General features: G+C 41.7%; 6 protein-coding genes and 2 long non-coding RNA genes across 24 annotated transcripts in view; 6 read left to right on the top strand and 2 right to left on the bottom strand.

Moving 5' to 3' along the window:
- Window positions 1-78,445: 78,445 nt before the first annotated feature.
- LOC117673964 (serine/threonine-protein kinase pim-1-like) lies at window positions 78,446-94,164 on the top strand. Of its 4 annotated transcripts, none has more exons than XM_034431709.3 (6): window positions 78,446-78,701; window positions 85,775-85,875; window positions 89,094-89,144; window positions 89,259-89,625; window positions 91,275-91,451; window positions 93,266-94,164. In XM_034431709.3, the coding sequence occupies exons 1-6, from the start codon at window positions 78,617-78,619 to the stop codon at window positions 93,430-93,432; spliced, it is 948 nt and encodes a 315-aa protein (XP_034287600.1). In that variant the 5' UTR covers window positions 78,446-78,616; the 3' UTR covers window positions 93,433-94,164. The 4 variants fall into 4 exon arrangements, with proteins under 4 accessions (XP_034287600.1, XP_087744124.1, XP_034287601.1 ...); XM_034431708.3 differs by lacking the exon at window positions 78,446-78,701 and adding an exon at window positions 85,402-85,622; XM_087887998.1 differs by lacking the exon at window positions 91,275-91,451 and having other exon boundaries at window positions 78,480-78,701.
- LOC148115579 (uncharacterized) lies at window positions 84,018-85,830 on the bottom strand. The gene is made up of 2 exons (XR_015732697.1): window positions 85,743-85,830; window positions 84,018-84,190 (listed from the first exon to the last, which is right to left on the bottom strand). It is a non-coding gene; the product is annotated as an uncharacterized LOC148115579 (long non-coding RNA).
- A 3,804-nt stretch (window positions 94,165-97,968) lies between the features above and the next one.
- Window positions 97,969-107,848, top strand: LOC117673932 (epidermal differentiation-specific protein-like). Its single transcript, XM_034431660.3, has 2 exons — window positions 97,969-98,072; window positions 106,116-107,848. Exon 2 carries the CDS (start codon window positions 106,202-106,204, stop codon window positions 107,231-107,233), a length of 1,032 nt encoding a protein of 343 aa, XP_034287551.2. The 5' UTR covers window positions 97,969-98,072; window positions 106,116-106,201; the 3' UTR covers window positions 107,234-107,848.
- Window positions 107,849-117,351: 9,503 nt separating this feature from the next.
- Window positions 117,352-151,766, top strand: QARS1 (glutaminyl-tRNA synthetase 1). 2 transcript variants are annotated; one of them, XM_034431706.2, is made up of 24 exons: window positions 117,352-117,585; window positions 120,580-120,727; window positions 121,873-121,982; window positions 123,495-123,570; window positions 125,156-125,220; window positions 125,599-125,652; window positions 127,086-127,143; window positions 129,600-129,671; window positions 130,707-130,792; window positions 131,975-132,061; window positions 133,573-133,672; window positions 134,073-134,151; window positions 134,347-134,455; window positions 135,712-135,842; window positions 137,053-137,145; window positions 138,032-138,169; window positions 138,278-138,365; window positions 140,350-140,496; window positions 140,642-140,746; window positions 144,345-144,437; window positions 148,002-148,129; window positions 149,203-149,269; window positions 150,227-150,352; window positions 151,521-151,766. In XM_034431706.2, exons 1-24 carry the CDS (start codon window positions 117,442-117,444, stop codon window positions 151,569-151,571), a joined length of 2,355 nt encoding a protein of 784 aa, XP_034287597.2. In that variant the 5' UTR covers window positions 117,352-117,441; the 3' UTR covers window positions 151,572-151,766. The 2 variants fall into 2 exon arrangements, with proteins under 2 accessions (XP_034287597.2, XP_034287598.2); XM_034431707.3 differs by having other exon boundaries at window positions 117,429-117,681.
- Window positions 151,767-157,990: 6,224 nt separating this feature from the next.
- Window positions 157,991-183,646, top strand: QRICH1 (glutamine rich 1). Of its 8 annotated transcripts, none has more exons than XM_034431705.3 (10): window positions 157,991-158,099; window positions 165,276-165,608; window positions 168,415-169,437; window positions 175,919-176,096; window positions 177,041-177,195; window positions 178,993-179,107; window positions 179,309-179,417; window positions 180,200-180,351; window positions 180,778-180,868; window positions 182,702-183,646. In XM_034431705.3, the coding sequence occupies exons 2-10, from the start codon at window positions 165,297-165,299 to the stop codon at window positions 182,892-182,894; spliced, it is 2,328 nt and encodes a 775-aa protein (XP_034287596.1). In that variant the 5' UTR covers window positions 157,991-158,099; window positions 165,276-165,296; the 3' UTR covers window positions 182,895-183,646. The 8 variants fall into 8 exon arrangements, with proteins under 8 accessions (XP_034287596.1, XP_034287593.1, XP_034287594.1 ...); XM_034431702.3 differs by having other exon boundaries at window positions 158,061-158,184; XM_034431703.3 differs by having other exon boundaries at window positions 158,067-158,751.
- A 6,950-nt stretch (window positions 183,647-190,596) lies between these two features.
- IMPDH2 (inosine monophosphate dehydrogenase 2) lies at window positions 190,597-212,284 on the top strand. Of its 4 annotated transcripts, none has more exons than XM_034431699.3 (15): window positions 190,617-190,845; window positions 195,642-195,690; window positions 195,914-196,015; window positions 196,783-196,857; window positions 197,792-197,998; window positions 199,488-199,575; window positions 200,978-201,177; window positions 201,656-201,746; window positions 203,130-203,225; window positions 203,647-203,718; window positions 208,397-208,540; window positions 209,483-209,627; window positions 210,244-210,387; window positions 210,632-210,715; window positions 212,041-212,284. In XM_034431699.3, the coding sequence occupies exons 1-15, from the start codon at window positions 190,748-190,750 to the stop codon at window positions 212,168-212,170; spliced, it is 1,725 nt and encodes a 574-aa protein (XP_034287590.1). In that variant the 5' UTR covers window positions 190,617-190,747; the 3' UTR covers window positions 212,171-212,284. The 4 variants fall into 4 exon arrangements, with proteins under 4 accessions (XP_034287589.1, XP_034287590.1, XP_034287588.1 ...); XM_034431697.3 differs by having other exon boundaries at window positions 211,994-212,284; XM_034431698.3 differs by lacking the exon at window positions 203,647-203,718 and having other exon boundaries at window positions 190,597-190,845; window positions 211,994-212,284.
- A 620-nt stretch (window positions 212,285-212,904) lies between these two features.
- On the bottom strand, window positions 212,905-222,077 carry NDUFAF3 (NADH:ubiquinone oxidoreductase complex assembly factor 3). 3 transcript variants are annotated; one of them, XR_004593624.3, is made up of 7 exons: window positions 221,889-222,077; window positions 219,175-219,373; window positions 217,808-217,874; window positions 217,591-217,691; window positions 216,510-216,615; window positions 213,847-213,970; window positions 212,905-213,754 (listed from the first exon to the last, which is right to left on the bottom strand). XR_004593624.3 is itself a non-coding variant. In XM_034431701.3 (6 exons), the coding sequence occupies exons 1-5, from the start codon at window positions 221,951-221,953 to the stop codon at window positions 216,520-216,522; spliced, it is 528 nt and encodes a 175-aa protein (XP_034287592.2). In that variant the 5' UTR covers window positions 221,954-222,077; the 3' UTR covers window positions 213,713-213,970; window positions 216,510-216,519. The 3 variants fall into 3 exon arrangements, 2 of the variants coding, with proteins under 2 accessions (XP_034287592.2, XP_034287591.2); XM_034431701.3 differs by having other exon boundaries at window positions 213,713-213,970; XM_034431700.2 differs by lacking the exons at window positions 212,905-213,754; window positions 213,847-213,970 and having other exon boundaries at window positions 216,153-216,615.
- A 10,026-nt stretch (window positions 222,078-232,103) lies between these two features.
- Window positions 232,104-234,679, top strand: part of LOC117673958 (uncharacterized) — an 8,822-nt gene continuing 6,246 nt past the window's right edge. The window contains exon 1 of the long non-coding RNA XR_004593623.3: window positions 232,104-232,309. This is a non-coding gene — a long non-coding RNA (uncharacterized LOC117673958). The remainder of the gene's footprint in view (window positions 232,310-234,679) is intronic.

Here is a 234,679-nt window from a genome sequence, read left to right as displayed (position 1 = left end):
CTGCAGTCAAACTATCACAGATTCGGGATAAACAACATGGGGCAAAAACAATACTCTTCCTGCATCTTGCAAAGTTAACACATTTATTAAAATTGACTTCATTAAAGGAAAATTCTGGGTTTTGTTTTTTACAGCTATATGTTTAATTTCAAACATGGATGACTTTTGCTTTGTCTGCCAGATTTGTACCAAAAAAGAAATGTGGCTTTCTAAACCAAAAGAAATTGGCAGCATCCCTCTGTAAACAATTCAGAGGATATAGAGTTCTACGCAGAATTTGTGAGCTATTCCAGTCAAACCAATTGAACAGGGTACAGTTTTTCAAATCCATAACCTGGATTAAAAGCAGACAAGATAAGCATCCTCAATAACAATCTCAATGAAAATTAAAAACCGTAAATCACAAGATAACCATAAATAAACCTGGATTCTAAGCACTGAAGCCTGCCCTTCCAAAACCTCAGCTTTATTGTTCAGAGGAATTGTTATAAGCTGCCATATTTTGGCTTTGAGCTCCACAAATGGACACAGAATGCTGATTGGCCCATTGAACAACCAATGATACTTATTCAAGATGCCATAGGGAACCATTGCCAATGATTTTTTTTCTGCTAGATATATGCAGTTTGCTAGGGAACCATGATGCCCTTATAACTGAGGTTGCCCACCTTTATACATGTTGTTATGTTGTGCTATGTTAGTTAGCCTCATTTTTCAGGCCTGTTGAGTGCAGCCTTATACACGTAACTCTCGGCTTACAACAGTTAGTTTAGTGATCGTTTGAAGTTACAACATTACTGAAAAGAAGTGACTTAAGACCGTTTTTTATATTTACAACTATTATAGTATCCCCATGGTCATGGGATCAAAATTAAGATGATAGGCAACTACTCATATTTAAGATGGTTGCAGAGTCATGTGTTCACCTCAGTGGTGAAATCCAAATTTTTTTACTAATGGTTCTGTGGGCGTGGCTTGGTGGGCGTGGTGTGGTGTGGCTTGGTGGGCGTGGCAGGGGAAGGATACTGCAAAATCTCCATTCCCACCCCACTCTGGGGCCAGCCAGAGGTAGTATTTGCCAGTTCTCTGAACTCAAAATTTCCACTACCAGTTCTCCAGAACCTGCTGGATTTCACCCCTGGTTCACCTTTTGCAACTTTCTGACAAGCAAAGTCAATGGAAGCCAGGTTCACTTAGCAACTGTGTTACTAATTTAAGGAGTGCAGTGATTCTGAACTTAGTGCAAGAAAGGTCCTATTAAATGGAGCAAAACTCACTCAACAAATGTTCCCACTTAACAATAGAAATTTTGGGCTCAATTGCGGTCGTATATTGAGGGCTACCTGTATTCTCATTTTGTTAATTTATTTATTCAATTTGTATGGCTGTTCATCCAGAGGTGAAATCCAGCAGGTTCTGACAGGTTCCAGAGAACCGGTAGCAGAAATTTTGAGCAGTTCGGAGAACCAGTAGCGGAAATTTTGAGTAGCTCAGAGAACCGGCAAATACCACCTCTGGCTGGCCCCTGAGTGGGATGGGAATGGAGATTTTGCAATATCCTTCCCCCAGGAGTGGGAAGGGAATGGGGATTTTGCAGTATCCTTCCCCTGGAGTGGGCTGGGAATGGAGATTTTGCAGTATCTTTTCCCTGCCATGCCCACCAAGCCACACCATGCCCAAGCCATGTCCACAGAACCAGTAGTAAAAAAAATTGGATTTCACCACTGTGCTCATCTCATCTATGCAACTCAACTCTGGTTGATTCTGAGATGCTTTCTCAAAATGACGTTTCTGGCTTGAGCTCAGATTTCATTGATTGGTCTGTTGTCTGGGCTGGGGCTCTTCTTCCTGTCTCTCAAGGTTATTGTCACAGCCTGTTATATCAACACACAAACATACCTAATCTTTAAAACAAAAATAACAGTGATGGAACAGCACAATCCAGCCTTACATTTTAATTCATTTATTAGCTATCTGTTCCACCTTTATTACTTTATAAATAACTGAAGGCAGTGAACATACGTAATACTCCTTCCTCCTCCTATTTTGTCCACAACAACCCTGTGAGGGGATTGACTCAAAGTCACCCAGTTGCCTTCATGCTTAAGGTGGGAATAGAACTCACAGTCTTCCAATTTCTAGCCTGGTACTTTAACCACTAGACTAGGTGTGGGCAACTAGGGCAACTTTATGACCTGTGGACTTCAACTCCCAGACTTCTTAGCCATAGTTTTCCACTCCCACACTAGACCAAACTAGCTCAACATCAACTCAACACAATTATTGTAAAATCTCCTCACCATTCCTGGACCGCCAAGCATGATGGCAGAGCCATATTCTTCATGACCTTCAGAAAGACCAGATTGGAGCCAATCTATGTTCCAGTGAGATAATATATTCCAAGGGGTAGGAAAATCTCTTTTCCCAGGTCCTGCCAGATGAAACTCACAGATGGGACTTGTGGCATGCTTCTCCTACCAGTCGTAGTACATCTCCTCTTCAATCCAACAATGTCCGTTCACTGCTTCAAGGTACGTGAAAATCTCTTAAAACTTTCCCACCCATTCTCTTGTAAGTGTGGTCAGTGGCCTGTTGTGAATGTGACAATGTTTTTTTTGGAGAATGTTGGGCACATACTTTCCCAATCACTAGTCAATCTTTATCCAGTCTTTTTTTCTCCTGGGATTTACCTTCTCCAATCAGTGGCTTGTTTCTTAAAGTCCTTTCCTATTCATCACCCCCTCCTCCCCGTTTGGACAATCAACTTCTCAATGGGCTTTCAATCAGATATTGGAGAAGCAAGCAGACCACCAATATTTTATTCTGGAAAGAACAGAGGTTATATTTGTGCAACTTTTTATTCCCACAGTTCTAAAATGGTTTCCGTAGTAGGCAGACTTTACCTTCAGGTGCAATAGCCTCGATTGTTTTTCTTCATTGAGAGAATCCTGACAATAATGAAGGACATCAAAATTGGGCACTTCTTATTTCCCAGTTCTGCGTTCATCACTTTCAATCATCCTTGTCCCCCATTGAAATCAGAGACCTTTTCCTGGCAACTAGGCATTTCGGTTCTCTGGTTTTTACAGGACCCAAACACAGTTTGCATAATTTTGCAATGTCTTTTCCTATCTCTTTAGCCCTGACTCTGCTCGGATGTCTCCTGCTATGTCTTAATTATAGCATCTGAATTAAAACTTGTTTGGCAACATTCAATATTTTAAACAACTGAAAATAGCCATATTTTTACATTGGGGAATCATCTTCCCTTATATTTCCCTTTGCATCATTTTGAACTTTGGAGATTCCCCAAAGCCTAGAGGAGGTGAGCTACAAAGTCCTAAATTATATTTTGATTCCTTTCTGTCTAGCTTCTGTTTAACTTCCCAAAGACAAGGACAGGGACCGTCCAAGACAGGGACGGTAAATTCAGTCTTGTCTCCTGCAAACAACAGACGTCCCCAAGTTCACCAGCCAAGACCAGGTTTCCTATCCCTTCTTTCCAGATACATTTCTAACCAGGACTTTGGGTGAAGGAGAGAGCTGATGGATACCTCATGAGATTAACACCAAAACAGCCCATTTACTTTGGCCTGAGGTTTTAAGAGTAACAAAGTTGGAAGGGACCTTGGAGGTCATCTAGTCCAACCCCCTGCTCACGCAGGAGACCTATACTAGGGAATCGAACCGCCAAACTGCTGACCTTTCTGATCGACAAGCTCACTGTCTTAGCCACTGAGCTACCTAGTCAGGCAGGTTTTATTAGAGACGCCACCTTGCTCAGTTTGTTCAAGCTACCAGCTTTCCCAAATCTTGCATTCCGAGTGTCTTTTGGAAGAATTAGCAGGGTTAAAATAGACCAACTTTGGCTCACTATTTTTAAGGGTAGAGACAAATTCACATTTCCTGAGTGATTCCCACCAGATCAGAAGGTAGGTGCCCTTGTTATGCGCACAAGAGTGCACTTGATCGCATTTTAAACAGGGAAGCCTTATGCAAATAGCTTTTACCTGGAAAATGGGAGCATGGCTGCACCTCCCCTCTGGAATAACATTCCCCCAAAGATCTAGCTGTCCCCCCACCTTGACCTTACAGGTAGTCCTTGACTGAAGATCATAATTGGGACCAGAAATTTCATTGCTAAGTGAGCTGTGCCTGAATTTACGATCTTTTTGCTATAGTTGTTAAGCGAATCACTGCACTTGTTAAATGAATCATGCAGTCGTTAAATGAATTCAGCTTCAAGCATTGGTAGGTCACAAATGGTGATCATATGACCTCAGAATGCTCTTTCCAGCTGCTGTCATGAGCCATAGTGGCGCAGTGGTTAGAATGCAGCATTGCAGGCTAATTCTGGCAACTGCCAGCAGTTTGATCCTGACCTGTTCAAAGTTGACTCAGCCTTCCATCCTTCCAAGGTCAGTAAAATAAGGACCCAGATTGTTGGGGGCAATAGGCTGACTGTAAACCGCTTAGAGAGGCCTGTAAAGCACTATGAAGCAGGATATAAGTCTTAATTGCTACTGCTACTTTTTGGTGCTGCTGCTTCTGACATTTTTTTTAAGTGAAATAAATAAATAAATAAACAAACAAACAAACAAACAAACAAACAAACTTTATTGTCATTGTATGTGTATACACAGTATACCCATACAACGAAATTTACTTGACACCCAAAGACCAAGTCCCACACACATAATCCCCAAACATACTCCCACCCATCACAATTCCCCACCCCTAAACCACCCAAACATCCACACAACAGACCAAGTAATGCTGTCCAACAGCTCACTGATGGTGGCCCTTTAGTTCATTGTTGAGTGCAATTATAACTCTGGGATAAAAACTATTCAGAAACATGTGATTCGAGTTTTAATTGTTCTGTATCTTCTGCCAGAAGGCCACAGTCCAAAAAGATTGAAAGTAGGATGGGAAGAGTCTCTGAGAATGTTATGCAACTTTCTCAAACAGCGAGATTCGAAAATGTTGTCCAGGGCTGGTAGCTGGAGTCCGATAATATTCTGGGCAGTTTTAATGATTCTCTGTAGAGATTTTTTTGTCTGCTACAGAGCTGCTCCCATACCATGCAAGAATGCCTTATGTCAGGACACTCTCAATGGTGCTGCGATAGTAGGACAGAAGTAGATGCTGAGATAGATTTATCTTCCTGAGCATTCTCAGGAAGTACAGCCTCTTCTGTGCCTTCTTCACAAGCATGTTAGCATTCATAGTCCGTGAGAGGTCCTCCGAGATATAAGTGCCCAGAAATTTAAAACTACCCACCCTCTCTACCTCCTCACCATTTATGTACAGTGGTAGATGTACATCTCTCTTCCTTCTGAAGTCAATTATAAGTTCTTTAGTTTTTGTGGTGTTAAGTGTGAGATTATTTTCATTACACCACAATGTCAGCCCTTGTACTTCCTTTCTGTAAGCAGATTCATTGTTCTTATTAATGAGCCCCACAACTGTTGTGGTGCCAAGAGAACCTACTTGGAGGTTGGTGCAGAAAAAGTACACAGTAAAATAAATTAATTAAAATGTCTAAGTGTAGGTATTTGTTTTAATCCCAGTGTTGGGACTAATACAGGCAGTTGCTAAGAGTCAACACTAACTCAAAGTCAGAGGGAGGGAGGAAGGGAAGGGAAGGGAAGGGAAGGGAAGGAAGGAAGGAAGGAAGGAAGGAAGGAAGGAAACCATGAGAGCTTTCTTGAGAGCTCTCCAACCATGAGAGAAATTTTAGGCCCTTTTCTCATTTGTTGTTTACAATGTTGCCAGAATGTCTTGGCAAGGCCAATGTTCTCCCTTAATCACATAGTGGTGGCCATAACTCATTCCTAGCTCATATTGATTTTTTTTTTTTGGATAAACAGTCAGTTTCCCCTGCTTAATCTGACACCCAGCCCTGATATATGGGGCCTTCTCCCACAGTACAGCTTTCAGGAAGGTATAGTCTATAATACCCAACCCGCTTTGATAAACAATCAAGAGATTCCCAAGGAAGATGTCTGAACCTCAGGAAGAAGTTACATCTTTGGATACTCCTCCTCAACGCATCAGCATGTTCTCTGCCCACCTCTGTTAATTAACTACATCTTTAATTAACCAGCCAGGATAGCAAGGAGAGTCAAGAGAACAGAGCCCCCTCTATGAGGGCATTGGGGGGGTAAGAAATTTGATATATAAATAAATAAACATTATGTCATAAAACAAATGTTATTTTGTAAAGCAAGGACTTGCTCTGCTTCTGAATAATACTGAAGAGAACCTTCCATTTCACTACACAGGATGCAGGGGTGTTCACAAAGAAAACAAAGAAAAGGCTGGACTTCAATCATGCAGGAACAGCTGTCCTCAACCATTTTGCCCTCCCCACAGATGACCCCAGTGGTGAAATCCAAATTTTTTTACTATCGGTTCTGTGGGCATTGCTTGGTGGGCGTGGTGTGGCTTGGTGGGCTGGCTTGGTGGGAGTGGCAGGGGAAGGATACTGCAAAATCTCCATTCCCACCCCCACTCCAGGGGAAGGATACTGCAAAATCCCCATTCTCTCCCCACTCCTGGGGGAAGGATACTGCAAAATCTCCATTCCCACCCCACTCTGGGGCCAGCCAGAGGTGGTATTTGCTGGTTCTCCGAACTGCTCAAAATTTCCGCTACCGGTTCTTCAGAACCTGTCAGAACCTGCTGGATTTCACCCCTGGATGACTCTAATTAGGATGTTTGATGGAGAATGCATCTTCCTGTTTCATCTTCTCAGGAAAAGAAGGACTAGGGGGTGACATGATAGCAACGTTCCAATATCTCAGGGGCTGCCACAAAGAAGAGGGAGTCAAGATATTCTCCAAAGAACCTGAGGGCAGGATAAGAAGCAGTGGATGGAAACTAATCAAGGATAGAAGCAACCTAAAACTAAGGAGACATTTCCTGTCAGTTAGAACAGTTAATCAATGGAATGACTTCCCTCCAGAAGTTGTGGGTGCTTCATCAGTGGAGGCTTTTAAGAAGAGATTGGACAACCATTTGTCTGAAACGGTATTGGGTCTCCTGCTTGATCTCCAAGGTCCCTTCCAACTCTGTTATTCTGTGGGAAGTAAAATCAACAAGAGAGGACATAGATCTACTGGAGTGGTAGTGGGGAGCTTGTATTAGCATAACTGCTCCTTGTACTATATTTAAATTGCATTTTGAAAAAATCCACAGAGGTATCCTAAAACAAGAAGTTTATCTCCTGAACCTGTTTCTTGCACAAAATAAATCATATCTACACATAACTAGTTGGCAGATAACATACACACATAATTACAATTAGCATGTGCTATTTGTTCAAGTCAGTGAGTTGTGAACCCCTTTAAGACAAATTCTTTGATAACATTTATCAGTGTATTTTTCTCTTCATCTCTTTTGTGAGGGTTGTTTTTTTTTTTAATGCTGTAAACCAGCAGTGAAATGCTACCGGTTCGCACCGGTTCAGGCAAACCGCCATGAGTCTCCGGAGTCTCAGCCACCCTGAGTCTCCAGAGAGGGGCGGCATATAAATTTAATAAATAAATAAATAAATAAAACCAATAGTAAAAAAAAGCTACTGGTTCCTCGAACTGGTATTTCCGACGATCAGCTGTGTTGCGCGATTTAAAATCACTAGAAAGCAGGAAATCCTAATCTAAATCGCGCGGCACAGCTGTTCCCACCCCTTGCTGTTCTACTTACCTTCCCAAGCCTCCTTTTTCCGTACAAAGCACACAATTGGTGCATACTGTGCATGTGTGTGCACGCAGTGTGCATTTGACACACACTGCACATGTACGCACAGCATGTGTTTGGTGTGCACTGCGCATGCGTGGGCAGCGAACCGGTGGCAAACTGGGGAAGATTTCACCACTGCTTGTAAACCCTTGTTTATATAATCGAAATATTATAAGCACAGCTTTTGCCCTTTTGATATATAGGAGCAATTCTAATGCTGCATAAGAGCAATTGCAATTCTGTCGGCCTTACAAGATCATTCAGAGCTCAGACAACATGCAACACAAATACGTATCTATAAGCATTGCATTATGAAATTAGCATTGACTCAGGCATATTATGGATTCCACTTCTTAACTTCTAGAATATCAAAAAGCCAAGGCTAGGCATTTTTCAGGCCATTAATTTAAGGATGAGGTACTTGAGCGAATGTTTCATTCTCCCTTGGCAGGGACAGCTGAAAACGTTCCATGCTGGGCAACGTTTCCAGACTCCTCAGAATATTTCAAGCAATCACTTTTCCCCTCCCTATCCACTCGTATCATGCTTAAGTGAAAGCCAATAGGATTAGGTGCTCACTGTACTCTGAGATTACAAGGCTGAGGGGTACCAGCTGATGTCTCAGTGCAGGTTGGGAAACGGCAAAAGTCACGGCTAGGGCACAAAGCCTCTGCAAAGTTAGAATAGAGTAGAGTAGAGTAGAGTAGAATAAGAATAGAATAGAATAGAATAGAATAGAATAGAATAGAATAGAATAGAATAGAATAGAAACTGAGAGGAGAGGAAAGGAAAGGAAAGGAGAGGGGAGGGGAGAACAGAACAGAACAGAACAGAACAGAACAGAATTCTTTACTGGCCAAGTGTGAATGGACACACAAGGAATTTGTCTTAAGTGTATATGCTCTAAGTGTACATAAGGAGAATAAAATACATCCATCAAGAATAAAAAGATACAACACTTAGTGATAGTCAAGGTTACTATTAAGCTATCAAATCATACTAGGAAACAATAAAAACAATATAAATTGAAAGATACACCAAACTCTTATGTCTTTCAGTGTGATAGAAATTGCTAAAGGTTATAAAAGATATGCCAAGTGTACAAGTTGTGCTTAATTTTATATTAATTAAATTGAAATTAAATCTAGTTGATGTTTGGCCCTACTTACTTCTTGGAGCGCAGCTCCTACCATAATACTGGAAAAAACAAAGGTGTTTTTTCTCAATTCCTTAAAACTGGCTGAGGAATTGTGGGAGTTAAACTTCACATATCTTAAAATTGCTAAGGTTGAGAAACACGGACTAAAAGTTGGGGTCTCTTGATAGTGGGAAAAAAGTAGCAGGAATAGGCACCAGTGAAAAAGAGGTGCAGCTGAAAGCAGTTAGATGCTGGCTGACTGGCTGGAGGGATGACAGACAGATAGATATAGCTATCTATGGATGGATGGATGGATGGATGGAGAGAAAGAGAGAAAGAATGAATGACAGGCAGGCAGGCAGATGATAGATTTGCTGTTGTTTTTGCAGGAAGTAGATAAAAGTGGCCAGAATTAGATGTTTATAAAGGCTCGCGTTATATAGATTAGAAATTTAGAATAGAATATAATTTTTTTTGTATTGGCCAAGTGTGATTGGACACACAAGGAATTTGTCTTGGTGCATATGCTCTCAGTGTACATAAAAGAAAAGATACGTTCATCAAGAATCATAAGGTAAAACACTTAATGATAGTCATAGGGTACAAATAAGCAATCAGGAAACAATATCAATATAAATTGTAAGGATACAAGCAACAAAGTTACAGTCATGCAGTCATAAGTGGAAGGAAATGGGTGGTGGGAACAATGAGAAGATTAATAGTAATGCAGACTTAGTGAATAGTTTGACAATGTTGGGGGAATTATTTGTTTAGTAGAGTGATGGCATTCGGGAAAAAACTGTCCTTGTGTCTAGTTGTTCTGGTGTGCAGTGCTCTATAGTGTCGTTTTGAGGGTAGGAGTTGAAACAGTTTATGTCCAGGATGCGAGGGGTTCTGTAAATATTTTCACAGCCCTCTTTTTGACTCATGCAGTATACAGATCCTCAATGGAAGGCAGGTTGGTAGTAATTGTTTTTTCTGCAGTTCTAATTATCCTCTGAAGTCTGTGTCTGTCTTGTTGGGTTGCAGAGCCAAACCAGACAGTTATAGAGGTGCAGATGACAGACTCAATAATTCCTCTGTAGAACTGGATCAGCAGCTCCTTCGGCAGTTTGAGCTTTCTGAGTTGGCGCAGATTACTATAGATTATTCACAGTCTAGTGTCATCGAGTGTCTAATTGTTAGCCAGCCCTGAGCAGATGCGTTGTGCTACCCTCCAGGAATTTCCCCTCTAGCCCTATGGCTGCATATCTTTGAGATGGCATTTCCCCTGCATGTTCCTCAAAACAAAAGAGAAACGGCATCAGGAAGTCCCTCAGCAGAGGCTGGCCAGTGCTGGCGCCCACAGTTGACCTTCTCTGACCCTTCGGCAGAGGTATCCCAAGCAGAGTGGAAATGAAGCCACACAAAGGGCTCAGATGTGTGTAGCAGCTGTGGAGCTAAAAATAATGGCTTAGAAGGCTGTATGGGTTCATTGGAAAAGACCTATAGGGTTGCAATTAGCTTCCCTCCCCCTCCCCCTTTAGACAGATGTTAGACAACATTACTTGGGCAAGTTGGATAGTTGGATACAAATCTGAAATCATATTTAAAAGATTTAGACAATCTTTGGGGCTCCAGGAAAGTTTACCTTGAGAATGAAGTTGAAGGAACAGAATGAGTATTCTTATGTAAAATAATTATTCTTATTCTTATTCTTATTCTTGTTGTTATATTATGTTATGTTATGTTATGTTATGTTATGTTATGTTATGTTATGTTATGTTATGTTATGTTATGTTATGTTATGTTATATTATATTATATTATATTATATTATATTATATTATATTATATTATATATTTAAATTTGATTTATATGCCGCCCTTCTCTGGAGACTCAGGGCGGCTTACAGTGCGTTAAGCAATAGCCTTCATACTTTTGTATATTTTATACAAAGTCATCTTATTGCCCCCACAAACTGGGTCCTCAATTTACCTGTCTTAGAAAGGATGGAAGGCAGAGTCAACCTTGAGCCTGGCAAGATTCAAACTTACTTTAATTGCAGACAGCTGGTGTTAAATTACAGTGCTTTAGTCTGCAGAGCTATCCAGGCTCCCCTGGATATTATATTATATTATATTATATTATATTATATTATATTATATTATATTATATTATATTATATTATATTATATTATATTATATTATATTATATTATATTATATTATTATTATTATTATTATTATTATAATTTCGCTTTTATATATGCTACATTGATAGTGGGAAGGACGGATTTGTTCGTTTTCTATTCTCTGTTTTCATGAATTTCACATTCTAGTACCTCTTAGAGCAGCGGTTCTCAACCTGTGGGTCGCGACCCTTTTGGGGGTCGAACAAGCCTTTCACAGGGGTTGCCTAAGACCATCGGAGAAAACATACTTTCGATGGTCTTAGGAACCGAGACACAGCTGCTCTATCCATCTCCAGGCGGGTCCGATCGCGCGGCTCAGCTGGGATTGTCAGAGGCTTCCAAAAGCATTTTTTTCTGCAACCTCTTCGGCCGAAGAGGTTGTAGGAAAAAAAAGTGCCTTTAAAAGCCTCTGATGATCCCAGCTGAGTTGCCTGATCGTCAGAGGCTTCTAAAAGCATTTTTTTCTGCAACTGCTTAAGGTTGTAGAAAAAATGCTTTTAAAAGTAAAAAAAAAAAAAAAAGTTGGCCACGCCCACCCAGTCACATTACCCTCCACACACACCAAGCCACGCCCACAGAACCGGTAATGATTTTATGGTTGGGGGTCACCAAAACATGAGGAACTGTATTAAAGGGTCGCGGCATTAGGAAGGTTGAGAACCACTGTCTTAGAGCAAGACAGAAATTCTCTATTTTTACCCATTGCATATCCTATGTGGTATTTTCATTTATGTTGGCTACTAGGAGGCACTGCATGATGGGTTTCATCTTTATTGATCCCCTTCAGACGCAGAGAGTCACGTAAAACCCCCTATATGGCAGCCTAACTCACTGTAACACCTGTATCTCTCTGTTCCAGGAGCTCACAGGAAGATGGGACTGTATGTACAATTCTGAACAGCTTGTGGATATCGTTTTATGCGGCCGCTTGAGTTATAGGTCCTGGATGTCTCTTAAAAGCTAATTAATTGTGTACAGTCATCTAAAGCATGAAGGTCCATGAGTCCAATTCCTAGTAGAGGGTTTGAAGCCCATCTGAAGAGTCTAAATAAAGAGAAAACGGATCATGTGGTGCGTCCTGCCATCAAAGGTACTGAAATACCACACAGTATGCTATATATTCTGTATAAAAATAGAGAAACCCCTTCTGTGCTCCCGAGAGTACAGAACTTACGTAAAATCTCAAATTTGAGCACATGACATAATGTAGCATCTGTGCAGGTAGTCGTTGCCTTACAACCATGATGGGGACCAGAATTTCCATTGCTAAGCAAGGTGGCTGATAAGCGAGTCGTGCTTGATTTTACGACCTTTCTTGCCACAGTTGTTAAATGAATCACTACATTTGTTAAGTGAATCTGGCTTCCCCATTGACTTTGCTTGCCAGAAAGAAGCTGAGAAGGTCTTATTCGCAGATGGTGATTGAATGACCCCAGGATCCTACAACCGTCATAAATTCATGCCAGTTGCCAAGCGACTGAATTTTGATCACTTGATGGTGGGGATGCTGCAACGGTTGTAAATTTGAGGAAAGGTCAAATTTTCCTGAGCTCTGTTTCCAGCCACAACAGCCTCCTGCGGCCCTCTGCCAGTGAAAACAGAGCTTGGGAGGGCCGCACGCAGGCCTCCTGATCTCTGTTTCCGGCCACAACAGCCTCCTGCAGCCCTCTGCCAGTGAAAATGGAGCTTGGGAGGGCCGCACGCAGGCCTCCTGATCTCTGTTTCCGGCCACAACAGCCTCCTGAGCCCTCTGCCAGTGAAAACAGAGCTTGGGAGGGCCGCACACAGGCCTCCTGATCTCTGTTTCCGGCCACAACAGCCTCCTGAGCCCTCTGCCAGTGAAAACAGAGCTTGGGAGGGCCGCACGCAGGCCTCCTGATCTCTGTTTCCAGGCCCAACAGCGTCCTGCAGCCCTCTGCCAGTGAAAATGGAGCTTGGGAGGGCCGCACGCAGGCCTCCTGATCTCTGTTTCCGGCCACAACAGCCTCCTGAGCCCTCTGCCAGTGAAAATGGAGCTTGGGAGGGCCGCACGCAGGCCTCCTGATCTCTGTTTCCAGCCACAACAGCCTCCTGCAGCCCTCTGCCAGTGAAAATGGAGCTCGGGAGGGCCGCACGCAGGCCTCCTGATCTCTGTTTCCGGCCACAACAGCCTCCTGGAGCCCCCTGCCAGTGAAAACGGAGCTCGGGAGGGCCGCACGCAGGCCTCCTGATATCTGTTTCCAGCCACAACAGCCTCCTGCAGCCCTCTGCCAGTGAAAACGGAGCTCGGGAGGGCCGCAGGCAGCCCTCCCGAGCTCCGTTTTCACTGGCAGAGAGCTGCAGGAGGCTGTCGTGGCCGGAAACAGAGCCTTGATGAGTGACATTGAGCTGGCCATGCTCCCCCCCCAGGTCAAACACAACCCTGATGCTGCCTTCAATGAAATCAAGTTTGATACCCCTGCTTTATATGATGAAGAAGAGGGCCTGCTTTCCTTCTTCCCAAGACTGTATCTGTCTACTGTGGAGTTCGATACTTGCCTGCACTGTAGAAAGCAGAGCCAGAAATAATTCTGTGATATCAACACGCATGGCTGAATGTGACCTTTGTAAGGGAACGCCAGTGATGTCTAAGAGGGGCTTAAATTTCTGTAGATTTAACAGCTTGTCTTGATAGGAAATTTCCGGACGTGGAAAGTTACGAATTAAAGAAGCTGAGCATCCTTCAGAAACAATGAGGAGGAATTATTGAACGTTTCTCCTGTTTGTGAAAGCAACCAGACCTTTTTCAGGTTTCTGCAGGGGGCATAAAATATTGCGGTGACTTCTTTATGGAGCCAGCTCATTAAAATTAATGTGACTCTTAATGGCCTGACATTTGAAGTATTTCTCCCAAGTCATTTTGAAGCGTTCACAGCTGTATTCTGAATATGTGAATTGTTCTATTCATATTCTTGCCATTGTTGTGTCTAATGTTGCTGCTCCTGTGTTTATCTACGGCTACAATACAAGTTGGCATCGGGCGATGAATCTGCCTCCAGCGAAATGTTATCTTCTGGAAATCTCTCTTAAGGTGGTTATAAGCACGGAAGAAACCAATTTCTCCTTCAAGCGGATCATCTTACAACCATCTTACACTTATGACTGGGAACACCGTCCTATACTCATATGACCACGATTTAGGCTGCTGTTTTGCTCTGTGCCTCCTTGTTCATTTACACAGTAGCTGCCAGGAGACCTGACATCCCTCTCCTGAGCTATATTACTCCTTGTGGGATGGGTATGAAGCCCTTCCAGGACATCATATTTCACTGCTATATCAACTTTGTGGTTCACTGAATTCAAAAATTTACTGGATTAAGATGTTCAGTATTAGGAGAGAGGGAGAGAGAGAGTGTGAATGAGACAGAGAAAGAATGAATAGCTGCATGCACTAGTATGCACACCAGTGGTAGGTTGCTCCCGGTTCTGTCCGGTTCTATAGAACCGGTAGTAAAACCGGTGGGAGGCTCCGCCCATCTGGCATGACATCATAATTGGTGATCTGCGCATGCCGCTGCGAACCGGTAGTAAAGGTAAGTGGAACCCCTTGGGAGTCCCTTGGGAGTTGGGCGGCATAGAAATATGATTAATTAAATTAAATTAAATTAAACCCACCCCTTATGCACACATATGCATATGTATGTTGTGTGCGTGCGTGCGTGCCTGCGTGCGCACATTTAGGCATTCTAAAATGTTCTTCCCTTTCCCCTTGCTGAGAAATGCGAGGGAGATGGCCCCACTCTTCTGCATTCCGTAAGGTTTGACTATCCTGTCAATCAAGACAGTACAAATAGATTCAGACCGGTTGTGATCCAGATCACACTTTCCCACCCACCCCCTTACACCCACCTGAGGAAGTGGCAGGGACAGCAAACCCGCCCCCCCCAGGTTGCAGTGGGCGGAAGAGACAGCTGCCCCAGCCAATGCAATCTCTGCAATATAGAATCCGTTGTTTCTTTTTTATTATTATTTTGGTGCCTCCTCCAATTTTTAAAACAGATTTGAAGGAGGAGGAAGTCAAGGGCACCCAGTTGGTGGCCATTGAGACATGGAATTCAGCTCAGCATGGTAGCAGGGAAGCTATAAAGAGCCTTTATGGTTGCTTCTGTTTCTGTTACTTTCTGTTTTTCTGTGGGAATATTGGTCTCCAATCTTTCTGGTGACAAAGAGATTAAAATGCTCTCAGCAAGAAGGGAGGGAGGGAGGGAGGGAGGGAGGAAGGAAGGAAGGAAGGATCTGAGCTGTTTCTCTTTCTATAATCGATAAAATCTCCAATATATCTGTAGTTATCTATATCTGTATCTATTATCTATATTTCTATATCTGTATCTATATTTAGATATCTATATCTATCATCTACCATCTATCTATCATCTGTCTTTCCTTCCTCTCTCCCTCAGGAAATATTCCAGCTGTGGATCAAGGAACAGGCAGAGTCCAGAATCTCTAAATTTTGGCTCACCACACATTTAGGGAGAGTGATTAATGGGTTGTGTCTCAACAGTAGATAATGCTAGATTGGAGCGTAAGGGACAGCAGAGATTCTGCCCATCTCTATTTTGTAACTACTTCCCATCCCAGTGCATGTGTGTGTGTGTGAGACAGAGCAAAACATAAGAGACAAACAACATTTACACGCCAGTCAAAAGATAAAATAAAAAAGCTAAAAAGGAAACAAAAGGAGCAAAACACCTCCTTGCCAGCAATCAATACCCAGAGAAGCAGGGATTAACACCAGGCAAACCAGCAATGATTAATGCCCTAATCAAGGAACTACCAAGGAGAAAACATCACCCCACCAACATTGCCAGAGCAAGCCACTGTATATAAACAGGAAGCAAATCCCACGTCCTGCTAACACTGAAGATGTTACCTAGTCTGGTAATGAAAGGTCTGGAAGCAAACAACCCAGCTCAGAGAATATCAAGGACTCCACAGTGGGCATTTGCCACTAGAGGGCAATGCTGCCTGATTGGAAGAGAGGTCAGCGCCAGGCCCAGCTCTCTCATTTGCTGTGAGACTGCAGATTTGGAAATTAACAGGATTAACAAGAGTTGGAAGGGACCTTGTAGGTTATCTAGTCCAACCCCCTGCCCAAGCAGACCCTACACCATTCCTGACAGATGGCAGTCCAGTCTCTTCATGAAAGCTTCCAGTGATGAAACTCCCACAACTTCTGAAGGCAAAGCTGTTCCATTGGTTGAATGCTGAACTGCAGCCTGGATTACCATCCCATGTAGATTTATTTCTAAATCTCTCTATGGATTATTAACTCTGTTATCTCCTCCTCAAATGGTCTAGAGAAGGGCTCCCCAACCCCTAGTCTTTGAACTGGTACCGGTCCACAGCATGCCAGAAAACGTGCATACAAGCGAAGCCCCATCCGCAGGATGCAGGCAGCACACGAAACCATGCTGAAAGAGGAGAAAAACCTCTTTCCATAGAACCGTTTCCTGGTGCCAAAAGGTTGGGAGGCACTGGTTTAGAGTTCAAGATTAAAAAAACAAATTACTTTGGAAATACTTTTATGATCATCAATGAAAACGTTATTAAAGATCATGCAAGTTTTCAGGAATTCTTGAATTAGGTAGCTCCAAAGGCCTGGGATAAACTGATGAAAAGTTTCTAAACATTTGAAAACTTCAGTTATCACGTTTTTAGTGGGTCCTGTTCAAGATACCGAAGCACTGCAAATGTTGCTATTTCCTTTTGTTCATGTACCAGTGTAACAAACTTTGTATAAGATGCACCTTGCATATTTGGAATATGTAGATTTAAAGCGGCAACGTCTCCTGTGCAGAGAGGCACAAAATAATAGCTAAGATCTATTTAGGGAAAATGCAGAGCCACCTCACCATGCAAAGAACATAACTCAGTTCTTGCATCACCATGTCTGATGTAAGCCTTAAGTGATGTCATGACATTGTGACACAGGTCATCATTTTCTCTTACTCATTACTTCCCCCCGTGCCAGGAAATAACATCCATTGCAAATTCAGACTGCTTTAATATTGCCAATTGCTTGCTTGTGTTGGAAGGAAAATCCATCTGGTTCAGTTCCAAGCTGGGAGAAAGACCCTGGAAACAACATGGAGGCCGACTGGAAAGAAAGTTTATTGATGAACAAGAACCACACACAAAGACAGCGTGCAGTTCTGGGTCAGCTGAACAACTAAGCTGAGTGAGAGGAAGGGTTCTTATATGGTTCTGTGTTTTTGAAGTTTGGGATTTGTGCAATATGGGTTTTGTGTTTCTAAAGAGGGTATTAGGCAATTTCCATTGTGGCTGATGGCTCATGTCCTGTGCTGGATTTTGGGTGAGGAGCTGCTTGCTGTAATCCTATTACTCAGCTTTTGTTAGCTATCAAACTTTGCTGTAAGGGGTTTCGAAATATCCTGTCTTGAATGGACTTCTGCCGGAAGTATTTGCTTTGTTTATGAATGGAACCATCTAGATAGTTGGCTTTCTCTTTCAATAAGCTCCTTATCTCCTTAAGTGCTGGCATCTGCTGTGGGCTATTAAGAAAGAATGGGGCGGGGGGGGGTGCTTTCTGCCTCTAAGAACATGTTTCTTCATTTCTCCTTTGAGGAAATGTATTCTGCCTTTTTTAATATTCCCCAAAATATTTCATTCTTCGGGGTGGGGGACGGCTTCCCACACTTGCCTCCTTGTTTGTTTGACTGATGTTATGTATCATAACTTTGGGCAGTTTATAAACAGTAATAAAACAATAAAAAGCATAAAACCATCATAAAAACTCCCCTAAAACAACATACCCCCTCACATCCAGCAAACCACTTTCCTGGGTTCCAGGGAATACACCACCTCAATACTTGTGGGAAAAGCAAGGCTTTTCTGAAGGACAGGAGGCCTATCCGATCTCGGGGAGGTGGAGGGGAAAGCAACCAAGAATGTACACCAGCCAGGTCCCACTAGGTGGCAGCATTTTAAGAGAAGGGACCCAGACTGCCTCCCAGTGGCATTCAGAGGTTCTCACTGCTTTCATCAAAATATTAAAAACAGTGCTGCAGACCCACACTTCAAATTCTGACCCCTTTTTTTGGGGGGGAGGGGGAGGTTGTAATGTTGTGACATATTTTGAAAAGTGTTGAGGTTCTGTTGTGATGTCACAACACGCCTTTCATCAATCCAAACTTCACTATGGATTGCTGTATTTGAAATGGCAGATGGAACCCAGTCACTATCTAAACTGGTCCAAAAGCAATAATAATAATAATAATAATAATAATAATAATAATAATAATAATAATAATAACAACAACAACAACAACAACAATAATAATAATAATAATAATAATAATAATAATATATTTACCAAGAGCAGAGGGTGGTCGAGGACTCCTACAAGTAAAGCAGACTGTGGAAGAAGAAAAACGCAGCTTGAATGATTACATCCAGAAAAGTGAAGAACCAATGATTAAGGAAGTAAATAAAGGAGGCTTTTTAAAGACAACTAAAACAAAAGCAGAATATAAGAAAGAAGTAATTGAGCAGCGAGCTGAAAATTGGAAAAGCAAAGCTCTGCATGGCCAATACTTGAAAAGTATTGAAGGCAAAGCTGACCAGAAACTAACTTGGAACTGGTTAAGATCAGGAGTACTGAAAAAAGAAACAGAAAGCTTTATTTTGGCAGCTCAAGAACAAGCCCTAGCCACAAACTGCATGAAGGCAAAAATTCAACATGTTACCACCAACAGCAAATGCCGCCTCTGCAATGAGAAAGATGAGACAGTCGACCACCTGATCAGTGGGTGCAGCAAAATTTCACAAATTGACTACCTACAACGCCATGACCGTGTTGCTAAGATCATTCACTGGAAATTGTGCCAGAAGTTTGGATTTGAGTACAGCAAAAACCACTGGGAACATCAGGTTGAGAAAGTTTTAGAGAATGAGAAACTCAAGATCTTGTGGGACTTTAGGATTCAGACTGACAGGCACTTGGTCCACAACACACCTGACATAACAATAGTTGAAAAGAAAAAAGTATGGTTCATTGACATTGCAATACCTGGTGATGCACGGATTGAAGATAAGCAGCAAGAAAAAATCACAAAGTACTGGGACTTGCAAATTGAAGTTGAGCAACTGTGGAAAAAGAAATCGTGTGTTGTCCCGATTGTAATTGGAGCCCTTGGAGCAATACCCAAAGGGCTACCCTGCTATTTAGAAATTCTAAATTTACCAGACTTGAACATTTTGACTTTGCAAAAAACCACCTTACTCGGAACAGCTTACATCCTCCGACGATACCCTAACAGTTCCTAGGTCCTTGGTTAGGACTCAAGCTGCTGAGCTATTAACCAGGCTCAAAGACTGTGAATCTCACTAAAGATTAACCAATAATAATAATAATTGTCATCGGGGCACTTGATACCATATCCAAGAATTTTATAAGATACATCAACAAATTGCAGCTTCCTGCAATAACATCAGCGGAACTGCAAAAAACTGTGCTACTTAGAACATCGTACATCTTAAGAAGGTACTTGGTTGATACCTAGGACACTGGCAGCAACCCATATCAACCATTAGCACCAGTCAATATTTGTGATGCATTTTTGAATGTTCAGTTGACTTGAGTTTCATGTTTAATGAATAAAGTAAATAATAATAATAATAATAATAATAATAATAATAATAATAATAATAATAAAAAATGTGTATACTGCCCCACTCTCAATGATTCTGGGCAACTCCCAACAATCAAAGAAAGAAATTACAACAAAATCAATAAAACTTGATTTCAAGTGAAATGGCAGGTGGAAGACACACTGTGGAACCAAGTCACTGTCCAAATCCAATCAAAAAGCAACCAGCTCTCCTACCAAACTTAAGTTTTCCTCTCGGTTTAAAAAGTCAAAACTTAACTTTGTTTCTTTGCTTCTTTTCTAGAAAAAGATCTATCCTAACCATTTAGAATGCCAATCTGTGAGAATTCTTCCCTTTCCCTTGTTTACAATTTACCTGTCCCTCACACCGGTTCCCAGCCAAAGATGACACATATGACTGGGAAAAAAAGGGGCAGGTTGACACCAGACAACAAAATGTCCAAACAGAGATTGTGATGCCAGGGCAAGCTGATCCATCACATTGGAACAACTGAAGAAGAAAAACAACTAATTCATTTTCCTATGTGTTGAAAATGCCCCAACATTTGTGTTTGCATTTTGCCATCCATTGAAAAAGATGATGCCACTCACCCCTTGATCGAGAACAGAGATCGGCAAACCTCTGGTGCCTGAAGGCCACATGGAAGGAGTCAAAATAACAATATATTCAGCCACATCATGCCTAGGGGTATTTACAATACTTTGGAATGTTTTCAAATATTAGATTTGTGCTGTGTAGTTGTTATTGTTTTTTGTAGTTTTCGAGTTTTTCCTGTCTCAAAATGTTGAGAAACTGTACCACCCAATTATTAACATTTATGATAGAAATGATTCTGGAGGCTATATAAAAACATTTGTTGTTATTTTTCCACCTAGATTTAAGATGAGGTCATGCTGGAAGGAAGAAGTTTCATCTGCTGTTTTGGATAGTTATTTATTTTTTTTAAAAGAAGAGACCTGGGGCAGATTTTTACATCCCTTGTGAAATAGCCGTGAGACTCTTTTCTTTCCAGCAAATTTGTATTTTTAACAGGGCTTTTCTCTCAGCATAGAAAAACACAAATTGGGAAAAAAATCCAACTTTTAAAACTATACTTATTATACTGCAGGCAGGCTGGCAGCAACTTCTACTGTATGTGTCCAGATATATTTTGAGGCTCGGTTGGTTCTGCTGTATTGTTTTGACTGTGTTTTCTGCTCTCGCTCTAGTCTTTCTATCTCTTCACTCACTTGCTCTTCTAACCTGGCTGTGAGGTAGAGGAAAAGATGAAAGAACATGTTTTTTGGCTCCGTCTGCTCCTTCCACTTGCCAAACAGTGGCCTCTTTGATCTTGTTGACAGTGTAAACGGGACCAGAGTCCCGGACAAACAGTCCGTGATTTGACGTGTGAGTGCCTGACCTGGGAGGACTTGCACTCCAGCCACAAAGCTTGTGTACCCCACTTGACTTACTATCCACACAAACAAGCCCCGTCCTGATGACTTTGTGAATGTCATGAAGGCATCCTGACCAGTGTGTAATAAGACTGCTGGAGTAAACCATTGGCCTGATCCACCAGAGTTCTTCTAACGTTCTTATTAAAATCCACAGAAGAAAGAATACAGAATAACAGAGTTGGAAGGGAGCTTGGATGTCTTCTAGTCCAACTCCCTACTCAAGCAGGAGACCCTATACCTGTGAAGGCGAGCCTATGGCACGCGTGCCACAGGCGGCACGCAGTGTCCTCTCTGTGGGCACGCAAGCCATCGCCCCAGTTCAGCTCCGCCACCCATGCGTGCACACCTCCCGCCAGCCAGCTAGTTGTCGGGTCTCTGCATGCGTGGGGGTGGGGCACATGCGGGGGGCAAGGCGCATGTGTGGGGCACATGCATGCATGGGGCATGCGCGCATGCACAGGGGTTATTGCATTTTGGGGGTTCAGGCACGCTTGCACTTTGGGCACTTGGTCTGGAAAAGGTTAGCCATCACTGCCCTATACTATTAGGGACAAATAGCTGTCTATTCTCTTCCTAAAAACCTTCAGCACTGGAGCACCCACAATTTCTGAAGGCAAACTGTTAAACTAGTTAATTGTTCTCACTGTTGGAAAATTTCTCCTTAGTTCTAGGTTGCTTCTCTCCTTGATTCGTTTCCATCCATTGTTTCTTGTTTTGCCTTCAGGTGCTTTGGAAAATAGATTGACACCCCCCCTCTTCTCTTTGACAGCCATTGAAATATTGGAAGACCACTATCATATCACTCCTAGTCCTTCTCTTCATTAAAATAGCCTTTCTGAGTTCGTATTCAGTCCCCTAATCATCTTTGTTTGTTCTTCTTTTCGCTCTTTCTAGAATTTCCAAATGTATCAGTCTGGACTCGTGCCACTAATTTTACGACATTAATTTTATTTTAGGGGTTTGATCTTGTTGATAATCTGATCATTGATCTTCACAAAACAATTGATCTAACTTGGATTTCAGCTGAGGGATAGAGCAGGGTAGGTATCTGTTAGGCCTTTGCACATAATACCCTTCTCCAGTGGTGGGTTGCCCCCGGTTCAGACCGGTTCGCAAGAACCGGTAGTAAAACTGGCGTGAGGCTCCACCCACTGACCCAGAGGTCATCATAGGCAATCGCACGCGGGCACAATGCGAACTGGTAGTAAAGGTAAGTGCCCTTCTCACTATCTTGGTGCCAACTGCTTTTCAGACCCATCTGGGCAAAAATTCCCCAACTGGAAGGGTGGATCTTTTAGACCTGAGTTCTGCAGCTGCTCTAGTTGTTACCTTAAAGGAGCATTAAGATCTCTTGAGAAAATGGTAGAGGACCATTTTAATACAACTGGTGGATAATACAACCAGTCAGGATGCTTTAGAGCAGCATGTCCTAACCTTGGCAACTTTTGAGATGTTCCAACTTTCAACTCCCAGAATTCTCTGACAGACCAGGGAATTCTGGAAGTTGAAATCTAAATATTGTAAAAGTGGCCAAAGTTAAGAAACTCTGCTTTAGAGAGATCCTGGTCTACCAGTTTCTCCACTGATTTTGATTCTACTGCTGCCTCTCTTGGCATTATCAGTTCAGCTGCACAAACCAAAAAAAAAAACGTGAGAAGTGCAGAAGAATCAAGGACTGCCAGCTGTCTGCCAGAGCTTCATTCCCACAATTACCCCTATCCCCACCCCAAATGCCATACATAGTGTGAACAACAAGACTTAGGTCAGAAGGTGGAAAATGCTATTTCCACTTCAGATCAGAAAAATTTCAGTCCGCCTCAGTTGTGGGCTGGTGATGAGAAGATATATATATATATATATGTATGTATGTATGTATGTATGTATGTATGTATGTATGTATGTATGTATGTATATCATGAAGATGCATCCTGAAAGAATGGTTAGTGAGGCATCTCCAGGCTAAAATTATGTAGGTTTGCCCTCAGAAAGAATAGAACAGAACAGAACAGAACAGAACAGAACAGAACAGAACAGAACAGAACAGAACAGAATAGAAATCTGTATTGGCCAAGTGTGATTGGACACACAAGGAATTTGTCTTTTGTGCATATTCTCTCGGTAACAGTAATAGAGTTGGAAGGTAACTTGGAGGTCATCTAGCCCAACCACCTGTTCACGCAGGACACCTGTACTAGGGATTCGAACCGCCAAATTGCCAACCTCTCAGTGTACATTAGGAGAATAAAATACATTCATCAAGAATAAAAAGATACAGCACTTAGTGATAGTCAAGGTTACTAATAAGCTATCAAATCGTATTAGGAAACAAATAAAAACAATATAAATTGAAAGATACAAGCAACATGGTTTTAGTACTAAGTGGGAAGAGATAGATACTAGTAAGGAAGAGAAGAATAATAGTAATACAGTCTTAGTAAATTATTTGACAGTGTTGTGGGAATTGTTAAGCAGAGTGAGGGCATTCGGGAAAAACTGTCCTTGTGTCTAGTTTATCAGGTTCGCCTGATTTGCCAGTTGCAGCCCTTTCTGGATCGGGACGCCTTGCGCACGGTCACTCATGCCCTTGTTACTTCCCGGTTGGACTATTGTAATGCTCTCTACATGGGGCTCCCCTTGAAGAGCACTCGGAGGCTCCAACTGGTCCAGAATATGGCCGCGCGGGTGGTTATGGGCGCAACTCGTGCCCATGTGACACCCCTCCTGCGCGAGCTGCACTGGCTCCCAGTGGTCTTCCGGGTGCAATTCAAGGTGTTGGTTACCACCTTTAAAGCGCTCCATGGCATAGGACCCGGGTATCTCCGAGACCGTCTTCTGCCACCAATAGCCTCCCACCGACCAGTTTGCTCCCACAGAGACGGTCTCCTCCGGGTGCCATCGGCCAAGTTATGTCGGCTGGCGACACCCAGGGGGAGGGCCTTCTCTGTGGGAGCCCCAGCCCTGTGGAATGAACTGCCCCCGGAAATACGTAAGATCTCCGACCTCCGGGTGTTTCGCTGCGCACTGAAGACCCTGTTGTTCCGCAGGCCGGACTATCAACATAATAGTTTTAAATTGGGGTATTTAAATTTTTTGGGGTTTTAAATCTGAGCTAATTTATTTAATTATTTTAAATTTTAAATTGCTGTTTTGTCTGTGTTTTTAAATAGGCTGTACACCGCCCTGAGTCCTTCGGGAGAGGGGCGGTATAGAAATAAAATTATTATTATTATTATTATTATTATTATTATTATTATTATTATTATTATTATTATTATTTGTTGTTGTTCTGGTGTGCAGTATCCTATAGCGTCGTTTTGAGGGTAGAAGTAGAAACAAATTATGTCCAGGATGTGAGGGGTCTGTAGATATTTTCACAGCCCTCTTTTTGACTATACAGATCCTCAATAGAAGGCAGGTTGGTAGCAATTGTATAGCCACTTTTAAACACAAGGAAAGGAGTTTTGCAGTGCTAGCTGCAACAGAGCACTGGTCCTTAAGCCATATTGGTCAAGTATTTTCTACACGGCCTGGCTGATGCTTTCTGTGACACCTCAGTCCCCCTGCTCAGGATTAAACTTGGACTTTCTGCACCCCACTATAAACCTTTTGCAAACTGGTTGCAACTGGGAATAAAATGCCAGATTAAGGAACCCTTTGGCTTGATCTAAATGGCAAGATCATTCTGAATCATAGCAGCTCTGATCAAGCTCTGGATTGCTGCAGGGGGAACCTGCTCCGAAGCAGGTGCCTCTGGGCCAGCTGTCACGCTGGATGAGTAAGGAACCAGGCACACTCCAGGCGGAGCAGCTGCCAAAGCACAGGAACTTTTCCTCCCATGCTGGGCCTAAGTTGCAGCTGTCAGAGCCTATCTTTAGGAAGCTGGGTGTCCCCTTACAACCTCACACATGTGTGCCTCTCCTATTGCTAGTGACCTGCCTGCGGGCAAATTCTGCTCCCTCCTCCATATCCAGACCATGGGTGGAAACAACGTTAGCAAGGAAGTCCTGACCCCTAAGTGCCCACTATGTACTCAAACCTCATCCCGGGTACTGACAACAGTGCACAAAACTGCTTCTGGCATGCTTTTAATCTAGTAGTTCATAAACCTTAATTATGCACATCATCATCAGAATACGACAACGTCCACAAAACTCTATACTTTATTTTATTATTTTATTTATTTTATTAGTCATATTTCGATGCCGCCCACTCTCCGAGGACTCTGGGCGGTTTACACCAAGGACAGTATACTAAATAGCACATTGCCCCCTAACAATCTGGGTCCTCATTTTACCCACCTCGGAAGGATGGAAGGCTGAGTCAACCTTGAGCCGGTGAGATTTGATCCGCTGATCTGCTGAACTAGCAGTCAGCTGAAGTAGCTGCATTGGCAGGGCCGGATTTTCCTATAGGCTAACTAGGCTTCAGCCTAGGGCCTCAAGATCAAGAGGGGCCTACATTCAAATTGTTAGCAAAATTAAAATTACACTTTCACTATAGGTGAAAGGGCCTCATCAGTGGAATAGCCTAGGGCCTCTTTTCATCTAAATCCGGCCCTGGCTGCAGTACTGCCCTCTAACCACTGCGCCACCTCGGCTTTGATAAAAACCCTGCAACTGTTTCACTGCAACCCCCTTTCCTTCCACCTCTCCACAAATACATAAACGTGAGAGGACTGTCATGTATGCACTAGGATTGTGACAAGCTTCAAAGGTTATTTCAACAGAGATTCGTGCAAAATCCCTTTGAAGCGGTTCTACAAAGCGGTTGTTCCAAGAAACCAAATCCACCTGGGCTGCCTCTAGTCTAGACCCGTGATGGTGAACCTATGGCACGCGTGCCACAGGTGGCACACAGAGCCCTCCCTGTGGGCATGCACACCATCGCCAGCTGCTCTCCTTGTTTCCGGCCAGCTAGACTTTGCGGGTGCTGGACCACTGGAAAAAGGCCTGGAAAACAGCCTAGAAAATGGCCTGAAAACGGCTCGAAAATAGCCCAGAAAAAAGCCCGAAAAATGACCTGAAAATGGCCCAGAAACGGTGTCAGGCTTCGCTTTACTTTCTTTACTTGCTTGCTCGGCTGCCATTGTAACGGGGGGAGGGGGAGCTATTGGAATGTCTGGGAGGGGGGAAATGAGCTGGTGGAGAGGAGCAGAGAAAGTTTTCTTCAGCGATTTCTTTGAAGCTGATAACAACTCAAGGTTGACCGTCGTGGCAGAGCAGGAGGATGGCACCATCGGACGTTGCACCCCACATGACCCATGGGGGAAATGTGGATTGGATAATTTTCGCTGGACGGTTGAGGGAAGGGTTTGGGGATGCTTTCTATATGTATTTTTCGCGCCTTTTGCCTCAGACCTTGCTTTCCTTTGGTTGCATTCAGTTCATACTCAGTAAAAGTACCTTTCTCTATGAAAATGGAGTTGGGGTTTTTCTTTCTTGGGTATCGAAAGGAGGCATACCTGACATTCGGCCTGGAAAACGGCCTGAAAACAGCCCAAAAACAGCCTAAAAAGGGTCCAAAAAACAGGTATGCGCACGCTGGCCAGCTGGTCTTTGGGTTTCTGGTACTCCAGCGCATGCACTTGCACGCACATGCACGTGAGTTCCAGTTTGGGCACTCGGTCCCGAAAAGGTTCGCCATCACTGGCCTAAGGCAAGGAATAATTCAGGCAGCATCCAAGTCTGCATTGACCCAATGTAGGGCACCACTTCCATGCGTTCTCTGTTCCTTATCAACAAAATCCAGCCTCTATCCCAGCTGCAACCTTGGTAACCTCTCCTTGGTATTTTAGCGGCATTGGGTGTCTTCTACTTCTTGTTATTTAATCCAATGAGAGGAGGGGGGCAATGCTAAATTGTGCTTAGTGCACTGCACTAAGTGCACAGTGCTAAGTTGCCACAGTGTGAATGACCTGGATAGGGGGACCCAGTGGGAAGGGAGGGGGCAACGTCCCCTGCTGCTTACTTCCCCCTTCCCACCCCCACCCCGGCCCTATTTTTAGCAGCAGGACCTTATGATCCTTGTCCATTCCACCTTGTTCTCTCCATTTCAGATCGAATCCAGGAGCCGTCCAGTTCTGCATTCTTTGGATGCAAAAAAAAAAAAAATAAGGCTGAAATGCTGAGACTATCCCAGCAGAACGTCCAGCGGGGAGGGCTTTTCTAGGTCAGAGATGGCCCAAAAAAAAAAGGGACCTGGGTCTTCCTCCAGAAAGGGAGTTAACCCTTTTCCTCTGCAAAGCAGTCAAGCTAGGTGGCTCAGTGACTAAGACACTGAGCTTGTCGATCAGAAAGGTCGGCAGTTCGGCAGTTCAAATCCCTAGTACAGGTTTCTTGCGTGAGCAGGGAGTTGGACTAGATGACCTCAAAGGTCCCTTCCAACTGTGTTACTGTTACTGGACCACTGAAGACAAGAGAGGGAACATGCTGCTTACAAACAGATGGCAAACTCCGTCTAAGGCAGGGGTGTCAAACTCAATTTCATTGAGAGCCGCATCAGGGTTGTGTTTGACCTCAGGGGGCCGGAGTGAGCGTGGCTGGGGTGAATGTGGCCAATTCAACGTCACTCGTGTCAGGGGCACCTGTGGTGGCCCAAGGACTCTGCCAGCAAAAACAAGCTGGTGAGCTCCGTTTTCAGCTGTGACAGCTTCCTGCGACCCTCTGCCAGTGAAAACGGAGCTCGCCGAGCTCCGTTTTCGCTGGCAGAGGGTCGCAGGAAGCTGTCACAGCTGAAAACGGAACTCGCCAGCCTGTTTCTGCTGGCAGAAGCACCGGGGGCCTGTCCTTCGTTGTTTCCAGGGCGGCCCCATGGGACAGATCTCAGCACCCCGTGGTCGGGATCTGGCCCCCAGGCCTTGAGTTTGATACCCCTGGTCTAAGGAGACGGCTTCCATTTCTCCTAGTCCCCTGGGCTATGTTTATTTAGTCCTTCCAGAAATAGACTCTTGCACAATAAGGACTAAAAAAAATTTTTAAATCCCTTTTCACGTCACAAATGGTCTGTGTCTTCCTCAGTCTTGGGCCCTCTACCAGAGGCCTGGAAGGTTCTGCGCAGTATCTTTGTTCTTCCTAGCACTGCACTCTTCTGAACGGAGAGCTGTGAGGTTGTCCCTGGGATCTGTTGGCGCCATTTTCCCAGCTCAGGAGTCACAGCCTTGAATGCTTGAATGCTCCTGCTACCGTACCACTGGGGTCACTTTGACCTTTACTTTCCATATTCTCTCTAGTTCCTTCTTCAGGCCCTGGTACTTCTCCAGCTTCTCATATTCCTTCTTCCTGGGGTTGCTATCACTTGCCCCACTACACCTATCACCACTGCTGTCTTCTGCTCCTTGTCTAATACCATCCTTGTTTGATTGATTGGCCACTAGCAATAGCAATAGCACTTAGAGTTATATACTGCTTCACAGTGCTTTACAGCCCTCTCCATAAACGGTTTACAGAGTCAGCATGTTGCCCCCAACAATTTGGCTCCCCATTTTACCCACCTCGGAAGGATGGAAGGCTGAGTCAACCTTGAGCCGGTGAGACTTGAACTGCCAAATTGCAGGCAGCCTGCAGTCAGCAGAAGTAGCCTGCAGTACTACACTACCTGCCTGTCCATCTGGATCTGGAAGTCCCACAGGATCTTAACCCTCTTATTTTCCAGGACCTTCTGTGGAATCTCCCATCTGGACATGGGAGGATCTATACTCTAGGGGTCTGCAACCTTAAAACACTCAAAGAGCCATTTGGACCCATTTCCCACAGAAAAGAAAACACCGGGAACCACAAAACCTGGGTGGGTGTGGCCAACTCGATGTCACACACTCCCACCCAGTCACATGACACACACCCAGTCACGCCTACCCAGGTTTGTGGCTCCCAGTGTTTTCTGTGGGAAACAGGCATCTCTCTTTGTGTGTGGGTGTGGGCGTCTTTCTCTCTCTCCCCCACTTCTCCTTCTCTCTCCTCTCTCTCAAGCCAGGTGAGGAGTGACTGGAAGATGAGGGTGAGGGGTGGGATGGGGCCAGCCAGTGGTGGGTTCAGCTGATAGGGAGCCACAGCAGGGGGACGAAAGAGCTGCATGCAGCTCCGGAGCCGCGAGTTGCTGACACCTGCTTTAACTCATACACTGTGTAGATGTTCCTGCACATAATGCCAGCTTCTTGGTTGTGCTATCCACTGTATGCTGTTCCTGCCTGCATCTTACACTTAGCCTCCATTTATAGTGCATATATTCTGAGTTTTGCAGGGGTGTGCGGATTCAGTTTGCTAATATTGAAGGTGATTGTTTCTCAATTACAGTAAAAACAATCCAGCATTCAAGTAAATTTCAAGAGATGGTCTAGTATAGGTTGCCTGTATAGGACCATTATTCAGTTCCTACAAAGCAAAAGACATTATTTGCTCCTTGGTTGTATATACACCCTCCTAGTATAATTTTCAAAGAATTACTGTTCCTTTCTGTCTAACCAAAAAAACAAAAACAAAGGAACAATACTTCTGTTAAGCTGGTGCCTCCCCACTTTTCAAGATAACGTTTCCTGAATAATCAAATCATACTTTTTATGATGCTAGTCAAATTTGACTCTCCCTTTCCACTCTCCAAAAGTGTATTACGAAAAACGCTCACAACAGAGCACAGCAGCCAAATATTAAGACTTTTCTATCCTGCAACATTCCTGTTCCGATGTCATTCCACGAGAATGAAAAATGAGGATTCAAACGGCTAATATGCAGCTGCAAATATAGAATAAATATAAATATCAAATGCAAATATAAAATCATTGGCTTTTTGATCAACATTGCCACACGTGATCATCACAAGCAATCTTTTATCTCAGATTCTTGGAAGATTGTCCATCCGTTAGTATCTAGGTCACAAATCTGGGTCAACTTGCAGTTCCATCTATGAATGGAGAAGTATGAACATTTGCAGTCACGATGGTTTGCATTCACAACCAGTTTGTGAACATAAAAGAAGAGCGAAAGAGGGGGAAGTCTGGCTGCCACAATCCACTTTCTCCACAAACAAGGAAGAAATTGGGAGGATGGAAGACGATTAGAAAATAACATGGGTCAAAGTTCACATCCTGTGTGCCGATGTCAACAGCTACATCCTATTGATTTTATTGGCTTTCAGTCACATTGTTTACATGTTTGTTAGGTCAGAAAAAATCTTTTCAGATAGCCCTTTGACCTTACCCCAGATCGGGCTTTGTTGCTAAACATTTTTTTCGTTTCATTGGTTTGTGATTAAAAGAAAGGGAGTGCTGCAGGGCTGGGTTCTAAATTTTTTTACTACCGGTTCTGTGGCCGTGGCTTATTTTGTGGGCGTGGCTTGATGGTCATGTGACAATTCTTTAGGATTTAGCAGAGGTACTGGTCTACTAGGCTTTTAACTACTTGCAGAGCTGTTCCGGTCTACCCATTTGTTTTTGGAGGCTCCGGTCTACCACCACACTGCCTTTTAACACTGATCAGCTGTAGGGTGGCCCTTTGAAGCCCCAGGGCAAGAGTTTAAACAGTTTTTTTCCTTCTAGCCAATCAGCTGGGACTCGGGAGGCAGCAAATAGATTGAGGGCAGGGCTAAATAAAAGGTAAGAATAACACGGGGGGTGGGGGTGGGAGGGCCCAGCTCCCGAACAAAGAGAACCAGTTCAGTGATGTCATATCGTCACCGCTACCGGCTCGGCCAAACCGGGATGAACTCACCACTGGACTGCTGGATCTCACAAATTCAAATGTTCCAGCGTCTGGGAGGGGAGACGTTGTATCAGTATGTAAAAGACCATATATGCGTCTGCAACACGGATGCAATTGTTGCAAAATATAAGCACAAAATATATTGTGTTTTTCCAGTTGGAAATTCAAAATGGTATACCGGTGGTCCTCGACTTACAACCACAATTGAGCCCAACATTTCTGTTGCTAAGTGAGACATTTGTTAAGTGAGTTTTGCCCCGTTTTATGACCATTCTTGCCCATGTCTTGTTAAGTGAATCACTGAAGTTGTTAGCAATCCGGTTGTTAAGTGAATCTGGCTTCCCCATTGACTTTGCGTGTCGGAAGATCGGAAAAAGTGATCACATGATCCCAGGACACAGCAACTATCGTAAATATGAACCAGTTGCCAACCATCTGAATTTTGATCACATGACCAGGGGGATGCTGCAAAGGTTGTGACTGTGAAAAATGGTCATAAGTCACTTTATACAGTGCCATTGTAACTGTAAGGGAACTGTTGTAAGTCGATAACTACCTGTATATGAAAATTAAATGCTACTGCATTCTTGAATCCTTTGCTTCCTCGAGACATACTGAGGTTATCATTCAGACTTCCTACCCATTGTGGGTCCTTTTTATGGATCTCCTTAAACCTTGGAATATGCTCCCTGCTGAGGACTAACATCATGAGTAGTCAGTGCTTAAGCTTTTTTCCTGTTTAAAATGCTTCGGCTATTTCTTCACCTTATTATATTTAACTTGCTTGTTGGTTATAAAGCCACGAGGATGGCAGTCAGAAATGTTAAGGCTAACAACCCTTAGAAGTGAACGAGTTTAAGGAAATGTATATGATTGTATCTTTAGAATAGATTTTTTTTTTTAATTTTAGGATCTTGCTCGTTACACGCTATTGGCTGGAAGCATCTATTTTATAAGGCCTAATCCTTATCTCAATCAGAGGTGGGTTTCAGCAGGTTCTGACCAGTTCTGGAGAACCGGTAGCGGAAATTTTGAGTAGTTCGGAGAACCGGTAGTAAAAATTCTGACTGGCCCCGCCCCCATCTATTCTCTTCCTCCCAAGTCCCAGCTGATCGGGAGGAAATGGGGATTTTGCAGTAACCTTCCCCTGGATTGGGGTGGGAATGGAGATTTTACAGTATCCTTCCCCTGCCATGCCCACCAAGCCACACCCACAGAACCAATAGTAAAAAATTTTGAAACCTACCACTGCTCTCAATACACCTATAGGTGGGGAAAATTCTGAATTGATCACCAAAAAGATACCAAGTACTCTTTTATTTCTAGAGCCTAGAACCAAGGAGAAATTTCCTGACGGTGAAAACAATTCATCAGTGGAGCGACTTACCTCCAGAAATTGTGGGCGGTCCGTCACTGGGTGTTTTTAAGAAGAGATTGGACAACCATTTGTCTGAAATGGTATAGAGTTCAACTAGAAGACCTCCAAAGTCCCTTCCAACTCTGTTATTCTGCTGCTCACAATCTGGCATGGAGGCAGAAAAGTTTTTTAGTTTTTAGAAAATGATTTTTAAGTGCAGTTTGGATTCAGATTTTGCATTGTTTCAAATAGATGTTTGCAAATTATTTCAGTTTTACTATTATTTGGGATTATCCCACACAAGCTCCTCGGGTAGGCTTTTGCTGATAACGGTGACTGAGTATTTATTTTATGTATTTAGTAGTAAATAAACAGAAGGCCGCATAACCTCAAGGATTGCGCCTGTAATCAGTTAGAAGCACATCATTATTTCTGGGTCAAGTGCCGAAATAGATGGCTGCTGCTTGTTGGATCCATTTCACTGTGAGAGAATACAACTAAATGCACTTAACTGCAGAAGGGTGGCAAACTGGCAGCAGCTGAGTGGGCTAATGAACTGATGAAGAAAACGTTTCTACGTGATTAAAAATCGTTGCACTGTTCGGTTTTACATTTTTCAAAACAATCCAAATGCACAATTTTAGACAAAGAGGTTGCTTCCAGTGGTGGGTTCCTCCCAGTTCCGCCCGGTTCCGCCGAGCCAATAGCGGTGATGATATGACGTCACCGAACCGGTTCTCTTTGTTTGGGAGCTGGGCCCTCCCGCCGCTCCCGCCCCCCCCGTGTTATTCTTACCTTTTATTTAGCCCCACCCCCAATCTATTGTCCCAGCTGATTGACTAGAAGGAAAACAACTGTTTAAACTCTTGCCCCAGGGCTTCAAAAGGCCGCCCTACAGCTGATCAGTGTTAAAAGGCAGTGTGCTGGTAGACTGGTGCCTCCAAAAACAAATGGGTAGATCGGTGCCTGCAAAAATAAATGGGTAGACCAGTGCCTCCAAAAACAAATGAGTAGACTGGTACAGCTCTGCAAGCAGTTAAAAGCCTGGTAGACCAGTACCTCTGCTAAATCCTAAAGAATTGTCACATGACCATCAAGCCATGCCCACAAAATAAGTCACGCCCACAGAACCAGTAGTAAAAAAATTTAGAACCCACCCCTGTTCCAAACCTCTTTAGCCGACAAAACGGAAAATGTGGATGTGTCAGAAGTCAATTTAATAGTTCAGCTGGTACAGAGCTGGCTGTTTGCATTGGCGTTTCAACCATTTTTGTTGCCAAAACTTAAGCCATGCTTTCTCTTAAATGCCACTGATACCATCTTCCAGCATTGCCCAGCACATCTCCAAGGCAATATAAACATTATATCCTACTTACAGTATCTCTATATCAAGCACAGATGCACTTGAAGATGCTGTAAGTCACTTGAGATGAAATGGCCTCTCTGCGTAGATGTCTGATACAAACTGCTATATTATAGGTATCACAGCATTACATTGCAAATTAAGCGAAGTATGTCATTTGAATCAGCTGAAAAATGGATACCTTTACATAAGTGTGCCTAGGGGAGCTTCTATTTTCCATCTGTAAAATTCAAATAGCAGCTACAGAGATACGTCCGGATGGCATGGAATTATATGAAGACTTGCCCAGTTCTTGGAACATAGAACTTCCTGCATCCAATTGCTGTTTCCTGTCGTATTATGGAAAAATGTTGAAATGTTGAAAACTGTTCATTTATTGACTGTTCAAAGTTACAACTGCACTGAAAAAAGAGACTTATGACGTTTTTCACACTTACAGTATCCCCATAGTCACGTGATCAAAATTCAGAAGCTTGGCAACCGACTCATATTTATGACGGTTGCCAGTGTGTCCTCGAGTCACGTGATCACCTTTTGCAATCTTCTGACAAGTAAGGTTAATGGGGAAGCCAAATTCACTTAACCACCATGTTACTAACTTAAGAACTGCAGCGATTCTGTTAACAACGGGAACAAGAAAAGACGTAAAATGGGGCAAAACTCACTTAATAACTGTCTCGCTTAGCAATAAAAAAATTTAGGCTCAATTGTGGTCGTACGTAGGGGAATGAATGAATGAATGAATGAATGAATGAATGAATGAATGAATGAATGAGGCTCCCAACCCTTCATCACATGCCATTTTAACCCCTCGGCTGCCAGCCTGTGACCAATCTCAATGCTATTTAAAAGCTTCCAAATCTATCCAGATTTCAAAATGGTCTGGGAGCTTCATGATAATGTAAGTGTTCAACTGTTCCAACTGTGAATGCAAACGTATTTGCAAATGAGACACCCTGGACCAGCAACAGTCGTGAACCTATGGCAGACAGTAAGCCTGTTTTGGTGCTAGTTGTTAAGGAAAATGTCTGTAAATTGCCCCAATCAAATATTTTACCACCCAAATGGCAATTGATTTGAACCATCTGCCTGGGGAAATTCTGGGAGCTGAAGTCCACTCCTCTTAAAGTTGCCAAGTTTTTTTAAAAAAACACTAATTTAGACTCTAAACTAGCCAAAAATCATGCTTGAATTTGTAGAATAGAATAGAATAGAATAGAATAGAATAGAATAGAATAGAATAGAATAGAATAGAATAGAATAGAATAGAATAGAATAGGCCAAGTGTGATTGGACAAACAAGGAATTTGTCTTTGGTGCATATGCTCTCAGTATACATAAAAGAAAAGATACGTTCGTCAAGAATCATAAGGTACAACACTTAATGATAGTTATAGGGAACAAATAAGCAATCAAATCATATTAGGAAACAATCAATATAAATGGTAAGGATACAAGCAACAAAGTTACAGTCTATACAGTCATAAGTGGAAGGAGATGGGTGATAGGAACGATGAGAAGACTAATAGTAATGCAGACTTAGTAAATCGTTTCACAGTGTTGAGGGAATTATTTGTTTAGCAGAGTGATGGCATTCGGGAAAAAACTGTTCTTACAGTATGTCTAATTGTTCTGGTGTGCAGTGCCCTATGGCATCGTTTTGAGGGTAGGAGTTGAAACAGTTTATGTCCAGGATGTGAGGGGTCTGTAAATATTTTCACAGCCCTCTTTTTGACTCGTGCAGTATACAGGTCCTCAATGGAAGGCAGGTTGGTAGCAACGCATTGTAAGGTTGGTAGCTTAACGCATTGTAAGCCGCCCTGAGTCTCCGGAGAAGGGCGGCATATAAATCAATTTTTTTAAAAAAAAAATGTTTTTTCTGCAGTTCTAATTATCCTCTGAAGTCTGTGTCTGTCTTGTTGGGTTGCAGAACCAAACCAGTTCTGTCTTTAGTGAAACAACAATTACCAGTAACATGTTCACCCTTCCATTGAAGCAATGTTTGTGTTTTGAAAGGCAGGTGTTGACCCAGAAATGTGTGATGCAGTTACCATCACTGAACATGGGCAGAGTGAAATTCCTTCACCACCAAATATTCATTTTCTTAGAGAGCCGGCTGGTTTTCCATGGAGGTCCTAGCCAGTCGTAGAAGAAAGATGATGTTCAATCTCCATGCTTTGCAGAAAGCTTGTTTTCTATTTTACCTTTTGTTTTTTTAAGTGAAAACACTTTTTAAGACATAAAATCAGATGAGGCAGAGAGCCTGGCGGTCATTAAAGGAAGCCTCTTCAGGTTGAGGAGAATGACCAGTTGGAGTCAGGTGGGGACTTTAGCTTCAGTCCAAAAACTCTTTACGTGCTGTACCCAAACGGGGAGGGGGGGAAGGGGCTAGCTTGGAAAACTGCATCTCTAATTTAGAAGAGAAGGAATCTGCCTATGGCATCTTTTGCAGCCCACGTCTGCCAGCCCATGCTTGGCCCTAGACGCAGAAAGTCCTACACACCACACAATGCAAGGCATGGCTTCATTTTAAGCTCTGCCCGTGCGATGGATGTGAAGCTCTTCGGCCAGAGCGAGGCCCCACTCTCTCCCACAAATGCCATTGTTTGTCTCCGAGCTAGATAAGGGCAGGGCAGGGCAGGGCAGCCTTGCAGATCTGTGGGTTGTTGTGCTGGGCGAGTGACTCACTCGGGGCGTTAAGCAAGCCCCGTGCCAGGCTGGAGCCCCCCTTTCTATAAATAGGTGACCTTTCTGGCTCTCCAGACTCCGCTGGGCCGGAATCCAAGACGGCGCGTGCTGGTGGCAAAGCATTTGTTCTCGTCTTGCTCGGCATTTGAATTTGCAGGATTTGGCTTGCCAAGACCTGTCGGCAACCCCGGTTTCAATCCTGGAGGTTGGCTTTTGCAAATGGCAAATAAAGGTTACCGGCTTCTACAGCAATTGTGCAATGAGTTAACTATGAAACAAACCCACTCCGGGGCCCACTGCTGCTGTTCAGATGGGTTGTGAAGGATCCCTTGATGGGATGTGAGGTTGTAGACTTCTGAAATGGGGGAAATCCAGAAGTCCAAGGCAGGAGACAGAGGGACACAGGCCTAAACGGTGTCACGTCGAGGCTTAAGGGCTTTCTTGGTTACTGCTGAAATGATAAAAGCAATACAAATGGTCCTCGTTTAGTGACCGTCTTGGACAATGACTGTTCGCAGTTATGATGGGGATGAAAAAGCAACTTGGTAGAAAAGAGCCTTGGTAGTACAAGGGTTTAAGGCACCCTGTTATTAAGCTGCTTAAGACCAGCTGCCTACAATTACTGCAGGGTTCGAATCTCGCCAAGGCTCAAGGTTGACTCAGCCTTCCATCCTTTCTAAGGTAGGTGAAATGAGGACCCAGTTTGTGGGGGCAATAAGCTGACTTTGTATAAAATATACAAAAGGATGAAGGCTATTGCTGAGCACATTGTAAGCCGCCCTGAGTCTTCGGAGAAGGGCGGCATATAAATCAAATTAAAAAAAAAAAAAAAACTTTGTGACCAATCCGCACATTTATGACCCTCACAGGTCTATAAAAGAAAGCAAAGCTGAAGTAAGATTATAAACACAATTTTTTTTTTAATTTGATTTATATGCCGCCTTTCTCCGGAGACTCAGGGCGGCTTACAATGCGTTAAGCAATAGCCTTCATACTTTTGTATATTTTATACAAAGTCAGCTTATTGCCCCCACAAACTGGGTCCTCAATTTACCTACCTTAGAAAGGATGGAAGGCTGAGTCGACCTTGAGCCTGGCAAGATTCGAACTTACTTTAATTGCAGACAGCTGGTGTTAAATTACAGTGCTTAGTCTGCAGAGCTATCCAGGCTCCTTTGTGGTTTCACTTAGTGACTGCTTCACTTAATGACCAAGTTACCGGTTCCAACTGTGGTCACTGAATGAGGATGACCTGTATCCTGATTCCTCATAACTCGCACCACTGTCTTATACCCAGATTTGGAGAACGCTACACATTGCAGCTTCCAAAAGTGCCACTGACACGAGTGATATCGAGTTGGCCACGCCTCCCCTGCCACCCCCGGAGGTCAAACACAACCCTGATGTGGCCCTCAATGAAATAAAGTTTGACACCCCTGTTCTAATCTGTTCCAAAGCTGCTTACCGGTAATTAGCTAAGCACAAACATCCTTACCATCTTATTTCAGAAGATTACTCCAATCCCTGAAAAAGTAATCCAGATTACTCCAAGTCCTGGGAAAGAGGACTCCCACCCCCCAACCTATTCCCACCCTCCCCCCTATCCCCAGCACAAGTTTTGTTCCTTAACCACAAAAGAGGCCGGAATATGTCCGGACAAATTCTTTTCAATCCGGGGAGCAGAAAAGCAGCAGCTATCAGCAGAACAGTGTCTGCTCAAGCGTCCATGTAAACATCGGCAGACTCATCTTTTCCATCAAGTGGCTGACTACCTGCGCACAAGTGCACGGAGGCTATTTTTAGATTGCTCTTTCCAGCAGCACAGCCCGAGACCAAAGCACACCTCACTTTAATGACAACCTCTGCTGAATCTGGGCTCCGTGTAGTTTTGATCGCAGCCATCAAGGCTTGGCCCGTTGCAAGTCAGCTCTTGAAATCCAGCGCACCAGATCTTGCATTCTCTACCACGTCCCAATGGCAGAGCTGTAGATGGGCAGTGTTTCTTAACCTTGGCAATTTTTAAGATGTGTGGACCAGTGGTGGGTTCCAACTGGTGTTACCACCGTTTCTCTTCATGCACGTGCTTTGCGTGCGATCGCTACGCATGTGCTCGCTTCGCTCGCATGCGCGCAAGCACATTAGGTTTCTGCCCAGCTGAGGTGTGACAATCCACTCTGCCGCGCTTATCAGCTGGGCTAAAAAATGCGAAATAAAGGTAGGAATAAAGCGGGGGTGGGCGGGAGGGCCCAACTCCCACTCAAAGAGAACCGGTTCGGTGACATCACATCGTCACCACTACCGGCTCAGCCGAACCGGGCCGAACCAGGAGCAACCCATCACTGGTGTGGACTTCAACTCCCAGAATTCCCCAGCCAACCTGCTGGCTGGGGAATTCTGGGAGTTGAAGTCCACACATCTTAAAAATTACCAAGGTTCAGAAGCGCTGCACTGCAGTAGAGAAACAGTGTGGGATCTGTCAGCCTCCCCTTTTGTGAGTCTCTTTGGCAACAGATAAGTAAATCATTTATCTACTTAATTGTTACAAATTCACCAAAATGGCAAAGCAATAAAGGGTGCTCCCAATTGGCCTCTACAGCAACTGCCCTATTGACAAATTTAATTTATGATTTATTAAAAGCAGATGTCCCTAATTTGTTGCTCTCCATATGGCTTGGGATGACAACTGAATTTTTTATAAGGAAATTCTTGTAAAAATAGTGTGAATTGAACCTGGCTGCTTTTGCATTATAAACGCCTATGTTTTAGCACTGAACCAGAGTATTCATATTTCAAATTCATTAGTACTTCCAATCCTCCTTATATTTACTCATAAGCAAGCTCCAAAGTATTCAGCAAGACTTATTCCCGTATTAACTGCACAGTACAGATAGTCCTTGACTTACAACAGTTCATTTAGTGACCATTCAAAGTTACAACGGCAACCGTTGTAGCATCCTCATGATCATATGATCAAAATTCAGATGCTTGGCAACTGGTTCATACTTATGACCATTTTTGTGTCCCAAGGTCATGTGGATCCCCTTTTGCGACCTTTTGACAAGCAAAGTCAATGGGGAAGCCAATTCGCTTAACAATTATGCTATTTACCTTATCAACGGCAATGATTCACTTAACGACTGTGGCAAGAAAGGTCGCAAAATGGAGCAAAGCTCACTTAACAAATGTTCTCACTCAACAACAGTTTCAATTTCTTCTTTTAAATTCTTGGGAGTGCTCATTAGTCAAGATCTTATCTGGAAAAACAACACATCCCTGGTGGTTAGTAAGGCTCAACAAAGATTTCATTTTAGGGGTGAAATGCTACCGGTTCGGGCTGGTTTGCCGAACCGGTAATAAAAAATGCTACTGGTTCACCGAACCGGTAGTAAAGATTTTTTTAAAAAAAGTTCTGAAGATCAGCTGAGCGACGCGCGATCGTCGGAACGTTTTTTTTTTTACTTTTTAAAGCATTTTTAACTACCCGTTCCAGAGAACTGGTAGTAAAAAAATGCTTAAAAAGCAAAAAAAAAAAAAAAAAGTTCCGATGATCGCACGTTACTCAGCTGATCTTCGGAACTTTTTTTTTACCTTTTTAAAAGCATTTTTTACTACCGGTTCTCTGGAACCTGTAGTAAAAAATGCTTTTAAAAAAGTTTTAAAAAGGTTCCGACAATCACAGCTGTGGCGCGCCAGCTTGGGAACCTTTTTTTTTTTTTACTTTTTTAAAGCATTTTTTTACTACCAGTTCTTTGGAATATTCTGTGGAAAAATGTTTTTAAAAAGTAAAAAAAAAAAGGTTTCTAAGCTCGTGCGCCACAGCTGATCACCCCCCCCGCTGTTCTACTTACCTTCCCAAGCCTCCTTTCGGTGCGCATTGTGCCTGCGTGTGCACAGTGCGTGTTTAGCGCGTAGCACGCATGAGCAGCCAGAAAACCGGTGGCAAATCAGTTCAGATTTCATCACTGCTTCATTTCCTTAGAGTGCTGCGGAAAAATCAGGTGGAACAACGGCTGATGACTTCTTTCTATCGGTCCACGATAGAAAGTGTCCTCACATACTGTATAACAGGATGGTACGCTGGTTTAACAGGTGCAGACAGGAAGGCCCTACAGAGAGTGATCAATTCGGCACATGAAACCATCGTTTGCCCTCTAACATCACTGGATGAAATGGCCAGGTCCCGCTGTTTCAGCAGAGTAAGGAAGATACTTAGGGATGATTCACACCCTGGCTAGTATCTCTTTTCGCTTTTACCATCGGGCAGAAGACATTGAAGCATAGCCAGCCGGACAAACAGTTCTACCCATGGGCTGTCAGACTCTTAAACACAATCACAATCACTGCACGCATATACGGAAACGTATGACTACTTTCCCCCCCCCCCCATTACTTGTGTAAGAATTATTTTCTATACTATTCATGTTGTCTTGTATTTTCTGTTATGGATTGCAGCAGTAGAGGCTAAACCAATTTCGTTGTATACATGACGTACAATGACAATAAAGGCTATTATCTATTATCTATCTATTATTATTATCATTATTATCATTTTTTATCAAAACCCCCAAGCCCCCAATATACAATAAAGTAAATAAGAGCAAATAAAAGGCAAATAAAAAGTATCAAACGTTACATCACTCTGGTGTTTGTTTCCCTCAGCTCTTTAACATCTACAGTACATCAGTGTTTTTCAAACTTGGCTGTTTGGATTGGAGAACTTTTAAGATGCTGGGAGTTGAGGTCCATACGTCTTAAAATTGCCACATTTTAAAAGAGTGGTCTATATGAGGCCACTGAGAGAGGTCATTGTTCAATTCAGGGTGAGATGGAGAGCCAGTTTGGTGTAGTGCTTACAGTGCTGGCCTAGAAACTAGGAGACTGCGAGTTCTAATCCTGCCTTAGGCATGAAGCCAGTTGGGTCCTTTTGGGCCAGCCCCCCCCCCCCTCTCCCTCCCCAACCCACCTCACAGGTTTGTTGTTGCTGTTGTTGTTGTGAGGAAAATAGGCAGAAGGAGAATTATGTATGTTCACTATCCTGAGTTAGTTATAAAAGTAGGATAAAAATCCAATAAATAAGTACTCAAAAGCAGTGCTCGATATTTTAGAATATTCTCCACTCCAGGCCAAGATGAGAGGTAATGAAATCTGGAGCCTGTGAAAGATTAGATGAGAAAAATGAGCAGCTCTTGAATCTCAAAAAGATGGGGCTACTGTTTGCTCATAAACCATCTTGCTCTTTCTCCCTCCCTCCCTTTATTTCCAGGGAGGCTATGGCGCTTCTGTCCAAAAGAACTCGGAGGGACTTCAATTTCCCTCTTTCAGAAAGGTTAAAAAAGAAAAAGGAAAAACCTAGTATAATAAAATAAGCATTAGCAACTGAAACTGCAAACAGTTTCAACATCCAAGGAACACTCAAACATCAAAAGGCCAATTTTAAATGAATGATGGGTGTGTCCCTTCCAGTTGTAACTCTAAGGGAGTGTAACCACTCCCACTGAAGAGCAGGGTCAGATCTTGAGGTTCTCTTCCCTAGGCCGAGGTTGCAGTCCATGTGCCTTAAAGTTGCCAAGGTTGAGAAATCCTGTCCTAGACTCACAGCCTCTGCTGGATTGGCGGGGAGGGATCATGGCTAGAACAATTTAGCCGGAGTAGGTAGCCCTGATGAGTGATCCATGTCCTTATAGGATTGACTACTACAATGCACTGCACACAAGGCTGCCTTGAGGACTAGAAACCAGAGACCATCATTAGTGCAAAATATAGCAGTTGGTTAACTGGCAGATGATAACCCCCATAATCGCATCACGCTAGTTTTGCTGTTGCTGTTCGGCCTCTAGTAGGCTTCTGAATACAGTTTAAAGTGCTTGTTTTAACCTCTAAAGCCTTTTATGGTTTTGAGCTCAGGTATTCCCTATGATTGCGTTCAGTTCTTTTTTTTAAAAAAAAATGACTAAACTAATAATTTTTAATTCCGTCATTATTATTTTTTGACCAGGAAGAAGAGAAAAATATGAATGCCAGAAGGTTTTATTGCAAGACAATAAGCAGGCCATGAGATCTGTTGGAAATAGAGCATATTAAGCTTTTTAAAAAACTTCCCAAAGCTTAGTCAGAATATAAAATGAGCTCTGCTCAACCACACCAAAGATTGATTATGATAAATCCTCAAGCAAGACATTGGGATGACAGCATCCTCCTGTCTGTGGTCCTTCATATTGAAAGAAATGCATAACCATCATGACTGCAGGTAGTCCTTGATGTCACTGCGTTTTTTTATTTCCCAGCTGAGCTTCATTATTTTTGGACTAATAGACTTACTGTAGTTTGCCAAGTTCCTTATCAGTATTTTACTACGCATGTCCGCATTCTTTCACTTGCTTCACACACTCTTTCCTTTGTTCTCTTGCCAGAAAGGTCCAGCTGAGAAATAGCCGGCAAAAGCTATTTCAAAATGTAACAATTACTTTTCTTAGTTAGTGAGGTGTTTTATTTTCTTTATAACAAATAAATGAGTTTTATTAGAGAACTTTTCTTCGCGTTTCTTTTCAGAATATTGCAACAAGGAGGAGCCACGATCCATCCTCTAATTAAACCAGGGTGATTAGTCCCAGAGCCAAAAATGGGATTAATCAATGCCCTGACACTTGACATATGACCATAATGGAGGCTGCGCATTACAGTCACATGTTGTGATGGTCATAAATGTTATGACCTTTTTGCAGCAGTCGTTAAGTGAACACATTGTTCACTGTGGCAGTTGTCAAAAAACAGAAGTAAATTTCAGCAAACTATCATAAAAACATGGTTATGTAAATGCAGGACGTTGCAAGTGGTCATAAAAATAGCTGCATTGTTGTGCATCTGAAGTGCAGTCACGTGACTGTGGAATCACGTGACTGCACTTCGGAGAACATCAGAACTAGGTTGTAATATGTTTTTCTAGGTAGGTTCAGTGGTAGGTTGCCCCCGGTTCACACCGGTTCTATTGAACCGGTAATAAAACCGGCGGGAGGCTCTGCCCACCTATGTCATCAAAATGCTTTTGCGCATGCACACTTGTGCAGAAGAGCATGTGTGAACGAACAAAGCAAGCTCGCACGCGCGGCCCCGCTGCGAACCAGTAGTAAAGGTAAGTAGAACCCACCCCTGGGTAGGTTGTAACTAGACTAGACACTAACCCTAGAAATCATTTTTAAGCCAACTTTTATTAATTCATTTGTAATATTTAAACCTTGTACAATGAGTTATCAAGGAGACACATCACATACACAAAAAATTAGCAGCTATTTTAATATAGTCATACCTCGGTACTTGACTGCTTTGAAACTCGTCGAATTTAGTATTCGACACATTTTGGTGTAAAATTTTGTCCCAGTAATCGTCATTTGTTTGGTACTTGATGCACAAGTTAGAATTTGTCAGTGGCGGCTGCATCGTAACTCGCTATCCTTTCTAGCCAAAACAAAGGATGATGTTAGTCAAGTGGTTTGTTTGGTACTTGTCACACCTCCCAGAACCAATTCCTGATGAGTACCGAAGTACCATTGTACTATAAGGTGGAATTACATCTGTGTTAAAATATTGTTTTAAAAAAAACAGCAACACCAAACAATTGACAACTTGATGTTCCTCGCTTTTTTTCGCCTTCAATTCCAACGACCCTTTATCATCAGCCCTTCAAAGGCAGACAAATGGAGCACAGCAACTTGCTACCTTACTCTAAAGCAGTGTTTCCCAAACTTGACCCTTTGAAGATGTATGGACTTCAACTCCCAGAATTCCTCAACCAGGCATACTGGTTGGGGAATTCTGGGAATTGAAGTCCATGCATCTTAAAATAGCCAAGTTTGGGAAACACTCTCTAAAGCAAATATTAAAGTGTCATGATGGCACAGTGGCTAGAATGTGGTACTGCAGGCTAATTCTCCTGACTGCCAGCGGTCTACAATTTGGCAGTTCAAATCTCACCAGGCTCAAGGTTGAGTCAGCCTTCCATCCTTCCCAGGTGGACAAAACGAGGACCCAGATTGTTGGGGGCAATATGCTGACTCTGTAAACAGCTTAGAGAGGGCTGTAAAGCATTGTGAAGCGGTATATAAGTCTAAGTGCTATTGCTATTGCTATGCTCAGGAAGATAAATCAGCATCTACTTCTGTCCTACTATCGCAGCACCATTGAGAGTGTCCTGACATACAGCATTCTTGCATGGTATGGAAGCAGCTCTGCAGTGGACAAAAAAACTCTACAGAGAATCATCAAAATTGTCCAGAATATCATCAGACTGCAGCTACCAGCCCCAGACAACATCTTCGAATCTCGGTGTTTGAGAAAGTTGCATAACATTTTCAGAGACTCTTCCCATTTTCTGCTTACAATCTTTTTGGACTGTTGCCTTCTGGCAGAAGATACAGAACAATTAAAACTCGGATCACACGTTTTCTGAATAGTTTTTATCCCAGAGCTATAATTGCACTCAACAATGAACTAAAGGGCCACCATCAGTGAGCTGTTGGACAGCATTACTTGGTCTGTTGTGTGGATGTTTGGGTGGGGGGGTGTTTGGGGATTGTTATGTGTGTTGGACCTGGTCTTTGGGTGTTAAGTGAATTTCGTTGTATGGATATACTGTGTATACACATACAATGACAATAAAGTTATTTATTTATAAAAGCTAACCGAAGAAAATGTGTTTGAACAACCTTCTCAACCTAAGAACATAGGAGATGATGAAGTCAAATCTCGCATCCAAAGAAAGGCCCTTTCATTCTAATCCCAACCTTGGTCATGCTGTGTCTTTTTCTCTTTTTCTTTGAAATGAAAAACAACTAAATCAGGAGGAGATAAAGTTCTAGTTTTGGGGCCCCTTTAGAATGGCCAGTGTTGTTGCATAGGCAGGCTTGGGAAAGCCTGTTAATTCATACACTGCTTTTGAGAAAGTTCATATCATGGATTTTCTGTAATTTACCATAGTTATTACAGGATAATAAACACCTTCTTCCCCTGAAGTCTGGAGGAACAAAGTGTTTGAACTAGGTCTGTAGAAGGAAATGTTTCCGTGTAACTCAAGTGGCCTTTGGACCGGAGCATCTTATGACAGTTTTTCATAAACCTGGGCCGGATTCCAGGGTAAGAAACTAGAAGCAAAGGTTGAAAAAGGAAAAATCCTAAGATCTTGTAATCATCCACATGGGTGGCAATATGACACCTCTTGGATAGATTAAATACAGACACCATCTTCCTTCCACTGAGGGAAATCTTTGCTCTTCCAGAGAACTGTGTGTGTATATGTTTTTTCAGAGCTGTATATTTCTCTGCTGCAATTTACCTCACGGGCATTTTAGAGAAATGCTATCCTCGTTATTTGCCATATTGGTGCTGCTGTACCATGATATGAGCTACAAGGAATCCACCCTTCCTCATGCCTGTGGATTGGGCCATGCCAACACGAAGCAGAGGAGCGATGACATGGTAGTCCTTGACTTACAACCATTTGTTTAGGGACTGTTCAAAGTTACAACGGCACTGAAGAAAGAGACGTATGACTCTTTCTTACATTTACGACTGTTGCCGCATCCCCACAGTCATGTGATCAAAATTTGGACATTTGGCAACTGGCATTATTTATGACAGTTGCAGTGTCCCAGGGTCATGTGGTCAACTTTTTCGATTTTCAGACAAGCAAAGTCAATGGGGAAGCCAGATTCACTTAACAACAGTTACTAATTTGTCTGCTAATGTAACTGCAGTGATCCACTTAATAATTATGGCAATAAAGGTTGTAAAATGGGGAGAAACTCACTTAACAACTGTCTTGCTTTGCAATGGAAAATTTTGGTTCAGTTGTGGTCGTAAGCCAAGGACTATCTACAAAGTCTTTTTTTAAAAGGCTCCAAAGTAATTTAAAAAGGGACGCAGTGGCTCAGTGACTAAGATGCTGAGCTTGTAGATTGAAAGGTTGGCAGTTCAGCGGTTCGAATCCCTAGTGCCGCATAACTGGGTGAGCTCCCGTTACTTGTCCCAGCTTCTGCCAACCTAGCAGTTCAAAAGCACGTAAAAAATGCAAGTAGGAAAATAGGGACCACCTTTGGTGGGAAGGTAACAGCGTTCTGTGCACCTTTGGCATTTAATCATGCCAGCCACATGACCATGGAGACATCTTCAGACAGTGCTGGCTCTTCAGCTTTGAAACGGAGATGAGCACCAACCCCTAGAATTGGGAACGACTAGCACATATGTGCGAGGGGAACCTTTACTTTTACCTAAAGTAATTTAAAGATATTGGACACAAATTTCCATACTCCCAAAGACATCAATGGAGGAAGGGAATCAAAAAAGATGGCAGCTGTGGTTAATGGCCCAATCTTTTATGTCATGTAGAGCAGGGGTCTCCAACCTTGGCCATTTTAAGACTTGTGGACTTCAACTCCCAGAATTCCCCAGCCAACATGCTGGGGAATTCTGGGAGTTGAAATCCACAAATCTTAAAGTGGCCAAGGTTGGAGACCCCTGATGTGGGGCAATGGTTCTTCATCATCGACCCCCTTTAAATACCTATTATGGCCACAGACCATGGCCATGGACCACCCAGATTTAATTCAAGATTTAAATCATAATATTTCTTCATGTGGATCCTCTGTGACGACATCACAGCCCCCAAAGGTTCGTGGACCAAAGGTTGAGAACCACTGATAAAGGGCAACAAGCCCCCTTGGTTGCCCCATTCTCCTTCAGATTCTCATTAGTTATCTCCTCCATTTCCATAAGACTCAATAGTGTATCATTAAAGCTAGGTTTCTGCACACTGCAAGGATTCATTTTTAGCAGCCAGTTTCTTTTTTATGTGGATGGCACATCTGTTGTTCCCAAAGACAACTTAAAATGTGAGTCAACAGCAGGTTGACTGCTGAACATTAAACCAAGCAGGAAGAAAACTGCTCAAGGTCAAACAATGCTTAATCTTTTATGGCAAATGGGGTAGCAGAAGAAAAAAGACCACGCAGAATTTCTCCAAGGCAGTGTTTCTTGATCTTAGCAGCTTGAAGATGTGTGGACTTCATGCTGGCTAGGGAATTCTAGAAAGTGAAATTCACACTTCTTAAAGTTGCCAAAGTTGAGAAATGTTGTTCTAAGGAACTGTTGTAATATGGAACTAACTTTTTTAAAAGTATCCAACAGTTTTGCATTAAAATTATTTTCGCACCATATTCTTGAGTACGTTGAGGTAAATGTAAAGGGAGAAAGATCTGAAATGAAATGAAATTTCGGAGCTTGATTGACTGATGGTGGGATGAAATATTACGGTCAGGAATAACAATGGGGGGATTTAAAATTTACTCATTGATTCCACTGATATTGTAGTTGATACTACTACAAGAAATACAAGATATGAAAAACAGAAAAAATAAAACCCAAGAAATGAAGCAAATTGTAAAATCGCTATGGGGTAATTTACAAAATAGAATAGAGTAGAATAGAATTTTTTATTGGCCAAGTGTGATTGGACACACAAGGAATTTGTGCATATGCTCTCAGTGTACATAAAAGAAAAGATACATTCATCAAGAATCATAAGGTACAACACTTAATGATAGTCATAGGGTACAAATAAGCAATCAGGACACAATATCAATATAAATCGTAAGCATACAAGCAACAAAGTTACAGTCATGCAGTCATAAATGGAAGGAGATGGGTGGTGGGAACGATGAGAAGATTAATAGGTTTATATATATATATATTGTCAGATGTAAATGCCTTATTCCCTAATGTGTAAATAATGTATATATGGGATATCAGGGGTTAACTTATTCTTTGACTCTTAATGTATTCATAATTCACCACTCCCACTCTTGGCTCCACCCTTTGTATATATAAGGAGCCACCTTCACCATTTTCTTTGCTTCTATCTGTGAATATTCAGTGAATATAGAATGCCTATTATAATTAAAGAGAAATATATTTAAACCTCTAACTCTTATTATTATTATTGAGTCTGATCCTGAAAATATTGCAACAAGCTGGTAGCAGAGGATGGTTAATTGACTCAATAAATACCTAAAAATGTCTAAGAAAGATAGGCCCAACACCAGGGCCTACAGCAAAGAAATAGAAACTGAACAAGAAATAATCAACAAATCCACAAACGCGATTTCGAGAGAATCCGAAGAATACACCACTGAAGAAGAAGAATTAATAAATGAAAATGATGGCCAGGAGGAAATCGAAATAGAAAATAACGAACTCAGGTCAGAGATATTGAAATTATTAAAAAGCCAGAAGAATGATGAAAGCCTCATCGCGAACCTCCAAGAAATGCTGAAGAACAGCGGAGCAGTGAGAGAGAAAAACATCGCTAAAGAGAAACCCAAAGACCAAAAAACTGTGAGTAATATGACTACAGAGAAAGTCGTTATGAAAAAGAAAAAATGTGATCCCGCGCGAAATTTTGAATGGCAGCCATCTTGGTTTCAACAAGCCTCCAAAGTGAGCGAAGCAGAGCCAATCAAAATGCTCAGTTCAAAATTTCTGGCGCGAAAAACGTTATCAGACAACGAAAGTGAAAAGGAGGATTCAAACTCTTCGGAAGAGCCAGAATCAGAAAGTGAAGACGACTTAACGAAATCCCAAGTAAAGTCAGCAATGAAGACGCTTTTTGCTGCATTTGGGCCAAAATTAAAAATTTCCAAAGCGCCAATGAAGAAGCAAGCGAACAAGCCGATACTTCAAGACCTGCACGCTCCCATCCTGACTTCGAGAGCGACGACGCCCGAGCCCAGAGAGCCATGTCGATTCCGCCCTACACCGCAGACCGAAGCAAGTGCCAACGCACCCAAAAGAAAGAGAAGAACAGTCGCCGCCATCAGAACTCTTAAGACCGAGCCAGAGACCGACTAGTCTGAAGAGGAGCGGAGCGAGCGAGCTACAATGGAGAGAACCTTCCACGACGACGCCAAAGAAGAAATGAACAACGCGCATGTGCGAAACTACGTAGACGGTCCGGAAAGACTTGAACTAGCCAGAGAACCGCGCAGACTCGTTGCGAGCATCCCCATGCCGTTTTGCAATTTCCTACACTTGCGAGACCACGGACTACCTCAGGTTGTAAGTAATGGACAAAATAATGTGGGAAACTTACCCAGTGACTTCCCAAAACTTAGGGTTGATGGCATTAATTTGCAAGAATGGTATCAACAGCTCCAGGTTGTCTTTATGAAAGAAAATTTACTATTTTTTATCACTAGTCCCCCAAGAAGACCTTGGACTTTAAAAATAGATTGTTTACACCATAAGGCATTTTTCTTAATAATATCTAGCGTGTCTCCTGCAATGTATCATAGCATCAAACCAAATCTAACTGTTTCAGAAATAATTCAATGCATGTTTAATTTGTTTCACAGCGATAGTGTAGCTACCACCACAAGAATGTCTAAGGACTTCTTTTCTTCCAGAGTAAAACCAGGGGTTTCCATAAGTGAGCATTTAATATCTTTAAACAAAATAAGAGCTGAGCTGCATTTGAGGGGGGAAGTGATTTCAGATCAAACAATGAAAAGTGTTATTATCAATTCACTTGATTCATCATGGGATAGTTTTATGTCACACTTAGACACCATCAATCTAGGATATTTATCAATAGAAAGTCTGTCTAACAAATTGATAGCAGAAGACAATTCAAGAAAAAATCGTTATAGCAATCACACAGAACACAAATCTTTTAGGAAGGTAGCTTTCCAAGAAAAATATAATGAAACTTTTAAATGCCACGATTGTGGGTCCAGGGAACACAATAGAAGAGATTGTCCCAAAATTTCAAAGGAAAGACATAGGTCAGAATATAGGAATAAATACAATTATAGACAGTCTTCCACAGATAGACATAAATATAGAAGCCCACCAAATTACAGAGAAAGTAGAGGGGGCAGAGAAAATTCAAAAGAGAGAAAATCTGGTTCACTGAATGGACTAAATAAACAAGACAGCACTAAAACGCAACAAAATGAGAACAATAATTGGCTTATTGATTCTGGGGCAACTAATCACACCACTAATAACAAAAATATATTGTCTTCATTTACAGAAGATAAGTTTGTAATAAAGGTAGCTAATCAAGAAAAAGTTCAAGTATTAGGCAGAGGGAATGTGACCTTGCCTGGTCTAGGAAAAATAGAGGGGGTATTGTTGATACCAGAAATACCTCATAACATACTAAGTGCCATAAAACTAAGCAGAGATTCTGACATCAATATAGTTTTCTCAAAGGGAAAAGCAACTTTAGAGAAGAATAAAACAAATGTAGGCACTGTGATGATTAAAGGAGGCCTACCCTATCTGATAACAAAAGAAAGATGGTTACATAACATTGATTCAAATATGGAAGATTGTATTGAGGCAGATGATGAAAATATTAGTAACAGTGACAATGATGAATGTAAAATATCTCATGATCACACAGATACACACAATGAGAAGAAACCAAAAATAGGTAAACCAATTCATGACGAGTGTGCTCACATCTTACATAGGAAGTTAGGACATGCAAGTTTTCCTGTAGTACAAAAAATGACTGAACACGCAGAAGGTGTCAAAATAAAAAATTGTGAAAATTATTTGGAATGCTCAGTATGTAAATCTACTAAACTAAAAACTAGTCCCAGGCCAAAAAAATCCACCAGATCAACTAACAAAATTTTTGACTTAGTACACATGGACTTAGTTGGCCCATTAACTCCATCAATCACTTATAGAAAACGTTACTTCCTAACAATAGTAGACGATTACAGTCGCTATGGTTTTGTTTACACATTAAAACACAAGGATGAAACCTTTCAAAAATTTAAGGAATTTTACAAACGCATAGAAACACAACATAATATCAGAATAAAACAAATTATGACAGATAGGGGATGTGAATTCATGTCTAAAGAATTCTCCCAATGGTTAAAGGATAGAGGAATGCTACATTACACGTCTAGTCCATTTTCTGCGTTCCAGAACGGGATTGTAGAGAGAAAGAATTCCACATTACAAACCATGATTAGGTGCACATTAGAGGATGCTGGTTTAGGCAAACAATTTTGGTCAGAAGCCTTACATTATTCAAATTACACTCAAAATAGAACCTGGTCCAGTATTGTGAATAAGACACCATATGAGGTGATGTATAATAGGAAACCAAAATTAGCACACATGCACATATTTGGGGTCACTGCAGACGTACACATACCTAAACAGTTGAGAAGAAAGGGAGAAAACGTATCCAGAAGACTAAGATTTATGGGATATGAAACTGGCACCAAAGGGTACAGATTCATTGATAATAATAACAAATTTATAGTTTCCAGAACAGCTGTGTTCCATGAACAGGCCAACTGGTCTAAATTACATCTTAATGAAATATTTCCAAATAAATGCAAAGATACAAAATCTCGTGAGGAAGGGACAATAGAAAATCAAAATATCAACAAAAATAAAAACAAAACCAAAACATGGACAAATAGTCAACACAAAATAAAGACAGACACATTAACAAAAAAGGAAGCAAGATATTTGCATGACTACCATAGCAAACCTGAAAGAGCTATTAGGAACAACAGAAATCAAATACCAAATAAATACAGAGATTACATAATGCATATGGATGGTGAACAAATAACACCTAATACATATGAGGAAGTATTAAAACTCCCCCGTGAAGAAAAGGAAAAATGGGAACTAGCTATGAAAAAAGAGATGGAAAGTTTGCAAGGATTAAATGTATTCACACCTGCGATTGCACCTAAAGATAAAACAATTATTGGTACCAGGTGGATTTATAAAATTAAAAACCTAGAAGGAGGCAATACCCTATACAAAGCTAGATTGGTTGCACAAGGTTATGCACAAAAATATCCGGAGGACTATACTGACACGTACTCTCCCACAGTAAGAACAGAGAGTGTTAAAACAGCTCTAGTAGTAGCATCCGCACTCAATCTTGATGTATTTCAATATGACATACAGACTGCGTATCTACACGCAAAACTAGATAAGGAAATATATGTAAGAGCACCTCACAGTCAATACACTAATAAAAATGAAATTTGGCTATTGAACAAGAGTTTATACGGATTAAAGCAATCTGGCAAAAGATGGTACGATTGCTTGGTAAAAGTACTTAAGACCATGGATTTCAACGCTACCACTGCTGATAACTGTTTCTTTGTCAAAAAGAGTGATGATTACATTGAATTTGTATTGATTTATGTAGATGATATTTTATATATAGGAAAACACAAAGAGAGAAGAGAAATCTTTGTAAACAAGCTAAATGAACATTTCTCGTTGAAATCTCTAGGTAAAGTAAACAAATACCTTGGTGTACAAATTAACAAAACTAGAAGGGGATTCAAACTTACTCAGAAAGATAAGATTATTGAACTTCTAAGCAAATGCAATTTAAACAATGCCAAACCCTGTGACACTCCTATGCAAACTGATTTCCTTAGAAATACTGATGAATCTTCCCCTGAATTCAAGGATAATACATTTTATAGATCAGTCATAGGTTCACTTCTTTATATATCTAATTGGACTAGGCCAGATATTGCATTACCACTCAATTTATTATCAAGGCACGTTAGCAAACCAACAATGTATCACTGGGATGCTGTCAAAAGAATTTTAAGATATCTGAAAAGTACATTAGACTTTTGCCTAGTATTAGAACCTAGTGATAATAAAGAACCAAAACTTACATGTTACGCAGATGCGGATTGGGCTGGAGATATATCATGCAGAAAAAGTACTTCTGGTTATATTTTTCTATTAAATGACTGTCCAGTTTACTGGTACACTGGTAAACAAGAACTGGTAGCCACTTCAACCACAGAAGCGGAATATGTTTGTTTATCCAAAGCTGCAAATAACCTTGTATGGTTTAATGATTTAATTTCAGATGTTTGGAAAAAACCTGCTTTGCCTTTTGTTATGCATGAAGACAATAAAGCAGCCATTGAAATATCTAGATCCGATGCCATTGGACAAAGATCCAGGCATATAGATATAAAATTTAAGCATGTGAGACAATTGTCTCAAGATGGATTTATCAAAGCAGTGCATTGTGATACCTCTGAACAATTAGCAGACATATTGACGAAGCCTTTACCTTCTAAACAGCACAAATACTTAACTTCCAAATTGTATGTCTTATATTGTCCTGAATCTGAATGTAATTGGTGTTGTATAGCGAACCGGCATTTAGAGGGGGATTTGTCAGATGTAAATGCCTTATTCCCTAATGTGTAAATAATGTATATATGGGATATCAGGGGTTAACTTATTCTTTGACTCTTAATGTATTCATAATTCACCACTCCCACTCTTGGCTCCACCCTTTGTATATATAAGGAGCCACCTTCACCATTTTCTTTGCTTCTATCTGTGAATATTCAGTGAATATAGAATGCCTATTATAATTAAAGAGAAATATATTTAAACCTCTAACTCTTATTATTATTATTGAGTCTGATCCTGAAAATATTGCAACATATATATATATATATATATATACTGTAAAACCTTCCAGAAGAATTCTGATTTGTTTCTAGACAGTTTGGTTTGTCAAGCCAGCTTGGCGTAGTAGAGAAGACATCAAGCTAGAGACTGGGAGAGGGGAGTTCTAGTCCTGCTTTGAGCATGAAGTCTGCTGAGTGACCTTGGGCCAGTCACTTTCAAGGACTTGTTCAGGCAGTCTCCTAGACTCAGACACAATTGAACGGAAGGAAAAAAATAGATTTCTAGAAGGTTAAGGGAAAGGAGTTTGATTAGATTATCTTTGTGGGTATGTCCAATTCTGTGGTTTCTTTGATTCTAAATTTAACACTTCCTCCTGAACATTGCCCTCCCCTCCCACGCCTCTGATTTCATGGCAGAGGAGAATGACAAGCAATTTTTCCTATTATATTCACATTGGATGAAAATGACATATCAGGAAATTTAGAAACTTATTTTTATGTGCCCCAATAATAAAATGCCTCTAATATGCTGCAGCATGGGAAAATCTGCATTCATTCTTGCTCTAAGTATCGCTTAGGAAAGAAAGAAGGTAAAAAGGTAAAGATTCCCCTCGCACATATATGCTAGTTGTTCCTGACTCTAGGGGGCGGTGCTCATCTCCGTTTCAAAGCCGAAAAGTCAGCATTGTCCGAAGATGTCTCCGTGGTCATGTGGCCGGCATGACTAAACGCCAAAAGCACTCAGAACGCTGTTACCTTCCCACCAAAGGTGGTCCCTATTTTTCTACTTGCATTTTTTTACGTGCTTTCAAACTGCTAGGTTGGCAGAAGCTGGGACAAATAACGGGAGCTCACCCCGTTACGCGGCACTAGGGATTCAAACCGCTGAACTGCCGACTTTTCAATCGACAAACTCAGTGTCTTAGCCACTAAGCCACCGCGTCCCCCCTTTTTTTTTTCCTAAGAAAGAAGACTGGATATTATTTTTGTGGCAAATAATTATGAAAATTATTCTTTAAGACCCTTGAGTTTCAGGAGACTCAAGAATGCCTGCAAGGGAATCAAGAAAGTCAAGAGTGCGGCCATACCCTTTGTGATCAAAGTCCTGCCCCTCCTTTCTTTTCTTTTTTTTTTACATACAAGCAAAGGCTGGACTTCGATTGCAGTTGTGGCCATCTTGAATTCTTTTGACTCTGTGGCCCTAACAGAGATTCCTTAAGTCCGCGAGCAGCTGTACCTTGGCCTCAGGAAGCCCTGTTCTCACTCTCCTCATCAGGTCTGGTGACATGAAATTATCACATCCTGACTTGAAAGGCTGGGAGGGTGCTATTTCTGGCTTTGCTACTGTTATGTAGGCAGACCTTGGAGGTCACCTTAAAAAAAAAAAAACCGGTCAGAGGAAGTTCGGCATGTGACTTTTTGGCACGCCGAGTATTTTGTGATAAAGGCCAGCGTGGATTAAGGGCACAAAGAGTTGAGGTTTAGATGGGTTTCTTTTTATATCTACCAATATGAAACCTTCCGAATCCTTTTAAAAGTTGAGGGAGGGGTGCAAGGGAGAATTAATAAGTGGCTAATTCTCAGAATTAGAATTCAGAATTAGAATTCAGAATTTAGAATTCAGAATTTAGAATTCAGAATTAACGAAGGGACGCGGTGGCTCAGTGGCTAAGACGCTGAGCTTGTCAATCGAAAGGTCAGTAGTTCAGCAGTTCGAATCCCTAGTGCCGCATAACAGGGTGAGCTCCCGTTACTTGTCCCAGCTTCTTAGGCATCAGCAGCAACATACAAAAATTCATGGAATCTTCAATGAACCTCTGGAAAACAAAACTTATGGGCTAATGAAGAAGAACTGGGTGAAGTTGAAATTAAATGAGGCATTTTCCAGGGCGATTCCCTTTCACCCCTACATTTTGAACTCTCAATGCTACCACTGACAATCATTTTGAAGAAGATGAAATGTGGAAACGAACTTGAAAGAAAGGACTGAAAATCTCGCACTTGATGTACATGGATGATTTGAAGCTGTTTGGTAAAACAAAAGCTGAACTGAATTTATTAATTGAAAACACAAAAGAATTCAGCCAAGACATTGGTATGCAGTTTGGAATTGACAAATGTGCAACAATAGCAACCAAAGCAGGCAAGATCATAGAAGAGGATGGAATAGAACTAGAGAATGAAGAAATGATAAAGGCAGTAAAATCAGAAGAAGGCTACAAGTACTTGGGGGTTTTAGAAGCCTCTGACTTAATGCATAATAAAGCCAAGGAATTAACTTCAGCCAAGTACATTCGGTGAATTCGTAAGATATTAATGTCCAAATTGAGTGGAGGAAACATCATAAAAGCCATAAATACCTGGGCTATACCTGTGATTAGATACTCTGCAGGAATAATTGACTGGACCCAGATGGAGTTAGACAATTTGGACAGAAAAACAAGGAAGCTTATGACAATGAATCATGCCTTGCACCCTAAAAGTGATGTTGACCGATTATATTTACCAAGAGCAGAGGGTGGTCGAGGACTCCTACAAGTAAAGCAGACTGTGGAAGAAGAAAAACGCAGCTTGAATGATTACATCCAGAAAAGTGAAGAACCAATGATTAAGGAAGTAAATAAAGGAGGCCTTTTAAAGACAACTAAAACAAAAGCAGAATATAAGAAAGAAGTAATTGAGCAGCAAGCTGAAAATTGGAAACACAAAGCTCTGCATGGCCAATACTTGAAAACTACTGAAGGCAAAGCTGACCAGAAACTAACTTGGAACTGGTTAAGATCAGGAGTACTGAAAAAAGAAACAGAAAGCTTTATTTTGGCAGCTCAAGAACAAGCCCTAGCCACAAATTGCATGAAGACAAAAATTCAACATGTTACCACCAACAGCAAATGCCGCCTCTGCAATGAGAAAGATGAGACAGTCGACCACCTGATCAGTGGGTGCAGCAAAATTTCACAAACTGACTACCTACAATGCCATGACCGTATTGCTAAGATCATTCACTAGAAATTGTGCCAGAAGTTTGGATTTGAGTACAGCAAAAACCACTGGGAACATCAGGTTGAGAAAGTTTTAGAGAATGAGAAACTCAAGATCTTGTGGGACTTTAGGATTCAGACTGACAGGCACTTGGTCCACAACACACCTGACATAACAATAGTTGAAAAGAAAAAAGTATGGTTCATTGACATTGCAATACCTGGTGATGCACGGATTGAAGATAAGCAGCAAGAAAAAATCACAAAGCACCGGGATTTGCAAATTGAAGTTGAGCGACTGTGGAAAAAGAAATCGTGTGTTGTCCCGATTGTAATTGGAGGCCTTGGAGCAATACCCAAAGGGCTACCCCGCTATTTAGAAATTCTAAATTTGCTGGACTTGAACATTTTGACTCTACAAAAAACCACCTTACTCGGAACAGCTTACATCCTCCGACGATACCTTAACAGTTCCTAGGTCCTTGGTTAGGATCGAGCTGCTGAGCTATTAACCAGCCTCAAAGGCTGTGAATCTCACTAAAGTTTAACTAATAATATTTATTTATTTATTTATTAAATTTATATACCGCCCTATTCCTAAGGGACTCAGGGCAGTGAACAGCGAACGATAAAAATACATCTAATACAAACGTTAATAATAAAAAACCAATTAAAATATACTAAACATTCTGGTCCTAGATAATTCAAGACATCCCAGTTTAAAATAAAATCAAAAAGCAATATAAAGGGAAAGTTAGGCCAGGCCGGCCTGCTGAAACAGGAATGTTTTGAGGGCACGGCGGAAAGTGCGCAGATCCGGAATCTTCTGTATCTCTGGGGGGAGCTCGTTCCAGATGGTGGGTGCCCCCACAGAAAAGGCTCTCCCCCTGGGGGCCGCCAGTCGACATTGTTTGGCTGACGGCACCCTGAGAAGCCCCTCTCTATGGGAGCGTACTGGGCGGTGAGAGGCTATTGGTGGCAGAAGGCGGTCTTGTAAGTACCCCGGTCCTAAGCCATGGAGTGCTCTAAAGGTGGTAACTAAGACCTTGAAGCGCACCCGGAAGACCACAGGGAGCCAGTGCAGCTCGCGCAGGAGGGGAGCCACATGGGAGCGCCATGCTGCTCCCATAACTACCCGCGCGGCCGCATTCTGGACCAGCTGGAGCCTCCGGGTGCTCTTCAAGGGGAGCCCCATGTAGAGAGCATTACAGTAGTCCAGGCGTGAAGTGACGAGGGCATGAGTGACCGTTTTTAACGAGTCCCGATCCAGAAAGGGACGCAACTGGCGAATCAGGCGAACCTGATAAAAAGACCTCCCGGCCACAGCTGTCAAGTGTTCTTCTAAAGACAGCCGTGAGTCCAAGAGGACGCCTAAGTTGCGAACCCTCTCCGTGGGGGGCAATGACTCATCCCCAATAGTCAGTGATGACACCAATTGACTATATCGGGACGTCGGAAACCACAGCCACTCGGTCTTGGATGGGTTGAGCCTGAGTCTGTTCCTCCCCACAGCCTCCAGGCACTGGGACATCACTTTAAGGGCATCATTGGGGTGGTCCGGGGTGGAGATGTATAGCTGAGTATCATCAGCATACTGATGATACTTCACCCCAAAACCACGGATGATCTCACCCAGCGGCTTCACATAAATGTTGAACAGAAGGGGTGAGAGAACCGACCCCTGTGGCACCCCACATACAAGGGGCCTCGGGGTCGACCTCTGCCCCCTGTCAACACAGACTGCGACCGATCAGATAGAAAGGAGGAAAACCACCGCAACACGGTGCCTCCCACCCCTAACTCTTCCAACCGGTGCAGCATGATACCATGGTCGATGGTATCAAAAGCTGCTGAGAGGTCTAATAGGACCAGGATAGAGGAGCAACTCCTGTCCCGGGCCCTCCAGAGATCATCTACCAATGCGACCAATGCCGTTTCCGTGCTGTATCCAGGCCTGAAGCCCGACTGGAACGGATCTAGATAAGCCGATTCATCCAAGTACTGAGGAAGCTGTCGCGCTACCACACTCTCAACAACCTTCGCAATGAAGCGAAGGTTGGAGACTGGACGGTAATTAGCCAACACTGCTGGGTCCAGAGAAGGCTTCTTGAGGAGAGGCCTCACCACCGCCTCCTTCAAGGCAGCAGGGAAGACACCCTCTCTCAAGGAAGCATTTATAATCCCCTGGAGCCAGCCTCGTGTAACCTCCCGAGAGGCCAGCACCAGCCAGGAGGGACACGGGTCCAATAAACATGTGGCCGCGCTTAGTCTGCCCAGTATCTTGTCCACGTTTTCCAGAGTCACAGAATCAAACTCTTCCCAGATAATATTCTCAAGACTTGCCTCCATCCTCCCTCCCGAATCTACCCAGTCAGAGTCCAAATTTTCCCGAATCTGAGCGATTTTGTCATACAAATATTGTACAAAGTCCTCGGCTCTACCCTCCAAGGGGTCCTTCCACGCTTCCTGGTGGAGCAGGGAGCGGGTCACCCTAAACAGGGCGGCCGGGCGATTATCTGATGACGCAATAAGAGCGGAAAAATAGTTACACTTTGCCGCTTTTATTGCCACCAGGTAGGTCTTAATATGAGACCTTACCAGTGTTCGGTCAGATTCAGAACGGCTGGCCCTCCAACTGCTCTCCAGGCGTCTTTTCCGGCGTTTCATCTCCCTCAGCTCCTCGGTGAACCAGGGAGCCAGGTGAGATCGACGCCGGGTCAGAGGCCGCAAAGGCACGACCCGGTCCAAAGCTCCAGCGGCCGCCCTATCCCAGACAGCCACTAGGTCTTCAGTCGAGCCGTGTGCCAGAGCCTCAGGAAATGGCCCAAGCTCCGTCTGGAACCTTATCCGGGTCCATCAGGCGCCTGGGGCGGAACCACCACATCGGTTCCGCCTCCCTGCGGCGGGGTGTGGCGGTTCGAAGGTCAAAGCGAAGGAGGGAGTGATCTGACCATGACAAGGGCTCGATCGCTATATCCCCTATCTCGAGACCACTCAGCCACTGACCAGAGACAAAAACCAGGTCCAGCGTGTTTCCCCCCGTGTGAGTAGGGCCATGAACTAACTGGGTCAGGTCCATGGCCGTCATGGAAGCCATGAACTCCTAATAATAATAATAATTTTATTTCTATATCGCCCTTCTCCCGAAGGACTCAGGGCGGTGTACAGCCTATTAAAAACACAAAGACAGACATCAATTTAAAAATAATTAAAATTATTAAATAATTTCGGCTCAGATTTAAAACCCCAAATTTAAAACACCCAATTTAAAATCATTACATTGATAGCCCGGCCTGGCAGAACAGCAGGGGCTTGAGGGCACAACGGAATACACGGAGGTTGGAGATCTTACCCATTTCCGGGGACAGTTCATTCCACAGGTCAGGGGCTCCCACAGAGAAGGCCCTCCCCCTGGTGTTGCCAGCCGATATAATTTGGCGGATGGCACCCTGAGGAGACCCTCTCTGTGGGAGCGGACTGGCCGGTAGGAGGCTATTGGTGGCAGAAGTCGGTCTCGAAGGTACCTGGGTCAAATGCCATGGAGCGCTTTAAAGGTGGTGACCAGCACCTTGAATTGCACCCAGAAGACCACTGGGAGCCAGTGCAGCTCGCACAGGAGGGGTGTCACGTGGGCACAATGAGTTGCGCCCATAACCACCCGTGCAGCCGCATTCTGGGCCAGTTGGAGCCTCCGAGTGCTCTTCAAGGGGAACCCCATGTAGAGAGCATTACAGTAGTCCAGCCGGGAGGTGACAAGGGCATGAGTGACTGTGCACAAGGCGTCCCGGTCCAGAAAGGGCTGCAACTGGCGAATCAGGCGAACCTGATAAAGAGCCCCCCTGGCCACGGCCGTCATATGCTCTTCTAAAGACAGCCATGCATCCAGGAGGACACCCAGATTGTGAGCCCCCTCTGTGGGGGGTAGAGATTCACCCCCAATAGTCAGCGACGGCACCAGCTGACTATATCGGGACACCAGAAGCCACAGCCACTCGGTCTTGGAAGGGTTGAGTCTGAGCCTATTTCTCCCCATCCAGACCTGCACGGCCTCCAGGCAGCGAGACATCACATCAAGGGCATCATTGGGGTGGTCTGGGGTGGAGATGTACAGCTGAGTGTCATCAGCGTACTGATGGACTCTCACTCCAAAACCACGGATGATCTCACCCAGCGGCTTCACATAAATGTTGAACAGAAGGGGTGAGAGGACCGATCCTTGCGGCACTCCCCATGCGAGGCGCCTCAAGGTCGACCTCTGCCCCCCTGCCAACACAAACTGCGAACGGTCGGAAAGGGAGGAGGAGAACCACCGCAGGACGGTGCCCCCTATTCCTAACCCCCTCAACTGTTGCAGCATGATACCATGGTCAATGGTATCAAAAGCTGCTGAGAGATCTAATAGGACCAAGACAGAGGAGCAACCCGTGTCCCAAGCCCTCCAGAGATCATCCACCAATGCGACCAATGCCGTTTCTGTGCTGTACCCCTGCCTGAAGCCCGACTGGTATGGGTCCAGATAGATAGCTTCATCCAGGTGCCGGGGAAGCTGTTGTGCCACCACACTCTCAACAACCTTCGCCGCAAAACGAAGATTGGAGACCGGACGGTAGTTAGCTAATTCAGCCAGGTCCAGGGAAGGCTTCTTAAGGAGGGGCCTCACTACCGCCTCTTTCAAGGCGGCGGGAAAGGCACCCTCACTCAAAGAAGCACTTATAATCCCCTGGAGCCAGCCTCGTGTAACCTCCCGGGAGGCCAGTACCAACCAGGAGGGACACGGGTCCAATAAACATGTGGCGGCACTAATCTTACCCAGAACCCTGTCCACATCCTTGGGAGCCATAGGATCAAATTCCTCCCAGATAATATTCTCAAGACCTACCCTCGTCTCCTCCCCTGGACTCATCCAGTCAGAGTCCAAGCCTTCCCGAATCTGAGTGACTTTATCATGCAGGAATTGCACAAAATCCTCAGCTCGACCCTGCAAGGGATCTTCCCACACTCCCCCCTGAAGAAGAGAGTGCTGGGCGGTTCTCTGCAGATGCGATAAGAGTGGAAAAATGGTTAGATTTCGCCGCTTTTATCGCCACTAGGTAGGTCTTGATATAAGACCTCACCAGTGTCCGGTCAGAATCGGATTGACTAGTCCTCCAGATGCTCTCTAGGCATCTTTTCCGACGCTTCATCTCTCTCAGCTCCTTATGAACGTTGCAGTGTTCCAAACTCATGTGATCACCTTTTGCAACCTTCTGACAAGCCAAGTCAATGAGGAAGCCAGATTCACTTAACAACCGGGTTACTAACTTAACGACTACTACCTCTTAACAACTGTGGCAAGAAAAGTCATACAATGGGGCAAAACTCACTTAGCAAATGTCTCACTTAAAAGAAATTTTGGGTTCAATTGTGGTCATAAGTTGAGGACTATCTGTATTAGGTAGATGTGCAGTAGTCCTCATTCAGTGACTGTCTTGTTTAGCAGCTGTTTGCAGTTGTGATGGTGATGAAATAATAACATCATAACCCATCCTCACATTTCACAAAGGATGTATGTGTGTTTGTGTGTGTGTTTGTTTGTTTGTGTGTATATGGCTCAGTGGCTAAGACGCTGAGCTTGTTGATCGGAAAGTCGGCAGTTAAGCAGTTTGAATCCCTAGCGCTGCGTAACGGGGTGAGCTCCCATTACTTGTCCCAGCTTCTGCCAACCTAGCAGTTCAAAAGCACGTAAAAAATGCAAGTAGAAAAATAGGGACCACCTTTGGTGGGAAGGTAACAGTGTTCTGTGCGCCTTTGGCATTTATTCATGCCAGCCACATGACCATGGAGATGTCTTTGGACAGTGCTGGCTCTTCAGCTTTGAAACGGAGATGAGCATTGTCCCCTAGAGTCGGGAACGACTAGCACATATGTGCAAGGGAAACCTTTACCTTTACCTGTGAGAGAAAGAGACAGAGAGAGAGTATAAGAACCATTAGGGAAAAATGCCAAATATAAGTACAAAACATTAGCTGCTTATTTTAAGTTAATTAAACTGGAATCTAGAATAACCTCCACCTCTGCTATATAGTAAGGTAAGTACAAGTAGTACTTGTAACCTTACTACAAGTAAGGTAGTCCTCTATTTAAAACCATTTGTTTAATGACCATTCAAAATAGCAATGTACTGAAAAGTGACTTAGAATTGGTCCTTGCACTTATAGCTATTGTAGCATCTCCATGATCATGTGATCAAAATTTGTGTGCTTGGCAACCAGCAGTGGTACGGTCCCGAAATCATGTGATGGCAACCTTTCCAGTAGACTTCCAACAAGCAAAGTCAATGTCAATGTGGGGAGTCGGATTTGCTTAACGACCCCATTATTCACTTAACAACTGCAGTGATTCACTTAGCAACCATGACAACGAAAAGGTCTTAAATTGAGCGCAGCTCACTTACTAACAGCCTTGCTTAGCAACAGAAATTCTGGTTGCAATTATGGTTGCAAGTTGAGGACGACCTGTAGCAATGCACATTGTTATAATAATCTACTGACAAGTTTGTTTGTTTTTTTTCCTTATGGTGAATTTAAAAAAACAACAGTTGGAAGAGTGGCAAACAGCATTTGTGGGTTGAAGTGAAACAGAAAATAATGTTTCTTTTTTTTTTTTAATAGTTTTTATTAAACATTTTCCAACTTTTAAAACATCACATAACAAATACAAACAAATAAAAAGAAAAAACAAACAAACAACACAACATTATAATACCCTGTTTCCCCCCAAAATAAGACATCCCCTGATAATAAGCCCAATCGGGCTTTTGAGCTCATGGCAATAAGGCCAAGTGCTTATTTCAAGGTTCAAAAAAATTTAAGACAGGGTCTTATTTTCGGGAAAACACGGTACAATTTTACAGCTTGTAAAATAGTGTTTCTCGCGCAAAGATTAGATATCACATTTTGTTTAGCTTTACTTTCCAAACACTTTTAAAAGACAACTTGCACATAGGAGAGTAACATGTAAATCACAATAGTGACTTCCACCTGATCCAGGAAGAGCACAGCTAGTAGAGCAGACAAAATTGTTCTTAATAATAAGAAGGTTCTTTCATTGCTCCTTCTCTCTCTGTACTCCTAGCACTGGAAACAGCACAGGTAGTTCTCAACTTATTCATTTAGTGATCATTCAAATGACACTGAAAAGAGTAGCTTATGACTGATCCGAGCGCTTACAGTAGTAGTCAAAATTGTGGAAACCTTTTGGGAAAAATGTAGTTTCTAAAACTAGCTAATAACACCACTTTTTTGGGGAGTGGTGCCATAAAATTATATATCAATGCAAAGATAATTTAATCAAGAATGTAACGCAATAACTTTTATGGAGGATTTGCTATTAGAATAGCAGTTACAGTATAAAGAAGAAAAGGGGAACACGTAGAAAAAACGATATATACAAAAATTATGACCATAGAAAAAAAGATATATACAAACATTATCACCATGTCAGTTAATACTTAGTTGGGTAACCTTTAGCATGAATTATGGCCTTACAACGTCTTCCCATGGAGTGAACCAAGTCTTTTAGTTCTGCAGCTGTTATAATGTGAAACCAAGATTGAATGATAGCTTCTATTAACTGGGTTTTATTGCTGGGTCACTTCTGACTAACAAGTTTCTTTAGTTGGCTCCATAGATTTTCAACTTGGTTAATGTCTGGGCTATTCCCAGGCCATTCCAGCAGTGGAATATGATTAGCTTGAAACTGCAAAAAAAAGAAAGTGGTGTTATTAGCCATCAAACCTCAAAAATACACTTTTCCCAAAAGGTTTTCACAATTTTGGCTACTACTGTACAATTATTGCAGCATTGCCACAGTCACATGATCAAAAATTCAAGCGATTGGCAACCGGCCTGTATTTACGATTGTTGCAGTCTCCCGGGGGGTCACATGATCACAATTTGAGATCTTCCCTGGCGGTTTCTCACAAGCAGCCAATAGGAGAAGTCAGATTTGCTTAAAGATTGTGGGATTTTCTTAACAACTGCAGTGATTTGGTTAACAACCATGGCCCTAAAAACTTATTTTTTTCAGTTAGCCGGTCTGTCCTGATTTTAGGGTTAGTTTTAAAATTTTAATATTTATTTTAACTGACAAGTTTTAAATTATGGGCCAAATTTATAAATTATTTTAACTTTATTTTTTAACTGTGATGTTTGTATAGATGTTTTTTATCTGGCTGTTCACCGCCCTGAGTCCGAAAGGAGAAGGGCGGTATAGAAATTCGAAAAATAAATAAATAAATAAATAAAAACGTTGCAAAATCAGGCATGACTCACTTAACAATCGCCTTGCTTAGAACGGAAACTCTGGTCCCTGTTGTGAGTAGAAAAGTAAGTAAAGGACTACCTGTAATTTTCTATCCTAAATTTAGCACAAGCATTTTTGTTTGGGTCGCTGCAAGCACTAAAGTGGTTTTTCTGAGTTGCAGTAGCTCAACCTCTGTTTGTGCGGATCTGAAAGTAAGCATGCCATCAGGTTCGTTCAGCAATCCTTAGGCATTGTTGACTCTGCTGTGTCAGTGAACCCAATGAATGTCACAATAAACAGTCACAGGGTCCCTTAGAAGAGAGCAAAGATCACCACATTGGCTTGGGGACTTGCAAAGCGGTGAAAACAGAAAAAAAAAAGAAAATCTACACCACTTATGTTTTGATCTCTGCTGTTCTTCTAAAAGTTCATCCTATTTTATTTTTGCAACAACCTTGTAAGGTTGGTTAAGCTGTTCCAGGTTGGATTCAGTGAGTTTTATGGTTAAGGAGGATTTGAAGCTGTATCTCCTAATCAAAGTCTATACAGGTAATCCCCGATTTACAACAGTTCATTTAATGACTGTTCAAAATTACAACGGCTCTGAAAAATGTGACTTATGACCATTTTTCACACTTACGACTGTTGAAGCATCCGCGTGGTCACATGATTTATATTCGAGTCAGTGGTGAAATGTAAAATTTGTTACTACCGGTTCTGTGGGCGTGGCTCGGTGGGGGGGGTGGTAATATGACTGAGTGGGTGTGGCCAACTTTTTTTTTTTTACTTTTAAAATCATTTTTTCTACAACCTCTTCGGCGAAGAGGTTGTAAAAAAATGCTTTTAAAGCCTCTGACAACCCCAGCTGACTTGCCTGATCGGCAGAGGCTTTCTTTTTTTTTAAAAGTCTCTGATGATCCCAGCTGAGCCACGGGATCATCAGAGGCTTTTTTTTTTTACTTTTAAAAGCATTTTTTTGGCCAAAGAGGTTATAGAAAAAATGCTTTTAAAAATTAAAAAAAAGCCTCTGCGCGGCTCAGCTGGGCAATGGGGGGATGGTGGCAGGGATTTTTGCTACCGGTTCTCCGAACTACCCGCCTCCATGCTACTGGATCGGGTGATCCGGTCCAAACCAGGAGCATTTCACCCCTGATTCAAGTGCTTGACAAGTAGCTTGCATTTATGATGGTTGCAATGTCCTGAGGTCATACGATCCCCTTTTGCAACCTTCTGACAAGCAAAGTCAATGGGGAAGCTGGATTCACTTAACAACGGTGTTACTAATTTAACAACAGCAGTGATTCAGTTAATAAATGTAGCAAGACATCGTAAAATGGAGCAAGACTCACTTAACAAATTTAAGTTAAATTTTGGGCGCAATTGTGGTTGTAACTTGAGGACTACCTGCACGATATTGTAACCAATTTTTGAACTTACATAAACATAGGTGGTCCTCAATTTACAACCGTTTGTTTAATGACTTCTTGAAGTTAGAAAAGCACTGAAAAAAAGGGACTTATAACTAGTCCTCACACTTACAACTATCATAGCATCTCCTCGGTCATGTGATCAAAATTCAGGCCCTTGGCAACTGGCGTATATTTATGATGGTTGAAGCATTCCGTGGCCATTTGAGACCTTCCCAGCCAACTTCCAATAAAAAAAGTCAATGAGTGAATCCAGATTTGCTTAATGATTGTGTGATTCACTAAAAAACTGCAGTGGTTCACTTAACAACTGTGGCAACAAAGGTCGCAAAATTGGACGTGACTCACTTAACAGCCACCTTGCCTAGCAAGAGGAATTCTGTTCCCAATTGTGTTGAGGATTACCTGTAACACAAGTAGTTAACTGATATTGACCTCATAGATGAACATCCCATTATTATCCTTAATGTTACTAATAAAGAGTCATGGTAACTCAGTGGTTTAATGACACTGGAGATGATCTGTGTTCTAGTCGTTCAAGTCCAAGCACCACATGATGGAGTGAGCTCCTGTCACTTGCCTTGGCTTCTGCCAACCTAGCACTTCAACAGCATCCTACATGCGAGTAGATAAAATTTTCCCACTTCAGTGGGAAAAATAACAGCGCTTTGTGCGGAAGGACAAACCCAACTGGTGCCAGACATGTCTGAATGTGATAGCCGAATGCGAGGCAATGTTGGTGGAGGGAAAAAAATCCTGGATGACGTTGCAGAACGCCACTAGCCATTCAGAGTGACAAATTTATTCACCCCCCGTGATGCACTTCTAAACAGCGTGGGAGCGTGAACTGAACGGATTAGCAGTCTTAGGAAGCCAAACAACTACTCTGTATTAACACTGTAGTCTCCTGGCTAATGTACCAATACCATATGCTAAGTAATAAATGTTACTAATAGTGCTACCACCTGTGAATTTGTACCTTACATGAATGAGCCTTTCCCTCACTAGGCTGCAGAAAAGAAGGTCTTCTGAGATGACATCTTGGCTTGTGGAACATCTTCCCTAGAGAGCCAGAGTTGGCTCCTGCATTCATGTATTTCTGGCCCCAAGCAAAGGCCCTCCCCTTGCCCCAGGAATTTCTCTTGGTCCCCATTCAGTTTAAATTTTAAACTTGTTCTTCCTAAGACACCAACATGATCAATTTTATGTTTGCTTTCCCAGTTATTTATTTATTTATTTATTTATTTATTCATTTATTTATTTATTTATTTATTTATTTATTTATTTATTTATTTATTAAATTTTTATACCGCCCCCTCTCCTGAAGGACTCGGGGCGGTGAACAGCCAAAATTAAAAACACACAATACAAACATTAAAATACTATAAAACAAAATTAAATTTATCATTTGGCTTCCCCAATTTAAAAACCCCTTACCCATAAAATTCCCCAATTAAAAGATGTTTAACCCAGCCCGGCTTGCTGAAATAAAAGTTATAAAGTTAATCAAATTAACTCTGATTAATTAAAGAAAGAGATGGGATAGCTTTCTTTCTGGAGCTGCATTGTCCAAATAGGAGCTCTGTAGATATGCTAGCTTCAGTTCCCATAATTTCCTAACCCAGGGGTGTCAAACTCAAGGCCCAGGGGCCAGATCCGGCCCACGGGGTTCTTAGATCTAGCCTGCAGGGCCGCCCTGGAAACAGCGAAGGACCAGCCCGGGTGGCCCACCTGAGCTCCGTTTTCAGTGGCAGAGGGTTGCAGGAGGCCATCCTGGCTGAAAACGGAACTCGGGAGCCCATTTTCCCTGGCAGAGCAATCAGGTCACCACAGGCACCCTCGATACAAGTGATGTCGAGCTGGCCACGCCCCCCTGGCCATGCCCCCCCAAGGTCAAACACAACCCTGATGCAGCCCTCAATGAAATTGAGTTTGACACCCCTGTCCTAATCTGTAAGGCTATTGTGCCTGAGGGTTGGGGAATTATGGGAGTTGAAATCTGATACCAGCCAAAGGCATCTGCTTGGGAAAGGCTGCTGAGGATTTATTTCAAATGACAAAATGGCAGTAGGGTTAATGTTCAAACATAATGCAGGTGGTGTCCTCTTGCCTTCACAGATCCTGAAGCAGTGGAGTCCTATTTTAAGAACATCATATACTCTGAAAAGGAATGGGAGCTATTAATTTTGATCAGGACTTGGAGAAACCAAGAGGCACTTTAGCCACTGCTGCACAATAAGCTACTGCTGAGCATACAGGAGCCTAACTCATCACAACATCAACAGGCTGATTTGAATTGTTAATGATTAACTCTATTGTGTTAATTACCTAATATGAGGTCTTGGGGGACATTTATTGTGGGGGCCAGCGGGAGTGTTTGGTTTTTAGCCCTGCCCACTGCAGAAGCTACTGTTGAGGAAAATTAATTAGATAGCAGCATAAAAATTGATCCGTTAAAACCAACACAATATAAAATACACTGCACTTACCCAAAGTCAGCTGTCATAGAAAAGATTTGCAGCCCTCCAGTCAGGCATAGACATTGGCTTCCAAGAGAACAGAAACCTTTCCTTGCAGAACCACAGAGAAAAATTAATTTGCTAGAAAAGCAGACTAAAATGTTTACTGTTTGTAGGGCTGTTGTGAATCATGAGATTTTCTGTAGTCTGAAAAACACAGCCATTGTAAGTAATGGTTTACCACAGCCTAGAATCCATGTTTGCAATGGTGAAATCCAACTTTTTTTATTACCGGTTCTGTGGGCATGGCTTGGTGGGTGTGGCAGGGGAAGGATACTGCAAAATCTCCATTCCCACCCCACTCCAGGGGAAGGATACTGCAAAATCCCCACTCCTGGGGGAAGGATATTGCAAAATCTCTATTCCCACCCCACTCTAGGGCCAGCCAAAGGTGGTATTTGCCGGTTCTCTGAACTACTCAAAATTTCCGCTACCGGTTCTCCAGAACCTGTCAGAACCTGCTGGATTTCACCCCTGCGTGTTTGGCATTATGACTCAGTCCTTGTACTTGTGACATGAAGAAAAATGTGGTTTAGAATTCTGTTAAATGAATCGTGAGAGGAATTTTTTTTGTTCTAAATGGGGGGTTTATATTGATAAACCAATGAATGAGGTTGATATTTCATATTTTCACTGTCCCCACTGAACAGGTATAACCAACTCTCTAAAGCAGGACTGGGCAATCTTTTGGTGGGTGAGGTCATAAGTTACATTTTGTGGGAAGCAGGGGGCCACAAGTACTGAGGAGATGTAGTTGAAGGAAAAGGTCTTAACTCTGCCTTTTCTTTATTTTTCTGGATAGCCAGAGAGAGGTTTGTGGAGTTTTGCCTGCTTTGCCATAAGGTTAGGCATCTCCAACCTGGCATCTTCACCTTATGACTTCAACTTCAAGAATTCCCACTTAGCATGTCCATTGATGAGAAGCTAAAATTTAAACAGACAAAGAGGAATAAAAAGACTTTTGCAAAGTCTGAATCCTCACATAGCATGGCCATTGATGAGAATTCTGGGAGCTAATGTTTAAACAGGTTAGGAGGAATGAATTATGCAAAGCTTTTTTTTAGGTTTTACATTATAGTTTTGTGATCTTTGTCATTGAGAAAAAAAAAAGGCAAGAAGCCTTGTCACCAATATTCTCCAGAAAAACATGGACGTGGGCTGCAAAAAGTATGTAGGTCGTAACTTTTAGGTGTCCAAAAAGGACACCTAAAATTAACAAAAAGAATTGTTGCAGTTATGGATGCTCCAACACTGAACGTTTTTAAGAAGAGATTGGACAACCATTTGTCTGAAATGATAAAGTTTCCTGTTTTGAGCAAGGGGTTAGACTAGAAGACCTCCAAGGTCCCTCCAAATCTGTTATTGTGTTAAAGAGGCAAAAAAAATGTTAAGATGGCACCTGCAACCACACAATCAACATCTTGTCCCTTTTTTACATGCTTTGTGTATGTCTACCTCTTCTGGCCTCAATCACTTATCTTATAAATTTCAACACAGCATTGACTGCTCAGTGCCTCAGCCATCTGAAAGGACATTGTAATTGAAACATTTACTTACTCTGTTAAAAAAGAATGTTTTCAAGGCAAGAAGAATATATAAATCTGTCTTGAAATATTTGGGTGAATATGCTTAATGCAGCATAGATGATAAAAGTTGCCAATAATGTAATGACTGAGTTTCATACATTGCATTAAGCCACAGTGTGGTCTGTTGGCCTTTACTTACTATGGTTTGTGTACATAGACTGTTTAGTAAGCCAATATTTATGGCTTAGCCTGTTGTGTAAACCCAGCCAATTGCTGGATTAAGGGGTTAAGGTATTAAACTAAGATCAAAGATATCCAGGTTGAGGTTCACTGATGGCCATGGAAATCTACTGGATGGTGTTGGGTTAGTGATTCCCTGAGCCTTTCTCCATTACTCATTCTTGAATCTGCAGAAAAATACTGTATGCTGGCATAACATTATGTTATGCTCCCATGTAACACCTCTCCTGCACGAGCTGCACTGGCTCCCAGTGGTCTTCTGGGTGCGCTTCAAGGTTTTGGTTACCACCTTTAGAGCGCTCCATGGCTTAGGGCCTGGTTATTTACGGGACCGCCTGCTGCCGCAAACGGCCTCCCACCGGCCAGTACGCTCTCACAGAGAGGGACTCCTCCAGGTGCCGTCGGCGAAACAATGTCGGCTGGCGGCCCCCAGGGGGAGAGTCTTCTCTGTGGGGGCACCTACTATCTGGAACGAGCTACCCCCGGAGATACGGAGGATCCCGGATCTACGCACCTTCCGCCGCGCTTTCAAGACCTTTTTATTTCACCAGGCTGGTCTGGCCTAACCTCTCCCATTCTCTTTTTAATGTAATTTTTAATGTAAATTTTAATTTGTTCTTAACCTGGGGTTTTAAATTTGTCTTGGGCTAAATTGATTTAATTCGATTTTACTTCTGCTCTTAAATTTTTGTATTCTATGTGTTTTATCTTGTGCCTGTTCACCGCCCTGAGTCCTTCGGGAGTAGGGTGGTATATAAATCAAATAAAATGAAAATGAAATGGAAAAAAAAATGAAATGTTTCCATCAATGATCCCTCTTGTGTCTTTGCCCCCAATCACTTGACTTCCCTCCCAGATAATAGGTGGCAAAATCTATTGACATCCTTGAAGGCTGCCCTTGGATGGTTTCAATATGAGAGGGAAAATAATATTCCAACCCTGATATTTCTAAGCACAATTTAAGGCCGTCTCACTTCTGAGCTGGAAAAAGATATTTGGGGGTCAGAGAGAATGTTGGGGGATAGTGTTCCTGGGAAACGACTGTGCTATCAGAAGGAGCAATGGGGCATTTTCTCAGACCCACCTTTCTCATAGCAGGTGTTTTTGTAAGGAAAAATAGAAAGAGAGTGTGCCATTAGCCTCCTAGTGAATAAATAAACCCAGACAATATTTAGTCTGCCTGGTATGTACTGTACATATAAACCCTGTAAGAATAACCTATTTTCTGGATATGTACGTGGGTTTGTGATTTCTATGCCACACTATTCCCAAAGACTCTGAGCACCTTACATCTACTAATAAATTAAGAATTAATTAATATCTATTAATAATAAAGAATTAAAAACAGCGATGTACTAAATGTGGATCATATGGCTTGTGAAAACCTATTGTTAAAGATTTCTGGAGTTTTGTAAGCGACTGAGAGTCCTGACCCCCAGTGCTCCAATCAGCTGTTTGGTGAGGAGTCATGCAGCACAATAGTGGCAATGGAGCTGGCCAGTTATCAAACATTTACCCCTGGTTAAAAATGAGCTTCAGCTTGCTTAATGCATCACCAAATGAGTATCTCTTCCATTACTATTACTTGATTTTGGTTCAGAAGAAAAACCAGACATCAGTAGATGAGATTCAAAAAAAACATTTGAGTCCTGAAATATCAAGGATTGATCTTAAGAGATTTGCAAGGAAAACTGACTATACTATGCCATCCTCAATATCCTGGCTGAGTAAGAATTTACATTAACATTTGATAGGAGCCACTTTGAAATAACATTGATTTAAACTGCACACATTGCTTGATTTACAGGTCTTCTAGTAAAGGACCAGGAAGTATCACAAGTGCTAAGCATTCCAGCCATAAATTGCTCCAATAAAATCTACTTTTATTCCTTTGCTTAGGGAAATAACTACAATTTTAAGTATCTGTTAAACATCACCAGAGAGCAGTCTTTGCTAGTGGCAGTAACAGATGTGTGAGTTCATATCCACTAATGTGGAATAGGTAAAGTAAAGGTACATATGTCCCTTGCACATATGTGCTAGTCGTTCCCGACACTAAGGGGCGGTGCTCATCTCCGTTTCAAAGCCAAAGAGCCAGCGCTGTCCGAAGACATCTCGTGGTCATGTGGCTGGCATGACTAAACACCGCTCACGGAACTCTGTTACTTCCCCACCAAAGGTGGTCCCTATTTTTCTACTTGCATTTTTTACGTGCTTTTGAACTGCTAGGTTGGCAGAAGCTGGGACAAGTAACGGAGCTCACCTTGTTACGTGGCACTAGGGATTCGAGCCGCTGAAGTGCCGACCTTTTGATCGACAAGCTCAGCGTCTTAGCCACTGAGCCACGGCGTCCCTCTTAATGCTTAATAGCAACCTGTTTTTTATTCCACATTTTGCAGTCACAAAGTTGAATGAAACAGAACAGTTTTCTCCAGTTTTAGTTGGGCCCAGTCATAGCCCCTAATGACACCTGGTGATTAGCAGTGATTTGTAGCATCTTATACAGCTTTTCCAGATGGCTGCATTTAAAGTGCCATCCATCAGTCTCTGAGCTGGCTGAAAAATATGCCAGCATTAACTGTACTGCCTCTATTCTAACAAGGCTGACAAAGGGTGCGCTGACCTTATGCATCTTGGCAGACGAAGTTTAGGAAAGGATTTTATCCAATTATTTTCCCTCTCCAATCTATTGGTAGGAAAATGGCTTTCTTCTCCTTAACCCAGGATGGAGTGAGACTGGGCAAGGGTTGGCAGTTGTACAGAACAACAGATTTAGTCCCTTGTCAAGTTGCTCAACTAACAGATCGTAAGTGCAGAGGGGTGCACGGGATGAAATGGATAAGATGGCCCCAGTTTTCTTGCTTGGTGCAATCCCTCCTTCATAGCTGTTGATCCAGCAGGCTATTTCTGAACACAAGTATAGCCCTCTTCTGAAAGGGTGCTAAACCTGTGTCTAAAAAAAGCCTGGCTAATCACAACCACAAAGGAGAATGAGTTGCAGGGAGGAATGAGATTTTTTTCTCTTCTCCTCAACTAGTACTGCAAGGGAATGGCCAAAAGTCATCAAAGAATCCAAGCCAGTATCATCCAACCATCTTGAGCTGGGTTGATGATAATGAGCTTTAAGTTCTATGAAAGCATAAAGGTAGCCCTCGGCTACAATTATTGAGCTCAGAATTTCTGTTGCTAAGCAGAAGAAGAAGATCACGGCTTCAAAACCTTAGGGACTGGTTTGGACCAAACTCAGCAGCACTTTTTCATACGGCTGTTGACAAAAATAGGATTGCCAACATGATCGCCAACGTCCGATGACGGATATGGCACAAGAAGAAGAAGCAACACAATTGTTAAATGAGTCTTGTCCCATTTTACAACCTTTCCTGCCACAGTTGTTAAGTGAATCACTGCAGTTGTTAAGTTAGTAACACAGTTGTTAAATAAATCTGGTTTCTCCATTGACTTTGCTTGCAAGAAGTTCGCAGAAGCCGATCACATGACCCAGGGACCCTGCAACCGTCATAAATATGAGTCAGTTCCCAAGCATCTGTATTTTGATCACGTGACCATGGGGACGCTGCAAAGGTCATAAGCGTGAAAAGCGGTCATAAGTCATCTTTTGGGCTGTAACTTCGGTCACTAAACGAATGGTTGTAAGCCGAGGACTACCTATAATGACCAACAATGCTAAAAATGCATTCTTTCGAGGATATAATGACTGTTTGCAAAAGCCACTGAGAGGTTTGGAACTGAGCTTTTGGTTTTCTCTGACTTTGCTTGTCAGAAGGTCACAGAAGGTGATCTCATGACCGCAGGACACTGCAACGGTCATAAATAAATGCCAGTTGCCAAGTGTCTGAGTTTTGATCATGTGACACTGCAACTGTCATCGGTGTGAGAAAAGGTCATAAATCACTTTTTTTCAATGCCGTTGCAACTTTGAATGGTTCACTAAATCAGGGGTCTCCAAACTTGACAACCTTAAGACTTGTGGACTTCAACTCCCAGAGTTCCTCAGCCAGCTTGCTGGCTGAGGAACTCTGGGAGTTGAAGTCCACAAGTCTTAACGTTGCCAAGTTTGGAGACCCCTGCACTAAATGAACTGTTGCAAGTGGTGAGTTACTTGTATTCTCCCCTTTTGAGTTTTCCATATGTTTGCACATCTCTGTCACTGAATAGTATCAGGGATTCTTGTAAAACTACTGATATATACAAGATGAGTGACAAATAGCACCAACATCTGATGGTGCCTGCTCTTATTTATTTATTTATTTATTTATTTATTTATTTATTTATTTCATAAACAACATCATTCAACCCGCAGTGGGTCAATTTAAAAATGTAATCGCCCTTTGAGATTCATTAACTGGTTTCACCACTTTTAACTTGCAGTCACAGCAAGGAAACATTTCCTGGATGGGTGATCTGCCTCTCATTTCCATGGGGAGGAATTCTGGCCCATTTCTTTTTGGCCGGCTACTTCAACTCAAGAATATCTGAAGGGAAGGAGAGGGGGAATGAGGAAAGTAGAAAGAGATAGAAGAACGAAGAGAAGGGAAGAGGAAGAGGAAAGGTTGTGGCAAAATAAAGGAGAGGAAATGGTAAAAGAGCAGCCCTGAACAATTAACAAATGAACATAAAAGTATAAGGTGAATGACTAATGATGGATAAGAGACTGTACATTTAAATATGTTTATGAAAAATAAAAATAAAAAACTTCTTTAAAAAAAGAATATTTGAAAGTTTTCCCTCTCATTTTAGATCCTACCACAAAATGCAGCCTGTAAGACACATGCGGGCCTGACAGCCCCACGAGATATTAACATTATTATGTGATTTGTTTTAGTGATAGTTACTACTTTGTATATTTTCTACGTGGCCCAAGACAATTCCGCTTCATTCAATGTGGACCAGGCATCATCAAGTCCTGAGACATCCCATAAGATGAATCAAAACAAGAAAAACAGACAAAAAGAAAGGTAAAGATGTAGGATGACAAAATTGAATGAGAACAAAGGAAAATAATTCAGCATCCTGTAATCTCTAATATTGTTAACCCCACTAAGTAGCCCTGTTCAAGAAAATAACTCCATAGGAAGGCTAAAAGTATTTGATTGAGACTGGTTGTACTAATAGAATCTTGCAAGTCCGATTCTAACTATGCCTCAGTATTTACTCATTAAAGCTCACTGCTGAAGAATACAAAACTTCCTGGGATCAGAAGTCTTTGTTCATGCTTCTTTGTAGCCATAGGCCAAGGCTGTCAAACTCCCAGCCCACGGGCCAGATGTGTCAGATGCTGGCCGCGGCCGGTTTAGCGAAGGGGGGGAAAGTCCCAATAATGTCATGTGACGCTGCCGTGACAACGCGAGTTTGACGTCCCTGCCATAGGCAAACACATCAATACAACCATACAATATGTAAGCCATTCAAGAGTTTATCTCATGGAGGAGATGAGTAGCATAAAAAAAAAAAATTAAAAAAAAATAGCTATAGGATCTATCATACAGAAGATCTGTATTGTTCTTCTTCACCAGGTCTTGACAGACTTCACGTGGGTTGGTAGTAAATCTGTTTCTCCAAACATTTAATTCTGAAGATTCACACATGGCAGGACTAGGTCAGAAAACGAATCGCCAGTAAGAATGGATCCTTAAATGCAGAAGTTGATTTGCTATTGAAAAGCAAAGAGCATTTGTATCAAGTTTATGCTCCAGTATTTAAACACTAGGCTCTTTCTTCCTGCCTGAGTTAACAGATATTTGACTGGATTTATTTGCTGGCCTTGGGAGGCTGCTAATAAAATTTTGTGTGATGGCTCTCTTTAGCCCAGAAACTCCTGGTTGCGGTCTGAAAACTCTCAGCCCTGATGCCTTGTAGATTTAAATGTTTGGAATTATTGTCTTGTTGCTTCAGCTAATGGTCTGATATCCTCCTGTAGAAAGCTCTGGTACAAAACACTGTACTTCAATGGTGGTTGAATCATTCAGGTCCTGAGAAAACAGTAAAGCACATAAAACCATAACACTAATACAGGTGGTCCTTGACGTAGGACTACAGTTGGGTCCAGAATTTCCATCATAAGTCATTGTGGTTGTATAGTCATAAGTGTGAGAACCAATCATAGGTCACTTGTTTTAGTGCTGCTGGTAAGTTTCCAGTCACTAAATGAATGGCTGTAGTAAGTCAGGGACTAGCTGTAAATCATTAGTGAGAAATTGGCTTCAGAAGGACATATATGGCAGCCTCAAATATGGCAGCTCCCAAGAACATATGATAGCAAACAAAGGAACGAAGCTGTCTACTCACTTTGCACACCACTATGCAATCGTTGGCTTATCCATGGTTTGTTGGATAACCAGAACTGGCAGATTTTCATTTTGGGTTTTAAGGCATAAACATGCCAACCACATAAAAACTACAGGTAATCCTCAATTTACAACCACAACTGAGTCCAAAATGTTTGTTGCTAAGTGAAATATTTGTTAATTGAATTTTGCCTCATTTTATTATGTTTCTTCCCACGGTTGATAACTGAACCAGTGCAGTTGTTAAGTTAGCAATATGGTTGCTAAGTAAATCTATAAGACTTTGTAAAAAGGGCACAAAAGTTGATTACATGGCCCTGGCACAGGGCAATCGTCATAAATATCAGTCAGTTGCCAAGCATCTGAATTTTGATCACGTGACTATGAGGATACTCTTAACGGTGTGTGAAAAAATGGTCCTGTCACTTTTCTCAGTGCCATTGTAATTTTGAACAGTCATTAAATGAGCTGTTGTAAGTCGAGGATTACCTGTAGTCAGTCTCTGCGTCTAGGCAACACAATGGAGTAAAAGTGTATTTCCCGGGACCCTAAGCAGAAAAGCAAAGGAAATATGGGATGCTCCCTTCTCTCCGTTGTACAGAAGTTTCTCCATCTGGGAAGCAGCGGCAACAGCAGAATCCAGAAAAGGAAAGAGCCGGGAAATTAACAGGATTAACAGAGTTGGAAGGGACCTTGTAGGTCATCTAGTCCAACCCCCCGCCCAAGCAGACCCTACACCATTCCTGACAGATGGCAGTTCGGTCTCTTCTTCAAAGCTTCCAGTGATGAAGCTCCCACAACTTCCCAAGGCAAGTTTATTTATTTTATTTTATTTTTATTTAACAGATATTTATATGCCGCCCTTCTCCCGAAGGACTCAGGGCGGCGAACACAAGCTAAAAACATACAATGATAAAAGAGGAATCTAATTAAAACCTATTAAAATCACATAATAATAAATAATAAAACCCCAGAATCAGAACTCAGCCCATTTGTTGACATAGCCAAGTCTTTAGGCCTCGACGGAAGGAGCGGAGATCAGGCGCTGTCCGGAGCTCGGTGGGTAACTCATTCCAGAGGGTAGGAGCGCCCACAGAGAACGCCCAAGTTGTTCCCTTGGTTGATTGTTGTCACTGTCAGAAAATTTCTCCTTATTTCCAGGTTGAATCTCTCCTTGATCACCTTCCATGCATTATTCCTTGTCTGGCCTTCAGGTGCTTTGGAAAATAGCTTTGACTCCCTCCTGTCCGACCAGCAAATATCTTGCTGGTCACCAAAAGGACAGCAAAAGCGAGGATTGTTGGGTCGTTTCTCTTCCCCTGCAAAGCAAAGGGACGACCCGAGACCAGAAGAGCACGCCAAGAAAGGAGGGGGGAAGGGGGGGGGCTTTGTCCCAGCTGAGAAGAGGCGTGGCTTCGCCGCACGGGGGGGCGGGGCCGAGATCGCTTTCCCAATCCCGGAGGCTTCGCTGGGATTCCGGTCTCCGCTCCGGGAAGGAGAAGGGGGTGGGGGGGTGGTGGAGGTCGCTAGAGTTGCGTTTCTTTGCTTCTGGTTCGCCAGAGCTTTGCTCGTTGGTCACCCCCGGGGTCGAAGGGGCCGCGATGTCCTCCGTGCAGGTCCTTTACCCTCCCAAGATTCATCACAGCATGCTTAACGCGGGATGCCTCAAAGATGAACCGACTCAGGGTAAGCGTCCCAGGGGAGACTGGGGGGAGCGGGCAGTGGGGGGGGGGAAGGGAAATCAAAAAGGGCTGGGGATCCCTTGCTTGGGGGATATTTTACAAAAAAATCAAAACAAAATTCAGGTAGCTTGGGGCATGCACAAAAGTCTGCATATGGGTTGTTTCGATCCTATTATAGCTCAGGGATAAGGGCAAGCTCGATCCTCCTTCCTTGTGGACGCTCGACCACCACTTCAAATTGTCCATTGGTTGTGGGATTGTGGGGGGGGAGGCTTCCACCAAAAGTTCTGCATGCACGGAGGGGGGGGCTTATTGGGATCAAGGGAGGGGGGGCTTATCGTATCCGCATCCCGACCTTGCATTGGCTTTAATTTAGCTGTCAGGATTTTTCCCCTGCAGTCTTAGGAGAGTCCCTGTAGTTTGTCCAGGAGGGCTGACACCTCCATGTGAACTACAGTTCCCAAGGTTCCATGGGGAGATGGAATGTCTTTTAAACCCCCAGGTAGTAGATGTGTCTCTAGAGACCCCCTGGCCAAGAGCTTCAGATGGGAGCTTGGTGACACCAGAGGCTGCAGCTGTAGATAAGATAATGGCAACTGAACAGCCTCCTTCCTCAACTTGGTAGACTTTCTGGTTAGTTGTGGTCTCAAAACAATTCAAGACCATCAAGTTGGGGAAGACTGGGTGGATTGTGTTTCTTAAATATCAACAATCTGGAAGCCATGGTATTCCCCTCCCCCAAACGTTTAAATCTGATTATGATTTGTGTAAATTCCCCCTCTTCTATCTTTTCCTTCACCCCAACTTCGGATATACTTGCTAAGGATTTCCAGTGCAAGCTGTATTTGATGCCTGAATATGGTTCAATTTAATAGTGGGGTTTTTTCCCTTGACTGGACTACCGACACCATACTTGTGCTGAAATATTTCCATCAGGTTGCTTGTTGCCAAATGTAAAGGAGACTCTGGTATTCTAGCTCAGTGCTGACTCCTGTCAGCAGCTGCTAGCTTTGCAAGCTTTTTAGCTACCTCCTTTAAGGTTTATAGTTAACTTTCTCTAAATAGTAATGGACTACAATTCACATCCCCCAAAGCCATCAAGGACTGGCTGAGGATGAGAGTTGTGATCTCTCTAGCTGGCTATTAAGTCTGATTTAAATCCAGTTTGGATTGGTTAAAATATATGTAAGTAGCAGCTTTTCAAAACTCAATGAATCGAGTGGTCAGAGCAGAAGTGTATACAAAATGTGCCCTTGGATTCTTTCTGTGTTTGGGATCTTGCTCCTATTTGGTTTTTAATCTTTTAATTGTTTAAAAGGAAACAGGAAATTGGGATGCGGAATGCGGAAAGCAAATAAAAATCTGTACCACTGCATTTATTTACACCAATACCTTTGGATTCTGCGAATACCCCATTGGAGAACTTCCTTGGGACTGGTTCTCCTTCTGTTTTAAGTTGTCCTGTCCATCATGCTACTGATTTCATTAATAGGCAAGGATCCCATGGTAGCTATTTTGTGAATGCTTCCAAAATTCCAAACATATCCTTGGCTCAAAAAAAGCACCTATTTTCTGGCATTAGTGGGTTTACACCCAGCAGTTGCAAAAAATAAATAAATTGCAGTTTACTGGGATGTATACAGATAGACTTTTTGGGAGAAAGTTGGAGATTCTCAAATCTTGTCCTTTTTGTATAAGTGTACAACATAACCATATTTATAGAAGAGAACCTACATAGCTTAAGACTGAACTGTGGAGTCTTTGGTGTTTTCTTGGTCTTCCCTTGCAGATGTTTCATTACCCAACTAAGTAACATCATTTGTGCTAGTGAGTGTGGGGTTTGCTCCCTGTTTATATATAGTAGTTTGCCCTGCTGGTATTAATGGGAGTACATTTTTTTCTTTAGTAGTCCTTTGATTAGGGTATTGTTTTCTGCTGGATTGTTTGTCTGGTGTGGATAAATATATTTCCAAGTGGGGCAGGGCTTCAATCATGCCTTACCTGCCCAGATGCAAACTTTGCCCTCTTCCATCTCCTTGAATGCCACTGTTGCCAATTTGTAATTGTTTATAAATAGATGTCCTTAAAAAATTAACTCTTCTCCTTTAAAGCAATCCATATGATTGCTATAATAAGATTTGGTACTAGATGGGCATTTGGGCTCTGTAGATCTTGCTAGAATGGCTTGAAATACATAAAATAATATGTATTATGAGATAAAGAGCTATTCACTACAGAGGAAAAAAGATAATTAAGTCAAAGAGGCAGGGGATTTGTCACTCTAAAACCCAGAGTCCTGTGGAACTGGGCAGCCAATAAATATTGTATTACATAGTATTCGTATATTCATAAGGTATTTTATAGACCAGCGGTCACCAACTGGTGGTCCATGGACCACTGGTGGTCTGTGAGAAAATTTTGGTGGTTCGCAGAAAAAATATTTGCATTTTTTATATTGCACTAAATCAGGGGTCATCAAACTACGGCCCCTGGGCTGGATACGTGCAATGAACGTTTATGTTGCTGCAGAGAATCTCCCCCTTCGAGGTCTTTTTGTGTGGGTCGGAAGGGGGCAGAAATTCCGACTTGGGGTCTGCTTTGGCCTCCTGGTGTGGGGCTTTGGGCGAAGGCTGGAGGGAAGTGCCGCTGGTGGTGAAGAGCTGGAACACCTTGTTCCAGTGGGACTGCTTCATGGCCTGGAACAGCCAGTTCCATCTCAGCCCACTGAGTCTCCAGGTGCCAGTATCTGGCCTTGCACTCCTGCAGGTCTTCCCTCTGCTTGGAAAACCTATGCTCGTAGTCCTCAGTGAGGTGATTCTGCTGAGCCTCCTTCTTGGTCAGATCCAATTTGAACTGAACCAGTTGTTTTGCCAACTATTTGTCATGGTGGCTGCTTAGCTCCAACAACTGCTTCCTGTTGGGGCCTTAAGGAGCCCAGGCAGGCAGAGAGCCCAGGTGGGTGGGAGGGGAGGGGCGAGTAGAGGCTGGCAAGGTGCCCCTTGACGTGAGTGACATCAAGTTGGCCACGCCCATCCAGTCACATGACCACTTAGCCACACCCACCCAGCCAGTCATTAGGCAGATCATATTAGTGGTCCGCGGAATTTAAAATTATGAATTTAGTGGTCCCTGAGGCTCAAAAGGTTGGTGACCCGTTATAGACAGTACATTCACACAACCCACTATATCATGTTTTTTAAGGTTACTGTGCAGTTTAAAATGTAGATCCTGCCACTGTTTAAGTTTCATCATTAGGGTGTTAGCTTATTGCATTAAGTTGGGCTGAGGGAGAGAATTTATGGCCCAAAGTCGCCCAGCTGCTTTCCTGCCTAAGACAGGTGTAGAACTCAGGGTCACCCAGCTTCTTTGGGCCAGTCACTCTCTCTCAGCCCAACTCATCTCACAGGGTGGTTGTTGTTGGGGAGAATAAGAGGAGTAAGGAAGATTTTGTGTTCGCCACCTTGGGTTATTTATGAAAATAAGATGGGATATAAAACAAATATTTTTAAAAAAACAGACATCTCAATAATTCTCATAAAAATTCTATACATTAAATGGCAATTATTTTCCTGTTAAAGGGGAAGTAGAGTTGGGATATAGTGCCTGATCCAAAGCCACCAAGCCAGATGACAGCAGAAAGATATTGGCCACTGTGCTTCTTTTGATGTTTCCAACTTATATGCTCGTGTCTTGTGAGTAAAGCATTGTAAACAAATGTCTTTGCAAGGTCCTCTTAACCGACATAGAAAACTTGCTGGAAACAAATCTCATTCTATTTTTACCCTCTTTTCACATCTTTCAGGATAAAAAAAAATCTGTTTTGTTTGCATTGTTTTTTCGATGGCCCTTCTAAATTTATGTGTCACTGAAAAAACACGTAATACAATAATGTAGCAACCCATTTTCAGCCAAGGTTGCTCTCTTGTCCTTGTGACAAAATTGTTCCTCCTCTACTCCACACTATCCTTTTTAAATGACCTTTTGGGATCTACTTTTGATCGCTGGGATGACGTAGAGCTAGCCAGTACTTTGGCCTCACAACACTGTTTCACATGACAGTTGTGTCCTTTATCCTCTCCCCCCTTCCCATTTCCCAGCAACAGAGAATCTCCCACAAAGTCCACAGTAAATAAAAGTGTTTCTTTGCCCAGAAGGCAGAGAAACATCATGTTCCTTCAAATCCATTGTGCAAGATCTTGTCCAAACTCCCACCGCAATCACTCCCAGCACAATTTCTCTCTTGGGTTAAGCAAACAGTCCTACTTCATACTAACCTCTGGACCACGTCATTTATAGCTGGAGGTCCCTGACTTAAGGGCAACTCCTGCATTCCTAAGGAATTTAGCTATGTCTCTCAGCAGTTTATAGTTTGAGGCTTATCTTTGTCGGCTTGCATTGCAGGAAAGTGAAACCAAACTGGCAGACTCTGTCGAAGGAGACAGGAAAAGTGACGTCTGGCCAGTACCTGGATTAGATTGTTGAGGGAGAGGTTTCATTTGCTCATTAATCAAAGGCTTTTAGTGTCTCATACACTTCACTGTTTGTGTGTTAGCAGGGTTTTTTCCCCCCAACTGATTCATTTTTAAAATATGTAAGTTTTTCAAACTGTAAGCATCATTACCAAGCCAAACTGTGATTTTTATTTTTTTATTTTTTTTGCTTTAATTTATATGCCGCCCTTCTCCGGAGACTCAGGGGGGCTTACAATGCGTTAAGCAATAGCCTTCATACTTTCGTATATTTATACAAAGTCAGTTTATTGCCCCCACAATCTGGGTCCTCATTTCACCTACCTTTGAAAGGATGGAAGGCTGAGTCAATCTTGAGCCTGGTGAGATTTGAACTTGCAGTAATTGCAAGCAGCAGATGTTAATAACAGTGCTTTAGTCCACTGTACTACAGGCTCTGGGTTACAGTTCAGCCTGGTTCCATCACATATACTGACATCCATGTAGTTGCAGCAGGAGTAAAATGCAATTAGACTTTGAAAAGATGAGGCAGCAAAGTGCTGTGTGAACAACAGACAAGCGCATATAAAGAGATTAAAATGTTTGTATTTCCTAAAAAGATTAAAAAGTATTTCCTTTGTTTTTCCCTAAGATACTTTTGGTCTTGGGAGATTAGAAATACCTACAGTATACCAGGGATCATCAACCTGTGGCTCTGGAGCCACATGTGACTCTTTCACCCCTCTGCTGTGGCTCCCTGTCACTCAAAATATGTGTCACAGCCGCCAATGTGCGACACCCACTGGCACACGATTTATTGAGCTTTTCAACCCCCGGTAGGCCAACCATGGATAAATCCAAGAAAAGAAAAGTTTCAGAAGAAAACAGAATGTTTAATTCAACTACATATGCTAGTTTTGGGGCCGCTCAAGAAACAGTCAGGCACGGGAAGGGTTTTGTGGCTCCCGGTGTTTTCTTTTCTGTGGGAAATAGGTCCAAATGGCTCTTTGAGTGTTTAAGGTTGCAGACCCAACCTATACTAACCCTATAAAAGATAAGAAATGAAGTCAATAAGGACCTGTACCTAGGAAACTGAAATTTAAAATTAAGCAGCTTCACCTTTGTTTACAAGATAGTCGAATTAGCAGCTGTTCTTTCTCATTTAGATGTAGGAAAGGATGTTTTCCTGTTTGTCAGATCAAGACCTTGACCAGGCTGCCACACTATTTGTTAGTAAAGGCTGCATCAAACAGGAAAGATTTCTTCTAACCCCACTATGGGGAAAGGGCCTCAAGGTCTCAGCGATATGCCTAATCTGAGGTTATCCCAAAGGTGCTTTTTCAAGAGGCAAAAGAAAAACCAGGAAATCCAGTTGCCTCTTGAAAAAGCGCCTTTGGGACAACCATGACCTGGATGACTGAGAATCTCCATAGACCTTAAACTGAGGTTAGTAGTCAAGTCAGTCCGTAACTAATATCTGCATTTATATTTGCAAAGAAAAAATACGTGTGGAGAACAGGGACGCCTCGTTTTATATAATCTGAACAGGTCCTCTAGAATGGGCAAAAGCAAGCAAAAAGACGTAGGCGCGCTTTTTAGTGCGTTCGTCTGAACGAGGAACACGAGTTACGTCCAACCCTACAAAGCCACCAGGACTGAACACTTTCCCTAAACTTCGCGTTGCTTTTCCTAGTCGGCGGTTACTAAAAGTTACCTTTTAAATTGGAAGGAGCAAGGAAAGATACAAAACGCGAAACAAGAGGCTTGCAGGACCGGCGCTTCGGCGAATAAATCGCTTTCCCCACTTGCAAAAAAAAAAAAAATACTGCCTCGCCGGTCGCTCCCACGTGGATAAACAAGCTGCGGACGGGGAGGGAGGGGGGGGAGGAAAATTCTCGCGCGCCTTTCCTCGATTGGCTAGCGCCGCGCGCCGCGCTGCTTCAGATTGGTTAGAGTAACTTAGCGTGCCCGCCCTTCTCCCTCCCACCCCACCCCCCAGGGGAAGGCTTCCTCTCTCTCTCTTCCCCCCCCCCCCCACCGTCCCCTTAGCGAATTTTGCCGACTGTTTGGTCTCCCTCGATAGATTAGACTCGGCCGGCTGGCCATTAAAAACTTTTTAAGGTTCCCGTTCTCCCATTGGCCGAGCCCTTCCCCTCCGTCATGCGGCTCGCCTTCCCATTGGCCAGGGTGGTCGCGGAGTGGGTTAGCCTCGTAAAAAAAAAAAAAAAACCGAAGGAATTTCCTCTCCCCCCCCCCAGCCGCCCCTGGGCTCGCGTGGTTGAAGCAGCGCTAGCGGAGTGGAGGGGGGCGGGGCGGGGCGCGGGCGGAGGCTTTTAAGGCTTGATTGAAGCCCGGGGGGGGGGGCGTCCCGTTGCTTTGGCTGGCCATGCTTGTGGCTCAGGGACCCACCTGCCACCGCCAGGGTCCTGAAGGGCCGCTGGACCCGGACGCCGTGCAAGAGGAGCCCGGATGCTTAGGTACCCCAGTGCAAGGCATGCACGTGTTGCAGCAGCAGCAGCAGCGCCCGGGCGTCTTTGTGAATGGGGGGAAAAAAGAAGAGGAGGAGGCGAGGATGGCTTTTTCCCGGCACGACTCACCCCGGCTTGTCTTCCCTTTTTCTCCCTTGCAGGGAAGGTGGCCTTGGAGACGCGCTACCGCCTGGGAGCGCTCATCGGGAGCGGCGGCTTCGGCACCGTCTATGCGGGGACGCGGCTCAGCGACTCCCTCCCGGTGAGTTGAACGTGTGAATGGCGGCTTTGCTGGCCCCGGGCTGGAGAAACCGCATCTGTAAGTCTGGGGGGGGGGGGAAGAAGAGGCGGTGTGGGGCAGGCGGGGCGCCCTCCTGCTACCCCGAGCCCACCACTACATCCATTAGTTCTAGCTATCGTGGTTTAATGGTAAGTGGGAGGTCAAAGCCTGTAGAAGGCGCCCCAGCATTTATTTATTTATTTATTTTATTCATATTTCTATGCCGCCCACTCTCCGAGGACTCTGGGTGGCTTACACCAAAGACAGTATACTAAATAGCATATTGCCCCCTAACACAATCTGGGTCCTCATTTTACCCACCTCGGAAGGATGGAAGGTTGAGTCAACCTTGAGCCGGTGAGATTTGATCTGCTGAACCAGCAGTCAGCTGAAGTAGCTGCAGTACTGCACTCTAACCAACTGTGCCATCTCGGCTCTATCCTCTGCTCCAGAGGGGTTTACAATAAATTTGGGAGGGGTCCACAAAGCGCCACACACCATTTAGATATTTCAAACCCCTGGTTAAGAATGTGGTGCCTTTTTTTGTTTTTAAAAAAAACGCATTTAAAAAAATAAACAAACCTATGGTGCCCTATAGTATCGACTCCTGGTGTTTTATTTATTTATTTATTTATTGGTTCAATTTATATGCCGCCCTGAGTCTCCGGAGAACGGTGGCTTACAATGCGTTAAGCAATAGCCTTCATACTTTTGTATATACCTGCTTAGTAGGGCTTTCAGGGCCTCTCCTAAGCGGTGTTCTTTTTATACAAAGTCATCTTATTGCCCCCACAATCCGGGTCTTCATTTTACCTACCTCGAAAGGATGGAAGGCTGAGTCAACCTTGAGCCTGGTGATATTCGAACTTGCAGTAATTGCAGGCAGCTGGTGTTACTTAACAGCACTTTAATCTGCTGCGCCACCAAGGCTCTTACAATGGCTTTTAAGCCATTGTCTGAGTTTAAGGGCTTCTAGACGGACAAACATAACTCTGGCATAAGCATTTTTGGATTTTATATAATGGACTATACAATTTCCTGAAATGCTTGAAAGATATTATTTTGATCCAAGAGGAAGTTTGTAGCCATGATTGAAGGGGATTGGAGAAGATGGCTTTTGCAAATGCAGAAAATACAGACGTGGATAATTAACTTGTTTACCCAATCAGCTTATTTGAGGTGTGCCAAAAATCTGGATTGGAAGGACAAAGTGTAATTTGGAGTATTTGGGGGGAGCGATACATGGCTGTAACTGGGAACACCTGTTGTGTCTATTCCGGACTTGCACAGCTTCCCTGGATTCTGGGAAATACACATTGGATTTAAGGGGTTTCCCAATGGTGCTGCTCATTGTCTGCACATTCATTCAGAATAATATTTTGTCCTTTGAATTCTGCTTTAAATAAATCGGGGCTTAATAAATATTAATAAATCCATGTAACATAACAAAAACTCTTGAATGGTCTAGACTAGGCTAGTTGGCTTTATAAAACATGGTGACTGTGGTTTATTCTGTTGTGCTTAATAGGGTATGTGCCCAAATTCCTAACTGGGTACATTATGTAGGCCCAGAAAATGGATTAATTCACTAACCAAATTAGAGCCAGTTTGGTCTAATGGTTAAGGGACCAGTTTAGAAACTGGAAGACTCTGAGTTCTAGTTCTATCATAGGTATGAAAACTAACTGGGTAACTTTGGGCCAGTCTCTCTCAGCCCAATCCCCTTTTCAGAGTTGTTATTGTGGGGAAAATAGGAGGAGAGAGTATTAGGTACGATAGCCACCTTGAATTATTTATAAAAATAAAGGGAAATAAAAAATCAAATTGAAATCATTATATATACAAAAGGATATTGCAGCTTCCAGTTCTTTAGCTGGTGTTGGCTTTCATACACATTTGTTCTTCCCAAAAACTTACGGTTTCGTATGGGAGTTTTTAAGTTTATAATGTTTAATTTTTTATGATGTATTATTTGAGCCACCCAGAGTTACCGTGTGGCAAGATAGATGGGTGCCTAACAAATTTTACAAATAAATGAGTAATCTATACTTAGATTCACAATCAAAGACTGATAGAAACTTAATAATTCAAGTCCTAAGAATTACTAATGTAGCATCTGAGGATATAGGCAGTTCCAAGCCGAGGGGGTGGGGGAGAGGTTGTGAAATCAGTGCATTCAGGTCTGATAAATTCAAAATTTCCAAATATTGAGCGAGCCCTTTAGGTAGTGCTCCAAGGGCTCCAATCACAATTGGTATAGCAATAGATTTCTTTTTCTGAAAGTGATCAATATATATGATGTATTGTACAAGGATGCTACATATATATTATTATACATCATACAAGTTCAGTACCAAAAATGCATGCCTAGGCATTTTTGCCACATGTTTGTGGCTCAACATCAAAAGGCAGCTACAGTTTCCATCAATTTTTTTCTTGACTACTAAGAAAAACTAGTGGCGTTGATGAGGGGAGAGTTAAATAATAAACCTCCCAGCAAAAGTTATTCCAATTGTTAAATTATTAAATTTCTACTTATAGAATACTAAAACAGAATATTGTATGTAACTTCTGTACAAATAGGAAACTTTAGATTATTGACAATCATTACAGGGTAGTAAAAGCAGCATCCTGTGTTGTACACCACAAATGTGATGTCATGGACAGCATCACTCTCTTCTGCAGCTATGGCACCTGAGTTCCATGCTGTTAAAATATTTGTGAGAGAATCCATAATTCTGAATAAGAGATATTTTGCCCAGTGCCAAAGAGACTCTTTCAATATAGTTTATTACAAAAGTAATCCTTGTTTAGTGACCACAACTGGGTCTGGCAATTTGGTCGTTAAGTGAAGTGGTTGCTAAATGAAACTGCAACTGTGCATATGATCTTCAGATTTCAGTCGCTTTACAGACCTGTAAAGGTCGTAAACCTGAGGACTGGTCGCAAAGTTATTTTTCATTGCTATTCTAATTGTGAAACAAGGTCTACCTGTATTCGTTTTGGAAGGTAGAGCTTTGAGAAAAAACTATAGTTTATACTGAGAAAAGTCAACTTTCCTCCAGCTTTGGAGAGGCTTGTTTAAAAGATGATGGTGGTTTTCAGGGACTGGATTAGGTGCCATGGTGGTTTGTAGCAAAGTTTGTTCTAAACCTGCAAAGATTGCCTTTTAAAAGTTTTGCTCATTTTTCTTCTTTCAGGTGGCTGTTAAACATGTTGCCAAGGACCGAATCTTGCAGTTCCACCATATGGTGAGCATTCCTTCCACGCAGAACATTTTTGCAATTAAACTCTTGCCATACCCTTTGCTGTTTGGAGAGCTGTGGCAAACGCTCTTATCAGTTTTGACTTCTGTTCTTCTCTAGAATGGCACCCTCGTCCCTCTGGAAGTCCATCTGCTGAAGAAAGTATCGGCCCCAGGTTGCCAAGGTGTTGTCCGTCTTCTGGATTGGTTTGAGCAGCCTGACTCGTACTTCATTGTTATGGAACGACCGCTTGTTTCTCAGGACCTGTTTGACGTTATCACAGACCAGGGCCCACTCCCAGAAAATGTGGCTTCTGGTTACTTTCAGCAAGTGGTGGAGGCAGTGCGCCATTGCCATCTGTGTGGTGTGTTGCATCGAGACATAAAAGACGAAAACATTTTGGTAGACCTTCTGCATGGTGACTTAAAGCTCATAGACTTTGGCTCAGGTGCATTGCTGCGGGATACTCTATACACAGATTTTGATGGTGAGTAGAGACTGTGTAGTTGGCAGAGGGAAAGGAAGGGAACATTTGCATGTAAGAAAGACAAAGCCTTTGTCTGAAACTGCAGTAAGTTTCTGCTGGCCACTATGGAGTTACACACAGGTAACTGCAGGTAACCGCAGGCCCGGGGGGGGGGGGTGTCTGTACAAGACAACTTTATGGAAGACAAAGAAGACACGGAACCCAATATAATAACAAACAATGGCTTATCACAGAAGTGTCTCTTAAAATAGCTTTCCTACACCCAGTGCCCCAGAACTTGAAGTAACCATTTGGCTGGAGATTATTGATATTGAAATCCATAATCCATGGAAGGTATCAGGTTCAGAAAAGCTGGTCTTGAAAGGTGACGCAGAAAGGTTTCTGATTACAAGAATTTCAGAGAGTTGGTAGAGAGACACAAGAGCTCTTTGGGTTTTTTCCTAGCTCAGTTCTGGGCTAATTAACTAAATCCTTGTTTGAATTCATGCTTGATTTCTGCAGACTTTATAGACATTCTTAGCAATAAGTAGACTGATGTTATTTCCTTCTGGAATTTTTTTTTAAATTTTCAGTTTAGCGTGGGTCCTTGGTTATTCTTTAGCGGCCTCCTTTATCTGCTTAGCCTCACAATTGCTGCCACTTGCTGAAGCCCTCAACCAATAAGAAAAGCAAAACATGTTCTGTGTATGGAATGAGTAGTTATATTGATAATTAACATGAATGCACTAAGGCGTACTTGCTACCTTTTTGTCAACAGAACTAGGCCCCGTCTATTATCAACCACTGGACATTTATAAGGAAGAGATCTTTTATATACACAAATTTTGTATGTAGACTTACATTTTAAGTATGGGCCAGGATACGCACAGAACTTTACAATGGATTGAGTTCAATTCCAGCCATAGCATTCCTGTTTGCTCCTAAGAACTCCATGTGTCTCATCATATGTCTGAGGACCTCAGGAATGTTGTTTTGTGCTAGATAGCGAGTTCCCAGGGCTCTCATATTTTGAATTCTTTTGAAAAATATGTTAAAGGTAAAAGCAATTTGATCTTCTTCTTAAGCTGTGCTGTTTGTTTTAGATTAAGAGTGCCCATTGTTTTTTAAAGAAACTCAGATGGTTAGGCATTTTTCAGAATACTTTCATCTCCCAAATATGTGCCAGTTACTCTTTTGATTCATTGCACCCTTTCAATTTTCACATCTTTGGGAAGCAGAAATTCTATGTCCTAAGTGTACAGCTGATATATTTATAAATTAATATCCCAGATTCTTAGCAGCGTCTGCTCCCCAAATAGTATTAAACTCATAAGAGTTTGGTTGCAAATGAGAGAGGAAATCTATGTCTAGCATATGCTACTGTAAAGTGTTGATAAAGGTTTGCATGATCGTTATCTCCAAAATAATTATTTTACAAAGTGTATTTTTACACAGAGAACATTCTTAATATGTTTAATATTGTCTGTGCTTGCAGATAGAATAATTTTATGTAGAGGAAAACTGAGCATGGTCAACTGTTTATCTGAACAGGGTGGCCTGTCTACTCTTGTCTTATAAGAATTAATTTTTTAAAAATGCAATTTACAAGCATTTATTCTGAGAAAGTCTCTTTGGGCAACGTGGTCAGCTATTCCTCTCTCTTGCTACAGGCACGCGGGTGTACAGTCCCCCTGAGTGGATAAAATACCACCACTACCATGGTGTGCCTGCCACAGTGTGGTCCCTGGGTGTGCTGCTCTATGACATGGTATGTGGGGACATCCCTTTTGAACGTGATGAGGAGATCCTGCTTGGAAAACTCCACTATCACTGTAGGATATCCTCAGGTGAGCACTACTGTGAGCTTAGGCCAAAGAATATGTCTGTCAGATTCTGGGAGACTTTTAGGCTCATGTATGTCACAGGACCCAAATGGGGACTGGTCCGGGAACTTCTAGATTAAGAAGTTATCTGGCTTTCTGTTGAAAACTTTTTTTTTCCTGGTGACAGTTCTGGCCAATATTCTTTGCCTTGTCTAGTCTTTCTCTTCCTCTCCGTCTCTACCTTTCTTTCTCTCTTCCTCTCCCTTCTTTCCTTCCTTCCTATTAGTAACTCCTGGCAATTGCCTGAATTGGTCCTACAGTTTTCTTGGCAAGATTTCAGAAGTGGTTTGCCCTTGTAGCCTCCTTCCTAGGGCTGAGCGAGACAGACTGGACCAAAGTCACCAAGCTGGCTTTGCGCCTAAGGCAGTACTAGAATTCAGAGTGTTCTAGTTTCTAGCCTGGTGTCTTAACCACTACACCAAACTAGCTTTTTTTTTAGTAGAATTAAATTGGCCATTTCCCTATAGAGGTCTTTGTGTATGCCATTGGAAAGCAAGATCTGACTCCTTTGTACAAAAATCTGTATGTCCTCCCACCCCCCAATCGAAGATTCTTTAAGTGGCTGAAGTAACGAGGCCAACACCCTGCAATCAAGCATAGCCCAGCTAAAGTAAATTATTGTACCAATAAAGCACAATAAAAACATGAAGTGATAAAATTAAAGGTGATTGTGACCTACATCAGCACATAAATGTTCTTTGAAACATAATGTTCTTACTGTTTTGTTGAGCGGGTTGAACTGCACCCCTCAGAAACCTTGGATAAACTGTTTATTAATGTGGGAGTTGCCCCCAAGAAGAAATGGCTCTATTTCCCCCCCTTCAGCTCCTTCACCCCATATTGTGATGACCTTTAGAACCCTCTTTTCAGAAGAACATGTTGGACCACTACAACTTGGGCAGGAGAGGCAATCCTGAAGACCCATTAGAGCCAAACCACATAGAGCTATGTGGGTTAAGGCTAGCACTCTGGTTGAAACCCATAAACATAATGGCTGCCAACGAATGCTTAGAACTGTGATGGGGAACTTAGGCCATATCAGTGGGCACGCCAGCTCAGCTCTGGTGTGCATGCGCGTGCCAGACAGCTGATTTTCAGGCCTTCTGGGCCCACCAGAAGTAGGGAAATAGGCTGTTTCCTGCCTCCGGAGGGCCTGGGGGGTAGATGGGGAAGGCCCATTTTTCTTTCTTACCTGGCTCCAGATCCTCTCTATGCATCTGGGAAGGGCGAAAACAGCCTTTCCCACTCCCTCGGAGCCCTCCGGAGGCCTGAAAGGGCCCATTTCTGAACTCCCGGTGGGACAGGAAGTGACGTTTTTTACTGTCCCCAGCCTCTAGAGACGCCTAGAGAGCTTGGGGGGGGAGGATTGCGCACGCATGCGCAGTGCAGGGCGCCTAGAATTATGGGTGTGGGCATGCACACACGCGAACCTCCCCCGCCCCCCCCTCCTGGCACGCAATGGCAAAAAGGTTAGCCATCATTGGCTTAGAACATCACAGTGGCTTTGACTGTGGAAATATTAAGGATGCTTGACAAGCAGTTGTCATTGGATGGACCAGTTTACACAACGAATGTATGAGTAATTTACCCATCTCTGAATGACTCCCTCAGGTTTGGTTAAACAATGCAATCAATTCATAGATTTTGGCTGTGGGAAAGTAGGTACGCTTTGTCTTTGTCGAAACGGCACAACCACTGCTGCTTTAGTGATGTAAGCCCTGTCGAGTGGTTTGCCCATAGGGTAATGCAATTTCAATAATTATTTCCTCCTTTGATAGATTGTCGCCACTTGATTGAATGGTGCCTCTCATTAACACCAGAGAAGCGACCTTCCTTGGAGCAGATCCTGGCTCATCCGTGGATCCTCACGTTCTTGGAGCCAAGCGGACGCAAAGTACAGCAGCCCACCACCCACAAAGGTGGTACTAGCCTCCGGACAGAATAGGGACAGCCTGTCATCCAAAGAGCAAAGGCACCATAACTTCTCCGGCACCAAAGGACTGATCTAATCACTGTTTCTTATTCCTGCTGATTAGCTGAGCGGGAAATTGCCAGTGGGGGCAATTTCTGAAATCCCAATGGTGTGGCAGTAATCCTGCCCAACTGAGTAGACAATGGGGCTGTCACATGGCCCCTACACAAGACAACAGAGACCAAGGGGTAATGTTTTGTTTACAAGGACTCTGCCTGGCCCTGCGTGCTAGGAAGGGGCAGAGACTGGCACCAGGCAAGCTGTTTCAAGGCTTTCTCTTATATGATTTGTACGACTCAGGACCCCAACCTCCTTGGGGGCAGCAGGATCGACTTTATTTTTATGTAACGTGGATATATATGCTTATGTCTCTACAGGTGACAGCTTATTTATTTAGCATAATATTCCATTGGGGGTGGGCGGGCTCATTTTTATGCTGATGCTAAGCGTTTACCTGCTATCATTTTGAGTGTAAAAAAAAAATTTTTTTTCTCCAGTGCAGCCCAAAACTGGCTCTATAACCTCTCCCCACTTTACCCCCATATATCCATTCCTGTTCAGCCATTCCAAGTCTGAAACCAAGTTGTAGGGCTTGACTTCTCCACTATTGCCCTAATTTATATGGGGAAGGAAATGAAAAGTAAAGACCTAATCTCATTTAAAAATGTACAAAAGTTCAACCATAAATAAAGGTCGGTGTGCGTGTGTGTGTGTTAATTGAACTTCTGGAAAAATCCTCCTCTTTCAAGAACCTCAAATTTTGTTCACATTCAAGCCAAGCTTTCATTCCAAAGAAAATTTACCTTTTCCAAAGATGCTGGCAGAATCTTGCAATTCTAATGGTTTTAAGAATCCTGAGTTTCTTGTTTGAAGTTCCTGATAGGATTCTTACCTCTTCTCATAGATCTTTCATCTGGGAGACTTTGGATATGAATGTGAATGGCCCAGGTTGTTCCTCTTTCCATCTCTTCAATTTTAGGCATCCCATGTGGTGGCTTGCAAGCACAACTGAGATGTTGGTTAATATTGGGAATGTCTGGTGCCATGGGTGTTTTCTTAGCTTTGGCAAATATCTTTTCATCTGTTGATTTTTCTGGACCTCCCTTCTCCCACCCTTCCCCCTTTTTTTTGTTTGCCTTAGAAACTGTGGGGTCAAAAGAGGGGACTTTCATGTTTACCCTTATTCATATTAATAAATTAGGCCAAAATACTCTAAATATTTGAGTAAGAACTTGTTTTTCAAAAAAGTAGCAGCAAGAGCCTTTTATTTTTTAAAGAAAAGTTTGGGTTACATGGGGTTCTCGGTGATTCCCCATCTTTTAAACCGAGGTCAGAGCCTTCTCTCGGCCAAATTTATTTCGATGGTTGTTTTGAAGTCTGGTCCTTCCACTTAGTAAAAAGAGAAGTACGCTATATCCTCAAGCAGTTATGACTGACTGTAGATATCTGAGGTGAAGATTCAAGTTGATTTTCATGCAGATTTATCAGTCATGATCATCTAAAGAGGACTCTGCAAACTTTAGCGTGCCTTGGTCTTCAGCCGAAAGGAGTGCTTGCCACAAACTTGTCCTGAAGGAAGCAGGTGAGATGATGAGCCTGCTTGATACCCTAATGCTGAAACTCCAAACTTACTAAAAGCAGGAATATTTTGCTCTAGCTCTCCTCTGGGAAGGTAAACAAGACTCCACTTTTAATCTGAATCTTAAAAGACATCTGGAAAACAGAGATTTAACTGCTGAGTGTCTTCGAGGTTCATAGTGACCTTAAAATAGTGAGACCCTCTGCTTCATGGAGAGAAAACCAATCTCCCCTCAATCTTTTCCTGGCCGTGATAAAATATGAATTTCTTGTTCCCTGTATCTGCACAAAGCTGAGCTGTCTTAAATTTCTGTCTCAACACAAATATTGTGCCTCTTAATAACTAAGTGGGTGCTGGATTAGAGGGATATGCAAAAAAAGGGAAAGTCTGCAAAACTGGAGATCCAGTCTGGGATATCACCAGCAACAGTTTCTAAACCTACTGCCACTAGTAATTGTAACAAGAATATTTATACGCCAGTTCAGATTGTTATTACTTTATATTTGTGGACTTGTGTGTTTTGTTACTACTGCCTCATGTACATTTATGCAACCACATAACACAATGCCTCGCCCTTTTGGGCCCCAGGATTTACAAAGCCCAACCTGGGTTTAAATAAACTTTTATAAGAAAAAAGTTATTTTTCTCTTGTGTGCGTGTGTATTTTGGGGAAAAATATCCATTGGGTGTCCATGTGTGTAAATGACCTTGGTTTTAAGAGCAATAGATCTCCACTGATTCGGTGCTTAGTTCCAGAATTTTTATATTTGTAAAACCTTTTATCCTCTGAGAAATTTAAATAAGCTTGAAAGCAAAGGATAGCTACAGAGATCTGCTATGGCACATGCTTTACATCCTTTGTACTTCGAAGAATGTTCAAATTAAATTTAAAATATAAATGATAATGCATTTTTTTAAATCTTTGAAATAACTACAAAAATAGCAAAATATGCAGAGAAAATTCTGCTTAACTGTTAGTGACAATATATGAGGTTAGGCAGTAGCTAATGGTTGGCCCATCAAAGGTCCTTAAAATAAAAGTCTCTCTTTTTGTCATTCAAAGCAGTTTGGATGGGAATATGCACTGGATCTATATATTGTACTAAATATCTTGGCTTATCAGATAAATCAGTTGGGTTTATCCAAATCTTAAACCACAAATAGATGCTAAGCCCCCTGAGGCCCATCTGGGTTTGGTTTTGTTTTGGAGCAGAGTGCAAGATATCCTGGAGGATTTTTTTGCTAAATTTCTTTAGCAATTATTTAGCTGGATACTTGGATCTACAAAGGTGTATAATGCCTTGTGAATTACCGGAATTGTCGCTACCAATTTACCTTTTTAATTTATATTTATTTGTATACTGCCTTCCACCCTCTGGAATCAGTTGCCCCCTGAGATAAGGAGAATCCATGACCTCAGTGCCTTCCGCCGTGCCCTTAAAACCTTCCTTTTCCAACAAGCCGGGCTGGCCTAATTCTTTTTACATGTTTTTTTAATTGTTTGGTTTATTGTTTTAATTAATGGGGCCAAATTTATATATATTTTTTAACTGTATTTTAATATTTGTATTTGATGTTTTTATTTGGCTGTTCACCGCCCTGAGTCCTCAGGGAGAAGGGCGGTATACAAATTCAAAAATAAATAAATAAATAAATAAATAAATATTGTTTTTACAAATAACTCAAGGCAGTGAACATATCCAACACATCTTCCTCCTATTTTTCCCACAACAACCACCCTGTGAGGTGAAGTGAGTTGGGCTGACAGAATGACTGGTCCAAGGTTATCCACTGGCTTTCATAGCTAAAACGGGACTGAAACTCTGGTCTCCTGCTTTCTAGCCTGGTTCCTTAACCACCAGACCAGAGATGTCAAACTCAATTTCATTGAGGGCCACATCAGGATTGTGTTTGATCATGGAGGGACATGGTCAGGATGGGCATGGCCAGTTTGATGTCACTCATGTCAGGTGCCTGTAGTGGCCCAAGCACTCTGCCAGTGAAAATGGCCCTCCCGAGTACCTTCTTTGTTGGCAGAGGGTTGTTGAAAGCCATCGCAGACAAAAACAGAGCTCAGGAGGCCACGCACAGCCCTCCCAAACACCATTTTCACTGGCAGAGGCATAGCGGGCCGGTCCTTCGCTGTTTCCAGGGCAGCCCTGCGGGCCAGATCTAAGCACCCTGAGGGCCACAAATTTGATACCCCTGCACTAGACCAAACAGGCCTCCTATCCATTATTCAAAGTCTGGTTATCAGTTTTTCCTCAATCATGCAAAATATCCATCTATATAATCTGTAGGTTTGGTTTCAGCAAAACCCACAAAATCATAGATACACTGATGCTATCTATGATGTATGCCGTTTCCATCAGTTTCCATTAAAAGGTAGCTAGCTATCTTTCTTACTTGCAGATACCTTAAAATGTAATTAAATCTCTCTATTCTTGTTCCCAATGCTTGCTTGTGTTCTGATCCACAAGATTGTTCGCACGTCTTCAGGAAGTGTATAGAAGGCATTTCCTTTTCACTTGGAGTAGCATACCTATCTCCCAGGGTGTGAATCCAAATTTAATTGAATGCCTTATGACACAAGGGAAGCAACTGGAGAGGTTGGCTACCTTGCCAAGTTGTGAGACTGATTTAACCTGTTTTTAGGAGTTCGCGATTGCCCACAGATTTATGAACCACTAGGAGTTGCCATTAAAATTGTCCCTGAGCAATGTTTGATAGAAGCAAGGATGGAATTAGACCATAAATCTAGACCAAAAGTTGCAGATGTCACTATCTTGTTAAGAGATGGGTAAGTGGAGCGTCATTCGTGTCATGCTCTCAGCGTGAGAAGTTCTAGTTCTTCCAAGCACGTGGGTGTTGTCTGGGGGAGATAAAGCATGAGGTTTCTCCAGTCAGGTCCTGACAAGATTAAAGCAGCTCAGCATCCTATTAAAAGAGGTGTGTTCTTAATGCTGGAGTATAAATGCTTCTGCTGGAACAACTGCTTTGAGAAATGCAGAAACTGTTGGAGTGAGTCTTTCAGGTAAGTCAATGGGCTTTGGCAAATAGATGGGCTGTGGGTATGTCACCAATGCCTCTTTCATTAGAGACGCAGATTAATCTAGTACCTGGGATAAGGCTGATTAATACAATGGTTGGCTCTGCCTAACAGTTTTCAAGCAAAATCAGTTTGTAGAAATGTAAATGTCATCTGGGAAAGAAAAGTACCATAATAATTCAGTGTTTAGTATAATACTTCTCCACTGAACCAGAAACTACTGTAATGATTTGGAGAAACGGTTGTTCAAATCACAGATCAGAGAAGAAAGCATACTGTAACTGTGAGTCCAATTTAAATGGCAAATATAGGAATGAAACGGCTAGGAAAGGATGACATCTGGAATCAAAATTGGAGGCCGAAGTACTACCGTGTTTCCCCAAAAATAAGACCCCGTCTTATATTTTTTTGAACCCTGAAAAAAGTGCTTGGCCTTATTGCCATGCGCTCAAAAGCCCAATTGTGCTTATTATCAGGGGATGTCTTATTTTGGGGGAAACAGATCTGATCTGAGATATACAGATGGCACCACTCAATGCAGGTGAAAAAGAAAAGATCGTTATGAAAGTCAGTGGAAAATATAAAATCTGGATTACAGCTAAATATTAAGACAAAGATAATGTCGACCAGCATGTTTCCTAAACTTACAAGTGACAGCAAAAAAATGAAAGTAGTAGGTAGCTCTGTTTTGGGGATTCAAGAATAGTTCAAGATGAACAGTATCCTGAAAAGGTAAAGAAAAACAGACAAGATCATGAAGGATATAGACATTTCAGTTACAATCAGTTGTAGACAACTGAAATTCACACAGTGTGGTTTATGAGCTGGAAAAAAAATAACCTTGACAAACTGAGGCCATGGAAAAAGTCAATGTTTAAAGTGGAGAGACAAGATCAAAAGAATTACAGGAATTCTGTGGAAGAGGTGCAAATACTCGAGCTGAGTACATGGACCATTTCGATCTATCTCTAATATAGATCAAGATGGTCCATATATTCAGCTCGAGTCAAGCCCAACTCAGTGACACCTAACTGGTGTATCTAGATGTCTTGAACTACAACTACTACAACTGCTTCTGCGTGAGCAGGGGGTTGGGCTAGATGACCTCCAAGGTCCCTTCCAACTCTGTTACTGTTACTGTTATTGCTTGCCATGTTGATTTGAGTTAATGAAGGTTGAAATCCAAAGTATTTGGAAGGCATAATGTTGACTATCTGTGCTTTGCATGCATTATAATAGTAAACTTGATTTATGCTTCGAAGGTAAGTCATTATTTTGCTGATTTTATGAGAGAGAACTGTCACTTCATGTCTTAGATGTACCCTCTGCCATGAGAAGGATATTTGGGGTTTGAATTAGGAGCTTCCATCTTATCAGTTATAATCTTAATGTATCCTACCTCAATTTGCAGTGCACACCTACTTATGTATTTTTAAAAATTGTGTGTTCCTTCACATGTATGAGTCTTCTCCAGTTTGGTACCCCACAGATTTATTAGGATTGCAGCTCAGTGTTCCAACCCAGCATGCCAATAGTTAAGAAATCTTGGAATTGCTCAATAATTTGGCAGCTTAGGGAGTTGACGTTTTACATCCGGAATATAAAGACAAGATATGACAGAGAGATATGACACAGGTTTGCTGTCAGGTGCCAGGTAGAAGAAACAAATTAGATCCACAGCTAAATATCAGTTTCCTCACCTTTTAGTATATTTGAGAGTTTCTCATTTTCTTTTCCAACGGCCCATAAATAATATTTTAAATACTGTCATGGAGCTGGGGAAATATCTAGTGATGTTTAACCTTGAGAAGGCTGACTGAACAATTCAAATGCTTAAGCAGATGTCACCCAGAGGAAGAAGAGCTGTTCTCTACCCACTCAGAGTGCAAAAACAATGGATTTAAGTTAAAGGAACAGATATTCCAATTAGACATTAGAAAGAATTTCCCAGTGTAACAATAGTTCCCAGACAGAAATGGTATGCTCCTTTACACGGGAGTTAATTCTGAGTAAGGATTTGAAGTTAGTGATCTAAATTACCCCTCAGGATCCTGTGATTCTATGGAGTGATTTGAAGTTGTTGAATATGAGTACAAATCAGAGGATAAATGAAATATTTATTTTTATTTTATCTATTTGGTTTGGTTGGGGAATACTTGGAGTTGAAGCCCACAAGTCTTAAAGTTGCCAATGTTGGATGTCTGTGGAGATTCTCAGTTGCCCATGTCATAGTTGTCTCAAAGGTATTTTTTTCCCCCTTCAAAAGGCAACTGGACTGGGTTTTTTTTTCCTTGAGGAAGAAGAAGAAAACATTTTGATTCTCATTCAAGAAGCTTCATTAGTTGTGATGATGGGGGATGGAAGGATAGGTACCTATCCAGTCTATTTGACTTTTGAAGAAAAAATAACAACCCATCTTTGCCAAGGTTGGACATCCCTGCTTTAAATTGTGCCCTACATATAGAATTACTACATCTTAACAGTAACGGAGTTGGAAGGAACTTTGGAGGTCATCTAGTCCAACCCCCTGCTCACACCTGTATTAGGGATTCGAACCTCTGAACTGCCGACCTTTCTGATCGATAATCTAAGCCGCTAAAATCCAGATGACCACTATACGGCTGCAAAGCCTTAGGATTTCCGGTGTTTCTTTGCTCCCATGTAATAATTTTCTGGATTTTATCATTCCAGATCTGGTGGCCCCACTGTAAGCATGACTTTCCAGAACAAGCATCATGTCATCCTTCTGGCATGATTGGGTCAGCAGCAGCCTAGCTTTATTAGAGTCTATTAAATTGCAGTTATTAGACTAAGGAGGGCTTTTGAAATCAATAGCTGAGTGACGGGTTATGCGCACTAATCTTGTGATAATTAAGATTATTACTCGATGATTAGTTTGATACTATTAGCTTCAGTCATCATCATGCTTTCTTTGCATCCCCAGTCAAAGTGGGTAGTGCCAAGACAGCCAAGGACCTAGTCAATATGGATAACTCAGTTGGCATGCTGGAAACTCAGGTTGAGTGAGGAACCTGTTGTTCGTGCAGCGAAACGGTTATATAATTGTTCACCAACTTGCTCAGGTTCCAGTCTATTATACTAGAGCCAATTAGAAGTTGCCAAAAGCAAAGACTTCGAGGGCAATAAACATGCTTTGAAGTGCAAGCCAATTATGTGGATCCACAATTTCAATGACTAGCCTCCTACTGAATTTTATGTGGATCTACTCAGTCTGTATTTTCTGCATGGCCACACAAATGAATTCTGAGATCAACTCATTTGACCTGAGAGCCCATGTAGTATGATAATTATATTACTAGAGTAGCAAGTAAGTGGTTGCAGTGTTGAAATAAGGAAACACGGGTTCAAGCCCACTTTTGGCCTGGAAACTCCCAGGTGATTTTGGCTCACTTGCTTTATCTGAGCACAATCTACCTTGTTGTTAAAGGAATAACATTAAAAGTGATCGTACACAAATAGTCCTCAACTTATGACCATTTATTTAATGACTGTTTGATGTTACACAGTGCTGAAAAAAGTGATTTATGACTGCTCCCCTTCTGTCCTGCCACAAAACCATTGTAGCATCCCCATGGTCATGTGTTCAAAATTTGGGCACTTGGCAACCGGCATGTATCTATGACATTTGCCGTTTTCCACAGTCATGTGATTGCCACCTGTGATTTTCCCAGTTGGCTTCCAAAAAGCAAAGTCAATGGGAGATTGCCAGATTCACTTAATCACAGTGATTCATTTAACAACTATGGCAAAAAGGTCATAACATTGGGCACAACTCACTTAAGGACTGCCTTGCGAAATATTTTGGTCCCAATTATAATCATAAGTCAAGGACTTTCTGTAAAATGCACCTGCTAACACGGCATGGAAGGAAAGGAAGGAGAAGAGGAGAGGAAACTGACAGTATAAGAGTTAGTAAATACAAATACAGGTAGTCCTCAACTTACAACAATTCATTTACTGACCGTTCAAAGTTACATTGGCACTGAAAAAACTGACGTATGACCATTTCTCACTTACGACTGTTGTAGCATCCTCATGGTCACGTGATCAAAAGTCAGATGCTTGGCAACTGACTCACCTTTATGACGGATGTAGTGTCCTGGAGTCATGTGATCTGCTTTTGCGACCTTCTGACAAGCAAAGTCAATGGGGAAACAAGATTCACTTAACAACCGGGTTACTCACTTAACAACTGCAGTAATTCACTTAACAAAATGTGGCAAGAAAGATAAAGTGGGGCAAAACTCACTTCACAAATTTCTCACTTAGTAACATAAATTTTGGGCTCCATTGTGGTCATAAGTTGAGGACTATCTGTATATGGTGTAATAATGCATTGCATAGGGCTCAAAAATAGTTTTTAAGCATTTTCCTCCAAGTCTAACAGACACAGTGTTAAAAATATTATCTTCCTTGCCTGAAAGATCCTCATGTTCACTCTTACCATTTGCTAAAATTTTCTGCCATTGTGCCACGGTGTGCCGCAAATGTGTGCCAGAGAGAGGTAGGAAAGAGAGGATGAGAGAGACTGACTGTTATTCATCCTATTTTTCACTACCTAAAATGACTACAACCTCTTACTCAGAGCTTAAACGAAGGATAAAGAGTAATCAGTAGAAAGTTTAGCTGCTCCGGCTGATACTGTAGTGTTTTAGCTTCAGCAGACGGGAGGCACTGGAAGCTTGGATGGCGGAGACGGAGTAGGCCCGTCTCTAGGAGCCCAAGGGCACACTGTTTACAAGTATATGACACTACAGCACAACTCTGTGTTTCAGGCCTCCAAGCGTTGCAACACAGGGCAAACGGGTTTATATCTGTCAAGCAAATTAAATCACCTTCACCGTCTTATGAAATTAGAGGAGGACTGCTACTCCGAAGGAACCGCGTGGGCTAAGGGGGAGGGAGGAAGAACAGAGACAGCCTCTCCCAGCATGATTTAACCTGATATCTTGAGAAGCTTGCCAGAAATAGTAGCTGGCAAGTATTCCCCTGTCACTCCCGTCTCTCATTTATATACAAGAGCCCCCAAAGGGGAATGCATGTGGCAGTTCAGATCAAGGAAATGCATGCTGGGGCAGGTAAAATCTGTAAAATATCTGCCAAGGGTATCCGTGGCTTTTCAGCATTCTCTTTCACTACAGGTAGTCCCTCAGTTTATAACCATTTGAGGTGACCATAAACCAGAGGTGAAATCCAGCAGGTTCTGAGAGGTTCTGGAGAACCGGTAGCGGAAATTTTGAGTAGTTCGGAGAATCAGCAAATACCACCTCTGGCTGGCCTCAGAGAGGGGTGGGAATGGAGATTTTGCAATATCCTTCCCCCAGGAATGGGGAGGGAATGGGGATTTTGCAGTATCCTTCCCCTGGAGTGGGGTGGGAATGGGGATTTTGCAGTATCCTTCCCCTGCCACGCCCACCAAGCCCCGCCCACAGAACCAGTAGTAAAAAAAAATTGGATTTCACCACTGCCACAAACCCTTGAAAGATATTTACAATCTGGCTCCAAAGTTCCAATGACCAGACACTCCACCCCACCCTCCATCGGATCACTTGATCGCATTTCAGAGACTCCGCAAACAGTACGTAATTATGGTCATTTGCAGTGTCCTGCGATCACATGACCGCGATTACAATGTTTTTGCTGAAAAATCAGTATTTACTTCCAGTTTTTGCCCCATAGAGAACAAGGGGTTTGCTTAATGAATAATGAATGCCATGTAAGGGCGTAACGTGGAAGATCTGCTTTACGGCCATCACAACAAATAACCGTAATGGCAGGTTCCAATACTGTCGTAAGTCGAGGACTTTATACAGGTAGTCCTCAACTTACGACCACAATTGATGTTGCTAAGTGAGAAATTTGTTTCATTTATGGTGCTAAGTGAGAAATTTGTTAAGTGAGTTTCGCCCCATTTTACGACTTTTGTTGCCACCTTTGTTAAGTGAATCAGTGCAGTTGTTAAATTGGTAGCATGGTTGTTAAGCGAATTTGGTTTCTCCACTTACTTTGCTTGTTAGAAGGTTGCAAAAGGTGATCACATGACCCCGGGACACTGCCACTGTCATAAATGTGAGTCAGTTGTCAAGCATCCGAATATAAATCAACTGATCATGGAGATGCTACAATGGTCATAAGCAGTGGTGGGCTACTGCCAGTTTGGACCAGTTCTACTGAACCGGTAGTTCTGACGATCAGCTGGCCCCGCCCACATACTGCTGTCCTATCCTGTCCTATGTTTCCTTCTTTCTGGCTCATCTGATTCGCGCGGCACAGCTGCTTTCCACGCTTCCCCTGTTCTACTTACCGGGGCTGCCTTAGAAGGTAAGCAGCTGAGCTTTAAACTGCTGAATTTTGAACGCTGCGCGCAAGCACGTTAGGCGCGCTTGCGCTCAAAGCCCATATGCGCGCGCAAAACACACGCTCACAGAACTGGTTGTTAAACCGGTTGCAGCCCATCACTGGTCATAAGTGTGAAAAATGGTCACAAGTCCCTTTTTTCAGTGCCGTTGTAACTTCGAGCAGTCACTAAGCGAACTGTCGTAAATCAAGGACTTTATATAAACATTTGTGCTTTCTGAAAGTCCACAATTTCTTAACTGTTTGCAGATCTTTCTTTGAATCTGTTGTGCATCGTAAAGGTTACGTCTGTCTAAAGAGGTTAAACCGCATGCCACGTTAAAACAAACACAAAAGCAGTTGCCTCTCTCTTTGAATTAATTTCAAGATCAGGGGGATTATTAGCACCAGGGAGGCAGTGACTTTCCATAAGTCTATATACATACACAATGCAAGATGGTTTAGCTGTTCCTGCACCTTGAAACCCCTAACCCTGTCTACTTAGCGGCAAAGAAAAAAAAAACAATGAAGGGAAGGATAAAAATAAACACAATAAAGGGTGGATACCAGCAAACACAATTGGGCTTCATTCTTGCGGCTAAGGATGAGTACTGAGGCATTAAGCCAGGAGTGAACAAGCTTTGGCCTTCAGACTGCTTGCAGTCCTGGATCTAATTTGAGTGACCCTTGGCCTAATTTGAAAACCCTCAGTTAGCAGTCAGATTAGAGTACTACTAAAATGAGGGCTCTGCCACTGTTTTATCGGTCTACAAGGCACTTTGGTCTTATCTTTTAAGTGCATACTCACACCCCTAACAGATTTCCCCCTGAGAAAATGTTTCCTTGGAATAGAATAGAATAGAATAGAATAGAATAGAATAGAATAGAATAGAATAGAATAGAATAGAATAGAATAGGCCAAGTGTGATTGGACACACAAAGAATTTGTCTTGGTGGATATGCTCTCAGTGTACATAAAAGAAAAGATATGTTCATCAAGAATCATAAGGTACAACACTTAATGATAGTCGTAGGGGACAAATGATAACAAGCAACAAAATTACAGTCATACAGTCATCAGTGTAAGGAGATGGGTGGTGGGAATGATGAGAAGATTAATAGTAGTGCAGACTTAGTAAATAGTTTGACAGTGTTGAGGGAATTATTTGTTTAGCAGAGTGATTGCATTTGGGAAAAAACTGTTCTTGTGCCAAGTTGTTCTGGTGTGCAGTGCTCTATAGCGTCGTTTTGAGGGTAGGAGTTGAAACAGTTTATGTCCAGGATGCGAGGGGTCTGTAAATATTTTCACAGCTCTCTTTTTGACTTGTGCAGTATACAGATCCTCAATGGAACGCAGGTTGGTAGCAATTGTTTTTTCTGCAGTTCTAATTATCCTCTGAAGTCCTTCCTTCACCCAGAAAATACCTCCCCATCCTTAAGCCACAGGTTTCACAAAAACAGAAATTTGGACGAAGTGAAAAAGAGAGAGAGGTGATTATCCATACAGACACATCCCAAATATTTTGCTTTATATAGACCAGGGGTCTCCAACCTTGGCAACTTTAAGACTTGTGGACTTCAATTCCCAGAGTTCCTTAGCCAGCTTTGGAGACCCCTGATGTAGACTGTTTATAGCCAAACCAATAAATTAACTCTCTGAATTCTTTCTAGCAAACAGACTGGGATAAAACAAACTTTGGATTCTTCTGGCCTTGGAAGGAAAGCTAGGAATAAGCCTCTTCTCCCAAGAACTCAGCATGAATAGAATTATTGTGTACGACAAACCCAATTTTGAAGGCCTCAGCAAAGAGTTCACCTCTGATGTCCCTGACCTGCATGAATTGGATTTTGGTGATTGTATCTCCTCCTTGAAGGTGAGAGGGCAGCCTTGGGTGGCCTACAAGCTCTCAAAGTTTGAAGAGGACGGCGTCATTTTTGAGGAAGGGGATTATGCTGAGATTGACAACAACAACAGGATTTCATCCCTACGACTAGTTCACCAGGATCTCTCTGACCCTCAAATTACACTGTATGAAAATCCCAACTATGAAGGTCAAAGCAAGGTGGTGAAGGAGGAGACTAACCTCGCCTACGGTTACTTTAATGACCGGGTCTCCTCCCATGTGGTTCAGAGGGGTGTCTGGCTGCTCTATAAAAATCCAAACCGCGGGGGATGGTATCACATCGCCTGGCCAGGGGAACGCATTCATGACTATAAATCTGAGATCAACTTCGATGATAATGTCTCTCACTTGCAACCCTTGAAACCGGGCCGTCCAATCATTACCGCCAAGTTGTTGTGGGATCAAAAGAAAGTGGAAGCTGAGCAGGACGTTCTGATCGATGAGATTGTGGGAACCAACTGCACCGAATACGAACAAGCGTTTACCACCAACTCCACTCGAGAATATACTGCCACGGTGTTCCAGAGCTTCCACTTCAGCAACACCACTTGCCTAAAACTCGGCTTTTCTTTCCAGGTGACCTTGGGTTGTTCCAATATATTCATAGTGGAGAAAGGCAAAAGCGAGTCCACTACCACTACTGAGAAGGTAGAGGTCCTGCTGCCTGCCAAAATCCCTCCATGCACTGAACTTTCCATACAGGTGATCAAGAAGGAGACCACCACCTCAGTGCCAGTGGAGCTCACCATCTGTCAGAATGGCAAAGAAAAGAAGGAGAACGCTGAATACCGCAGTGTTTCGGGCCGTACCATCAGCACCAGATATACCATGAAGCCTGTCCCAGCAGCAACAGGCACATCCCAAGCTAAACCACAAGAAGTATGACAGAGGAGGGACAAAAGCAACTATGTCAACTCTTGCACATGGATAGATCTAGGAGAACATTTTCAAGCACGGCCTGGGCCGAGGATGAGGAAGAGAACTTAAGTTATTTCTGATTAGGCTCCTTTCAGATTAATGTTCTTGTAGTTGCAGATACTTTCAGACTGAGAAGGAAGAGAAAAACAAGAGCCTGCTTTTTTCTAGAGGTGGTGATGGTTTCTGAGTTTAAATAATTAGGTTACGGGAATATAATTAGGTTTGGAGATAACAGTTTAATCCGGATGGCAATTTATATAGAAAAAACATGAATATTTTCCTGAAGATATATTAACTACCTGGAAAATCAAGAATGGATGTAATAATTTTTCCTCAATTTGAACAGTTAATACTATTCTTAGTACTGAACATCATAAAACAGCATAATTAAAAGATCTACAAGGTTATCTGTATTTCTTAGTTAAGGGGAGGAAGCAGTGGTTGGTTGGTTTTATTTATCTGATGAAATTGAATTTTAAAGGAACGAACAGTTCTTTATTAACTTACATAAACCTCCATTCAAAGACATTTCTTTTTATTTTACTGGTCCAGCTTTATTTCTCATTAAAGTTATCCCTCTGATCTCAGATGTCTCACTTTACTGTGTATGATCAGGTTTTATTTGCTTATTTCAAACATTGTATATCTAATGCATAGCCATTTCAATTCAGTTATTGAATTCACTCATTTCCAGGTACATACCCTAAACTGAACTATAAATTAAAGAAGCTAGTTCACAACCCCATTTAAGACACACATAAGACCCCCGGGTCAGAAAACCAGGCAAATCACTGTTAAAACCTACTTAAAGGCACATACCGTAATCATTCAATTGGCAGGGCCACATGCAGCCAATCCAAGCTGTGAGTGAGAACCCTTTCAAAAATTGATGACCAGTTATATTTTGTAAGAGAACATAAAGGGGAATAATTCAATTATATGTATTTATTTCATTCAGTTTCGATTTGAATCATGCTCCTTCATGGACAATCCCAGTTCAATCACAGAGTGCCTTTCAAAGGCCAAATGAGGCAGTTAGCTCAAAAATGTCACACAATCCTTGCTTTATGACTAGCATCCCACTGTTCCTGATGAGAACCCCAACATAAAAGTACATTGTGTGACCTTGTTTGGCAACCTGGTGAGGTCAAGTGCACAAGCAGGGATTCTTGCTTTTGTGAACATCCTGATAGCCACTTCTCTGGATAGCCTCTTAGCTTCTCTTGACCTTTTGCTTGCAACTTGCTAATGTAAAGTGTGACCTTTCCGGGATTGCCGTCAATTGCATCACATCCAGGGGTGGGTTCTACTTACTTTTACTACCAGTTTGCAACAGGGCCGCACGTGCGCTCTTCTACGCAAGTGCAGAAGCTTCTGCGCATGTGCAGAACAGTGGTGGGTTCTAACTGGCTTTACTACCGGTTCTCTTTGTCCGCACGCTTCGCGCGCAATCGCCTCTTTGGTCACGTGCTTTGCAGATTTGCAAGTGCGTTGCGAATCTGCCCAGCTGAGGTGTGGCAATCCGCTCTACCGCATCTCTCAGCTGAGCGAAAAAAGAAGAAATATAAGGTTGGAATAACGCGGGGGCAGGCGGGAGGGCCCAGCTCCCGAAGAAAGAGAACCCGAACTGGGCCGAACCGGGAGGAACCCACCACTGGTGCAGAAGCATTCTGATGATGTCAGGGTCGGTGGGCGGAGCCTCCTGTCGGTTTTACTACCGGTTCTATAGAACCGGTGCGAACAGGGGGCAACCCACTACTGATCACACCAATTTCTACTAAACTGCAGTGCTGTTAACACAGGACTGTAAAGCTACCATTGGGGCAGAAAGGCCCTTGCTCTTCAGAATCCTCTTCTTTGTGGCTCTTGAGTTATCCATTAAATGAGCAGGGAGAGGGAAGTAGGAAATGATGGCTCCAAATGTTTGGTTCCTCTCTGCTCTTTGGACCCACTTCGACTCACCACCGGGTGACTCAGGACTATCGGTCACTGATTCCCCAGACTTGTCAGAGTTGGAACCTTTTACCCAGTTAAATGTTCTGGAACAGCCCTTTGATCCCAAGAGGGTATGTAATTAAAGCTTCTATGGTGAGATGGGTGCTAGGACTTTTGTGCCAAGCCAAGCTGATGTTTCCTAGTGTGGAGGAGAAGCACCGAGGTCTTCTGAATCGACCAGAAAGAATGGGCAAATATGTACCTGCAAAGAAATGGATGAAACTCACCTATATCAATTGATCAGACGATGGGGATGGGGAAAATAGTATGTCAAAAGCAATGCTAAGGGAAGACACTTTCTGTCCAGGTTCAGGTGCGTCTGCAGAAGACAATTTAAAAAGAGCCAAAACAGTGGAATATGAAGCAACAACAACTATGTTGTCTTTTTGATCCTCTCTCCAGATATCTAAATTCTTCCCACCCCACCCCCGAATATTTTGGAGGGTTGTTTCCATCAATATAGTTATAATTAACCTAAATCAGTGATGGCTAACCCAGTGGTGATATGTAAAATTTGTTACTACCGGTTCTGTGGACGTGGCTTGGGGGGGGTGCGGAAGGGGTAATGTGACTGGGTTGGCATGGCCAACTTTTTTTTTTTTTTTACTTTTTAAAAGCATTTTTTTACAACCTATTTGGGTGAAAAAGATTTTCCAACCTTTTTTTGTGGTGGTCATTAAGCGAAGACGGCAGTTGAAAAGTGAACTAATTATTTTCTCTGGGCCTCTTGTTAAAAATTGGAAATAAATGCCTAAGCAACTGGTCATAAGTTAAGGACTATCTGTAACACTCCCTAAAATATAGCCATTCTCCATTTGTGATTCACCCTCCCTAACAAATGTTGAATCAGGGGTGGGTTCTAAATTTTTTTACTACCGGTTCTGTGGGCGTGGCTTATTTTGTGGGTGTGGCTTGATGGTCATGTGACAATTCTTTAGGATTTAGCTGAGGTACTGGTCTACCAGGCTTTTAACTGCTTGCAGAGCTGTACTGGTCTACTCATTTATTTTTGCAGACACTGGTCTACCCATTTATTTTTGCAGGCACTGGTCTACTCATATATTTTTGCAGGCACCGGTCTACTCATGTATTTTTGCAGGCACTGGTCTATCCATTTATTTTTGCAGGCACCGGTCTACTCATGTATTTTTGCAGGCACCTGTCTACTCATTTGTTTTTGGAGGCACCGGTCTACCACCAAACTGCCTTTTACCACTGATCAGCTGTAAGGCGGCCCTTTGAAGTCCCGCGTCAAGAGTTTAAACAGTTTTTTTCCTTATAGCCCATCAGCTGGGACTCAGGAGGCAGCAATAGATTGGGGGTGGGGCCAAATAAAAGGTAAGAATAACGTGGGGTGGGGGTGGGGGCAGAACCGGTTCGGTGACATCATATTGTCACCACTACCGGCTCGGCCGAACCGGGCCGAACCGGGAGGAACCCACCACTGTGTTGGATACTTTTTAACTATCAAAGATTCTGCATCCTTCCCTCCTTCTCTCATGGTTTTCAGAAGCTACTGTGTTTCCCCGAAAATAAGACCCCGTCTTATATTTTTTTGAACCCTGAAATAAGTGTTTGGCTTTATTTTCAGGAAAGTCTTAATATTCTGGGGTGCGTGGAGCAAGACGGGGCTCCTCTTGCTGTATTACCTGATTTCCAACTGTCTCCCTAACCCTAACCAGAGGAAACAGCGGGGACCGGCTGTGCGTGTGATTAAATATTTTCTGGGAGGGCTTATTTTCGGGACAGGGCTTATTTTCAGGGGAGGGTTTATTTTTGGGGAGGTTTTATTTTTGGAAGAGGTCTTATTTTTGGGGAAACACAGGAGAGGCAATTTTAATTCTTCCAATCTTCCAGCTAAATTTTATTAGTGTACATATCGGCAGCAAAGGGTTAATTTGTTATTACTGTTGTGGTTTTTTTTAAATCATCTTGATGGATTTCTATTATCATGTTTATCATTCCAACCCATTATAATTCACCTGGATATAAAACTTGCAAAAATAAATGTAAATACAGAAAAAGGAATAACATGAATAGGGAATCGCTGTCTCAAAGGCTGCATCCAGACTGGTGAACCTTCAGTGTTTACCTTCAACCTGAGGCATTTCCTCACTGACCACTTTCCAATCTGGCAATTCTTGTTTTTTTTCTTCTCCCAAAAGCAAACTGTAACATGTAGTTAAAAAGGTAAAGGGAATGTTGACCTTATGTCAGCTTCTGGCGAAGGAATTGATTTGGGGGGACGGTGTTATGCAAGCGGTCCTGTCTAGCCACCCGTTCTGTATTTTCCAGGGTGCAGTATTCCATGCAAATATTAACCAGGTGCGATTTTGCTGCAGTCAGAATTCTGTGGTACCAAGGTTGCAAGCTGCTGCCATCTGCTGAGGGAACACTGGGGAAGAATTTCACAAAAATTACAACTGTAGGGAAAAGGTTAATGCCCCCCTCCCCATTTGTGATCTCATGGAGATTATCTGTTTGGACACCAATTAGGCATGCAAAAAAGCTTGCCAAACCTTGTCAAACTGTGAAGAGGTCAAATGCACCTTTTACCTAATGCTAAGGTTCAGTCTAAAAATCAAGCAACGAAAATCAACAAAAAGAGGATAGGTGGCAGGGAGGGAGCAGAAATCTAAAAATAACTAACCCCAAACAAGAGGATGAGCCAGACATCTACAACGGGATCCGGATCGTCAAATCCTTGATTAAAGTGCAAGATATTGCTCTGTGTCACAAAGCTCACAGAAAGGCTGTTTAATGTTTACATTAATAATTTAAAATCAGCAAAACAGAAAATGATAGCTATCATGCCACACCAAAACCGGGCAACGAAGCACCATCCAGTAGTTAAATGTTTCCGATTTCAATCTTTTCCTTATTTATTTTAAATTATTCACCTTAATTTCATGAGTATTTAAGATAAAGATAATGATAGTCTTGAGTCAATTACTTAAATTGTTTGCCATTGCCTTTTTTTTCAGAAAGATTTTTTCAATTTCCCAGTCTTCGTTATATCCTTGGGATTTCTTGGTGATGTCCAGAACTAGTACCAGATCAGTATAAACCAGTCTCATCACCAGGCTTAGGTGATTGTTGTTGTTTAACTTCAGTTACCTAAATTAAGCTGAGTGTCACCTTCTTCTATGAGTTATGTCCCATTAAATAAACCAAAAACTATAGTACTCCTGTGATACTTTCCAAATGTGCTCAGTCTTGGATGACCTTCTTCTTTCATATGCACATTTATGCAAATAGTGTTTACGGTAATTCACTGTAAGCGAAGGAGAGTTATTAGGCAATTTGATATCTTTTCATGGAAAGTAATTGCTCAGACATAAGGTTGAAGTTGCTAGTGCTTCCCTGTATTGCATGATGTGTATAGGATTAACTGGGTTATTTCTTTTAGGCAAATATTAAGGTTTTATTTAAACAAACATTTATTGCTTCTGCCAACCTAGCAGTTCGAAAGCACGTAAAAAATGCAAGTAGAAAAATAGGGACCACCTTTGGTGGGAAGATAATAGCATTCCGTGTGCCTTTGGCGTTTAGTCATGCCGGCCACATGACGATGGAGACGTTTTTGGACAGCGCTGGCTCTTCGGCTTTGAAACGGAGATGAGCACCGCCCCCTAGAGTTGGGAACGACTAGCACATATGTGTGAGGGGAACCTTTACCTCTACCTATTGCTTCCTTTGAAGGTATACAGTATCCTAGTTAGAGGGACGTAGAACATGGGAAACCTCCATTCTTAAGTTTAGCTGCAACCTCATACTGAATGAGAGCTTGTTCAAAGTTTTGTTCAAATTAGAAACTAGGAACCAGAAAAAAACTTCAGCAACGTGAATAATTTAGAGTCTAAACACTCAGAAACAATTGCCAACACAGAGCAATCCAATCACAGGGCTGATTATTGATACCATAATCATTGTGGTACCATAATCATTATGGTACCAATCATTATTATATTATTAAAATATGATATTGAATATTGTGTTGAACAGCAGTTTTTGTAACCAAACTTAAACACAGTCATTTGTAGTCTTCTGCAATCCAGCAAATTTCCAGGTTTTAATTAGGTCATATTTGTTTATGAACTATTTAAGCCGTGCTCAATATGTTCTGTTCAGGTCAATATGTTCTGTTCAGTGCTTTGCTTTAGGCATTCAATTATTATAATTAGCACTCTTATAAAATGACATAAAGATAAAACATGATTAATTTGTTATTTTAAAACCCCACCCATTAACTTCAATTAACTTCCAGAGAGACTAAAGAAAAATCAAACCGCATACCATAGCAGCACTGGAAGCAAACAGAAGCCCCTATATTAATGTTTTAGAATTGACAGTGGTAGATATAGAAGTGGTGGATAGCTTTTGCTTTTTAGGAATGATTATCAACAGTAAAGGATACACACCAGATATGTACCAGAGACTAGTGATGGTAAGTTAGCAGTGAAAGCCATAGAAAAGATATTCAAATGCCAGTATGTGTCTATACCTACAAAAATCAGAATAATGCAGACAATAGTTTTCCATATAACATTCCATAGACTGGGTTCAACTAGGACAGGACAAAGTGGAAAGAAAAAGAATGAGAGAATATCCACCACCAAGTGGATGGAACCAATTACAGCAGTGACAAGCACACTGTTAGAAGGCCCAAAGGACCAGGTTTGGGATAGATCATGCTGGAGAAAATCTGTCATGTGGTTGCCAAGAATTGACAACAACTTGATGGCACATGATCAAATACTTCCTGATCAACTCTATATAATGCCTTGGTGTTTTTAAAGAAGAGTCTCTCAATCTTGGCACAACTAAGTGTGAACTTGAAATGTACACACCTTAGCATTGCCAAGGTTAAGAAACAGTGATTTAAAGAATCCGTCCCCAGCAAAATAACTTCACCAGATATTGAATCCTTCAGAAAATGTGGGTTTTTAATTTGCCTTTTTTGCCTGAAAAGCTATTTTGCTAACTGCTAAGAGTTTCTCAAAATATCCTGGGTTTTATACAGATATTAGGCAATGACAGATAAACACAGCTGACTTTGAATTTCTGTGCAGAGAAAGGTACCAGAATAAATACATATGTATTTATATGTCAGTGTTTGTGCAAGATGAATTATAAAATTAGTTCGGTGGGGCTGGGTGCAAATAACCTAACCTGAATTACTTGTTAATAGGATAATCTATTTTGCTTTCTAAGAATCTAATTCATTAGCCATATATCTGAACTACTAAATGGGTTGAACTGTCTAGAACAGTGATGGCTAACCTTTTTGCCGTCGCGTGCCAAAAGCAGGGGGAGTGGGGGGGATTGCGCATGCACGTGCCCACACCCATAACTCAATGTGCCCCGTCCCCCATGCATGCACGTGTGACCCCCCTCCCCCTGCTTTTGGCACGCAATGGCATGGTGGGCCCAGTAGGCCCACTTTTTGCCCTCCCCAGGCTCCAGAGGTTTTCTAGGAGCCTGGGGAAAGCGAAAACGGCCTTCCCCACCCCCCCAGAGCACCTCCGGAGGTCCGGAAACAGCCCTTTTCCTGACTTCCGGTGGGCCCGGAAGGCCCAAAAATCAGCTGACCAGCACACACATGCGTGCTGGACTGAGGTAGGGCAACGCTCATGTGCCCATAGATATGGCTCCATGTGCCACCTGTGGCACCTGTGCCATAGGTTTGCCATCACGGGTCTAGAAAGATGACAACTAATTGTGAGATGTGCAGTATTTGCAATATTGATTTGTACAGAAGGGACTTTCTGTCAATGCATATACATGTGGATATATATCATAGGTGTTCCATAGTTGCTCTCATTACAGTCTATATATTTTGGAGTACAATAGTAAAGGTAGTCCTTGACTTACAACAGTTCATTTAGTGGCAGTTTGAAATTACAACAGCACTGAAAAAAGTGACTTATGATCATTTTTCATATTTACAACCATGGTCAACATTCAGTTGCTTGAGAAACTGACTCGTATTTATGACAGTTGCAGTGCCTTGGAGCCATGTGATCAGTTTCTGTGATCTTCTTACATGCAAAGTATATTGTGAAAGATTCACTTAACAATCTTGGTACTAGCTTAACTGCAGTGATTCATTAACAAGTGTGGCAAGAAAGGTTGTAAAATGGGGCAAAAACTTGCTTAACAAATGTTTCACTTAGCAACAGAAATTTTGGACACAGTTGTGGTCGTAAGTCGAGGACTACCTGTAATCCTCGGTTTACACATATTTCAGTAGAATTAAACTTACTCATCACTCATCACACCAATTACTTGGAATTTTATATAATAGCTTAGGTATGTATCCTTCTTGATCAGAAAACTCCTGCAAAATTTATCCCATCTTAATTTACAGTAAATGCTTTATTCTGATTTCACAAAGTTTAGTAAATGTTTCATTGTTTCCATACTTCCTGTATACAATACAGGTAGCCCTTAATTTATGACCACAACTGGAACCAGAATTTTCATTGTTAACCAAGGCAGCTGTTAAGTGAGCCACATGCAATTTTATGATGTATTTGCCACAGTTATTAAGTGAATCAAGGGGTGGTCCTGCTTCCCCCATTGACTTTGCTTGTCAGAAGCCATCTGGGAAAGTCACAAATGGAAATTATGGGATCCCAGGATGCTGCAACCATTGTAAATACATACCAATTGTCAAGTGCCTGAATTTTAATCATGTGATTGTGGGGATGCTGCAATTGTCATGGGTGTGAGAATTGGTCATCATCTTTTCAGTCCCATTGTAACTCCAAATAGTCACTGAACAAAGGGTTGTAAGGTAAGGACTATCTGTAATGCATAATGGTCCACATTATATTCTCTTTGGTTTATGATTTAACTGTGAACTCTTGCTGGCCTATTTGGAAGAAAGCCTCATTAAATTCAAAGATGTTTACTTCCAGGAAAGCATGCAGGTTATAGCACTCTGTGTCTTTTTTGACAACACAGTTAAGGTTTGTGGCCCCACCCAGATTTAGTGTTTTGATCTTGCAACAAAATTAGCTTTACTGAATCGTTGGTGAGCTGCATTAGAGGTTACAAATTCAGTCCTAAGAGAATCAGAATCTTGTCGGAAGGGACCTTGGACATCTTCTATTTGAGCTCCCTGCTCAAGCAGGAGATCTTATACCATTTCAGACAAGTGACTCTCCAGTCTCTTTTTTAAAAACCTCCAGTGAAGAAGCACCCACACAATGTCTGAAGGCAAGCTATTCCACTGGTTAATTGTCCTCACTATTAGGAAATTTCTCCTCAATTCCAGGTTGCTTCTCTCCTTGATTAGTTTCCATCCATTGTTTCTTGTCCTGTCCTCTGTTGCTTTGGAAAATAAGTTGATCCCCAGCCCCTCCTCTTTGTGGCAGCCTCACAAATGCTGGAATACTGCTATCATGTCCCCCCAGTCCTTCTTTTCTCTAGGCTAGCCAAACCCAAATCCTGCAACTGTTCTTCATGTGTTTTTGTCTCCAGGCCTTTAATCATCTTAGTTGCTCTTCTCTGCACTTTTTCCAAAGTCTCAACACCTTTTTTGTAATGTGGTGACCAAAACTGGATGCAATATTCCAGGTAAGGTCTTACTAAGGCTTTATAAAACAATACTAACGCTTCACGACGTTCACGTGATTTTGATTCTATGCTTCGGTTTATACAATTTTACTAGTGTTTATATACTATATTTTGATAGGAATATATATACTTTACAGCATTCTTACAAAGATGATCTGATAAGGTTTTTTTTTTTTTTGCATAAGCAGCCCAAACCTTTTACCATTCCTTCCCTCCCACCCACCCAAAAAAAAAAGTTAAACCGAGCCTTGGAATTTTCCAGTCTTACAATAGGGCAGTTCATAACGGAAAAACTTTTTGAATAGCGTGCGTTAAATCGCGCTATTATAAACATAAGACAAAAGGACCTGCTGCCTACGTAATTTCTTAGCACAGAAGTTTAAATATATCTTCTCTGATTGATGCAACCTGCTGCAACTATAGCCCCACCTCCTGTCAGGCTGCTTCTCTCCGATTTGTCGGAGGACCCGGGAAGGCGTGCACCTAGGAAAGTGTTTCTCATTGGTCAACGAGGAGGACCGCGGCTTGGGATTGGTTTTGCGTTTTTATCGCAGCGTGGAGAAGCCCGTGCCCTCCTGCGGGCGGAAGTAGGCGTGATGGCAGGGGCAGGCGGCAGCATGGCGGCTGATGAATCGGAGCCGCTGCGGCTCTTCGTGAGCATCGGGCTGAGCGAGAGCAAGGCTCGCGAGACCCTTCGGAACGAGGCGCTCACCGCGTTGCTCCGCGAGGCAGTCGTGCAGGTCTCAGTAGCCGCCCTTGTTTTCGTCTGGGTAGCCCCTTCACCGTTTCCCCAGCTGTCCGGGGGTAGCCTTGCCACGTTTTCTGCACCCCTTCCGGTAGTGACCCTGCCCTTTAAGAAGAAATTGAAAGGGCGAAGGCTTTCTTCGTCCTTAAATTTCCAGCTTACGTTTCCTATATGTATATGTATATGTATATGTATATGTATATGTATATGTATATGTATATGTATATGAGAGCTGTTTCTGCTCATCAGAAAACTACTTTTTCTGTAAAACCAGGGAAACTCTGTCCCGCTTTTCTCAACCACTTTTGTGCTATTAATTCCCTTCCAGATATTGGTCTCTTGCTTTCTTACTCAGCGTTTCAATGGGTCCTACCGAGCAATTCATAGTTGGGTTGGTATCATGTACTAAGCTATCTAAGGGCTTGGTTTGTGAGACTAATGTGGTGATTTTATTTTGCTTTATAGAACCAGCCTTCTCACATAACGTGACTCTCTGGTTTACATTAGAATAGATTAATAAAATGTATAATATAATATAAAATTAAAAAGAATATCAATTTAATATGGGAATCTCGCCAACTGTGGTTTTATAGCATGAGTGAGCAAAATGCAGCTTGGCGTATTGTGTGAACACAGCCATTGGGTAGCGAGGATAGATTTAATCAAAATTGCCCAAAAGATGTGTTGATTTTAAGCAAAAGGTATTGCACTGGATTTTAGGAGATCGTAAAGGAGGCTAGTTCCCAGATATGGCTTCTGCTTTTACAACATTATGTAATTTTAGAGAGGTTGGTCAAAAATTTGAATTAGCATGATAGTTTTCATACAAACCTATCCATGGGTGTAAATTCCATTGGAATAAAGAAACTGCTACTGTGTAGATAGGTACTTGGAAATGTGTGTCCTTGTTTTCCCTAATGTATTTTGCTGTCCATTTCTATCTTGTTCTGTGTTGAATGTTGAAACTAGTTATACCTGTAATTTAAACAATCCTAAAATGTGTCAGTGGGCTGGATTAGTCATGTTGAGATCAATGGAACCGGTTAATCATGTTGCCTTAAACTTAAAATAATTTAAATGGGTCATTTATAAGTATAATTAAGTTCCCAAGCTATGTCTAACACTTACCATATGTTGAGTAAGGAATTGTTTTTTTGGCCCTACCGGTACCATCATTCTAGGAATGCCAATGGTTAATGGAGGTGATTCTTAGGATGCTAAACTGAAAGAGCCTCAGATATAAGATCCCCTGGAATCTTCATAGAGATAGATTGGTGTCTCTTGTAGACTGCTTGCAAATTTTATTTGATTCCTGTCTTCTGTTCTAGTATAAATACAAATAGTAAAGATTTAAAGGGTTGGGTTTTTTTGCTGTTCGGTAAAGCTGCAATTTGTGATAATGTCTGAAGGAATGCTAACAGTGTGCTTGATTCACATTGAAGATGTTCACTGAATAGCCATTTCAGTGCTGACATTAGCTGAGTTCAAACATATTGAAGTGGTCCAAGTTTCAATACTGCTGTCATAAAAAAGCCTGTAGAAATGTCTCTAAGATATTAGATAAATAGATAGATAGATAGATAGATAGATAGATAGATAGATCTAGGAATTTATCTTGGTGCATATGCTCTCAGTGTACATAAAAGATACATTCGTCAAGAATCATAAGGTACAACACTTAATGATAGTCATAGGGAACAAATAAGCAATCAAATCATATTAGGAAACAGTCTATATAAATCGTAAGGATACCAGCAACAAGGTTACAGTCATACAGTCATAAGTGGGAGGAGATAGGTGATAGGAACAATGAGAAGATTAATAGTAATGCAGATTTAGTAACTAGTTTGACAGTGTTGATGGAATTATTTGTTTAGCAGAGTGATGGCGTTTCGGAAAAAATGTTTTTAAAGCTCATATCTTAATGCAGGCAACTACTGTATCTCCCAAACCATTTTTCTGCATTGGAATTTCCTTCCTTTGTGTATCTCTCTAGAAGTGAAAGTGTGACTCTATAGAGAATATAAACAGCAAATGAAAAAGAAATCAGACTATTGTTTTTCAGTGTATGTTTTGCTTTTTTTTTTAGAGGGTGAAGTCATTGGGTGGGACAGATTTAAGATTTTTCTATTGTTAAGAAAGAGGCCTTTGACATTATAATTCCCCCAAATCATGTGATTAGCCCAGCTTAATAGTAAACAAATCTAAAAGTTGTTTTATAGATTTAAAGAATAACAATTGAATTGACTAAGGTTCTTGTGTAGATGCAATAATAATAGTAATCATTATTTAGCCATTTTTTATATTCATACATGCAAATACAACAGCTAAAATGATTTAGAAGGACTCCTTGACTTACCACCAATCACTTAGCAACTATTCAAAGTTCCAATGGACCCGTCCCCAAAGATACTTACACTTGGGTTCAAAGTTCTGACAGCAGTCTTCTCTCCCCCACCCCCACCCCCATGGCGACATTTTGGGCACTCAGCAAACAGCCTGCATTTATGGCCATTTGTCACATGACTGTGATTTACATGTTTTTTGCCGAAAACTGGAGTTTACTTCTGCTTTTCTGCAAAAAAGCCCTCATAGCAAACAATAGGTTTGCTTAATGAGCTCAGTGTTGTTTTACAACCACCCCAAAACAGATTGTGAAATTGACCCGAGTTATGACCATAACAATTTATGACTTTATGACATAACAATTTATGAATGGGAAGGCTCCGTTACAGTTGTAAGTTGAGGATTACCTGTATGGATGCTAGTCATTGGATTGTTGGATTGGAATAATTCTGTAATTCTCCAGTTGGAAACATCAGGGTGGAAAATCTGGATTTACCTGGTAGTGACATGGCTTTCTGTTGTATGAGAGAGAGAAGCTAGAAAAGACTCTCAATTTTTAAGAGATTTATCGCCTCTTCCTAATATGTACTCTTGCTGTTATCCTGACTTACAATTTCCCCTTTTGACTCCTCTTATTCTTTAGGCACAAGGTATCCTAGGTCCAGTGATTGACAAGACAGTCGGCACCCTGTTGTATAATGTGGCTTCTCGGCTTAAGGACTCAAAGCGTCTTGGTGACCTTGTTGAGTATATTGCTACCAAAAAGATCATCACGGATCTGCAGCTCAATGGTAAAATACTTGGGAATTTCACGGGCTGGAGCCAAGAACCCTCCTGCTATTTTTGATCACTGATGATTGGATTTGGCCCCAAAGGCCTTGTTGCATGTCCTCTTACACCACAATGGACCGGATCAGGGGTGGGTTCTAGTTACCTTTACTACCGTTTCGTAATGGGACCTCGCGCGCATGCGCAGAAGCTTCCTGATGACATCGGGGTTGATGGGCGGAGCCTCCCACTGGTTTTACTACCAGTTCTTGCAAACCGGTGTGAACCAGGGGCAATCCACCACTGGACCAGATGAAATAGATGATCAGAGCTTGAGAAACAGGAAGCTTTTCCGCTATAGGAATCTTCCTGCTCAAGGTTGTCTCCATGGTAAGGGAGGCATTTAGGGTGGGTGGAATATATCAAGATTGACACTTATTCCTTGCCATTTTGAATTCTTAAACATTATATGGGATGTATGAGTTGGCAATGATATGATAATGGAAGAGCCTTTTTTGAACAGAGGACGTTTTGACCGTGCCTTTGAGAGTAATAATATCTTTCAGGGACCACAAAAGAAAATGGCATATAAAGAATCACCCAGATAATGGTTACAGGAGGATCACAAGTGTTGTGAGTTTTCATGGCAAGTGGTTAGAGAGCACAGCACAGTTCAGCCCCATGGTAACAACTGGGAAGGTTTATCCTGAGACATCCGGAAAATGCCATGGGTTCTGTTCTGAAAGCTTTACAGGAGCATGGCTTATTTGTTTTTGAAATTTCCCTCTGTCATCACTCTGATTTATTTTTATCGTCCCATTCTTCATGGTGTATCAAATGGCTTTTGAGTGGTTCTCACCCTTGACAGTTTGAAGATGTGTGGACTTCAACTCCCCAAATTCCCCAGGCAGCATAACTGGCAGAGGAACTCTGGGAGTTGGAGTCCACACATCTTCAAACTGCCAAGAGTGAGAAGCACAGATGTAGATTATGCCTCTTTCAATTTGTAAAGGAGGCGAGAATGTAAGATAATGACAGTTGTAGGCTCACCGGCTAGATTTATAGCTGGGTGAAGATTTGAATCAAAATCATCCAGATCCTGATCAAACACATCACCCACTGAAGCACACCACCCTTTCTAATCCATCTGTATTCTTTATACCTGCAGCTGCTCTGGAATACCTTAAAAGTCACCCTGTGGATCCCATTAATGCAGCAGACTTTGACAGGGAGTGTGGCATTGGCGTGGTCGTCACACCAGAACAGATTGAAGAGGCAGTAAGTTTCAGTCCTATACGGAGGCCAAAAAGAAAACAATCTCCAGATGAATTATTCCACAGAGCCACGGTGGCACAGCGATTAGAATGCAGACTACTTCTGCTGACTGCCAGTTGCCAGCAGTTTGGCAGTTCAGTTCTCACCGGCTCAAGGTTGACTCAGCCTTCCATCCTTCCAAGGTTGGTAAACTGAGGACCCAGATAGGCAATAGGTTTATTTATTTATTTATTTATTTATTTATTGGTTCGATTTATATGCCGCCCTTCTCCGGAGACTCAGGGCGGCTTACAATGCGTTAAGCAATAGCCTTCATATTTTTGTATATACCTGCTTAGTAGGGCTTTCGGGGCCCCTCCTAAGCGGTGTTCTTTTTTATACAAAGTCAGCTTATTGCCCCCACAATCTGGGTTCTCATTTTACCTACCTCGAAAGGATGGAAGGCTGAGTCAACCTTGAGCCTGGTGAGATTTGAACTTCAGTAACTGCAGGCAGCTGGTGCTACTTAATAGCACTTTAGTCTGCTGCGCCACCAACTGCTTAGAGAGGGCTGTAAAGCACTGTGAAGCAGTATATAAGTGCTATTGCTATTCCTAACAAGGCCATTCCTAACAAACCCTGCCCAATGCTTCTGACATGGCAAGAGAGGAATAAGCCAAGGCTCCTGGTGTAAAGTACAGATAATCCTCGATTTACAACCATTCATTTGGTGGCCGTTCAAAATTACAATGGCACTGAAAAAAGTGACTTAAATCCAGTCCTTGCAGTTATGGCTCTCACAGCATCCCCATGGTCACCCGATCAACATTTGGGCACTTGGCAACCAGCATATATTTACAACAGTTGCAGCATCTGGCGGGGAGGGTTTCACTTAATCTTCATTTGCAGCCTTCCCAGGTGGCTTCTGTCAAGCAAGTCAATGAGGGAAGCCAGATTCACTTAACAGCTGTGTGATTCACTTAACAACTGCCTTGTGTAGCAATGGAAATTCTGGCCTCAATTCTGTTTGTTAGTCAAGGACTGCCTGTAATGCTAAACATATCAATGGACCCTGGAAAGAGCAACTTAATAGACATGCTCTTTTCATGCTATGCAAAAATTCTGGTTTGCAAGTAATAATTGAAAATAGATCCATTTAATATTTCCTTTTCAATGAACACCTGGCTGTTTTAGGCCCTTAAAAATAACCACATTGAATATGATAGTTGTCTGTGTATATAGTTCCCTACTAGCTCATTTCTCCACATTACCATCGTTTAAATTGATGACAATGCATATATAATACCGCAAGGGAATTTTATAAAACAAAGAATGCTGAATCTTCTCTCTTTCTCTCCTTACACACACATACATACACACACACAAACACAAAAAGTTTTGCATCTATCTGTTAGTCTTGTAATTTTCTACATCGAAGTGCTTATAGCATCTTATGTTCAGCTTTGTCTGGAAGTCATTTTGAATCCTTCCTCCTTTTCTTAAACGAGAATTTTTTCTTCCTTTCTTTATGTCTAGGTGGAAGCTGCCATCTGCAAACACAGAGTTCGGCTCCTTTCAGAGCGCTATCATTTTAATATGGGGGTTCTGATGGGTGAGTGGAATATGGCATATGTGGATTGTAAAAGAGATAAGGTTACGGTCCATCGAGGCCCACTCCATCACACATATTCCAAGGAGGCTTCACATTCATTGCAGCGGTGGGACCTCTCCTTAATGTTGGAGGCACTAGCCTTGGTCCATTGAGGCCCCTTCCATCACACATATTCCAAGGAGGCTTCACATTCATTGCAGCGGTGGGACTTCTCCTTAATGTTGGAGGCACTAGCCTTGGTCCATCGAGGCCCCCTCCATCACACATATTCCAAGGAGGCTTCACATTCATTGCAGCGGTGGGACCTCTCCTTAATGTTGGAGGCACTAGTCTTGTCCTGTCATGTGCCCTTTTCAAACTTGGCTCTTTTCTCCTTGTTTCCTGCCCCTGAAAATGTCACCAGCAAATTCAGTGGAGAAATAAATGTGAAGTATAAGAACAGCTCTGCCTTCTCCTGAGTTTTGTTTCATACTGTAAAGTGGAACGGAAGAAGTAAATCAGTTTTCCTGGGAGCTTTCACTTATAATCCACACAACTTTTTTTTAAAAAATGGTTTTTAAAAAGCCAGACTCTCACCAATGTTTGCACAGTTATACCATTCCTGCATGATATCAGATGGACTTCAGATGAAGGTGTAAAAGGGATGTTTGGAATTCGCAGAGTTTTGAAATTGGTAAGACTTGTGGTTGAAACAATCTGTCCCAACTGTTCGAGCTTGAAATTGATGTGTTTTGAGTTTGAAACAGTTATTCTAAAGTTGAAGGGGTTGCTTCAAGCCCAGAGCACTGCTGGGATGATCAGAACTGCGTATTTCAATTGAAGAGGGATTTTTTTAGATTCAAAATATTTTGCTACTCCTGATCCTGGGGTAAACTCACTGAAATCTTGAAAACCTTGTGAAGTTTTTGTTCATTTTTACATAAAAATGGGTACCCAGTACCTGAAAAATCTGATGAAGCTGAGCACTGCAGTAAGATAGTTCTTGACTTACAGCCCGATTGAACCCAATATTTCTCTTGTTAAATGAGACGTTTGTTAAGTGAGTTTTGCCCCATTTTATAACCTTTCTTGCCACAGGTCATTAAGTGAACCATTGCAGTTGCTAAGTGAGTAACAAGCTTATTAAGTGAAACTGGCTTTCCCCATTGATTTTTTTTTTTGTCAGAAGGTCCCAAAAACTGGTCACATGACTCCAGGACACTGCAACTGTCATAAATATGAACCAGTTGCCAATCTGAATTTTGATCACGTGACTATGGAGATGCTGCAACAGTTGTAAGTGAAAAACTGTCAGAAGTCACTTTTTTTCAGTGCTGGGTCACTTTGGTCACTAAATGAACTGTTGTAAGTCAAAGACTACCTGTAATTCTTTTCTGCTGCCTTTTCCACGGAATTAGTGGCACATTATCTCTAATGGTGTAGGTAGCATAAATTCACATACTTCAGGTGCTCATGTCAGAGCTTGTCACACACATCACATCCTTCCCCACTCCATTTATAGTAAGAGTCCCAGATAGCTGTCTGTCTTAAGTACCAATTCTAAAAAAAGGCCTCGGCAGTCCTTAAATTCTTTATTTTCTTGCAGGTGAGGCCCGGAGCAAGTTGAAATGGGCAGATGGCAAAATAATTAAAAATGAAGTGGACCTACAGGTACATAGTTGGATCTACCATTTTGGATCATGTACTTGAACATGTCATATGCAAAAATATATGCATGAGAATTGACTAAAAATGAAGGATATGCATTTAAAAGGCCCTACTAATTCCAAATGGGAGCTGTTCTTGCAGATAATTTTGATTGTCCTTTCATTTGCCACTTCTGTGGTCCAGTTCCGAATGGGTCAAGGCCTGGTAATGGGGCCACGGCCCAGGAGTTGGGGACCCCTGTTCTTGTGTCAGAAGAACCCTTCCTTGATGCAGCTGAAAATAGGAGTTTTGTCTGTTGGCTGAAGAAATAAAGCTTCAACTTGCTATAAGCCATCCAGTACCTCTTCCTATTCTAACATAATTTCTGTCTTTCTCATGCAGGTTCTAAACTTATTAGGCCCAAAGACAGAAGCTGACCTGGAAAAGAAATCCAAGGTAGTTTAGCTGGCTGTTTCCTCCCCTTAGCACACATTTATTGGTGTGCATACATTTCTGATCCATGTACATTTGTCATGTCTGTAGGGATGAGGGATTGGATAGAGCAGTGATGGCTAACCTTTTTGCCGTGGCATGCCAAAAGCATGGGGAGCGTGGGGGGGGGTGTAGCGTGCCCACGTGCCCACACCCATAATTCAATGCCCCCCCGCCCCGCACATGCGTGTGTGATCCCCACCCGTGCTCCCCCTGCTTTTGGCAAGTGATGGCACAGCGGGCCCATTAGGCCCGTTTTTCAACCTCCCCATGCTCCAGAGGCTTTCTTGGTGCCTGGGGAGGGCGAAAATGGTCTTCCCCACCCTGCTGGAGGCCCTCCAGAAGCCAGAAATTGCCCGTTTCCCGATTTCCGGTTGGACTGGAAGTCCCGTTTTTCGCCTTCCCTAGGCTCCAGAGGCTTTCTAGGAGCCTGGGGAAGGCTAAAATGGCCTACCCCACCCCCCCGGAGGCCCTCTGGAGAATGGAAACAGCCCGTTTCCCAATTTGCGGTGGGCCTGGAAGGCCCGAAAATCAGCTGTCCGGCACACATGCGTGCTGGAGCTGAGCTAGGGCAATGCTCGCGTGACCACAGATATGGCTCCGTGTGTCACTTGTGGCACGTGTACCATAGGTTCGCCATCACAGGGATAGAGGGATGATTTGCCACAGATAGGCATAGAGCTTTTTAGATGGTCATCCCTAGGGAGGCTGGGACAGTTGCTAGGGAGGGAGGGTGTGATGCTCTCTGACCTACACTGTATTGAGGTATACTTATTATTTAGGCATTAATAAATATGCCTAATAAATATTAATATTAATTTATCATTTAGGACAATTAATCCAAAGACTCTAGGCAGCATGCAGAGTTTAGAACTGTGTTAAAAATACGTAAAACCACGTAGGCAAATACAGAACAATATACATTAAAAATATACATAAATACCAGTCATCTCCACCAGTTGAGATCATAAATCGCCCTGGCCTTGGGCATATTTGAAAAGCTGGGCTTTTAGAGCTTCTCCAAAAGTTAGTAAGGTTCTGGGGGCCAGGCAATCCTGTGGAGGCATATGCATAAATGCTTTGATCATGCCCTTGTTAAAGCGCTTAGGGATGGATCCAAAGGACCAGTGAAACATCTCTGAATGCTTAAAAAGCCTTTGGTTGCTGGAGCCTGTCAGAATGCCATCCTCCCTTAGCTGGGAGTGTAGCTATCTTTCCCTCCCCCTGTTTGTTTCCTGCCAGGAGGCAGGAAAGTTTTCCCAGCATCTTCTCCTTATTCCGGGAGAAAACTTTAGCTGCTAGATTTCTGCTTGTAGTGATCCTGTTCGGAGCTTGTCTTTTGTTAACTGTTGAGGCCATATTGGATGACACCCAGTGGTTATTGTTTGTCTTGTCAGACCCCGAAAGCCCGTAATATTGAGCCAGAGCAGGGGAAATCAGCAGTGGTGGAAAATGGTAAGGCCTTTTTTGAAAGGGTGCTTTGCTTTGTATATATCTGGCTGTAAACCAGAGGTGGATTTCAGCAGGCTCTGACCAGTTCTGGAGAACCGGTAGTGGAAATTTTGAGTAGTTCGGAGAACTGGTAGTAAAAATTCTGACTGGCCTCGCCCCCATCTATTCTCTGCCTCCCGAATCCCAGCTGATCAGGAGGAAATGGGGATTTTGCAGTAACCTTCCCCTGAAATGGGGTGGGAATGGACATTTTACAGTATCCTTCCCTGGAGTGGGGTGGGAATGGACATTTTACAGTAACCTGCCCCTGCCATGCCACCAAGCCACGCCCACCAAGCCACACCCACAGAACCGGTAGTAAAAATTTTTGAAACCCACCACTGCTGTAAACTGCAATTAAGTTCTGTAGTGCTCTATATCCATGATGGCCTCTCTCTGGCCCTTGTAGCCACAGGAATTTGCAGCCTTTCAACATCCAATTGCCCTCTCAGTAAAGGACAGAAAGAATTAATACAGTAGACATCCACAGCGCTTGCTTTTTTTTTTTTTAATTCTGCCTTGGAAAATTATTTCTGCCAGTTAAGAAGTCTTCGGCTTCTGATGAAATCAGGGCTGCCCTCTACTGCACTCTTGGAGAGCAATGTTCTCCCAATTAACCATTGAGAATCTCTTCCAATTTGGAGTTCTCCAGAACTATCTGGAACTCCGCCTTCCAAAATTCCTATCCTAACCCAACACTGGATGGGAATTCTGGGAGTTTTCATCCAACATCTGTGAAGGAAACTGAGCCACAACCAACATCTGAGGCTGTGCAGCTGTGCACAGTACAAAGGATTTTCTCAGGAAAAGCTGTCACTCAGAATTATGTACATTCTTGTTACATAGGAGATTCTAGATTCAGCCTTTAGCCTACTTCTACGAAGATTAGGAAGGGATGCAGTCCAAAATCCTGGAGAATTGCATCCAGTTTGAATAGTACCAGCTAGTTGTTGTTTTTTTTAATTTGATTTATATGCCACCCTTCTCCAGAGACTCAGGGCGGCTTACAATGCATTAAGCAATAGCCTTCATACTTTTGTAGATTTATACAAGGTCAGCTTATTGCCCCCACAAACTGGGTCCTCAATTTACCTACCTTAGAAAGGATGGAAGGCTGAGTCATCCTTGAGCCTGGTGAGATTCAAACTTACAATAATTGCAGACAGCTGGTGTTAATCACAGTGCTTTTAGTCTGCTGAGCCACCAGGCCCAATAGTTAGACTATTGCCAGGACTTTTATAGGGCAGCTTCCCATGCAGTGAGGTCTATTCTATTTGAACCTGAAGACCATTCAACTGATATTAACAATTTAATGACTTGTACCCTGTTTCCCCGAAAATAAGACATCCCCTGATAATAAGCCCAATCGGGCTTTTGAGCATATGTGCTAAAATAAGCCTCCCCCCGAAAATAAGCCTCCCCCTGAAAATATTTAAACGCAGAGCTGGAAATCAGGTAAGATGGCAAGAGGAGCCCCATCTTGCTCCACGTGCCCCAAAATAATAAGACCTCAAAAATAAGGCCAAGCAATTATTTTGGGGTTTAAAAAAATATAAGACAGGGTCTTATTTTGGGGGAAACACGGTATATCTTCAAAATTCCAGTCTAAGACATGAGTACATAATATCTGGTCTCCAAATAGTGCTGATCTACTGTTGGTTGCATTATAACCAGGGGTGGGTTCTACTTACCTTTACTACCGGCGCGCGTGCCTTCTGCACATGCGCAAATCGCTGATGATGAGATCCGGGCCAGTGGGTGGGGCCTTCCACCAGTTTTACTACCGGTTCCTGTGAACCAGTCCGAAATGGGGGGCAACCTACCACTGATTATAACTGTTGGCCATGTTGGCTAGGGCTGCCAAGCATTTGGATTCTTGAATATTGAGACTATATTAGTTTATGGCTTGTAATGGTGACCAGAAAACTGAGCTTTCAGTCTCGCATTCCCACTAGAACTTCTTTAGTTCTAGAGCTTCTTCTTGTGATGAATATTCTGCAATGTTTAATATTGCTTCTTCTGTTACTCCTATCCATACTAACAGTATGTCATAATGGTAGACAGCCCTTCGTGTTACAAATAAAATACAAGTAAGAAGAAATCCTGATTTAGGCTAGATATAGGGAAAAAAAAATAGAAGGACAACTGGAAAAGAAGGTCTGTCAGCTTTGGAAGCCATATTAGGCCAGAAAATTCCATGCTGCCACCTTCTCAAGTGTTTTTTCTGGAACGCTGACAAGGTCACCATTAAAGGTAGTGGATGGGGGAGAATATCTATAGTGGCTGTTATAGATGGGAATGCTTCGGAATGCCTGATATTTAATTCTCTGGCTTTTATGCCAGGGTTGCTTCAGATAATGAGATGTGTGGCATAACAATTTAATAAATAAATAAACAATATCCAAATCAATGCTTTTTAGGAGAACCACACCAAGAGACAAAATCACTCCTGGAGCAGCTGAGAGGGGAAGCACTCAAATTCCACAAGCCAGGTAAGCTGCCATGGAGTTCTTGCAATCTTACATTTGGATAAATTACAGATCAGAGAAGGCTCTGCATTTCATCCTTGATGGCCTAAATGTTAGCATTTAGCACACATGATAGGCAACCAGGAGATCACAGAGAACTTCCAGCATTTCAGTTATGTGCTCAGTAGAATTGTTTGCCAACAAAGTGCATGTTGAGTCCATTTACATGGAGTTGGGAGATCTAAATTCTCAGTGCTGATGCCTTAAAGGCATCTAATACAAACCCTGACAAAACCAAGCCACTTTTCCCTGTTTGGGGACCAATTTAAGGACCAGGACTTACAGCACTGTTACTGTTGCATACCCATTAACATACACCCCCTTTGAATTTTTTTTTTTAAAGAGCTCTACCTGTACATTTTGCTGATGTCATAGGTTGGGCACTAAATCACTCTGTGGGCCATAGGATGGGAAAGATTGCCCAACCCATCAGATACTGATGCTATTTTGTACGCTGAGTTCACTCCTGCTGCTACTAGATAGCCTCTTGTAACACAGAGCTCCATCAAGCAGGATGTGGGAAAAGCTGATTTAAGACGCTCTGATGTAATGGGCTGTGAGAATAACTTTGGGAGGCAGGAGGAAGAGCCACAGCCTAGACAACACTCTGATAGGAGAAATCTGAGTCCAGAGGAGGGATGGACTGGAGAAAGTCTCAAAAGAGACCCTCCCTAGTTTTTTGGAAAGTAAAGACAGGAAAGGGGGGAAGTGCTTACAGACTTGGCAAGATTTTGTTACTCTAATCTTACAATACAAGTAGTGTTGGTATTTATGGTTTTGGTTTCCTGCCTGGACTACCTTGAAAGGTTGACATTTAGTCACTGTCAAGCAGTCAGCCAAGAATTTGAGTGGATTAAATCCGGACATTGGACAGGTAGTTTAGTAGAAAATTGTCCCAGCTGTATTTATTAGGGCACAGTTGCATTTATTGCAAAGAAATCCTGCATTCACTGACCATGTTTTATTCTTCTGAGTTCAAGTGTGTTCTCTGCTTTCCAGGTGAGAACTATAAAACTGAAGGCTATATCGTCACACCTAACACCATGAATCTATTGAAGAAACATTTAGAGATCACAGGTGGACAGGTGAGTGATAGGCAGACAGAGATCCTCTAAACCGGAGACTGATTTAGTGCAATCATTGACCTGTGCAATTTAAACTCACAGTCTAAAAATGGAAGCTTAACAAAAGGATGCTAAACTTTTTAACATGTAAAAAGTGTTAATTCTAAATGCTAAAAAGTAAAACCGTATTAAAAGGTCAATTAAATAGCTCCATTGCAGATGATGAATTATATATTAATAAACCTAAAAGAAAGGCATTCATGGATTTAAGATGAATCCCCTTCCCCTAAGATGATTGGACAGAGAAAACTAAAAGGAATAAACATACTGGTGTACTTCTCGAATTGAGCTTTTGGGAGAAGGGAGGAGGGCAACACCTTCCATGTCTCAGCATGGTGTGAGGGGGAAGCAGCCGGATTGATTGTTAGCTTTGGAGAGGAAGGATGATTGTGAAGGAGTGTTCCTTCAAATATTGTGACACCAAACTGTGAAGATTCCCCAGCTAAAGAGCCACTTTGGTGTAGTGGTTAAGACATCAGGCTCTGGGAGACTGAGAGTTCTAGTCCCACCTTAGGCACAAAGCCAACTGGGTGACCTAAGGCCAGTCATTCACTCTCAGCCCTAGGAAGGAGGCAAGGGCAAACCACTTCCAAAAAGATTTGCCAAAAAACTTTAGGGAGTTGTCCAGGAAAGTGCCAGGAGTCACACAAAAAAAACTGATTGAAAGGAGCACACAAACACCTGCACACACATTTAAAATAAATTGTGAAGAGCTGTATAGAGTAATGCCAAGAGTTTATTAAGATGGGATTCATGTTCACTGAACCCTCTAGAGCAGGGGTGGGCAAATGTGGCTCTTTTTACAATCTGTGGACTTCAACTCCCAGAATTCCTGAGACAGCTGGCTCAGGAATTCTGGGAGTTGAAGTCCACAGGTTGTAAAAGAGCCACATTTGCCCACCCCTGCTCTAGAACTTATGTACTTATGAATATGTATAGATTAGCACTGCTGATTTATTCCGTTACGCTCTCACCTGTAGAAAGAATCAGTATAAGTTGCCTGGAACAGTTCAGTTGTACATTATTATTGGGGATCTTTAACCTAAAGAGATTCTGAAGTTATAAATAAATTTGGCATAGTGAGCAGGCATGGGATCTGTTGAAGAGAATCTTTGTTGATATAATCTAAATGTGTTTGCCTAGGTCCGTACACGATTCCCTCCTGAACCCAATGGCATTCTGCACATCGGTCACGCCAAAGCAATCAATTTCAATTTTGGCTTTGCCAAGGTGAGAGACTTGAGCCTCTTTCCACACTCTGAACTGCTGGTGTGTTTGAATATTCCTCTTCTTCTTGAGTGGGAGGGCGGGATGTATCCTGACAGATGCTCATGACCACCTCATTGATGTAATGTACCTCTCCCAGAAGTGTGAGCAAATCATAGCTCAATAGTACCGTGTTTCCCCAAAAATAAGACATCCCCTGATAATAAGCCCAATCGGGCGTTTGAGCGCATGTGCTCAAATAAGCCCTCCCTAAAAATATTTAAATGCATGTGCAACCGGTCCCTGCCATTTCCTCTGGTTAGGGTTAGGGAGACAGAGCTGAAATTAGGTAAGACGGCAAGAGGAGCCCCGTCTTGTTCCATGTGCCCCAAAATAATAAGACCTCCCCGAAAATAAGGCCAAGCGCTTACCTTTTTTCCAGTCCCGTTTCAAATGCTAATGAAAAATCCTGGATTGTTTTGCTTGTGTGTTTAAATCTTAAGACTTTCTAATTCATAATTAACAATTACATAACCACAATGAAAGAAACGTAAAACAAAGGTTGGATGTTGGGTAACTTTTTTCCCAACCGCGTGGGAGAGGTGGGGCTGGGGGGGGGGAAGAGATGAATTTACTTTCTTTGGGCTCACAAAAGTTCATCTGCAGGGCAGTAAAATGCCTAGGAAGGTAGCTTGAAGAAATAGTGGTTGGTGGTTTTCCCGGAAGATTGAATGGATTTTAATTTTATGTTTTTGACTACTGGGAAAGTAGCCCCATATTTTACGGCAAATTCATTTGTTTGCTGATTTTATTGAGGTACTGTTTTTCTGATGCTGCTCTGTCCGGAACCCGCACTGCCTATCGGACATTAGTACAATTGAGCGTGTCCAGAAATACTTCACAAGAAGAGTCCTCCACTCCTCTGCTTGTAACAAAATGCCCTATGCCACCAGACTTGAAATTCTGGGTTTAGAAAATTTAGAACTATGCCACCTTCGGTATGACCTAAGCATAGCTCATAAAATCATCTGCTACCTGTCAATGACTACTTCAGCTTCAACCACAACAATACAAGAGCACACAATAGATACAAACTTAAAGTGAACCGCTCCAAATTCGACTGCAGAAAATATGACTTCAGTAACAGAGTGGTCAATGCCTGGAATGCACTACCAGACTCTGTGGTCTCATCCCAAAACCCCCAAAACCTTAACTTAAAACTGTCTACTGTTGACCTCACTCCATTCCTAAGAGGTCTGTAAGGGGCGTGCATAAGAGCACCAGCGTGCCTACCGTCCCTGTCTTAATATATTACATTTACATTTATATATAAATACATCTATATATAAATGTTCCCTTTAATTGTACTCATTTTATGTACTCAATTCATGTTTATTCTTATATATATTATCTAATATGTACTTGACAAAATAAATAAATAAATTTGGGAAGAAAAATAAGTTTTTTGATGAATTGGGGGATTGGTTGACTGTGTGTTGTTTAATTCCTCTCTCCCTGCACCCCCCCAAAACCAGGCAAACGATGGAATTTGCTTCCTGCGTTATGATGACACAAACCCTGAAAAAGAAGAGGAGAAGTATTTTACAGGCATCCTAGACATAGTGGAGTGGCTAGGTATGCGTGCTCGGGGCAAGGGAGGTGGAGGTGCTCAGCAGAGGGAAAGGCTTTTATTTGCTGGATGGGCCTAAAGTTGAAATGGCAAGGAAACCTCTTGGCTTTTCCAGAGTCTATGGAAGGCTGCCATGTTTTACACCAGAGGTGGGGCTCAGGAATTCTGGGAGTTGAAGTCCACAAGTCATAAAAGGGCCATAGTTCCCTACCCGTTTTACACCAGGCCTTCCGGCTTTTGTGCTGCAATTGAGGGGTGACTACTTTTATGCTGGTGTCTTTTTATGGGAGTCCTTTAGTGGGGAGGGTTTAGCAATTTCTTGAAAAGCTTTGAATTTTCCTTTTCTATGATAATGGGACTGATCAAATATGGCCTTATCACATTTTAGTAGTGTTTTTCCTTTAGGATACACTCCATATGCAGTGACGCATGCCTCTGACTACTTTGATGAGTTGTATGCCTTGGCAGTGGATCTCATTAAAAGGTGAGGAGGCCCAAGTCGCATCAAAAATGCTGGAAAAGTGCCCATCCCAACTTGTTCATGTACTTCCCCAAAGTGTCCTTGGTTCTAATCTTCTTTTTTTTTACAGAGGGGATTATGGAAAGTCTTACTGTAACGCATGGCCATTCCTTCATACTCCTTGTCTCTGTAGTTGATGTCTTTTTTTCCCCTTCCCAGGGGCCATGCTTATGTTTGCCACCAGAAGGTGGAAGAAATCAAAGGACACAATCCACCTCCTTCTCCATGGCGAGACCGGCCGATTGAAGAGTCTCTCCTTCTTTTTGAGGTATGGTGTCTGCATCCACTAAGACGGCCTGTCCAGCAAGAAAAAGCATGGATCTCCTGCTTGAGAAGGGGTTGGACTAGATGACCTACAAGGTGCCTTCCAACTCTGTTATTCTAAATCCAGCATCCTGAATCTCCAGGGCTTCTCAGAATGGGTCTAAGACGGGTCGATATTGTTTGCAGGAGTTAGGGCTGTGTTATCAACTTCTTTATTATTCATGTTTTATAACCTCCTGTTTCTGACCCTCCTGTTTATTTATTATCCTGCCTTTATTATTTTTTTATAAATAATTCAAGACGGCGAATATACCAATTACTTCTTCCTCCTATTTTCCCCACAATAACACCTCTGTTAGTTGAGTTGTGCTAAGAGGGAAGGACTGACTGATAATCACTCAGCCAGCTTTCATGCCTAAGGCAGGACTAGAACTCGCAGTCTCCTAGTGATTGGCCCAAAGTCACCCAGTCAACTTTCATGCCTAAGGCAGGACTAGAACTCTTGGTCTCCTGGTTTATAGCCTGGTGCCTCAACCACCAGACCAAACTGACCCTTAGTTGGGGAATCTTCACAATTTGGAGCTACAGTATTTGAAGGAACACTGCTTCACAACTATTTTTCACAACCATTATTCTGTACTATCTGATGAAGACTCAGAAAAAAAATCTAGCAGTGCTTTCAGAAATCAGTAGCATTGCTATGTACATGTTCTTCTCTCCTTTCAGTGGTCGTATTCACTGCCCTGCTATTTTTAGTGGCCCCCTTTTTCATGTTTCCTTCTGCCAGCCCTCTTTCTTTGCCCCAAAGTGTCATATTCTTTGAAGCAACCCTTTCTAGCACTGCAATCAAACATTTCAACTTGTATTCATTTTGGTTGCATGATACTGATTCCATTCACAGAGGTATGGTGTATATTTTGGAAATTGATTACACAGATCAGATCAGAAAAATTATAGTTTGTAACATTTGATGACAAATTACTATCCTATCTATCCATCCATCCATCCATCCATCTTACCACAGGATAACTCTGGGCAGTGCTATGATTTACTTTTTTTAAAAAAAATAAAAGCTAAAATGTAAAATATTTTGCCCAACCTCCTGTTTTGTGCTACCTTTGTCACCCTCATTAGACATCTGTCTATCATAGCTTCTTCTAGGGAAGAAGGAATTATCTTAGTAAAGGCTTGCAATACCGCTCTATAAGGGGTTTTCCTGTCTGAGTGATTGAAGCTCTGGTATGTGTTATGTTTCTTCAGGACATGCGCAAAGGAAAGTTTGGAGAGGGAGAGGCCACGTTGCGCATGAAGATGGTGATGGAGGATGGAAAAATGGATCCTGTTGCTTATCGCATTAAATATACACCACACCACCGCAGTGGTGACAAATGGTATGTGGGGATAGATGTCTAGTGTGGTCATTGTTGGGAGTGGGATTGGATAGTGTGGAAGTTTTCTTTCTGACTAGCGAAGTGAGGTAGTTGTCCTTGTTCTCATTGGGTTGGATGCTCTCCGGTGCTTAATCTTGGGCTCTGGCTTCAGAGGTATTAAGCCTTTAGTGTTATTGCTGGAGTCTGGAATTTGTGGAACAAGTTGCCCCCTCCTCCCAACATCTTTGGGACTCCTCTGATGGGAGCATTGCCTCCCACCACTTCCAGGATAAGTACAATTTTTGCACATAAAAAATTAAATTAAAACTGTAGAAAAGAAAGTACTATGAAAGCATTTTAAGGGATAATACAGGTAGTCCTCAAATTATGACCACAATTGGTGGCGCGGCAGACTAAAGCACTGTTATTAACATCAGCTGCCTGCAATTACTGCAAGTTCAAATCTCACCAGGCTCAAGGTTGACTCAGCCTTCCATCCTTTCTAAGGTAGGTAAAATGAGGACCCAGACTGTGAGGGCAATAAGCTGACTTTGTATAAACATACAAAAGTATGAAGGCTATTGCTTAACGCATTGTAAGCCTCCCTGAGTCTCCGGAGTAGGGCAGCATATAAATCTAACCAAAAAAAAAAAAAAAAGAACTAAAAATGTACGTTGTTAAGTGGGTTTTCCCCATTTTACAACTTTTCTTGCCGCAGTTGCTAAATGAATCACTGTAGTTGTTCAATTAGTAACACGGTTGTTAAGTCAGTCTGGCTTCCCCATTGACTTTGCTTGTCAAAAGGTCGCAAAAGGTGATGATATCACCCCAGCACAGTGCAACCGTCATAAATATGAACCCATTGCCAAGCTTCCTAATTTTGATCGTGTGACTGTGGGGATGCTTGCAAAGGTCGTTAAGTGTGAAAAACGGCTGTAAGTCACTTTTGTGTTGTAATTTTGAACGGTCACTAAACAAATGGCCGTCAGTCGAAGTGGCAGATTTGGGTTTTCCCAGATGTGCCAATATGTCATCTCTAATAAAATGAAACTTTGAGGAAACTCAAGCCTTGGAGTTTTCTTACGTTGGGGTGTTACTTGGAACCCTGACATGAGGACTATCTGTAGTGACCAACAATGCTAAAAAAGTATTCCTAGGAGGATAGGATGATTGTTTCCGGAAGCCACTAAGAGCTTTGGAGGTGAGCTTTTGGTTTTCTCTGGCATCACAGGTGCATTTATCCCACCTATGACTACACGCACTGCCTCTGTGATTCACTGGAGAACATTACTCACTCACTCTGCACCAAAGAATTTCAAGCCAGGTAAGACTATGCTCTTTAAAAGGATCCCTTATCTCAAGGGTTGGGGGAATCTAATTCCCTTCAAATATTGTTAATCTTCTATCAAATGGTAACATGGCTCATGGTGAAGGACATAAAGAGTTGTGGTCCTTCAGTCACTTCTCTTCTTTCCTGCCTTTTCCTATAGACAGAAGTACTGCCAAAAATTTAGGAGGTTTCCACCTTATGCATATAGATTCTTTGAGTTCCCTGAACAGAAGCAGAATTTACCATTTAATGTTCCTTATCCAGAGAATTCTATTTCTTAGCTTTAATGAGCCTTAAACAATTGACTAGGTCTCAACTTCCCTCGTTCAGGTTCTTGCTCCTGGGCCCCTCAAAACAAAGAGCTCTTACTTGAAAACATATACATACAGTCCCCAGGTTAAGAATGAGTTCCAGTCCTAAATCTCTTTAACTCGGATTCGTATGTAAGTTGGAACTTGTAAATACGAATGCAGTGCCAATTACTAAAAATGGTGGACGATGTTTTCCTTCCTCGAGTCAACAAATTGCTCAATGTTTCCATGAACCACTGAAAACAGGCTGCATATTAAATATGTATGGTTTCAGCAGTTCGTGAAAACATTGTGTAGCTTCAGCAGTTCACTGGCTTAAGGAAGGACAGCACCATCCACCATTTTTAACAACAGGCAGCCTGTTTGTAAGTAGGGGTTGTCCGAGTAGGTAGGTAGGTTGTAAGTAGGAGTTAATTTTCTTAACCCGGGAAGTGTCTGTACCATAGAAGCCCAGACAAAATTCACAGACTGAAATCAAAAAATTTCATTGCTCACGTTAGCCTGAAAATGGAATCAATTCTACTTCTTGAATGTGACCTCATATACGTCATTTTCCTCTCTCCTGTTAGACGGTCTTCCTATTTCTGGCTCTGCAATGCCTTGGATGTGTACTGCCCAGTGCAGTGGGAATACGGACGACTCAATCTCGTTTACACGGTGGTCTCGAAACGTAAAATCATCCGCCTGGTTGAGGCGGGGGCTGTCAGGTGAGAGGGCAGGTTTGATCATGTGCGCGTGGTGGTGTGGTGTGGGCAGAGTTCAGCAGAATTAAGAAGGTTCAATCATTACATTCGTTGCTGATGTTGACATTGCAGGGACTGGGATGACCCAAGACTTTTTACTTTGACTGCTCTTCGCCGCCGAGGCTTTCCACCGGAGGCAATCAACAACTTCTGTGCAAAGGTAAAGATCCTATGTTCAGCCAGTGGTCTGTCAGATGTCTTATCTATGGGCTGGGATATTAACACAGAGAGAGACCCTGATCTCAATCCTTACAGTTCAGTTGTACATTTGCTTCATGAACTTAATTCGTTTGCCTCATGATTTAATGGGCATCAGTTCAACCTGGATTATCTCTCACTAACTGCCTGAGTTCTTGAAGGCCCACAACTATGTCATCAGTTGATAGTATTTAGCATATTTGTCTTTTGTAGGCCCCTTCTTTAATTGCCTTCTAGGGACCCAGTTGTACTGGGATACAGTGTGAACAATAGGATGCATTGAAAATATTCCTCCTTTTAAATGTCACAAAAGTGGCATTGGAATGGGGGAGGGGGGCAGGGAGGGCATTCTGTAGTCTGATTGCTAGATTCTTCTGCAAGCAACTGGTCTGAATTGAAGAGAAAATTCTTCTGACAATAGAACTGTGTGCCTTTTCTGGGTGTTCTCCTTGGAGAAGAAAAGAGGGAAGCGATGTTCATGCTCACTGTAAACTATGATTTCACATCCCCACCTTCAACAAATTCTTTCTATAGACAGCCTTTTCCAACTAGTGCAGGGCTGTCAAACTTGCGGCCTGCGGGCCAGATGCGCCACAAGCTGGCCACACCCACACCCAGTTTAGTGAAGAGGGAAAAAGTCCCGATACATCATGTGATGCCGCCGTGCTCGCCAGCCATGGCCAGCATAGAGAATGATACTAGGTTAGGAACAATTGCCCAAAGGAGTGTGATTTTAGAGAAAGGGAGGGAAAGAGAGAGAGAAGAGAGAGAGAGGGGGAGAGAGAGAGAGAGAGAGAACCTGCTTTAGAAGTTGGAACTGATTAATAGAATTACTAAGCAACCACAAGGGGCACTTTTTCTTGATTTTTTCTCTGTCCCACTTCAGTCAGCCTCAGTCATAAAATTTTGACTCTCCAGACACTGAATCACATACTCGGGAACTTACTTCCAGCAGACAGATATGATATGGACAGATTAGTTGCTTTATTGCGGAGAAAATAGAAGCCATATCTACTTACACATTCTCTCACCTGAAGAACTTGGAAATCAGGCTGTTTCAAGATATGTCTGCTTCCGTGACTAAATCCTAGGCCGTTTTCTCTCACCGTTTTAAAACACTGGAAATCTGGCCGTGCTGTTTCCAGCTTGAAATCGGGGAACGTCTGCTTTGGATTTATAAAAACAGTTCTGTCTGGCCTGAGAAACACTGGCTGTCTCCTCATCGGTGTCAATCCTTATATCCTCTTCCCAATTGTCCTGAAACAAGGGCAAGGGTGATACTCCACAGCAACACCATGTGTTGTGGCCCGCCAGCGGCCTGCGCGGATTGTGGCTGATCCCGACGACAAGGAGGCTGGTGTGTGGTGTCACGCCAGCAGCCGGCGCAGCCGGCGCTCGCATCGGACAGCGAGGAGGCTGAAGAAGATGTGGTGCCAGAGGCAGAGACTCAGCTTGGGCCTTCAGAATCTCCAGAGGCTCCTTCAAGTGGAGAGAGCGAAGTGGAGGAGCCTCTCCTCAAGGCTCGAGCACGCAGGGCTGCCAAAAGGCAGGAGTGGCTACTCAGGAGGAGGCGGTCTCCTCGAGAGTAAGGCTTGAGGATAATTGGCCACTCCCTTAGCCTATTTAAGTCACACGCCGTTAGTAAGTTTCTTGCTAGAAACAACTCGTATTTATTATCAAGAGTGTTTTGGTTTATCATATCTTGTTTTCTGGACTGGTTGTCAACCTTTGCCGGTCTTGTTTATTCTTGGTACTTAATAAGTTTGATAAGGACCATTGGTATGTGTCAATATCCTTGGAAATCCGGAGCTGGGGCAGAACACCATGACAAGAACATGTTGCAAATGTTGCTCCTGAAAACCTCCTCTAAGCTGCTTGTTGGTATATTTCCTGAACCTAACACAAAGCTCCTGAAGCTTCTTTGGCTGACTCCGTATTCCCAACAGGTGGGTGTAACGGTTGCCCAGTGCACCACGGAGCCTCATATGCTGGAAGCTTGTGTACGGGAAGTACTGAACGAACAGGCGCCTCGTGTCATGGCTGTCCTGGAACCACTACGGGTGACCATCACTAATTTTCCAGCACCACACAAAGTAAGCCAAAGTGATCCAATGGGGTGGGATTGGGGGGGGGGACAAAAGAAAAGATGGGCCATCTATCCTGCTCACCTCTTGGGGGGAGTCTGGGGTTTTCCTCATGGCTATGAAACCCACCCCAGTGCCTCTGTCTTCCTTCTAGACCTTAATCATCCTTGTGCCCAATTTCCCCGCTGACGAGACCAAAGGCTTCCATGAAGTCCCATTCCAGCCAACCCTCTATATTGAGCAAAGTGACTTCCGAGAGGTGAGCCCAATAGAAAGACACTGCAAGTTATGGAAGAAGAGGATGTTTGAGTTGAACGTAGAATTGGGAACGGGGAGCTACTGCAAAATGGAAGGCATGTTCACCAGCTCAGCATCTATTACTTGGCTAGAAGTTGGATTTGATCAATGGCTTACTTTAATCCTGCCTAATTCCGTATCTTATCCACTCTTACTTTAGGAATGACTCTTGACATGCCACCTGAAAGCCAAAAAAAAAAAGCAATGTGCCATATTTTAAGTAGAATAGAATAGAATAGAATTCTTTATTGGCCAAGTGTGATTGGACACACAAGGAATTTGTCTTTGGTGCATATGCTCTCAGTGTACATAAAAAGAAAAGATATATTCGTCAAGAACGGGCCTGGTGGCTCAGCAGACTGATAGCATTGTGATTAACACCAGCTGTCTGCAATTACTGTAAGTTCGAATCTCACCAGGCTCAAGGTTGACTCAGCCTTCCATCCTTTCTAAGGTAGGTAAATTGAGGACCCGGTTTGTGGGGGCAATAAGCTGACTTTGTATAAAATAAACAAAAGTATGAAGGCTATTGCTTAACGCATTGTAAGCCACCCTGAGTCTCCGGAGAAGGGCGGCATATAAATCAAATTAAAAAAAAAAAGAATCATAAGGTACACACTTAATGATAGTCATAGGGTACAAATAAGCAATCAAATCATTCTAGGAAACAATATAAAGCGTAAGGATACAAGCAACAAAGTTACAGTCATGTAGTCGTAAGTGGGAGGAGATGGATGATAGGAACGATGAGAAGATTAATAGTAATGCAGACTTAGTGAATAGTTTGACAAGTGTTGAGGGAATTATTTATTTAGCAGAGTGATGGCGTTTGGGAAAAAAACTGTTCTTGTGTCTAGTTGTCTTGGTGTGCAGTGCTTTATAGTTTGGTTTTGAATGTAGGAGTTGAAATAATTTGAGGAATCATAATTCACAGTTTATCCATAGCTTCTGAAGCCCTCTTTGTGCAAGCATCTTGGAGGTCCTAAGGATTCAAAGGAGAGAGGACTCCGCTTAAATGCCTCATCTGTGTGCTTTCATTTTACAAGCCTTGCTCTGTTTAAGCAACAGAGTCTCAAAGGAATTTCAAATGGCATTCAGCTGAATATAGGTTCTTCTTCCCACATAATCACAGACACAGTTTTATATGAGAAACATGAGTAGAATTTCATTCTGATCTCGAAGACCGAAATGGTGTGTCAGGAGGGGGATGCTTGGAGAATGCAGGGGACAGTACTAGCACGCATAGTCCCTTCTGAATTCTGAAGAACGTCTAAAAAGCCATTTATCTGCTGTTTGCAATCCCCTTTGTTGTTTCTTGCTTGATATTGTATGTACTTTGCGCAGTACCTGGATAAGAGCCATGCCCGTACTGCGGATTAATTCAATTCTCCTTGATGAAATGTTGGCTCTTATGATTTGCAGTGTACTTTGTTCTGGCCCTGGCGGTTCCCATTTTCAGATATTTGAAAGAGACTCGTGATTGTATTTATGATGCCAGAACAGCAAGATTATATTTGAATGACAGAATCGTAGAGTTGGAAGAGGCCTTGTTGGGTTGCTTCCTGCTTGATGCAAGATTTCAGATCTAGAGCATCATCCACAGATGGTTCTCCTGCCTGGTTTAAGCCTCCGGGGAAATCTATTCTATTGTTTAACTGCTCTGACTCAATTTATTCTCACTTTTATTTATTTGCCTTTTAGTGAGAAGTATGCACATAATCACAACAAAAAAGTCTGCTGAATATGACCCAAATGTACTGTAGCTCCTTTGGGTTTTCTTCTCTCAAAGTCATACTAGAACAGGTGTGTCGTACTCAAGGCCTGCGGGCCTGATCCGGCCCACGGGTGCTTAGATCTGGCCCGCAGGCCGCCCTGTAAACAGCAAAGGAGCAGCCCACGGTGCCTCTGACAGCAAAAATGGAGCTTGGGAGAGCCCCGAGCTCTGTTTTCGCTGGCAGAGGGCTGCAGGAGGCCATCCCAGCCGAAAACTGAGATTGGGAGCCTGTTTTCACTGGCAGAGTGCTCGGGCCTCCACAGGCGCCCCCTGACACAAGTACGTCAAGCTGGCCATGCATACCCTGGCCTTGCCCACCCCCAGGTCAAACACATCCCTGATGCGGCCCTCAGTGAAATCGAGATTGACACCCTTGTGCTAGACTGTTAATGAACTGCAGAATAAATTGGGGTCTTACATATTCTTATTTTAAAAGTGGCTTGGCACCCTCTTTATGGATGTGACTTTAGTATAAGTACATATTTAAAAAGAGGCTTTCCCCATTTCTCGTGCCATTCTCTTTTAGGCTTCTTTCTCTGGAAATTTTTTCCCATTCTTTCTAACTTCCATTCAAAAAGGAAAAAAAAACACAATATAAATGTATCTGTCTACCTTTGAAACTGAAGACAACTGCATGCTGTATTAGCTGGAGTACAGACTTGTATTAAGTTCTTAATCACTGCTGAGGGAACATCCAGCTATTCTGCCATCACATTAACCGTATTCACTTCCGCCAGATGCTATCATAAATTATAACTTTTCTGGGTTTCCAAGATGGGGCAAATCCTGAGCTGAGACAATATTTGCCTTTTCAAAGCATTGGAAGTTCTGGTGGTTGAATAGGTTAAACCATCAGCTCTCCTCTGGGTAATTGAAGTGAACTGGGAGGCTTATCAGGTTCGCCTGATTCGCCAGTTGCAGCCCTTTCTGGACCGGGACGCCTTGCGCACGGTCACTCACACCCTTGTCACCTCCCGGCTGGACTATTGTAATGCTCTCTACATGGGGCTCCCCTTGAAGAGCACTCAGAGGTTCCAACTGGTCCAGAATGCGGCCGCGCGGGTGGTTATGGGCGCAACTCGTTGTGCCCACGTGACACCCCTACTGCGCGAGCTGCACTAGCTCCCAGTGGTCTTCCGGGTGCGATTCAAGGTGTTGGTAACCACCTTTAAAGCACTCCATGGCATAGGACCCGGGTACCTTCGACACCGACTTCTGCCACCAATAGCCTCCCACCGGCCAGTTCGCTCCCACAGAGAGGGTCTCCTCAGGGTGCCATCGACCAAGTTATGTTGGCTGGTGACACCCAGGGGGAGGGCCTTCTCTGTGGGAGCCCCAGCCCTGTGGAATGAACTGCCCCCGGAAATACGTAAGATCTCCGACCTCCGGGTATTTCACTGTGCACTGAAGACCCTGTTGTTCCGCCAGGCCGGGTTATCAACATAATAATTTTAAATTGGGGTATTTTAAATTTCTGGGGTTTTAAATTGAGCCGAATTTATTTAATAATTTTAATTTTTTAATTGATGTTTGTCTTGTGTTTTTAAATAGGCTGTACACTGCCCTGAGTCCTTCGGGAGAAGGGCGGTATAGAAATAAAATTATACTATATATACTATACCATACCATACCATACCATACCATACCATACCAACCATACCATACCATACCATACCATACCATACCATACCATACCATACCATACCATACCATACCATACTACACTACTTGTGGCCCACAGATCTTCATTTGATCCCTGCTAATGTTAATATTTCCTCTCTGATAGGTTCCAGATAAAGGCTACAAGCGGTTAGCACTGGGTCAGCCAGTGGGTTTGAGGCACACTGGCTATGTCATTGCTGTTCAGAATATCATTAAGGTGAGTAGAGGTCACAGCATCTTCTAAGACCATTAGTTCCATTTGTAGACTAAGATGGAATGGCCAGTTTTTCCTGACCTGAAGGCCATTAATATGGATCAGAGGGTGCATATCCATGTGAATTGCATAAACTAAGCCTGGGTGCCTAATATGTGGGTTTCTGGCAGGGTGGATTTGATTTAAATCGAGTTGATTTAAATCACAATTTAAATCATGATTTAAATCACTAGTAAAAAGGCTTGATTTAAATCAACTCAATTTAAATCATAATTTTTAAAGAGCAACTGTCATCTCTGCTACTCCTTTGACCCATTGTTGACTCATCAATAGTCCCAGTGTTGCAGAATATACAGCCTCATGCTACATAACTAAGCTCCATTTCATGCTGAATAAACTAAATTATTTATGTATCTTAAATAGAAAACTATCTTACGATAGATTTTTACCCCAAAAGTTTTTTATTAAAATAAATTCGATAAAAATCAAAAAAATCCGATTTAAATCAAAAAAATCTGATTCTTTTGATTTTTTTAAAAAAATCATTGATTTTTATCCACCCTGGTTTCTGGATGCTTAGATGCTTTTTACAGGTAATTCTTTACTTATGACCGATCCTTTAATGACTGTTCAAAGTTGTGATGGGTTGACCTCCTTCCCCAAAGGTACTTACGACCCTTTTCCCATCCCCACCCTCATGGTCACATGACTATATCTCAGCTGCTGAATAACCTGCATTTACAGTCATTCACAACATCCTGTCACATGATCACAATTTACAATGTTTTTGCTGAAAACCAGCATTTACTTCGTTTTTGGCAAAAACACCTCATAACAGAGGTGGGTTTCAGCAGATTCTGACCAGTTCTGGAGAACCGGTAGCGGAAATTATGAGTAGTTCGGAGAACCGGTAATAAAAATTCTGACTAGCCCTGCCCCCATCTATTCTCTGCCTCCCAAGTCCCAGCTGATCGGGAGAAAATGGGGATTCTGCAGTAAACTTCCCCTGGATTGGGGAGGGAATGGAGATTTTACAATATCCTTCCGCTGGAGTGGGGTTGGAATGGAGATTTTGCAGTATCCTTCCCCTGGAGTGGGGTAGGAATGGAGACTTTACAGTATCCTTGCCATGCCACACCCACCAAGCCACGCCCACAGAACCGTTAGTAAAAAAATTTGAAACCCACCACTGCCTCATAATGAATAATAAATTCACTTAAAGATTTTGGCATTCACTTAATGACCACAGGTTAACTTAACAGCCGTGGTGATATGTGTAATGACTGCCACAAAAAAGGTTTATCAAATCGGGTTGGTCACATTATGATTATGATTTATGACTGTCATCAGTTATGACCATAATGGGCAAGGCTCCATTAAAGATTACCTGTATTGTTTGGAAAATTTAGGTGCAAACTGCTTAGAATAATTATAGAGTTGGGCAGTTTAAATCTGTGAAATAAATGAATTTGTGTGCACATTGGCACATTATTATGTTATAATGTATTATTACACATTATAATGTTAATAATAGAGTCAGTGACAATTCCTGTTGTTTTACTAAACAGAGAGTATTCATTCGCAGGGCTTGAGGGGCTATTGAATAATGACAACTCTAGATGTTTACAGTTCTGGATAACTCCCCACTTGCGTTCTGTTCCATGTTCCTTCCTTCAGCTGAATATTTTATCCCTGAGTTTAAGATGGAAAAAAAGAAAATGGATGTTGCCACTGCTTTCTCAAATACATAAAAAGATCTTACATAATACATTATTTCTAGGAAAATAATAGGGCTTTCTCGATGGTAACTGCAGTCCGATAAATGAAATACTGTTGAGGCCGAGTTTATAATTTCTTTAGAACAGTGTTTCTCAACCTTGGAAGCTTGAAGATGGGTGGACTTCAACTCCCAGAATCCCCCAGCCAGCACTGCTGGCTGGGGGATTCTGGAAGTTGAAGTCCACCCATCTTCAAGCTACCAAGGCTGAGAAACACTGCTTTAGAACATCCTTTCTTTACTCAGATATTCCTGATGCGATGATTGGGATTTTAGTGGTCCTAAAATCTATTTCATTTGTTCTGCGTCAGAAAGGATGCTTCAAGTCAAACAATAATATTTATGTCTGTCAGGTCATCTCACAAGTAATTTTGGGGTTATCCTGAAATTAGCCACCAGAGTTCTTTTTCTGCGATTCCAAAGAACAAAATGTTGCCTTGGGGAGAAATGTGGAATGAGGGAAAAATAAAGATAGTCCTCAAGTTACAACCACAATTGGGACTGGAATTTCCATGATAAGGCAATGCGGTCGTTAAGTCAAGATGGACCCGATTTTATGACAATTTTTACGGTGGTCCTTAAGCAAATCGCCACGGCATTAAGTGAATCATGCAATTATTAAGAAAATCTAGTTCCCCAATAGGTGATTTTTGCCCGAAATTATGGTAGCAAAAAAAGGTTGTAAATGGTGATCGCGTGATGTCAGGAACCTGCATCCGATTGTAAATGTGAGCTGGTTGTCAAATCCCCAAATTACAATTGTGTGACTACCGGCAGTGGTAGGATTCTACTGATTCAGACCAGTTCGGGTGAACCATTAGCTCTGACTTTCAGCCGTGAGTGAACTGGTTCTCTCTTTGAAATGGGCCTGCCCGCCTGCCCCTGCGTTATACTCACCTATATTTCTGCTTCTGAAGCCCAGCTGATCGGGGCGGCAGAGTGGATTGCTGCTCCTCAGCTGTTTTCCTTGCTCTCAGCAATGCGGAAGTTCAATTTTTTGCAAATTGTGCACATGCGTGTAGCGCGCGTCTGGCGCACGCACTCAGTGAACCGGTTGTTAAACCGGTAGGATCCCACCACTGACTACGGGGGTGGTGTGACAGTCGTAAAGGTGAGTTCAGGCCTTAGGTCACTTTTTCCCAGTTGTAGTACCTTTGAAGAATTGTTAAAATTAACAAGAGCCTTGGCAGTACAGTGGTCTAAAGCACCCTGTTATTAAGACCAGCTGCCTGCAATTACTGCAGGTTCGAATCTCGCCAGGCTCAAGGTTGACTCAGCCTTCCATCCTTTCTAAGGTAGGTAAATTGAGGACCCAGTTGTGGGGGCAATAAGCTGACTTTGTATAAAATATACAAAAAGGATGAAGGCTATTGCTTAGCGCATTGTAAGCTGCCCTGAGTCTCCGGAGAAGGGTGGCATATAAATCAAATTAAAAAAAATAATGAATGGGTAAGTTGAGGTCTACCAGTAAGGAGAATGCCGAACGATAGATATATGGCTGTATAAAGTCAAGAAATGTAACTTCTAAATCAGAGTAAAAACAGGCAGAGCTGAATGTAGCAAAGGCATAGGGCAGAAGTAGGGAACGATTACCCTTGTTTATTATGATTATGACTTGTGGACTTCAACTCCCAGAATTCCTGAGCCAGCATGGCTGACTTAGGAATTCTGGGAGTTGAAGTCCAAAAGTCATAAAAAGGCCATTGTTTCCCCCCAGCATAGGGAAAGAAGAGAGATTGTGAAGCCTGAGATGGAAACAAGAATATCACAACTTTCATGTTTATGCCCAGGATACCAATGGACAGGTCAAAGAGCTAGAAGTGACTTGCACGAAGTCAGAGGCAGCAGAGAAGCCCAAGGCCTTTATCCACTGGGTGTCAGATCCTCTTGTGTGTGAGGTGCGCCAGTATGAACAGCTGTGAGTATTACAGTAGAGGATTGTTAAATTGTTCTTATTGTATGGGGGAGGGGAGACGTCATATTAAACTCAGCCTCTTCCTTATGCTGTGGAAATTCTATCTGAATTTTGCCCTTGAAGAGTCTTAATGACACAGGAATTAATTTTTCTGTCTCAATTCTGGTCTTTCTCTTTCCCAAATTAATTACATATATTCCCCGGTTGTTCTCCAGAAATTTAGGATTGTCACATTCAAGAGGTAGTCACTTAGAAGTCTCTTAGCTTCTTCTTTTTTTATTATTATTATTTTTATTTATTTGTATATTGTCTTTATTATTTTCACAAATAAGGTGGCGAACATATCCAACACACATTCCTCCTCCTATTTTCCCCACAACAACAACCCTGTGAGGTGGGTTGGACCAGGGGTGAAATGTAGAATTTGTTACTACTGGTTCTGTGGGTATGGCTTGGTGTGTGTGTGTGGGGGGGGGGGTGTTAATGTGACTGGGTGGGCGTGGCCAACTTTTTTTTTTTTTTAACTTTTCAAAGCATTTTTTCTAATGCTTTGAAAAGCCTCTGCCGATCAGGCAACTCAGCTGGGATCGTCAGAGACTTTTCAAAGCATTTTTTTTACCACCTCTTCGGCCAAGAGGTTGCATAAAAAAGACACTGACGATCCCAGCTGAGCCGCGCGAACATCAGAGGCTTTTTTTTTACTTTTAAAAGCATTTTTTCGTCGGAAGAGGTTGTAGAAAAAATGCTTTTAAAAGCATTTTATGCTTTTTGATGATCGTGCGGCTCAGCTGGACATGGGGGGGAGGGGCCTGCAGGGATTTTTGCTACTGGTTCTCCGAACCACCCGCCATCATTGCTACCGGATCAGGTGATCCAGTCAGAACCGGGAGCATTTCACCCCTTAGTTGGACTGAGAAAGAGTGACTAGCCCAAAGTCACCCAGCTGGATTTCATGGCTAAAAGTGGACTTGAACTCACAGTCTCTTAGTTTCTAGCCTGGTACTTTCACTACTAAACCAAACTGGCTCTCTTTTCCTATCTCCATTGTAATAGTGATCTAACTTTTTGACTTACAGGTTCCTGCATAAGAATCCTGAAGACTCCACAGAAGTGCCAGGAGGGTTCCTGAGTGACATCAATCCTGTGAGTTCTGATTGAACAAGAACAATTGTTAACACACAGGACTGGAGTGGGCAGACTTAAGATAAAGCTAGACTGCTGTTCCTCAGTGTGAGGAAGATAGTAAGCTGCAATTGAGGAAGTATGGTTTTTGTCATTCAAAAGTAAAACATTGCAACAATTAAAAAAACAAGGGATTCTATGTTTGTAATAAACAAGTTTCAAGTGTAAAAGTAGAGACAAAAAGTTGATTACAAAAAAATAATACTCAAGAACCCAGATTGTGGGGGCAATAAGCTGACTTTGTATAAATATACAAAAGTATGAAGGCTATTGCTTAACGCATTGTAAGCCGCCCTGAGTCTTCGGAGAAGGGCGGCATATAAATTAAAGCAAAAAAAAAGAAAATTCCAAAGAATGCAGGCTCCAATCAGGAGAGAAGAAAAATTCAATTTTGAATCTTACTGAGTGCCAGCAACCATTCTAGGAATATACTGTAGAGTTTGGAAATATTTATGAAGTGTGCTAATCAAAATGAGTCTGCTTACTCCTACACCCGTCCTAATTTAAAGTGTATTTCTTGAGAAGTCAGACACACCAATACTAGTGAAGACATATCAGAATATTGATATGAAGCAGGGGTGAAATCCAGCAGGTTCTGGAGAACTGGTAGTGAAAATTTTGAGCAGTTCGGAGAACCGGCAAATACCACCTCTGGCTGGCCCCAGAGTGGGGTGGGAATGGAGATTTTGCAGTATCCTTCTCCTGTCATGCCCACCAAGCCACACCATGCCCACCAAGCCACACCCACAGAACCAGTAGTAAAAAAATTTGGATTTCACCACTGGTATGAAGAATTAAGATTTTAGAGAAGTTGCAAATTTTATCCTGTTGGGATGAAGAACATTAAGCAAATCTGCCAGGGAAGAAAAAGAAATTATTTTAACTTCAGCTTTGTCTTCCTTTTTCCTTCCACTCCAGGACTCCCTTCATGTGATTGAAGAGGCTCTGGTGGATCGATCTGTACATGGAGCCAAGCCGTTCACCAAATTCCAATTTGAGCGGCTGGGGTACTTTTCACTAGATCCTGACAGCACAAATGCAAAGGTAGGTTTCACAAAGTTGCAAGAGCTGGAGGAGACTTTTCTTATAAAGCAGAGATTGGCAACTTTCGTCTGTGTAGAAGCCAGAAACTAGAACTAGAATTAGAACTAGAATTCTTTATTGGCCAAGTGTAATTAGACACACAAGGAATTTGTTTCCGATGCATAAGCTCTCAATGTACATACAACAATAGTGATAAGCAACAAAATTAGTCATAAGAAGATAAGGAAATAGGTAATAGAGAAGATGAGAATAATGATGGTAATATTGCCTTTTTAGATAGTTTGACAGTGTTGTGGGAATTAGTTGTTTAGCAGAGTGATGGCATGGGGGGGGAACTGTCCTTGTGTCTAGTTTTTCTGACGTGCAGTGCTCTATAGCCTTGTTTTGAGGGTAGGAGTTGAAACAGTTTATGTCCAAGATGTGTGGGATTTGTAGATATTTTCACAGCCCTTTTTATGGCTTGTGCAGAATACAGGCCCTCAACGGAAGGCAGATTGGTAGCAATTGTTTTTTCTGCAGTTCTAATTATCTGTTGAAGTCTCTGTTTGTCTTGATTGGTTGCAGTGCAAAACCAGACAGTTATAGAGGTGCAGATGACAGATTCAATAATGTAGAACTGAATTAGCAGCTCTTTGGGCAGCCTGAGCTTTCTGAGTTGGCGCAGGAAGAACATTCTTTGTTGTGCTTTTTGGATGACATATTTGATGTTAGGTGTCCATTTTAAGTCTTGAGATGTAATAGAATCTAGAAACTTGAAGGTCTCTACAGTTGCTATTGTGTTGTCTAGTATTGTGAGTGGTGGTAGTGTAGGAGAGCTTCTCCTAAAATCTACTATCATTTCTACAGTTTTAAACCATGCTCCCACTGCCATTTTTACCTGGGCCTAATGGCTCGCTCCCACCAATACCAGGCAGGGCACTTGTTCCACCCACGCTGAGGCAGCCAGTGTAGCCACCTCTCCCTCATTCTTGTGGGTCAGATGATTACAGTACATTTCTTTTTGGGACCATGGGCCAGTTTGATATGGGTTATAGGCCACTTTTGGCCCACGGGCTGTAGGTTGCTGACCCCCGTTTATGAAGTTTTAGGAACAGGAAGGAAGGGTCATTCTCTAAAATGGACATGAAGATGGAGGAGAGGATACTGATGGCCTTTGTTTCTTCTACAGCTGGTGTTCAATCGGACAGTGACCTTGAAGGAGGATCCAGGGAAAGCATGATGGTGTTTCCCTAGCAATTTCTCAACATAGATAAAATTGCTCGGATGTTATTTCTCCTTCTTTCTCTGGAGGGAGAGGGTGGAATACAGCCCAAACACAGTTTTCTACTATAATGCTACTGTTGCCTTAATGCACATCCTGAATACACAATCGATTGCACCAATAATCATCATAATAAAAATGAGCTTGGAGAAATTCTGTGTTAACAATGACGGGATGGGAGATTGTGGGTGCAATGGGATAGCAGTCAAGATTGTTCAGACATCCTTTGATGTTCGCCTTTGCCTGGTTAACTTCCACATGACAGAAATCAAAAAAGAGTATTTACACTATACAGGTGTCTGGCAAAAAAGAAGTTTGTTCTTACCTTCAGGTAAGAAAGAAACCACCCACCTCTTGCAAAGCTGCCAGCCAGTTTTAACAGCCCATTTGATTAATCCCATTCTCACATTTTCTATAATCTATTTTACATGCTTTTTATTAAAAATAGTTTTCATATAGTATAGGGATGCCAAATACAAGGCTGGTGGGCTGGGTTGGATATGGCCTATGGGGCCATCCTGGAAAATGTAAGGGGCTGGCCCATGTCTCTTTGGCCTGGTCTACCCACATTGCTTTGGCCCGGTCTACCCAATGCGAAGAGGAAACATGCCAGCAGTTTGGGAAGTGGTGTCAAGCTTGGCCACACCCACCCAGTTGGCCACGCCTCGCCCCAAGTCAACCACAGCCCTGATGCGGCCATCAATGAAATTGAGTTTGACGCCCCTGATATAGTATAATGTGATATATTATCCTCTTTCTTTCAATATTCTGTCTTCTCTCTCTGCCCACTTTCTCACCATACAGGATCAGCTACTTCAAGAAGAAACCATTCATTTCTTTCTTCAATGTCTTAAAGTTTGTAATGTTGAATAGAATAGAATAGAATAGAATAGAACAGAACAGAACAGAACAGAACAGAACAGAACAGAACAGAACAGAACAGAACAGAACAGAACAGAACAGAACAGAATAGCAGAGTTGGAAGGGATCTTGGAGGTCTTCTAATCCAACCCCCTGCTCAGGTAGGAAACCCTGTACCATGTCAGACAAATGGTTATCCAATCTCTTCTTGAAAACTTCCAGTGTTGGAGCATTTACAATTTCTGGAGGCAAGTTGTTCCTCTGATTAATTGTTCTGTCAGGAAATTTCTCCTTAGTTCTAGGTTGCTTCTCTCCTTTTCTTCCTCCTAGGGAAGCTAGATTCACTTAACCGGGTTACCAATTTATCAACTGATTCACTTAACAACTGAGGCAAGGTCATAAAATAGGGCAAATTTAACTCAGTTAACAACAGAAATTTTGAGCTTAATTGTAGTCATAAGGACTACCTGTATCTGTTCTTCTAAATCAATTGACAGCTCTTGTGCGACCACGATGTTATACCAAAAAAAAAAAAAAAAGCCCTTGATACAATGAAAGGATTCCAATAGTCTGTAGTTCATGCTTAGGATTGTTGCGGCGTCCCCACAGTCACATGATCAAACTGGGTGCTTGGCAACCGACATATTTACGATGGTTGCAGTGTCCTGGATTGTCATTTGGAACCTTCCTTGGGAGCTTCTGAGAAGCAGAGTCAATGGGTGGGGAGGGGAGTCAGATTCATTTAACAACTACATTCAGTTAATAACTAGTGATTTGCTTAACAACGGTGGGAAAAGGTTAAAATGGGGCATGGCTCATTTAACAACTGTCTTGCTTAGCAAAAAAAAAAAAATTGGGCTCAATTGTGGTCATAATTCAACGTCTACCTGCTTCCTGATAATACCTATCCCTGAACTAATGGATAACCTTCCCAATAGCCCCATGGCCTCAAATAGATGTTAAAGAGGAGCGTCAACAGAGGTCTTCAAACTTGGCAGCTTTGAGACTTGTGGACTTCAACTCCCAGAATTCTCCAGCCAGCATAGCATAGCATAGCTGGCTGGAGAATTCTGGAAGTTGAAGTCCACAAGTCTTAAAGCTGCCAAGTTTGAAGACCTCTGGACTATCAGAACCCAGAGGTTCTGAGTTGGACTTCTCTCCTATCAACATTGATCTGAACCATCTGCCCAGAAAGGAAGAGAACTATCACAACAGTGTGCTTGCCCACCCCACTTCTGTACCCTACAGCCATTTCAAAAGGATACCCCAATCAGTGATGAATCCATCAAAGCATCTGGGAGGACCAGAGCAACTGCACCACTCCCTTTCTCCTGGCTCTTAACAAAAGATCATTGACAATGCTATCAGTCTGAAATCAGTAACAGAGTTGGAAGGGACCTTGGAGATCATCTAGTCCAACCCCCTGTTCATGCAGGAGACCTGTACTAAGGGATTCGAACCGCCGATCTTTCTGATCTACAAGCTCAGCGTCTTAGCCACTAATCCACCTAGTCAATAAAATACATTGTTTAAAAAACACACACACACAACCAACAAACCTGGTCTAGTGTAAAAATAGTGGGGGGGGAGGGGAATTCTCATCCATTGTAGCTACTACCAAGAGAGACAAAAAGACTACTGCTGTGTATGTACATCTTATAAACAAAGCCACGATCCCCCAAGGGGCCGAGCAGATCAGGAAACCTGCCCAAGCTAATGAAACGAGGACGGTGGGTAGTTAAGGGAGGTGGAGGTGTAAGTAAGGTCGTGCGGACAAAACAAAAGCACCTCCAACCAGCGCGCAATGCACAAGCAACGATAGTAGGCCTATATCCTACTCGCATTATGAACAAGCATAACCCATGTCCGGTTGCCCCAAATTTCGCTCTCCTTTCCTCTTTCCTTTTGTGTAGTCAAGCAGGCGCGATCAGGTGCGCGGCTCCCCCCCTGGGAGGAACACCGAGTGACCTTTTTCCTCCGACAGAGAAGGGGGTGGAAGTCAGCGACAACACCCGGCGGCTCATCTGCACGTCTTTCCAGGCTGGATTGCCGCTTGGATCGTCTTTCCGCCGCTAACCTTTTACCCTTTCGCGAAGCGGCGGGGCCCAGAGTTGGACTTGCTCTTGGCTCGTTTGCGCTCCTCTCTCCCCCGCCTTCCTTCTCTACTCCCAGGAATGCTCCAGCCCGGGTCACTGCACCTTTAACGCCTTGCACATTTTCTGCTGTGTACAAACACCAAAGTCTAGACGGAAAGTTAGTAACTCTGGGCCCTATTTAAGGTGGACTGGACAGGGTTGTTAGCCAGCAGGGTGAAAGTACCGGACCGAAGGGTACTGGCTAAAGTAGACTCAGGATCTCTGGCAAAATCTCACTCCGGCTCCCGTGGTGCTGTAGTCAGAGGACTGAAGCAGAGTCTTTGGGTGGTGCGACCTGTGAAGCATCACCTGTTAAGGATGGCATGGGCCACCTTAAGGAGCAGTTGTTGGTGCTGTGAAGTGGGAGGTTGTTAGCGAGCACATGGGGATTTTAAAGCAGCCTGGTGTTGCCTTTCGCTAGGCTGGTCTCTTGGGGACAAGAGACGTGGGACCCTTTCCTTGAAGGGGTTTTCCTCACTAGCATTCCTCACTCTGGTTGTATACAATGAACATCTCCTGCCAAAGGGCAAATGTGTAGCTGGCATACCTCCGCTTTTGTCCTGAAGAAATCTGGTGGGTCAGGATAGTGAAACATCTAAGAATTCCTGCCAGAGATATCAGCCTGCGCCAGCATCACCTCCCACAGTATTTGAACGTGTGCTGTACAGCAGGTACCCATTCTTTTTAAAAAACCGTTTTGTCTTTAAGAGTAGAATCTGCAGTATGCGGATAACTTTATTGTGTCTTCTCCTAACAGCACTGAGACGATATTCATAGCGAAGTCAAGGGAAAGAGCTGAATGCAGAATGCAGCATGCATGAAAAGTAATTTTGAGTATTTGCCGTCCATCCAAAATACCTTATTATCCATCTCCCTTTAATGTTCTGCCCGATAGGCTAATAAATTAATCCCAAGAAAAAAAGGGGGGAGTTTGCATTCTCTGGCTAAACAATTTTTGTTTTTAAATGGAAAGGCCACCCTTTAGTCAGGCTTATTAATTTCTCAGTGCTGGTATTAGATTTCTTTTCTGTGGTCAATCACTGGATTTTGCTCCGGGAAGACACTTCCGGAAAGACAGCTGTGGTGCAATTATGTATCTGAACTGCAGCTTTGGGGATATGAAATATATGCACCTCTTAATAAGGTTGTGTTCCTGCATTTGACAGCTTGAGTCTTTTGGAGATTACTAATGATTTGATTTTCTGCAGAATAGTCTCTAAGCCTTGATAAATTTGGGCCTGTCTGTTTCCAAAAGTTGGTTCTTTAAAGCTCTTTACAAAGCCCCCATTGCTGCCCAAATTTATCAGATTAAAAAAAAATGTTACAATTTAGTAACACAAATGGCTCAATTAGGCTGACATGGGAGATACCCTGAGGTAAGTTTGCTGAGGGGAAGTTTTTCTTTGCAAGAAAAAAGGGAGAGGAAATGCTTAGAAATTCTATGCTAATTTCTCCTTTGTAGAATTTGAATTTATGTAGAATTTATTTTGCTACCTTGCAAAATTCTCCATTCCCCTGTATTAAGGCTGTTAGAAATGGTACTATGCTAAGACTATAATCCTACCTATCCCCTTTCCAGATGTTTTGTAAATAGTATTTTGTATTTAACATGAGCTGTATTTTACATCTGGATGTTTTTTTTTTATTTGCATGCATTTCAAATGAGCAAGCAGGCTTCCTGTAATTGCTAATAATATTGGAAAAAGTGAGGAACATTTTAAATTGTATGTAAACAAAGATGAACCCACACTTTTTTAACCTATTAATTGGTATATTTTGTTGAGTCTGAGGACAGGTTTTTACTTAGGAGAAATGTAATATTATAAAGATTCCCAGAAAAGACTGTAAAATAAAGTTTTCCTTTTTTGGTACAAGTATCCTTTCATTTCTGAGTCAGTTGCAATGTGGCCTAGTGAGATAGCTAGTCCTTCTAAGATGCTTCTATATGTTGCTCCAATTAGTAACTAATGGACTGTTTCTCAAACATGAAAACTATATTTCTAAATCTTTTGACAAGGCTGTTTCTTTTTTGCCTACCAGAAAGTTTTTGCTCCCTCTCTACTCCCAGTGAGTTTCATACACCTATCAATGATGTCCATTTATTCTGGCTTAGTTTTTTTCTTGATAAATGGGGTTAGGCCTGATGGTTACCTCCGTGAATGTAGGTACCCACATTATAATCGCAACAAAGGTATCACATCAATTATGTCTGAAGCAAGCACAAACATTTGGGTTATCAGATTTTAGCACTATAGGGAAAAAAGGGAATAAGAACTTTTGACAATGTGTACATTTTCCTAAGCAGAACTTCTCTTTGAACTCCTGTAGGTTATTTTCTTAGTGCTGCTGAAATCCAATACCTTCAGTATAATGCTTCAGAACAGATACAACTTCAGTTAAAATTGCTGATTGGAAGGTAATTTGCCAGAGTGGAAACAGCAGACTTTAATTCCTTACTATTTCCTTCACTCCCAAATTGGAATTCATCTTAAGAGGGCAGAAAGAAAGCACCACTCTGTTCTGCAATTGCATTACAATATTAATATGCATATGGTATCTTGCTCATGGATTACAAATTGTGGGGCTTTTCTTGGATGGCAAATGAATAGAAATATTCTAAGTACTGAGTATGACACAGATAAAATGTATGAGCTCTGTTAAGCCTTTAGATGTGTTAGAACTTAACTCCAGAAATTGTAAGTTGCTGGAACAGGATGCCGAGGCCATCATAAGAAATAAATCCAATTCCATGATTAAATTGTAATAGGCTGTGTACAGTATTTAGCCCCTCCAAGAGGGGAGCAGTTCTTTCTATGATTCTTCCAATCCCTCGACTTTAAACATGTTATAGAATTTTTATTATTAATTTCCATGGTGGCGAGTGTGTATTTGAGAAAGTGCTTTTTGCAGAAACTTTCTGCAAAATTCTTAGTATTACAATTTGATGTTCCATGGACTGGAAAAAGGGAAAACTCGTGTGATCTCTCTCCCCCGCCCCCATTTTAGTTCCCAGGGCGCTTTAAATTCTCTTTGCCCGAGGCTGCCACTTATAATACGGGTGGAGTTTCTTGTGCGAGAGGTAGTATTTTATTTTTAGGAGTGGTTCACAATGTATACGAGAAAATGTTGTAATATATGGAGTAATCACTGGGCGAAGAGGACACCTGTCTAGGGCAGAATAGAATGACCACATCAAGAATACTCGCAAATCTAGAGGAGGAAGCGAGAGGAACCAATAAGCCTAACGAGAGAGAGAGAGGGGGGGGCTACAATCACCTTCCCGCAAGCTCGTTTTGTTCTTTAAACTTACTCCTAAAGCGCTCCTCGTTGCGCGTCCCCCCTCCAAACTCCCCCCCCTCCCCGCTCCCACCGCAGGCGCTCGTCCACTTTAAGGCAAGGGGCGTGGCTCGGTTTGTAGGTCTCGCGCGGCTTGGAGGCGGCGCTGTCGCGAGCTTCAAGGCGGGCGCCGATTGGTTGCGGCGGGTTGAATGTAAGATGGCGCCCAGGGATCTGTGAGGGGGAAAAAAGACGCGGGGCCTGAGGTGGTGACGGCGCGAGGCGACAGAGGGGCCGGGGTGAGGCGGAGCTGAACTCAGTTGGGGGGGATGCCGAGCCGCCTTTAAACGGGAGCGTGAGGCGCGGTATTCCGGAGGGAGGCGCAACATTTGGTTTGGTGAAGTGTTGTATGTGTGTGTGTGTGTGGGGGGAGAACGGCGACGGGAGGAGGTGGCGGCGGTAGCGGCATAGAAGTGGAGGGGGGGAGGAGGCACGGGAGCGCGCTCCCGCGAGCCCGGCCCTGGCTGTTGTGTGGCGCCGGCGCCGCCGCCGCCGCCAGCGCGTGCACGCGTGGAGAGATTGGCGGCTGACAGGGCGGGATCCACTCGAGGCCTGCGCCGTTTCCCCGGGCAGGGCCCCGCCTTGCGTTCCCAAGCCTTCCTCCGCGCCCCCGCCCACTGGCACCCAAGGTGGGGAGGAGGGCCTTCTCGCCGCCTGTTAACGCGTCGTCGGGGTGTGGGGAGGAGGAGGAAGGAAGCCGCGGTGGAGAATTTACCGACGCGTGAGTGGGGGCGCGATTTCTCTCGCCCGGGCGCCGACAGTCCGGAGCAGCGGCCAGGAGTAGGCGAAATTCCAGGATGAGGCCGGTAGGCCCTGGTGCGGCAGAACCCCGGGGAGAGGCGCGTGTGTGTGTGGGGGGGGGAGGGGGCGGTGAGCCTCATGGTGTGCCGGCTGCAGCCAAATTTCCTTGCTGCCGGTCATCGTGCTGGCTGTGGTGCTTACCTCCACCCTCGGCCTGGAGGCTACAATAACGAAGGCAAGGCGGGGCCCTTGAGGTCGGGGCCTTGTTCAAGAACCAATAGCATTTGTCAGGAGCTTTAAACTGCTGTATTAAATATAATACAGCTTTAAACTGCTGTATTAAATATTATAAGCAAGTGGGATTCTCAACATCTAATTAACTTTTATCTCTAACCCCCCCCCCCCAAATACCTCCAACTATTTGTTCCAGGTTTCAAGTATTTATTTAAGTGTTTATTTATTTATTGGTTCGATTTATATGCCGCCCTTCTCCAGAGACTCAGGGCGGCATACAATGCGTTAAGTAGTAGCCTTCATACTTTTTGTATATACCTGCTTAGTAAGGCTTTCGGTCTCCTCATAAGCGGTGTTCTTTTTTTATACAAAGTCAGCTTATTGCCCCCACAATCCGGGTCCTCATTTTACCTACCTTGAAAGGATGGAAGGCTGAGTCAACCTTGAGCCTGGTGAGATTCGAACTCACAGTAATTGCAGGCAACTGGTGCTACTTTAACAGCACTTTAGTCTGCTGCGCCACCAAGGCTCTTATGGTCTCCTTTAATTCACTATAACCTACTAGTTATTACAGTATTTTCAGTAACTTAACTATTTCAGTCCCGGAGAGGATATATAAAGTCGCTGAGAGTGGTAGCCAACTCCTCGACATATTTAAACGTATTTTGTTTCTTATGGGCAATGATAATAGATGTGCAAAAGAACCTGCTGAACTTTTTTTTTGCTTGCTTGCTTGCTTTCAGTCTGTGAGCCTCTATCTTTGGCATTGCTCCCTCTTGTGTAACTTTGAAAAGGAAATAGATGTGTTGGTTGCTCAGTTTTATAAACTGGTACCAACTTAATGGACTTTTATCCTGTCAGCCCTTTGGTTAGAGGGTAAGATATATACGGTACACAATGCACTATAGTATGCAAACACTGTACCAGCTTGCCTTGTGCTTTGTTTCACAAAATGACTTGATTAATGAATTCAATAAGGAGTTGGCTCAGATGGATCTGTGTCCTGTTTTAGTTATCTAATTAGGTACCTAGAAGAGCAGTACTGTAGAAAGTACTATGGTATATTATTGTTGGCTTATTCAAAGTTCCAGAAATCTTGCAATCTAGTGTATAAATGTGTAAAGTAATATAGCCATATAATATTTTCTACTATTGAAGTAAAATCATATTGCATAGGTTTCTCAAGCTTTGGGAACTCATCCAAAAATTGAATGGACCCATTTACTTATCAGAAACATGTACAGTATGCTGTCTGGTTAGACTACATTGCCCATATACTTAATGTGTGTGTGACTTTATTAATGTCTAAAATTTTCTGATTTAACTGCTTGCTAATCTACTTTTTCTACCCAACCTAATGTTATATATCTAGTTCCTCAGCCAGCCATGCTGACTGGGGAATTCTGGGAGTTAAAATCCACAAGTCTTAAAGGTTAATGTTTGGAGAATGCTGAATAGACCTCCAGATATGTTGGGGTTTTCATTTTTATCTGTGATAGTTAGAAATGCTGATAAATGTAACATTTATCTAGATACAATACAGGTAGTCCTCAATTTACAACAATTGATTTGACCGTTTTTTATAATTACAATCTTTGCAGCATCCCCATGATCATGTGATCAAAATTCAGATGCTTGGCAACTGGTTCATACTTATAACCATTGCAGTGTCCCAGGGTCATGTGATCACTTTTTGCAACCTTCTGACTAGCAAAGTCAATGGGGAAGCCAGATTCATTTAACAACCAGATTACTAACTTAATAACTGCAGTGATTCACTTAACAATTGTGGCAAGAAATATCATAAAATCTCCTTAACAAATTCTCACAACATAAATTTTGGGCTCAATTGTGGTAAGTTAGGACTACCTGTAGTATCAGAAATGTAACATATATCTAGATACAATAGTACCAGATTGGGATAGGGTGAAATAGGCTGCCTTCACTTTCTATTATCTGAAGGCTTTAATGGATAAAAGATAAATGGACGATTTCAAGAAGTTAAAATTGCTTAGGTTAGATAATCTTGAATTATCAGATGGATATGTTTCTAAAAAAATGTCCTAGCAGAACTTGATCATACAGTTTAATCTAACCTAAACTACTACTCTCCTTATTTCCTGTTTCAGCACTGCAATAATTTGCTTCAAAATAGTTTATTTTTAAAATTTCTGTTCTTAATGTAAGAATGTATAATTGCATGTGCAAAAAACTTCTACAGGATTATAGAAGGTAATATTAACATGAATGTTAGTTATTAGCTAGCAGATAACTTGAAAAAATGTAAAATTGTCAAAATGCTCCCTATTTAATATTGTTATATGATAGTTCAAGCCATGATGTGGTCTTAATTCTTTGCTATGATGGATCATAAACTAGTGATTGGAGATGTGATGGCTCTCCTCATACTAAATCACAAATCTTAGCACTTCTGAGGAATATAAGCAAGCTGACTGCAATTGCTAGAATTCAGTTAAGTACAAAAATTCTATATCTTGGTTATAAATTAGTTACTAATAGTTTAAACCTGCATTAAAATATATTAATAGTTTTGTTAACTAAATTATAGATTTTTGATTGGAGGGAGAAAAAGATAGTAACAATGTGGGGAGATTTGTATGAGGGAAGAGAGAACTTAAGAGTTGTATTTCTGTGTAGTGTGTTTCATTGTATATGACTTGTCTTTGTTTTACTTCCTTTGTATTTTAAAGGAAGCATGTGAAATGTTAAAAGTTCTTTTCTTGGATAGTGTTTTTATTTATAAGTGATCCTAGTACAATAATTTTATTTGGATTTCTTATGTTTTCATATAACCTTTAAGTAATCATTAAGTTTATTCCCTAGAAATACAGCACTATGTTTTATTTTCTCCCAATTCTGCAGTGTATTCTTGATTTCTTTTGATTTTTCAGAATTAAGACTAAGTGGCACAGTTTTCAAGGTCAGAATACTATCCCAATACTTACTACTTTTTCTCAGTTCCACAGTGATTTGTTTATTCGCACAAGTAAGGTATATTAAAAGTCCCCTGGGCAATAATATGTAGGCTGTATACAAGCCCTTACAGTACGTGTATTGACAAATATTCACAGTCTTCTTTTGGATAATCATATGCTCCTTATTTCTTCAACTTGCAGTTCAAGTAAACTTACAAAAACCAAACGTTTCCTTTTTCCCAAAACTCATATCTATTACATGAAATTTACTCGATTTTAAAATAATTAGTAAATAGATTTGAAGGCATGGCCCTTATAACTCATACATATTAAGGGAAGATGGATAAATGTTAAGTTTCTCCAAAACTATACCTATGCTTGAAATATGTATTGGTAATATTTATTTACTATATTTGCTCCTGCTTTTTTACTAAACTAAAATTGACTTTAACATTAGAGTGACTAAATAGATTAACAGAATTGGAAGGGACCTTGTAGGTCATCTAGTCTAACACATACACACACACACACCCCGCTCAAGCAGGAGACCCTACACAATTACATTCAGATTCTGTGCTTATTGGGGGAAAACTTTAATAGTACTTTAGATTCCAATCTTTGCTGGCTCTAGGAATAAATAGGTTAAATAATTTATGGCAAACAGTTTTAACCCAAGCCAGACTTTTCTACTTAGCCATATCTTTTATAATTTGCCTTGGGGGCATGTGGAGATTTGAAACATATTGTGAATAAAATACTAAGACTTACATATTTGTAAGTGGGATTCCATATGTAAGGGTAGAATTAGCATCACTGGATACAACTTTATCCATATTATTTTAAGACAGTCTCAGTTTGGTGTGAGCATCTGTGTAAATCCTACTAAACTTCTATTTTATTCAAATTTATATAGCCACCTAGCTCACAAAAAAGTAACTCTGGACAGCATACAATAACTATTCATATTCATAACTATTCCAATTCAAAATATAGCTTTCTTCTAAACTTACATTTTTATTTGGAAGAACCATCATACATTTGTCAAAATATATTTAAAAAACTATTAGTTCGTTGATTTTTAGTTAGGGTTGCCAACTCTTCCCTTTGACACACTATTTATTTCTAAGCAAAAGTGTAGATGATACACTTAATCTTCATTCCTCTTGGGAAATTGTGCTTACTGGGTCAGCAGCTAGGGGAATAGAATCATTAGTTTTGGCTTGCAAGAGAAAGCTTTATCAACTGAAAATGTCATTGGAAGATTTTTTTTTTAAATTAAGAATTTTAATTTTAATATGTGCAGCTGAAATATAGAAGTGGTATTTGATTTACTGCTTTATAGAGTGAATCAGTTATATGAGTTACCTATAAAGTAACATTTCAATCTGATGATTCATTCATTACATCTACATATGAAATATAGCAATATTCAGTAATGCCTTAATACATTAAAAATGGTATTGTATCAGAAACAAACTATGTTAAGTATTGTAGTAGATTGTTAATGTATATAGTAGGAGTAGGCTGTAATAGGAGATTACTAAATTTAATGTAATGGGTTAGATCCAGATGTGTATGTGTACATGTTTGATGATCACTTCTGCACACTAATGATTGTAACCTTTCTATCCTTTTTATTACCTGGTTATTGCCAAAGTCAGAGAAGAAACATAGTATTACATGCATTAGAATTTTCAGAAAAGGCTATATTTACTATAACTTTGTTTTGATTGACAGTGGCCAAGCAATGTCTTGCATGTAATTGCATTTTTAAGGCCTGGATGTAATCCATATTGAAGAATATTCAATGGTTTAAACAGTGTAGGTTAATTAATTTGCCTTAATTTAATTTTCTCCAGTTCTACTAATCATAATGAGGAAGATGAAACTAGATAGAACAGTGAATCCTACTCATCCCCTAAAGGAGCTTTTCTGGGTGCTCCCTTTCCTGTTCTTTCAAAGGATTAAATGGTGTGTTCGTATATATTTTAATAGAAGCTTAAATATCAGAAAAATGAATTCTTGCACAGAAGTCATATAAATGGCCATCAAACATTTTTAATTGTGCGGTTAATATATATGTATGGTTAGTCTTGTCCCCTGGGGTGAGGCAAACCCTCATTCTTCTCGGGGTCTTCTGACTCTGTCAACTAGCCTGGAGATCCAGTGGTGGTGTGTGATCCAGGGGGTGGTTTATTTATTTATTCAATTTCTATGGCTACTCATCTCAGTCAATGACTGGGTGATTTACAATTCAGAAAATATATTATGATTAAAACATTTAAAACAAAAACAATAAAATCAGGGAAAACATTAAAAAAACATCCAATTCAACACACACAAGAGCAAGATATTTGGCCAGTTAATAATATAGATAGGAAATGGAGACTTTGGCACAATCGTTGCCCCAGGCTCAGATACATAGCCAGATTTTTAGGACCTTACGAAAGGCTAACAGAGTTGGGGCCATTCTGATTTCCAAAGGGAGGATGTTCTGTAGAACAGGGCCACTGCAGAAAGCTCACCTTCTGGGCCTCATCAGCCAACATTCTTTGGCTAATGGGATCTGCAGCACGGCCGTTCTGTTTGACTAGTTGGACAAGTAGAGACTCTTGGGAAAGGGGATCACTTAGGTAACCCAGTCCCAAGCCATATTGGGCTTGTAGTAACCACCACCACCTTGAATTGCATCAAAACACACCAGTAACCATTGCAGTGCAGTTTGGTTGGTTGAGTGTGTTCCCTTCATCTTTTTAAGTTTGTCTGTTTAACTGTCTATATTTGTATGAATTTCTTTATTTGTAAATCACTCAATCATTTAGTGTGATCGGCGATGTATAAATTTGAATAATAAATAAAAGTCAATGACTCGCTCCTAGAAATTCCCATAAATAAAATCCCTTGATTTAAGTAATGTTTTATACTTTTTCTGTTTTCTGAATCAGAATTGCATTGGCAGTCAAGAACATTTATCCTTTTGAATTTGGAATAATTAAAATATGAAAGAAATATAGCAAGTTCCTTTTACATCCATTTACCATTGTTTTCCAAGGCATTTAACGCTGAGGTGCTATTTTGCTGTAGTTATTAAAATTAGTTAATTACTTGTGCAGCTTTTTTGAAGTTTTAAAGAGACCTCCTCAAATAGTTGCAATTTTTTTGTAATTGCTTGATTTGATTTGCTTTAGTTTTATTCATTCCGTTTTGAAAAGAGGCAATAGAGTGATGACACATTTCAGTTTATGGTTAACTTCATATATTATGCATAATTATTTCAATAGGTTTCTTGATAGTTAATAGTGAATAGCTGTATGGAACTGACCTGAAGAAAGATTCTGGTTTATAAGGACGACAGATATGAAGCCAGTGGTCTAGAGTTTAAACTCAGAATTAATAAATTATTGGCTTTTTCTTCTAAGGAACCCTGAGGACTTTGCAATATGAATAATTCTTTGGAGAACACAATTTCCTTTGAAGAATACATCCGTGTGAAAGCACGAACAATCCCCCAACATAGGATGAAGGAATTCCTGGACTCCCTTGCCTCCAAGGGCCCTGAAGCCCTACAGGAATTTCAGCAGACAGCTGCTACCACAACCATGGTATATCAGCAAGGAGGCAACTGCATTTATACAGATAGCACGGAAGTGGCTGGATCTTTGCTTGAACTTGCCTGTCCTGTTACAACTAGTGTCCAGCAACAAACCCAACAAGAGCAACAAATACAAGTGCAACAACCCCAACAAGTCCAGGTAATGTTAACATTGCATGTCTATGGAGATTCTCAATCATCCAGGTCAAGGTTTTCCCAAAGATGTTTTTCAAAAGGAAACTGAACTTTCTTGTTTTTTTTCCTTAACATTTCACTTCTCATCCAAGATGCTTCTTCAGTTCTTCAGAGAGAAAGAAGTACAGAAATATAAGGCAATATTTTGTAATCTAAACTCTGATGGTTTTTAAATTGTAAGATTCCAGTTGCATTGTGTATAGATCATATGAATAAGTTGAACAATATTCTGTTTGCTAATGATAAGAATTGTAATGAGAAAATACGTTCTGCCCAAATAGTGTTAGAACTTCTTTCATTTAATTTGCTTCAAAGGGCATTTACAATAGAAATCGCAAAGGGCATTTACAATAGAAATAGAAATCACAGAATATGTAGGTGCCCTTGACATTTACTTAAAACCAACAATAACTAGGCATAGCACTGCATATTCTTAAAATACTACAGAGAATTCTGATTTTAGTTGTGCTGCCTTGTTTGGATACTTAATTACCAGAAAAATAGCTTCTGTGTAGCATTTATAATAGTATTATAAGTTTTTTGCTATACAATACTGTATAATACAATAGAAAGAAAAGTAGTAAAAATTGTATTTGCAGGCAGTGGCAAACTGGATATAAGGATGGTCCATATAGGTTGATTGTTGCCAGCTGGCTTTTGTTGTCAGTGGCCATAGATCAGGGGTCCCCAACCCCTGGGCTGCAGCCCACTACCAGACCGAGGCCTATTTGGAATAGGGCCATGTAAGTGGCTGGCATGTGCACATGCACACAACTTACACAAGCGGCAGGCTTGCGGGCACTCATGCACATACATGCCAGTCCACTGCTCATGTAAGTTGTGCACACAGACTGGCCCACCATTCATGCAGCACAGTTCCCCTCTTCACACACCCCCGGCGGGGCCACCAAGCTGCAAAGATTGGGAACCCTTGCCATAGATTGCACACCTAACAGTTTAATTTGTGATTTATTTAATATTTATGTAAATGAAGACACTTGGCTTGTTTTTTTAAGGAAGTTACAGTCCTCAGCCATACTTCTTTTTCGTTTATGACTATCTTACTAAGACAAGTCAAAGTATATTGATTTAGTGATGCCTACAGATGACCTCACTTTGAGGTTTTCTTCCTTTAGATGAAAGGGCTTTAATAAAGCTAGAAATAAATTTCTTTTGATTAAAAAGTTTATATTCTATTAGAATTTATAGTTCATAGAAATACATTTAAATATGCATAAATTTTAATTATATAAAGCTATATACATTATATAATGTATTTGTAGATATATAATTTATATATACATTTCTCATTGCTTATAGATTGCAGGATTCAAAAACAAAAGCTGTCAAGTTTTCTGAACAGTATTCACAAAGTAAAAGAGAAGCTGCTATAATGTTTTTCCTTTATGGTATAGACTTGTGGAAAACATTTTAACTGACTCATAAAATAGTTCATATGAACAAATAAATAGCATGCTCTCCTTGCTTGATTATTAAGCAGGGACTAAATTAATGCAAAAGAAAATATTCAAATTTATACAAAACTTTCAGTGTCCTGTAACAATGCATTTGTGAATGCCAGCTTTCTTAAATGTTGCCATCGAGGAGTACGAATTTAGATATGAACAATTCTTATCCCTAGCTTCCTCTTCTTACATTTAGGTTTGAGTTATACATTGGAGGCTTCTTGTGTCATCAGTTTTTCCGTCTGTTCTTTCATGTACAGCAGGATAACTTTACTTCATATGTTGATGCAGTCTAATATCCATGTGAGAGAGGGAGCTTAATTGTTGCTAAATTGTTTTTGAACGCTGAAGTGGCTGAAAGCTAATTGGGCAAGAACAGCTTAATGTTATATAAAATATATAAATATATTTATATATATAAAACAAATATGAAAAACAAAAATTAAAACAATCAACTTAATTCCCTGCCCAAAAAAAAGCCAAAGGGGAAAATGATACCACATATTCATCAAATGTCAGTATGTTCCTAAATTACATTTTTTTAAAAAAAAATGATTTTCTAACATTACAAAATGTCATTTTTTGGATTAGTAATAAAATTGCCTTTATAAAATACAAATAAGTTATCCAAGAGTATTACTATTTATCCAGTTTCTCTAAGCAAAATGCATGCCTGACTTAACTGTAACCCCTCAAAGATAGTTAGATTTCAAAGTCTGCGCATGACGTTAACATCTTTTAATAAAATCTCCATATATCTATCTATATTAAAATATTATTCAAAATTGCTAGTGATTTATAAGATCAAATCAGTAATCTTCCAAACTCTTTACATTGCCAAAAACAATTCTAATATAATTATGTTTATGCACATCCAATTAGGTGTTTTTGGTTTATTTCTAAACAGAGGTTTTCTGTTCCAGAGTGCTTGCTGTTTTTAAGGTCCTCAGAGGAATGTTCGAAGAAAAAAAATATTTTTTGGTGATACCTTAAATGTTAAGGATCAAATTGACTATTTTTGAATTGTGATTCTTGGTCAGTGAGATGCTGATCTTGTATTGGGGTTGCGGGGTGGTGGTAGACTTGTAATGCATATTTTTTTTCCCTTTGTGATTCTACCAAGATGTATTAACCATTTTTTTTTTCCTTTATGGATACTCACATGTAGTTGCTCAGCTGATTGGATGCCTATTATATTTAAGTCCTAATCCTGGTTTATTCATTTATTTGATAAGCTTCCAACCCTCAAAATGTCTCAGGGATTTTGGAGTTGATATACTAACTGCTCATGTGTTGCTTTTGCAGGTGCAGGTTCAAGTTCAGCAGTCCCCTCAACCAGTGTCCACCCAGCAGCTCTCTCCTCAGCTCACTGTTCACCAAGCCTCAGAGCAGCCAATACAAGTCCAGGTGCAGATCCAAGGCCAAACACAGCAGCAAGCATCCCAGACAATACAGGGTCAGGCCCTTCAGAGCCCCAGCCCTTCTCAGTTACAGGCGGCTCAGATCCAGGTGCAGCACGTGCAGACTGCTCAGCAAATCCAGGCTGCAGAAATACAGGAGGAACACATACAGCATCAGCAGATCCAGGCCCAGCTTGTGGCAGGGCAGGCGATTGCTGGAGGACAGCAAATCCAAATCCAGACAGTTGGAGCACTTTCTCCTCCTCCATCTCAGCAAGGCTCACCACGGGAAGGCGAACGTAGGATCAGCACCGCCAGCGTCCTTCAGCCAGTAAAGAAGCGCAAAGTGGATATGCCTATTACTGTGTCCTATGCTATTTCAGGGCAGCCGGTGGCTACAGTTCTGACCATCCCCCAGGGCCAGCAGCAGAGTTATGTGTCCTTAAGGCCGGACTTGTTAACGGTGGATAGTGCCCACCTGTACAGTGCCACCGGGACCATAACTAGTCCCACTGGGGAGACTTGGACAATCCCTGTTTATTCTGCCCAACCACGCGGTGACCTACAGCAGCAAAACATTACCCATATTGCCATTCCTCAGGAGGCCTACAATGCCGTCCATGTTAGTGGCTCCCCAACAACGTTGGCCACCGTGAAGCTAGAAGATGACAAGGATAAGATGGTGGGAGGTGCCTCAGTAGTGAAAAACTCTCATGAGGAAGTAGTGCAAACTCTTGCCAATTCCCTTTTCCCAGCACAGTTTATGAATGGCAATATCCACATTCCAGTGGCAGTGCAAGCAGTGGCAGGGACCTACCAGAATACAGCACAGACGGTTCATATATGGGACCCACAACAGCAGCAGTCCACGTCACAAGAGCAGGCGCAGCAGCAGCAGCAGCAACAACAATTGCAAGTTACTTGCTCTGTAAGTAAGCTATCTTTATGAGGCAAGCCTCTGCAGGGTTGAATAATTGAATACGGGCAGGATTGTCTGTCATCTCTGTAAAAGATAACAGTTTTAAAGCGAAGACTTTTCTACTTACTGTGTTCTGAATACTTAAATTCTGTGCTTTTTAATATATTTTTATCCACGTTTTAAATGCCATTCTTCAAGAAAATCAATGGGAATATAATTATTGAAATGCTTTTGTCCAAATTGTTAGTGCAGCCACGCTTGGAATACTGCAGGAAGAAAATAACATCAAAATTAATAAGGAGTCCAATGGAAAGGTTGCAATAATTGAGAATCTTTGCCTTGGGAAAATGAGGAAAAATTTCTGAAGCATATACCATTTTACATGATTTGAAGGAAATGGATGCGGGGGGGGGGGGGGGCAATTGTCCCCTTATATTGGCAAGCAAATATATTTTAAAGTAGTTGGATTTCTCCAGCTTTTTCAATGCGGTGGTATTCTACCTTTGCTAGAAAGAAAAGTTTAGTATGGCTTATATGGCTTTCCTAAGTAGAACTATTACCAATCTACAGAATTGTAGAAACATTCTGGTGGCAAATTTCATAAATTACAATTAGAGAAGCTTCCGGGATTGAGCAGAATAATCTCAAAAGTTTTTTGAACTACTATTTGGTTGTTTGTATGTCTGACTTTTAGAAGGCCACATTCTATATGCCCATGATGTTGAACCTATGACACACGTGCCAGAGGTGACACACAGAGCTCTCTCTGCTGGCACGTGTGCCGTTGCCCCAGGTCAGATCTCTGTGGCGTTTCTTTCGTGAGCTTCTGTTTCCCTACAAACGACGAAACAAGAAATTCATGAAAGAAAAAGATTTTGCCTATGCTGCTGGTGTTGGGATGCCCTGCCTCCAGCTGGCCAGCTGATCTTCAGGTCTCTGCTGCACGTGTGCACATGTCCGTGCATGCGTGCATGCACTCATGTCCGTGCATGCGTGCATTCGCACATGTACCTTTCAGTTTGGGCATGTGCGCGGACTTTGGGGACTCAGTGTCTAAAACATTTGCTATCACTGCTATATGCTGTCTTCCCTTCTTGCTAATACTTAACATTTGAAAAGTTTCTACAGTACAATAATGGTTGAGAACTTGTAGTCACCCACAAACTACTGGGTTATAGCCTTTTTGTGTATTTTTCATAATTTAGATTCTTTCTGATTTAGTAGGTTTCTTCATAGTGCTTACTGTACTATTAATTCTAAGTTGGTCCGTTTTAATAAAGGGTAAAAGGCAAGTATCCTATAGTTTTTTTCTAATGATGAATGTATATATGATCATTGATAGAGAACTCCTGTAGTTTGATAAACCTCTGCCTTATTTGGCAACCTGGAATGGCAGATTATGATGCTTATAGAAAATGTTGATTATTTTTAATACAAAGTTAAATAAATTTACAAAGAATTTTAATTTGAAGTATGAATGTTATGAAATGGTATAGGGCACCTTTTAGACACTTGAGTGGCCAAACTGCGTGCGCACACATGCCCAAACTGAAAGGTGCGTACATGCATGTGTGGGCATACGCGGGCATGCGTAGCAGAAACCTGAAGTCCAGCTGGCCGGCGGGAGGCATGGCATCCCAACACCAGTAGTGCCACAAGAGGTAGGATCTTTTTCTTTTCTGAGTTTCTGTTTCGTTGTTTGCAGGAAAACAGAAGCTCATGAAAGAAACGCCACAGAGATCTGACCTGGGGCAATGGTGTGCCACCTCTGGCATGCGTACCATAGGTTCGCCATCACGAGTATAGGGTTTCCTTCCTGAGTACGGGATTGGACTAGTAGACCTCCCGAGGTTCATTCCAATTCTGTTATTCTGTTATGATTTGTAAAAGGAAACCATTCCTCTTGTTTTGGGGCCATATATGGATACTTACAAAGTGCCTTTTAATATGTTAGTATTCAGCCAGGCAATAAAGTTCTTTTTGCTTGTTACATGTTACATAAATGTTCATTACAATATATCTTGGTAAAATTTTTCATAAATAGGCATTATAAAAGGCAAACTTATTCATGAGGGGCCCTTGGTATTCTTTGAGCTTGGTTGTTTTCTTGCAGATGTTTCATTACCCAAACTAGGTAACATCATCAATGCTAGTGGGTGGGGGGGGGTTGCTCTCCGTTTATATTCTAGTCAGTGGCATGCCTTGTCTTATTAATGTTAGAACTGAGGTCTTCTTTTGGCAGTGAGGAATCCTTAAATTCCCTAGTTTGTTGGATTTAAAATTAACAGCTTTTCCTCTTCTGTATCTTTTGATCTAAAAAAAGTAGTTACTTAAAATGAATAATTAAACAATGTAAATTGTAGTGGAATAGATACAGGCCTTTTTATCTTTTTAAAAAAGGCCTGTATCCCAAGTTTGAGACACAAACCTATTGCCAATAGGTGAACAGATAGTTTAGGAGGAAGTGACAATGCAGAGGTCATTGTGGCTTAAAAACATTTGTCACTTTAGTTGAAAGGCTAACCCTTCCCCACTCCCAAGTTCAACCGTTATTGATTTACCCCGCCACCCACAAACACTACTATTTCTGGAATTAAAATTTTAAGAGCCGAAAGGGACATTGAATTTTTCCAGGCCAAATCCTTTATGCATCTAAACTTTTATAGAGAAAGAAGGTTAATGGAAAATGGAATATGCTTTGAATTGCTTTCCATCTGATAGAATTTTAAAAGTATTTTTGCTGAAAGTTAATTCATATGCAGGAAAGATGGGAAATTGCTGTGTGTACGAGCTTTCAGTCCTCAATTTTGAGTCATTCCTGAGCATCCATCCAACTGAGGAATAGATATAACTGTTAAAAAAAACTACAGTACAATGAAAAAGTTGATTACTAAGGCCTAAGACAATAACTTTCTTAGAGAAAAATCTCTGTAGTCACTAAGAATCAATACCAATATGATGGCACATAATCAAAGACAACTTTAGTAGTCTAGACACATTTATATAAATAATAGGCCAAATTCTTGCTGAAACCTAAACCTTGCTGGTAGTAATATCTGCTCTGGGAAATTGCAGATAGTATTATGAGAGGAGGAGGAAGTCATGCTTATTGTATCCACCAATAGCACTCAGCAGCTCTTTTTAGGCAGAGCCACTGTGAAGAATATTATGGTTACTTGGTCACTCAGATCCATTCCTAATTGTAGTTGAGTGGGAGGTCTGACCAAGATATTTGAGACTCAGTATTGTATGAGTTAGGATACGTTTGAGCCAGTGATTCCTGAGGAGATGGATAGGTTTCTGTATCCTGTTAGTTCAGCCACCTCTTAATTGGGCCCAAATCCCTCTTGGGTTGTTAAGGTGGTCAGGAAGCTAACTAATTGGCCTTGGAGGGGGACATGCTTTTGGTTTTGTAGGAAGTCCTCAAGAGGACCAGTCTTGGACCGAACAGTTTTAGACAACTATGGTCCTACCTGCAATCTTCTCTTTTTAGGGAAGGTTATTAGGATTGTGGTCAGCTTGCAGAGAAACTGGAGGAAGCAAATTATTAAGACTCATTTCAGTTGGGTTTCAGCTTTAATAGTGCTTACTGATAACCTGTGTGAAATTGGTCTGGAGATGGTGCATGGGCTTCAATATTGCAGCAACCTTCAGTTCTATTGTTCACAATATAGATAGTTCTCAACTTACTACAGTTCATTTAATGACCATTCAAAGTTACAACAGCATGAAAAAAGTAACTTATGACCATTTTTCACAGTTATAACCTTTGCAACATCTACATGATGTGATCAAAATTCAGATGCAATTGGTTCATACTTATGACCATTGCAGCATCCCGGGTCATGTGATCCCTTTTGCAACCTTCTGACAAGCAAAGTCAATGGGGAAGCCAGATATACTTAGCAACCAGGTTACCAACTTATCAACTGCAGTGATTCACTTAACAATTATGGCAAGAAATGTTGTAAAAGGGGACAAAATTCACTTAACAAATCTCTCCCTTAACAACAGAAATTTGGAGCTCAATTGTGGTTGTAAGTTGAGGACTATCTGTATTTTTAAACCAGTAGTGGGAATTGGGGGCAATTTTTTTATGGTGGTTCTCTTCGTTTCATGGCTATTTCCAATCAGTGTTATCAGAGACGAAAGGTCACCCTTCACTTGTCCTAGATAGGCTGCTCACTCCTCTCTAGTAACAGCCACATGAAGTTGTTCTGGTGAATCTGATAATCTGTTTAGGGTTTAATATCAGTATGTAGCTGATAAATTATATATTTCATCCCCAGGCTGGCCAGGTGAGGCTACTAAGAATCTACCCTAGTGTCTGGAGGCTATGTAGGCCTGGGTGGGGAGTAATCAACTCCACTCAATCCTATCAAGACTGAATGGCTGTGAATATTAGGGCCTCCTGGAGCCAAATATTTTTCACCCATATTCTTGGATGGAGTAGTGCTTCCCCGTTAAAAAACCATGCACAATCCTTGTGTAATCCCAACTCCTGTTTAAAGCTTAAAAAAGCATGATGTTGAGATAAACTTGTCTAATATGAAATGTGTAAAATTAAAGGTAAATTGTTAAAGCTTAAGATTCAGAAATTTGTTGAAAGGGTCTAGATATTAAGAAATATAGATAGAACTTTTACGTATAAATTGAAATAAAAATAGAGCTGTATTCAATTTGAAATTAAGATGTATGGTGATAAAGTTGTAAGGTAAACAATCAGAAGAGGTTAGAATATTTAAAAAAACATTTTTTTTTACGTTTTGATATTGTTGTTAAAAGGTCTAATTAAGGGAAGTTAGGAAAGAACCAGATATAATTGAATTTATAAATGGATATAAAAATGAATTAAGCTTTTCTTCTTTAGGAAATTAAATTGGTGGTGATATAATAGAATAGTTCTGATCAAGATACTAGAATTTATGTTTAAAAAGTTTTTTTTATGTTCTGATTTTTAATTTTAAAAGTTGTAATGGGAAATTGTGAATGGAGTTTTTTTTTTCCTTTAAAAAATGTAAGCAATTGTACCTATCTGTGACCGGATCGAGACTTCGCTCTTGAAAGATATATTTTATGTTTATGGTGGGAAAAGAAAAATACTTTTCAAAAAAAAAAAAAAAGCAGTTGTGACCAAGGGAACCTTTACACACACAGTTCTACCAGTAGCCTTGACTATAGCAATGTGTTCTAAAGGGCTGTCCTTGAAAGACACTTGGAAGCTTCAACTGGTTAAAAATGCAGTTAACATCGGCAACAGCGGGCATTCCTTGTATGTTTATGTGACATCTCTGCTTCATGAATTGTGCAGTATGCCTCCAAGTGTGATTTATGCTGTTGGTCATTGCTTGTTAAAGCTCTGTATGTCCTAAGGCCAAATCATCTGAGATACTGCCTATTTTAAGTAGTTTCTATCTGCCTGGCACATGCTGCTAGAGTTGGTGCACTCCAGGCTCCTTTGATTAAATAGTGGCATCTGTTGGAAGCCAGGAAACATGACTTTCTCTGTTGTGCCTGTTTTCTAAAATAAAATCCCCTCTGAAATTTGTGACCCCTACACTGTTAGGGTTCTGTAAGGCCTTGAAAACATGATTGTTTCTCAAGTCTTGAGTTAAGATAGATAGAGCCCCTTGTGAATTCGGTTTTTTTCTATGCCTTTGCATAGTAACATGTAACAGAATAACACAGTTGGAAAGTGCCTTGGAGGTCTTCTAGTCCAACCCCCTGCTCAAGCAGGAAACCCTATATCATTTCAGACAAATGGTTATCCAAACTCTTCTTAAAAACTTTCAGTGTTGGAGCATTCACAACTTCTGGAGGCAAGTCATTCCACTGATTAATTGTTCTAACTGTCAGGAAATTTCTCTTTAGTTCTAGGTTGTTTCTCTCCTTGATTAGTTTCCATCTTGCCTTCAGGTGCTTTGGAGAATAGGTTGACCCACTCTTCTATATTGGAACACTGCTATCATGTCACTCCTAGTCCTTCTTTTCATTAAATTAGACATAGCCAATTCCAGCAACCCATCTTCATATGTTTTAGCCTCCAGTCCCCTAATCATCTTTGTTGCTGCTCTTTGCATGTCATCTTGCTTTATACTGTTTTTATTGTTTATTAGATTATTTATCATATTGTCAGCTGGCCAGAGTAATTTTGGAGTTAGCTGGCACCTAAATTGAAGTAAAATTTATATTAATGGAACTGGAAATCAATTTTACTTTGGAGTATGGTTATGTCTCTGTGTTGGAATTGAAAATACCTTGAATACCTCTTGCAATAAAGTTTACTGCATTTTAATTTTTTGATTATAGAGCAAATAAGAGTTTCTCAGTGAAATCTGCCTAATAATTTGTGGAAGTAAGAAATTCTTTGCAGACATTACAAATGTGTTCGTAAGCAAAACCATATAAAACTGAGACCAAACTTGCGAAAAAAAATTTTTTGCTTTAAAGAAACTCCAGCAGGAATTGCTAAAATGATTTTCTTCCACAGGCACAAACTGTTCAGGTAGCTGAAGTGGAACAGCAACCACAGCCTCAGCCTTCCCCCGAACTTCTCCTTCCGCAGTCTCTCAAGCCAGAGGAAGGACTAGAAGTATGGAAGAGCTGGGCACAGACTAAAAATGCAGAGATGGAAAAAGAATCACAGAACCGGCTTGCACCCATTGGTAGTAAGTGCTTAGGCTTTCCAGTTGACCATGTCCTCAATTGCATTGCATTGATTTTGGTAATGTTTTTTTAATGCACAATAAACCTTCATTATATTGGTTAGACTTGCATTGTAAAATGAGCCTTACCGCCTTAAAAATAAACCCTAAATGCTGTTTCAAAAAACTATTAGGGGTGTATTTTTGGATGACGGCCATACTGGGTGTTTTATGTAAGATACAGGTAGTCCTTGATTTACAACTATTCATTCTAGGACCAGTTGACGGCAGCAGCGCAAAAAGTAATTTACAGCCAATCCTCCCACTTAAAACGATTGCATTTTCCCCACAGTCGCGTGATCAAAATTCAGGTGCTTGGCAACTGGCATGTATTTACAACAATTGCAGCTTTGTGGAATCATGTGGTCACCATTTGCAACCTTCCCATGGAGTTTCAACAAGCATAGTCAATGGAGGAAGCCGGGTTTACTTAACATGATGCAATTCATTTAGTGACCACATCAAAAAAGGTTGTAAAATTGGATGCAACTCACTTAACAACTGCATTGCTTAGTGACATGTTCTGGTCCCAGCTGTGGTTGTAAGTAAAGGATTACCTGCCTTGGCCTATATTCCAAAACTTGATGGGGTAAGACAAAAACTAAATTTGGTAACTTAATGTTGTCATACATTTTTATATTCTGTCAGACTAAAAGTTGCAATTGGCAGCAAATTTTGGAAGGGTTCTGGATGGCTCCTCAAAAAGTTTGATGATATACAGAGTACAGGCTGTATATTCAGTATCAAGATTTAAAATATGTATTGGTTACTTATTCACTAGTAAGTATACTGAAGGAGGAAGAGGTTGTGATTTTGTAGCAGAGTGGGTTGATTTAAACGGTCAAGAAAAATGAGATTTAAATAGGGATTTTAAATGCCATTTGATAATCTTATCTTCTTGTTTGCAGGACGCCAGTTATTGAGATTCCAAGAAGATCTCATATCTTCAGCTGTAGCAGAATTAAATTACGGATTGTGCTTAATGACTCGTGAAGCTCGCAATAGTGAAGGCGAGCCCTATGATCCAGATGTTCTTTACTATATCTTTCTGTGCATTCAAAAGGTGTGCCATCATGGAAAGTCTTGCTACAAATAGTTTTAATACCGCAAATAGTTTTAGACATGTTTGGAGTGGAAAAACTAAGACTTGCACAAAAATTACTCCAAAGCAATAAAACCAAATATATACCTTGTATTATTTTATTTTATTTTTTTAAAAATACAATTACAAAATCCTTACCTAACATCTAACTTTGCTAGTAAGGTTTACAGAAAAAACTCCCTTAATACCATTTTTATTAAGCTGAAGACTTCAAATCTTTCTTGAATGACTCCAATGATTGTGTGGTGCTGAAGGGGAGGAGTTGGGGGGGAAGAGAAAGAATTCCATAATCCTGGTTTTGAAATGCATGCAAATGAGATAAGCAAGAAAAAGAAACAAAGTTTCTTTTTAGATGTATGCCTTATAAAGAAGCATTTTAAACATACCTAGGTTTTAGAAGCGAAATAGTATTTGTTAAACCAGAATTTAGTTCTACTGAAATTTTATGTCAGTATTTTACAACTTGTTCTTCTGTACTTTTATAGTTAAGAGGGTACTGATATTTCAAACAGTGTTCAGAGAAACCCATAAAACATTGCAAAATCACTACGCATGTATTGTCTGATTTACTTAACCACATGATTTATTTAACGACTATGATAAAAATGGTCGTAAATTAGGTCTTTCACATGATGACTCGCTTTACTGATTTATGATGAAATTTCATTCCGAATTGTGGTTGTAAATTGAGGACTCCCTGTATATTTGAGTGAATATCAAATGTTGGCCATGTTCATTACTACAGCTGCTGGTTTTATTGACTGTGAATGTAATTTTGGAAATTTAGCTGAATTAACTATTAGCCCTGTTTAATTCAAGCTTGAGACAAATAATGTCTAAGACTTGCCAGCTGCTTGGGTGAATGTGAGGATAATACTCTTGATTTCATATGCTAGAAATACATACATACATACATACATACATATATATATATATATATTTCTTACTTCTTCGTAGGGTTTATGTGTGTTTTTCTTCTAGCCAGGTTTTCCCTACGTAGCCAAGGTTTTTTTGTAGCTCCAGCTCAGTAGAATCACATCTACTCGGTTCTGAGCTTTTTTCCTTTCTAACACCTAGCAAGCTCTAACTGCTAGGTGGGAGACCTAAATAGATCCATTTCTAGCTCGTTAGCTGTCATCAGTAGGCCACACCCATATCTTATCATATTCTACTGAGCTGGAGCTACAAAAAAACCTTGGCTACGTAGGGAAAACCTGGCTAGAAGAAAAACACACATAAACCCTACGAAGAAGTAAGAAAATTGATACTGTACCTTTACAGGGAGGATACATAAGATATGGGTGTGGCCTACTGATGACAGCTAACGAGCTAGAAATGGATCTATTTAGGTCTCCCACCTAGCAGTTAGAGCTTGCTAGGTGTTAGAAAGGAAAAAAGCCCAGAACCGAGTAGATGTGATTCTACTGAGCTGGAGCTACAAAAAAACCTTGGCTACGTAGGGAAAACCTGGCTAGAAGAAAAACATATATATATTAGATTTTTAAAATCCTGGTTAAAATTATATTAAACATAAATCTTTGGAAGTCTGAGGAAAGTAAAGGGCATGTATTTGTTGAGTCCATTTTTCTGAAATTAACTTATTTGAACCTGAACTGAAATGCTTTCACTTGAAAGCACTTTTTACTCCAGACTGATAGGGATTTTGAATATAAAATTAAACATACAGCCTGTCATTTCATTTCATTAATGAACATCATGGTAATTTTTTCCCCTCCCCTGTGTTATTGTTCCTTGCAGTACTTATTTGAAAATGGGCGAGTTGATGACATTTTCTCAGATCTCTATTACATACGGTTCACTGAATGGTTACACGAAGTTCTCAAGGATGTGCAGCCTAGGATCACTTCTTTGGGTAAGAGAATCTTCAGGCAGTTGAGTGAAGTATGTAAATATTTAACAATAACTAAACAATTGGTTGAATTTGCTATCACAAGAAACATTATTTTTTGCTCTCTTAATGTTACAATATTGAGAAATGCAATGTTTGTATCTTTTCTTAGGAGGAGCATCGGTTTGGTATCTCTGTATTGATGCTTTCTTTTTATCTGCACAGGATATGTTCTTCCCAGCCATGTGACAGAAGAGATGTTATGGGAGTGTAAACAGCTGGGAGCTCACTCTCCTGCTACCTTGTTAACTACTCTCATGTTTTTTAATACAAAGTATGTACCAATGGAAGCATTACCTAAATAAAACCATTCCAATTATTTTAAAATAGGCAGACTTGCAGCAAAATGTGGAAGAGTCATCTTGTAGGAGAGATGGGTGGCATAAAATTTTGATAAGCAAACAAGCAAGTAGACTAAACATAAATCCACAGCTGGTATAGTACATTTACAAAGAAATTATGGACCAATAATTTTGTAGTTCAAATTCTGCTTTCGTCATTAACCATAAGTGGTTTTAAGTCAATCCTCTGTCTGCAGAATGATCAGCCGGTAGTCAGTAGACTTAAGAAATGCAAGTTTGCTCTTTATGGCAACTGGCTTCACATGTTTCAGAAATGTTGGCTGCAGTCCAGCCTTCTGTTTTCTGAAAAGGCCATCCTAATACTTTATAAGAATACATTTTTTTTGCTATAGTGTTTCTATATCATTTGGAGGGCACTTTATTTTTTATTTTGAACATGGACATGGAGCTCCCTCTAGTTGTTGAAGCAAATTGCTCTGATAAATGAATATTTTTCTCTGAAAATGATTTTATCTAGATACAATAGTAAGGCAGCAATCTTTTATAAACTTTGTATAAAAAAATTTAACCAAGTTTTTATACACACACACACACGCGCACCCCCCCCTCCTTGATTGTTGAAATCTAGATACTCCATGCCTAGGTCAATAGTCCATAAATGTTTGACCATTGATGGATATGGGGGACATTGGGTTTTTTTTCCAGATTTGGGATGGAGAATATAATTCAATGGGCACTTTTCCTGTGTCTACAGATATTTCCTGTTGAAAACAGTAGATCAACATATGAAACTGGCCTTTTCAAAAGTCTTGAGGCAGACTAAGAAGAACCCTTCTAATCCTAAAGATAAGAGTACAAGCATCCGGTATCTGAAGGCTCTTGGCATCCACCAGGCAGGCCAGAAAGGTAGAAAGAATTTCTGGGGGTGGGGGTGGGGGGGGTGGAATTAAAATTTCTAACACTTTCATTTTGCAGAGCTTTTTTAGGTCTATTACATAGACTTTGTGCAATAAATAGAACATAAATTGTCTTGTAAAGACCACATCAATGTGATCTCTTGGAAATCTGAATATCCCCCTTGCTGTGTGTAAAGTTGCTGCTTTCTGGTAGTCATTCATCAAGCCTTTCATAAATTACATTTCTCCTACATGCAATGTCTTATTAAGAAGGCTCCTATTTATTTTCAAGAACTGTTTGGAAGATAGTATTTGGTAGTATATGCAATAACGAAGATAGCAGAGATTACAAAAAACGTGTTCCATTGACATTAATTTGTTCATCTGCTATAAGTAAGTATTTCATGGTTCTGTATCTCTTGGGGTTGATTTGCAGTTACAGATGACATGTATGCAGAGCAGACAGAGAATCCTGAAAACCCATTGAGGTGTCCTATAAAACTCTATGACTTCTACCTCTTCAAATGGTGAGTTTTCCCATCACAATTGTCCATTGAACATTATCTTCAAGGGCTTTCAGTCTATAGGTAGTTTGGTACAGGTTGTCTTGCAGTATCCAGATAAATGTGGCTATCATTTTTTTTGCCACCTTCCTAAAAGAAAAGTAAGTGGGGAAGTTGGCAGAAGGTCACAAGTAGTGACACCTGATAGCCTTACTAAATGACACATAGCTATTCGCTTAACAATGACAATTGGGAATGTCAGAATTTCTATTGCTAAGCAGTGCAGTCCTGTGACATCAGACTTACGATTGTGTCACTTAGTTGCAGAAATTTCAGTACCACTTGTCATTAAGTGAGAACAACCTGGAGTCACAGAAATGCTTGATTCATACATTTTATTATGTGGCTGAAGAAAAGTCAGGCAGGGAAAGCATGTTGCAAATCCTGTTAGTTAAAGAATTCCAACTTGAAGAAGCAAGAGAGCCTTCTCTGTTGTTGCCCTCACCCTTTGGAACACTCTCCACCTAGGTGAGATGGGCCCCTAATCTCCTGGCCTTTGGAAAATGCTATAGAACTGGGTCTGCCATCTTGCTTGAGTCTCATAGAAGAGCATGCAGCTGTGGGACTGGTTAGCGCTCTGAAGGCCTATTTTATTTGTACACTCAAGACAAGCATTTTCTAAATATAATGAACAAATAAAATAAACAGTCTTTGAACAAGCTTCATTAAATCATACATTAAAGGCTTTGCAAATAGGAATCTCAAGCCTGTAATCTAAATTATTTTCTTGGTTTAATTTATATCCTGAAATAGTTAGTGCAGGCTTAATTCAGTACTAAACCATGTTTTTGTTTTGTTTTGTTTTGCTTTGCTTTAATTTATATGCCGCCTTTCTCCGGAGACTCAGGGCGGCTTACAATGCGTTAAGCAATAGTCTTCATCCTTTTGTATAGTTATATACAAAGTCAGCTTATTGCCTCCACAATCTGGGTCCTCATTTCACCTACCTTTGAAAGGATGGAAGGCTGAGTCAACCTTGAGCCTGGTGAGATTTGAACTTGCAGTAATTGCAAGCAGCAGATGTTAATCTGTTAATAACAGTGCTTTAGTCCACTGTACTACAGGCTGTAGTACATCCTGTTTCCCACACAGGATGTGTTGGAAACATCCTGATTTATATAGATCTTTTGTTAATCAATTAATTGGGAGTGATTGAACAATATATACTATAGATTTTTACTTGTTTGGAATTGTATCCAGAATAACTATTATCCTATTGCAGCTGAAGAATATAATTTCAGCAGGTAAAAGTCTCTCTTTGACCTTACAGCCTTAGTGGTTCTGAGCTGTTGCTGAACAAAGTTGCTGAATATCTTTAAGCAGTTACTTGTAGTGGGGAAGGTTTCTTAAGCAAGCTTCATTTGAAAGTCCTGTGAAATCACCAAGCTAACTGGCAGTCTTCCAATTACTAAAACAGGATTTTTTGACACCATGATACAAAGGAAACATAGGCAATTGATTATATCAAATATGGTGTATGTATTCTATATCCATATTTTTTCAAATTCTTTTAAGTGAATCAACAGAGAGACGGGGGAGAAAAAAAGAAAAATTAGAGTAAGAAAGATGTAGCATATGCTTAAAGTTTCTATTGATAAGAATTATTCTTATTTTATTCTAATTACAGATGATCTTTAATCTGATTTCATAATCTACAACAAACCAGATTAATTTGCGCTTTTTAAATTTCATTTTGCATATGAATTTCATAGAGAGGAAGAGGAAACAGCTCTTGTTCCTAATAGAATGTTAATAGCATTTCCAAAGCAAACACTAATGTTTCTTCTCTCTTTGTAGCCCGCAAACTGTGAAAGGCAGAAATGATACATTCTATTTGACTCCTGAACCAGTGGTGGCTCCCAATAGTCCTATCTGGTATTCCATCCAGCCAATCAGTCGAGAGCAAATGGAGCAAATGCTTACCCGGATTCTGGTGATACGAGAAATTCAAGAAGCTATTGCGGTGGCCAATGTCAGCACCATGCACTAAAGGCATCCCTCCCAGTTCAGAAAAAGGGTGCAGGGTGGAACTGGGCCGGGTGGAGTGGCAGCGAGGCCAGGATCAATTGTACAGCCTTTTACACTAAAGGAGATGCCTAAGTTTTTTTTTTTAAATTGGTGTAGTTAAGAAGCCCTTTTAGGCTTCTTCTGGTTAATAAGAGACCCTTTCCATTGTGTATCTGACCCTTTTGCATCAGCTTTCTGGACACATTGAAGGCTGCATTCTTTCTTTAGGAACTCTGAGGTTCCGTAGGTTGACTTTGGGGTTTTTTATGATGTGAAGAAAACAAATTTAATTGGTGGACTTGGCCTGGGTGGGCCACTACATTCAAGCTCATGAACTTGGAAGCAGAAAACGGTGGATATCTGCTTGACCTTTAAAAAAAAAGGTGGTTTGCAGTTTCCTTGTGCTTGGACACTAACATGTCCTAGAGGGGGATGTCCTGCAATTATGATTTATAAGGAGAAGAAAATCAATTTCTATTAAGACCTTAAAAGTGACATTTTTAGATGTTAAGTACAAACTACCACACTTCCTTCTCTCTCTTTTTTTTTTTCCTTTCTCTCTCTCTTTCTTTCTCTCTCATTTGGCCTGATGTTGAGGCCTTAAATCCTTGAGGCTGCTGTGCCTAATGAAATTCTTGTAACATACACTTGTGTATCATATAAAGATACCACCCTGTTTCTCTTATGTATTCTTATGCTAGTTGTTTATTAAGAATGACAAGCACGTCTTTTGAACATGCTGTTGAACAATGTGTCTTTATTGGGGGAGCAAAAGACATAATTAGTAACATACAGAATGTCTTACTATACTATATTCCTCTACAAATTTGCTAGCCTATTTAAACAAGGGTTTGTTTTTTTTCCTGGTTACCTGATTCTATGGGATTCGTGCAAGAAATTGTTTATTAGCATACTAACTTGTTGCTTTTGTTGTAATTTTTAATTAAATGAATCTGGAATTGGGATAGCAGGTATCTGAGGCCAGGACTTTTCTTTTTAATTTTTTCAGGTAACCTACTTACCTGAAAGTCTGAGATTTAGTGCAGATGTTTATTAGTACTGGGATTTAGAGAGCATAGAATCCCTTTCTTCTTGAACATAGCGTTATCATAACTTTATGACAACTGATTTTAATCCATCAGAATTTAAGAACATTCCCTCATCATTATTTCAGCTGGCAGCAGTTGTGTGTAACATTGGTTGTAGAAAGAGGAAAAGCAAAAACATGCAGTCCTTATAGCTTTCTAAGTTGTATTTTTGCATCCATTTGACATCTGTTTTATTTTAATTGACAAGTTTTTTTTTATTGAAGAACTGAACTATAAGAACTATGTTTTGCTGGGACCAAGCCCAGTATTTTGTTTTTCTGCATTACTTATTATATTTTGGCCGTTGTCTACTTAAAGATATTGTGATGACGACTTCAGATTTTCCATCATATTTTTACCAGTTAGAACTTAATACTGGTGTGATTGTTCAGTTCAGCATTAATGTTACAGGTTTTCCCCCCTTTCTCATAAGGCAACTTGATTGAGATTGGAATTAAAGTCTGTGTAATTCTGATTGGTTTTCTGAAAAACACATTTTTCTGCATTTAAGCATACTGTTGCAGCTACATTATAGAAGAGGACAAGTAATTTAGATATCTATGAAAAATTACCTGTTGCTTTCCTGAAAACTGCATGAGAAAAGAGTGCTATTTGGATTTTTTTTTAAAAAAAAGCTACAATCAGTACACATCCCTATTCAGGAAGAAAAGTAGCTCTGCATAGAAAGAAAGAAGCAGAATTGCAGGAAAAGTTGTGCTCTCCCTCAGGCAAGGAAACGTAACACTGCTCCAGATAATAATCTGCAACTGTGTTCCAAATAGGTACTTGGGTATTCCTTACATGAATGTGTGTGTGCACAGACATATGCCTACATATTATACAATCATGTGAAAAAATAAGTACACCCCATATAAAGTTTTTTCTTTTTTAACATTTGTGGACATACCGGTGTTTTATCTTCATTCAAACAATACATAAAGATAAATGGTGATGTAATGGAACAAAAACATGAAAAATTGACTTTATTTTTATTAATCAAATTTATATAGCAGCCTGTCTCACAGAAAGTGTCTGGGCAGCGTACAACAATCCAGTAAAACAAAGGTGGTAAAACTTGGCAATTATTTAAATAAATAAGACATGCCATTTCTTTCTCGGGAAAAACAACCAACAGTTTTGGTTCTTATCCCAGGTATTGCCTCCTTTGGGAGAAACAACCTCAAGTGTAAGTGTTTCTTATAACCATTTCCCAGTTTCTGACATCCACTGAGTGTAATTTTAGAGTAATTTTTCCCACTCTTTCATGGAGAATTTTTTTCAGCTTTTCAGACTTTGCCTAGGTGTTTGAGGTGCTTGAGGAGTTTCTTGCATACATAGCCTGTTCTAAAATCACTTGACAGCATCTTGATGGGATTTAGACGCCAGATTTGAGTTGGCCGTTCTAGAAAACTCCATTAATTTATTTTCTCAGCCATTCTTCAGTTAATTTACTGGAATGTTTAGGGTCATCGTGTTGTGAGGTCCATTTTCTGTTCAGCTTAAGTTTTCTGACAGATGGCCTCGCATTATTTCAAGAACTGTCTAATAAAACAAAGAACCCATAGTACCTTCTGTGATGATGAGCTGTCAGGCTTCCCACGCAGCAAGGCAGCCCAAACCATAACATTTTCACCAACCTGGTTTATAGTTGGCATCAGGTTCTTTGGTTTTTATAAAACGTGTCTTCTGGTCCTGTTGCCAGATGATTCTATCATTGCCTCATCTATCAAAAACACATTGTACCAAAAGTTTTGGACTTTGCCTAGGTATTCAACAGTTTCATCCTGGTATACCGCCTGTGTAGATCTAATTTGTGCAACTGCTTTGTAACAATAGGCTCACGCACTTCAACATCAATAGTGGTAAGAGCGACCTGATGGTCATGTGAAATTTTGGAGTCCCTAGAGACGTCTTTCAACAACTTGCATTCTGCTCTTTGGCTGAACTTAATGGGATAGCCTGGCCTGGGCAAGTTAGCAGTTGTTTGAAATCTCTATTGTAGATCTTACAAGCAGTGGAATAATTGATGTCTAATTATTTGGCAATTTTTTAAAACCTCTTCCCATGCTCTAAAGCATCTTTCTGAAGGCCTTAGTTTTCAATTTAGGCAAGGTGGCAGTACGCACTTCAACAAAGAGCAAACCATCTCTGAGGTAAATATAGTTTGATACTTCCAATAAGACATGTTCCAACCAGATTCTCACTTAACGATAGTCTAATCATTTGCCACCTGATTTAGTGCACTTGATTTTAGCTTTACCTTTAGTTTTAGCTTCGAATAGTGATAAATGTAGGGATGCATTTGCTTTTCTATATATGAAATTTGAATTTGTTTACAGGTAGTCTTTGACTTATGATTGCAATTGGGACCAGAATTTGTTACTAAACAAAGCACTTTCTAAAAGAGTTGCACCTGGTTTTACAACCTTGCTTGTGACAGTTAAATGAATCACATGGTATAAGTGAACCCAGCTTCCCCCATTGACTTTGCTTATTGGAAGCAAGCTGGGAAGGTTGCAAATGGTGATCACATAACCCTCGGATGCTACAACTATCATAAATACAGGTAATCCTCAAGTTACGAATGTAATGGAGCCTGCCAAATACATTCTTAACTCAAAGATTCATAGGAGTGAATCACCTAACTTGAACGTGATCACTTCCTACTTTCACCCATGAATTCGCTAATCAAATGTGCGGGTCATTAAGTGCACGAGGTAACTCAGGGTGGGGAAGGCCATGGGGGGTGTCTAGTGATGGAACAGGCCACCCAAGGCCTCCCTGACCCACAGATACTTCATGCTTCCCCCTTCCCATCCTGCTGTACCGGACTCACCTCCTCTTTGCTGTGGTTTCTTTGCCTTTGAGGGAGAGGAGAGCAGGACGATTTCCCTTCCAGTGTCCCGTCAGTTTGCAAATGCTTTTCGTGCTGAGAGTGAAATATTCTGGAGGCCATGATCTCACATGACTTCAAGCACCCATTCTCTGCAAAAGCAGATGGGTGCCTGAAGTTGCACAAGATCAGAGCCCCCATAACATTTCACTCTCAGCGCGAAAAGCATTTGCAAGCTGATCAGATGCTGGAAGGAAAGTAGTCCTGCTCTCCTCTCCCTCAAAGGCAAAGAAACAGCAGCAGAGAAGAGACAGATCTTCTCTGGAAGGATAGGAGGGGAGAAGCAGCTGTAGGGAACAGGGAAGGGAATAGGGTGAACATTGCAGTTCCTCTGGTGGTTCATAAGGGCAAATGACTGCTATGGTGCTGCAACATTCGTAATTTCGGGACTTTGTTGTAAACACTTGGGATTATCACGTAACTTTGAACGGTCACTAAGTGAACTGTCATACCTCAAGGATTACCTGTACTTGCCAGGCACATGAATTATCATGTGACCCTATGGTTATCATGTGACCCTATGGATGCTGGAGTAGTTGTGTGAGGGCCAATTGTAAGTCACCTTTTTCAGTGCCATTGTAACTGAATAGTCAATAGTCGGGGACTACTTATATTTAAATTACACAATGGATTACAAAATGTAAATGGTTATGTTAACATATCCTCTAACAATATTGTTAGAGCTAGCTATATGTTGAAATATGTTGAAAAACATTTCATCAGGTGTATACTTTTTCACATATCCATACATGCATCTTAACATATGTATGTATGTATATGTTTTTGTAGATTTTCACGGGTACAGGTATGCAAGTCTTGGTGTGTTTGGGTCTTCTCCCGTGTAAGATTGAGAGCACTTCGGCAACTATATATATATCATACATGGTCAACCTTGGTATCAATGCCATTTCTATGTTTAATAGGTTAATATTTTCAGTTACTCAAAAATGTCCTCCCAGTTCTTTTGTAAATTATTTATGAAAGTTTATCTAAATTCTCTTTAAGATACAAAATATGAGGGATCTAAGTACTTTTGAGTCATACACAGAATATTCCTTACTTCTAAGACAATGATTATTAAACCGTTTGACCTAATTTCTCTTTTTCCTAGCCTGGAATAATGTCATTTGTTGTTAGTCATGAAGTCATTTCTGACCCATCGCAACCTCATGGACAATGTTTCTCCAGGCCTTCCTTTCCTCTACCATCTCCCGGAGTCCATTTAAGCTCTCACCAACTGCTTCAGTGACTTCATCCAGCCACCTCATTCTCTGCCGTCCCCTTCTTTTGCCCTCGATCTTTCCCAGCATTAGGCTCTTCTCCAGTGAGTCCTTCCTTCTCATTAGGTGGCCAAAGTATTTGATTTTCATCTTCAGGATCTGGCCTTCTAAGGAGCAGTCAGGGTTGATCTTCTCTAGGACTGACTGGTTTGATCGCCTTGCAGTCCAAGGGACTCTCAGGAGATAATGTCATTATCTCCACAAAAACTGTTCTGCTCAAGTATTTTGGCAACAGCCATCCCAAATGGGATCTTTAACTCTACAAACACAAAATTACAAATGGCTATATCATTTTCAGTTTAATAATCACTGCTCTAAGACAAGTATTCTTGTTTCTCTCCCGCAAATGTCACTGGCCAAAAAAATTGTGTTTTCAACACACTACTTACATATTTAACAAAATTTCATGTATTCCAGCATTTCTCATGCAAAATTTTTCAAAGTTAATAAATTTTGTGACGTAGGGAAGAAGTATGTGAAAGGTAGATTCTTTCCACTTATGGAATGAAATACAAATCCAATTTTAGACCACACAGATGTACCATTTGCATTTCAATAAGTTGAAAATACCTAGCTGTTTTTTTAAATGCAAATGTTTGAATCTGGATGACTATACAGTTCTAATACTTTACATGCTGTGTTCATTTGGCAATGCGTTAACTGGTTGGAGAATTAAAAAGCAAAACATGAACAATATAAATTTTCCAAAATAATCAAATTGCTTAGGAAGCAGCTTTTGAAATAGAAACACACTCTGGTTTATCAAAACGTTGATAAGGATAAGCACTTTAATCATCGGCTATAAAGCTGAAGTGATGGCTTGATTTCCCCTTTCAACTGAAAGTAGTCCAGGGTTACGATCTTTTTAAAGTGCTGCAGTAAAGTTATAATAAAGCACTCCTTTCGTAGTAGGTTTGACTCGGAAGCCCTCTTCTGGCTCTAAATGAGGGAAGACAGAAACTACACTAAACCGTATCTTTAAACGGTGTTGATTTCACCGGTTGAACGGGACCTTAAAGTTTTGGAAACGATACCATCAACGGAGGGTGGAGGAGCGAATCACATACAATACTACCTTGCCAGTCACCCTAAAGGAAAAGTCGACGACAGCCTAAGACTGGTACCGGCAATTTCACGCATATTACCTCGTTGCTATTTCTGCGCACCCCTCCCACCCACCCCCCAAGCCTCAGAAGCCCTTCTCTGAGCCTAGCTTCTTTGGCACTTCTATAAGTGGGGCAAAGGGCTATCAACAAATTGTGACTATGGGGCTGAAAAATAAACTCCAATACAATAGTGACTGTCAAAACAGCCTATAAATGGACATTTCGCCGATTTCCTGGCTGCCACAAATGAAGTAAAAAATATTTGCAACTTAAATATAACCTTCCCGTCAAGATTTCAGATTTTCCAAGTTTTATATTTTGCCCGTGTTTATTGCAAGTGAGTGTGCTAGCTATAGGATAAATAAACCGAACTAGTCCACTCATGGGATACACGAGTTTGGTTCTCGGGGGACTTTTTCTACTTTTAAACCCAGAGGATTCCCTTGCTCAGGACGAGTCACGTCGATGGGTGCCCTGCAGCTCAACTAAAGAATGAGAGTCCCAAAGGTGCTTTTTTCAAGAGGCAACCGGACTTTCTGGTTTTTCTTTGAAGATGTTTCGCTTCTCATCCAAGAAGCTTCTTCAGCTCTGACTGGATGGGGGGAATGGAAGGATTTACAGTATATTCCTTGCAGTCATCTTGGTCATTAGCACTCGTTAGCACCAGATGACTGCAAGGAATATAAATCCTTCCATTCCCCACCATCCAGTCAGAGCTGAAGAAGCTTCTTGGATGAGAAGCGAAAAACGCCTTCAAAGAAAACCCAGAAAGTCCGGTTGCCTCTTGAAAAAAAGCACCTTTGGGACAACCATGACCTGGATGACTGAGAATCTCTATAGACGTTTAAAGAACGAGAGAAGAGCGCCTCTCCAAAGCGCTCCTAGCTTATTTCGGCACATGAAAAGAAAGAAAGAGAGAGAGAGAGAGAGAGAAAGAGAGAAAGAAAAAGAGAGAGAGAGAAAGAAAGAAAAAAAGAGAGAAAAAGAAAAAGAGGAGAAAGAGAGAGAGAAAGAGAAAGAGAAAAAAGAGAAAGAGGATGAGAAAGAAAGAAAGAAAAAGAAAAACAGGATGAGAAAGAAAGAGAGAAAGAAATAGAGAAAAAAAGAAAGAGAAATAGGATGAGAAAGAGAAAGAAAAAGAAAGAGAGAGAGAGAAAAAGAAAAAGAATGAGAAAGAAAGAAAAAAAGAGAAGGGGAGGTGCAATGCAAGGACACGCCCCCTTTTCACTTTTTCAGCTCGGCTCCAAATAAGAGCTGGGGGGGGGCGGGAGGGGAAGAGCAGCCCCGCCTCCAAGGAGCTTGAGAAAAAGCCGCTGACGTCACCGGGCCTACGTCGGCGGCGGAGGGGCGGGGCTCCTCGCGCGCTCCTTTCTTTTCTGTCTCGCGTCGGTGACGTCCCGGTCTTTCTGAGTCCAGGAGGCGCGGGAATCTCTCCAGCGCGCTCAGCAGTCGGACGGCCCCGACCGGCTATGGCCGATTACCTGATCAGCGGCGGCACCGGCTACGTGCCGGACGACGGGCTGACGGCGCAGCAGATGCTGAACTGTGGCGACGGGCTGACTTACAAGTGAGCAGGAGGAGGAGGAGGAGACGGGAAGGCGGGCGGGCGAGCGAGCGTGGCAGAGACGGGGCAGCCGATCTGCCATGCGGTGCCCGGGGAGGCGGGTGATAAGTGATGGTGACGGACCGGCGCTTAATGGGGTGGGGTGGGAAGCGAGGGGGGGGATCCCGAGCCTGAGTTTCTCCAACCGCCCCGACGGCGATCACCGTTCACACGCCGTCCCGAGGTAGCGTGGCCGTCGCAAAGGGCGAGGAAGAGGATGGACGGGGCGAGCGTCCAAGGCGGTCGGCTTGGCGGGACGGACGGGTGGGTGGGTTGGCTGGGTCTCTGCGGACCAGCTGCTCCGATCCTCGTGCCAGGACCAACGTCTGGGACAATCTGCTCCTCCAGTTGCCAAACATTTGCAACAACTGGGATGATGCCAGCTGGGGGGAGAGTGGGAGGACCCAAAGGGAAGCTTAGGAGCCCCTCGGAGGTTTTAATGTCAAATCCGCGGGGGGGGGGAAAAACCTTAAAGATCGCCGCCGTGCGTGATTATAAGTGCCCTCCCGGTTACTCTGATTTTCTTATAGCCGTCTGTGAAGGGATGTCCAAAAAGCTTCCCCTCCTGGTGGAGGGTTTTTATACCTAAGCGCAATTGTAGCGTAGAATAAAATAAATGCAATAAAATCCTAATAGCAAGCAATTTTTCTCATCAAGCATACATATTCCTGTTTAGCACTACTCATTGTATTGCGTTTTAATGCAGAAAGTAAATTGCATATTTACACATTTTAGTGTCCGAGTCATCACAAAAGTTTGTACAGAGATAGTTAAGGCAGGTTCCGGTCAGATTCAGAAATTTATACAAATGTTATATGTAAAAAATGGCAACATTATAAAACTGTTATTCGTAAGCATTAATAGTAAGGAAGGTAGGTTGGGATTGCAAAAGTGTGTAGAGGTACTTACTGTACTGTCAGTACTCTCAGTACGTATTGTGTGTTTTCAGCATAACCTTAGATATCTGTGTGTATAAGAAGTTCAATGGAAGGTTTTTTTAAGGACTGGAAGATTTTCAGGATGATGGTACGAAATAAGGAGCCTTTTTCAACTCAAAAATGTTCCTGATGTAATATAAATGTAATAATCTAGTAATAATAACTTCACTGCCATGAGTGCCTGAGAACATAGGCTTTGCTTCTTTCCCTAACCAGTAGTGAAAGAGATCTCTTCCAGCTATATAGCTCTACTTTCATTGGGTGGTTAGAACTTGTTTCAGAACAAAATGAACACTTGTGGGATCATTCTTCTTTTACATTGCATATTTATTGATGGTCAGGGAGGAGTATCTTTTGGTCATTTTTTTTTTAGCTATCCTTTCTGTTTCCTGATATTCCTAATGTTTAAATTTTGACATATATTCTGCATACCTCAACATTTCTACACTTTGCAGGCTTATAAGGTAATGGTGTCTCTTAAATGTTGTGGTCACAAATGTGAAATATACATGTCACTCTCTGTGCCACTGGACTGATTGCTTTCCTTTTTTTTTTTTGGTAGTTCCACCCTAGAGAATCATTTAATATAGTTTCTCAGGTTACAAGTATTTCTACAGAGTTTGGACACAGCATATGCATTACTTAGCCACCTGTTGGTTCATGTGACCAATTTTAGTCCTTAGGTCATAATCTTTATATAAGAAACTGCAAGGGACAGTGAATGCACTCCAACCATGTTCTGAGCATTTTGTGCCGATGATTAATAAGCCTCTCTATTACAGCCCTATTTATTTAGATAGTTTATGTCTTACCTTTCACACTCAGGGAAGTTACCAGTAAAAACATGATAATCAGTTGTTAAAATTCACGAGAATAGCTGAAATCATTGTTAAGGAAGTTTACATGATAAGGCATGGCTATCAGAAAGTTTGAGATTACTTTCCAAAAAACAAAAAGAATAAGGACTTGTACATCAACTTATATGGCAGAAACTCCAACTGCTAGATTTTTTTTTTAAATTCACTGTCTTCTACACTCACCCCTTTATTAGAAAATGGAGTTTCATGTGATTCCAATTCTCTTGGCAGTAGGGCATATTTACATAAGTTCTTCGTAAGTTTCTCTGTCTAGGAAGTCATTTGAGAAAGTGCTTTCAAAATAACTCCTATCCTGTAAGTTGATTGACTTTTCTTACCAGCAATACTTCCATAGCAACCTGCCTTATAAAACTGCTATCTATAAATAATTGTTATCTATGTGCAATACGCTTTGCAGTTGAAACACCGGATTCTTTATAAGCAATAGGTGTCACCTGCTATCTACTGATAAATGCAGTAAAATCCTAATAGCAAGCAATTTTTCTCATCAAGCATACATATTTTAGCACTACTCATTGTATTGCATTTTAATGCAGAAACTGAATTGAATATTACACATTTTTGTGTCAGAGTCATCACAAAGTTTGTACAGAGATAGTTAAGGCAGGTTCCGGTCAGATTCAGAAATTCATACAAATGTTATATGTAAAAATGGCAACATTATAAAACTGTTATTCGTAAGCATCAATAGTTCAGAAGGTAGGTTGGGATTGTAAAAGTGTGTAGAGGTACTTATTGTACTCTCAGTAATCTCTGTGTGTTTTCAGCATAACCCTAGATATCTGTGTGTATAAGAAGTTCAATGGAAGTTTTTTTTAGGACTGGAAGATTTTCAAGTTTGAGTCATAGTTTGGTTAAACATCAGCTAGCATTTCCTCTTGAATGTCTGTGGAGATTCTCAATCATCCAGGCCATGGTTGTCCCAACAGTGCTTTTCAAAAGGCAACTGGACTTTCTTGCTTTTTTTCCCCCTGAAAACGTTTTGCTGCTTCTCCAGGAAGCTTCATCAGTTCTGACTAATTAGTGGGGAATAGAAAGATTAGAAGGAAACTCCAATAGATACATGTATGATAGGGTGCTTACAAAATTCAATTGCCTGATATCCATACTTTTCTGAAAGTGTTTCCCTATAACTGGAAAATCTTGATTATATTTCCTGTCACAACTGGTGTATCTAGTTCAGTACTTTCACTTTAATTGGTAGTAGTGAGTGAGGTCAGCTCCAACCCTCCTGACCTTCCGTGAGGACATAAAAACCTGGCTCTGCCAGTTAGCTTGAGGCTCCAGTGGGGGGACATCATGGTGGAGGTGGAGGTGACTGATAGATTAACAACAAATCCCACCTCCCACTGATCCTGCTCCCACTCTCTCCATCTTTTAATTAGGCCTCGGTATTTGGTTCTTCATAGTATTTTATTTATGGCTTTTAGCTTTGCATAATTTTTACCTTTTTAAGATTAGAAGTTGGCCCGGTATCCTGTGGTAAAATGGACAGCCAATACATTTTATAAATAAATCAGGGTGGATAAAAATCAATGATTTTTTAAAAAAAATTAAAAAATCAGATTTTTTAAATTTAAATTGGATTTTTTTGATTTAAATTGGATTTTTTTGATTTTTATCAAATTTATTTTAATAAAAAACTTTTAGGGTAAAAATCTATCGTAAGATAGTTTTCTATTTAAGATACATAAATAATTTAGTTTATTCAGCATGAAATGGAGCTTAGTTAGGTAGCATGAGGCTGTATATTCTGCAACACTGGGACTATCGGTGAGTCAACAGTGGGTCAAAGGAGTAGCAGAGATGACAGTTGCTCTTTAAAAATTATGATTTAAATTGAGTTGATTTAAATCAAGCCTTTTTACTAGTGATTTAAATCATGATTTAAATTGTGATTTAAATCAACTCGATTTAAATCAAATCCACCCTGAAATAAATATAGTAATTTTCAGGGTTTCGAGATGAAATCTTGGTCAGCACTGCTCCTCAAGAAAGCAAGAACTGACATCCATGTATATGCGCTCGTTATAATTACAGACTCTCCTTTGAAAAGGCAAAAACAAAAACAAAAGTTCTGGAAATAGCAGTTGAAGTTAATGAAGGTAGCCTATTGTGTCTTAACAGGCTTTGAAGCCATCCCAAGTCTATATTAATTGGACATGTGTATTTTTAAAGAGGTTTTAGTTATGTAACAATTCTGTGGGCTGAACTCTACTGTTGAAAATAAGTTCTAAAAAAACCAATCCCATATCTGAATCACAGAGAGATTTTCTTGGAAAATATATTGCTCCTGACTTCCTTAGAATCTGTGGCTTAAGGGTAAATTTTTGCTTTTGCTAATTATTTTTAATCCTTATAAATTGTTCAATTTTTTTGTTCTTGCATTTTTCCTTCTCTTTTGAGACCAGTGTTAGAATAGGAGCATGGCCTGAGTGTTATGGTTGCATAGGTGTGCCTGAAATTTGATGAAACCTGCTTTCATCAACATGAACATGTTTTGGATCTGGCAGTTTTGGCCTTGCATGCACATGCGAATTTCTTAGGCTCAAGCTACATATTATGTTAAAGTTCTGTGACTACAATTAGTGACATAATTATCTTTTTTGAAAATCAACCAAAAAAAAAAAGAAAAGAAAAAACCAACTCTCTTGGGATTGAAGAGGAAAATGAGCTTCACAAGTTGTCAGGAAATAATTTTCGAGGGGATTCTGTAATTATTAAGAGGGTTAGATGGTTGTTATTAAGCAATAACCTTTCTAGTTGAAGCATTTTGAGTCTGGACCTTAGCATCAGAGTTTCTGGGATATGAATTATAGCAAGTAATTTCTCAAACATGCTACAAAGATTCACAAAATAGAAGCTATAATTTACATGTTAACAAGAACTGTATTTATGTCACAAACAAGCTCAATAACATTTTTCTTCCTTCTTCATTATTCAGTGACTTTCTTATTCTCCCTGGCTACATAGATTTTACTGCAGACCAAGTGGTGAGTATGGAATTGGCTTTTGTGTAGCATATTAAAAGAATTTTCTGAATTAACTGCTTTCTTCTTTAATAATACTAATGTAGCGTTTCATAGCCATAGAAGCTTTTTTTTTAAAAAAAGAATATTTTTAAATGGTCTAGTACCCATGTTAGCAAAATCGGAATCTTGAAATATCTTGAAATGATGTAACATTTTCTTACCGAATAATTCTGTTTATTTTAAGGACTTGACTTCTGCTCTAACCAAAAAAATAAGCTTGAAAACCCCCTTGGTATCCTCCCCTATGGACACTGTAACAGAGGCCAGCATGGCTATTGCAATGGCGGTAAGTAAATAGAAGTGGAGAGCAGGAAGGATTGACGTAATCTGAAGTGGGGTTGTTTACGTTTGGGAAACGCAGAGGGTTATCCTGATAGGTTACTGCAAAGTATTTTCTTTTTTGTCATTTGAACTGCTGTCCTAAATGCTGCTCTTTAGGATTTGTGTAATGCAGTAGAATTCGGTTTTGATGAAAGATACAAGAGATGGTGCTAGTAATTCTATTAGTGGAGAGAAACTTTAGAATTACTGCTATATAAATCTTAATGACTATCACTTTCAAGTTCTTCTAGGTATCACATTCCTTTGCTGCTCCCCAGTTGTCCAGGTTTCATGCCACTTTCCTTGTATCAAGCTGCTCCTGGTTTTTTGAGAACGTATTCAAAGGCAGTTCAATATTCAGGACACAAAGGTCCTAAGGAAAGAGAGGAAGCAACTGTAGAGTATTTAGTAACACAATTAAAAATTAAATGCCCTCTTTTTTTAAAAACAAAAACAACACATGATTTCATTAATGCTATAGACCTGAACTTTTCTTCCCTCCCGTTTTTCATATATATAAAACTAAAATGCTGAGTTTTACACATATTCTTCAAAGTATGCATTTCTGTAATATCAATCTTTAACACGATGTCCTTCCAAAACGGAATCTTCTCCTTAAAAAACTGCATCAGTCTGGGAAGCATTCCTGCTCAACTTGTTGTCTCTTGGCAGAGGGCAGTGAAGGAACTTATTCTAGTTTTAGCATGGTTTTTTTTTTCTGTATTTGTTCAGCTCACAGGAGGAATAGGATTCATCCATCATAACTGTACCCCGGAATTCCAGGCCAACGAAGTACGGAAAGTTAAGGTAAAACCACAAAAATATCTATGCAAGTTATTATAGCTGAAATGAAAGATCAGGTGACAAGTTGAATTGATAAGTGATTGCATGCTTCCTCTTCTCTTCTTCCCAAATTCCTTGTCTTATGACAGTTAATGTCTTATAATAGTTAGTACTTGCATTTAATTAAAGCTAATTAAAGTCTTCTGATCAGCAACTGGTGGGCCCTAAAGCAGGATATATTTAACTGATTCTAATTATGTTGGCATTACAATTACTAACTTATACAGTGCAGTACACTACTATCATTCTACAGCAGGGGTGTGAAACTCAAGGCGGCCCACGCATTGCTTAAATTTGGCCTGCGGGGCTGCCCTGGAAACAGAGAAGGACTGGCCTGTAGTGCTTCTGCCAATGAAAAAGGAGCTCGGGAGGGGTGCACGCACCCATCCCGAGCTCCATTTTCGCTGGCAGAGTGCTCCGGCCACCACAGGGCCCCCGACATGAGTTGAGCTGGCCAATCCCACTCCTCTGAGGTCAAACACAACCCTAATGCAGCCCTCAATGAAATGGAGTTTGACACTCCTGTCCTACAGTAACTTTTTAGCTGTAAACTGCCCAGAATCAATTTCAGAGTAAGATGCATGGTAAACCAGGAGATTGTGAGTTCTAGTCCCTTTTTAGGCATGAAAGCTGGCTGGGTGAATCTGGGTCAGTCACATTCTCTCAACCCAATCTACCTCACAGGGTTGTTGTTGTGAGGGGAAAAGAGGAGGAAGGAGTATTAGCTATGTCTACCTCCTTGAGCTACTTATGAAGTAATAAAGGCAGGATAAACATCTAATAAATAAAGAATCTCAGAGGATCTGGCAAAGATAGAGAACACCTTACTAGGAGTGATACGACTCTTCTTTTCATGTCTCAGTCTCTCATTCTCCTTTTTCAATGTGTCCTATTCCAGAAATATGAACAAGGATTTATCACAGATCCGGTGGTCCTGAGCCCTAATGATCGGGTCCGAGATGTATTTGAAGCCAAAGCCCGTCATGGATTCTGTGGCATCCCCATAACAGACAATGGGAAGATGGGTAGCCGGCTCATGGGGATTATCTCATCTCGAGACATTGATTTCCTGAAAGAGGAAGAGCATGAACTGCCTCTTAGTGAGGTTGGTGATTCCCTGAAAGAAAAGAAAGGACTTCGGTCCTCATTATTGTACACCGACCAGAGTCAGAAAGAGATTTGATTAAGGATGTATTGATCAGAAAAAACAGTATCGACTATATAAAATGGGGGTCTCCAACCTTGGTAACTTTAAGGCTTGTGGACTTCAACTCCCAGAGTTAAAGTTGCCAAGGTTGAAGACCCCTGATATAAAAGATAGACTTTGTTGTCTTTCTTGATACCAAGCTACAGTATGTTTTGTGACAATTGCTTTTGAGGAAGACTTGCATTTGAGCTAAGGCCCCTAGCTCACTATTAAATATTGTGTATTTTTAGTTTTGCAATATTTTTTTTTTCCCTCAGCAACCTCTTTCTAAAAACATATTCCAAGATCTGCTCCTGTTTTCCAGAGAGCATGCAGCATAGCGTTTGTTTTTGCAAGTTACTATTTCCCTGTTCGGCCAGCTGACTTTCTTCCCATTGCCTTCTGATGAAAAACCCTTCTGGAATTAGCATTCATGTAACTACTGTAACTGGATGTGAGGGTTTTAGCACTGCAGCATTCCAGCCTGTCTTGCGCTTGGCTCTTGATTCCCCGTGCTATTTTTGGATTTGTGCTGACAAAAATCAGCGAATAGCATGATTTAAAGTTCAGACAGAAGTGGCCTGTAACACAGTTCTAAAGGATTCCTGATAAACATTGGAAACGGGAAAAGGAAAAGCTACATTTGGTTACCTTGAAAAGCTATTTGGTTACCAAATAGAATTTCTGTCAGGTCAGACATCTTAACCCTTCAGTCTTCGACATTGTATCTGTAGGCAAATGAGAATGTGCGCCCGTGTCTAGGCTACACTGCTTCAGTTTGTGGCTAGAAGCACTTGTGATTAAACTTTCTCCATTTAACACACTAATACATACAGCCCATCTAAAATAATTAGATTCCAAGTTCTAGCACTTTCTCTGCATAGTGTTCCAAGCTATAAGATTTGCAAGCGATTAATACAGAATAGCATTCGTTTCACTTTTCTTAACGTTGTTGATATTGTTTATAATGGAATCATAAGGTTGGGAGGGAGATTGGAGGCGAAAAATAATACTGATGTATTTTCTTTTATTTTTAAGAATTATTTCACTTGTGGTTTTGAAACTGAACTGTTAAATCTGAAGTTATGTCTGAAATGGATCTTTAAAAACTGATTGTTAACACTAATTGAGAAGCCAGATGGAGACAATTACTTTGAGTTGTATAATTCCTGATTTGGGGACAGTAATAATGTCTGGCATTAAGTTACTTTCCTTCCATTATGGTAAATTGTTCTTTTCCGCATTAAGCTAATTATATCAAGTCTGACTGAAACGTCTTTCTTCTTCCATAATAATAATTAAATTAGATTACTCTGGACTGACAAATATTTCTCTGTTAGACAGTGCTGCTTTTCTCAGCCAAAATGGAAAAGACATTTGTCTTACTTCAGTTTTTTATTTTTCGTAGATCATGACCAAACGGGAAGATCTTGTTGTAGCTCCTGCAGGAGTTACGTTAAAAGAAGCAAATGAAATCTTGCAGAGGAGTAAAAAAGGTATGTGAGAATAGCTATAAAATAGTTTATGTATTGAATATTACACTATTACATTTTTCATGTATTTAAGTATTTAATGTACATTTAAGAGCCACGGTGGTGCAGTACTACAGGCTACTTCTGGTGACTGCCTGCTGCCTGCAGTTTGGCAGTTCGAATCCCAACAGGCTCAAGGTTGATTCAGTCTTCCATCCTTCCGAAGTGGGTAAAATGAGGACCCAGATTGTTGGAAGCAATAGGCTGACTCTGTAAACCAGTTAGAGAGGGCTGTAAAAGCACTGTGAAGCGGTATATAAATCTAAGTGCTATTGCTTAACTTTAAGGCTTTGTTAACTTTAGGATTTGTTACTGTGATGTCACTCTAATAATCATGAATCCTGCTAACCTCTTAAGTAAATATGCTACATTGTGCAGTATCAGCATTGTCTAGTGTAGTTCCAGATTGTTAGACTAGGACCATATTGTTTAAAGTGAGGTGATTCAGTCATTCAGATATATTGTTTTGGTGACATACAAACCCCATTATCCATTGAGGGGGAAAAAACATTTAGCTTCTGTGCTCAAATCCTAGTTAAATCCTCATTTTTAGTAGGTGGATACCCTTGGCTAAGCCAGATTTGAATAAGCCATCATGAATTGTTTCCATTGTAAGGTAATGTCTTTAAACCGTAACAGTTGGGTTCATGTAGGTCAAAATAAAGGGACGCAATGGCTCAGTGGCTAAGACAGCTTGTTGATTGAAAGGTCGGCAGCTCAGCGGTTTGAATCTCTAGTACCGTGTAATGGGGTGAGCTCCCGTTACTTGTCCCAGCTTCTGCCAAGCTAGCAGTTTGAAAGCACATAAAAATGCAAGTAGAAAAATAGGGACCACCTTTGGTGGGAAGGTAACAGCATTCCGTGAGCCTTTGGCATTTAGTCATGCCGGCCACATGACCACGGAGACATCTTCGGACAGCGCTGGCTCTTCGGCTTTGAAACAATGAGCACCGCCCCCTAGAGTTGGGAACGACTAGCACATATGTGCGAGGAGAACCTTTACCTTTAAGTCAAAATAAAGCAAAAGCATACTGAATAAATGATGGTGTTGCACTGTAAAAGAAAAAGAAATATTTTTAACCTCATCTCCCAATAGATATCCTATTTTCTTTTTTTTCCCTTGCTTAATTAGTCATCTTCTGTAGCCTTAGCTGAGTTAGGTATCAGATGCTTTGGAATCATTTCTATTTAATGAAGGTACTAGGCTGTGCAACTTTAGTTGCCTTCTTATCAAAAATATTAATAAAGACAATTAAACCAAAAAGGAAACTGAATTTTCCATCTATATAATGAGGGGGAAAAAACCTAAAATTGTTCTTCGGAAATAACAGCAGGGTTGGTTTTTTGTTTTTTTTTTTATTTCAAGGAAAATTGCCAATTGTTAATGAAAAGGGAGAGTTGGTGGCCATAATTGCTCGCACAGATCTGAAGAAGAATCGGGACTATCCCCTGGCTTCAAAGGATGCCAAGAAACAGTTACTCTGTGGGGCAGCCATTGGGACTCACGAAGATGATAGGTACCGTCTTGATCTGCTGGCACAAGCTGGAGTTGATGTCATCGTATTGGTAAGTGTTAGAGACAATGGGAGTCCCATGAAGAGTAGCAAGGGAGATAATGGTTGAACTTCATGCTAGACACATTTGGATAATTAGGTGAAATTATTGTAATTGTTGTAGGTATTATGAGGGATTAGGACTTGTATTATTGAAAGTTGCTGGTCAATTCAATTAGGCCAGACTAACTAACAATTAGGCCAAACTTGGCAGCTTTAAGACTTGTGGACTTCAACTCCTAGCTATGCTGGCTGGAGAATTCTAGGAGTTGAAGTCCACAAGTCCACAAGTCTTAAATCTGCCAAGTTTGAAGACCTCTGAATTAGATCATATGCTGAGTTGCTTCAGTTTAAATTCAGTACTAACGAGTAGCTGGAAAGAAAAAAATTGGCTAGTCCTTGTATAGAATGATAGATTCCAACTCAAATGGCTTTATTTTTTTTTTTAAGGAGCAGTACAGGAAACTCTTTTTCTTCTTTTTCTTCTTTAGGATTCATCTCAGGGGAACTCCATTTTTCAAATCAACATGATCAAATACATCAAGGAGAAATATCCTCATCTGCAAGTCATTGGAGGCAATGGTAACTATTTTGTTTCGGTTTCTAATGAAGCCGGTATGTGTTTGATGAGGATTTTGCTGAGTTCATAAAATGTGCTGTGGATGAGGAGACAGGTGCATTGATACCTTTATATCCTAAAATTACTCAAATGTGATAAATGAAAGATAGAAATGAGCAGTACCTTGAAGGATAACTGTAATAAAACTCTTCATTAGTGTACAGGCAGTCCTACATTTACAACCAGTTGTTTAACTGACCATTCAAAGAGACAACCGATTTCTAAAAAGCTATTTACGACCAGTTCTCAAAATTACAACTGCTACCCCCTCCATGGTCATGTGATTGCATTTCAGGTCCTTGATTACCGGCTTCATTTATAAATGATTGCAAAGTCCCACCGTCATGTGAACATGGTTTCCTATGGTTTTTTGCCAGTTTCTAGAAGGATGGCTTTACTTAATGACACACAGGTTGCTTTACAATGGCAATAATTCACTTTATGACCATTGTAGAATCATGTTTGGTCACATGGTACCTCAAATTGCGACCCCAATGACTGATGACCAAAATTCTTGGCTCTGCTGTAGTTCTCTGCCCTAGTAACAATCATCCCAATTTTCAAACGTTAAAGCAGATTTGTCCAACACAAGTCCAGCAAGAATTGGAATTTCAGCCCATATTTCCAGCTGATGATATAATGGCTTCCTCTGTACCGGTAGGTCTTAACTTATGCCCACAATTGAGACCGGAATTTCCATGTAAGTCACTGCAGTTGTAAGTTGAGCCAGGCTTGATTCTATGACAATTTTATGTCAGTTGTTAAGCAAACCACCATGGTTGTTAAGTGAATCCAGCTATCCCAGTGGATGGGGGTTTTTTTTGCTGGAAATTGGCAAAAAAAGGTTGCAGATAGCATGACCGCAGGATGTGACAACCAGTCATAGATGTAAGCCGGTTGCCAAGCACCTCATTTGCAATCTTGTAACCACTGAGGAGCTGCAAAAGTTGTAAGTGAAAGCCCACAGGTTGTAAATCAGTGGTGGGTTGCCCATGGTTCGCACCGGTTCTATAGAATCGGTAGTAAAACCGGTGGGAGTCTCCGCCCACCGATCCCGACGTCATCAAAATGCTTCTGCACGCGTGCGGCCCCGTTGCGAACCGGTAGCAAAGGTAAGTAGAACCCATCCCTGTTGTAAATCACGATTTCTGAAGCTGTCGTAACTTTGAAGTGTCATTAAACGAGCCGTCATAAATCGAGGAACCACCTGTAATCTGACAAACAGCCTTGTACAAAACTGTCCTGTTTGTTTGGAAGGAGGTGCCATGTCTTGCGGCGGAGTGACGATAGCCGCTACGTTAATGGAGTCCAATTTCCTAATACGTCTTTTCTCCCTTTTTCCTCAGTGGTGACAGCGGCCCAGGCAAAGAACCTGATTGACGCAGGGGCTGATGCCCTGAGGGTTGGCATGGGCAGCGGCTCTATCTGCATCACACAAGAAGGTAAAGGGAAGCGTTGCAGGCCATCAATCTGATTTGACCCTGTGGATTGCAAATATACATACAGCGTTTTGGGAAGGGAGTGTGTGTGTGGGGGGGTAGCCTAATGGGCGATTAGTTCCCTTTTGATCTGTCCAAATTCTGAGGGGACTGGCCGAGATATTACTCTTGAGCAACTGAGGTTAGAAGAGCCCGTGAACATGTTGCAGTTGAATTGTGTGTCAAATCAGCACCAAAACAACAAAGAAGAGGCTTGTGGGTTCCTAAAGTCAGGGCAGTTTCATACATGGAGGCGTTTCCTCCCCTCACCCGCTTCCTGCAGGGATTGAAGTGTGGCCTGGCTCCACAGTGTCACTGTTCAGGAGGGTATTGCTTGTTCCTCCCTCTTTATCTCTAAACTGTTGTGTGTTTTTGTCTTGTTCAGCTGCTCCAAAGGTCCCTCCGGACCTAAAGTCCCACAGCCCCAAATGCCCTTCCGCGGTCACTGGCACCTATAGTAAGTCATTGCCCCCTTCCCTGCCCCTTAATTTTGTGGCTTGGAGGAAGGCTCTGATTGGCTGCCCATTATCTCCTCCTACCCTTCTGCTTGTTTGAGAATAATCTGGTTAGAGACACACTTGAGGTCTTATGGCTTTGGACACTGGGTGTTAAAGCTGAGTTGTCGTTGTTTTTTTTTCCCCCTGAGTTTTTCCAAAAGCAGGGTTCTAATGTTGTTGCTATCAAATGAAGGTTTCCTTCCTTAAATCCGTAACTGAAATTTTAAAAGGCTCCTTTCCTCTCTTCTTTTTCTTCTTTATAGACCCAAATTCTGTGATAACTTGCACACTGTTAAGCTCTAATTTGAATCTCTTTTTAACACCAAAAGTTAAATTGGTTAAATTTTCATTGTATGAAATGCAAAATAGGTAATGTGCTTTTTCTTTCTGATGTTAAATTTGGCTATGGTATGAGTTGGTCTAAATTCTCCAGCTACTAAGGTGTATGTTTTAAATGTGATTTATGGACATACTATTAGGATTATTGGATACGTATTAAGTTATGCAGGCCAGTTCCAAAGGGAAAAAGTGACCCCCATCGTTGTATTTTCTTTTAGAGCTATACAGGTGGTTCTTTATGCTTGCCAGGAAGAGTATTTGTGCTCCGATGAATGATTGCTCTAGGCAGTCATTTAAATGTTTTAATTAAAATCTCTACCTCTGTAATTTAAAATGAACCCTTATTCAGTTAAGTAATCCTTTGTAGGCAGTGTCTTCAGTATTTGAAATGCTGTAAACATAATTTGTGTTGCCCATTCAGGATACTTTTTTCCTCTAAGAAATTATTTTCCGGTATGAAAGAAGGTTTCAGCATATTTTGCTGTGGAACTGTATCACGTCATCGATGTTTCTTATTGATGAATAAGAGATTTCTTGAAGGAAGAAGTAATCACTTGTTTCTCCAAGGCTTCCGGAACCTTCCTTTTGTCTGAGTTAGCTGTTTGCTAGATATTCCCCAGATAAATATGGCATTTTTCTTCTGATTGACAAACGCGACTGAATCTACTAACTCGTGTAATATTTCTAAACAAAAAACTAGTCCAGTGTTTTTCAACCCTGGCCACTTGAACATATGTGGGCTTCCAACTCCCAGAATTCCCCAGCCTGTTTGTAGATTTAAAAAAAAAAACATGTAGAAAGATTGTGATGTTGTTTTGAGTGATGACAGCTGAAATTACGGGTTCTCTTAAACCCTGGCATCCTATTTTCTTCCGATTTTGGAAATCTACCCTGAAGAATGCTAGTATTGTGGAAATAATTCAAGGAGGGAAGAACTCTCAAATTACTGAATTATGTATCTTCCCCTTGTTCAGTTGTTTTTAATGTTGTAGATTCTTGTGAGGTAAAATAGGTGCAGTAGATTTTTTTTTTAGTTGGCCCTGTATTTTTTTTTTTTAGTTTTAAATTTAATGTCAGATGTATATTATGCCAGGGGTCTCCAACCTTGGCAACTTTAAGACTTGTGGACTTCAACTCCCAGAATTCCTCAGCCAGCAAAGTTGAAGTCCACAAGTCTTAAAGTTGCCAAGGTTGGAGACCCCTGTATTAAGCCAATTGATAGGTGTTTGGTTTAAGAATTTTCTACATTTTCTCCCCCCCCCCATCCCCATACTTCAAAGCTCTATTTAATAGTATCTAAAGATCCCACAAAGTATGACTCCACTATCTCCCATTGAATTACGTGCACATATTACACTCATTTACAGAACTGCTGATTTAAACTGAGTGAATGTGTTCTTCATGTGAAGGCCATTGGCTCCTCCTCCGAATGGGTGAAGAGACAGTTTCCGAACTTCTAACCATGCTTTGACAACAGTTAAATGGGAATAGAGGAAGCAGGCCACAAATCATAAGTTGTTCTGGTTTGAAACAGCTTTGTTTTACATGATGTGATATCATCTTGGGTTCCGATTACATATTTAATCATTGCCAAACCACAAAGTGGGATGTGCAAAAAGCTTGCGCGGGAGAAACCGGAGGCCACGCAAATGACACATGCGTAACATGTTTGCCACTTAATTATTTTATGGTTCAGCATGATCTGTGGATAGGCTTAAATGTTACGAGAGTGGAAAAAAACATTTTTCCTGAATTCCTGGCCAATCACTGCCAGTCTCTATTGGACAATCAAGGGGTTCACTTGGGTAGCAGTACCTCGCTTGGTGTCAGAAAGTGCTTCCATCCTTAGATATTATTAAAAATTCTGACCCCAAATAAACTATTTTTATCGTCTTGGCATGGTTGTTACCAGTATTTTGGAGATGTCAAAATTAAAACAGGGCATTATAAATGCCCTCCAGAACAGTTGGAGCAACTCTTATTACAAGATTGGAATGTTACGGGATGAAATATCTGCACACCCATTATTAGAATGGCTAAAGGTCCAGCAAGGGTTTGAGTGTAGACCCAAGAACACAATAATGTGCTTAAACAATTGTTTTCTCAATTAAGCAAAGTTCTATTTATATATTGCTGTGCCTCACGTTTATAGGAGATTGCTGTAGCCTTTCAGACAATTACGTATGTTCAATAAAAGACTACATCTACCTATTTTGTATCTCTTATTTTTGGAAATGTAAACGGTTATGAACAGTTTCATATCAAATTACTGTAGCAAATTCCAAACCCTGCTTTGAACCCAATTCCACCTGTGTGAATCATGAAGCTGAGAACGGAATTCTCTCACTCCATGGTACCAAATGCTAATTTTTAAAGGGTTGGTCTCCGTGTACAACTGCATAGACATCAGCTTGCAAAACTCAGCTCCTCGGAGATTGCTTTTCTATTTTAGAGCATAACTGCATGCTTTAAAAATTATTTGGAAAAAATAACGTTTTGGGCCATGCATGACCTGATGTCTCTCTGCTATTTATTCAAGCAGCTGGGTCATTTTTCATGCTCTTATGGAAGCTTGAATGAAGTATGGGCTGCTTAAAAGAATAGCAGAAGTGTGCTGAACTCAAGCAAGGTCCAAAGCAATTTTTCCAAACCATTTTTGAAGTGTGAGTTTGTGTACATTGCTTGATAGGTTTTAAAGTTCTTAACATAGGAAAAAGATCCTTTTTTAACATTTTTTTTCTTTAGCTTTGATGTTTTTCTTTGCAGACATGAGACCATCTCTTTAGGACTAACGCTGTTTTGATTTCGCTGGCAGCCCATTTCACGGTTGATTTGAATTCCAGTTCAATGCAGTTGCTGTTAGTTAAATTCAAACTGATTGGGTTGCCTGTACTTGGCCCTAGAAATTGAGAGGAAACACAACAGCTGAGTTGGTGTAAAAGTGATTTGTGTGGGAACCAGTTTCTTGGAAAAGCACTGAGTTGACTTTGGCAGTGCAGACAGTACTGAAACTCTGCATTTAACAGGAAGTTTGTACTCTAATTTTGCACGGTTCTGAATGAATCTGAATCACTATTCTAACTAATGGTGAAAAAGATTTTTGAATTAAAAGTCCACTGGGGAGATTGTCCTATTAGTGGGAGAGAAGGGTATTATTGATGTCGATCTCTGTGCATGGCCTTGGCTATCCATGATGTATCAATTACAATCTGGGCATAATGGAAAGTCTAGGCCACACAATTTGATGCAAAGCATAAAAGAGCCCTCGCTGATATATTTTGGAGGGGTTTTTTTTCTGTTCCCGACTCATTATGACCTCTAAGCAGATGATATTTTGCTTTGGTTTTAGTCACCCTGTGTTCCAGGAGTAGCTACCGTGTTTCCCTGAAAATAAGACCTATCCCAAAAATAAGACCTATATTAATTTTACATGTGCACCCAGTATAACCTACCCCCCCAAATAAGCCCCAGTTAAGACCCACCCAGGCCATTACACCTGGTTGCATGAGGTTGGGGCAAGGTGCATGAGTAAAAATCAAGTTAGGGTGGTGATGGGGGGTGGATCTGCCCCCTTGTGCCCTGCACCCGCTTACCTTAGGGCAATTGCAGCCAGGCCACTCATGCCCCGACACCTGCCTCTGAAGGCCTCTGATGGCGAAACGGAGGCTGGGGCGCCATGCATGAGTGGCGGCAAGCTGCCACAGAAGAAGTGAACCGGCAGCGGCCACATGGGCTCCTGCTGGCTGGGGCTGTCGGTGCCACTGCTGTGAGGTGAGACAGTGGAAAAGACACCCACCCTCCCAAAATAAGACCTAATGCCACTTTGGGAGGCAACCCTCCCCCCTAAGACTGGGTCTTATTTTCAGGGAAACACGGTAGCTTGATGAAAACTTCAGTGCGAGATACTAGATTCTGATCATCCAGTAAAAACTAAGTTTTTAATTACAGCTAGTGACTGTTACTGTGGCTGGAGAATGCTACCTGCAAGTAGGTTGACTGGAACCAACTAATAAATCATCAGACTTGCATGGATTTATATCTGCCTCTGGGAAGATACCCTCTGAGGTTTGCCAGAATTGGAAAGACATACAACTCCCTTGATACACTCTGGGAAGAAACAGTGAAAAAGATGCCAATTCTGAAAATTGATTTGCTTTATTTGGGGTGGGGGGTGGGGGGGTTGGAGGCTCATGCTGAAAATGCCATGCGCTTTGAGGACCCTTCTATGTTAGGAGTTCTGCCGTAGAATAAAATTGACTACTTCTTTTGCTTCTTGTTATCTTCATCTGTCCCGTTTAGTCTTAGCGTGTGGCAGGCCCCAAGCCACAGCAGTCTACAAAGTGTCTGAGTACGCTCGAAGATTTGGTGTGCCAGTGATTGCAGATGGAGGCATCCAGACTGTTGGACACATTGCCAAGGCCCTTGCCCTGGGCGCTTCCACGGGTGAGACTAGAACTACAAATGACTTACTAACACGTACTTTCAGCTCATGGGATCGTGATAATTTCCAGGCACAGCCTTTAGGAGGGAATGGAGTTGTGTGCGATCGTAAGACCATAAGAGAGATCTTGTATTGTACAATATATCATGTTTGTGGCTCAAATGCATGCCTGGAAACCATGCCTACATTGGGGAACTTGTCAGGAAGTTAAGAGACAGACAGACAGACAGACAGTACTTGTGTGTAATTATAGCTTCAGAATAACAGAGTTGGAAGGGACCTTGGAGGTCTTCTAGTCCAACCCCGTTCAGGTAAGAAACCCTATACCCATGATGGTGAACCTGTGGCATGTGTGTCAGAGGTGGCATGCAGGACCCTCTCTGATGACACGCGAGCTGTTGCCCCAGTTCAGCTCTGCTGTGCATGCCAGCACGGCTTCTGCCAGCCAGCTGGTCTTCCGATCTCTTCCACGCATGCGGGGGTGGTGGTGCATGGGAAGGGGGCGTGCACATGCGCGGGGGTGCGGCACATGCAGGAGCGTGCGCATATTGTATTTTGGGGGTTCGGGCACGCACACACGCATTTGAGCGTGCACTTTGGGCACTCGGTCCGGAAAAGGTTAGCCATCACTGCCCTATACCATTTCAGACAAATGGTTGTCCAATCTCTTCTTAAAAACTTCCAGTGTTGGAGCATTTACAACTTCTGGAGGCAAGTTGTTCCACTGATTAATTGTTTTAATTGTCAGGAAATTCCTCCTTAGTTCTAGGTTGCTTCTCTCCTTGATTAGTTTATGAGCATATACAGCACATGAATGCAATTAGTTTCATGCAAGTAACTGATATCAAAGTTAACCTGCTTCCCCAAATTCATCCTATTTCCTGTTTGTTTCTTTCCACATCCCCTCACACACTGTTGCTTGCCTTTGTTTTTCCTGGTTCTAGTGATGATGGGGTCCCTTCTAGCTGCTACCTCAGAAGCCCCTGGAGAGTATTTTTTCTCTGATGGGATCAGGCTGAAGAAATATCGTGGCATGGGATCTCTTGATGCAATGGACAAGAACCTGGGTAGCCAGAACAGATATTTCAGGTAAGAGGAATAGTTAGATTAATGTGCAAACAAACAAATCCATGCAAAAAAGGGAACGTTTGTGTAAAGCTTCAGGGCTGTTTCACCTTAATAAGATTGCCTTCCTCTAGAAGGTTGCCAGAATGCATTTCTGAATAGATTAATACCGTTGGACAGGTACCGTATTTTTCGGAGTACCAGACGCACCTTCCCCCCCCCCTAAAAGTGGGTGAAAATTTTGGTGCGTCTTCTAGACTGAATACAGGCGTTCTTGGCCTCCCGAACCCTCTCCATGTTGCGTTTTCACCCTCCCCGGCCCCCAGAGGCACTCTGTAGGCCAAAAATGGGCCCGTTTTTGGCAAAAACAGGCTGTGCGGAGCACTGCAGAGTGCTTCTGGGGGCCTAGGAGGGCGAAAATCCGATGCATGGAGGCCAAAAACTATTTTTTTCTTGTTTTACTCCTGTAAATTTAGGTGCGTCTTATAGTCCGGTGCATTTTATAGTCTGAAAAATACGGTAGTTAATATTTTTTCTCCTTTCAAATATTTCTTTTCTCCTCTTTTCCATGATAATTAGTGGATTGAACAGTCACAGTTCTGCGGTTCTCACGGGCTTCGCTGTTGTTTGTTCTTCTCAGTGAGACGGATAAAATTAAAGTGGCCCAGGGGGTCTCTGGGGCTGTGCAGGACAAGGGCTCCATCCACAAGTTCGTGCCGTACCTGATTGCTGGCATCCAGCATTCCTGCCAAGATATCGGCTCAAAGAGTTTAACCCAGCTGAGGTGAGAGCAGTAACCCTTCTCCGTCATCTCCCCTGATCAGTACCCTTTTGGAGCTGTTGTTGGCATTGGCTGTACGCCTGTGATGGAACAGGGGTGTTTGGAAATCTATGAAGCAAGACTTCAATTCCTGGTAAAAGATTGATTTGGGTCGGTCGTACTACTCCATAGTTGTAGTGCCTGTGTGCCGTGAAGATTTTTGTGGCTGATTGGGAATGTTGCTTTTTCTTCCCTTTGACCGCTGTAGGGCCATGATGTATTCCGGAGAGCTGAAATTCGAGAAGAGAACAACATCTGCTCAGGTGGAAGGAGGAGTTCACGGCCTTCACTCGTAAGCTTGTTTTGTGCACCTTTCATTTTGAATAAGTGGAGAATTCAAAGGTCCTACGGTGGAGGCAGGGCTTTCTACACCAGCTCTCTCTCTTCCGATTGTTCTGAAGCAGCACTTAGAAAAGTCCTTGCATTGCTTTCTGTGTCAGACAATAACACCTTTCCCTATTCTGGCCCTGTCTTCTTCCAGTGAGCAAACAAGCCTGCCCATCCACTCTGCCAAGGGCTCTCTTAATTATGGCAGATCCCCAAGTTTCCTTTTTGTTGTTGGTTTATTTGCTACGTCTTTGTATTATATAAGCTCAGTGGGTTTTCTGGTGTGACTCGCAAGCTTACAGCAGCAATGCACTGCTATAAATGAATCAGAAGCCTTCTCTAATGTCTGAGGCTTAAGTCAGTTTACCTTTTTGAGTCCCCATTCTGAGATAGCCATTGCTGTTTCTCTGGGGCATGTAGTAGACACCAGTACTTAGGTAATGGAAGCCAGCTTCTATTCAGTACGATCTCCTTGGCTGGTTCCACAGGGAATCCCTTCTCTCCCCCCATCCCTCCCTCCTGGCCTTCCACTCCCCAGAAACCTCCAGGGAAATCCATAGGAATCCCAGTCAGTCCACACCTTGTTTGGATTCAGGCCCAAGATTAGTGAACACCCATCCCACAGGGGCCAAAATTGATGGAACCACCATTATGGGGCAACCTAACTGCATCTATTACTAGTAGTCACCTTCTACAGCACTCTCCTCAGTCTTACCAGCCACTCTTCAGCCCATCCTCCCCTCCCAAAAGGAGGTGGCACCCTACTAAGACTACCCACTCTCCATCGTCATGGGAGATTTTAACCTAACCCTAACCCAAGTTTTGTTTGAACTCTAGTGCAAATTAGCTTTAGAGCTTCTGGTGTGGAAAATTGAATTCTTAATAACTGTATCTTCTACCACGCAAGTATCCGAAAAGGGGGATTCTGTCAAGAAAGAATTTGCCATTAGCCAGCCAGACACCATCACTATCTGAAGTTAGCTTTCATCGTTGAGATGAATTTGGATTTTTACTGAGGCCAGAATATGGTCCTCCTGATGCCCAAGGCTCAGTTAGAAAGCTTAGTATAAACTGGATGTGAAATAACAAGAATAAGAGATAGATTATTTCCAAGTAGCCAGGTATCACCTCATTTCCTACTTTCATTTCCTTCTTTCATTTCCTTCCTTCCTTCCTTCCCTCCCTCCTTCCCATCTTCAGCCACATTTTGCTGTTGCTTAACACAATTCCTTTCATTTCTTAGATATGAGAAGCGTCTTTTCTGATGATGGGTCCCTTGTACATTTCCAGAGCCTCTTTTGTCACGTGGGGCTCATGCAGCCACGATCATGAACTGCTCCCTTCACAGAAGTGCCATTGTGCTAAAGACGCAGAGCTACATGCCATTTCCCAAATCATCAGCTGCTCTGACCAAGGCTGAAGAGAACTTATTCCAGAGATGGTGCTGTATGCTGACAGAAGCCTTGCAGATTTGTGTTCTTGCACTATTTTTACAATAAAACGTGAGGAACGAGTCTTCACTTTTTTCAGAGCATTGGGGATCAGTTCAGCTTGTCTTTTCTGTTGGCAGCTTCTAAAGGAGAATTTGATCAGCTACGCTCCAACCTACATCAACAAAACCTTTCACATATGCGTACAGCCATCCATTTTACCTCCTAAAAATGATTTTCACCCATCCCCGGGGCAAATTTTGCAACATGCACACTCCCTGTCACATTCTTTTTAAAAGTCATTTCTAGCTGTTGCTTTACTCCATATGAGAGATTATTTTTTGGAAGCAAGAGTTTCCAGCTTCCAGAGATTGTTTTATCCCCCCAAACTATGGTATGTCTAAAATTTACTCTTAGTGAATACTCAGAATTGCATGAAAAAAGGCATCTGATGGTGCTCCAGCCCAATTTTCAGGTTTGAAGGAGAACACATTCTTTTCTAGTTTCAAAACAGACAGATTTACCATCATCCAAGATCAATGTTAGTGGGAGGGTTGTTGATTATGCTACATTCATAGGTCTAGTTATCCGCTTGTGTGGGTAAGATCTCACGCTTTTATGTAACTTCAAACATGCATACTGGCAGGTATAAATAAACAAAAAAGCATTAGCAAAATTACAAATTTACATAACTAGAAATCGTGAAATAAAGGGGCACAAATCCTTTGTAGGGAAAAGTGATGTTTACACCTTAAAATGCATTTTATGCAGATCATTGCTGTTATACAGGACAGCATTCCATTACATTGTGTGAATATGGTATTTTTTACATATTTATTATGAAATAAGGACTAAACAGGTTCAAGTCTCAAAATCTTAGAATGATGTTTTTCTTCTCTGGTCAAGTCCTTTATTCTTCACAGTTGGAGCTGTATTTTTTTAATGGTTTTAGAAAACAGTAGAGCAAGATATGCACAGACAACTGGCTACTGTCACAGTATCCCCTATAACTCTTGCAATCTAACTTTAGGAACTCTCTTCTTCTGTTAAAAATCACAAATTTCTCAAATTCAGTCTGTTCTTGTTTTGATTGGCCTGGGAAAGCTAATAGTGAAATGGTTCTAGAGCAGGGGTGTCAAACTCGCGGCATCATGTGGTCGTCACGTGATGTATGATGACTTCCCCCCCCCGCTAAACCCCGTGGTGGCGTGGCCAGCACGTTACGCATCTGGCCTGCGGGCCGCGAGTTTGACACCCCTGTTCTGGAGGATCAGAAGGAAGAATGGACAAATGTTTATTTGGTGGCCTATGGAACATCTGTTGCTCATGCAAATTGAAGAGCCAGTTTGGTGTAGCGGTTAAAGATTGAAAACTGGGAGCCTCGAGTTCTAGTCCTGCCTTAGGCACAAGGCCAGCCAGGACCCAAGTCAGCCTTTCCAAACCACTTCCCCAAAAAAAGGTCAACCCAGCTATGTGGAGTTATCTCTGTAGTCTCAGTGATCACTCAAATAAACAATCAATCAAACCTTCAGTTTTGCATGTCAATGGTTTATGCCATATCATAGTGAAGCGTTCTGTAAAAATATTTTGGGGAAAAATGCATTAGTTACTTGTACATATTCCTTGATTTGATACACAAAATGCCTATTAACAGGACTTAACTTACTTTAAATTCAAAGGCAATTAGCTGCCCAGTCACTTGCAAGGGCCCTTGTGCAGCAACAGCACCTGTCCCCGACTCCCTAAAGCAGGTATTCTGGTATCACATGACTGCCCTCTGCTGGGCGTTCCTATAAAAACATGCATTTAGTTTAAACAGTTGCAGTTTGTGCATCTAAGTGCAGCCATTTTTTTGTCTCGAATCAAATTACTAAACTGTTCCACTAAAAACTTATTTCCTATCTTTTCTCATGAGAAATAAACACAGGTTCATAGTAATAAGGCTATGAAATATGTTTAAAAGACCAGTTAGTTTTGCTGGAGCCCCTTAAATGTGAGAACCAAAATGGCTTTCCATTACTGTAAAATATTTGGGATCCGCTTAGATAGATTGTGACTTGTCTGTTGACTGTTTCACAAGTCTTGGCAAAGGGCAGCCCTGTTCTTGGTGTATTTGTTTAAATAATACCTCCTCAAAGTTCAGAGTTCGCTCAGCTTTGCCAGAGGCACACGTGTGCAATACAGGTAGTCTTCGACGTACGACCATGAGCCCAAAATTTCTGTTGCTAACTGAAACGTTTGTTCAGTGAATTTTGCCCCATTTTACAACCTTTCTTGCCACATTTGTTAAGTAAATCACTGCAGTTTATTAACTTAGTAACCCGGTTGTTAAATTAATCTGGATTTTCCCCTTGACTTTTCTTGTCAGGTCACAAAAGCGGATCATGTGACCCCGGGACACTGCAACGGTCATAAACATGAATCAGTTGTCAAGCATCCGAATCATGATCCTGTGACCATGGGGATGCTGCAACAGTTGTATGAAAAACTGTCATAAGACACTTATTTCAGTGCCATTGCAACTGAATGGTCACTAAATGAACTGTTGTAAGCTGAGAACTACCTGTATAACGTGTTCCTTAAAACTATGGGGGCTGGGATATGCTTCAGCTAAGCAAAATGATAAACCAGAGCTTTGTTCTGCAGGATGGCAGGAGAGACTCTGGCCTTATGACAGAATACATGTTAAACGAACTATTTATTATTATTTTATTAATCGTATTTCTATGCCGCCCACTCTCCGAGGACTCTGGGCGTCTTACAACAATCGACAGTATACTAAATAGCATATTGCCCCCAACAATCTGGGTCCTCATTTTACCCACCTCAAGGATGGAAGGCTGAGTCAACCTTTAGCCGGTGAGATTTGATCCACTGATCTGCTGAACTAGCAGTCAGCTGAAGTAGCTGCAGTACAGCACTCTAACCACTGCGCCACCTCGGCTCTATTATCTCTCGGAACTATTCCAGCTTCAAGAGGGCTTAGATTATAGTCTGAGCTTTCATTGACAGGAGACAGTCCTTTAGGAGCAGTGATGGCGCAGTGGTTAGAATGCAGTATTGTGGGCTAACTCTGCCCACAGGCTGGAGTTCGATCCTGACTGGCTCAATGTTGACTTCTACCTTTCCAAGGTTGGTAAAATGAGGTCCCAGATTGTTGGGGGCAATATGCTGACTCTAAACCGCTTAGAGAGGGCTGTAAAAGTATTGTGAAGTGGTATATAAGTCTAAGTGATGACTAACCTTTTCCAGACCAAGTGCCCCCCGCACATGCGCAGCAAAGACCCGAAGACCAGCTGGCCGGTGGAAGGCATGCCCACATGCGCAGCGGAGCTGAACTGGGGCAACAGATTGCGTACCATCAGAGAGGGTGCTGTGTGCCACCTCTGGCACACATGCCACAGGTTCGCCATCACGAGTCTTAAGTGCTGTTGCTATTGATGAACCACCCACCCAGACATACAACAGATGTCAAAACGGATACTGCTACACTTGTTCCAGAGGGCTACATTTTAAGCAGATTCGCACATGGTCTGCCATATAGGCCTTTTAAATGAGATTTCGCTCAAAAGACAGCTTACAGCTCAATGGTAGACAACAAGCCTCACATCAATGCTGAGCTACAAGCAATAAGCTAAATCATGAGGCACATCCCTCTCACTTCCTAAACCATGAGCTTGGCATTGTCCTCTTAACTCTACAAACACAGAACCCCTCTCCCTCTCATTGCAGCTACCATGTGCAGGCCCACAACACATGTGGAACACGGAAAAAACTTGTCTCCGGCATAGGCTATGAATATTGCTAACAAGGTGAGATTAGGTATCTTCCTTATATGTTTCCACATGTTCCTTTTATGATTTTTTTTTTCTGTGCTGCTTAAATAAAAACTTAAATTGCAGTTCACTGATAATGCATGATATCCTAAACAGGGTTAACCCACATTAAAAACTTCATCTCAAAGACTATAAATCAATTTTAGACAAATAATTTTATTTCAGTCTACCCGACAGATTTCCTCCGAGGACAGAAATTCACTAGCAGCCTGCAATTGATAACAACTAGATACAAGACACAAACAGTGGTGCATGGTAATCGCTTTCAGGCCTTCTTTTCCACGCTGGGCTCATGCTGCAAAGAAAAGCGGCCTGCCTCGGATCTAGCTGTAAGCCTGGGGAAAAAATCCAGCTCTTTTGGCAACAGACATCTTACAGCAGATGCTTGTCTGTGACTGGGAGAAGCAGCTGACAGATCCCTGAAGGGGCAGGCAGCCATCCCAGTAGAGTCTCTTTCTCTAGCCTGCTTAGAACGCCTCTTGTCTCGTCTTACCCTTAAAGGCTTATTCAAACATGGCAGCAGGAGGAGGAGGTATGAGTCCAGCAGCTGTCACACGCCGTTCGCTTACCAGGAAGTTGAAAGTGGCACAAGCATTAGACTGTGGAGCCAAAGAGATGAGAAAGAATAAAAGAACAGCCCAGCTGGAAAGAACCTTGGAGGTATTCTACTCCAAGCCCCTGCTCAAATAGGAAACCCTATATGGTTGTCCAATTTCTTCTTCAAAACCTCCAGTGTTGGAGCACCCACAACTTCTGGAGGCAACTCCCTCCACTGATTAATTGTTCTAACTCTCAGGAACTTTCTCCTTAGTTCTAGGTTGGTTCTCTCCTTGATTAGTGTCCATCCATAAGGAGGTATGTACAGCTGGGCACCTGGGTCCAAGTTCAAAGCCAACCAAAGGAATCAATGTGGAAAAAAAAATGAGTGTATTTTTATTGCTAGTTCATGCTTTAGCGAATCACTATACCAATGCATACGGAATAGAATAGAATAGAATAGAATAGAATAGAATAGAATAGAATAGAATAGAATAGAATAGAATAGAATAGCAGAGTTATTCTTTTAATCCAACCCCCTGCTTAGGCAGGAAACCCTATACTATTTCAGACAAATGGTTATCCAATCTCATCTTAAAAACTTCCCATGTTAGAGCATTTACAATTTCAGGAGGCAAGTTGTTCCACGGATTAATTGTCCTAATTGTCAGAGGAAAGAAAAGAGCAATACAAATTCCATTGCAAAATGCCAAAGGCATCACTGCCAAATTTTTCTGGAGCATACAATCCAAGCAAAGACTTCTGGAGATAAAAAAATAAGCTCCATGTGCATTTCTGTGCACTTTAAAGAAACAAATCATGAGGACTAGAAGTATGCAACCTAAATAAGATTGCTAAGCATGCCGAACACTGCAGCAGGCAGCAAGGTTTCAAGCTGCCTGTGCCACCCAGCTTTTTATATTTTGAGGTTTCATGAAATCCTAGACCAGAAGAAGAAGAAAATTCTACTGCGTTGCTTTCTCCCCTAATCTTTCTTGCTATCTGCTTCTTCCTGTCCTTACCACACCATCTCTTACCGTGCTTTGTATTTCCACAGCAATCCCACGTTGGTGCAAACATTTCAGGACATCAGGATCCAGCCTCTCTACTTTGGCTCCCGTTCCCAGGACCACAATTTCTAGGACAACCAACAGGGGAATGCAGGGAAGGATTGTGAGATGATCTTTCCTCCTTAAGGTGGAAACTTACAAAACCCTCTTAAAACCCAGCCCAGGATTCACAGTTATTTTGTACCTATTTTAGGCTCCAGCATATGGAACAGAGCAAGACTGCCTGGAATAATATCTTTATACGTGCCAACCTGGAATTTGAAACAAAATAATAAAAGACAAACTCTTCCAATAGTGAATACACAGCATAACAAAAAAGCAGCGTTTTTCAACCTTGACCAGTTGAAGATGTTTGGACTTTAATGACCAAAATTCTCCAGCCAGCATGTTGAAGTCCACACATCTCAAGTGACCAAGATTGAGAAACACAGTTTTATTTATTTTTTAACAGTTTATTTATACATTTTCTCTTTACATACGTAAGTGCTTTGTGAACAGCGTATTGTCTAGATCAATTTGCTTACATAACAGTACTTTTCCAGTCCCTAATCTCTACCTCTATTATCCAATGAGAAACACTGTTTTAGATGGACTACATGATCTCCGAAGGTGAACGGGAGTTTTATGCATTAAAATACCATATTTTTCAGAGTATAAGACACACCAGAGTATAAGACGCACCTTAGTTTTTGGGGAGAAAAATAAGAAAAAAGCTGATTGGGCAGGTGGATCGGCCTCCCGGAATAACCCCAATCAGCTGTTCCCAGAGGTGAATTTTAGCAACAGGTTCCTTGGTTGTGAGCTCTGTGCCTTGCTTTTTTTTTCTGCCTCTGAAAGCCTCCAAAACAGCTTCAGAAAAAAAAAACCTCTGAGGCTCTGTTTGGGGGTTTCTTTTCTGAAGCTTCGTTTCTGATGCTTTTTTCAGCCTCTGAAACCTCCGTTTGAGAAGCTGGGCGGGGCTACATTCGGAGTATAAGACGCACCCAGATTTTCACCCTGTTTTTTGAGGAAAAAAGGTGCGTCTTATACTCTGAAAAATATCGTACATAGTTTCCATTAAAAACATAATTCTACGTGAATCACAAACTGGTGGTTCTTATTAAATGACACTCGTTCAGCAACTCTTCAAACCTGTGATGGCATTAAATGAGTGGTAGTTATGACTGATCTTAGAAAATCTCATTGTTGCAGTGACCTCATGGTCACATGATCACAATCCAGGTGTTCAGCAACCAGCCCAGATTTCTGACTATCACAGCGTCCCGCTATCACATGAACATACTTGGCAGCTTCTCACAAGCAAAGTCATTGGGGAAGCCGGCAGGAAGTCAGCTCATGCGGTTCTTGCTTAATGACAGAACTGCTGGAACTGCCATCGCTAAGCGTCATGTACATTGCAGTTTACAAAAATATTGCCTAGTAATGGAAATTCCCATCATTAAGCAAGGGCTCACTGTAAATGGATTTAAGGAAAAATATATTAAAATTAGAAAATACATATCCTGAACTGAAGAGATTCATGCATCTCTATAAAGGAACTGAAAAACTTACATTCCACTGCAAGATGGCTTGTGGCAAAATAGCGCAAGGGCCTATCACTGTGTTCCCATTGATGGAGAAACCATAATTAGTGTAATTTTCAATAAACATGATGTTTGGTGATTCTTTTTCCAAACGATGGAGTGTTGTTTTCTGGAGAAGCTCATCATCGGAAGGCGTGAGGCGATGATTTCGCTGAGGCTGCCTGAAACTGAAGAGAGAACATGAGATAATGGCAGTCGGCCTGACCAGTAAGTCAAAATGCCAGTTAACCAACTACAAATTTACTGGATGTTACATGAATCACTCTTAACTAAATGGAAACCTGAGGGGCTGCCATCTGGGGTTGACCCATATCCAAAAAGGACAGACAGAACAGTAACCTTGAACATTGGTTAAAGATCTGTGCATCAGAGGTGAGTTTCAGCAGGTTCTGATCAATTCTGGAGACCTGGTAACGGAAATTTTGAGTAGTCCAGAGAACTGATAGTAAAAATTCTGATTGGCCCTGCCCCCATCTATTTTCTGCCTCCCAAGTCCCAGCTGATCGGGAAGAAATGGGGATTTTACAGTATCCTTCCCCTGCCACACCCACCAAGCCACACCCACAGAACCGGTAGTAAAATTTTTTGAAACCCATCACTGCTGTGCATGATAGGGGAGTAAAATTGTGGTCCAGTTACAAGTAGTCCTCAACTTACAACCACAATTGAGCCCAAAGTTTCTGTTGCTAAGTGTGACCTTCATTGAGGTTTTGCACCATTTTACGACCTTTCTTATCATAGTTGTTAAGTGAACCACTAAAGCTGTTAAATTAGTAATATGGTTGTTAAGTGAATCAGGCTTCCCCATTGACTTTCCTTGTCAGGCGGTTGCAAAAGGGGATCACATGACCCCGGACACTAGAACCGTCATAAATATGAGTCAGTTGCCAAGCGTTTGAATTTTTATCATGTGACCATAGGGGATGCTGCAATGGTCGTAAGTGTGAAAAATGGTCATAAGTCACTTTTTTTAGTGTCATTGTAACTTCAAATGGTCACTAATCGAACTGCTGTAAGTCGAGGACTATCTGTACTTCTAGCTACATTGTGAAAAAACAGCATTTAAATTACAGTAGGCAGAAGGCCTTGCCCTCGTATTTTAATCCAGAATAATTTACATCCCATTATTGTAGTTTTCCCAACCTCAGCCATTTTAAGACCCATGGACTTCAACTGCCAGAATACTCCAGCCAGCACTACAATTTTTATGAGGTAAATGCTCTAGACAGAATGGCATAATTAAATAATTTTGGCACTCTCCCTTCTGTAAGGTTCAACTGCCCTATTGATACTGCTAGTTTCTCAATGGGTTTAAACCAGTGGTGAAATCCAAATTTTTTTACTACCGGTTCTGTGAGCGTGGCTTGGTGGACGTGGTGTGGCTTGGTAGGCGTGGCAGGGGAACTGCAAAATGTCCATTCCCTCCCCACTCTTCGGAGAAGAATACTGCAAAATCTCCATTCCCACCCCACCCTGGGGCCAGCCAAAGGTGGTATTTGGCAGTTCTCCGAACTACTCAAAATTTCCACTAATGATTCTCCAGAACCTGTCAGAACCTGCTGGATTTCACCCCTGGTTTAAACTTCTTCAAACAAGTACACTAAGGACCTCTCAAACAAGGTTTTAGCTTTTCAAGGTACAGGTAGTGCTCGACTTTCAACAGTTCATTTAGTGACTGTTCAAAATTACAGCGCTGAAAAAAGTGACTTATGTGGCTTATGACCGTTTTATCACACTTGCGACCATGACAGCATCCCCAGGATCACGTGATCAAAATTCAGATGCTTGGCAACTGGTTCATAATTTATGACAACTGCAGTGGAGGGGAGGGAGGGTTCAAGTGATCTCCTTTTACGACCTTAATTTACCAATGCCAGTGATTCACTTAACAACCGTGGCAAGAGAAGTCATAAAATGGGCCAAAACTCCTTTAAAAACGGTTCCACTTAGCGAAAGAAATTTGGGGCCCCAATTGTGGCCACAAGTTGAGGACTACCTGTAATTACATATGGTTTTGAAAAGTGTGTGGATATAAAACAATGTAAACCCCCACACCCAAAACTCCCAACTGAATGGGCGAGGAAAGCCCCTTTCCTTTCCCAAAGGATTCCTCTGCATCCCGACAGGCAGCAGATCTCCCAACATCAAATCCGATTTAAATTCAGACTCCCAACATAATTTACAAACCCAACCAGACCCTTTGCCGTGCAACTTTCTAAGCCACAACTAAGCCAAGCGCGTTATTTTTTTCCCCTGCACCTCCTCACAGGAAAAAAAAAAAAGAGATTTAATTCCCCCTGCAAGGCAAGCTTCTACTATGGGATTTCACAGCCACACGTGCAAAGAGTTTGCTCAGCCGCCAAGAACGGAAAAGTGCCCTCCCGCCTTCTCTGGACAGGGGTCCTTCCACCCTTCCCCAGGATCGAACCGGCGTTTCCTGAGCGCCCCTATCGAAATCCGGCTTGCTGAGCTTCAGCCAAGGTCAATTGGGAGTCTCAGTCCCCCGGAGACACACACACACAAACACACAACCCCGGGTATATCTTTCACGGGGAGGCGAGGAGAGGAGCCTCCGCAACGCGAGCCGAAATGCAGATGCAGCAGCAGCAGCAGCTCGAGCCCTTCCCCGGGTGCAAAGGGGCGACGGGCGCTTTTCGGCTGCAGCCCCAGGGCTACACTGACCTGCGGGGGAAAGCCGGCCTTGCTCTCCAGACGAGAGCCGAGCCCAGCAACCGGAGGGCAGCCATGAGAGAGGGCGGGAAGAGCGGGCGGGGCCTTGCCGACGACCCCCCTCTAGCGGCCGTGCGAGCGAGGACGCTCAGCTGTCCATGCCGTCGTGCTCAACTTGTCCAATCCCTCAGTCAGTCAGTCAATCAGAATAGAGCTGGAAGGGACCTTGGAGGTCTTCTAGTCCAACCCCTGTTTAGGCAGGAAACCCTACACCACTTCAGACAAATGGTTATCTAATCTCTTCTTAAAAACTTCCACTGTTGGAGCATTCACAGCTTCTGGAGGCAAGTTGTTCCACGGATTAATTGTTCTGTCAGGAAATTTTCAGTGTCTTAATTCCTAATATAAGTAGTCCTCAATGTACGACTAATACTGGTAATCAGAATTTCTGTTGCTAAGTAAGGGTTGTTGCTAAATGAGTTGCACACATTTTTTTAAACCTTTTTTGCCATAGCTGTTAAGCAAATCATATCAGTTGTTAAGTGAATAATGTGGTCTTCAAATGAATCCAGGTTCCCCCATTGACTTTGCTTGTCGGAAGCCACCTGGGCAGGTCATCAAATGGCAATCACATGACCCAGGGATGCTGTGACAGTCATAAGAGCAAGTCACTTTTTTCAGTGCCATTGTAACAGTCACTAAACGAATGGTTATAAATCAAGGGCTACCTGTATACTAAGGCAGGAATGTCTCCCTCAGGTGTCTAAATTAATTCTCGTCCAAGGTTTCTTTCTTGTGCTACCACCAGATGGAGCTGAGTTTTATAGATAAGGAAACATTAAATGTTGATAGTCCTGCATTTAAAATGAAAGAAAACAAAAGAGTAATTTTAGATGTGTTTGGACTGGTTTTACAGCTATTGAAGTGCTGAAAACGTAACAACTAATGGTACCACTTCAATGTCTGGAAAACACGGACAATGCATTTCTCCCAAATGACAGCCACTGTAAAAACTTTCACTTAGTTGAATCTCTTATTTATATCACGAAAAGGCCAAGTAGTATAGTAGTATAATTTCCCTTTTAATCCCTCAAACCCTTCTCCATCATGCCAATTAATTAAAAACAGGGGCCCTTGCCAGCTACCTATGAATTTATTTTTAAAATACGCCAAGGCCTTTTCCAGTGCTTTCAGAATAGACTGAAACCATAAAGGCTGTGCTTTTAAATACAGCAATAGAATGAATTCAAATATAAAATCCAACTAACCAAGAAAATAAATCCAATCAACCAAAGGGAAACCCATGCACAGATGAAAAACAAAAGAGAAGCGTTTTTTTCACTTGTAAGTGGAAGCCAATTTGGTGTAGTGGTTCAGGTGATGGCCTACAAACCAAGAGATAGTGAGTTCCAGTCCTGCCTGAGGTATGAAAGTCATCTGGCTGACTTTGGGCCACTCACTCTCAATCCTATTCACCTCACAGGGTTGTTGTGGGGAAAATAGGAGGAGGAAGTAATATTAAATACATTTAACACCTTGAGTTACTTATAAAGTAATAAAGGGGGGGGATAAAAATCTAAAAAATTCACTGTGTTTCATCATACTGTTCATTTTAATTATTTATGAAACATACTCATTATTTTGCACTAAGAAATTGAGGTATATACATACTGTAGTTTGCTGCTCTGCTGTGTAATCCTTACAGCGGACCTCAAAAATCTGTTAGGTTGAGAAATAGTAATTGACAAGTTTTCCTTTTTCCATCATTCTAGCCCAAATTTCCACCAAATGGGGATCCCCTGGATAAGTGGCACCCAGAATTTTTCTACATCTTAAAGGCACTAGCTTGCAGAAGGCTGTTTTAACTAGGATACCATGCCATTAAATGTCTGTCTATATTGCTTATTGCCAAATGTCTACCTATTTTATTTTGATATAGACACTAACTTCACACAGATGATGAATGCATGATGTATGCTGTACTCTTATATTAATACTGTTTTTGCTTCTCCGGTTCCAGAATTTGTTATGGGTTGTTAGTCCTCGACTTACAACCCATTCATTTAGCGACCATTCAAAGTTACGACAGCACTGAAAAAAGTTACTTATGACTGTTTTTTCACAATTACGATCATTGCAGCATTCACATGGTGACATGATCAAAATCTGGGCACTTGGCAACTGGCATGTATTTATGACAGTGGCACAGTCCCAGGGTCACATGATCACCATTTGTGACCTTCCCAGCCAGCTTCTGACAAGCCAAGTCAATGGGGGAAACCAAATTCGCTTAATGACTGCATGATTCAATTAACTGCAATGATTCGCTTAACAACCGTGGCAAAAAAAAATATAAAATGGGACACAACTCACTGAACAACTTGCCTTGCTTAGCAACGGAAATTCTGGGCTCAATTGTGTTCGTAAGTCAAAGACTACCTATACGTTACATTTTTCAAATTATATGCTTTGTTCAATCCTCATGAGACAAACTGTCAGGCTGTAGCTTGAAAATTTCCCCCCCACTTTTTTTTTTTTTTTGGAGAAAGAGACATTGACAAACTGACTATTTTGTCTCAGCACCACCACTGTTTCTAGATACACTGGGAAAACACTAATCCTATATTGTGATAAACAACAGCCTGAGTTCAAAATGTTGGATTTTTCTCCGAAAGGGTTTAGGTTCTGCCTATCTGATGGAACAACTTACATTATGATGATGCACTGGTGATATTATCTAGTTTGGGTAAAGAAACCTCTGCAAGAAAACAACCAAAATCAAGAGAGCTCCAAGGCCCCCTCAACTTACATTTTTTTTCATACACCCCACTCAATCTAAGCTGCAATCACTAATGAAGTCTCATGTAAATCAAACCCTTATTTAAAAGCAAGCCTGCTTTTAAATGAAATTTTCCCGTTTGCACATCATACCCAGTTTAATCCTTACTAATTTTAGGTGAGTTTAGTTAATTGTCCCCAGAACAGACTCTCTTAATTGTTGTAGCGTCACATTACATATATTCCTGAGAAGGTGGATTGGGAGCAATTTATTCTTTCCTTTTTTTTTTACCCTTCTTTTTTTTAATAGTCCTATCTTATTATTTAAAAATAAATGGGGGGAAAAAGCTGAAAGATAACCAGTAATTAAAGTATCTCTACTCCTCTGGGGGTAATTAAGAAGCTATACATCAGTAATCTTCCAGCTATAAACAATGAGACGAAATCCAAGGGCTGGATTTAATGATGGAAAGGCGCTTCGTTGAATGTATTTTCAAATAAACATTAGACAAGTCCTGGCCATGGGGACAGATACAGCGGGATAACATAGCATTATATTAAGTGCTCTTTAAAATATTCATTTCAATTTGGTCTCTGGAGAACAGAACTGGACTGATTTCTCATCAGTTCCTGATGTGGAAATCACCTCCTTCACACCAAAATAGTGAGTGTCAGACAGGAATGGCCAATAGTACCACACATAATGACTGGCGGGGGACAGAACTGGATGAAGTCTGCAATGACCTGGTTTGTGGTTCGGGGGATTTTTAATCCAAATTACAAGGGGAAATTGGGTGCTTCCTTTTTTGTGACTCACTTTTAGATCGTATACGATGGTTTTCCTTGCAAAAATCTGTTCGGCAATGCTCAAATCCAGTGATGCTGTCAGAAGAAGCCCTGAGACCTACAACAACAACAACAACAACAACAACCAAATCAGAGGTGGGTTTCAGCAGGTTCTGACCAGTTCTGGAGAACTGGTAGCGGAAATTTTGAGTAGTTTGGAGAACCGGTAAATAATATCTCTGACTAGCCCCGCCCCCATTTATTCTCTGCCTCCCACTGATTGGGAGGGAATGGAGATTTTGCAATAACCTTCCCCTGGAGTGGGGAGGGAATGGAAATTTTACAGTATCCTTCCTCTGCCACGCCCACCAAGCCACACCCACAGAACCGGTTGTAAAAAAATTTGAAACCCACCACTGAACAGAATAGTTGGCAGAAGTTGCCACCTGCCATGGAAAGAGTTGAAGAAAAGAGCCTTGACCTTAATCTATGCCAGGGCTTAGTGAAACTCCAGAGGAAGATCCTAGATTGCTTTTGAGGTGGGGGTTTCCCCAGCTGTGGAATCAGTGGAGGTAAAGAGTTAAATTCACATTAAAAATTATTTTTCTTTTATGTGGTGAATCAGGCAAACATGCCGACTTGAATTTCAGGTCTTTATGTCTCCTGCGGATACTCGGCACTCCGGCTTCTTTCCTCCCTATATTTTTCACACCTGCTCTGCATCCCCCATCGATCTAAACCAGAAGCGGTGGAAAACACCAAACCTTGGGGACGCTGGGGTATTTCCACCAGCAGTAGTGGCAGCACCTGCATGTTAATTGAGAACACAGATACTAATAAATTTCACTCTAACCAACAACAGATGGGTAAGCATGTCATAATATTGTATGGCATTACAGTTGGCTGAGTTTGGGCTGCAAAATTCTGAATGAGCACCGGGTGAGAACAAAGAAATACAAAAGCCTTAATTTTTTTTAAATATCATTTACTGGTTATCGAGACTTTTGCAACCTAGATCTGGAAGCTGCTTATAGCAAAGTAGACTCTGGCAAAATAGTTCATATGTACCCATAATTCAAATGTTGGGTGTGATGTTTAATGAGAGACTGCTAAACCACTGCCAGATGGTTGCCAACCAGAGAAGACAACTAACTCCCTACTACGCAAGCAATAGCCCAGAGGGACTTTCTATTCAGAATCAGATAGCTTGGGAGGTTTCTTTTAACATTTTTTTTTTGAATTCTGCTTTGTATCCATCACTAGTTAATAGAACAATGCTGCTAACATGGGAAACAGATCTTACAACAAAGCTGAGTGTGTACTTTGCCCTCACATTTGCACCAACTTAGGCCCCAACGAGTATGCACACAACGTTAGAGACACTTTCATCTAGTGTGATATCAGCCATCTTCTGCCGGCAATGTCCATTTGGAAATTATTTACTTGTTTATATATTTATATGCTACCCATCTCACCAATAAGACAATATTTTAATCTTGCAAAGGTACTCAAAAATAGCTGTTTTGGAACAAGGAAATTTTACCACACACGGTGGTGTGCTGAAGCGCACACGGTGGTCTTCCGTGTGCGCTTCAAGGTCTTGGTTACCACCTTTAGAGCGCTCCATGGCTTAGGACCTGGTTATCTACGAGACCGCCTGCTGCCACCAGTGGCCTCCCACTGGCCTGTACGCTCTCATAGAGAGGGGCTCCTCCGGGTGCTGTCGGCCAAACATGTCGACTGGTGGCCCCCAGGAGGAGAGGCTTCTCTGGGGGGGCACCTACTATCTGGAATGAGCTCCCCCTGGAGATACGGAGGATCCCGGATCTACGCACCTTCCGCCGCACTCTTAAAACCTTTTTATTCCATCAGGCTGGCCTGGACTAATTTTTCCCTTTTTCCCTTTTAAAACACAAATTTTAATTGGTTTTAATTTATTGGGGTGTTTTAAATTGTCTTCAGCCAATTGTTTAATTCGGTTTTATTCTGTTTTTAAATTTTGTATTTATGTGTTTTTATCTTGTGGCTGTTCACCGCCCTGAGTCCTTCGGGAGTAGGGCGGTATACAAATTAAACAAACAAACAAACAAACAAACAAACAATTGAGCATGAGATGTATCAACAGATTTCTGACAATCTCAAAAGGTCTCAATAAACACAATGGGTTTTTAACTTGTTCTTGACGAACGTATCTTTTCCTTTATGTTCACTGAGAGCGTATGCACCAAGACAAATTCCTTGTGTGTCCAATCACACTTGGCTAATAAGAATTCTGTTCTGTTCTGTTCTGTTCTATTCTATTCTATTCTATTCTATTCTACAATTGCTAATTGATAAAGAGCAATTGGGTAACGAACTGCAAGAAAATTATCAAGATCAGAGAGCGCCAAGGACTATATAGTTCTATTCCGAGCTATAAATATTCTCTTCTGTTGAAAACAACCCAGCCTGGTGGCTATCTTTAAAACCTTGCAAAATTCCACTTGTTTCTTAGCAGGGAGGCCAAGAATATTTTGACAAGACTGGGTAAGGAATTGAAAATTTGTGCAGTGGCAATAATGATCTACATCGTTGTTGTGATAATGTTTCTCTCAAGTTTGCTGTCTTGCCTCAGTTAGGAGGTTTAGGAGATTAGAGAGAGATGGATGCCCTGCACACCTGTACGTTGGATCACAGCCATGCCTGAAACCCAACTCCCCTAAGCTGCTTGGTGAGGGTCTTGTGTTCCCTGATTCGCTGCATTAATAGGCTGGGAGGCAGACATGGCCCCTCTGTTGCTTCCCCTCCTTCCTACTGACATCACTTGAAGCCATCTGCGATCATCTGGACGCTGAAGCCACTTTGGCGCCTTGCGTTTCTGTTTCTTCTCGCTTTCTCTCTCAGACATGCACCCATATGCACCTCGGTTAAGACAAAAGCTGTAATTAAACAAAGCCTTTCTCCTCCCAGTTAATTTTATTTGGGTTCTGATATATTCAGCTGGGAGAGGCATGAGTATGTGTAAGGCAGAAAGGTGACTTTATTGTACCTACTTGGATTTTCTGCAGCTGTAGTGTCTGGAACAAGATCGTCAACAAGGGTTTGAAGAATAAGGACCCTATTATTTGAAATAAAAATGACACGTAAACTAGGAAGGACCGATGGACGATCTCCCTAGGAAGTAGGCTAAAGCTGAGACAAGTGCAGCTCCTTACAACAGAATCCAGTCTAATATCAGAGACAAATTTCTCCTGCTTCATTTGCTACAAAATGTGTGTATATAAATTAAAGGAAAAGAAAAAAAAAAACCCTTAGCCCAGCTGCTTTTTGAGATTAGCCTCAAACCTGGACTTGAACCAGAAAGTTGTCAATTTGATCTCACATACAAACATAGATTCTTTAAAACTAAATTCTCTCTCAAAAGAAAGTTTTTCAAACAGCACGAGAAATATCCTTCTAAAATACAGGACTCATCGGGGAAGACCCCACCCCCAAAAAAGGAAAAATGGTTGGTCTGCAAATTGGTGCAGCAGCACAAATTCAGCAGGATTCCACACAAAGAAAATGTGTTTTGAAGGAAAGGACAGTAATATATTTTCCTGTATATTTACAATTCCAGCCTGAAGAATTACACAACAGATTCATCTAAAATGTAAAAAGAATTGTTAATATAATCATGGCACTGGAACGGTTTTCCCTCTTTAAAGGTTCTGTAGATAGCTGATCAGCTAAAATAATTTGTTTAACCCAGTGGTTCTCAAAACTGTGGTCCGGGGACCCCTGGATGGGATCTCTATGTTGTCACAGGGGATCCACGAAGGCATGAAGAAATGTTATGATTTAAATCGGGGTGAAATCCAGTAGGTTCTGGAGAACCGGTAGCGGAAATTTTGAGCAGCTTGGAGAACCAGTAGCGGAAATTATGAGTAGTTCGGAAAACCGGTAGTGGAAATTTTGAGTAGTTCGGAAAACCGGCAAATACCACCTCTGGCTGGCCCAAGAGTGGGGTGGGAATGGAGATTTTGCAATATCCTTCCCCTGCCATGCCCACCAAGCCATGCCCACCAAGCCATACCATGCCCATCAAGCCATGCCCACAGAACCATAGTAAAAAATGTGGATTTCACCACTGATTTAAATCTTGAGTTAAGTCTTGGGGGTCGATGGCTGTGATATGTGGCCACAAAAGTTGTTTAAAGGCAGTCCATGATGAAGAAAAGATTGACAACCACTGGTTTAATCCATTAAATCTCACCCTCCAAAGCCTAATGCAAGTGATTCTCTTTCTATGAACGATTTAAATCAGCCACCCTGGAAGTCGAGTGTTTTTATTTGGTCTCATTGGACTCTATTCTCACCAAATAATGAGGTTACCCATTCATAAAATGGCCACCGCAAGTGCTTATCCAGAGCCCAAATGCCCATTTCTCAGGAATCCAATAATTGATAGCTTCATCACCATACCATACCTGTGACTTTTTCCCCCCCTGTACAGGTGGACCAGTTTCCAAACCAAAGAATGTGCTTTAATCACCTTTTTTTTTTTTTTTTTTTGGTAAAGGACTTTTTTGGGGCCTACAGGTACTTTCTTGAAAATAAGGATGATTTATTTTATTTATTCATTTTATTTGTTTGTCAAACATGTACAAAGTAGCAAGTATAAGTATGAACATAAACATTAACAAAGGAAGTAAATACAGATAAATGGGGACATTAGGACAGGGACGGTAGGCACGCTGGTGCACTTATGCACACCCCCTTTACGGACCTCATAGGAATGGGGTAAGGTCCATGGGTAGACAGTTTAAGGTTGAAGCTGTGAGGGTTTGAGCATGTAACAACTGAGTTGGATAGAGCATTCCAGGCGTTGACCACTCTGTTGCTGAAGTCGTATTTTCTGCAATCAAGTTTGGAGCTGTTTACCTTGCTTTTGTATCGATAGTTTGCCTGTGTATTATTGAGGTTGAAACTGAAAAAGTCATTGACATATAAGACTTGCAGCAGACAATTTTGTGTACTGTGCTTAGATCAGACCTAATGATGTCAGAAGCTGGCAGTTTGTAGCTTGTCTACGTTCTATTCTTCTTCTAAGTTAAAACTAATAAGGTGGGGCAGAGAATTTGGCAAGCACCGAGGGAGATGTCTCGTGTATGTGGGCCTCACGTGGTCCAACCTTGGACTAAAGGGGGACTGCAAGTATCTTGTTCAAATCTGCTTCTTCTCATTCACCAGCCCCACTTGGCCTTTCAGTAGGAAAAAGACATCACAAAACTCACTTAGTGGCTATATTCAAATGTGCTCCATTTAGTCACACTTTACTTAAATTACAGTATATGGAATTAACTGATCCATATACCAAACTCTTGGGTGGGGTTCATATGACACTCTTTGCTAAAATATGATTGGCTAGTTCATGATTGAATATGCTATGTAAATACATACTCTGGGTTTACATCAAAGGCTTTGTGGGTATGTAACAGAATTAAGCCGGTTTTCCTAATTCACACAATGCCCTGAAATATCAGAGCTAAGCAACCAGTTTTCCACAACATCTTAGAAGAACCAAGTTTGGAAAAAAAGCACTCTTTAAGGAAGTTAGTAATAAGTTTGGAAAACGCAGTCTTGAATGTTGTAGGAAGTTTGAAAAAAAAAAAAGGAGTACTTAATAGTCTGAAAAAGCAAGAAACTGATAGTTTGGGGGAAAAAGTATTTAATAAAGTGAGTAGTAAAATTGTGTGTGGGGGGAAGCAGTACTTAATGAAGTTAATAGGTATTAAATTTGGAAAATGCACTCTTTTAATGTTGTAGGGGGAAAAAAGCAGTACTTAATAGCAAGTCTGAAGAAGCAAGAACCTGACAGTTTGGGTGGAAAAATATTTAATAAAGTGAGTAGTAAATTTGTGTGTGAGTGTGTGTGGGGGGAAACAGTACTTAATGAAGTTAATAGGTATTCAATTTGGAAAATGCACTCTAATGTTGTAGGAAGTTTGGGGGAAAAAGCAGTACTTGATAGCAACTCTGAAAAAGCAAGTTTGGGTGGAAAAATATTTAATAATGTGAGTAGTAAGTTTTTTGGGGGAGGGGGGAGGGAAAGCAGTACTTAATGAAGTGAGTTTTGGCACGTTGCATGGCAGCTGCTACCTAGAGCATAAACTGTGTACAGAGAAGGGAAGGCCACGCAACCCCAGGGCTGCCAGCAGAGCAATTCCCTCCGAAAACCTGTCACCTCCGCCGACTCCAGAGGGCCTGTTCTTGCCAACCGACCCGTCCAAAGAAGCTAGTAAGCCGCGATCCGCTCCAGGAGATCCTTTCACTGAAGCTTGAGGCATCAGACGCTCGGCCGGAGAAAGGGGGGGAAAAAAACAACCCGGGGGCCGTTGATGAGTTTGTAATCGGAGACAAGCGTCGGTGACTGCCGAGCCCAGCAGCTGGGCGGGCACAGCCCGGGAGCGACTTGTTGGCTAGAAGTAATAGCAAAAGCGAAAGTAGCCGGGCGGGCTTGGCGGCAAACGGGCAGCCGCGACAGCACCGACGGCAGCTGCTTAGCGAAAAGCAGAAGTTAGTTTGGGCTTGAGGGGGGGGGGGGAAACCCACAATAGAGGGGGGGGGTGGATTCCGGCCTGCCCCAAACAGCCCTGATTGGTCGAGATGGGCTTCCCAGGAGAGGGAAACGCGTTGATCCTCTCAGCATAAAATACCCGGGAAGGAGCGCGGAGCAGAATGGTCCGGAGCGCAGCTTTTTTTTTGCGCGCGCGCGCGGGTCGACGGGCCGGTCAGACGGCATTGCAAAAGCGAGGACTCCGCCCGGCCCCTGCTGGACTTTTTGGGACCGTCCAGCAGAGCCAAGCGAGACCACCTGTCCGGCGAGGCCGCCTTCTGAAGTCGGCCAGGTGAGAGAAGGAGAGAGGGAGGGAAAGAAGGAAGGAAGGAAGGAAAGGAGAGGGGGTCTGCAAATGGGGCAGCGGGAGAGCCGCACGTGCTCCTGGCAGGCGGGCGCGGGAGAAGAGCGAGACCCGCCGAAAGCCCCGATTCCTCCTGCAGCGTTTCCACCCGTGACTTTTCTACGGGAGAGTTCAAAGCCGTTTCCAAGGGTGGACTCTTGCGCGGCTGAGCCGGGAGGAGGCGGAAAGGATTTGCCGCTCCCCACCCCACCCCCGGCCCTGCGGCCCGGGTGTGGCCGGGTGAAGGAAGCGGAGCGTGGCCTCGAAGCAGCCAGCGCCTTCCTTGCCACCAGGGTAGGTTATTTGCCCCCCCCCCCGCTCCCTCATCTTCTTCAGGATAGCCTCTTCTCTCCTTTTGGCCGTGGGAACCCTTTAGTTAAGTGGGGAACTTGCACCTGATGGCTGCATCTTGATCAGGCGAGGAAAAATTCCTTCTGGGCTGTGAGGGCAGGTGGTTTTTCCTGGTGCATCTGGGGCAGGGCCACGAGAGAAGGAGGACAGAAGTGTGGGGTCTGTTTATTTCTAGTTTACTCCCCATCTCGGGGAGAACCGGCCACGATTCAACCCACCCTGCGCAAGTATAGCGTTATTCCCTTTGTCTTGCCAGAAATTAGTAGGGTGGCCTCAGGCAAGCAATCTGCAAAATGGGAGTAATAGCAGTGGCCTTGGGAGGTTGGCTGCCCTTAAATGAAGCTCATAGCATCTCCTAATTCCCAGGGCTAAAAGTATTCTAGATACAGATGTGCTTCTCAGTAAGTAATAGCATTGTGCAGGAAAGCAAATCTTAACTAAAATGAGCGTACATATGATTGCAGCTTGAATTAAAAGGAAACAACTTGATTCAACTCAGTTTATTGGAACTGAATATACAAGTTCTTCTAAAAGTCCTCACTTTTGCTGGTTGCCTTCCATAGTAAAAAAATAGGAAGCTGTTATTTTGACTCTCTCCTATCTCTTATTTATGTATCTATTTTTAAAGAAAAATGTATTTGGGGAGAAATAGAAGCGGGACAATGCCTCTGCTGCTAATGTAAATTACTTCCCCCTACACTAGGGGAAATTATCTTTTTTTGATGGATAGAAAGTTTGTGCCGTTCAAGAGATGAAGTTTTCCCCCTTCTTGCATTTCCGTTCCAGAAAAAGCTGCTACTGGTGGTTTCATCTGTTGAAATTATGCAACTTTTAAAGACACAGCTCCTTTCAGAAATAGACTCCCATAGATTGGATTTCCCCTCTTGTAGTAAACTTTCCTGATCTCACATTGAGAATTTTGATTTTTAAAAACAACAACACAGTGGTTTAGTTGGAACCTCATTTTCAGCCTCTCTGTTGGAGAAACCTCAATTTTAAAAAGGTGTGAAATTGCTGTCTTTTGGCATCTAGTTGGTAGGAAGTATTCACTTGTATTCTTCATAGTCAGTGGCAGCAAATTATTGCCTCCATCTGCACTAAATAATGTCGTTCTATTACATTGCTGGTTGAGGTTGTCCAGTGATCTGAATTCTAAAGAAGACTGGATTTCTGCTTTTCCCCCCCCATTATCTAGGAAAAGGAATTTCATTAGATACAAGTGGATGATTTTTCCTCTAGTAAACATCTTCTCTTTTGCATATGGCCGAACCTGTATGGATCCTGTTGAAAAAAAAATAGTCTTCTGTAGAACTAATGCCAATTCCAAGCATTTGGTGTGTAGGCTTCAGTAACACCCCACTGAATTAAAGAGCTTTTCAGTACAAAATTACTTAGTTTAAGATTAAGCAGAAAAAAATGTCCAAATGGGCTGAGGTTTTACAGGTTTAAGAATAAGGTATTGGTTCCAGATTTAGTCATAACCTGGAAAGAAGCTATTGAAATCGGCAGCTTGTAAATTAGTCATGAATTACTTACGCCCCATTGATTTCAATAGATTTACTCTTGTTATGATTATGCCTGGATCCAGACCAACAGCCACAGGTTGAATAATGATCCAGAATGATTTGTGTGCAGATTGTTTTCAGGAGTTCAGAAATAGCTTGGAGAGAATTTGGCATGAAACTGTTCCTCTTTTTAAAAAGAGGAAATTGAAGAGGTGGGTAGGAATTGTGTATGTGCATGTTCTGTTGATACTTGTCTTTTGGTGTCTGTTTAAAAAAAAAGCTTTTATGCACCACCTCCTTAAATGGCGTGGGTTGGCTTTGTGAAAATTTAAAGTGCAGTTTAGAAAATCTAAGATTGCGGCTATAATCTAAATTGGGAATAGTGAGAAAGAAAACTATAGGGCATTAAGTAAGACTATTTATTCTGTTCTGTTCTATTGGGCTTGTTCGTATAGGTGTTGGT

The sequence above is a fragment of the Pantherophis guttatus genome, chromosome 2, assembly GCF_059756535.1.
Source record: "Pantherophis guttatus breed Tessera chromosome 2, ASM5975653v1, whole genome shotgun sequence".
NCBI classification, from domain to species: Eukaryota; Metazoa; Chordata; class Lepidosauria; order Squamata; family Colubridae; genus Pantherophis; species Pantherophis guttatus.
This window is presented reverse-complemented; position numbering and strand designations above follow the sequence as displayed.

Bases quoted from the DNA above. Each gene is read 5' to 3' on its own strand.
- LOC117673964 (XM_034431708.3), top strand. From the start codon at position 85,532: ATGCTTGTGGCTCAGGGACCCACCTGCCACCGCCAGGGTCCTGAAGGG. The intron at 85,623-85,774 runs GTACCCCAGTGC...TCTCCCTTGCAG, and splicing joins AGAGGAGCCCGGATGCTTAG to GGAAGGTGGCCTTGGAGACG. The intron at 85,876-89,093 runs GTGAGTTGAACG...TTCTTCTTTCAG, and splicing joins GGCTCAGCGACTCCCTCCCG to GTGGCTGTTAAACATGTTGC.
- LOC117673932 (XM_034431660.3), top strand. From the start codon at position 106,202: ATGAATAGAATTATTGTGTACGACAAACCCAATTTTGAAGGCCTCAGC.
- QARS1 (XM_034431707.3), top strand. From the start codon at position 117,442: ATGGCAGGGGCAGGCGGCAGCATGGCGGCTGATGAATCGGAGCCGCTG. The intron at 125,221-125,598 runs GTACATAGTTGG...TTTCTCATGCAG, and splicing joins AAAATGAAGTGGACCTACAG to GTTCTAAACTTATTAGGCCC. The intron at 138,366-140,349 runs GTAAAGATCCTA...TATTCCCAACAG, and splicing joins TCAACAACTTCTGTGCAAAG to GTGGGTGTAACGGTTGCCCA.
- QRICH1 (XM_034431705.3), top strand. From the start codon at position 165,297: ATGAATAATTCTTTGGAGAACACAATTTCCTTTGAAGAATACATCCGT. The intron at 169,438-175,918 runs GTAAGTAAGCTA...TTTCTTCCACAG, and splicing joins AATTGCAAGTTACTTGCTCT to GCACAAACTGTTCAGGTAGC. The intron at 176,097-177,040 runs GTAAGTGCTTAG...TCTTGTTTGCAG, and splicing joins CCGGCTTGCACCCATTGGTA to GACGCCAGTTATTGAGATTC.
- IMPDH2 (XM_034431699.3), top strand. From the start codon at position 190,748: ATGGCCGATTACCTGATCAGCGGCGGCACCGGCTACGTGCCGGACGAC. The intron at 196,016-196,782 runs GTAAGTAAATAG...GTATTTGTTCAG, and splicing joins GCATGGCTATTGCAATGGCG to CTCACAGGAGGAATAGGATT. The intron at 209,628-210,243 runs GTAAGAGGAATA...TGTTCTTCTCAG, and splicing joins AGCCAGAACAGATATTTCAG to TGAGACGGATAAAATTAAAG.
- NDUFAF3 (XM_034431701.3), bottom strand. From the start codon at position 221,953: ATGGCTGCCCTCCGGTTGCTGGGCTCGGCTCTCGTCTGGAGAGCAAGG. The intron at 217,692-217,807 runs GTACAAAATAAC...TGGTTGTCCTAG, and splicing joins TATGCTGGAGCCTAAAATAG to AAATTGTGGTCCTGGGAACG. The intron at 216,616-217,590 runs GTAAGAGATGGT...TTGGCTCCACAG, and splicing joins CTGTGGAAATACAAAGCACG to TCTAATGCTTGTGCCACTTT.